Here is a 281,988-nt window from a genome sequence, read left to right as displayed (position 1 = left end):
GGCTGGCAGCAATGAATTGTAAATAAAAGCTGTAGAATGTTTTCTCTATGGAGCTTTCTGATCATGGCAAGATGGTCTCATCATATTCATGGGTAAGCAGAGGCATCTACTAGTTTTAAACCTTATGTATTTGTCATGCAGCCAGATTCATTTTGGAAAACAGTGAAAAAAGCCCCTTCTATGTTGATAAACAGTATGAGGAGGTTTGGAAACTGAAAGTGACAGAAAAATACAAGCATTCAGTGCACATTCAAAACATCAGAGAAGCAAACAAAAGATCTGCGGAATTCAGTACACGAGCTGGCTTCCGAAGGTAAGCCACATTCACCTATTAGCAGCGAGATTTGAAATGCCCCTTTAAACACAAATACTAGCTCTGAATCCTGAACTGAGGAGTGATTGTTTCTTCTGAAACAATTACAACAAAGCCTTAAATTGTGCTCTTAATAGAATTTGAAACTCGAGTCCCGAATAGCCCAAACCAAGGAGATTTTGTTTATTGACTGGCACAGGCTGAAAGCCTGGCACTCTGTGTAGGTAGCACCTAGCAGGTTTTGAAGATCTATGTTTTATTGTACTCATCAGAGGGTGTGTAAAACAATATTTTAAAATCCTGGCCATAATTTTGAAGTTCTTCAGTTCAATTATGTATATAAAAAAAGATAAAACCTTGATTTTATAAAGGTATGAGTGACATACCTGTAATGAGATACAGTAGTATGAAACTTTGCAAGGTTCTGAAGAATCTGGAGTGTTTTGTGGTTTTTTTCATGTGCTTCTTAATGCTGAGGTAAAAACAATGAAGTATCTCCTAATCTCATCATGTCCTTCAAAGTACTAGAGGCTGTTGGATTGTGCTTCCTGCAGCAAACTTGGCAGTGACTTTTATTACTTTCTTTAATTACTTTTTATTTTCTGTGAAATACAGTCTTCATAACTTGGTCTTTCTTGAATAAAATAAAATAAAATAAAATAAAATCCTAAAGGTTGCATTTCCTGAGAAATATTTAAAAGGAAGCAAAGCTATCTGCAGTTAGTATTTTGCTGCTCAGATTTCTTAAGTGTGAATGTGGTTTCCTTACAAATTTATTTCATCTTGTGAAGGGAAAATGGTTTATGGCTGGCAGTAGACCCTGAGCATTTTTGATACAAGAGGGAATGCCTTCCTCTCTGCACAGCACCTAACATAACAAGCAAGTTGGTTCTCATATCCTTTCCCAGTAGCCACAAACATGACCTGAGATACAAGGGCAGAGATCTTGATCTTTTAGCTTCAATCAGAAGGTACAAAGCAGCAGAATGGAGATGGGAATGTCTCAGGTCATGTTTGTGGCCACAGGGGAAGGACATGAGGACCAACTTTCTTGTTCTGTTAGGTGCTTGTGCCGGTCTGGTGGGATGTCTGCAGCATACTCTGTCTCCTGATGGCTCAGTTTGATCAGGGATTTCTGCTGGTGTTTCCTGAAGAAAAGGACCTGTTCTTACCATACTCACATGAGGCATGAGCTCTGAGAAGACATGACTCTGAAACAGCAGCTGTAGAAGTAACACAGAGATAGTCAATCACATTCTGAATTACTCCTGTACAAAGCACCTAATGTTCTGCTGGAACCACATTTGCAGCTCCATGGTGCTTTCTTCTGCTTGCACCACAAAAAAGGAGAGAAGGGGGATTTTTCTAATGGGACTTGATTCCCATGTCCCTGCAACCCCCTTGCTCTTCAGCCATGGGAGTGAATTAGCACTGCAGAGGCAACCACACTCAGTACCACCACCGTTTCTGCTTACATTAGATTTACATTTCATTTCCAGCTTCAAAATTAACTATTTGCAAAATGTTTACAGCATAAAAGAGGTTAGATAGCAATGTTGGTCAGGAATTGAGAAATGGGTGTCCTGTACTGTAGCTGTTACTTTGTGTGGTCTTAGAAAAGGGGAAGACAAAGACAGCTTTACAGTTTTTGTGTGCATTTCCAATTATTGTGTGATTCTACATTCTAGCACAGTTCTTGACATGGTGATGTTACCAAGCATCTTCTTGAGAAAAAAACTCTAAGTTTCTTCAGAGGGCCATAAAGTGGGGTGGGGGGGAATGGTGTTTGCAAAGAGGACAAATTGAAAGGACTTTCCCAGTAATAGCCTTTTCTCTAAGCCTAAATAGACTCTCTTTCTACGATGACAAAAACTATTCATTTACATGAATAAGTGGAGGTTCCTCTTCATATGGCTTGAATTTCTTACATTACAAAGAGCAGCATGCCTCAAGGTTAGGTTATACACTAACACTAATCACAATCATGGTTAGCAAAAGTCAATGGAAAGAGGATAAATAATATGAGCTATTTTTAGAGGCAATAAGAGACAGAGCTCTTCACTTTCAGAGAAAAGCAATTTTTAGGAGTGAGTGGCTGAGCTGGTTAAAATTCTTCTCTGTATCTGCATAGATGTCCTTAGAGCTACCTGACTTCATAGTTTATTATGTTCATGTAGAAGCTTTAAATTGTAACCCCCTGAGTCAAAAAGTGCTTATTTTATAGAGATTCAGTGTTATTTGATGTTCAATTACTCAGTTTTCAGTGGTCACACAAAGAGAATATCATGGCTAAAAATCCAACTATTCTTCCAAAGAAAGTAATTACAGTAACTTCACGATTATAAGCCGCACTGAGTATAAGCTGCACTTCCGTGTGCCAGCAACTTTTCATTCTTTGTCCATACATAAGCCGCAGCTGATTATAAGCCGCATGTTACAATACAGAGTGTGATAAAAGGTATCTGTTCTATCACCATCTGTTGAGGGTGGGGACAGTGATCCTTATCTCAACGGCAGATATTCTGCTAATGGGCCATCCATTGAAACCAGGCAGGGCATTGTTCTTTATCTTTTCACAACCCATCCTTCCTCCAGTGAGTCATTTTCTGCTAATGGCCCATTGAGTCCCACTGTGTGACTGATAAAATTACTGCATCCCATTGGAAGTTGCTCCAGCCAGGGGGAAGAGTCCAACATTTCTTACCAAGATAAAAACAGAGGTTTTGGGACACTAAGGGAGCCCCTTTCTCCACTGGACTCCAGAGGAAAACCGGATTTCTCCACATCACCACTGGATCTCCGGAGGGAAACAGCACTTTCTACAGGAGCACTGCTCCAACTGAGCCACATCTGTCACTGCAGGAGGATGCAGCCACCATTTAATGGGACTGCTACCAACACCCTGCCTGACGGGGTGTCAGGTTGTACTCTTTGTCAAGTTTTGCAGTTTGTTTCTTTGTAGTACTGTATTTATATTTTAATTTCCCTAGTAAAGAACTGTTATTCTTAATTCCCATGTTTTTGCCTGAAAACCCCTTGATTTCAAAATTATAACAATTAATTACTATATATAATGCATTGTGGGTAGGGGCGGGGCCGCAATGCATTACGGGATTGGGCGGGGCCGCAATGCATTATGGGATTGGGATCATGGATTTTGGGGGGGGGTGGGGGGTGGATTTTTGGGGTGGCTCTGGGGGCGTCCCCACCCAAATTTTGTGCAGTTTTGTGCACGAGGGACATTTCCAACCGGCCACCGCATGCCAGTAGTTATCGCTAATGAGTCCACGCTAATCAGCGGCGCTGCCTCGCCCCACAGTCCTCCCCCCATGGCACCGAGGTCGAAGGCCCATGCACAGGACAGGGTAGCGAGGCACAGCCATGAAATCCAATCCCAAATTCAGGTTCCTGCAGCTCCCTGTCCCCCCAGCCAGCTGTGGATGCTTTGGAAAATCAGCCTCACAGTGCAGAACATGTTGGGATGCTAGCTGGGATGTGGGACTCTGCCACCACCAAGTGATCAGTGGAAAAAAGAGAGAACAGCACTTGTTTAATCCCACACTGGTGCCCTGTGATTTGTATTCTGCCTCTTGATCCAGCAGCTGTGCCCTGCTGCCCCTCCTGATCTCCATCAGAGCAGTTCATCTCTCCCTCAGCCCCACAAGGCTGAGCTGATCTGCTCTACTTGCAGATAATGCCATGGACAGAGCCATGTTGCAATTAAATACTCTCCTGGTTCTATGCTAATGAGAAGCAGGAACAGAATGCACAATGGCAGATAATTACAGGTGAGCAATTACAGACACAATCTTCCCTCTTCCTTGTCCTTGGTTTTTTTTCCCCCACCGTTCCACACTTGCTGAGAGCCTGACATAGTGCCCAGAGCTCTGAAGATGATGAGCAGAGTAATAAAAAAGCCCTTTGAAGCACATCCCTGAAGCTCCCTGAGCCCTGATCATCCTTCACGCCATGTTTCTGCAGCCCTGCTGGCCAGGGTAGTGAGCAGGAGGTCCACTTCAGGTGGTCTGAGCTGCTAAAAGCCGTGTCATTAAAAAACCCCAACTTAATAATGACAGTTGAATTGAAGGAATATTGTGGAATATTTCCTGCTTGTTTTCAAGAGGGCTTGTAACTTGCTAAAACTTTTTGAAATCCAGCTGCTGTAAATATCAACTCATGTGCTTTCCTAATTGCTCACCTTTCTTGCTCTATACCGAGTATCTATTTAGGAACTGGTTTTCAAAACATTGTGCACTTTGCACAATTAATTTGGGGAAGTCTGTGGTGTGTACCAATGCTCAAAACAAGTGCAAAGTCAACCTATAGAAACAAATAAGCACATTTTCATACATGCAATCTCTGGCAGGATTGCTTAGAAATCATGAAGTGTTTTAAAACAATGCCATAATATTCTTAAATGCCAAATGTCACATGAAATATTATTCAGAATCACTTCTCTCTCCTTCCCAACCTGCCTGCAAACAAGTGGGATCTGCACAGCTTGGCTGTGGGTGCTGGGAACAGCATCAGCTGTGAGTGGAGCATTATTAACAACTGGAATTATTAACTCTGTTTCAGAAAGCTGTTCTGTGCCTCTACACATGGTCGTTTGGAAGATCTTTTGGAAAATTCATCTTGCACCTGATCCCTCCCTTTTTTAATGAACCACATCATGCTGTCAGACAATGCTGATGGACAGCATAAAGCAAGGAGAAAGGGAAATAGCACCTGAAATGACAGGCAGGGCCAAAACTTTTAGCCACCAGGAAGATTCTGATGGTACCTGGCTCCAGTTTGGTCCCCTCCTCTATTGCCAACCTTCATCAGATAATACTCCCTGCAAAATTTTAATACTGCAAAATTTAAATGCCTGCAAAATTTTAAGCCAGGGATTTTTGTGTGGTTGACATTCATTTTCAAGCTTCACAGTGTCCTGTAGGTCCTGTGAAAGAAAGAGAAGAGAGATGTGGGAGTGATTTCATGCTTCCCCTGCCCTGCTGGGGTGATGTTTCTCAGTCTCCACAGGGAGGAGATGTGTGTGAAGCAAAAGGGTAAGAGGAGTTAATTATAATAATTTGGAGGGAGGGGGTTTACATTCTCCATTTCAAAGAGAAGTTCCTGCCTTTCTCAGCAGACACCTGTCCTCCAAACTAAAACAGCAACTTTTCCTTCTTTGTCCATATATAAGCCGCACCTGATTATAAGCTGCACTTTGGGTTCGGACCAAAATTTTAGTCAAAATGATGCGGCTTATAATCGTGAAATTACTGTACATCTGTAGCTATAATTAAAAAATAAAGCATCTTGGAATGTGGAGTGTATTGCTCACTGCTTTATAAAAACTTCCGTGTACAAGCTTTAATGCATTTTGAAAGGGTCGTTTCAAATATAATGACATGTTTATCCTTTACATAAATTATTTCTGAAATCTTTGTCAGAATGGCAAGGATTTTCAAGCACATCTAAAAGCCTTGGGAGCCTAATCACAGTACAGTAATTTCACGATTACAAGCCGCACTGACTATAAGCCGCATCTCCGGGTGTTAGCAACATTTTGTTCTTTGTCTATAAATAAGCCGCACCTGAGTATAAGCCGCTCTGTCGTTCGCAGCAAGGACCCAAGTGCAACAAAGTTGCCAAATAGTAACAGAACCGCGGGATGGTGGGATTTACTGGCTCGGCTCGGGCTGTGCAAGCTCGGCCCACTCGGGGCTGCTGATGGGGCCGGGTGGCCCAGCTCGGCACTGCCGCTCATTAGGGCCGCTCGGGGCCAGCTGCCGCTGCCACCGGGCTCGCTTGCCCCAGCCCGGTGTTGCCCCGCGGTGGCAGGCGGGGGCGGGGGCGGGAGTGGGAACCCCCCGCTTCCCCCACGGGCTGTGGGGATGGCAGCATAGAGCCCCCGCCTCCCCCTCGAGCCACGGGGATGGCAGCACGGAGCCCCCCGCCTCTCCCCCGGGCTGCACTGCCCGAAGGAGGGAGCTCCCCTGCCTCCCTCCCCACCCCGCGCTGCCAGCACTGAGCCGGCCCCACCCGCTGCGCAACAGAGTAACTAATTTGTAACAATCGCAAAATCCTGGGTTTTACTGGCAGGTGCTCAGCTTGGCACCCTGGCTGGCACTTCCGGGGTTGGAAATTTCAGAAAATTTTTCACATATTAGCCACTCCTGAGTGTAAGCCGCATTTCCGGGGTGGGAGCAAAATTTTAGTCAAAATGGTGCGGCTTATAATTGTGAAATTACTGTACATGTTTCTAACCCACAGAAGTGTTTTAAAACCCTACTGATTGATTCTTGTTTTGTTGGTTTTTTGCATAGTTCACAAGTAGTTTGTAAAACTTTTCCTGTGGTTTTTTTTTTTCTGCACAGTTGTGGGCAATCAGGCTGCAATAGTTACCTTTGTCATAGAGGTCACTCATTACAGTTTGTTAAATCATTCAGGCCACCTTGAGAATAAAGTGCCATTTAAACGTAATTTGAATAATACTGTCTAATCCAAAGTGCTGATAAGTTTCCAGTCTGAGGCAAGTATTTCTTGAGCTTGTCATCTTTAGAGTATTTGGTATTATACAACAACTGGAATTTGGATGTAACTGCTGAGTACTAAATTAGGTACTTGGCACTTTGTCTTTTAGTACATGAACATAATTTCAGAACAGCTCATACTGAGAGAGAGGAAAAGTAGGGCAGAGATTAGCAAAATCATGCAACAACTTTTACTTAATAAGGTAATACTGAAAACCTTTGATAAAAACAAATATTGTGAAAGAATATTATCATATATACTAAGTTACTCTACATAAAATTTTGCAAAATGTGAAAATTTGCATTTCTATATGTAAAAAAAACCCAACATTCCCTTAGAGACTCATAGCAAATTTTATATCAGTAAATGATCCTTTCTAAAGAAAAGATAGCTAAAATCCCTCATATTCTTCCCATGTACCAGTGAGCAGATTGAAAACGCAATGTACTACGAATTAAACTTTCAGAATTCTTTATCCTGACATAGCAGCAAATAGTCCTGATGAACCTTCCTTCTTAAAATTCATGAGCATGCTAAGCGTGTGCAGCCAAAACCAGCAAGTTTTTAAAGCTTCTGTGGACAGACAGGCCCCAGATGTTTCCACTGACTGGCCACCTACAAGCCCTCCCAGAAGGAGGTCCTTAAGCCTGCTGGTTCTTGTCACCAGTGCTAGTGCTGACTCTTCTGTAAAACCTCCTCAGCAGCCTCTCTAGCTCCCTCCATGCAGAGTTGATTTATCCAGCCCTTCCATCAAAGGAAATATTCATCCAACTCTAGCCCAAGTTATAAAGTAAATCCTTCCTGTTAAGTCACACATGCCCTTCCCTCTCAGTACTCAATCACTCCATTGTGCCTTTTCTGGTATCAATCCCTCTCTTCAAACACTCTCCTGCTGTCTCACAAATTTGATTAGCCAAGGTTTTCTAAGCTGCTTCTCTGCCATTCTTCAAATGGCTTCCCCCTGATGTGACAGCAAAGTTCAGGGGTCCTCCAATATTCCAGGTTTGAACATGTCAACCTATGTCAGAATGTGGCAGGTTCCACCTATGCTGTGATATTTAGTAACACAGAAATGTTTCGACAGCAACCAGAATTTCTCAGTTGCACAAACATTACCCTGGAAGATATGTACAACTCCTTTCTTCACTCTTTTTAATTTTCAAGACATTTTAAGAAATTAAACCATTTTTGATAGAACAGGAAGAAAAGTCTTTTCATAACGCTTGTTTCAGTCCTGCTAAGCCTCATCAGTACAATTAGTGCTCTTGTTTGAAGCTGAGTGCTCATGTATATGAAGTTGCTTGTTTCAGTAAAATATCTGCAGAAACAGACATACTTTTTGCACCAGAGTGCAAATCTTCTATAGGTTGCCTCTGGTGACAAGGAGCCCTGTTCATCTCAAATATTTCTGTAGCTCCACTGGCAGCTTTGAACTTTAGATCACCTGTAAACCATGTAAGTATGTAAATAACAGAAAAGATTTCAAAGCAGATTTCCATTTACCAGCATTTCTTGGAACAGCAGAATGAGCTGAATGACAGATGAGTCAAACCAACCAACCTGTCTTTGGATACCTCTGTTCTGAATGTGTCCATCTGAGTCCAGACCCAAGCTGCTGCAACCAAAGGCAGTTTACTTCCCAGAGCCAGTGTGCAGGATCCCTCTCAGATCCCAACTGAAATGCATGGCTTTTCTCTGCTTCTCCCAGGGGGCAGGACATGGATACACAGTTTGGAACATTCACAGCAGTTAACCTGCAGCAAAGCAAAACAGAAAACAAATAAAACACTAAGTATTTTTGTGCTGTACTGGGTAAATAAAGCATTGTATTTGAGTTTAATCCACATTATGCCTTAAAATTTCCCCTCTTAAGTAAATTTAAAGTTTTTATGTTCTGCATATTGAGTATTATCTTTGTTTTTATCAGTGGCCACCATGCATTTTTTTCAATTACTTATTTAGGCTTCCCTGGCAGAGCATGGCTCCCAAAGTCATTAAACTACAGTATCCTGTGTGCTGAGTTACTAGACAATCTTTGAAAAATATAATCTCCATTTCTAATTTCAGGTTTAAATGCAAAAGGATAGATTTTTCTCACCAGTTCACAAAAATCTATTTAAGACTCTCCATTAAAATAATTGAAAAGAAATTTTATAAAAGATGCAAAATATTTTTACTATTTGTTGCAGTAAAAGGATTTTACTTTTTAATAAGATCATATTCTCATTTTCATTACTATATTAACAATAATCACTAGTAATAATATATATATAATAGTTATAACCAGGTTATATCCAATCATAAGGAAACTAAACAACCTAATAGAAGCATTTTATTTTGATGTAATTAAATCAATAAAGGAACTCTGTTTATTGGTAATGAAAACAGGATGCACACAATTATCTTCCATATAATTATAATATAAAAATGATACTTTTTAAAAAATTCTAGCTATACATGAAACAGTACATGCACTTTTTGCCAACAAATCTCATGTATGTTTTGCTGGAGAGGGGAATTGTTTCATAATAAAAACTTAGGCATCTGTATGCCGTTCCTTCAAAAAATCACTTTCTTTTTATTGATCTAGAGGTATTCAGTTGCTCAGAAAAAGTAGGAGGCTGCAAAAATGTTAGCACAGGAGGAAAGGGAAACAGCAATTACGGCCACATTATTTGTGAATTGCACAATAAAATAAGGCTGATGCTGGTTCAACTTTCATTCTGGCATTTCTTAAAAACAGCTGTAAATGAGAATACTGTGCAAGCATAATGAAGATTTTGTTTATTTGGGTTGTTTCGAAAGAGGAATAAAAAATAGATAGCTATATAGTGTGAAAACTGCAGTGGTGGAACCGTGTGCATAGAAGAGAGAAAGGTGTGCTCATCAGCTTCATATCCTATGCTCAGATCCTGATAGAGCAGCTAAGTGATAATCCTTTCCTGTGCTGCACAGGAAGACATCACTTTCAATCTGGACATCGATATGAGAAGTCTAATGACAATTCAGAGCTGGTGCTGATAATTAGAAAGCTAAAGGGACTGATTTATGAGGAAATGACATTGATTAAAATTCGCATTTAGAGGACTTTGTCGGAGAGGATCACAGTGTTGTGCTGGTGTTAGACCAACTTTTTCAAAAGCAAGCATGAAGGGGCTGCTGTGCTCCTGGGGACTCTGGTAGTCAGCAGATTTTCTGAGCAGGTGTTCAACAAAGCCAAAGCCTGCTGAACACCCTTGTGCTAAATACTCTGGGAGGAAGTGGTGGGATTTAGTTGAAGCACCAGACACATTACTTTTATTTGTAAAAGCACTCAGGCAGCCACTTCACTTTGTTTCTATCCAGGTGCCTCTGATTTAAACAGCTCAAAGGCATAAATAAAATGACAGGAGTGAAGGGTCATTAGGACTGTATAGACACTACTGATAGTTCAGCAGACTGTGGAACGTCTAACAGAAAAACAAAACAAAACAAACTCTCTGCCACTGCTTCCCCTAAAACCTTAGGAATAAAAAAAATTGTCTGAATATGAATGGCACTACAATAGATGAAAGAATGCAGAAAGAAGTGGCTATTGAGATGCTTGGATGAAACTGAAATTGGGAATTGAAATTCAAAGGGTAGTTATAGCTGCAGAGTCACATTCACCCCCAAAGGCACCACCACGGTGAAAAGAATATTGTGGACAGGGGAGGTGCAGGTATGTGATTACTTATGAGATACATGCACACTCTCAAAATGGTGAGTGAAAGTCACCGTGAACTTTCCATGACTTTACCAAAAACTGCTTGGAAGACAAACATTTACCAAAAGGATGAACTTGAGAAGGACCTGAAAAAATAAATCATTTAGGGATCAGCTAGGCTTCTGACAGATTTATGCTGTACATTCATATTCCCATGGCTTCTCCTACCCCCACCAGCAAATGCCTCCTGCTCCTCCCCTTGTTACACAGAGTTGCAGCAGAAATGTTAAGATTTTGGTGAGTGAAGAAGGAATGGGGGTGCCTGGAACAAAGGGCAGGAAAGGACAGAAGGGCACACAGGCTGCTGGAAGCCAGATTAGTGGGTCATCAGGATGCCAGCAGACTGTGTGCAGTTTTTCACCCAAGTTAGGAGACAAAGGAGAGTGAGCAAATCCCAATGACTCACAGAGCTGGGACAGGATGAAGGGAGTGACGACTGTCAGCTCCTAAATGGTGTATAAAAGGCATATCCAAAATCAGCACATGGAGCTCATTGAGAAGACTGCAAAACTGGAGAAAAGCTCAGCATGCAAATGCAAATCAGTTCAGCTGACAGAAGAAAGGAAATAATATCTGCTATAAAAATAGAAAGGTATTACAGAGCCTTTACATTGTTTTCCATGATTTATTCTGTGAAATAACTAATTTGTATTAGTGGAAATGAAGACATTGCAAAGCATTATGAGACAACCTTGGAGGAGAGCTCAGCCTCAGCACGAGTTGTTCTTTGCAGTGAGATGAGTCTTTATAACCTAACATAGGACCAAAGGCAGCTGTGACTTAGGAATTAACTACATATATCAGAAGATCTGGCACATAAAAAGACTTTGTGCTGCTGCTGTAAGTAATTACAGTTTGCTTTTATTTTGAAGCAAATGCATATAGGTCATTGCTTTGGTGAAATACATACTTCAGTAATAATTTTCAAATCTCTCAGGTTCTCATAATTTAACCATTGTTAATTATTTAGCAATTATGCTGATGAAAGGTTAAAAATTATTGCAGAGGCATTTCTTCAGTCAGGGAAAGGAGAAATGGTTTAAAATGATATCCTTGCAGTTGGTGCTAAATGGTAATGACATGCTATTTTTGTATTACTGGAAGTAACAGTTGATTACTTAGAAACTTCAACATTGAAAAGTGTTCTAGAAAAGTATGGTGAGGTAAAGAACACACAAGCATTTCCACTGAAGAGATTAGTACATGGTAGAGGCCTACACAAATACAAATTATTATCTTGATGACCACTGAAAAACCACAACATGAGGTTTGTATGTTTGGGTTCAAATGTAAAGTAGGCAGGGATTACAGATAGGAGTGTTAAGAGAAACTTTACCTTTCTAAGAAATAGCAGGGTGTATTTTCATGCATTACTAATGCAGCAAGCTCATGCATATTTAAAGGAAAATAAAAGTAATGTCAATAGTAGGTGTAGTATCTTAAAAATCATACCTAAACTACCAGTAAGTTCTGCTAAATTGCAGATTTTCTTCTGTTTTTTGAAATCTGGCATAGTTTAAGGAGTGTAACTACCTTGTCCTATCAGCCATTTCAGATTGCAAAAATGAAAATGAAACCTATTGAATTTCTCCTACAAACAATAGCTAGTATGCAGGGTACACAGAGAAGCCTGTATTTCATGATTCCTTCCCCTCTTTAAAGGAAAACCAGAACAGATGAGCCAAGCTTTATGGCTCAAAATTAATAACTCCAGAACATTTCAGAGTAAGAGCAAGAAAGCATCTCAAAGCCATCAGAGATCCCTGTGAAGAATATCCTGCCAAGCACTCACACCTACAATGAGGAAGGTGTATTATAAGCACCTTTACCAATTGCATACATGATGAAAGAAATGGAGAAATGTCGCCTGCTCACACAAATTCATCTCAGGTTGCCAATCACTTCTGGTGCCTCATTTTAGACATTATAAAACCTCCACTGAAAGACAAGCCACTCTTTTGAGTGTGGCAGAGGCACTTAACATAATTCTGCATGCTATAAACAGGAGTGAGGCAACTGGTGACCTTGTACATGTTAGAAACAGCCAGAGCACATGTTCAAGCTGTGGTTAGAGGAATCAGCACATGTAATATAAGAACAAATTTGAAGATGACATGATGCTTTGCAGTATATGGAAGTATATGGCAACATATGGAATTTCTCAAACATTCCTGAGTATTTACTAGAGCTTAGTATCAAAAGTTAACTGCAACAGATTTTAGGAAATACCATGTTTATGAAGATGGGGAAATATAACCTTTCTGTCAGGTTTTTAGTGACTGCAAAAATATATGAGTTCTAAGTTCAAAAGTTTCTAATAAACACCAGCTTAAATTTATACCCTGGAACTTGAAAATATAAAACTAAGTGAACTAATTATTCCCATTTGCAAATGGCAGATGAACTTAAATATTAGAAAAATATTTCACTGAAGCAGGGAGGAAGAAGCAGTGAAGGAGAAGGGTTATTTAATACATAACCACTTGTTTCCAGAAGCATATGACACAATCCTTCTCTTTCATCTCTTGGGCCCTGTGGCTGTTATTCTCATCCTGTGGTAACTCCTCAGCCTTGCAGGCTACAGCAGCTGGTTTGGGGGGATGTGTTCTCTACACTGCTGAGGACAAAGGCACAGCTTCTGAAGCTCCATGGGTCCAAAGCTGATCATTATTTGCCATCTCTGCTGGTGGCTTGAGCCACTTGGCTCGGCCACCCTGTTCCTCCAATTGGCCTTGGCAGTTCCAAGCTCACTGAGTAATCTCTGCTGCAGGCGCTGCCCCTCAGCCCTCTGCTCTCAGCAAGTTTGCCAAACACACTGGGCTGCACAGGGGCCTTTGCTGCTCACAGGAGGATTGCTAAATGGATTTCCTATCCTGCCTGGTCAGGTTTGCACCCTGAATCACACTTACCTGAGCTGATCAGGTCCGCTCAGGATTGCACAATTTCACTCATGTTATGATGCACCTGCTTATACAAAGAGGAGTATCTCACCTTGCACACCAGCAGCAAACTGTGTCTCAGAGCCGTCCCCTTGTTCCTCTGCTGTTGCCAGATATCAACAGTTCTACTCCTCTTCTGGCAGGAAGGCAGCTCTTCCCTTCAGGCCACAGCCATCAGGACTGCATTTGTCTAAAATGAGAGAAAACTGTAGGCAATCTTCCTGGTTCTTTCTTGAAAGGGCAAAAGAACAGATAAAAAATTAATGGGTTGACTGAAACCTTATGTGAACATAAACTGTGGTGCAGATTAAGGAAGTAATTTTGGTCATAAGAGTAGAGTTTTGTTGCTTTTGATGAAAACTTTCTGCTGCATTTATATGAATAAGGGTCATTTCTTTTAAGCTGAGTTGTGTCTGTATTCCTCTGTGATTTCCAATATCCAGAGTTTCAGGGCAAATATATCTGAACTGCACCATACCGTTCCTTTTCTGTTTGGGCTTGGTTTGGGGGTTTTTGGATGTTTTTTTTTCTCATTGGCATTTTCTTTGGTTGGTTTTTGTTTATTTTTTTTGGGGGGGTGGGGGTTGTTTTTGTTTTATTTTGGGTTTCTTGTTTTTTTGTAATGTATTAGACCACCCGAAGTTTTGATAGATATTTTCAGAAGTTTTTGTGTGCTTCTTCTCACAGTGTTCATCAACTCTGAACACATCCCTCATTCTTACCAATGCTCAAAAACTCCCAACCATTTTTACTTCAGAGACCATTCTCACTTGAGGTTTGTGGTTTTGTGGGGTTTTGGTTTTTTTGCAGCATGGTTTGCTTGGGTTTTTTTGGGATACAACATCTCTAAAATCAGAACAGTTACCCATCATCTGGGAGATGTTAGACATTAGTGACTTGTAAGTAGCACTGTTGTTCTGGGGCCATCTAAAACACATACAGGTGCAAGTAGCAGTTTCAGTTGAGGTTTTTACATTATTTAAATTATCTGTGTAAACCTATGTTAGAAGACATTTTCCAGACAACAAACTAGCAGTACCTGCTGAGAGGCTTCAAGGGTGAGGCAACATACCTAAAATGACCCCCATTTGTAGGAGCATGGAAATTAATGAACCCATATTGCAAGGAAAAATGAGCCCAGACCTCTGTTATCCTAGGCTTGGTATCCATGTGTCTCTGAAGGTCCCCAAGCCTATGAAATTAGCACTGCTGGAAATCAGGAGAGGAATCAATGTAGTCAGTAAGGAAATCCGACTCTCCACAATCCTCAGAGCTAGGTTGGAGCAGATCTAAAGTATCCTCCCAGCCCCAAATTACTGCCTGAACATCACCTGCTACTCAGCACTCTGGAAAAGGTGCTATGTGCTGTGAGTGGCTTCTAATCTACTTCTCTCTCCCCACACACTCTATTCAAACATTTTCTATTTGTCTCATAACACATAAAGCTTGGCTGCCTCCACAGTATAGAGTGGAGCTGAACCATTTCAAATGCCCACAGGACTTCCATTGTTCTCCTTGCTCCTCTGCAGTGATTAATGCTTTGGAAAACAGAGCTGCCCTGGGATGGCCGGAGCAAATACCTGCATGTCTGCAGAGAGCTGTAACCAAAGGCAGGAGCAGAATCACTAAAGCTCTGCTGACTGCAGTGCCCAATCAAAACCCATGGCAAAAGCATCACAAGCTACACAACACACCATAGGGCTGACAGTGGCATTGCTAGCAGTGGGCTCCCTCGATGAAAACCCAGCTCTGGAGCAATTGGAATATTTGGAGGTTTGTTTTTCTAAGCACCTCCTTGGTATCCACACAGTAGAAATTTGAAAGATAATTTCTTAGGCGCATTAATTTGGATTGCTACATCTCCACAAAAATGGAAGAAAAACTCCACTTGAAAATTAACAGGGATATAAATCTTGATGTCATTAAAAGGATTAAAAATATAAAAAAGATTTTTACACAGCCTTTTACTCCTACAGGAGTAAAATCATATGTGCCAGAAGACTTGTTAAACTGTATCTGCTAAACAAAAATATGAATTACAGAGATGTAATTATTTTGTAAGAAACCTTTCATAAAAATCCATGTATTTGTCACAAATCTGTAATTTAGTAGCCAAAGACAGATGGAAGATCCATTTTCTTTGGGGGGGACCTAAAGGTGGCTTTGAACCCTTGAGCTGCATTTGGGATCATACCATGGAAACTTATCTGCTTGTAGGCAAGGCAGTTTTCAGTCTGGTTACATGCAGCCTCATCCTACAAAGATACACATCCCTGTGCATCAACGGCACACCAAAGCTTCATGGATTTTGATAGCATAGTTTCAGCAGAAATCCTTAGACAATCCTTAGGGTGACATTCAGTGACCACAGTGCTAGGTGGGGCTTATGCATTCTGTAATTCTAGTGGTTGTGTTTATTTTCTCATTTTCCCATTTTCTCTTATTTTAGTCTCTTTCCTGTTACCATTCTCTATTTGTCCTCCACAAAGCTATTTCTGTCTGTCTACATTCCAAACTTTCCCACAATCTCTCTTTCCCTCACTTCTATTCCTCTTTCTTTCTACATATTTTCTCAGATTTCTTCCTTCACAGTTTCCACATTTATTCTCCCCTTGTGTTTTTTATCCTTTTCCCCCCTTTTTTTGTGCTTCTTAAGTCTCAGAGAGTTGTATGGCTACTTCTCAAGCCCCTTTAAAAATAATTCCTTCTTTGCCAGCTCTGTCTCTGCATTGGCCTTAACTCTATCTCATTGCTTAGATATAAATTTATTGTTAGCTTGCAGAGAAGCCAAGCACACTGATAAGTCGAACTCACACGTACAAACAAAGAAAACTCCAATTAGATTCTCTAGCTGTAACTAATAATTTAACACCACACTGATTAGGTTTTAATAAAAGACTCCTGATAAGCACAAGAAGTCTTCCTGGACACCTCTTCTACCAGTTATCATTTGCTTGAAGTCTCCTCACAGTACTCACATTTTTTTCTGATAAGTGCATCATCTCTCTGGAACCACTGGCACTTCTACAAATATATTTGCTCATGGAATGACAGCCGCAAGCAATTCTGATAACACTAAATTAGCAGGAGACTGAGAATAATGTGCTTGTCAAACACCTTCCAGTCCCACTCCCTTTCTCTGAATGTTCAGGCAAGGGAATGTATTTTTTCCTCCTTTACTGTTCTGTGATTTGCATTTTCATTTGCTAAATGTATTACAATGTCCCGTTTATCTTGGACTGCAGCATCAAGATCTTTGTACATCTTATTCCCTCCAGTAATTTCCCAGGCAAGTATTTCCCCACTGCACCTATTTGTTAAACAAAGACAAAAGATTTCTCTAATGTAGAAAAGTAGCAACTGTCCTCAGAGAAAGACAAAATCTTTCTAAAGAATAATTAATTTTCTGGAAACAATTCAACAGAATGACATGGTGTGTGTGTGAACATGTGTTAGCAAGAAATAAAAGTTTCAAACTGTATAAGCTCTCTCCTAGTTGACTGGAATAATCAGAAAAAAAAAAAAAAAAACATTTCAAAGTATTTCAGGGTTCTTCTATACCATGAGGTCATGCCCCCACCCAGGATTTCTGGAACCACTAAACTCTGAGAGACCTCTTCAATTGTCCCCTCCTTCCAAGCACTGTATTCTTGGAGCTGGGAAGAAAGATTACCTTAATATTCAAACACAGCTTCAACCCAACCCTGCCCCCAGCAGTGTGCTTATGATGACACATAAGGCATTCCCTTGAGCTAGTGGTAGAAATAGCCCATTGTTTTGACTCCTCACTCACCAAAAAGAGCAGGCAGGAGGCATGTGTGCTTTTAGCCGCCACCTCTCTGCTTGGTGCATGGTTTTCATTGTGTAGCACCATGCAAGAGGGCTTGCAGAGAGGCTCCAGCCTCTTGGGAACGCTGCCCAGCCCTGCCTTCAGCTCAGCCAACGATGACTGCTCCAGCTCTGTTTAGTTCTGTGTCAAAAGAGGCTCTCTTGGAGCTAATCCAACATTTCTCTCATGCTCTTCAGCTTCTGGAAAAACCTTAGCTCTATCGGAGTCCTTCTGCTTCTTCCTGTTATGATGGCTCAAAAGCATCAGTAGGAAAGTGCTGAGATCAAAGTTGATGTAGTTGAAGCTTTCTGAGGGCTGACTTATATGTGCCAATAAGTAAGAGCAGAGAGCACTTCTCTGTGGTTTTAGCCCATCAGGAGTTCTGGGTAAATACTTTATGCAGATGGACTAGCTCCCTTGCCATTTTTCTTCCTTTCTGTGAAAGATGAGAGTCATGAAGATTCAGAGATGGGACTTCAAATGAAGTTTTATGAAATGATATTTTTCTGCTTTAGAATAAAACTTGTCTGAAGGAAAAACAAAAAAAAAAAATCACAGGAGTTAAAATTCCCACAGCTGCATCCAAGTATTTTTTAAATGTCATTATCCCTCCAGAGTTAGCACAATGTTGATGATACTGCACAGAGGTGCGAAGTTCTTTAGCTGAATCACTCTGTTATCAGATGCCATGTGCTCTGTGAAAACAAAGTTTTTGTTGATTCAAGGTCAGACAAATTCCATCAATATTTATCTTTTACTGACTAATCCAGAAAGTGCCTCCAAGGTTTAAACTGGTCAGTCACAGGTACATTTGAGTGCATTCTCTTAAATTTCCTCAAACATATGCAGTGCTTACTTCCCTTTCTCCACTTCAGCATCCCCATGAGGCATAAGCCTGTCTCCTCAGCATCCTCCCACCTTGGTCTGTATCACCGCTTGTAGTGTCAAGAAGCATTTTCAGCTGTGGGATCCTGGGCTGAAAGAACATACTCTTATCTCCACATGGTTCTGCATGCCTGCCAACAGCAGTTGCCACATTTCTTAGGGGGAAAAGCCTGATTTTTGTGATTTTGCTTAGTGTCCTCTGACCCATATGATTATTTTTTAGATCTTCCTCCCCACTTTTTTTTTTTTTGACTCTGTGGATTCTTCCCTTAACATAAGGCATGAGCTTTTAGCTGCAAGTCTTAAGCCCACTTATTCCAGGAATTTTTTAGCAGGGCACCAAGATTTTTTTCAACTGTTTCACTGCATACATTCTCTTTCCCATTTTAGAAAAATACTGAGATTACTAGTTACTTTATCTAATCTTATCTTTTTGAACCCACAGCTTTGTAATCAAAGGTATTTGAAAAACAGCTGAACAGAGACCAGAAGCAAGGCATATTTGATTAAGGCTGGCACTGTGCAAATATAGCTGTACTTATTCTGGGCCAGATCCAGACTGAGTCTTGTGGATTTACAGGCTCAGCTCAGCCTGGTGATGCTTGTACCATATTGTCTCCCACAATATACAGACATATTCTCCCTCACCTAGGCAGTACCTGTGCACAGCAGCCCTGTCCTTGGACAGTACAGTCTGGTTCTTACTCTACCATCAGTAATAGAGAATGATTCCTCTTAGAAATATTCTTCACTGAATTTATTTAAAATGTCATAACCACTATTATTCATGGCAGAAAGATGTACCTACATGCTAGTCTGAACCATAGGAATTAATGGGAATATGAGTCCAGTGCCTGGCAGATTTATCATAATGGAAGCAATTTTAATCCCTCTTGAGCCAGTTTAACCAACACACAAAAGATTCTGTAGCTAATTAGCAGGTCTTTGTAGTATTCAGACCCCAATAAATATTAATGTGATGTCCTAAAGAATGAGGTTTATGTTCCTGAATCATACATTTATTAAGTCAAGATTTGACCTTTTTGGAGATTACACAGGCAAACTCCTTCAGTCTCTGCAAACACAGGCAAAAATCAATCTCCTGCAAGCACTTCCTAAAATAATTCAAATGCCACATTCTACACTTAATGGACACATTTGATTAAACTAAATAATACAAAAAGACAAAATAAATGGAACCATCCTAACCTAGCTACAAAAAGTTAAGAACACAATATCCACATCTTTAAAATGCTATGTATTAGTTTTTAATAACATCAGCAATTAAAATTCTTCTGTTCTTCCTACATTAAGAGGACAATATATCTATATATAATTGCTGCTTAAAATCTACATTAACATCCTGCTGCAGATACAACGTCAAACACCCCCAAATTAGTAAATGCTAAAATGAAATCTATCAGTAAAGCAATCATTCACTGTCACACAGGCATGCTGCTACTCTCTTCCAAACTAATGATCAATAGATTTAACTCTTGCACTTCACACACAGTTCCCTTTCACAGAGGAGCAGCTGATGGCAGAGATGGAGAACAGGGACAGGGCAGCCTGGCTGCCAAGGGGGACAGGGAACAGGCAAGGGCTTCCTGCTGTGGAGATTCCTGGCTACCAAGAGCCCGAGGGGGGCTGCAGTGCTCAGGGAAATGAATTCAGAAAGGACACCTGAGACACTTGAGTAATATGCACAGTAACTGTGAAGAGCCATGAAAATGAGCTGAGAGGTTTCTTTTTGCCCAGACAGCCACCTGCATTACATTCCCATAAAACTTGGGCTAAAGCTCTGGAGTGCTGTACCGACAAAAGCGAAGAGGAACTGCCAGCATGTGTGGGCACAAGTATTAGAGCTTGGCCAGTGATAAGACTCCTAATCTACACAGAAATACTTACAGAAGATCACAGAAACGAGGGTCCATGATCTTGCAACTTCTGGCCCACCCTGTTTCAGCAGGAGTGTGCTACAAACAAAGTCCCAGCACAGGTGCAGCCAGGGGCGACAAGCCTGCCTTATGTCATATTCAGTGAGGTAGAACTCTCTGGGAGAGGTAGTCCTGTGGTGATTGATCCATTTAAGAATAATGCACTCCTCCCAAATACTTTATACCATTGGCTGACACAATGTATGAATAACTGCAAAAATCTGGGATAAGATAAAACTTTTATCTTTTATCAGGCCACCCTTACTTTAATTATTGTTCTTTTTTACTGAAAGACTTTTTTTCTCTAAAAAGAAAGACCACCACAGTAATCAAAGATGCCTATTGCACATCTGCAGCAATCCTGCTACTGTTACTTAGCAACCAGTGAGGATTAAAAAAAGAAATTATGTGAAGGAAGAGAAAAATTAGAAGCAAATTGAGCTGAATAAAAAGAAAGCAAATACCATATTAATATTCAATATGCATAAATACATGGGGTTGTCTTTGCTGCATGCACCACCAACTGTTGAACATTGTTAAATCAGCTTCTACTATTTAAAATCAAAGCTCAATGTAACTTAGATTTGAAGATGTGTTATCTAGAATGACTATGTTTCATATTAGAGGCAGAAAGATGCAGCAAAATGAGGAGTGGTACGTTGTCTTTTGGAGGTAAGAACCATCCCTGTCACTGAGAAGAGAAAGCAACCTCAAGAGGAATAATTTACAAGGAGTGAAATTCTGCTCCCTCTATTGAAAAAGAACCACCACAAACATTCATGGGTTTTCTGGAGGCTTGGAAGCTCGGCTGCTGCAGAGGGAAGCACAGAGACACCTCTGCTGGCCAATGAGTTTCATGCACACTGTTAAAATCTGCTCATTTGGACAAACACATCCTCCCCTTCTCACTTGGCTAGATCACTCCTCTTCTTCACAGCTGCCTACCAGCTCAGGCAGGATTTAAAGCTTTCTTTGATTTACTTTAAAAGGTGAAGATTTCATGTATGTTCTGGCATGAAGCAAACATAATAAAATTTCTATATGTTTGCCAATCCAACACACATTTTTGACTTGACTTTTGTAATTTAGGAAGGAATTAATCGCAGTTTGAAAGAAATTACAGTCTTTACTGAAAGTAATGATGCTATGAATTATCACTCAGATTCTCAGCAGGAGGTAATTATGTTTATGGCAATTTGAAAAATACAGCACTGCAGTTTTCTTTGTAAGTCAGCAGTGTTCCCTCAGGAGGCCATATCATATATATCACCTTCCAGTGCAAGGAGAGTCTTAAGTATAAAATATCAGAGACCAAAATTGGTTTCTGTACTTAATTATTACATTATCTCTTATGTTACATTTCAGCAAAAGTTCTGGCAGTTACAACTCATTAATAGTTTTCTGCAGAATCAAATGAATCAAAATGAAGAAAAATATTTCATTTCATGTTCTCCACCGAAATACTCTTTTGCCAATAAACCCCACATACTTCCTGGGCTCTGCTTTCAAATTTCACAGGTAAAACCAGTTCAAGGTAAAACATCCCTCAAAACTCTCCATTAACTAAATTTTTTTTCAAAACTTTGAAACAAAAATCCACAGTGTTTAATGTGGTGCAGGTCTGCCACTATCATGTCCCACATTTCCATAAAACAAATTTTTTTCTTGTCAAATGCAAGAGAGAAATTCAAGTGTCTTTTTCAAGTAATCAAAGAGAGAGAAAAATGAGGTCAAAAAGGACTGTGAGCTGGGCTTCTCTTGGCCTTAAATGTCAGTTAAGCATGAAGCATTTTAAAGGGAATGCGTGTTCATTTGCACTTGGCAGAATAAACCCTCTCCTAAGATGCTGGTGCTAACAAGTACCCAGCATCAATTTCTGCCTGCTGCTCTTAGCCCAGACCATTGCTGCCAAAAGAAGCTCTCCATTACCTTTGGATTTTACAAATGGCAGTTTCCTCCATAGCTTGCCCTGCAGAGCAAAGAATGTCATACAAAATGTCAACAAGGAAACTTGTGGTTTATAGTAAGCAGAGGAGTGAACAGGACTGCAAAAGCTTAGATGGGAATAGGAGCATTTGAAGAGGTTCAAATGAGGAATATCAATGCATAACCATCTCTTCATTCAGCCTTTGAACACTGCAAGAATTGTCACTGAGGTAGTGTAGGTGTGAAAGGCTGACTTGCAGTGACAAACATGAAAGTCTTGAACAGGGCAGGTCAAGTCCTTCACAAGAGGCACCAGCAGCTGACAGATTGACTTCCAGTGAACATCTCAGCCCCACACGCCTGTAGCCACCTGAGAAGGAGCTCTTTCTACCTTTCCAACATAATCATGTGAAGCTTTTTCTCAGAATTTTAATTTTCCCTTTTGTTATTTGCAGCTGGATTAACCATGAAAGGCCCAAAATTCAGTTGTATTTAATTCCAAGAAAACAGAAATAGACCTCCATATAAGCAGGTGAATAAAGTATGAGCATCCTAGTGGGAAAAACGGTGCTTTCCCTGGACTACTGAAGCACAGAGAATGGTTTGAGTTCTGGGCTGGTTTTCTGCCAGTCATGTTTAAAGCCAAGACTACCCACAGCTGGTTTTCCTCCTGCTCTTTAAAGAGAGTTCATTATCTCTTCTTCACATCTCCATGCCTCACTCCAAACCTTTAATTTAGAGGAGGATACAATAGACTGTTAAATTTTCCTACTTACTTTAGGATGATAAGGTTTGATGACTCCAGAAGCAGTAGGAAGAGTCCCAAAAGCTGAATGGGCAGAACCAGGCAGGTCTTTCTGGAAAAGAGATGAGCTCATGACAGAGTAGTTACATGGAGTGCCATTTCTATTATTACCTATTGTCCTCTATTCTTCTGTCCAGTTCATTTTCCTCCAGAGGCCCTGCACTAGTTTCTTACATCCATTTATTTGTCATATGCCTACGCTCTAGGTTTTCTGGGACAAGATCATCTTTTCTGTGTGCAAGCAATAATGAGGACAGTGAAGGCCCTGATTGCTGACTCAGACCACTTGAAATAAAAGTTCTGGTAAGAAATGCTGTGGGGGACACTGAGGAGTACTTCAGCCCATCACAGAAAAGCTGATGCTTCAGCCTCACACAGAAGTTTTGCTTTCCCAACACTGTACATTAGAAGAAAGAAAGCATGATAGGTGGTCATCTAAACTATTTACAAACATTTTCTTATGTTCTTTGTATTTAATGTAAGACAAATTTTTTGTCTATTAAGGTTGGTTTCTGTCAGTAGATTTGAAGTAGTGTCTTTTGACCTTGGAGGAGAGGCTGAAATGCTTTGCTACAGGCACACAGAGCCATCTTCCTACCTGAAGGTATTTTAGCTGCAATCATTTCCCATTCAGAGAAGTGCAGAGCTAGAGACTAATAACACTAGTTTCTGGTGGCCAGATATAACTACTTCTCTTAAAAGTTAAATTGCATGAAAAATATGCACCTGGGGTTTCAGAAAAGTAAAGTGCCAGGCAGAAGATATTTTCCATCAACTCCTCATGCCCAGCACAATTTTCACAGTATGTGTGACAGACACTGCTTTTTGCAAAGAGCTTGTGGCTTTTGGAAATCCTTTGGCATACAGCTGGGTAGGGATCACTGCTGAAACCCGTGGTTCTCACAGAAATATGTCAACTGCATTGGCCACCCTTCCAGGGTCAGGTATCCTAAGCCTTGCTGTTGGCATTTGAAGGATAGTTAGTAAGTCCTGTGTGCAAGACAACCTTTATGGTCAATGCAAAAGCTGTGCAACAAACTTCTTTTCTTTGAAAGACTGACACTCAAAAAGACTTCATTTAGTTTTAGATTTTATTCAGAACCATTCCATTTAATGGCTGATGATTTAAGTCTTCCATAGTGGATGAATCATAAATGCTGAAACCTAGCACAGTTTTAGTTTTACTGTTGTGATGGGCATCTGTACTGAGCAATGTATCCAAGTGACTATGCATCACAAATATGATTTCCCAAATTATGTTTCCCTATACATCAGAGAGGCCTGGGACTGAAGCTGAAAAATGTATTTGTGATAAACCCTTCTAGCAGCTGCAAAATGAGCAATGGGGACATCTTGGGGTCTTTATTAATTTAGAGGTAGCAGGAAAGTGAGAGTGAGTTTCTTAAAACTGTGCCCCAGCAGCTTTCCTGACACATTTCACAACATGAGCCAGACAGCTGTTCTCATCTTTCCTGCAGACAAAATAAAGATGACTTTTCATATCAGTGCAACTTATTTTTCAGTTAACAAGCTGTCCCTCTAAGTCAAGAGCTGCCCCCAAAGGTGACTGTCTGTAGATATCATTTCTGTGCTTCCAGATATCTGGCAGAAAAAGGAGCAGAGAGGCTGTAAGAAGTTGGTGGTCCTGCCAGACTGCTAGTCTGGGGAAATCTCTTCACACTTACTATTTACTCTTGAATTACTGGAAAAAAAATAGAGAATTTTTGATGGAAATGCTATTATATTATACATATCAAATAATATATAATATTATTTGATGGGAAGGCCACAAGCCCCCATTGTTATTTGAGCTGATGATACCATATAATCTTTCACACTGGGGGCTTGTGGGGAAAAAAACAGCAATATGCCACTCATCACTCTTGGTTTCTACTTTTTGCTGTAATGTATTTTTAACAGCTTTAATTATTGTTTGGCTCTTGTACTTGAAGTGTTCTCTATGAGTCAGGCTAAAACTTAATACACATTAAATAATAAAAGAGAAGCAGCCAATTAGTAAAAATGCATCCAAGTACTGTGCAATACAACCATCGAGCAGCTGATACAGGATGTTTGATGTAATTACTGGGGCTTAGATGTCAAATGATTGAACAAAGCGCAAATCAATGAACTGTGCTTTTACAGATTATTAAAATCATGAGTGGTGAGGGATCTCAAGGTATCAGTCAACACATTCTGCTGTAGTGAGTCATTTTTTGGCAAAAATTTGCTGAGGGATTGTGAAATCTCCTCTGTTTAGGTTTTAAGAACAAAGCCTTGACAATCTATGCCAATGCTTAGTCACTCGAACCATGAGAACTTCTTCCTAACATCTCATTTAAATCTTCCTGGAATTTAAGCTCATTGCCTCTTGCAGGTTGTTTTATTATTTTCTGCTGGGGCCTTTCACAGATTTGGCATAGAGCAGATGTTGCATGGGGCTGGTGAGGGCTGCACCCCTCCCTTACCCCATCCTGCGCAAATCCCTGCTCTTGCAGCCCCTGTCCCAGCAGCAGCAGGGCTCAATGGGGCTGCAGCCCCTCCAGGGGTGTAAAGATCCAGCTCAGCCCTAAGGGCAAACACATCTCTGCATTTCCAGTCTGCTATCTAAGCCAAGACAAGGCTCATTTACCTCTCCTTACTTGTTAGCAAAAATAGCTAACTCTTGCTTTAGCTAGAGCTTGGACACAGACTTCACTTGCATATTGTGAGAATATTAATATTTTATTTCTTCTTCACTATTTTTGTTTGAACTGTTTAAATAATATAATTATAAAAAACTCCACATAAGCAGGACTGATAATGTTATTCAACCTTGGGAAAACATTAAAATGAGATAAAAAGTCCCATACCAAGAATTTAAAGTTTAGGATATTGTCCCAACAGTAAAGAAATTACTGAGAGGTTGTGGGAGGAAGAAAGCTTTTTTGCTTGCTTTCTTTTCTAGCTTATAATCCTGATACTGAAGTAGTTGCTGACCTTTAATTGTGATATTACAGAGTGAAAATGAGAACATTCTGATAGGAAAATGTGTCATCATGTACAAATCATTAATGCTGGTGCCCTCAGATAATTAACTAGCTAGGAAATTTTCAGAGATTTAGAACAAAGAGAAACCCAACTATTTAATTTCACTGCTTCTCTGTGAAGTGTGAGTTACTACATGTTTTAAATGAATGTTCAGTTGACTGAGCAATCCCAAACTGGTAATTTGGTTGTGCCCTCAGCAGTAACTGTGGCAGGCTGAGTGCAGCCCCAGTGCTTCCACTGCGTGACAGACAGCAGGAGAGGAGCAGGGGAATGTGAACAGCAGGGTTGTCACAGCCTCCTGTGCTGTGCACACATCTCCCAGGCCACACCATACACCAGCAGACACCACGTGGCAACTAGAAGCTAAACTGAACTCCTCTGGTGATTTCAGAGCTGTTTCCATAAAGCAAAGGAAAGACAGTACATAAACACACAACATAAAACATCTAAAACCAGCACAAAGGAAACCTTTAGGGTGAAGGGAGACAGGGTAGAAATCTGGAGTACTCTGAAGGTCTGTGACAGTGATGACAGACTTCTCTCAGCAAATTATCAGCAAGGTGCAGGAGGAGCATGTTTGAGATATTAAACACAAGTACAAGCACTAAACCCTTTCATCAGTGAAAGGGCTTTCTCAGGGCTTGTACCTCGTGTCTCACTTTCATAGCCTCGCAGATCCAGCTTGGCAATAAAAGACATAAATGTGCCATCCTCAAACATCCTGCCCACAGCTCATGGGAGGCGCCTGTGGCTCCCTCCCTGGCCACCTTGGCAGGTTCCAGGTTCCTGGGGAGGGCTGCCCTGTGCAGAACCCTCCTTTACCCCCTTCTCCCTGCCTGCTGCACCGTGTTTAGAGGCAACCCCAAAATGGATCCTCTGAAAAGAGATTATTCCACAAATTCAAATTCACATGGCAAATCTGGAGCACAGGTATTTATTACCCTGATGCTTGTGCTCCTGGTTACTTCACTTGAACAATGGTGGAAGTCACTTGAATGGTATCCAAGGAGACCACTAAGGTACACTAATTAATCCTCTCCTGTTGCTGTTTGCAGCTCTTTTTAAGCAGGCAGTAACTGATCCCGTGGAGCTGCTTATGGCTCCTCCTTAAGGACTGCTTTGGACAGGTATATAACATTTATCAGAGCTGGGTTTGCCTCTTAAAGTGATGTTATTAAGCGTCTCCATTTCATTCCTAGCATATTATTTTCCACTTTTAGCTACCAGCTTCTAGCTCGCATTAGTTCCCCATGGATTTAATTTCCCTTTAGTTTCAGTCAGGTGGCTATCACCCATCCGTGATTCCATTTCTGGTGCGTTATTCCAGTTTTGCCACCAGATGTCATCCAAAGGCTCAGCAGCACCGTGCTCTCGCTCTGAAGGATTTGGGATCTCCTGGGGAATTTCGTGGGGACGTGTATGGGGGCTGTCATTAGCTGCCAATAAACTCACACAGTAGTAAGGGGCCACACTTCTGACTTCCCTGTGGAAATTGGGGAATTTCTTTGTTTAGCTAGACTTGGCATTTCAGAACAGAATGCAAACCACACGCTCCAGGTGTTTGCACCGTGGTGGGTGACACCAGCCTACCTTTGGTTTTGCTAGGAGTTATTCCAAAGTCTGCCTGGATTTACAGTCCTCATAAGCAAGCCTGGAGGAAGTCATTCTTCTTGTGTCGGCCTTAAAGGCTTTTTAACCAGCCAGTGGAACTCCCACTTACACAAGATCTACAGGATGAAAAAACAAATTGGAAAAGCATCAGATAGGTCACATTCATTCATTCCAAGGTTTCATTTAAAAAGTTTTTACTTTCTTTCTCTCTTCCTGGAAGATTGTGAAGTAATTTTTTCACCCAAGAAAATGTAGCTCTTAATTTTTGTTCTCTATCTCCCCCTCTCCAAATTTTCGCTTTTTCAACAAAAAATATTCAACACTGTTTCTACCTATCACCATACACCTGTCCATTTCTGTAGGCTATCACTTGGCCAGTTCTCCATTTCTATATTAATTTACTGTGTAGGGTATTTATTTTTCATCTGGACCAGAAGCTTGGATGAATTGGTGCTCCCCAGAGCTGTTAATTTGACACCTGATACAAAGGGATAAACTTGCCCTCACCTCACACAGGCAGTGTGGGACTTGCTCTCTGCTTGGGGGCAAAGCAAGCCCAGCCAGCAGGGCTTTCTTAGTTATCATCTACTTTTTTATCATCTACTGGCAATTCACAGAAAGAACATTGCAGTAAGGAAAAACAAGCACCCCTAAAGTCTTTAGTATCTTTCAGACAAGCTAATCAGCTCCAATGCACCAATAAATTATATATTTCCAAGTTTTTGTTATTGTCTTTCAACTCATACATTTTAATCAATTTATCATTCCTGCAAGGTCTAGTTTTTTGATTTTTCCCTTTTGAGGTGGCTTAGTTGGACTGGATGCTGTCCAACACCTTTTAACTCAGCTGGTTCCTGGCTGGGCCATTATATGATCCAAATTCCCTCTGGGATCTGAGGGGAGCAGCCCTAGGTCTTCATTTCCAGTTATTCTTATTCAAGGCAAATAGCAGTGTCTTGTTTTGATCAACCTCTATGAGGATGGAAAGAAAACTGATTAAAGAAGTCTAAGGAGAGTCTTGATCTAGAAATCCTCTACTTTCCACACCCTTGATGCCCAGAATTGGTAGAGGAAGGAAGCACACCAGGGAGGAAGGGGTCCCAGTCTGGGAAACTCTGGTCTGTGCCTTTGTCTTGTACGAGATGGCAGCTTACACAAAAATCAGTCTTCAGAGAATTCCATAAACTGAATTTACTGCTAAGTATAAACCCTAGATTTCACACAGGATGGGTTATTATTAATATCCCATCTATTTGACCTAGATTCTGTCGACTGTAAAGTGCCACATTTAAATTTAACTTCTGAAGGAAAAATAATTGAATTGAAAAATCAATCACTAGGCAATTTCACATTCAGTTCATTTAAGGTCAAGTTATTGCTGTCTCAGAGAATAAAAGTTTTCTTAATGGATCAAGTTCAGGAGTGATGTGAAATCAGGCATAATTACATACTGGCTAATGAACCTAAACTGGCATACAGCATACATATTGAGAGGTATATACCCATTTACACCCTCTTTGACTCACTTATTAGTTGGACAAGAAGATGAGGGCAGGAATTGCCACTGGGGCTTTGGAGGGTTCAAAAGGTCACAGCTGAGGCAGACAAGTATGGAATTGCTTCCTGCAAGAGCAGCCAGGACTTGGCAGGGGGAGCACAGGTGGCTCCCAAGGGTATTTCTGCTGATATGCAGAACTGCTGTGCTAGATGGGATCTGCTGTGGGGGACACACTTGCACTCCTTTGTAATCCATATGGCACCATTTCCACCACTGTGCACCTTCCTAGGGCTCTAGGGAAAGTCCCAGTCCAGGGTCAAATCCAACATCTTCCACTTGCTTCAGACTTCAGTCTTCTTCCATTGGCAGCTCTAAGTTACATATGGAACTTCTGTAGAAAATCTGTCATAATCCAGTTTGAAAGGTTCTTTATCTTACATCTAATTGGTTCTCCAGCTCAAGGTGCTTTGGGTTTCCACCTATTTTTTCAAGCTGCAATAATTTCATTCAGCAGAACATTTTCAACAGAATTTTGTAATACTATGAGGCATAAATATTTTCCAACTGCATCATGGTATATTCTCCGTTGTTAACAGATCTTGGCCCAGTGTAACTTGGTTCTAGATTAAGTAAATAATTCCAGATTTAAGACTTTGCATGTTTGGCTTTTGGGCTTTTTCTTTCCAATTTAGCTTATGGGCTCTAATTAAGTATAAAAGTATTTGCCTATAAAAAAGAAACACTAGTATTTCTGTTATATCATGATAAATATCAGTTCAGGTTGTATAAAATGTCTTTTGACAAGTAAGATTTTATCATATACTATATTTTTAAATGTCTCATTAGGTTCTGTGGAAAACAATTTTATTGACTTATAACAACAAACTCTGAAGCAATTAATTAGTTTCTCATCAGTCTGTTTTTAGGGAAACAATGTTGGTTCTCCTAATTAAATAATTCTTGCACATGCAGTATGCTTAAAGCTTAGCCTTAGTAGACTCAGTTTTACAAACATGCAGAATTTCTACAATTAAAGCTGTAGTGTTAAAGGGGAAAAAACCTATATGCAAGTTTAACTGCACTCAAAGTAACACAAGCTGGCCACAAGAAAATCCATCTACCTGCATTACTTTACTGTGAGATGCAGAATAAATCAAATATCCCTAGTGCAACTCAGAGTTACAATTTTATTCCTAGTTTTGCATTTCAAGGTAGCATGGAGCATCAGAATCACAGATTGTTAGTCCATATCTGCACATCAAGTCAGAATTTCTAATATACAGATTCTTGATTTTCTTTTCAACAGGCGTGACTATGACAGGAGCACAGGTGGTGAGACAGCTGCAGTGGGGTTGCAAGGATTCTGTTCACCAGAGACTTACAGATTTTAGGGGTGCAGTTCTTTCCAGTTCCCCTCTTTTCTGTTTCCTTCATTCCTGGATTAGTGAAGGAAAGGAAATGACATTTTTTTCCACTGTATTTTTCCTTCATCAGGAGATGAAGCAAAGGCCAGGTCAGAAGATGGGGCTGAGCTGTGTGTTTCAGTCACAAGGCTTCTTGTGGCAGCCAAGGCTGTACCTCCAGGAGAAGGCATTGGGCAGATCAATGACAGTATGGGAGGACTCTCTGAAAATCCAATTAATTACAAAACCAGATTCTACCTACTTAAAAAGGTCAAAGAGTTCTTCTAATTTAGCCATGTCTTAAGAATATTAAAAATTATTATCAGTGCATAAAAATACATCTAAAAAAAGGAAACCAAAAAAGGACGCATCGGCGAAGTTTGCATGCAACAGTAAGCTGTATTTTATCTTCCTTTTGTTTCCTTTTTTTTAATCAATCTGAAAGTTTCTTAGCAGACTGAAAATTTCTATTATAAACCTACACTTAGCTGTTCCAGGTGTGACAAGCTCTACTGAGCTTTTCTTAGGTCTGTTGTTGTCCTCCTGGTATGAAGTCTCTGTGGGAATAGCAGAAATGTTTGGCAGCAGCTCTCAATTCCTTACAATGCCTACAGAGAGATTTCTTTGGAGCTTCTCATTTACCCTCTATACTTCCAATCAGTGCCAAGAAAAAGCACATTTCTCCTGGGAAGCGGTGGTGTTAATTTTTTGGTTTCTTTATCCTCTAAAGGGACTCTAGTCAGTGTTGTTATTCCAAGGTTTAACTCTGAAAATTGAGTTTCAACACAGCAGAAAGATTTTGTTTGTTTACTTGTTTGAATTCTACTAAAAATAAGATCTGTCCCAGAAAATAAGGGAAAAAATGCCTCTATCAGCAGTATATGCAGACCAAATACCATGCCTTCTTAACAATACACAGAAATAAGAAAATCAGTCGAACTGCTCTACTGTACAATTCGATTTTTTCTCTTTACAATACCTGTCCATACTTCACAGAGATCACTTTTACACGGCTCCAGGTTGTCTGCCACGCCAAGGCAGCCCCGCCTGTGGACTGACTGCATCAGAGCCATGAGCTGCAGGATAAGTGCCAAAGATCAGAGAAGCAAAGCATTCAAGATTTCCAAAAGCTGTGGCCAGGACACTCAGCTGTTCGAGGAGAATGGCATCACTGTTCATCTTTACTGTTTCAAGGCAAAGAAAAGAACTGTGATGTGATCTCCAATTTACTTTCTCAGCTATTCCCTTTAATAACACATAATGGATGAGAAGCTGACTTCCCATCAGCACAGTCTGTTTCTCAGACTGCTTTGATTCAGTCCTGCTAGAACTGCCTGTCTCTTACTTTTTTCCAAAAATCCCTAGCTGGTTTTAAGGTCCTGGTGTTTCTTTTCATGAGCACTCAATATAAAAAAACTCCCTTTGTCTCCACTGCATGTGAAAGAAACACTCACAGAATCAAATTTTTCTTATTTTAAACGAAACTAGAAAGCAAGTAGCTGATGTGTTGGAACACATCATTGTGTGAACTGCGTGTTGAAAGCATGCAGCCAAGACTTGAGAGAGGGTGGGAACAATCACCACTGTCAGCCTTCCATATACCAACCAAAAAAGTCTGATGATTTCCATGTTATCTATCTGTCATGATAAGACAATTTCTTTGACAATGTGGTGAAATATATTCCTAAAATTAAAGAGGATGATTGTAATTTTTTTGTTCCTACCTTCTTAAAATAAACATTATTTGCTATCTGGAGTCCATCTCTGTAGACCTTACTCTCTGGAAACATCCAAGTGTATTTTGGAAGAATCAGTTAATTTAAGACGTGATCAAACTAGGAATAAGTTTTCCATGTGGCATGTCTCAAAGGATGCCTGGCTACATCAATACAAACTTTAAGTTCTTATAAAGTTCTGTCTTTGATATCAGTGTTCTATGTTCCAGAAGTAGGGAATTGAATGTCTGCTTTAGAATAAACACATGCATGTGAATAGAAAGAAATAACCATCACTATCCCAGTTTCTTCATTGCTTTCTGGTAATTCCTTGACTTGGAACATTTGCCATCTCTGGAGATGTTTATAGTAAATGTAAATGTGCCTTGTGGAAAATGAATAGAGTTTCTGAGCTTACTGCACATCAGAACTTTTTTCAAGTCACAGGATAAAATTTGGCAGTTTAAATTGTAGCCCTAGCAAAAGAAAATGAGAAAAGAAATTGAGTCTTTTAGCATGCAAATATATTTTGTAAAACACAGAAAAAGAGATGTTGGTAGAATGAGTTAGAGTGGTGAAGCTCCTGGCACTGAGGAATGGTCCACTTCATAAGATCTATCAAGCACCTGTAAAACAGTTCTTTACTTTAAGTCATCACTTAAAAGTTGTCTTTAAGTGACAGCTTAAGTGCATTTCAAATCACAACTTAATTCTTGCTCACTCACAATGTAAACAAAACCTGACAGTGAAAACCCACTCTTGTGAATGTGTTTTCCTCCTGAGATGCCTGTGAGTGCCCTGTGCCCCTCAGTAGCTCACGCATCACTGCAGTGCAGGGAGAGCTCCCTCTCCTCTTGCAGCCTCCCTTGCCCACTCTCACCTTGCTGCCTCCTCCCTGAACTGCTGGAGCATCATCCTAGCACACAGCAATGCAGATTTAAAGTGCCTCAAACTTTCCTTGAATTCCCTTGAAAAATAGATAAGAGCAATGGCAGGCAACACATATAAGGAGCTAAGTATTTTCAGAAGGAGACCAAAACTGTTTAATTCTTTTTTTCCCATGACAGAGGACTGCAGAGCAGGCCAGTTGTGATGATTTAGAAGGCACCAGAGTATTCCCAGCATTCAGTCCCAGGGAGGCATCAGCAAGTCATCATTTTGAAATTAACTTTTGCATTTGAAAATGTGGATGTAAATCTTATCACCCTCTACATTTAAACAATTCTTTGCTACCACTAATCAGTATCTCCCACACTAAATCATTTGCAGAAAGCAACCCCTGAAGCTGATTTATGAGCCTGTGCCCTGTCTGGCACCACTAAAGGCAAATGGGATAGAAAGTATCTGTGTTTGCATGATCTGCCACCTCATGTGTTCCAAAGATGGGTAGCAGAGAAGGGGGAGAACATAAGTGAAGTTTATTTAGCATCAGCAAGGAACTGGAGTCTGGGATTTATATATTTTTTTTCTGTCACAGGTAAAAAACATTTCCTAATGAAGTTCAGTGTGGTGTCAGACATTGTGTTCCTGTTCCCATCTCCCTTTCCTTGGGGGATGAATAATTCAGCAGCAAACACCCACCTGGGAAATCACAGGTAAACATCACACTGGATGGGGTTTTCTGCATGAACTCTGATTGCCTCTGCACTGGGGGAGGGAGACAGGAAGGCAAGATGCAGGAAAAACCTCTGGAAAGGAGGGAGGCACAGGCTTGAGACACTTTGGAGAATTAACTTTTCAAGATATGGAAAGGGACTGCTGTAGCCCTGGACTCACATGCAGCCAGACAACAGGAAACACATCTCCTGTCTCTGTTTCAAGTCAGGCATTCTGCAGGAAAGGAAGCAAAGCCCCAGCACAGAACGCACTGCAAGGCACAGGTGCACCCTCCATGGCCTGGCTACACTGCAAACAGTGCTGCTGTCTTGGGGGCTGCACTGTGCTCCAAACAGGAACATAACTCCCATTGGAATCATACAGGCAAGAAAGAGCAGGGGTGGAGCCAGTGCATTTGTTCTCACATAAAACAAACCCCCACTATTTCCTTTGCCCTGTTGGGCAAGGAGTAGACTCACACAATTCAACCCTGAGAGCCCCTGAGCAGCTCTGGTGAAGTCAAGCAATGAAGATCCATGTTCATTCAGCCTTTGCAGAAAACGTTGGAGAACATTTTAAAATTCAAATTGCATACGAAAACCTGATTTGGCACAGTTCAACGTGAAAATTAGTTTTGAATCAAGCCACCACTTCCCTTCCTGAGGACATAATATATCCTGAAAAGGAAGAGTTTGCATCACTGACCCTCTAAGGCAAGCATCATATCTGCCAGGAAATGTGCTTAGTATAGTCAAGGCTGACAGAGTTTAGACAGATAAAATAAGAGGAGTCACTGTTATGCTGTCCCCTGTTCTTAGGCTTTCTTATTTGCTAAAATGTGACATCACAAAATCTCATGACAGTTTTACTCTCCCTGCAGTGGTGGCAGAGGGGTAGGAGGTGGGTCTGGGCCTTTGCTGCCATAAGTGAACTTTAGGAAAGATATTGAAGGTGGACTTTTGGCAGCTTTATAGTTTAGGGAGTAGAACTTTGAAGTTCAAGGGCAGAATGGAAAAAATCCTAGCAGCAACTACTGGAAAATGAAAACAGAGTTCACTCAGGGGATGGAGAAGGGAGCTGACATCTTGACAAGCTATGAGAATTCATACCTAAGAGGCTGATAGAGGGCTGGAAAAAGAAGGGCATGGTTTGATGTGGTCAAGGAAGGAGCTAGAGTCATCAGAGGGAGAGGCAGGACAATACATCAATAGGTTCAGACATGGAATGGCACGAAACTGGACGGTAGAAAACTGATCCTTGAACAATGGGAATATGTTCCAACTCTCACATCTGGAGGAGGGAAAGTGTTTAAGTAGAGAAATAACTTGGGTGGATGGTTCTTGGGAGAAACATTAACCAAAAATGACATATTTTATGAGCAAGATACCTCCTGAAAAAAAAAAAAAATCCTGGGGAAACAAAATTGAAATATCCCTTGCTGGACAAGAGCTGGGTCTGGGTCTGGAGCTCTAGAGAGGGTGCTCATTGCCTGAAGCATCCTGAAAGCTGTAGCTGAAATTTAGTACTCTGACAGCACCAGCTGGCTGCTGAGCATGTTGGGCATTTAAGACTGCTGAAATTACATTGTATATCTAAAGTGCAAACTGCAGTTTTTGGAAAAGAAGGCTTTGTGCTGTGGCTGCTACTAGCCTATCAAAATAGCTCACAGTAGCTAACCTCTTCTAACAAATGTGTCTTCCAGCACCACTATAGTCAAATACTTTCACATAAGATGGATGTATTTGTTTTAGCAAAACTCACAAAGGCCCGAAACACATCACATTGCAATTACTGCAAGGTCCTTTTTCTGGTCTGAAAAATACAGCCCTTCCTCAGCCCTTCCAAAAACCTGTAGCAACATTGCAGCACAAATAATTTCCCCTCCCTGCCACTTTGACTGTCTCACCTTTCCAGGTCCATCCTCCTCCCAGTTCTCCTTCTTCAGCCTTCCGTTGCAGGCAAGATGTTTGTCTTCATTTTTTCAGGCATAGCAGGTGCCCACTGTGCTGTGAATCATCAGTCAGTATTTACTGCTGCAAAGTTTCCATCAGCTGTTAATTGCCCTGTAATACAATGATTACTTTTGATTTTCAGCAGATCTTGTTATCTTTTAGAATTATTGATTCATTTAAGATGCCAGGTCTTCTGGAGGTCACTTACACCAGCCTCCTACTCGTCCTACTCAAGGGTGGATAGTGCAATAACCTTCCTGTGCCTACTCCAGGCATTACCCATTGTTACTTCAAAACCTTTTTCCATAGGTACAGTCCGAGTATTCTTTCCTGCAGCTTCTGTCTGCCTTCTCTCATCCTCTCATGGTGCTTCTCTGAGAAACATCAATCTCTCTTCCCTGTGACCCTGAGTTAGGCACTTGAGAACAGCGGCCAGAATTGCTGCAGCCTTGTCTGGGCTCAACACACCCACCTCACTTTCTGAATATGATGTGCTCGTTTCTTGACCACCTTTTGGCCTTCCCCCAGACTTGTTCCCATCAGTCAGTCTCTCTCTCACACTGGAAGCCCCAGGCTGGACACCTTTGTCTGGGTGCAGCTATGCAGAGGGGCTCTGCACGTCCCTCAATTCAGCCCAGTTCTGCTGCCTCCGGGGCACACTGCAGAGTGCAGCTCCCTCTGTCCACCACAGATCTGGGTGTGCCCTGCCTGCCCAGGCCTCCTGCAGGGCTCCTGCTGCTGCTGGCCAGTGAGCTGTACTGCTCAGCAGGCTCCTTCCCCAGCTCCTTTCCCTGGCATCTCTCCGTGTCCCCCCAAGTTCCCACCAAACCAGGTCTCCAGCTTGCCAAGGTCCCTCTGGAGGGCAGCCTTAGCTTCCAGCACACCTCTGGAAAAGCAGGCTCCCGGTTTGGCACTCACATGGATGTTTTTCCCAAGGACTGCCCACCCCACTGCACAGGTACTCAGCAGGACCTGGCTCTCTTGGCATCCAGCACAGCACTCTATTGATACAAACAGATATGAACAGCACACCAAACCAAAGAGAATCATTTCTAAAACAGTGCTAGTTTAACAATAAAACACTGCAATATGGAAGAATTCTAGACACTCAAAAAAAATTAGTTTTACCTGAAATGCTTGTCATTCCAATTAATACTTCAGAATGTTTCAGCTGTCACTTGAAAAAAAGAGCATTAAGCAAAAAATAGTTAAAAAGAATATAGAAGCCACAGTAAGAAAATTATTGTGACTACTGTGACTAGATGATGGCTGTGGAGATTTAATGTCCAACCAGGCATGAATAAATACTGCAGTACCTCACTTATTCAAGGTGACATGTTCAAAAGATATACAGTAAGACCCACTGGGTTATTGCCAGATCCATAAAGATAGTGGAACACTTCCTGCAGAGTTTAAAACCACCATGCTCTTTTTTTCCACTCCAAAAAATGTGACAAAATCTTTTGCAAAACCTTCTCACCATAAAATTCATAGCTCAAGATCAGATTGTAAGGAAGTAAAAGAAGGCAACTTATTTTTAATGAAAAAGTCTCTTAATGGAACTGCCTTTTAGTTTATCAGTAGATGAGCCCAGTGTAACGTCGTCCAAGTGCTGATATCAATTGGGCAATGTCCATGCTAGCTCCTGTCATCTGACCAGCACTGGAAGGAAAGATTTCATTACATTTTGACCTGCAGAAATGAGAGACACACACTCTAGTGACCTGCAGTGGTTATAGAAGATCCTATCACCATTATTTTTCTTTTTAAAAAAGCAGAAAGTTTCTGCTGATGTGTCTGGATCCTTCTTTTTCTGCTACAGAAAGATGGTAGTGCAGGTGGTAATCTCAACCAATAGAGTACCCTTATAACTTTTGACTTTTCATACAGGAACAACTTGCAGCTCAGAGTACACTCACCAGATCTAGAATAATAGCCATACTAGAGGATATGATCCTATTACTGTAACCTTACTAGCTTAGTGGTTTCCACATTTGACATCTTACTCAAAATGCTAACTGCACTGCCAATATTATATTTCAATATTTGCTATTTTTACAAAAATTGCATGAGTTTCACAGCCAGCCACATGTAATGATGTAGCAGTTCAGGAGAAGGTATCCTAACATTACAAAAAGCAGCTGATTGTGTTTGAGTATGATACAAATTTTCTTTCTCTTGTAAAGCTCATTTTTAAAAGGAGAGATCCCAGCAGGCATAATGGGAGGATTTACCATTTAACCTGTAATTACCATCACAAATTCTGTACCTTGTAGACAAAACTTAGGTGGCAAGCAGAGTTTCAATACACAAAACCTATGTTAACACAGAGATTTGAACAAGAATCTTCCTTGGTTCATGATCATATTTTTTAGCTCCTCATATTTCACAGATTAATTCCTTTCATTGCTGAATGACATAGTCCTTCAACCTTTGTGACCCAAATATTTCTCCATTTTAAGATGCTTTTTGAAATAATCACCTGTGCAAGAAAAAACATACACATGCTTATCCAGTCCCCTCCTTTTCTGTATTTCACATAGGAACATTTTCAACATCATAAACTTGTAATTGCTTTAAATTTATCATCATCAGTAGAATATATTAAAAAAAAAAAGTGGTCTAATACACAGACAACTGGTTTCCTGAGGAACCAGTTAAAATACAGAGTTCTGTTAACCTGGCTCACGTTGGACAGCACCAGGCTCCTGACGGAATTAACTCCTCCAAAGGGAGCTGAGCAGTTAAATCTGACTCCCTGCAAAACCAGGCACAGACAGATGCACATGGCAGGGTGTAACCCTGTGATTCTCAGAGTCCACAAGATTAAAATAAAGGTAACTGCTCTCCCAGAGGATGCTAAAAGCCTGGATTCCCTTACCTGCCCCTTTGGTCGGTGATTCTCCAGTGAATTATCCTCTCACAACACAGCTGACAGCTCCACAGAATAGTGGTAACTGGGGAGAATTACTCCATAATCTACCATTGCAGAAAATGGTCTCTAATAATGTTGCTACTATGAGGTATATCTCTGTCTGTAAAATCTCTGCTATAAAGTTTCTGAAGTTTTTTCCTTGGCTTTTGTGGATTTGTAATGGTCCTGTTGGCTTCATTTTAATACTAACAGCCTTACAGTTGAGTCTTTTTACTCTTGTACTCCTTACCTTTCACTTTTTATTAGCAAAGAGCAAGCTTTTAAAGAATAGATTTAGTTTTTCAGCCATAAAAAAAGATAATTTCAAGCTTCCCCACACACCTCCCTTTAAAAGCTTGCTGCTGAGTCAAGCAACTGCATACTTTGCCCATACTTCAGAGCAACTCCTGGCTCCCAAGTGACCTGCTTCCAGTCTCAAGTCTGCCCAGGCTGGTTTTAAAGTTAATCCTTAATGTCCATTAGTAATGGCATGACCTTGGTGTGGCATTTTGGTGGTACAGTAAAACACCCACATAATCACATACCTGTCTCTGCTGCGTCTTCCTCTGAAACGCCGATGTAGTGAATGCTCACAGTCTTGCTGCAAAAAAGCCCCAGTAAAGGCTGCAGTGAGGAAAAGACATCAAAACACAAGGGAAACAAACACAGGTTCTGTAATTATACTTTATTGCAACTCTGATGCTTTGTCTGCTCCTGGAAGACTCCTTTAGCTAAATTTGTTTCAGGCTTTTTTTTCCTATACCAATTAAAACACAAGAAGCATGTATAATTTTCTTATTATTTTATTGAAAAGGTACATTTAAAAAAATACACAGACATCTTACTATTATGGATTGCTGATAGAGATGCTCTAAAAGTTAATTCTCTTTTTTTCTTTTCCTTTCTTCCACCTGTAGTCCCCATTATCACATAATGACTCCAGTCTGAGCACTGCATATTGATTCACCTTTATAAAAGGGTTGGGGAGATAAGAAGATAGGTAGGACATTACTGCAATATATTCAGTAAACAGAGAATATGGTCAATTATAAATATTTTATGTTCTGTACATTATTGCATTAGGGAGCCACAATGTTATGCAGCATCATTACAAAGGAAACTAGTTAGAAATTAAGAAAACAGGATATTTACGTACAAACACATGGATCCATTGTCTTCTTGAGCAACGCGTGTGAGCCGTGGCAATGTGCAATTGAAAAGCTTTTTTTCTCTTTAAACATTGCTTAGCAACACCAGTGAAGAAACAACATAAATAAGTTAAATGAAAGTAGCAAACAAGCAGTAATCTTAACTCTATGTTATATGGCTTTCTATTTTTGATTTCTCTAAATAAAGTATGACACAAAAGAAATAATTAAAAGCTTCAGCATTGCATTGCTTTCAAACATTTGCACAGAAACTAAAAGTATTAAAATCAGACATGGTACATCTGTAGTACTACACAAGATACACCAGTACTGGGGTCTAGGACAGCACAAAATCCCTGTCAACAAGAGCACACGAAAAGAATGGATGCAATTCTTTTTTGAGATGTTATCTGCAGTCACGCATTTGGTTCATCTGCCTTTTCCTTTTTTCCATGTTAGATTACACCCTGTTGCTTTTCAGAGAAGTATTTACATAGGTGTGAGTGAGGAAGACCCTAGTTTTCAAGTCTGTCAGGAAAATATTTTATGTTCCTTGATTCCAAGGTGCATCATATAAATTGAAAAAATAAAAAAGAAAAAAATGAATAGATGCATGAATCTTTAATGGCATAAATTTTATGAGCAATTTAATTTTTAAGCAAATCACACGATCTTGTTAAAAAAATAGATACAGAAAGAAGACAGAGTTGTCTAGACTCCAGAACGCAGTGCCGTCAGTGATGGATTTTATGATGTGGTTGGATGAGGTGTCACGCTGGATGGCATTGCAAAAGAGAAACATTTTAAAATTTCAACCCCTTTCCTGCTTTTCTTTACCCTTTGTACTGGCCACAGTTATCTGTTTTTCACATCAATAAATTAGTATGGTGCAAAGAGTATGGAGGCAGGCGTTGCCCGGATGGGCCCGTGGGCTGGCCTGAGCAGAGCTGGCGGAATCGCTGGTGCCTGGAACAGGGATGCCGAGGGCCGGGGAGGCAGGGACAGAGCTGATGATACAGCTGCAGCTGCAGCAAGAGGAGATGAGAGGAAAGCAGGTGCCAGCGGCTTAATCATGTCCTTCTGGAATGCCAGTTTTGCCTGGAATAAAACACACACGCACAAGCAATGTAAATACAGTGTTCCCACTGCCCACTTTTACAAGAGGGAAAAAGTGAACCCTGCCACAGGGAACACTGTGGCTTCTCACAGAAGCCTCTTACCAGCTGCTTAGAAATGTTATCTGCACTGTCCTCTTACTCCCAGGGCAATGAAAGCAACCAAATCCTGTATTTAAAGATAAATCTCTGGAGCCTAGAGTCCAACACACTGATGTTTAGAAGGAAGAATAACTTGCAAGTGAGTAACATCATATAAACTATAACTGTGCATGAAATATTAAAAATACCCCCGTGATTAAGACTTCAATATCAAAAGTCAAATTTTCCACTTGCAAAAATGAATTATATAAAAGTAGAGTGGACTAGATGGGAAGATCATATTAAGCCAGTCAGTTTTGCACCTTCCAATGCAGACTTGCTCTTTTCAAAGTAGAAATACTATTTAAGACTGATAGAAAAAATATTTTTTTTCTGAAATATATATCACTCAGTTTATATCTACAAGTGTTGCTGGTGCTTTTGGTGAAACAGTTAATCAGAAAAATATACACCCATATCTATATCTCTCACTGAAAATGGCTTGCACTACAATCATTTTGGAAGCAAAAGTGCTCATGTTCTCATTTATAATTGGTGGTCTCTCCTTATGCAATAGATTATAAAATGATGTATTATACAAGTGAAGATTAGCATGGGCAGAATCTTTTGAGTGAGAAGACTTAGAGGAAGCCTAAGGCATTTTCGTTTGTCTCTAAACAATTACAAAGACATATCAATGTTTTAGCATTTACAGGCTTTTCACATGCTCTCTCTTGCCCACACACATTTGCATCTGTCTCTTTCCAACCTGTAAACTGTTTTTGTGCCATAAGTGGTAAGAAATTTGCTCTAATGAATACTGGCTGTGTCATGAGCAAATAAACATACAAACTGTGCTGTGCCAAAGCCAGCCTGAACTTCAGCTGCAGGTGGACAGCAGGACCAACTTGGGGGATTCCTGGGAATGCAGGTGGGTGTGGAATGCAGGGATTGGCTAGGGGTTTGATACCCAGTGCCAGACATGGCCTGAACCTACAGGCAGTCAATTCTCCTAAACATCTGATGGCTCTTCTGACCAGCTAATAGATCCACACAGCATTCTGTTTTGCTGTATGCAGAGAATGAGCACTAGTGTTTCTGTATCTTAGCATCCTATGTCCTTTTCCCTGACTGCATCTATCATAACTTATCTCAGCGTTATCTCAGGTGTGCAAAAAGACAGAGTACACCCATTGCTGCCTTCAAAGAGAAGAGCCCTCACCCAGCAGAGCCAAAACCTTTCCATGGGGCTCATGGTTCATTCCCCATTCCACTGATTATTCCCTTCTTCCTAGCAGTAAATAACACTTGCAGTGCTGTCTGCATGCCTTGGACTGGGCAGACAGAATACATAACTATCCTCAAATCTCATTCCTGTGTAGACTCAGCCTGCGGGGGAAGAGAGGCTGCAGAAGCATCAGGTCTGTCATGTTCCTGTCTCTGTGCAGTGGGAGTCCCCAGGGTCACAAATTCACACAGACAGTGATGAGAAATAAAAATACTTACTGCTAAAATACTTGGGTTGCGCTGCAGTTTGTTGTAAGGACTATATTTAGGTTTCATAGGCTTTCCTGCAACTCTGTCCTTATGCCTTCGGCTGGAAATGTGCTGAAATAAATATCCTCACATTTAATTAGCTCTTTAAACATTTCTCGGTTTTGAGTTTGAAACTGATTTATCAGCAGGATATGCCTAGGCTCCTGTTTGTAAGATAAAGTAGGTTCTTTAGAGAGAGCAAAGATGAGTTCTGCTAAACTAAACATAAAAATTTGGAGCATATCAAATAGAGAATTGAAAACTAATCAAATACAGCATATTTTGCAATTCAAGACAGGCTCTACAAATTATTGATATTTTGGTTAGTATTTCCTTTTTCCACTTGAGGAGCTTTAAACCAGGCAGAGCTGTAGGTCATAGGGACATTCAGAAGTAAGAGGTAAATTTTCATCTCACTGATACTGTTCAGTTGTGTAAATAATTCAGTATTAGCTGAAGGAAGAACCAGTACCCGGGGATATGTCTACACATGCAATTTAATATTATGTTAGTGCTACTAAAAAACAGGGAATGAGAGAACCCATCCATGCAGCACAGCACCATCCAGTCAGAGATTCCCATTTGGGGATCAGACTCACTGCATTTGTATGGGCACAGCTCTGAACCCAGGGCTAATTGGCTCAGACAGAGAACAGCTCCACGGGCACACAACAGCCACATTGTTAATGATAATGTTGTTCTACATTATTCAGAGGTATCTACAGTATTACCCTACTGGTGATTGTCCCAAACCAATAGATTTGACTCATGTTTTTCTTCCCACATAGCATTAAACATTATTCCAGCAGACTGAAAACAGCACCAAAAGACGAATTCAGAATTTCTTATAGTTAGGAGAACAAGGTTCAAATATCTATCTTGAACCACAGAAAACTTTTAAATGAGGTCTTCTGTGTGGTTCATTAATACTGACATCTCTGCTTTTACAACTATCTAAGCCCATTTTTCCCAACTGAAATAATTAGGTGAACTTGACCTCTGATGAAATATTTAGAAACAGTTGTGGGAAGACAGATAAATGCTAAGTTCATTCAGTATTGACCAACACATCTTCACACAGCCCTACACTGCACCTACAACCTTGCAATGCAACTTCAACCAACAAAGAGCTCCAGATATAAGCAAGTTACCTGCTTAAGCTGAATTTCTGAATTAACATGGACATCACAGATTTCACAATGGAACGTCTTGTTCTGCAGTCCTGAGCCTTTACTGCCATTCTGCACCTTCATTCGGGATCCAGGCCTAGGGTAAGACTTGATGGGACCAGCACCATTCCGAGCTTCCACCATGGTCTTGTGCTTGGAGCCTAATGGGCAAGCAGATGCAGGTGAGTTCATGAGCAGCAGCACAAAACTCCCTCAGCTTTGGGGCTTTGTGACATCTATCTTCAAGACAGAATGGCTGAAGTCACCACAGACTGGGACTAATGATCACTCCTGTTTCGGTCAGTGTAGCTCTGCATCCTTGATTTAAGGGCAAGCCAGAAGGCTTTGTGCAAAAAAGGGAACAGCAGGCATTCTGGACCTCGCTGTTAGGGGCAGTGTGTGACTGGATGGCCAAGTGTTTGCTGATTTTTCTTTTGCCAGATTCCACAGTGAATAGCAGAAAAGGGTATTAGCCAACACTGGAACAGGAACCACAGCAATCCCTCAAAACCTGCCTAGGAACAGGAATACTTCAATAAATATCCTCTGTTTTGGAAGAAATGGTTGTTTTGCCCACTTCAAAAATGGATTACAGCTGTAAAACCAGCTTCAATGGCTTGTTAACAAGCTGTACATCACCAGCACACCATACACAGAGAGAGCACACTAGGGATTGCTGCTTGTGGCCCAAAAAAAGACACATATCTAATCTTCAATAACCAGAAGATTCTAGGACATCTGGGAAACCTAATGAGCCCACCCTAAAATTATAAAAAATATCAAATAACAAATAAATTACTGTAAGTTTTACCGGTAAAATAACAGCAGATACCAATGACAGTGAGACAAAATATGAAAGAAAGAGAACAGTGACATTTTAGAAACCTGAAGTGTTATAGCAATCACTATGACCATACTGTGATCCTCAGTGTGAAGGTATGGAGGGATCTGATTCGTTGACATGAACTGTAGGGATTTTGTCAAGTAAAAATTTAGAGAGTATGTAAAAGACAGTTAAAAAAATAAGAGAGTGTTTTAATAGAATATAAAAAACACACAGGAAGCTGCCATTAACAGGACTGGTTTTGTAACTTGCTATTGTAAATCTTAACTAAAAGATGCTTCAGTCAAATGTGGCTACACCCTGTTACACTGAATTTTAAAAATGTTAACACACAGCTGACTTGTACCATATGGATACTCACCTGTATTGTGGGCTTCTAGTTGTGAAAGGGAATTCACAGCCACTTTGCATAATGAGCAGTAAAGTAGTTTTTTGGCTTTTTCCTCTTCTGACTCAGTAACTGTGTTAGCAGCTCCATTCGTGCTCTTGGAGGATGAGGCAGGTGCTGCAGATGCAACTCCAGGTTTGGGAAGAAAAGAATCCACTTCTGTATTGGACTGCTGACTTGCACTGCTGGGTTTTTCTTTCCCTTTGTCTTCTAAAAGAAATAAAATATATATGTTGTTGTTTTATGCCACACACACAAAAAGCATACAGTAATAGTCCTGTGGGTTTAGTAAACATAACACAACAGGGGACTAATTTATCTAATTTTATAAAAGAGAGTAGCATCCTTGAAATCTTGTTAAAAGTCCTGCCATGAAATGTGTGTAATTTGACAAAAGTGGTGATTTTCCTGTTTCTAAAGTTACCAGTGAATACCAATGAGTTCCCCAAATTCATGCTGGCTGTTGTTGCTGTTGTGCTGCAGGCATAGCCAGTTGCTTGGACCAGGAGCCCAAGCAATCCCAAAGGAAGCCAGGTTAAGGACTGGACAGGACTCAGAAGAAACAAGAAAGACTTTGCATTGGGAATTAAAAAGTATTTCTCGAAAGCAATACATTGGCCTTTGGAAGGGCTCAGGTTTCTCAGAGTCACTGGGAGGACACTGAGAGGCTCCAGCGCCATCCTGACACACATCCTTCATTTCAGTTCCAGGAGTTATGGTACTACACATGAACACAGCTGCTAATATTGTTAGGTTTTTCCAATAACAATTCCCCATATATCTGTGGATCAGATGGCTTCTGTGTGCATTCAGTGCATTTCTGTATCACTTCACAAACATGAGTCAATCACCTGTGCCCCTACGAGACAGGTAGGCAGGTATTTCTTCACTTCGCAGATGGTGATCACAAAGCAAGAGATGAAATGTCCCAGCTGTGCCTACAGAGGAACTTTATGCCAGAGCCAGTATTCAAATGCTCCCTGCTTACATGCTGCCCTCAAGGGCTCACTGCATTTGAAGCTGTTCCACTGCAGGCCTTGTGACCACAAGCCATATTAGCTGCCAGCAGTAAAACAAGCTCTGTCCAAAACAAATACGGGATGGGAGGGGGGCAGTGCAGTGGTGCTGGTGTGAGCAACCCCGACAAAACAGACATGAGAAACGACTGTCACTGAACAACTGCAATCAAATCTCATCATCTAAGCAAGTACAATATCTACATAAGAGCAACCTCCCCATTTGAAACCCATGGCTTAGTTTGAAATAGGGTTGAACTGACTTGAAAAACTAGGCTCTATTTGGAGCATTTATTTTTTAACATGGACAATTGTACTTTATGTTTACAGCTACCAGACTCTGTCTTAACATGCCTTTGTGTATCAGGCCAAGACTGTGCTACCAAGAGCTCTGAAAACAGGATTGTACCCACTCAAACACTTGAAAGCGTGTATGAACTATGAATAGCCTTTCTGAAACTAAACCCCCATGTGCTGCTGGCACATTTCCCAGAAGTGCATTGCAGTACATCAAGTTTAGATTATTATAAACCATGAGAAAGAAAATTCTAATTAAAAAAAACCTATGGTTTTTAAAAAATAAAAATAAAAATACTTTGAAATTACACAATATAAACTGTATTAAACATTGAAAATAATCAAGTACAAAGACTACTATTATGACCAAATTAACATTAAAACCAGATTCTGAAGGTATTTTGATTGACAAAGTGTGACAAAAGAAACTGATGTTAAATTGTACTTCATAGGCTATTCCATTTTAAAGTCTCCATAGTAATACATCACATCTGCAAAAATCTAGAATACTTTATATGACTTACGAATCTTCATAAAATACAGTTTCGATAAATAGCATTTGTTAACATTGTAAATTAGAGTTTTCAATACGGAAAATTCTCAGAGGTGCTAACATCCACAAATGAAACACACTGAACAGCTGTCATTTGCGAATTTACATCGGTGAAAAATAGAATTGTTGTTGTTTTGTTCTATGCAATATTATGCCAAACTGCAAAAGGCATAACACCAGGATATATGTGAACTAGAGTGGAATAAAGGAAGGTTCTACAGTATTTTGCATGTCAGGCCTTAAAGGAAAAATACACCTACAGAACTGCAAGCTGGATATTAACATATACCAATTACACTTCTAGTTTGGCTTTGGGGTTTTTTAATGTCATTCCCCATGTATTTTTTTAATGGAAGCATAAAAATTTGGTGCTTTCGAAACACCTCCTGGAGACAGAAATCATCACCTCTGTGCAACAAGCACAGTGCTTACCCTCCTGCCCACAGCTCCTGCCTGCACTGATATCACTTACCACAACAAGAGGGAGCAGACTTTGTTTAGCCATCAAATGTCTGTGGAGAAAGATCCCAAGATATGGAAGAAGATCCATATTACCTGGGCCACCAATTACCATCCCAGAGTGATGGTTTTCCAACACTGAATTTAACAGATGATTTAATAAATTACAGATTTCATTTCCCACTGCTCACTTAGCTAGCCAACAGTTGATGTAGCATGTTGGTTTTTATAATACTGCCCAGATTTACAGTGTTCTCACTATTCATATTCCAACAGTTCTAGAGTATACAACACGTAACACACTAACAAGAAAACTTCTGCAAAACTAGAGAGAAGTTACCAGCATGCAGCTGGGCTCAATTCTGCCAGAATCGCAGTTTTTGGAAAGAACCTCAGTTCACAGAATAATTCCATCATTTGGAAAGCTTCCTGACACAAATAAGCTCTTCATCGATGGAGATGTATAAGGAGAGACATACGCCCCTCTATGAATTAATGTTTCCTTCCACCCTTCTGAATGTTTAATGCAGAACATCTTCAAAGATCATAATTGTAAGGTTATTATATGGTTTAACTCCCACAGAAAGCACACGGAGCTAAGTGCGTATTTGTCACTGCAGTGGGGCCAGAACTGCATTTTCCTGGCTTCTAAAATCAGAAAATTGCGCTTTTCCAAATGGGCTTTTGATAACAGCTTATTGTTTCAATCCACAGAATTCAAAACACCATTACTTACAGTTTAATGTTTGAGACAGAAATGCCAACTACTCAACAGTACGAAGCACAGGAAATGCAAATTGCATATATATATACAAAGCACAAAGATGATTTATTTATACTTATAGCACAGAGCTAACAAATAATATTTGCATGCAGAAATCAAAAAATATAACTTAATGGCTGCACTCATATCCATACTTCCACACTATCATCACCTTATAAAATACATGTGAATTCTAAGATGCAGCTGTAGGACTGCAGTCCTCTTGCTATTTCTGAAGGTATTACTGAGAATAGGCTCAGATTTACTCTGATCTCCACCTGGGTTGAAACCAAGAGAGCCAGGTGGAGCCCAATCAAGTGCAGGGGTGAGTCCATCCCACCCAGACCATGGGCACACCACTTCTGCTGCACAGCTTAGCAGAGCACAGCTGGAAGCATGAGACCAGGGCAGCACCAGCCTAATGCCTGAAGGCAGTAGCTGTGATTCAATCTGCATCAGGGTCAGGTTGAAATGCTCACACCAAAACTCATGTGCAAGAAGTTAATTTAAAATCTAATTTGTACTGTTTCCCTATGTTCCTTTTCCATACAGAAAAGCCATATTTCATGTATCTTAAATTCCTCTCTTAAATTCCAGAAAAGTAAATTGATGATTCAGGTTCTTACTGAAGCCTGAACTTATTTTGAAGTAGAGCCCAGGGAAAATAACTAAAGCAAGCTAATTAAGTATTGCTTTGGGCTCAGTAATATCAATGCTTTTCTCACCCATTATATTGTTTTAATTCTGCTTTGAAGTTGTTTTCACATATTTCTGCTTGTTTGACTCATGCTTGTGTCAGCACCATGTTAAAACCCTAGACTTATTTATCTGATCAGTACTGCCTCATTTCAAGTACCAAAGTCAGGACACTGCAGAGCAACACCTCACAGGTTCAACCCTACAGGTTGTACTGCTTCACTTCTACAGCTGAAGTGGCTCACTGACCTTTGCAGGTCATGCCACTCTTACTACAGCTGCTGTGGCATAGACCATAAGTCCTACCCATTAATAGCATTTTTTCTTTTTTTTGAGTCAGAGTGATGATTTGGTTCACATTAGAAAGAACAGACTTCTTAAAAAAGGACTGCTTGGTGATCCTGAAGATTTTCAACTGATTTCTAACTGTCACTTCCTATGGTAACTAAAATCAAAAGTGATTTCTGAAAGTAAACATTAATATTTTATTTTTGGAATACTGAAAGTGTGGTGCCAGTATTGGCTTCTGATAGCCTTGAGATCGTAAGTTGTGCTACAGGGAGTTGCCATTAGTTTGAAGTGTTGATTTTGGGGACTAAGAGAGAGTTCGAGGGAAAGCAAACATATCTCCCACACTGGTAAAGCTGTACTGAGTCAAACAGATTATCAGGTTCTCCCTGTAAATTCAACATCTCCATATATGCCTGTGAATATTGGGCTGCATTAAACAACCTTTGAAGCATACAGTGATTACAGAATGGGAAAAGGAGAACCTTGAAATTGTCAGAGTAGTAAATGTTCTTTCCCCAAACAACTGTGTAGGAAAGGTAAAATCAGTTGCATTAATTACACCAGTAGACAATCCAAGAAATTTTGCTGACAAGCTTATCAGGAAAGCTAAATTAGCATCCATAAACACAAAGCAAAAATTTGTGTGTTGAAAAATAAAATTCTCAGTTTAAATTTGCCATGTTAAATACTTGACACACTTGAAATAAATCTAGAAAGTGACAAATTTAATTACATTTTTCCCACACTTTACAAAATATGCCCATTGACAATGCTGAAGATAAGTGAGTTACTTGAACAGTTAGTCAGTGGTCACCAGCTGACCTGTTCTAAGCTTTCTGCACAAAGAAGTTGTTTCCCAGACCAAAGGATCAGTTTAAGAGCAGAGATGACCACTGCAGACAGGTGTGAAACCACAGAGAGACACAACAACCAGTTACTGACACAGGCACCACTGTGGCAGTCAGACTTCTCACAAGTGCTTTTCTGTTTTTTCAATCCATCACAGCAAAAGAGAAATTTCTAAAGGTGAGAATCAAAGAAGCAAGTTTTACAGCTGATTGCTGGGAACTCTTCACAAATAGGTCCAGGCAAAGCAGGAAGCTGTATTGGGAGCTGGTTTCAATGGCTCTGTGTGTGGTAGGTGCAAGACAGCATTTGAAAGTGTATTACAAAAGACATACAAAGATATGGAGAGCTTTGAAAGTGAAGACCATAAATCTAGAGAGTGAAAAATCAGTACCACTGAAATACTGCAACAAAATTTACAGGATTTGAAACAAAAACCATTAAAGTAGAGAGATCACAGTCAAAGAGATAACAAGCCTGGCTGAATGTAATTAAGGGAGATGTTAAGAAACTACAACAAAACATAATCAAGATGGGGAAAACCTATTTAGTCACAATGTACTTGTAGTACTGCCTAACCAAACCTTAGAATCTACCCTGGAGCACAGGCCTGGGGATAGAACAAGGACACCCACAAATAATTACACTGGAAACAAGAGCTGCTGTACATCTCCTTGACCTGAAGTAAGATTTAAAGGGAGGAGATCATCAGTGAATAAATTACCAGGATAAAAAAGCACCTCTGTCAGTGTATTAGCAGAAAAGTTACTGAATAGAAAGTCAGACAATAGCACCAGTAAGAAAAGCAAGTTTCAAAACACCATTCTTCACAGAAAGCATTTTCCTGTGTTTCACAATGCTATAGAGGAATAAACCACACACACACAATTAGCTGTTCTTCTTATGATGGAAAAGATGAACACTTTGAGTAATATATGCCATAAAGACAATAGCAGGACAGCAATTACATTACTAGTGGTCACAACCTTTACAGATTTATAAGGACCCTGTCCTGCATCTCAGCACCACTCACAAAATCCCTCAACAAAACAAACAACAATGAGCATTAGATTATTTCTTCACACTCATTAAAATGGAGGTAGCAAACTTGTACAAGGTATTTCAAAATATTTTTGTTCTAGCTGCACATTTGCTGAATAATGAGACTCTAATGGCTGTCAGACAAAATACCTACTTTCTCACCAGTTGTGCAGTCTACTGAGAAATGAGGCTGAAAAACCCGTAGGGCTCTGTTCTAGAAAAATTCCACTGCAAACCTACATGCAAATCAGACAGCACAGTGTATCTATTAACCCTTTGGTTACTTTTAGTTTTTATAAATTTTTTTTTTCTTGTACTTTAGGCCTGTATGAAAAAGAGCTACATTTTATATAATGAAGTAAGTCTGTTGACACATTCTGAAGAGAATAAATTTTTGTTTCTATACAAAGATGGGAGAAAAAATGGAAGCTATAAATATAAAGCGTTTCCTCTCAAACACAAATGTGCCCTCAAATAAGCTGCAACATATTTTCTCACGATACTGAAGCTACATCAGGAAATGTCTGGATGGCTGTGCAATATTAGGTGAACTTGGTAGCTAGAATGATTATTTGATTAACTGCATCACTACCCTCCAACAGGCTGAACCCAAGTATCTTTTCACTTCAGAAGTGTTGCTTGCATGGTTATGTTACAGCAGTGATGCTGACAATTTCTTAGATATTTTATTTCTGATTTGGCATACCAAAGGCTCTTACAAGGGAACCTGCACTTACTTCAGAGTATGAAAATATTTGTGCTGATCAGAATAAAGATGTAATGTTAAAAAAAGTTGCTTTTGCAATTTTGGTTGGGTTTAATTTTTATGAAAGTGGACTGATGAGAATTAGAAAATATTTGGAAGTACATGTAGTTCTGCAGGTGTAAAACCTTGCCCTGCAAAATCTATTCCTGTACCTATTTGTACACCTTCCTGAACTGAAAGCTCCTGCTGCTTCAATTACTGGGTTGTCAGAGGTGATCCTGCTGTAGTGCCTAGGATTTTTAATCAATTACTTACACATTTGGAGATTCTTAGGGAATTGGTTTAGCTCGGCTGTCTAGTGTCTGTTTTACAAGACAAGATCAAGAAAAATCTGTGTGCACTCACCAGCAGGGGAAGAAGAAAGGATACATTGGCACATACATATAAATCATATAGTAAAATAACGGCACAATTCTTGTGTATTAACAAAGGGAATACACATTTCAAAAGCATCTTATTTAATACTTCAACACAATGCAATTTCTCAGTGCAAAACCTAGAGGAATAAGAAGGGTTGATTTTGCACTGTTAGCCAAAATGCAGAAGTGTATGTAGTATGTCTGGAGAAAACAAACTTTGAACACTCACTTAAGGCCATTTGCATTGTGTCTCCATGTCACCTGCTGATCTTTAATGATATCTTACAGAATGCATGTTGTATCAGATTTCTCCTAATTTGAAAAAAGATTATTACAATTTCCAGCTTCCTCCTCCTCCAGGTTTTTGACCTAATAGGGTGAACCCGTAACTGTGGCAAATGCAGCAGATTACTTCTGGAGAAAATCAACTTGTCTACAAACACCAACACATAGCAATTTCCTAGTGTACAATGCCAATATCTAATTTCTCACTGACATGTTGAAAGGTTGGGAAAACAATCACTAGAAGTTTGTTCATAAAACTCAGCAATATCAGTAGCACTACAGTGCTTGCAACTGAAAACAAGGTGGACCTAAAAAACAGCTGGCAAGTGTGAATGCTAATTTGAAGAGTATTCATAAAGTGAGATCATCCAAAAGCTCAGTCTTCCTGAGTCCTGTTGCTTTATAGCCGGGCATATTTATTTTCATCTTTTCTGAGCTATGCCAGTCTGGGCTGGAATAGGAAAATTTGTGAGTTGGAAAATTTTAATATAGTGTGAGCAAAGCTTGAAATATAGTATAAGATTTGCTATTGCAAAATATGGCTCTACTCTGGGTGAAAGCAAATGGTTTTTGCTAGCTATAAACTTACGTTTTTCTGACATCAGACATCAATTATTTTCAAAATATTTTATACTCCCATTGCAAATTCTGGTACATCTATTTCTGATGTCCTGGAATGCAAACTTTCTATAGTATTGTACTGTCTTTTAAACTTTTTAATAATGTAGGAATGCTCGGAAAAATAACTTTCAAAGATTATAACAAACATACAATATTTTGCCCATAGACCCTGAAATTCTGCTTAGTCTCAGTTCATCATCTCAGCTGTAAAAATAACATTGGCTCCACTATTTATGAATCTGAAATATATTACTATCAACATATTTCACTTGCTGCTTGTGCAAAACAAAAATCTTAAAAATCTATGCTCAGATGCTGAAGCACTTCGGAACTTAATATGAAATTTATGGGCATCTAAACAAAAGAATCAAGGAGAACTGACACACTCTGCAAGTAAATTCTTGTGGGCCTGTGTCTGAACTACTTTCTTGGTTCTTGCCCAGGCAGAACTGCAGTTAAAGTCAGCTATGAAACACTTGTCTTCATTTCAGTTAAATGACATTTATAATTGTGCGTTCTCACCCACTTCTGTAGCAGGCTTGCCTGAGCACTGTGAGTATTCAGTCATGCCCTCAAGATTTGACAAATAAATTGCATTTCAGATATAACTTGTCTAACCAACACTGAAATATTTTCACTCTCCTTGAAAACAAGTAATAAGGAAATAATGAGTAGCCTAATGTTTGTATAAATAATTGTTCTACTATAGGAAATTAAGTATATTTCCCCCTTCACTGTTGAAACAGCATTGGTCCTTAACCATTCTTTTCTATTTGGACACTAAATTAATTCAAGGATTCAGAGAAAAACAGAAAACTTAAATTTTGTAGCTTCAACACAGCCTTAAACTTCGCACAACTGAACACAGAGAAAACTTTATTCAGCTACCAATTGTATGAATAATCACCAGAATCCTGTTATTTATTTTCTGATACAGTGAAAAATACATATCTGTATTAGAATTGCCTTATTTCCTTAGTCTTACTGCTGCTTCAATAAGTGTTGTGAAAGTATTAAATACAATTGAAATAATTTCTCCCAGGGTTGTTAAAAAACCCAACAGAACCAGCAGGTGTCTTTTTAGCAAGTTATATTATTTCATACTCAGTATCATTCCATTATCACCATCATCCTACTAAAAAAAAAATCCTCTTGTGATATTCAATAGGTAATTCTATATTCAACCATTAAGAGAACAAACAAGAAAAACAGATGCCTGATTTCTGAGTACAAAAGAGGTGCTGAAAGATTCAATCTATATGAAAGGATTCTTTAAATGATGACATACATCCAGCTAAAAAAACTCCAGCAGCTGATAGCATCCCTGGCCCTGCTGCCATCATCCAGCACCATCAGTAGCATCAATTTTGCTGGGCCAAATGCCTGCCTCTACTTCTCAAAGAAAGAACAGCTCTGTATCATTTTAAGAACACTAGTAAAAAAATGCTATGAAATTCATGTTTTTAGAACGTGAGTAAGTAGAAATACTAGAGATATACAGTTTTACTGATACAAGACATGAGTGCTCAGGCACAGAGCAGAACACCCAAAATAGTCTTATTTTACCTTACAACATATTTTTGATACCATGCTTATACTTATTTTACTGCAGGAAAAGCAAAACCTTACCATTCCTTCAAAAGAAAATCCTGGTTTCATATATTTGTGATTGCTATAACCGGAGAGAGAAAAGTTTGGCCTTTTCCAGTTTGAACAAGAATTGCAACAGCTCATCAATGTACATGTGTCAGCTGCAGAGCTTGTTTCTCAGTTAATGGCACCTATAATCAGTTTTCAGTAGAGGTGCAGAATTTGAAATGTGCTAGCGTTATAGACAGACCAAAGATTTCCAGGAGCTGCCAGGAGCTTATCAACAGCAAAATGTTGAATATCCCCTTCTGAAAAGCATGAACAGTAAGGCTGTCAGGGAAGAAAGTATTTAAAGATCCCAATCTATTATAATGATTTCCTGTTAACAGACTTTGACTTGCTAATTTTTCTTTTGGCTCACCTTTCATGCTAAGAGCATAAACCAAACAACAACTTCCTGAAAGAGCTGCTGAAATTTCCTGTCAGAAAATGCCCAGAAGCTATTTACTATTAAATCAAATACAGGCATTGCATATGCCATGGATGTAAGTACAAATATAGTACTTCCAAGAGTGATTAAATTATGTGCATTTATTAATAATATTTTATATTATCTATTGTAAAAGCACTGTGGTCAAGCAGAAAATTCTATACTGTGCCATTACCTCTGTTTTGGGGGTAGAGTTTCGACAGGTGGCAATGTAGAAGGATCTTCATATGGTTGTGAAACACTGAATCAAAAGGGAACTAAGCTTACCATCCTTGGAGGTTGTAATGGGAAAATGCCCTTGAAATGACTCTCCTTGGTGGCTGAATCAGATTGAATTTACTACTTAGCTGACCGTAAATTAATACCTTTATCTAACAGAAATATGCCTGTGCTTAGCAGGCACCATCTGAATCCACATAAACACAGATGCATGGTTATTTTACAGAGTATAGCTTCGGCAGAATTCTTTATGTCATCATAAAAGCGAAGAACTGATGAGGCTCATCAGTAGCTTTTGAAGGAGGCCAGACAAGCACAAGCATCTTTGAAGGGCATGAGGCAGAACCTCTAAATAGGGCACAGTGACACTCTGGGGGACACCAAGCCAAATGTATCCTCCTCCTCCTCCTCTCTTAGAGCCTCTCCCTATCCCTGCCCCACTCTCAAATTCAACTTTGTCACAACCTGCTTGGAGTTCTAGAGGACTTTGGTACATTACACAAAACTATAAGATTGAAGAGTAATTAGAAACTCTGTAGCCTTGAGATTTTTATAGCGGCATCTCTGTGACAAATACACAACCTTGAATTTGCCAGGATGGATACACCACAGTTCAGCTGGGTAGGTTGTATGTCTCTGCCTCCTAGCTACTTCTGAAGGATCATATAAGAAACAGTTTATTTGAGCTATGTAAATAAGCCATTCCTCTAAAATGTGTGGGAAAACAAGGGGATAAATAGAAACAAATGTTATGGTGAAAAGGGATTTCGCTAAGAGATCTGGTATCATTTTTTGCATTGGTCAAGTAAGGAGTTGCATATAAAAAAGTTTAGAATTTAAGCACTGGCAGAAAGATTTTTAAAATAAGCAATGAGAGCAAGATGAGTAAGGGAGTGTGCTGATGGTGGACTCATGAAATACAAACTGAGCCCTCCACTGGGACATTTCACCTCATTGGTAGCTGATGAATGCACAGCACTGACAATGGGGACACTGGACAAATCCAACCCATCGAAAGCTTCCTGAGTAACTGTCATTCAACATGTTGCACGCTACTTAAGGAATAAAAGAAAAAAACAGTCAGTTTTGTTGTGAAAGCATCCACAGACATCCCTTGATGAACTAAAACCCACAGACAAGACTACAAGGTCAACTTTTCTAAATCTCATAAAGCTTGGAGTTGGCAATCCTGTCTAATGGGACAACTAATTACCATGTCTACATGACATCAAGTCATTTGTTATGTCCATCAACAGATCAAGGTTATTTTCCAATAATCTAGCTCACTCAGTGTCAGACACTGGTGCCACTGTCCAGCATGACAACGTTCCTCAGAATAACCTCCAGCTATTTTGAGTTATGCAGCTGTAACAACTGGAATAACTCTTACAGGACACACTTAGGATCAAGAAACCAGCAAAAAACTTTGCAGCCACAGCCCTTTCCCACCATTCTTGCCACACACAGCAGATCAGCCCAGGACTGCTCATATGCTGGAACATCATCACTGTGACCCTGTGCACTGCCTTTTGAGCTGTCCTGATACAGTACCCCAGAGCACAGCTGTAGTACAAAGGGTCAGGATTTTACACAGGTTCTAGAGCTTGGTCTAGTTAGGAGTGTAACATTCTCTGTTCCTGTACCAGCTGAACAAAATGGGGTTTCATAGAGTATCCAAAGGTTTATCTCTGCCTACTAATTCCCAAACAGCAGAGTCTTCTGCTCTTACTGCAATGAAGGCTGAACCTGAAATGCCTATACCTAACATTTCACAAACGGGCACAAAGCCAATAGACCATACAGCAAATGATCAAAGGCCAAAAAAAGATTACCTTTTATCATCTGAAATATGATTTTGACTCTTGAGTAGTTTAGTTGCATTTACTTTCCAATTTTCATATCAAAGCAAAATGCAAAGAAGTTGATACTACATCATTTGTATGCTTCATTTTGAACTATTTATTTTGATTTAGAAGTAAGATCAAAGAATTCATCTTTGCTTGATAAGTAAACAGTGACATTTCAATCCAGTCATTATCATATGCATTCCTGAAGGATTCATCACTGTAAGCATCTAGACTGTGCTGACCTGGGGTCACAGACACCATGTTCTATTGCATTCTTAGAGCCATATTTAAGCCACACTTCAAATATTCTAAGCTGTGCTGTGTGCTGGTAATTACCCCTGCCCTTTCCCAAAGCAATGCCATCCATATATACATATCCTTCTGTGCAGCCATCTCGAAAACCCTGAGCTTCCACTGGGAGGGAAGGGAATCTTTACCACTACACTGAGTTTGAATAGTTAAGCTTTGGTGGTGGGAGGGCTGCAGAGGTGGCTTCTGTGTGAAGCTGTCAGAAGTTTCCCTTATGTTTGAACTTGACTCACAAGCTTTTTGCTACATTTCTCTCCCCTGCCTAGCTGAGGGTGGGAGAGGTAGAGTGGCTTTGGTGGGCACCTGGCATCCAGCCAGGATCAACCCACCACAGCAAGAGCAGCTCCCAGGGCTATTAACACAGCTGTTCTGTAACCACATCTCAAAACAGCTATGAAAGAGCTTGCAGGGCCACAGTAGTGATTTTCTAGCATATAAAACTGTTATACAGCCATTACTGGACTTTTCCTGTGTGGCTTGAGAAACTGTGTGGGAGACAGGTTATGGATACATCCCCTATGGCCACCTCCAGTCTGCAAACACCTGTCAGGACAAGCAGAGATGGCCCAGCTACAGCAGGAGAGCAACATCCTTGTCACACAACCTGTGGTGATTTTTTCCTGTCTGCAGAGTGAATGGGGTAGGGTGGTTGTATTTACAAGTACCAATAAATAAGTATTTTTTGAACAGCAAGGAGTTGTGAGCTTAGACAATGAGATCACATAGCCTAACAAAGTTAGAGCGCAAACTTGTTCAGTTAAAGCCAATGGTATCCACTTAGGGTGCAGCCACCTGCACCATTCCTGCACTATGGCTTTATCATTATATGCTTGCTGATGATCAATTTACAAATGCCATTTCCAAGTCACACTGTATTATTAACAATAGCAGGGAATAACTCTCCACAATGTGGGCATGGTCATGCCCAGACCACAGTCACACCCTTCCATTTGGCTGAGGCCACTTTTGTCTACAGGAGCCCATGTTCTTCTGGAAATAGCCCAAAAAACCTTAAAGATTAAATTAACTTTTGTAGCTCTACCAGCAGCCACATTTCTCAAGCTGAAAGGAACAGCTGTAGAGACACCACTGCATCATACATTTTGAAAAATAAGGACTGGATTAATTTGTATTTTGCCTTTGATAGATTCATCACTAGCTGAGCTAATACTGAAATGATTTTTCCTTTTAGTACTATAGTGGTGACTTCTGACACGTAAGTGTTTTGGACTTCATGCTATGTCTGACTCAAAGAATGCATGGCTCTGTAGCAAACTTAACCTGACATTTTAGTTCAATATTTAACAACTGTTCTGTCTGGAGAGCTCCAAATCTTTCATCATTATCTCATTCAAAATGACAGCACATCAGAAAGGGTGCTACTCATGCCTGTTGTGCCCCTTTATTAGCAGACCTACGTAAGAGAATAATTGCAGATTATCATTTTACTGCTCCCTACCCTTTCTGCACTAACACCCATGGAAATACACAAATAAAAAACGATCACAAGAACTTGTAATTGTCTTCTCTGTTTAACTTCTCTTTCTACTCTTCCATACACTAGAAAAGGACACCAGAAATTATTTACTACTTGAGGAGAATTTCTCAGGAACTCTACAAAGTACAATGGCTAAACAACAGCTTCCCAAGTGGTGGAATTTAATTCTCTTCCATGATTTCATTTAGTTTACGTACTTCTAAAGCAATTTTTTCAGACCTACACACTTCCAACTGCCCCATCCTGGAGGCAGAGTCCCTGGTCAGTCAGCAGGTCAAACAAAACAGAGCTCATGTGGCAGCATCTTTCAGGATATACCATAAGCTAGGACTTCTACCTAAGTGCCAATTTTCATCAAACTTAAAGGATTTATAGGACTTATTTATAGGATCAAAATCTCTACATCTCCTTTTTTTGTTTTGTTTTTGAACATTAGGCAATGGAGTCAAAATTCTGAAGACACAGCCACAACACAACAAAAATAGGAATAGATAATATGACCATTTGCTCTGGAAATTGGGATAAATAAGAACACAAAGACACACATGAATTTTAGTATTAAAGATATTCTAAGGAAAATGAAAAAATTCCTAAAGAGTTAATATCCAGCATTAGTACACTTCTCAGAGAACAAAAGCAGTGTCAAAAAATTCAGAAAAAATGGTATATTTTAATTTTTGTTCCCAAGCAAAAAAAAAAACCAACCAAAAAACCCACAAAACAAAACACCCCAAAAAAACTCTTAAAAGCCCAAAACACTACTCAATGGTAACTTGTTGACTGCTTCAGTTGCAATAAGCATTATGTCAAGCAGATAAATGCACATCAAAGAAGAGATGGGCAATAGTATCTGTAAGGGAAAATGTAGGTGAACAAAACCATGGTTTGTTCCAAGTCTGGTAAAACCCCCAGCCTTCAAGTTCCCCACCTCTGTGACCAGCTTTCCTACAAACACAGAAAATTTGTCCAAGTTCAGGTTTTTTCCTCCCAATCATCCCATCCTCAATAAGTACAGCAGTAAGAGGCTGTGAGGAGCCCACTCTTCAGAGAGAATCCCACTGTTCTCCGGTTGGGAAGAAAGTGTTTAACTCAGTTGCCACTGGGATTTATTTTTAATGTAGAAACAGTTGCAGTGGTGTAATCCAAACAACACAGATGGCAATCTGTCTAATTTGTACAGAGCATTTAATAGCATAACAACGCATTGTCAAAACAGGGCAATTAAAAAAATATCAAAAGCAGGTTTCCCTTTTGACTGGTTGTATTATTTTATCAAAAACAGAATGTAGATCTTAGATACATTGCAGAGGAAAGAAAAGAATTAATGCAATTCAGACCTTACAGTCTGGCAAAGGAAACACAAAACAGCTCCAGATGATTTCTGGAACAGAAGGATGGAGTTTGAAAAAGAAGATGAAACTTTTGCTATCTGGACCTCAATGTTTGGCATTGGAGAGGGAGGGCATTATAAAATTATGTTACCACAGATGAACTCTTAACATGTCAAATCCTCTAAAATCTAAACTTACAGTAAATTCACGAATACAAGCCGCACTGACTATAAGCCGCATCTCTGGGTGTTGGCAAACATTTCGGTTTTTGTCCATAGATAAGCCGTACCCGAATATAAGCCGCTTTGTCGTTCGCAGCGAGGACCCGCGTGCAATTAGTAACAGAACCGCGGGAGGGCGGGGTTTACTGGCTGAGCTAAGGCTGTGCAGGCTCGGCCCGCTAGGGGCCGCTGACGGGGCCAGGTGGGCCAGCACGGTGCTGCCGCTCGGGGCCGGCCGCCGCTGCCCCTGGGCTCGGTCACCCCGGGTCGGCGCTGCCCCGCGGTGGCAGGCAGGGACGGAGCTTCCCCCGCTCCTACGGCAGCGGCGGCGGGCGGGGACGGAGCTTTCCCGCGCCCGTGGCGCCGGCAGCGGGCAGGGACAGAGTTTCCCCGCTCCTGCCGCGGCGGCGGCGGGCGGGGACAAAGCACCCCGTCGGCTCCCCGAGCCGCGGCAATGGCGGCGCTGGGCCCCCCCCGTCTCTCCCCTGGGCTGTGGCAGAGGAGGAAAGAGAGCTCTCCCGCCTCTCTCCCCGCCCCCCGTGCTGCCTGCAGGGAGCCAGGCTCCACCCGCGGTGCAACAGAGTAGCGATTTGTAACAATCGCAAAATGCCGACTTTGCAGCTGCTCGGCTCAGCACTCTGGCAGGCACTTCTGAGGTTGTATTAGCCGCTCCTGATTATTAGCCGCATTTCCGGTTTAGGAGCAAAATCTTAGTCAAATTGGTGCGGCTTGTATTCGTGAAATTACTGTAACTTATATTTTACTACGGCAATTGTCTGAGTTCTCATCATGTACACCTGGAGCAGTAAGCTACCTTAAAGCTATTTTCAATATTTCAGAGAGTAAAATATTTATCAAATATTTTGAATCTCTTTCTGTTCAACAGTCCACCTTATATTTAGATCAATGGCAAATTGTTACTGTTTTATAGCAGCATGTCTTGTTTACCTGAAGATTCTACCTGGACTTAGCTCATCTCTCTCAAAACTAAAATGTGATTTGCTAGGTAAATCAACCCAAATTTTGGCATCCACTGTCATTGTTAAGGACCCACAGATAGTTTTGCAGCTCCCGTAAAAACATCAAGATGACAAATCTCACTGATAATTTTTTGAGTTGGATTTATTTTTGTTGTTGAACTTTTTTTTTTGTTATTTTTAATCCACATGTCAAAAAACTGTTATTCACCTCATGGCACCTGAGTCAAGTTAAGCTCTGGTGAATAGGACAATAAATGGTTCCCTAGGCACAAGCAAATTTATCAGCAGGAGCCTACTGGACTGCCAGTTGGGTAATCCACAGCAGGGCCTTCTCCTGAATAACACTGTCAGCGAGTACATGAAGGTTTCCTGCTCCGTTCAGTAATACAACACTGACAGAGCAGGAACTCAAGGAATTCCACTGCTATTAATGTTGCTGACCTTCCTCAGATTACTCATCTGGAGGGCAAAAAAAAAAAAAAAAAAAGAAAAAAGAAGTGATGTTGAAGTACTAATGAGCTAAGCAAGTCAGGAAATACCCGGGCCACGAGGCTTCACATTTCTGTAGGTGTGTTTTCCTATTAGAGCAACATTGTCTTACTCAGAAAGGAATGATTTCTTACAAAGCTTTCTTGTGCTTCAGCCAAATATATAATCTCAGAATTCACCCTTCACCCACATCCATCCACTACTGCCATAAGAACATCCATACCTTTTAATAGCAAGTTTCATAGGTTTTAAAAAAATACACTTTAGCATGCAGGGGCACCAGTTGCTTCACAGATGCAACAATGCAATTTGAGAGTATCAAAACAAATAAACTCTGTACAAGAAAGCATAGTAAATAGTTTAGAAAAGACAAGTTATGGATCACTATCATGCAACCAAATTCTTTCATACAAACACGAAAACGGGAGAAAGTGAAGGATGTATAGAACAAAAAGTTTCCATTGACCTGATTTGTCAGAGATGCTGGCTGTGCCTGGCGTGGTGGAGCAGCCCGTGTTAACCTTTGCGCTGTCCTTGGAAGAACCAGCTTTGGGTTTGTTTTTCGTTGCCTCTAGTGCTTTGACCTTCTTGGCATGTTTACTTCCTTTGTAGTGGGCCTCGGCCTGGCTCTACAAAGGAGAACAAATCAGGCTCACTTTTTTTTTTGCACTTGTATAGAATACAATGGATGACAAGGCAGAAAAGTAACACTTTCAATAGTTGGCACCATATTATTCCACCTAAAAATTTTTAATAGCTTTATACTAACAGTTTTCGTGGACGCAAGTTCTTATATATTGAAATGACAGGATTTTAATGAATACTACATGTTTTCAGTAACTGGGAAAAAGAGGCTCTAACATTACATAAAGCTCAGTCACTCCTAACATAATTCTGTACTTCTATGTTGCTTAAAGATTTAAAGGACTATACAAATGTAAACACATCCAATTCAGAAAGATGCTACTCAATTTTCATGTGGTGTTCCCTAGTCTATATTGCTTGCAGCTAGAAAGATGTACTGTGCTGAAACATGATTAAATAATCAATTTTTCCTTCTGTTTCATCTAGTACAGCTGTCATAAAATACTTTCACACTAACAGCAACTGAGACAATTGAAGATTGAAAAAATATTACTTCACTATTAGATCAAAAAAGAAGGGTTAAAATGAGGGAACACCATACCTGCAAAATTCAGTAGACCCAAGTGCAACATAGAAAAAGAAATACTTGTCAGTCTTGATTGCTTTATAAACTGACTTGAATATTATTTTTTAAATACTAAGAAAATTGGAACCTGAAGGACAGGGAGGAGCTTAAAAAATTGTTATTTATTTCGTCTTAATATGCCCAAACAGAACAGCAGAAATATGTACTGAGACATTGTGCCCTAAAACTATCTTCAGAAACTAGGTCAGTGTTTTTGAAGTTGCACAGCTAAATCTAGACACATATATATCTGCCCATTTTTTTCAGTGCTATTGAGTCCCCTTCATTGTTCCTGACTTGATATAATCAGATGCATTGACAAATCAGTTTTGCTTTTGTTAGAAGCAAAATTAAGAAACCACATACTTAATACAAACTCCAAAGCTTGGAAATTTCAGCTAATGAATTTAAGTGTTTTTCTTGACTTCTCAATAAATTAATTTACCAAATAATGGGCAAGAAAAAAAATGCTATCCAAAACAGTCTGTTTTCATTACATTGCACTCTTCAGCAATAGCTTTGCACTATTAATATTTCCGAACACAATTTTAAAACATTATTTCAGGCGTACCACTAGGTGCCTCTATTGAAGGTTACATATTAACCATGGAAGTTAATATTGTTGTTTACTTCAAATTAAAACACTCACAGAAAGCATGCTTTTTCCAAGAACATCTTGCCACCTGGCATGTAAAAACATCAGTGCAAGTAAACTTTCACTGTGTTCATGCAAAACCACAGTCATTGTCTCTCGTCAATCGATTATTGACTATTTAGACTGCTGTGTTAAATGAAGCGAGCCATGAAACAAGTCACATGCTTTTTAAAAAGAGCAACTATAATAGTTAAGATGCTTGAGCTCCATAAAGAGTGCTGCCCTAATGAGGAAAATTGTTTTAAGATGAGCAGAAATGGGCATTACAATACAGTCGCCTTGGGACAGCATAATAACAGCTTTATCATATGGTAGAGTAGAAGTGAAGAGTAGAAACAGCTGGAGTGGGCAAGAGAACAGAGAGCATGTCGGAGTCTCACACGTTATTGGCACCATTACACTGATGGAGAATTGCTGCTAAAATAGTGAAGTTCTTACACACCAGAACTTCTTAAGTGATTATACAGCCCATGAAACACAGTGCTTTCCACCTCAGAAGGACAGTGCATGTTGTTGTGGGTGCATCTTTCCTTTCATAGGAGACTTTAGTAAGCAAGCATTCAGTAAGAAAGGCTGCTAGATTAGTTTTATTTATAATTTCTCTGAAAGTGAGATGCCCTTTAAAAACTTTCTTATAAAAACAGTGAAGAGTTTACTCAGCAATTGCTATAAAAATATTTCTTGATTTTAAAACCTTTGAAATGTTAACACGCATACAAACACAATTTAAAGATCATAAAGAAACAACTAACCAGCTATACCACTAGTACTACGTGCACTACTTAAAGGGACACTTGTCAACTTCTGGGTTGGATGTCTCCAGTTCTGAATGTGGGCAGAGGAGCAAGGTCCTGTTTGTGCCCTGCTATGTCAATGTGCCTTACGAGGCACAGGAGTCCTGCCCTGTCTCTCTCCACCGTTGCTGGGTTTCATCCATTTCTCTTAAGCTTTGCAGTTGCCACATGATGCACCAGAAGGTGTGTTTTCCATCAACCACATTCAATAAACTAATCACACGTTGCAGGGTACAAAAAGTGGAGCTAAAAATTGGGGTGAATATATACCCTTTCCATTCCAATACTTTTAACTTTTAATAATAGCAAGTACAAGATTGTCCACTCAAGCCTTCTCAAGTTGATGATGTCCCTTTAAATATTTGAACTCTATGCTCTGAGCATATGTGTACTGTTGATAGGATCATATGCTGCCTGAGGCCAAAGCTATGACATTAGAGACATAAATGCACTCAAGAGAAAGACTTAGTAAGTCAATTCCTTGATAATAAGCCTTTCTGCTGATATTTGCAATAATAATGCCTGCAATATCAGTAATAACCTACTAGTCTTTGATTCCCTTCATTCAATCCTCATATAGTGTATATGAGACCTGTTGAGAACAAACAACCCCAGGCAGAATTAAAATTAAGATTTCCATAATAGCAAGCAAAACTTCATGGAAACATGATGAATGGACTAATTTTTAAGCTTTCTAACTATCACAATCTATCAAATTCATAGTTGTACATTATAAGGCCGAAAAGTATTGCTATGACCAACCTAAGCAGGGGTTTGGAAATGCCATCCTTCAATACTGTTCAAACTAGACCATATTCCTTCAAGGACAAGGGGCATTTTCCAGGCTGGATTTTAAAGCAGATAGGGGATGCAAAAATCTACCTTAAAAATTTGTTTCAGCACCTCACTTTGTCAGTTAAGTATATACAATTTGTTTCTACATTGACTTTGCCAATTTTCAGTTCCAGGGAATGGATATTGTCAAACCTTTGGTTTTTAGGCTTTTTCAACTCATGTCTGTTATGTGAATAGAAACACAGATAGTCTTTCCAAGCATGAAGTGAGAGCAGCATTCCTTACACTATTGAAGCAATCATTCCTAGCCACATAAGCACCATTTTCTAGCCCTTTCAGATACACCTGAAGTTCAGAGTTTGCTTTTATGCACTGTGGGATAAATCATTTGATTCAGCTGCCTTTTGGTCACTGAAATGGTGTATCACTATGTGACATAAACCTTTGGAGTTTTCTGGAGTCATGGCAAGCAAAAGAAAAAAGGGAGCTGAGGCAATCTGAAATTGGAACTCAAGTTTTGATTGTTACTGATACCAATTATTGTGATTATTAATTTCCTGATAATTAATAACTCTAATTTTATAAAATATTTGCAAAAACACCATATAAAAGGCAAACATATTTGTTCCAAGTCTCACTTAAAACTTGCTTACGACACAAATCCAGCAGTAGAGCAGAGGTTATGAGCTTTGTAGACTATATCACATTGAAATATTGGACTTATCCTCGAAATAAACCATGACATATACAATTTTTATTTTTAGTTAAGGCAAGAAGCTGAAAATTTATTTTCATTTTCTCTGGTAATCCAGAGGAAGCTGTGTCCACATCGTGTCATCGTGCATAAAAGAAAGATACTTTACCAATTTTTATATGAACCCCCACTAAAATACAAAGTTAACTTCAGAATAAATATCTTTGAGATACAATATTTTAAATGGATACTGAAGGTACTTTTTGATCATCATTAAGTACAACTAATTAATGCAAATTCTGTGTCAGCAAAACAATATTTAAGAAAATAAAAAAATAAGAAAAACAAAAATTAAAATATCTTACCTCAAAATAACATTATATACTCATGTATTGTAATGATTTTAATTGGAAAATACTTTATTCCAGTGTATACAGCTGCATTTACTGTAGGGATTAATTCATTCTACACTAAAATAATTTATCTGTGCCACAATTCAGTATTATTTAAATATTTATTTTTCATTTCAAGAAGATTAAGTTACATCTATTGCTTACATAGTCAGTATTAAACCTCAGCACTGAATTACCATTATTACAATTTTAAAATTAAATGCATAATATCTTAGGAGAACACTTTTTGAGAAAGTGAAATAGGAAAATATTTCTATGTAAGAACTCCTTAACTGAAAAGAAAGTTTAATTCTGAATCTAAAACTGACTGGGATCTACTAACTTGATATATACACATTGCAATATTTTTAAAAAGAACCTTGTTAGCACAGAAGGACATCAAGTACTCGCTAGAAAGGTTTAAGGAACAGGAAAAGCTTTAAGCTGCCATACATGTGACATTATGAATCAGAATGCAATTCTTGTCTAGAATTACTTTTCTGATTAATGGCACGCATATTTTTATGACAAAAAAGTCTATATATTTTTAAGGTCATGGCTTTGTGAATAGCTGTATTTCAAATTAAGTTGCAAAAAATTAAGAATGCAATTGGCAGACAATTATGTAGTTTTCCCCCATGATTTTTCTAATTTACACACCTTAAAATTTATACACCTTAGTTTTATGCATAGACTTTTAGTACCAATTAAAAATCCCCAACCAAACCTTATGAATGTTTTAATTTTTAGGAGAGTCTCTAAGTTATAAGGATTAATGACTTGGTTGCAAGAAAGGATAACTTTTTCTGCTCTTAAAAATCATCCAAATGCTGTATTTTATTCTAAGTCTGCATTTAATCGCTACTTTCGACTACAAATTATTAAATTTTAAATCCAAGCAGGATGCTAATCTGTATGACTACATACAATACATAGACAATGGCCTTATATGCTAGACTGCATTTAATAAGACATCAACAATTTAAATTATCTTCTACATGTAAACATGCTTTTGAAAATAAATGTGAATGACATTAGCATACTGTGGTGCTTAAACCTCAGTAGCTTTACTTAGCAGAAAGTTAAAAATGTTTACAAATCTGCATATATTGAAAGATCTAGATAACCAGGAAACAGATGGATCATATGGATTAATTGATAGCAGTATTACCTTTAAGAAAACTGTGAACTAAAAGCAAGACTGTAGTACAAAAGATAACAGAATATTCCCCATCAGGAGCAATGACTGACACTGTGTTTGAAAACCACATGATTCATTTTGACACTTCAGAAGTGACTGAGTTTTAGAATCTACTTGTGATGTGAATGACTAATTAACTGAATTTATTGCCACACAAAGAAACATTAACCTGGTGAAAGGCTTGAGTAAGTCTAAAGGTTCAGTGCATATGTGTGTGAGATCAAGACTTTTTACAGGTTCATTCAAGATCAGCTGAAGTAGCCCTTCATTAGGGCTTCATGGAAATAAGACAATTGTACCATCTACTATTCAGCTGAAAGCTTGAATCTGCTACATCATCCAGTCTGGCAATTAACATATACAATTAAATATATGTAGCTCTGCATGGACAGAAAGAAGGAGAAATGCAGAAATAAAGGGGGACTGCAGCATCCAAGTGGGAAATGCAGGTTCATGCCTTGAGCTGTGCAGTATTAGCTGAGTGCCATAACTAAATGGAACTGAACATGGTGGCTCACAGCTCCTATTTCTTCTTGCTTGCTACTGCACCATCTTAAAGCATGAATACCACCCTGGATGGGAAATACTCTCAACAGCAATTCTAACTCTTCACTGCCTGGTGAAGTGGTGGAGACACTATCCCTGGAACTGTTAAAAAACCATCTGGGTGTGGCACTTGGGGATATGGTTTGGTTGTGAATATGGTGGTGGCTGTACTTGATTATCTGAGAGGTCTTTTCCACCCTCAATGATTCCATCTCAAATCCTATGCTCATTTGGTGTTGACACAATTGCCAATTTCTAATGAAATGTATTTTGTTGAAAATACTACAAAAGCATCTGCCATAAAAGTTCAACCACAGAAAATGAAACAACTGAAAGACTGAACAGATATATAATAATCCCGAAAACTTCCATTCTGTTATGCAGTCATTACTTAATTAATTAATTCTTTTCCTGCATATCACAAAATAATTTTACATAAATTCAAGCTAAAGAAACAACCCATATCCTAACTATAGTCATAACTTGTATCGAACACCTCTCAACACCTGTGTTCCTGCCCACTTTTATACATCGAGTTGAGAACGACGGTCCTGGTAGAGAAGGAAACTCGCTGTGCAAGACAGGAGCAGAGAGGTATTTATGTTTGTAACATATTGTTAATTAAAATCACAGCAGATCCTAAACTAGAAAGCTCTCTTAATAGTAAGATGTCTACAAAATTTTTAATCACTTAGTTTGTCTGTTCAAACCATTCTGTAAGAGTATGCACATTTATTTGAGTATATAAATTATGAAGAATTTAGACTAGAATCATAACTCTAATAAAAATTGCACGATAAATTAGGAAGAAGTGTTGAAAAATATAGTTTTATCTCTTTTTATATTAATAATAGATGTAATTGAGGAAATCTGCAAACCTGACATGTTCATATATTTTTCACACCAAAGCTATGCATTAGTTTTTCAATTCCATCCTTATGGATTTTTAAAACCTAACCGCACAAAATAGTAAGGTAAATTATTATTGAAAAGAACACAGAAAAACCAAGGAGCTGTGAATATCAGCCATGTCATAAGAAGTCAACTCATATTTAAATACCTTACCAAACTTAGTTAAAAGCTCCATTAAACAGCTGTTATTTGAACAGAACTTCCATCATGTTCTAACCCTGTACCCTATAATCATGTGGTATTTCTGTCATGTTGGAGCTAACAACTTTCATCATTTTGTCAGTTCTGCCTACAAAATAGAAAATTACCTTCACAATTTCCTGAGATTTATGCTTTTAATTACCTCCTATCCACTTCACTACCCTCCATACTCAAAGAGTCAATATAGTTTTATAAATAACAAAAATGTAAAACGTTTGACAGAAGACAGTGACAGTTCTGTAGATTTTCTTATGCGATGCTATTGATTATTTTGTTTGTTATCCTTTTGACAGCATGAATGATTTATTTAAATCTGCAAAGTCAACTTTTGGTTATACTTGGCTAAACTTAAAACATTTACTTTCTGGCTTTTAAAAAAGATGAGCACTATCATCTCATCACCTTTATTAGCTTTAAATGCATTCAATAACAAGACGACCTTCATTGTCTCTTAATACCAAATCGTTACATCCATTTATCTGATATGCCTACAAGGTGTCTCCTCCTGATTTCTGAGGAGACACCAAAAATCAGGGCTGACTTGCAGTCATTACCCACACAGCAACACACTGTGCAAACACAAGTTTGTTTTCAATCCAATCATACCCTATGTACAAGATGGTGCCTGCAAGGCTATACCACAGCCAAAGACATTTCTGTAAGAAACAGAAAGTGTGCAGAGGGAAGCAGAAACTTATTTTAGGTGCGATCAACAGATGAGAAAACCTGTTTAAAAAAGCACACCATCAAATAAAAATCAGAACAATAATACATGGACTGCCAGCATATGTATTTGCAAGCTTGGACCATAGCCTGGCTGCTGGAGAAAGGGATTGGATTAGTACTGGCATTGTTGTATAGTGCCTAAGCTCCTAAAGCTCTGTGGAATATCATAGATTCCTTTGGGTTGGAAAGGGCCTTTAAGAGCAAGTTCAAATGTTAACTCAGCACTGCTGTGTTCACCACTAAAACATGTCTCTATACGCCACCACTTCCCTAGACAGTCTGTTCCAATGTTTGACAACTTCCTTTTGGAGAAGAAATTTCTCCTAATATCCAATCTAAGCCTCCCCTGGCCAAACTTGAAGCAGTTTTTTCCGATCCTATCACTTGTTTCTTGAAGAAGAGACTGACACCCACCTTGTTACAACCTTCTTTCTGGTAGGCATAGAAAGTGATAAGGTAACCCCTGATCCTCCTTTTTCTCCAGGCTAAACAATCCCAACAAGTTCAAGACTAAATGAATAAAACTAATGGGAGAGAAGAGCAAAGAAACTACTTGAACACTAGGTAATGATTCAGATAAGGAGAAAAGAGCAATCCTGCAGAAACCAAACAAATATATTTCCAACTACAGCTCACTTTTCCCTTATGACTGCAAGTTACAGTGTCAGATGCCATAACAGAATAGACATCTTGGGGCCAAAGCTCCACAGCTGCTGGGAAAGTTACTGCCACACACCAGTTGAGGAAAATGCTTCAGATTCATCTAGTGGCCAGAGGAATAAGAAAGAATGAGTCAGGGGTAGGCAGAGAAGGAGTCTATATGGGATTAAAAAGAGCCATTTTTTCCCCTTGCCCTCTGGCTACTGGACCCTCTCACTGGTATCATATGGATTCAGTAAACTCACTGTTGTCGTTTAAAAATGGTATTCCCCAACTTAACACACCAGCTAAAATCATGTGTCACTTCCCTTCCCCCCTCCAAATGGAGGCACAAAAGGAAAAGATCCCAGTTGCTATAAGAACAATTTAATGGAAACAGCAATGGGATAAGAAGATGAGCAGTAAGAGTAACAATATTAATAACAAAAAGTAAAGGAAAAAGAAGCTCCCCACAATAAATAATACAGGACTGCTCCATTTGCCACATTTACCTGAGTGGAAAGAACCCCTATTTAAAGAGAGTCCCTTTTGTCCAGTCCTAGCAAGGATGTGAGGTGGTGCAGAGCAATTTCCAGGACCTGGTCGTGCCTCTCCCAGCTACTGCAAAAATTAGCCCTGTCCTGGGCAGAACCAGGACACTCACTTGATGATTTTTTTCTAGAATGTCTGTAGTATATATAATTATTATCACTACACAAACCTATGTTATTAATCCCAGAATTCTTAAAAAGGAAAAAAAAAGTATTTCTTCAAAGGTTAAGCTAGATCTTTCACAGCATATTTTGCTTCCTCTTGGTAGAATGCACATACCCTAAAATCTGACTCACAATCACAATCTGTTCCATGGAGAGGATTCTTCCTCTTCTACTGCCTAGTGTCTCATGGTAGTAAATATAACTGAGTATTTCTCATTTTTCCTGAGCTGGATTATAACACAAGACCATAACTTGAACTTCACTGACATGTTAATCATTGCTGCACTGGAGCACATGCTGTGTCATCACCATGAAGAAATTAAAAAGATAATTTGATGCAAAGATGGAAATACCTGTGCTTATTCCAAAGCACTGAAGCACATCCAATTGAAACTGTTAGTGGGTAATATTGCTTGTTTCTTTTTTATAAACTATTTTCAAAAAGAGTATGTTCCTCTGTATAACAGAATGAAGTTTATACAAATCAGAATAACTATCTCATTGACAATACTGCAATATACAGGCAGAGTATGATGGTGAATGTCTGTAAGTATGAAATACTATAGTTTCTTTTTTTTTTTTGGAAGAGGACAGACATATCAAGTTAAGACTAGGTAAAATTTAGAATTTGTACACAGAGGTTTTCTTCATGTTGTACTTTTAAAAATTGAAGACTAGGAGATCCTGAAGAGTTCAGTTAGAAAATATTGTTCAAATTATAACCTGGCAGAAGAAAAATCATTCTAGGAACTTTATTTTCAAAAATACAGAAGCCATCACTTCAACACATGCCTAATCCCACATTCAAGACAACCTATTTTTAAATATTTAGATTCTAAAATTTCCTCCCATCTCTGATCTGCTTCTCCTTCAGGTAGCTGTGGATCCCTGCCTCTGAATCTGAACACTCTCACCAAAGCTAAATGTGCAGACACATAAGCAAAATAAACCCAAAACTTTTGCAATTCACTGTATTAATTCAGTGGGAGGTCCGACAACTATAAATTGCCTAGTCTAATTCATACTTTTTTTTTGTCTATTGGTTCAGACCAGTGAGTGTCCACAGCACAAGGAAAAGACTGCAGGCAAGGAAACCAATTTTCTTCTCAGATGAATACCCACTGTCTGTGTGTTTCTAGCGCAATTGATAGAACACCACCAGAATGAGGTCAGCATCCTCAAACACCACGTAAGTGAAATTCATTTAGGAGAATAAAAATATAAAACCAAAAAAGATATTCTATATTTTAGTTTTGTGATTTGCATTTCATTTAATTGCCTAATTTAGGTCAGAGAAAGTTCAAAGCAATGGAATGCCTACCAACAAGAACTATGTCAGCCTTGTAGAACTAGAAGAAACTCCGAGTGTGGAGTGACTGTACAACACATCTCGTTCTGCAATGTGTTACACTGAAGTTTTAATGCAGATTAACAGAGTTTGATGCTACTCAAAAGCATGTTACATGGTGGAACTAATTTCCTGAGAGATTCAGCAGTGACAAGGTTCACACCTATAGGACTCTCTTCTTCCCCAGTGAGCAAACAAAGGATAGATTGTAAAGATTATTCCATGCCCTGAGGATAATTTCACATTATTTTTGGTCCAAAGGGACCAAAAGAAAAACACATGTAGAGTCCAGATTTTCATTTCTGTGCAGGAGTTTCAACAAGCTAAGAAAGAACTGTGAGTCTGCAGAGCTTGGTTGAAACCCCACTACCATTACCTCAGTAAAATGATAAAGCACATTTATGGGGTGAGGTGTGTCTGTTTGGACAGGCAAGAATAACATCCAAAGGAAATAGGATCTCACTCTCAGAAAAAAAGATGCAGCACATGCTCAGATAAATACTTCTTAAGGTTAAATGGCTGAACCTGAAGAAAAATTTAGAATCTTATGTAAAGCCTCTCAGGAGAAGCTAAATAACCCAATGAAAGGCTAGAAAGCTTTTATAATAGAAGTACTACACTATGAAGATCCAGTCTCCAAATATTCCTGGATGTCGAGGTTAGAAACAACTGTCAAATTAGATTTATATTTAATTATCTTCTGGTATTTGTAACACTGCTATAACCTTAGCACTTTCCAAAATCAAATTTCCATATTGTTTGTGAATACCCTGGTAAACTCAACTGCTGTAGAAAGTATGGTGCTGCATTTCAGCATGTAAAGTACCACAGTCACAGTGCTTCATCCTTTCTTACAACCATTCATTTCAAAAGGGTGATCATATTTTCTAGTAACTACAAGTAAATACATTTATCAAATTTGGGAAGAGCACACCACCCTATTGAATACACCTGGCCAGGAAGAAGTGTGGCTATAATTTGCCGTGCTTTTGTGATGCCACTATTTAAAGCAGAATATGATATGCATCTTTTGTTCTACTTTGTAAGTCTAGACGGGGAAAATTGCTTGGTTGACAGATGTACAAAATGATATAACATTTCAGCTTTTTTTGTTTGTTTCAAGCCACGGAGTTGTGATTCCATTTATCTGCCTGAAGTGCTGTTTGTCCACCTGAGTGTCAGCACAAAGTGAGTGACTTCTGGGGACAGGACCCATCATCAGAGGGATCTCTCCTCGAGAGGAGAGGGAAGAGCGAGGACAGCCTGAGCTGCCTCCCTGTCATGGATCCATCTCAGAAGCAAGACCCATGAAGCCAAAGAGAATTTTTAAAAATTTCACTGGTTCCTTGATTTAATCAGTAATAGGAGATACCTGGACCAAATATCAGAGCAGAAAGGATTTTTTCCCCTTAAATCTTAACCTTAAAGTAGAAAGACAAGTGAACTAAAATTAAAATAACGACTTGTGAGATCAGTTAACTAAGCAGATATTGCCACTTCAAAGGAAGTTTAATAAGCTTGTCAAACGATGACAGATTTAGAAATCAATTTGAAGCTAAGATAGCACTGCTTCAAAATCCTTACCAGCCTAGACAAGAAAGGCAAACTGGGAAAAATACTTTACAAGACACTTTCAAAGTGCAATGTTAGAGGCAGAGAAAGTGAAAAGCAGGGTAATGGGTATGGGTGTTTTACTGCACATCCCTAGGAGCACAGAATACTCAAAGGCTTTGAGGATGTGCCTGCAAAGTGTTTCTGAGACCAAAATTATGGCAGAAAAATATATAATATTAAGACATAACTTAGGGATTTGTTCTTAGCACTGAGATTTAAAAAATAATCTGGGAGTTTGGGTTTATTTTTATTAACTTAATGACATCACTAATAGTCTCCAGGAACAAATATATACTCTTTAACTGTCAAAGGTAATCATTTTCTTAGGTATAGTGTCCTTGAATTTAATTTTCAAGCTACTTAGGAAAAAACATTAAACGGTTATGTATTTTAAAAATACCAGTGGACTCTTTTGTAATGATTTTTTTTTTCAAATTAACTTCCAGGAAACAGTTCCTTTGAATTTCTCATACTCAAAATGATAGCTAGAACTAAGTGTTTATATTTATTATAAATGAAAGTTATTGGAAGAGTGGCTTTATTCAGAACTTGAAAGACCTAGCAGCAAGGGTGTACAAACAACAAGAAAAGCTATTTCTTCTGGAAGAAAAGCAAATATGACCTGGAGAACTCACTGGGAAACTTTTCTGCTTCACCTCCTTAAAAAAAAAAACCCTCAGGCAAACATTTCTTTTTGCAATACCTCTTGAAGGTTACTGTACCGTCAAATGGGGTCTCACCTATGGATGGGGCATTGGATATCATGCCAGAGCTATCCAAGAAAATTAAGAGTTCATGCTTTATTGACTTCTGCCTCTGAGTGGACAAAATACCAACCCATCAGGCTGAGCAGAATGTAGATAGAATTGGAATGAGCTATTTGAGAAAAAGAGATTTAGATTAATTATACCTTATGCACCAAATTAAAAAAAAAAAAAAGGAAGGAAAATAGGCAATACTCACATCAGAGTTAAAACGAAGCTGGCAGACATTACAGGAAATTACTTGCTTCTTCTTTGGGGGAATGGACACTCCAAATGTATGGTTTATGACTGCCTTTTGCACAGGATCCATCTGGAGAACAAACAATAGCCAACTCATAACTTTTCAGGACAATAAAGAGTACAGAAGAAAAATCATAAAACAACACTTCCAGCAGAAAGCTCTTTTATTTTTTAAGATAAACAGGAGAAACAAGATTCCAGTCCTCACAAGAATTAGATTTAACAAAGGTTAGGGAATTGGTAGCATGCCAAAGCTCATGAAGAAAAGGCAGCTTCATTGTTGCTGTCATTCCCAGGTTACTAAATAGTTCTTTCCCCAACCCTGCACATCCTCTGGGTCCCACTACCATCTCTGAGTTGCAAATGAAAGCTCTCCCCTATCACCCACTGTTCCAACAGGCATATTACAGAAGCCACTTTTGCACCCTGAGAAGTCACTGTCATTTATTTCTACATGTTTTCCTTTGAGTGATAAATATTAGCACTTATTTGAAAAATATTCTCTCCTGGAGATCTCTTTGTGAAAGGAGGCCCTTTGCAGGCTTTGTTACAAATACAACTTGCTGGGAAAAGAGGCTGCAATCCCCAAGCATTTCCATGCAGAACTGATGAGCGACAGAGCCCATGGGAAGGCTGAAGTTGGGAGGAACGTGAAGGGAGCGTTTGTACCAGGAAAGTTAGCATGCCTCAGAAAACATTTTAACACTGAAAAAAATGTGAGGCAAGGGGAAAATCAGAATATATTACTCCTAAATTTGACTGAACCTTTTCAGGAAGTCAGAACTTATCACATCTTTGCTAAATATCAGGATTCATGCTGGTCATGAATATGCTCAGGATTGCAGAGCGCTCTGCCGTTAATGCTGTGGAACCTGGGGAATGACACAGGATGTTCAGCAAACAGAGTTTATAACTGCTACTGTGTCAAGGCTCAGTCATAACATGTCATTCTTCCTGATGTGACACGAATACAGATTAAAATTTATTTCCTGATGCAAAAACACTCCAACGAAATTTTCTAATTAAAGAAAAAGCAGAAACTCTGGTCTGGTCTCACAACTGATTCTGCTCTCAGCAGGATGTTGAGTTAGGTGACATCTGAGACCCCTTCCAACCCAAATGATCCTATGACCAGCTGTGTATGTGTGGTCCCTCATTCTTATCCAAGATAAGCTATGGATTCTGAAGCAGAGAGGGGAAAAAAACCCAGCAGTTTACAACAAAATATAAGTGTTCATTTCCCCATTTTGTTTTTAAACCAGCTTGGAAGTAAATAATTTGATTTTTTATAAAGCTAGATTTTTCTGAAGCTTCCTTTGCAACCACAGTGATGTTTTTTTCCTTTACAGTACTATTGGAAGAACTCAAACCTGGCTGTTTAATCCCAGGTGATACAGAAGACACACTTGGTGCTACGCTGATGTACAAAAGGACAAGAGAACAGCTAAAGTAACTGATCCACTGAAGAATGAGAACAGCAAATTACCTGCCTCCAGACTTTCTAAACATGAAGATTTTGATTTTCCCTTAGTACAAATTTTAAAGCAGAAGTCTGCACTACTGAGGGTTTTCTGCACATATATGTACACACACAAGGAAATGAATTCAAGAAGAATATATTGCATTGTATCTGCCTTAAGAAGATATTCCCCAAATGTATTACCTAACATTAAACAACTATGTTGGCTTTTTTGGACAATGGCTACATATGTTTCTTGCTGCATTCATTTTAAACCAAATGCATAATTTTGTAAATGGCAATAGCAACAAATTTTCCAGAGAGGTAATTTAATTTTTATCAGGTTCTGCCACTAAACACTGTATTTCATTGCCACAGGGGTACCACATAACAACACAAAAGTAATCATCTGGAATGATTGACTGAATTATTTAATGACCCATTGTTGTTACAATGAATTGTGACAAAATCTAAAAAAACCTCCCTGAAATAAATGCACTTGTTACCTGTTTCTTCTATTTCTAGGACATAGTTAGAATTCAAAGTCTAAAAGCCTAAAACACAACAACAAAGAAAACCTTTTCCTGACTTGTACCATTTATGGCATTGCCCTACATAGTCTATCAAAGTTCTACACGTAGATTAAAAGTTTTTTCAGCATCCACTTTATAATAGATATGACAGTCAATATATGTTGTTACATTTATTATACATGTTAAAATAAGGCTGTATTATTAGGGAAGAGTTGATTGGATTTTTTCTTAAATGGAAGCTAGCATTTAAGTTGAAACGTACAACATGAGTGTTAATCAGTTAATCTAGAAGAAAAGAGTAATGTTCAAAAGTACCTCAGCCATTTGGAGTGTCTGAGATCGGTGAAATAGCAAAAATACCCACAAGTGTCTGCAGACCCGTTTGAAAACAAATACAAAGGGAAGAAGCAGTGATCAATGACTCCTCTGTGCATTCCAAATAACAATCCACAGCGCTAGCGCCAGCCAAGGCACTTCACAACCACACAATGCAGACTGTGCACCAAGTCCCAGCTTCAAACAGATGTAGCAGCCCAAGGATAAAAATCCACAAAAATAATACAGCTCATGTTGCCTCCAGAAAGTACCACTGGTGATCCCCAGGGGAGTGGTAATGATCCTCCCTAACCAGCATGCAGGTTGGTCATGATTAGAATTCAAGTAGTGCAACATTAACAATTAATAGGCTTTCAATATATCAGAAACTGGGGTGGATTACAGCATGCTGGAAAAATAAAAGAGTATCTCTCTGTTAGAAGATTAGTGCTGCAGGGTAAACTGATCTTAGATCCCTACACAAAATCATCCTCTTCACTGCAGGGAGGGAGGGAGTAGGAAAGAGGGGGAGAGTTATTTGTTAAGGTATTTATTAGGAAATGACGCAGCATAGTTTGCCCAGTGGGGAGCACCAGTATTTAAGAACCAGATCTATAAAACAAAATAATAACAGAAGCTAACAGCTACCACAAATTCAAATAAAAATCTGCACCACACTGTTTATGCTACAGGGAGATTTAACAGCACAATTCATAGTACTCTGGTAGCCATAACTGGGTTTAACAACCTGTAGCATTGTTCTTGTATTTTGATTGGTTTAATAAAAAGTTAAATTTTAAAATGCCTTTCCAAAAAAGTTGAAGATACCACCTTTTTTTGCAATGATTCTCGTTACAACTATCCAAACTTTCAAAGCAAGTAAGTATTAAGGAATTCAGACAAATATTCTCTACAGCTACTGAGATTTGCAACAAGAACTTTAAAGACACCTAGAAAACACAAGCGTAGAAACAGACAGGAAAGAAAAGGGGTAGCATAGATATTGTATTTCCTACTGCTTTTTTCATATTTTCCCATCAAAAATTTCTGGACTTGGGTATTTTCTGTGTATCTGATCAATTCCAGTGACTTTTTTTTGCATAGTTACCCTGAAACTGATGGAAACCAGTTTGCACCCTTTGAATGAACTTCCAATACTACAGTCCTCAGTGCCAAGAAATAATTATTTTTGTTTAAATATACTTTCATAAAATTCAATTTTATAAGACCTACACCACATGCCAAGTTATCTTTGTGCTACTCAGTCATTCTGTGTATGGAAATTATTTAATTCCTTTCTACATTCTTGTTGCCCATCTCAATTCTACCAAAAATCAACTAATTCAACTAAAGTATTGAAGATATGGACACGAACCACATAAAATACTGTGGGAGGATCAGTACTGAACTCTGAGCTGATGTTTTCAAGAAACCATTGTTATAAACCTGACCTCTCACTCCCAAGTCTCGATGGCCAATTCTTAGCACACTACTTTCTATGTCAAGTTTTCTGAATTTTTATTTACATGTGCCTCACTTTAGAAATATCTAAATGTAACTTTACCAACTGCTTTTGTCTGGCTTGTCAGTCTCATCAAGGTCTTTCACAATTTTTGTGGTTTTTCTTAGTCTTCACTACCTTGGAGAACTTTGCCAATAGCAAATTTGCTCAGCTCACTTACCTCCCAAGCATCTTTTTGTAATGCAAGAATCTCCTCATGTCAATGTAGTTTTCTTAAAAAAATCTTTGCCATGGAGTTTTGTGAAAAGCTTTGCTAGTAATTCAGACCATGTAGATTTAAGCATCCTCATTCACGTTTGTTGACAAGCCTATAAACAGGCTTGTAAAGAAGGATTTACCTTTACAAAGGAATTATGATGACACTTAACTGGCAGTGTGTAGGATGAAGTATTCTATTATACTGTTCTCACTGAGGTACCTGTTCATTTGCCTGGCAAAAAAACCCTTTCATTTCCATGGAATGGGTTTTAAAAACTTGCATCGTATTTCCCACCTTTTAGCCCTCAGGTACAAAGGTAGTTTAAGATGAGCTGTTGCACCTTATCAGCAGAAATTCAAGAATTTAATCCTTGAATTCTCTCATTTTTGCTACCAGAAATTCTCCCTGCCCTGCTGTATATCCTGGTACCACAGATTCTTTCTCCTGGGGAAGGAAACAGACTACAAAGAGACATGAAATTAGGCACAGGAAGAGAAAAAAAAACCAAATGTGTTGGGAGAAGTCGTTTGGTGAAACTGAAGTTCTGGTTATTTTGAAAGATCTCTTTATACACAGCAGACTCTACTAACACCAATTTGTGAGCCTCATAAATAAACTGCAATGGTTCTGAGGGAAGGTAAGAGCTGTCTTTTCATAACAGGGGTGTAACTTAAACCTGAGTAAGTTTTAAAATTGTGACTGGCAATGTATGTCCTGTTAACTCTCATCAAGATGCAACTCTTGGATCAAATACAGAGTTAACTTTTAGACAAGCTTTTGTAAACATAATATTGTTGTGGGGATAAGAGATGTAACCAAGCATCACTTAACCAGCAGGCACAATAAGCTTCTGAAAAGCACAGAGAGTGGCCTTCAGCATACTGTGCTGGTCTACTCTGATAAAGAAAAATTTTAAACCATAAGTAGAACAAACTGATAATATAATCCAGTATTTCCCTCCAGAAAAAAACCACTGGCATGTATAAATTAATAGTGCAACATCTAAATTAAGTTCTATAACTCCTCATGTGTTTGAGCTCCAGTTGCTAAGAAAGGCAAGCACACTGCCACTGTGGAGAATAATCATACACCGAAGCTTATCATAAATTATGCCAGATATGCACAGTTCCCTACCATAACTGTACATATTACAATGACTAAGAGAGTGACAGAAGTGAATACACACACTCAGTAAAACACATGTTTAAAATGCCCAGCGTAAAATCAGAAACATTAACATTGTGATGTAATGCTCAGCATGCTTGGCCAACACAAACCAGCAAAAATCTGCTCTCCACATTTGTGCTGCCTTTGCTCCAACAGGGAACATACTTCTTATTTGCCTAATTGTAAGCTTAATTCAGTGCTCAAGTCATTGCAATTCTGTTATACCTTTCATTGCTCATTTTGCATCTCCAGGAACACTTGTGCCAGCTCTACTGATGGAGCTCCACCTGAAAGGAGGTTGCAGCAAGGCGAGTGTCACTATCTCTTCCCAGGTAACAAGTGACAGGACAAGGGGAAACATCCTCAAGCTGTACCAGGGGAGGCATAGATTGGATATAAGGAGAAATGTATTACTGAAAGGGTTATCAAGCATTGCAACATTGCCCAGGGGAGTGGTGGAGTCTCCATCCCCAGAGATATTCAGAAGACGTGTACATGAGGCATTGAGGGATACGGTCCAGTTGTGAACTTGGCAGTACTGCATTAACAGCTGAACACAAGGATCTTAAGGGTCTTTTCCAACATAAATCACTCCGTGGTGTGAACAACTTTCTTTTCTTGCAGGAAAGCCATCAATATTCCCTGTGCATCAGCTCTCCTTGAGTAGCACAGAGCATCCCCAGAGATGTATTCCTGCAGAGTGAGCCTGCAGCTCTCCAAGCACTACCTCCCTACACCTCTGTCCCTATGCTCTTCACAACATTTTGGGGGCTCTTAAAAAACAGCCAGGTGTAAATGGCCAATAACCAAACCAGGGGTGACTCAGAGTCTCAGCAGATTTGGAGACTTGTGTAAATACTTCATTAAACAAAAATAATTAAATTACAACATTATAGAGGTTTTGTTTTTTTTTAAACTGCCATCCTGTGGTCTGAGGGTTGCTTTAATCACTCTTTTACTAAGGAGTCTCTCTCAATGTACTTACACATGGTACATTTACACAGAGTATGAAATCTGGATCTCAGGGAAATCAAACCTAACCATACTCAGGTTTCAGAAAGTCCATGATTTTACTTTTTCTTTTTAAAATGCTGAGTAGATGTATTTCCCCAAGCGCAGAACAACATAAGCCGCCACTCAGAAAGAATTCAGACAACAGGGACTAGCAGCTCCCTTCCCTTACACATGATTCCTAAAACACAACAACAACAACATTGTACTCTGAAAGCAAATCCCTCTGAATGCAACTTCGCACTGTGTTTGCCTGTCCCCTCAATTTGGCAGCAAGGTCCAGCTTCCCTGAGGAAAACAGTGGCTGTGATAGCTGTGACCTCCACACACTACTACTTGTAGTCACTGTAACCAGCCAGGAAGTATCTTAAAACAAAGTGAAAATCCTGCTGTAATTCACTTGTTAATGTTAGACACTACAGTTATCCATGAAGAGAGGCTGAAATAAGAGTGCATACTGAAAAATAAAAAAGGAAAGAGACACTTTTGGCATTTACACTTCTGTTTTAGTACAGGACAACTAAATGGACACCCAGAGCTGGAAATAACCTTTTACATCTTAAAAGAAAAATTAGAAATACTAATAAATTCAGCTTCCTCATGTTCCTTTTAGGTTAAGGTTTACATTTTTATATCCAGTCCTATGGTATAATGCAGAGCCTCTGGGTGTGCTACCCGCTTGCATGCTCCCCCTCTAAAGTAAAGTTTGCATGAAAAAATGAAAAAGATGATGATTCTCTTTGTGTGCCTGTAGCCACAGTCACACAGAACACTGAAAGTGATGTCTGAAGTGATTTATAGATTTGGGTTAGGCCAGAGGGAACCATTACATCTGATTTGCTGAAAAATTTATGACGTAATTTCATTCACTGAAAAGTTCAGTCCTTCCTATTACAAAGTCCAATAATTTGTGGTCAACCATCAGCCAGAGCCTAAATTTTATGGAAAAAAAAACCCACCTCAACAACTTGATTTAAAAGTTTCCAAACAAGTAAATTTACATCACTGTGGAAGCAATACTTTCTGAGTTACTATAAGCCACTCAATCTAGTTGTGCTTCTCTATGAAAGGTCACTCAAATCTCGCATACCTTCTGAACAGTGAATAGTGACTGCACACACTGCAATCATGTCAGCTCTTAACCTTCTCTTTGATAAACTCCTTAAGCTGCTCACAATAAAAACCTTGATTCATTTGCTAGCTTTTTTCCAACTCCTTTTCAGATTTTCAATATGCCATTGAAGCCCAGGTACTAAAAGTCAGAACACATGCTCAAATATACTTTCTCTTTAACTACCTAATTACACCCCTTCTGTTTTAACAAGAAACGCATTCATCATCTTTCCTCAGCATGGGCCTGGGAAGCAGAGCCCTAAATCTTTACTGGCATGCACATTTATCCCTCCTGTGTGCTAGCACAAGGAATTTCACCATCACACATCCTTCTGTCTCAGGATGTTTTCTGACCCAGCCTCGCAGAGGGCTAAGACAGCACCACACTGGGAATCTGAGGTTGCAGCAGTGAACACTTTCAGTAAGGTTTGCACGTAGGAATTTGCAAACCATTGTCAGACCAAGATTGGGAGGCTACTGATGAATCCCAGTCTTCTCAATAGAATTTTCTTTCTCCTAATCCAGTTCTGAAATCATGGGTTAGACCAACATAAGCAAAAGGAACAGCTGAAACAAAACCAAGGATGTTCTAATCTTTTGCTTTACCGGCTTCCTCTGTCTTTGCACTACTCTAGCCTACATCAAGTAACTGATATTAAAAACCAAATCAAAGGTAAATAAACTCTCAACTCTTCCTACCTCTCTCTTTCCATGTAATGTGATATGATTAAGCACAGAGATCAAAAGGCAACTGAAAAAACACCTTTAAACTATATTTTACTGTGTTTTTCAGTGTTGTGAATATTTCCTCTGCCCTTCCTTCCGTTCATGCTTGTGTAGTTATTGCATGTTAAAAACATTTTCTGGGTTAGAAAATCATCATCAGGATAGTCTTAATCTTAAATTTTCAGAATTTTCTGAAAATTAAATACCACTGCTGTTTACTGTTTTAGAAATCTGTTTGTAAAAGATTATGTAAATGTGATATTTGATTCCTATAGAAGTACTTGACCAAAAGAAAAAATTGATGAGACACCACAGAAAAAAAAAAAAATTCTAAATCTGGTCTCTGTTTCTTCTAAGGTTTATTCTCAAGCAAGGATATAAATACATGAAAGGATTGAGTTTGTTATGAGAGCACCAGAAATAGATTTAACCTTTATGGTAAAATTGTCAAATTTTCTGCTCCAGACAAGACAGGAGACTTTTGTGGGAGAAATAAAGAAACAAAGCTGCTGAGAACGTTTTAGGATAAAAGAGAACTCCCCATCAAACAAATGGAGAATCAGTAAAAAAAGAAAGTGGTATTTTTTCTTTTTTTCTGTGGCTCGGTGCTTTTTTTTATATGCAACTGAACCAGCTTTAAGTATTGGGCAGCTTCTTTCTTGATCCATCCACATTACTACTCTACCATTGTGCAATAATTTGTATCTGTAAAATGAACTGCTGGGACCATGACAGACCAAAACTAAGAAAGAGTGAAGTCCAAATCCAATGGTTAAGCTAATGCTCAAGGAATAAGGCAGTTTTCTTTCCCTCTGTGGCTATTCTGGTTCACAAGTTTAACTGTATATGAGCAGTTTAATCTGAGCCTTATATTACTCATTTTTAAAATGAGGATAAAAATATTTGCAACCCCATAAAAAAGCTGAAAGGTCTAAATAACATGTTAAAATCATCTGAAAGAAGGTGTTATATAACTGCTATTCATTATTAAATCTGCTGTTTTCAGAGTACTCAGCTGTGTCCAGCTAATCAAAAAAACATTACTGCCTTGCCTTCAGATCAGATCCAGCAAAAAATAAAAATATACTGTAGTTTGAGACTTGCTGAAAAGCAAACCAATAACATACTCTGAGAGCAAAACTATTCCTGTTACAATACCTATTACCAACTGGCAGTAAAATAATATAAATAGGTAAAATAATACAAAAAAGTATCTTTCAGCAAAATCCTGCCAAAAGATTTAAGCCTAAGAGTTTGTGCTCAGAAAAGGAGCTTAGATTACACATGGGGTAAACAAGATTCCTGATTTTTCCTTTCATCTTTGAGAGGGTCCCCAGCTATGACCCATTTCTACTTTCAAGTCTGCTCTAAGTTTTGATGAGTTTTCCTGCTCCCAGGCTGCTCCAGAACACCAAAACACAAAGATGAATGGTATTGCGTTAGGTACACTTGGATTTCCACTACAATTTTGAACTATGCTGAGAGATTAAGGATAAATTCAGAGCTTTTGATTAATTCTGTGCACAGGAGAGAATAAAGACACAAGAAACCTAGTCTTTTAAAATAAATTAATAGCATTAATTTTCACATTCTGAAAAAAAAACTAAACAAACAATAAGAAGATAAAATTCATGTGTATATAGAGACTTGAGTGTGAAGGTATAAAATGGCTAAATGTAAGTGAGAAGCAAATCAGAACCAAGATCAGAACTATTTTCACAGCTGCCTTCTGCTTCTCACTGTATATAAGAAATAAGGCCTTTTTCACTTAAAAAATAATAATGATATTTCTGATTTGGGTTTGTTTTTCTTGGTTTTGTTTAAGGTTTTTTATCAAAAACATACACTACACAAGCAAACTTCAAAATGCTTTTGATTAAAAAAACCACTTTAAATATAAATCTTTAAAGAATTCTTCTAATTAAGCCTGTTCAGAAAATTAATGTAGTATCAAAGACTGTTGGTTTGGGTTTTTTTTCTTTATGTTTGATGGGGATGTTTTATGTTTTTCTTTAAATTTAATTAAATAATAAACAAAGCCAGGTAGAAACCTGTCTTGTCTAAAAAATACACGGGCAAGAAATGAGATCCTCTTTCCCTCCTAGTCACTTGGGGAGGCAGATGAAGTTCCCAGTAGAAGTGGACAGACTGAATATAAAGAAGACTGGTCTGAAAGGCACAGCTCTTCAAATCAGCCTTGCCCTGTTATGTGAAATAAGCTGCTTGGTGCTTCAGACCCAGGTGGTGTTGGTTTCCAGGCTTGCAAAGGAAAGACAAGTTTCACAGTGCAGCTTTGCATTGCCATAGGGTACCCTCAGATTGTCATGAAATGGACTGTATTTAGATTAAAAGACTACAGTAGTTTCACGAATACAAGCCGCACGGATTATAAGCCGCACCCCCGGTGCCTCGACAATGTTGCTGTCTTTGTCAATAGATAAGCCGCACCCCGAATATTAGCTGCACTTTCGTTCGTCGCGAGAATCCGTGCGCAGCTTTCACAAACTGGCCAATTAGTAACAGGATCGCGGCATAGCGGGCTTTACTGGCTCGGGGCGGGGCCAGGAAGGCTCGGCCCGCTCATGGTTGCCGACGGGGCCGGGTGGCCCAGCTCAGCGCCACGGCTCGGCGGGGCTGGCCGGGTGGTGCTGCCGCCGCCGCCGGGCTCGCTGGCCCCCCTCTCTTGTCAGCACCGCCCCGCTGCCGCGTTCGCTCGCCCAGCTGGCAGGGCTGCCGCCGCCGCCGCCGGGCTCGCCGGCCACCCCGCGCTGCGTTCGCTAGCCCTGCCGGCAGGGCTGCCGCCGCCGCAGCCGGGCTCGCCGGCTGCCCCCTCCCGTCTGCACCGCCGCCGCGTTTCCTCGCCCTGACCAGCACTGCAGGCCCCCGCACCGCCGGGCTCCCCCACGCTGCTGGCTCCGATTCTGCTGGGCTTCCCCTGCTGCCAGGCAGCCCCACCCGCCGGCCTTCCTGCTTCTGCCATGCTCCCCTGCACTGCTAGCCCCAGTTCTCCCGGGCTCCCCCGCCCTGCTGGCTCAGGCTCTGCCACCCGCCCCCTGCACTGCTGGCCCCGCCTCTGCCAAGCTTTCCCACCTCTGCCGGGGCCGGCCGGGCTCCAGCTTGGCTTGGGGCTGCCGCGGGCTCTCACTTCCGTGTTGGCAGCTTTTAGAATTTTGTTAATGTATTAGCCGCCCCGGAATATTAGCCGCACTTCCGGGTTTCCACCAAAATTTTGGTCAAATTGGTGCGGCTTGTATTCGTGAAATTACTGTACAAGTACACCCACACTCCAAAGGAATGAGTATGACAAGAATTAAATTTTAGCTACATTTTAATAATATATTAACTAATAATTATTGCAAATATTCTCAGTTTTGCACAGAACAATGTGACAAAGGTCCAAGGGCAGGAAAGCTCACCAGGATACTGCAAAAGCAGCCACTTGATCAGACATATGGAGAATTACTTTTCTCTAAAGCTGCTCAATAATTTTGCTTAGAACTTGTAGAACTTACGTTTGTAATTAGGAACCAGCAAAATCTTTGCAAGCAGAGTGGTAAAACACATGCTACTTCTCCTAAACTACAATTCTGCTACTGCTTGTTTAGAGATGTTTTAATCACAGTCTATTTGCAAACCATCCTTCAGTTACCTAATGCCTAAAATATTTATAATTAACAACCCTCTCCCTATAAAAAACTTTCTTGTATTAGGAGCATGCCACTAACTTGAGAAGAAAGCAATTCAATGCAGATAAAGGCTTCTGAGCTTTCCTGTGCTGACCAGTAAAAGAAACAAATATTGCTGAAATGTTAGAAAGAATAACTCCAAGTTTTCTGTTAACAAAGCTATAAAACACATAGCCAAGGACCAGATTTTCTGGAGCACTCAGAAAATTGTAAGATTTGTACACAGAAACAGTATTTCTTTAAAGAATTAGGAGGACCTAATTACTTTTACATGCAATAATGGATGGAATGCAGCCATTTAGGAACCATTTTTCAAAATCAACACGGTAGATGCCAGAATCCTGCCAAGGGGTAGGGAAAGGCTGCACCTGGTGACTTCTGTTCCTCACCAGTGTGTGCCAGTGCCAATTCTCCCCAGAGACAGGGTTCCCTATCTGGCAGCTGACCTGGAAACTGAGAGAAGGAAGCTCATCCATCCAATTCCTCTTCGAAAAAATACAGAAGCAATAGGAAAATCTATTAAATAATTAATGTTTGAAGAGATTCTCCCTTAAAGCTTGACTGTATTATTTTAATAAACACTCTTTTTTCCCCTCACATGTACAATATACTAGAAGAAGAGGCAGAAAAATGCTTATTTAGGCTCACCAGTTTCACAGAGCTGCTCTTTGAGAGATTCCTGACAGGGACTAGGGAACCTGCATCTTTTGTTAAAATACAAGAAACTGAAAAATCTGTCAAAAAATCAACTGACAACCCCATGCTTTTGGCAGTTTTTTCCCCCTCATATCTCTGTGTATCTTACCAGGTGTTTTCTTCAAGCTCAGAGGCTTTTGAAAGTTTCAGGAAAAGACTCAGTTATTTTGTGAGAAAAATATACCACCTTCAATAAACATTTTTCAGGGTTTCCACAGGCTGAGAAGAATTTTTCCAAAAACTCCTACCACAGCTGAAAAGAGTTCTCTGCTGCTTTGCCTCACAGCTGTAGGAAGACAAAGAGGAATTTCTGGTTGGTAAAAAATGCCTAAGGAAACACAGAAAATGGGCTACAGAAAATTGAGAAAATGATGACATGGAGAGTAAAGGAGCTCTGTAACCAGGTACTTGGACAAGAGACAGCAAAGATTAGCCAAAGAACAGAGGTCTGTGCTGACCTGAGAATCTGGGCTTTATTATGTGGTCCCTGAACTTCTGCTTTCCTTACCTGTATCTCAGAAAATACCTATTTTTATTCCTTAATAAATGGCAACAGGATGACTCCTCATGTGGTGAATTGGATGATTCTGGCTGTTACTTGAAAAACATGAACTTTTAAATCCATAACAACTAAAAGTGAAATAGGAATATTTTTAGGTTTTCAAAAGAGGAACAGAAGGCAAACCTTAAGTACTTGTATGCCTGCATGACTATAAAGGGTGTAAGAATTTTGTAAGAAAAAACATTACCATCTCTTAATTAAAGAAACCCCGACCAACAAAAATCCTCAAGAAAAATATCCAGCTACCCTGAAAAACACCACTCTTAAGTCAATTGCTTAAATTTCCTTTCTGTGCGGTTGATGAATGTAAAGTGTGGCTCTTAAAAAATTTCACCTCCTCTCTGGAGTAGATGGAGAGGACCAGAAAAGGTCACTTCCCTCCAGAACACCATAAAAAGGAAAAGGGGAAATCAGAGCCTAGAGACAGGGTACTTGGATAAAAAGGACTGTAGATAACGGGTTGGCAACATCCAGTTGGCTGTGTTTGTAATCTGTTCCTGCCACATACAATCCTGTGCTGCAAAGCTCTCTTTGGCACTGCAGCAGGTTGTTAAGTGGCTGAATTCAGACCTTGCTAAGGAAAGAGAAAGCTCCCAAGCCACAGTGTCCTGCCAAAAAGGCAGAAGAGGCACTTGGCACAGAGGGGCGAGTGAAGCTGGTGGTATGGTGCCCTGTGCTCTTATCTGCTGAACTCAGCTTCTGCCTTGGTGATTACTGGGCCCTTCAAACGAGATAGACAGCAAATAAAAATGTGAGTAATAATTGAAAATGCAGAAGAGGAAAGAGAAAATTAGTTCCTCCCAGTAGTTGTCTTGGGGTTAGGCCAGGGATACTCAGTCTGGGCAGGGCTAATGTTGGAGAAGAGTCAGAAATTTCTGACTAAGTTACTAGTCAGCTCCTCTTCCCTTCCTGTAGCACATTCCAGCTGGCTCACCTTCACTGGCAGATGTAAAATATCTCTGGTCCACTTTGCAAGGGGACTGAGAGAACTCTAATATAAAGAATCAGCATAAAGCTTGAAGAGAAGTAAGACACTGAAGCAATAACTAGGCCACATTAACCCCTGTGTCCTCTAAAATGTGAAGGGTATGAACTAGCATTTAGAAACCAATCATGGGCTAGTTAGATGCAAAATGTTTCACTAATGTGAAAGCTACAAGAGATGCTCTAATCTTTGATTACCCCTGAGGCCATAACAAACTCTGAAAGAAGCATATGAATTGCTGATTATTTTCTATGATGATAGAATCTGAGAAGCTGCTGATAATGTTTTTGTGCAGACTGACAGGTCCCTGGCTGTACCACTTCAACTAAATGGGAATCATGTAGTGCTGCTGTAATTTCAGGACATGGAAGAATATGCTGGAGGTTTGAGATTTCTTTTTTTTTTTCCTTTGGTAGTACACAACCATTATATAGGGAGATGAAGACAGTGATCATTAAGTGATCAGTGATCTTGATCTTTCAAGATAAATCCTGGCTTTCAGCCACTTTAGCAGGTGTACCATGATGTGATCACAAAGTATCCTTTCATCATTCAGTACACAAGATAAAGAATCAGGGAGGTTTAAAAAAAGAATGGTACAGAAGGTAAAGTTGTGTGGTGGAAGCCAGCAAGTGTAAAATTCAAGATTATGTTACAATAAACACACAATGGGGATCACAGGAAACTTAACTTTTTTTTCCATTGACTTTATACTTACATATCTTTAAATGTAATCAATATGCAAGCTGTTTACCTGTTAAGGTGTCTTTAGAGTAATTTCAGTATGCTGAAAAAAGAACTCTGCTTAAACAATACCTCCTGGTCCACATCTACATCCCTTACTGAGGAATAAAGAAATGTATCCAGTGAGTTAGTCCAGTCATTCCCCAAATAATTTTCCCTATATAATAAGTCTTAATGAACAAAGACAAATTGAATTGGGGCATGAATTGGCAATTACTATACATACATCCACAGCATATTTAGAACTATTAATGATTTAAAGAGAAGCAAAATGAAGACAGCTTAAACTAAATCACACAATTCCATCAAGAAAGTAAAATATGACTGGGGTAGGCATTTCTTTTACAAAATCAGGGTCTGCTCAGTGCTTCAGCTGAAAGTACCCCTTGTGGAGAGAAGCTAGGGATCAAAACACTTCCACAAACAAAATGAGAACACTTATGTTTTATCTGGAGAATCACTGATGTTTTCAGAACTGAAAACTGTCAAAGTTAACTAAACAAGAAAGGGTGTACCCCAGATTTTAAATATATTTCCATAAATAAGAGAAGTTATTTTGGGAAAAAAACTGTAGGGGGTGTTCCTTTGAAGATGCTTGTAGTTAATATAGTTAATAAAATAATTTTACCTTGTTTTTCTGCCTTGGTAGTTACTGTATTAAGCTCCCATGCAGAAACTTTTCATTTTGAAGGCAATGTTAAGTTAGAAACCACCTCCTGGCAAGGTTTAGAAAAATGTCTTTGTCTCCGACAGCCACTGAAAATGCAGGTGGATCCACAGAAGTTTTGTCTCAGACCGTTTCTTTTTGCCATATTCAGTGAACACATGCAAGCACAACCAGCAGCCCAGAAGTTCGGTCCCCTCAGTCTCTTGGAAGGCAGAGAGATGAAGAGAAGCACACTGGAGGCTTCCCTGCCTGCAGTCCTTTGGAAGTCCTCCCATGAATTAAGTGCATAGATTTCCTGATTGATCCATAAAGCAAATGATGGCTTTTTTGGATTTCTAATATTCACTTCCCGCATAAGATAAAAGATTGTGACTGATGCCTATGTTATAGATCAACTGGATTTAGCTTCTATAACTCAAAATCAACTTCTGGAAAATTGTTTTAAGCACTTTTACATACCATTGCCACTACTTTGAAAAAGAATAAAAACATACCACATATACCAAAACCTAGAAATGTGTATTTGCAAAGGTTGTGCAAAGTTAGAAATAAAGCAAGTGCATGACAGCTGGCATTCATTGTTCCTGTGAGTAGATAATCATGAATGATTTAGTTTTCTAGTGAGCTTTGAAGTCCATTGTGAAAGACTGTTAAGGAAAATCAATGCTTCAAGATAAATGGCAAAGTCTGCAAATTAGAAATAGAGGAGTACTGAACCACTGTTTTTTAAAATAAAGAGTTTAAACATGCAACGTCTGCCATGTAAGGCAGCATAATTTTATATAGTTATCAAGAATTCCAAGAGAGAAAGTAGACACCAAGTTGACAATGTTTGCCAATTACCCCAGGTCTAATTTTTAATTAAAACTACAGAAGTTTGGAGAGGAATGACAGTTGTGAAGAATAAACATGCCAGGAATTAGGGAAATGAAAGCTAACCCAGATAAATATAAACTAGGCAAAACCAGCCTAACTATACAAATGAATCTGTCTCTAGAGGCTGCTGCAACTCTGATATTCAGTAATACCACCAGTAAGTAAATCATGGTTGGTTGACACAAACTATCTCTCTAAAGAAAAGTTTCTCTGAGTCATAATGAACAATTCTGTGAAAAAGCTCACCTAGAAAACATGTGCAACTGGAAAGCAAACAAATCAGTAACAACCAAAATTCCTGAGAGTATTAGGAAGAGGATGAAAAATCAATAATCATGCCTAGACATGGTAAAGACACACTGGTTACTTAATACGGTGTTGAGTTTTGAGCTTGCTCTTTTAACATACCTGTGTTTGTTCCTAATGACTTACATATTTGTGCAAATGCACATCCCCACATCTCCCCGATAAACTCACATTTTTCACGTTCTGCAATGAGTTAGCAGTAACTGCTCCTGCTGGCCCACGTGTCACCTCCCAGCCACCCCGTGTCACCTCCCAGCCACCCCGTGTCACCGCGTGCTGCAGCACACGGCCACCAGCAAGGTGCACCTGCAGGCAGGAGGAAAACCAAAGCTGCTGCCTGAATCTCAGACAGTTTGTGTGTGAAAGGAAACACTTGGCAGGGGTTCAGCTCCTGGCTGCGGGGTGCTGATGACACTGCTCCCCTCCCGCAGCCACGGTGACAAGAGCAGCGTGCGGCGGTTCAGGTGACGGTCACCTGCAAACACACTGCACCCACTGACTGGGCACAAATGACTCACAACAGCTTCCTTCCTGCTGCCATTAGCTTAGACATTTAAGCTAAAGTGTGATGTTTTGATAACACTCATTGCCTTTTTATGAGCTGATAAAGAAGTGAGAATTATGGAAGAGAGTATTTTTTAAATTGCTGGTGTGATAAACATGAAGAACTACAGAAGTATTATTTTGGCAACATTTTTTTTGTTTTAAAAAAACCCCAAGATGCTTTACCATAAAGCAAAAAACAAGTTCACATTTTTCACATTGGCTGGCTGTGCAGTTTCACACTTTAATGTTGAAATTATACAAAATTAACAACATTCTTCAGTTGCTTTTCTGGCTGTATTAGACTTAGCTTGATTCACAGCAGTGTAGGATTTAGGTCTTACCTGTCACATCTGTCTTTCCATTGGCTTTTATTTTTTCCTTTTTTACAGCATATAGAAATACACATGTCCAGACAAATGCTCCAAATCGTTCTCAAATCTTTAACATAGCACAGGGCTGTTTTTTTCAATGTGCAAACACCACCTCAAGAGACCAAGTTAAAAATCAATCAGCCCTGTTCACAGTGAGAAGGCTGGACACCACTCCAAGCCTTTCATACAGGGGAAAAGCAACCACCATGGCACAGAAACAAAGGGCTCCCTAGAACTGTGTAAGCAATGCACTGTCTTATGGCAGCTTCAGCACTGGATATTAGAACCAGATTGGAAAGCAGACACTGAAACTAAATGTGGAAACACCTTTACTTACTGTGTTAAAATTTGGGAAGAATCCAACAGCAGAGCTGCTGTCCACAGGGAAGGACATAAAGGGTTTGATATCCAGGGAAGGCTGCATCATCAAGGTAGGTGTGCGCACAAGGGTGGGAAGTGTAGTAGTGCCTGCCAAGAGCAAACAAAACCAGGAATTCATGGTATTCTCCTTTCTGCAACACACAGAGCATAGCTGACACAACTGCCAAGAAAAAATTATACAGGGGTGGATGAAAAGGTTCTTTAGGAGTTAATATTATTAAAAGGAACCTATTTACACACAGTACAGATGAGGCAGAGCACTTCCCTATGGCCATGGATACTCAGATGCTGAAGAGAAGACATATGGGATATAAATCACACTGGCAGGAAGAATAAATCCTTTCTACAGCTGCAAAATTCTTCTTGTGCCAGAAAGGCCAGGATGGGTGCCCATGAAAGCCAAATGCTTTAGCAATTCATGGTTGCCTACTAGATCAGCCAGCACAGACAATACATGTATATATGGTGAAATCCAGAGAGGTTTGTTTCCAAATAGTGATCTGCATGCTATTTTTTCCCTCTTCTGACTAACCATCAGGTGCTACACAAATACTATTTCATCTAATGTGTAAAAGATTGCATTTTTTATGGTGCAAGACAAATATTAGAAAACAGACAGCAATTAAATAATCAGCTAGCATATAGATGAACATAATTCTTTACATGCAATGCTAACTATTTTCTAAATTGTAGCTCTCCAAACAAAAGTTTTCTAGACATTTATATGCCAATTTTTTTTTCTGTATACACTTAAGAATCATTGCCCAGCACAATCCTAAAGGAATGGGCAGGCACAGACATCCAAATATTCATTTTTAACTAGATGTCTGCCCCATTCACTCAGCAAGTGTGCCTAGCACACAGCTCCCAGCTATGCCAGTGGGAGTATTTTTTTCCCTGAAACCATACAAAATACATTTCAAATAAAATTTCCCTCATTGAAATACAAAGTGAAAAAAATAAAATCACCCAAAAAACCCCCAGTGTCTCCTTCCTGGGTTGAATAAATAATTCAATACTGACAGGAGCAGGCAGTAGAACATAAGTGTCCCACACGAAGGGTGAGTCACTCTCTGTCTCTCCTACCTCTGTCACAATTTCTCCATAATTACCTCCTTCTCCCACTCATCAGTGGCCAGCAGCTGGGAGCACAACAGGCCTCTCAGGAGCTTCCCTTGTCTCAAGCACAGCTTACACAATACCTGAGCTTTTTCTCATAGAAGTCATCTGAGATTTTCTAACCCAGCCAAGAAGGAGATGGGTAGGAGGGAAGGGGAGAGGGACTGAGAGGCAGCTAGAAGGAAGGGGTAGAAAAGTAAACAAGCAATTTTCCTTCTCTTCTCCCATAATACCAAATAATTTGTATCCACTTGCAAAATGCCAGGCAATCAGTATGGGCTGCCTGAGCACCAGCCTTCCATTACGGGATCTCTCTTTCTGTCTCTTAAAGACACACAAAACTGAAGGCAAAGGAGAGATTTTTCTCCTTCTCTCTGTCCTGCCTCCACAGTCACAATTTCAAGCCCATCTTATGGTATCCAAGAGGAAAGCTAAGTTCAGAAGCCAGATGGGGCTGCATGGATTTTTTGGATGACCAAACACTTGCAACTAGCCCTGAGCTCAAATTTTGTGGATGCTGGAGAGACAGTCATTTCGAACTCAGCTGCAGCACAGTAAACATTATATTATGGTGTAGCAGATGAATAGCAGGCTGTAATCTATTCTCTGTTTCTTCTATAGGAAAAGCATGATGATTGCACAAAGATTGGTCAATGACAGCTATGCAGAGAGAATGTTTCCTACCATCCCAACAGAACTGCACAGCTTGAAAGGAAAAATATGTTTGAGAAACTTTCCCAGAACATTTTCTCCCTTCTTCTATCTCAATACTTTCATAAATGTCAGGTTTATTCCTGTATAAACCCATGGGACTAATTGACAGTTGTGCCTAATTAACTGCATCTCAAAGCTTATCCAAGTGGAGTCACAAAGGTCAAAAAGCTAAAGGTTAACATGCCTATAGCTTCTTACTAATATCCATAATGGAAAAGATGAATAAATAGGAAAGCACTGTGTCAGAGAACTTGTCCAAAGAAAAGTATCTTCAACAGCAAAAATGATGATTATTTCTACTAGCTGGTTCTGAAACAGTAGATTTACATAATTTGGATTTCAGAGTTGCATTCAAACAGGAATTATGTTGTATTCAATTACCTAAAGGGCCATCATCAATCTAACTTCTGCAAGTTTCTCTTTGAAGTTCATAAGCAATTAAAGATCTGTGAAGTTAAAGAAGACCTGTCCTCTCTTTCCCTAAATGTACTTCAATGAAGCTATGGTTACATATTTTAACTCAATTTTACAGAAAAAAGCCAACAAACTATAATAGACTTAAATTGTGACTGACATTTGAAATCAAAGTTACTTTTCTGATGCTGTCCTTATTAAATGTATAGAATGCATTTGGCATAAAATCTTTAAAGCATCCTACTGAAAAAAATGCAACCTTCTTTGTACTCCTTGGTTGAGCACAGAATCTTTCATGTGAAAAAGACATCTCAAATGTCTCTCTAGTTTTGCAGTCCATGGTGTTCCTGCCAGAGTAATTTATAACCAGGAGACTAGAATACATTTGGAGTAAACACAAAAAAGAAAACATATACACCTACCAGGCTGATTAGTGATGGCATTAATCATAAAAAATGTGTTCAATAACCCTGCTGTACTGAGCTTTGGCTTTCAGACCCACCTCTGAAAGCCTCTGAAGGAATTATCAGGTCAAGGTGACTAAATTACAAGTAAAAGCACTTCAAGACAAGATCATCAAATCAAATGCAATAGGGTAGTTTTACCCTGGCATAGCTCCCAATGCTCAAATAGATTCTCACCACTACTCCACCAGATCTTTATCCAGACCTGAACTAAGCAGGAATACTGGCACAAAAAAAGATATCACTGACAAGCTTCATTATTTTAATGAATTTACCAGATGTTTACCAGTTCATTAGCATTTTAATGATAAACACAACTCACCATGTCAAACACTGATTGTTTTAAACTACCTGTAAATCTTTGGAATAAATATAACTGTTCTTTCTTGTAGAGGCATTTGCTTATTTCAACTTCATACTTGTTAAAAAGTATTTTGTAACTTCAATTTTGACTCCCACAGCAGGACTTATCTATGTACTGGGAATGCAAACTGTGGACAGGCTTTGCAAAAGACACTGATCCTCACTGGTCCCTTTTACCCTTGTCAAAGAGGAAGAAACGAGGTTTTCAGATGACCCTGTCTAATTTTATTAGAAGTTTTTCTACTCCTTACACATATTAATGTGAACAAACAAGTCCCTGTGTAACAGGTGCTGCTCCTCTTTGGCCATGCCCACATGGCTTTGCGTACACTGCAATGCACTGGGACACTGATGTTTCTACACAAGTTAGGAGTTACCTAATTTAATCAGGCTCTAACAAGTAAGGTGCAATGGATTAAGCAGCGCAAGTGATATTTTTGGGGAGCAATTAGAAAGTCTTGCATCTGTCACTCCTGTGGCAAGATGTGTCCCCAGGGGCCAATGAAGCAAGCTTTAGCCTGCTGCCAGCAAGGGGACAGGTGACACAGGGACTTGAATCTCCACCACCAACCCCTCTGCTTTTCCAGCTTCACAGAAAAACTACAGAATTCCAGACTAGCAAGGCTGCAGTTTTGGCAGAGGGAATCACAGCTGGCTTTGGCCTTGGTAAACAGTCACTGGTCCTCTTCTTCATGTAAAAGTGCTGCCAAGTTCAGCCAAACCTAAGTGCACAACTTCACCCTCTGTATCTCCTGAAATCTATTTGTGACACTTTTACTTCTGTGATTTGCTCACCAAATGCTTTTCTTTGTCACTGAAAAACACAAAAAAACCCTGTAATGCCTGCTCATTAATTCCACAGATTTGGGTCATTATTAGACCGTTAAAAAAAAAACCAAAACCTGTATTCCATCACAAAACACACTCATATAAAATATGTTCTGTGAATTATTTCAGCTTGCTTAAAAAAATTAATTATGTTCAGACTTGAAAGCATTATTTTCCAATGTCTTCATTAAAAGCAACTACAGAAGTCAGAAGTCATACTCAAGTCTCTCCTGTTTTCCAGTTACCTAAAGATGTCACTACAGTATTTTAATGCTCCCATGAAAAGAATCAATCCACATCTAGAGCAAGAGCAGTGGAAGAGTAACTAAGGCACTCTCAGGACTGAATAAAAGTATTTGGGTGACAAATTTCTGTGGACTGGACAATCTACATCCACCTTAGACTGCACATGTTGCATTTGTTTTAACTTGTGCCATTGACATTATTTGGGAAAGTTCCAAAGGGACATTGAGATATTCCATATACCAATCACTACTTATGTATTACCCTGTATGCATTACACTGACACTTTTCAGTTATGGACATGCTGTGCTGCTTTTTCATCCCTGAATTGCCTGACATTTTCAGCTATGAGGAACCTTCACTTTGTACAGTAATGTTGAGTAGTCTGGCCCCAGAACAGCAGCAATGTAACTGGTAAGATGGATCAGTTCTGGGCCTTGTCTTCCCTTCACCTGTGTAGAATTGTGTTTTTGACACTGCTTTTGAGCCAACAGTACCCCTTTGAGGGGGGATGATAAATTGCTCCTTTTGTTTTGCCCACACTGGCTGAATTAATTGAGGACTGCAGCCAGAGTGTGTGCAGCCACCCTGTCTCTAGACCTCACACTGCCATCTCTGGTTACAGCATTTTCCTTCTGAGCTCCATAAGGAGGAAGCAACTCCCTGGAAGGATTCTGAAACAATTCTGGATCTGTTCACCTATTTTCTTTTCCCTAGTGTCATACAATTTATTATTTTGTCAGTGGAAGCTTTCAACATTTTCAGAAATATTTATTTCTGCATGTGGCTAAGAAATCCAGTTTTATAAAGAGGTTACATCCAGAGTTAGTACCTAGGGCTTTCATATTGAATAAAAATCTCTTCAGCTCTATCGCCTATGACTCACAAAAAAAGCCCAAAAAACCCCAACCACTGCTAAAAAAACCCAAATTACACAAGACTTTCCTATACTTGCTTTGAATGATACACAGAAAAAATATGTTTATAAAATACCCTCCATCTAACTGCATGATAAAATATTCACTTTTTTCTTCCCCTTTATCTGATGCCCCCATTGCATCATGCCTCAGTTCTTCTTCCACCACAGTTTTTTTCTCCCCTACCTGACAGGTGAAAAACAATCACTTGCAAATCACTACATTTTGTTGTTTGGGCATAAGACATTAGCCCTTGAGGTTTTTCACAATGCTTAATATTAGTAATTTTTCCTTTCCAGCATGATCAGTTTAAAGCATTTAGAAACTTTCTAATTTTGTTTGTTTACTTACAGCTATACATGGGTATTAGAAGATGTAATTTATTTCTGTTTATGCCTAAGATTAACTCATAAAAACAAGTTAAATGCAAGTAAAATAATTCTGAGTTTCTGAACAGCAGGTGTTGATAGCAAAACCCTTCAGGAAAAATCTATTCTAGAAGTATCCCATTAAAAATACTCCTCAAGGTGGATATTAACACATGCACCCATCTTAAATTCAAAAAGTTAGTAAACACAGAATTTTAATTAATTTATTTTCCACATTTCACTCAGCAGACCAAACATTTCTTCCCTATAATATGGTACTATGAGAAATGAGACCTATGACACCCATATGGATTCCAATCAGTCAAAAGAAATCATGGAGAGATGAGAGCATTACTTCAACAAATTTTCACAAATTAATGTGATGCTAACAGATAACCCACTATCCAAGCAACTTATTTTCTCAAGTAATTTGAAGCAGAAGCCCAGAATGTGACATGGCACAGCCCCTACATGACAACAGGAAAAATGCTAAAAAGTTTCCTGCCCCCTGGGCACCACACCAACTAAAACACTCATGAACGAGGATGCAGCTCCTTTGGGAATTGACATGATTAGCATCAGAGCTAGTGATACACATCTTTTAAAACCTGGAGACTGCACTGTATTTATATCTCCTAAACATTATTCAGATATCAATGGAATATTCCTTGGCTTACTGATAAATTTAAAACCCACACTATACACACCCATCTGTGCCTGGCAAATAAAATCTGGTAAATCCTCAAAAGATGTGCTGTTTTGCTTTCTCAGGAGCCACAGGGAAAGGCAGCAAGAACTGGTGTAGAAATCATGGTTCCTCAGCTAAAGGAGAACCCCTGCATGGAACACTCATGGTAAGAAAGCATTGGTCCAGGTGCAGCCTTCCATAAAAACATATGGATAAGAAATGATGTGCCAAATATCCTGCACTCCATTTGGAGTTTATATTTGCAGTAGATGCTTCAGGAAATCCAGAGGCATTTGATGCAACTTCACTGCAACATAAGAATTATCTATATAATTTACAATGTAAGCTCGTCACACTCAAGAATGACTTACCTAAAAAATCATGTCAGGTTATAAAAGTAATTCTCTCCCTAAAAATTAAAACATGATTTCAAGTGTGTTTGAGCATGAAGTTCATATTTCCATTATTATCCATATAGAAACAGTCTATGAAGGTGTATTATCAGAATTACAGTAGTTTCACGAATACAAGCCGCACGGAGTATAAGCTGCACTTCCGGTGCCTCGACAATGTTGCTGTCTTTGTCAATAGATAAGCCGCACCCCGAATATTAGCCGCACTTTCGTTCGTAGCGAGAATCCGTGCGCAGCTTTCACAAATTGGCCAATTAGTAACAGGATCGCGGCATAGCGGGGTTTACTGGCTCGGGGTGGGGCCAGGCAGGCTCGGCCCGCTCATGGTTGCCGACGGGGCCGGCCGGGTGGTGCTGCAGCCGCCGCCGGGCTCACTGGCCCCCTCTCCCATCAGCACCGCCCCGCTGCTGCATTTACTCGCCCTGCCGGCGGGCCGGCCCCCGCCGCCGCTGCGAGGCATGCCGGCCGCCCCGCGCCATGTTTGCTCGCCCTGCCAGCAGGGCTGCCGCCGCCGCTGCCAGGCTCGCCGGCCGCCCCCTCCCATCTGCACCGCCGCCGCGTTTCCTCGCCCTGGCCGGCACTGCAGGCCCCCGCACCGCCGGGCTCCCCCACGCTGCTGGCCCCGATTCTGCTGGGCTTCCCCCGCTGCCAGGCAGCCCCACCCGCCGGCCTTCCTGCTTCTGCCATGCTCCCCTGCACTGCTAGCCCCAGTTCTCCCGGGCTCCCCCGCCATGCTGGCCCGGGCTCTGCCGCCCTCCCTGCCCCGCCCTGCTGGCTCAGGCTCTGCCGCCCGCGCCCCGCACTGCTGGCCCCGCCTTTGCCAGGCTTTCCCACCTCAGCCGGGGCCGGCCGGGCTCCAGCTTGGCTTGGGGCTGCCACGGGCTCTCACTTCCGTGTTGGCAGCTTTTAGAATATTGTCCATGTATTAGCCGCCCTCGAATATTAGCCGCACTTCCGGGTTTCCACCAAACTTTTGGTCAAATTGGTGCGGCTTGTATTCGTGAAATTACTGTACATATTCTCCTTCCGTATAAAACTGGATACCTGGAAATGGGGTATTTCTATGTTTCAAATACATGTAGGCTTCCACCAACTAGGTCAACACCAAAAATAAATTGAAATCTGATGCTGCTGAAATGAATGGAAGCCCTGGCATTTTCAAATCAAAAAACTCAACCACCACTTACCTAATACTTATAATTATATATAACTCATTTAGAAAGGTGGTATAGCTATACATTGCATGTAATTTCATGTAAGAATTCTAAAAATAAAAACAAATTTTACAAGTAAGCGTATCTTAATTGGATCAGATCCTTCCTCATTGAAATATTAGTTGGTTACTTGGAATTACTTTGACTTCCATTATTGTTAATATTCCTTTGCCTAGCTAATTATTTCCCATCTCCAAAGCCATATGATAGAAGGATGGTTATTTAAAAAAGTAGATTACAGATCATAAATATTATGTACACACTTGATAGGATGATAATGAAAAAGTTGGTACTAAAAATTTCTCTTATGATAATATGAGTATTAAAAAAACTCTGTGGATACTTATTGCCTTAATCTCTACATTTAGTATATCAAAATCACATGTATGGACAAATGATGATATCTACTGGGGATAGGAGGACTGCAGAGGGAGAAGATAGAGACAAAATAACGGGAAACTGGAATTTCAATATTTTAGAGACAAATACGTTAGAAAAGTAATAAAAAAAAATGTTGTATTGCCTTTCTAATAGTTTTCAAGAACAACAGAAATCCCCACAGGTTTTTTATGGAAGATACCAGAACAGATGGAGTGGGAAGTGAAGTCCAATAATTAGAAGTGGAACAGATTATCTTGCATTTTCCCTAAATAGCTGTGTTACAATTGCCTGATCATAACCCCAGGAAGAGCCCTGTCCTTGCTGTATCTGCAGGATGTGACTCACGCTCCTGTCCCCCCCTCAGCTGGCCCTGCATGTTCCTGTGGCTCAGGACTCACACACCTGCACAGCAAACAGCAGAGTTTACAGCAGTTGTGCTTCACTCTTCATTTCACACTTTTTCCTCAGTACTGACATCCCCAAGCCAAGCAAACGCCACAAGCATTATTTTGCTATCAAAGCAAGTTTGTTAGCACTGGCTCCTTGTCAAGTCTAAGCAATTAAATAAATTACAAAACATCCTTTACTATATTTAGAAGAAACATGCTGGCAGGAGTACAATTGCAATTTGCTATTATCTGTAGATGCTGTGGAAATATTTGCCATTAGTTTCTTAAAAGAGATAGCTCTCTAGACTTCTAAAGCAACCCAGACTATTTGTTTGACTGAAAAATAGAGTGCCATGTCAAGGCTTAACAGGGACAAGCTCAGTAAGCTGGATTTTTTCTGATAAAACAGTAAAAACAATTAATAAACGCATTATTCTGGCCTGCATTAAGGTCAGCTGAAGTTTTGCAGTCTGTCCCTGTTGGTTTTTCTCAGAATCTCCAGGATGGGTCAAGCTTCTCCCTCTGGTCTCCACAGACTGAGTGAGTAGCATTACCCACCTCCTCTGCTCTTATCTGCTTCTAGGAAACATTGCTTTGGACTTGTTTTCACTTTGAAGTTTTCCAAGTATAAAAGAAAAAACAGCTGCATGTTTCTCAGCTCTCTGTTCTCCTGCCATCTGGACTAATGGAGATCTTTCTGAAGTCCTTAGGATCCTTCTACTTGATTTATTTAAACCAGCCCCCATCCTTGCCTTTTCTATGTCCCAACCCAAATGCAGGGAGAGGTGGTGTTTGCTTTGCTGCTGTCCCCTTAATTGAAAAGACATCAGGTAATACCTACTGAAGTCACAGTCTTGTTCAGAACATGGTGCAACTTCAATAAGTCTCCATATTTTTCCTCAGTGCACGTTCTTGGGTGCTGGGCACCAAGCCTGTAATTTTCCCAGGATTAAGCACTGCACTCCCTTCCCCTCTGGGTCAGGAAACACAAATTTTCTTACAAACCGAGACTTCCCTGATAAAGAACAGGAGCAAAACAGCCCAATATATATTTACCTTTAGAGTTTCATAATCTGGAGGAAAGCACTTAATTGCAGTCAGTTTTTCAGAGTCTGTTATCTCTTCAACGCTCATATAACCTGATTTTTCTCAAAATCCAACTCTCCCCCATGATTCTGGCACTGCTGAGGCCACCATCTAACCCTCAGTGAGCCTCAGCACAGGCTTTCTTTCAGGAGGTACTGAGCTGCTACCCACAAAAAACAGACAAGTCTGTCACCAGGAATGCTGCTGAGGGAATCATTTGTTATTTGTTGGACAAACAGATTTATTTTTGCACCTGGCTTTTTGTTCCTTATTCCCCTCCAATATGCCACCCCACCAGCTCAGTAGTGCTGTGCCCAAAGGTAAGAGGGGTCTAGACACATCCATCCTCACAGATGTGTCTAATCCCTTAACCATATTAGACCATTTCCAATGCTCTTGAACATCATCATAGTTCAGAGAATTTCATGCCTCATTTGCTTTTCCCACGTAATACACAATCTCCTATACAAAATATAGTTACCCAAGCTGCTTCTTGTTTTCTTTATTAAGTTTTCCTATTGGCATTGCCCCGTAAATATTCTTAAGATAAAAGATTGCTGCAAGAACTAATTTAGGTTATTCGAAGAGGTCTCTTGAAAATATTGGCATTGGAAACCCAGGTCTCCACCAAATGAAAACTATTTTCCTTCCAATTATAATTTTCAAGTTTTCAGAAATTTCAAAAGGAGTTTGTACATTCAGTCCACCCCTTCACTATCCAAACCATTGCAACACCAGTCACAATCTTCCCCTTATTTGCCATCATTTCCATAGCTAGGCACATGCTTTTAGAAGAACCACTATCTTTTCTGCTTGAAAAGAAAAACTGATCATACAGGGAAGAAAGGCAGATTTAAAAACCTTCATGGCACTTCCCATGTAGTCTACACACGTTCCACATTGAATTTAACTTCTCTGCCACAGCACAGGCCATGCAGCACACAAGCACCTGCCCAAAAGAGGTCAAACACATGTTTTGAACATGTTCTTTCTAGCGGTTTCCCCTAACTAAAGCAACAGGAACATCTTCATAGGATTTTCTGGAGGATTTCGACTTCCTCCTAATCAGATCTACTTCCTTGAACAACTATAGCAAGGCACAAGTCAGAGCTCAAGCTTCACAAGCTACCAGTGCATCCTGTAGCACCATACCTGGAAAAAAATAATGCAGAGACCTCACCCCACACACGAGTAGGAACCAGGCTTAGGACTTCTCTCACTTAAAAATACAAAGAAGGGTACTTGAACCTGCCTGTGGAAAGAGCACAAGAGCTACATCATTTTTGTAGCTTTCTAAAGTTCTGGAGGCCATTTACAAGAGGAAGGCAAATACTTCAAATTTACCAGTGCCTTACAACATTCAGAAGCTTCATATGCTTTCGCTCTGACCACACAATCATGAATGATTTTAGCAACCCAAAAAGCGTAACAAAACACATACCATGTAATCCTGTAAAGGCTCCCCACTGTTAATCAGTGCCATGATGCTTACTGAAGTCACCACCACCTCTGCAGCATTTAAACATGTATATATGCACATATAAACAAACAGCTTAAGACTCACAGGTTAATAATTTCATTTCAACACAGTGCTTTTGTGACTTTGGGTGCTGTGAAATAGTGAGCAACTATCAAGCCTGAACAAACCTGTGCTGTTGTAATTGTGTGTTTAGCTTGGATGATCAGTGAGAAGAGTACACCATGTGCCTGAAATTTGCCCCCAATTCTTGTGGCTGTCTTGTGCAGGAACAGGAGCTGGACTTTGATGATCCCTGTGGGTCCCTTCCTACTCAGAATAGTCTGTGATTATGTGAGTTTTTGCAACTTGATCCCGGAAGCAGGGCAGCCTGCTATTCAACATTAAAATATAACCTAAAAGACTGATAAACTGAATTTCACTAGCATTTTCCCTGCTATTCTTCTTAGAATTAAATTTAAAAGGGTTACTAGCTAGCTGTCTGCTACAGAGCTGTATTTAAAATAACTTCTGGGGGAAGAAAAAAACAAAAAATTGAAAAGAAATGCTGTCTGTTTGAATTTTTTGAAGAGTTCATAAAAGGGGACCTCGGAGCACAGGGTTACAGACAGCATGCAGTCATGGCATTCAGAAGATCAAAGTCCACAAATCCTGTCTCTCTTGAATTAAGGTGCACTGCTTTACTTATTCATCAATGCTGACTTTGAGAATAAGTTAGAACTTGAAAACTTATAAAACTAAAATATATGCTATCTACCTTCTGTTTACACTGGGAGAATGAAGACAATAGATGTCAAATTAACAGATCTGCTAGCCCAGACCGCCACATTTGTGATGTTATTGAACATTAATTAAAAAAAAGGGGTATATCACTAAAAACCCTATTCTGCTTTGGGGTGCAGCAGTGCTCCAGCCCTGCCAGGGCTGGTACATAAAGACTCTTGATGCTGTTATGTTTTCAAAGAATGCATGACATGAACTTTGACAATTCTACCCTCAACTTACCTTCAGAGAGAGAGAAGAAAAAAAACCAAAAAAAGAGAAAAGAAGCAGGAAACACAATGCTTCTGTTAAATTAAATTGCGATTGCACTAAAAAATATTTCTTTTTACCCAAGCATTTGAACTGACTTAACAGCGCTTCAACTGATTTAAGCGTTTCAAAAAAAGGTTTTTCTCCTCATTTCCCAGAGACTAATTAATATCACTTTAATATGATTTCATCAACTAAATGTAATTAATCAAACACTATGCTGAAAATAAAGACAAATAAAGTGAAGCGTGAAAGCATTTTTAAAAGATATGTCATACAGCCTGTATCTACTTTCCATAATGACACCAGGAGCAGGTTGGGCAGCCCCACTGCTCCTCTCCCCTCCTACCACCCCTTGAGCCAGCACAGGGAATCAGACCAGTTGTAAACAAACACAAACCAACAAAAGAGAAATCTGCCTTCAAGCAGACCAGTGAGCTGGTCGAGCTGAAATCACTATTGTGTAACAGGGAATACCAAGTTGGCGGCAGCAGAAATGAAAAATTTTGTTGAGCACTGATGAGTCTTATTCTCATCCAGACTCATCTGAACTGGGCCTCATCTTTCCTGCAGTGTAACAGTCAAATTTCATGCCTGCCACATTGTGTTTTTGGTTATTTCTCTCAGGATGGTATCTGCTTAAGTTGACATCACGGCAGTGTTAACTCAAGTTCATCGTATGAACGCAGCAGCCCAGTCCTGCATTCACAGAATAGGGATTCCTGCTCATGTGCTGCACTGGTTATTACTCAGCTCTTGATTTCCTTTATATACTTTGGCATAATTCATTTCTCCTTTCCTTCAAAGGGAAGATAACCTACTACTTCTTAAAGTAAGTCTGTTTGTTCTTCTCTTTTAAAATTACTGTGACCCCATCAGCTCTCTTGCTGCTCTGGAACTCTTTTACAAGTACCATAGATCTGTATTTTCATTCATGCAAGTATCCTTGTGGTGTGTCTGTCAGAGCCAGAGCTTTGAAGATTCTGCTTCATCGAGACACTCTGACCTGTTCTTGCAGGCTTTTTTTGTTTATATTGGCAACTGTCCCATGAAAACCACTGATCTTTCTAACAAAGAGTAATTAAAAATTGGTTCCATGCAACCCAAACTTCTTGGTTTTATCTGACTCTCATAACAATCCACCTTTTAATTTGGTATTTTTAAAGTATTGTAAGTGCACTTACAGAAAGATTTCTTCAAGTTTGATGCTTATTTCAGTCTCATTTTATTTTCTATTTTTTTCCACAGATTCATATTGCTCTTTCTTAATCATTCTTAGCGATTTAAAACCCTTTCCATTTCATACCTCTACATAGAGCTCTTGTGTTTGAGCCTGTAGGAATTTTATAGTTTAGTCAAATGATTCTTGCCACATTTCCTAACTTGCCTCTGCTATGAGACAGTTTGCAGCCGAGTTCTTATAAGGGTTTCTTTAGAAGAACTTTCAAACCCTTACAGTATGCTTGATAAAAAGAAATACCCTGATAAGGATATCTTAGAGAAAAAAACTCAGTTTCCTTTCACTTCTGAATCCCTGGTTATATATTGTGGTAAATAATGGAGCCTGTAATTCTGAGTAGTGAGAAAGAAGCAATGAGCCCTGCACATTTTTCCTCCCTGTTCTGATGCCTGATTTAAGAATATACTTAAATTCCCAATCACTGGGCTTTAAATTCACATTTAATCATTCTTATTAATTCTCTCAAGAGAACCACACATCTTTAACCTCACTTCATACTTTGTGATTGGCAAGACTGAAGAGAGGATTTTCTGACTGAAAGGCAATGCACATTTAACAGAAAACATATGGTTTGAAATATGACTTTGTGTTTCTAAAACATTTAAAACTTAACAATGAGAGTTGAAACTATATAATTCAGAGAAAGGGTGTTTTGGTTTTGTGAAGTGGAGAGAACTGGGAAAAAGCACAAAGGAGGAAAAATACTGCTATTGCAAAGGCATGGCTTCCACCCTCAGTGATGTTTCTAGTAGCTATATCCCGCTCCTAGCAAAAGGGAGAGCAAAACCACTGAAGTGCTACCCAGATTCCTGGAGAAAATTATTCATGTAAGACTCTGAAGTCACGGTTGAAGGCATTTGATGAGTATACGTTAAGACCCAAAGAAATCTTTAAAATACTTTGTAATATAACCCTGCTTTTCCCTTTCAATTGCCTGTATTTACAAAACCAACACAAGCAAGCTTGCTTTTATAAACTTAAGATCTGGAGTTATGATGTGTGATGTACAAAACTGGAAAATACAGTAAATTCACGAATACAAGCTGCACGGAGTATAAGCCGCATATCCAGTGTGTTGGCAACATTGATGCCTTTGTCAATAGATAAGCCGCACCTGGAATATTAGCCACACTTTAGTTCGCCGCGAACTTTCACAAAGTCGTCATTTAGTAACACAATCGTGGGATCGCCGGGGCTTACTGGCTTACTGCCGACCTCGGAAACATTGTTTCCAAGTGAAAAAAGACACACCCTTTATTTACAAGCCGAAAAAGACAGGAACAATAGTGTGGTCATTTTGCGAGCATTCCCAATGGATCCGCGTTGCCTTTAAACAGCCGCTCAGCCATGCGGGCAGGTAGCCGAGTTCCGAGCGGAGCCACATCTCCGTGCTGGCACAGGAGCGGCCGCTGCAGCCCTTGCGGCCCACGGGGGGAGCGGCCGTTGTAGCCCTCTCCCTGCGGGCTGAGCGGCTCCCCCAGCCCTCTCCCTGCGAGCCGATCGCCCACTTCATCCCTCTCCCTGCGGGGAGAGAGGCTCCCCCAGCCCTCTCCCTGCGAGCCCAGCCAGCCCCGTAGCCGCACAAGACTGAAAACACTTTAAAAAGTACAGAGAAATATCACACACTTTTATCGAACTGCCGAGGTAACTCGCCGAGGTAACTCACCCCGATAACAACCCCCGCCCCTCAGTAACGCCGCCATCCACAGGCAGGCAATAAGCTGTTCTCTGATTGGTTCATCGTCGGAACAACGGGAAACCATGGATTTCAAACTGTTTCGGCTCGGGACTGGACTGGTATGATACTAGGTAAGGGCAGATATCACATTTTTGTTCATAGATTAGCCGCACCCAAATATTAGCCGCACTTCCGGGTTTCCACCAAAATTTTTGTCTAATTGCTGCGGCTTGTATTCGTGAAATTACTGTAATTTAAACACAGATCTATTACCCTGGTGCAAATCTGTCCTCATTCCTTTTAAGTCCAGAGAATCACCAGGATTAGCAGCAGTACAAGTGTGAAATCTGGGTGAATCACTTCAGCAGGAGGAGCTCTGTGTAGAAGCAGCAGCTGCCAGGTCAGATACCACAGTGAACCTTTCCCAGTGCAAAGCAATAGCAAGACAAGGTTCCAAAGTATTTGCTATCAGATTCATGCTGTCAGTTTGGTACTGCATGCACAGAAACTGCTACATGCTCTTTGTGGATTAATAGTTCTCAAACTGCAGCACAGAGGAACCCACTGAGGATGAGACATGCCAGCACTGACTGGGAAGAGGTGAACAGCTGACAGACAGCAGCACTTGCACAGAGCAGCACTTGTAGGAGGAATCCAGCAAGAGACTCTGCAGAGTGACTTGGAGTGCAGGGAGGGCAGCACAGCCCACCACTCTGTTTATTACCACTTCTATTGGACTCTCCCTCCATTTCTGTGCAGATGTCTGAATTATAACATCTTACATAAATATCTGCTACAGTGGCATGCTAAATCTGCAAGGGAAGGGTGAAACACTGGCTCTTAGTTAAGGTCAAGGCTGGGATGTTTCTGTGGATGCACCAGACAGTTTCACAGTTCATCATGCATTCCAGAATGGGTTTAAAATATGCCACTATCTCCACAGTAGATACAGCCTTTCAGAGAGAAACCATAGCCCAGAATACACTCAGGGCAATATAACCTAAGGATTCTGACTTTGAGATTTCAAACTTTGGTACTTACAAGAACAGAGGTTTGAACATGATCAGCATTGTCCAGTATTTCTATTTCTGTACATACATGCTCACATAAGCAGAGAAAATCTGTAAATCAATTTAAAACCACACAGTCTTCATATGTTGGTTTAGGTATAAGATTGATAAATCATTCTATCATGCACTGGTGCAGAGTTAAAAAGATTTAGACAAAAAACTACAGAAGATAAAAATACCTGGACATTTTGTCTGAAAAATTTTTAGTACCCTTGGCCATGCAGTGAGAAATATAAGAAAAAGGTATAAATAGTAAAAACGTTTGATGTGCTTCCAAATAATATTTGGGTTCAAAGTGCAAGGGATTGACCCGCTAGAGTAGCAATTAAGGTGAAGGAGGAAAAATCCTAATAGAAGCCTAATAACCTGGTCACAGCATGAAGGACAAAGCTCAAACTATCCATGTATCCTTTACACGATGGACTCATAAGTCCATCTCTGATAAAGCTTATTGTGCTGAGCAGCAGATACCTTTTAAATGGAAAGGATTTACAAATTGAAAAGAGAATGAGGTAAAGCAAGCTCTGGGAAGTTCAGAAAACACAAAAAGTTAAATAGTGACACCCTTGGAACAATACACAACAGATGCAGAGGCTAGAGGGGCTACAGGTATTTAAAAGACTTCTGAGGTGAAAAATTCTGAAAGGTTTTGGAGAATAGAGAGAACTGAAATAAAAAGATGTGAGAAAAACAGGTCTGAACATCATGGAAAGCTTCTTGACACCAAGATTATTCTGAGAGATACTTAACGTTCACAGTGGCAGCCTTTTTTAGTTGAACCAAAGTGCAGAAATAATCTCCTAAGCGATTTTGAGAGTCTCAAGAGCACATGCATTTGTAGCAAGACTGAATAAAACAGTGCTGTATGTATGAGAGAAGCAATTCCACACTGGCAAGGAGAGGATTAGATGCCAGCAATGGGTACCATGATTGCATTTGTTAAAGACAATTTGCAATAAGGTATTGATAGTCATTGTTCAGCTTTTACTTTATGAAGTACAAGCATGGCCTTACTTAATTTCAAGGATGCCATATCTTTCAGAAAGTTTTATCATGAGTTTTTTTCAAGAGATCAATAAAACAAAATTTAACAGGATCAAATAAAACCACAAGCATATGTTACCAGCTAACATCAATGAGAACCCCAATGCAATGTGTTTTATTGGGTCCATTTTATAGCAAAAAAAGTGGATCCTTCCTCCACAGAGTTGTAAAAAGCTTAACATTATAACATAGAAATAGTTAGAAATAGTTCTATATTTCTCTGTATACAGCAGTAAAATGCTCTAGCTTAAGAAACATGAACACTTATTCCTGTTTCAAAATAGCATTTCTATTTTCTGATGGTACTTGCAGTCTCTTTCACTTGAAGTGCAGAAGACAATATAAACACTAACTGTGTCATTCTGGAATTATGTACCTACTGCTGTGGAGAAGTAAAGCAGAAAAACTTTTTACACTTCTGTCAGATCTGGTTGTTGACAATTGAACAATTTAGTAGTTCTGAATACAGGAGTAGTTGCAAATTCTGGGAAAAGAAGGTTGCTAAGATTCCCTCAATGCAAGTGGAAATTTCCACTTTATATAAATACTATTTTTGTCAAAGCAATTTGTAAAGTCATGCTACCACTGCACATGAAATGGAAAGTTCCACAGCTGTAATGGAACTGGGAGCTTTTGTTCATGGAACACTTTTGTTTTCATATTAAAGACAAACATGCATCATACTCAAAAGCAGCACTGCTTCTCTTTGCAGTAAACACAAGATTTACAATTTTATTCCTAAATATCAGTTGTATCTCATTTTAAATGCTAATGTTCCATAATGCATTTCTAGCAAAGTCCAGATAAAGCACCCTGAGCACCCTGGGCTGCTGGATGCCATGTGCCCTACACCCACTGTAACAATCAGCGTGCATGCAAAGCACTGTGAGCTGAATCAGCCAAAAGCAGCAGCTTTCACTTAGGGACATTAGGATCTGTGCAAGTGGCAGCAAAGGAAGATATCTATCCATGAACTTATATTTACTCCTTCCAGAGTGATGGCAACTTTCAGCTATCATCCCTACATGTATCAAAGCATTTTGATTAAAATCTGATCGTTGAATCATGGAAAGTAAGGCTAGACAATCTCAAGTCATCCAATTCATCTGCATGAAATAAACCAAGAATTCTACCTCAAATCTACAATGTCAGTCAAACACCACATTATTTGAAAATCACTTTACTATAAATAGCACTCAGAACAGTGGGAAAAGAACTACAGGTAAGTGAAAAGCAGGGAGAGAAGAGAGGAAAAAAAAAGACTGGCTCTAGGGAATTTGGTGTATTTTCCATACACATATGTATCTCAAAAATACCCTCCCAAAGAACATATCTTTTAACAGATCTATTGAAGAAAAGCTACAAAATTCCCTAATACATGTCACATTTAAAGGAATGGTCAGGAAGATTATATCATATTTGCAAGAGTAGATAGAAAATAATGACAAGTGTCAAGATCTTGCTCATAGTCTGGAACTTTAATTACTTAAAAGAAAAGATAGAGGAAAATAATTAGAAAGATGATAGCTGTTAATGATGCAGAATAATTGATGGAATTATAACAACTGCTTAGGCATTTCAAGGATCATCCTTCAATAGCAAAAAACAACAGTTCTGTCTGTTATAAAGGCAAGAGAAATACAGAAACATCAACCACTTTTCCCTGAAGGTCTGGACTGCTCCATGTTTTGGTTATGCTGGAAAAGCAATAGTTACAAAAGTATAAATATGTGTTTTGCTTGCAAAGAAAATTGTCACTGGCGATAAATCACAGAAAAAAAAAAAAAAGAATTGTATGCAACTTTCAGAAGCATTTATAGGGCCAGAATTTAGGACAATGATAGCTTTGCTTATAGATTTAACACAGAGTACATCAAAAGGGAAATGCTCCCCAAAAGAGTCAAGCAGAGGGAAGAGGACTAAAGTGGGATATAAAATGTCACTGATCGAGTCAGCAGGTTTGACTTCACAGAACCAAGTGGATTATTCTGAGTGGGTACTGACTTATGCAGGCACTGCTCCGTTTGAGGCCGGGCTGGAGTTACTTGGTGGCCTATAGCTCCTATGACAGATGTACATTTGGCACCTTTGCGTACATAACTGCCCCTCTCAGGAGGGCAAACAGGTAGAGAAAAACCTCCAGTACCTGCATTACAACCATTTTGCTAAAAGAAGCCTGGCAGTCCCAGGAGCTAGTTATCTGTCTCATTTAAAAAAAGTTCATTCCACTGCCCTGGTAACTACAGACCCCCATCAACAGTGACCCATATGAATTAATCTCATCAAGAACGTTTACCCAAATTGATTTCACTCTTAAAAAGATTCCCACATTCTCTCATCTTATACTGCTTTACATATAGCTGAATGTATGGGAAAAATGAATGAGTAGGTTAAAAGTGAAGAAAAACCGAACAGTTTTCTTAGTGGTTGACATCACAGCGATGTGCTGACAGCAGAACTGGTAGAATATGCAGGGTGCCTTTCTCTTCCCCATGTCACTGGTATCTCCCTCAGCATCCTGTGCCCACACTTGGCTCTCACAGCAGAGCAGGAGACCTCGCCTTGAGGGTCCCCACCCACAGCGACCTGCTGGCCTGGGAGCCTGCTCCTGTAAACTGTTCCACTTTTCATCACCGCAGCTCCACACAAAGTTCAAGCCTTGATCTGGAAGAGATCCCTTGTAGAGAGTCACATCAGTGCTGACTGCAAAGACAGCTTTCTTAAGTGGTCCATCTTTTGAAGGACACATACTTGTATAAAATTTAAAAAAAAATATAAGAGAAAATAAGCAAGACAAAAATTTCATTAGTTCATTCAAACTAATACTGAACTTTTCACAAGACAGTTGGATGCTGTTAACACCAAGTAATAAATAGCTTGTAACAATGTTCTCCTTTGGAATGTTCCAGTGGTTGCACTGATCTGGTCTCAAACTGCACAGCAGAAGAAGCTATAAGCAAAAAAAACCAACAAAACATGCTGTCATGCTGGTTATGCTGTAAGAGCTCAGTTTAAGTTTTGTCACACAACACGTTGACATTTGAAAGGTTGACAATGATATAGATTAGAACTTCAGTTTCATTAAGAGTGTTAAGAAAGTCTAAATAATTGAGAACTTAAAAAAATCTATTATTTTATTTGAATTAAATGCATGCTTTGGATTTATCTATACTCTTTGAGACCCAAAAGGCTGCTCAGAAAGCTTTCATATCTGAGACAAATGAAAACAAATAAGGAAACCAAACTTTAAGAGTTGGATGTGTTTCCTAGAGCAAGTAGGCTAAATTATTCGAATACAACAAACCAAATAAAATACATTAATGTTATCTTCATTTAAGAAGGGCACAAGCAGGTGTAACTGGAGCCATAGTAACCAAGGACCACATGAGTATCTGTCCAGTTTTCTGAAGTCTAAGAGAGACATCAGATGGAATCCTGAGCTGTTGTAAATGAACGAAGCTGTTTTGTGTGCCTGCATCAAAATAGGGTTTGTTAGATGCTGCCAAGTAAGTTGTGGAGAACAACTGGTTGCGCTTTCCATTCTCCATCTTTCTCATGGAGGAGAAAAGCCTTCTTTGATAACAGAAGTTCAAACAGTGGGGAACCCCAGATTCAATAAATGAGGTGAGGCTTTTACAAAATACAGAACACTAAAGTGATACTGGAGATTCAAATGCAAATTCAGCTAATTCAAGATTGCAGAAGGTGTCTTGATGCACACTGCACTGACAGCATGCATACATACAGATTAAGAGGCAGAATTCCCACAGTACATCCAGCACCACCAGTCCATATAGATTTGTCAAATATCAGACAAAAATTACTCAAAATAAGAGTTTTGTTTTCATTAACTTAACACATCTCTACTTTTTCTTAAGAATGGATTTCCTTATTTAGCATGTCTCTACATTAAAAAAACTACTATAATTCCTATTCTCCCTGCTTTAGCATCAATCATCCTTTCTAAAAATTTTTCTCTCATAGTTGGTTTCCAGCACTAGTCTCAGCAATGTTCAGTCTGACTTCTCATGACCTTTTCCCCCTGAATTTTTTTCAATTTTACATCCAGTAAAACTTCCAAATCCCTGATACCATGAGATTAAGATCAAAACTGCTGATAATCCCACCTCAACCCCTTTTTATTTTATTATTTTTAAGAAAAGCACTGCCTTTTCTTTTTTGACATACGTCCTTTTTCAGATCAATGCTGAAGTTAGATGAGAACTTCAACTGTTATTGCCTTTAGGAACTGACTCCACTTTTCTGAAGTGGCTCTTGTTCTCTGTTCCATGAAGAAACTGCAAAGAAAGCCTGAGCTGCTCTCCAGGTGGCATATACTGTACATACAAGGAGCTCTTCACTTTTCATGCAATTCATTCCATTAGAGATGGTAAACCACAGTTTTGAATTTTAAAGCAGGACCTCATGTATAATTTATAAAAACTGCCAATTGCATCAGCCTTACTTTGGTGTATTTTCTGCTTCAAAGTGTCCCATGCTGTTCTAATTCAGCCATAGTTGCAGTATCAATTACTGCCTATAAGTGACCATGCACTGGCATCCGTTTTGTTGCTATCAACACTCCCTGGAACGTTACAGATTTTTGGCTGACAACATCACCTACTGCTTTGTTGTTACTGCTTAAAGTTGCCATAGAGACAAAAGAACAGCTGAATAGCAATCTTAATACTCAAGAAGTGGCTATTTTTTAGTAACAGGATGCTACTTGCCTGTACGGAGTCTCAGGTTCTAATGGAATTTATTTTCAATATTAAGTTTTGAGTCAGAGCCTTGCTCAAAAAAAATTAAAAAAAAAAGTCAAAGACAAAAGAGCCTTTGTGTTTCCTCCTGCCCACTGTAGTTCTGCTGCTAATGAAGAGGCAAAGGAGACTGTCTCCATGCTGTGGCATGAGACAAACACAGCAGAAGTTGACTCCAGCCCCATACCCTGAAGGATAAAACGGTCACTGCACAAAGACCCTTACCTTATCTCTCTTCTTACACATATATGTTCCTCTTCTTATGTCTCAAAATGGGAGGCAATAAAGAAAATTCATGCTTCATCTTCCTCACCAAGTAAAGTGCTTCACCACCTCATGCAAAGTGCTTCATCCATAGAAACACAACACAATGTAGGGAAAAAAAATCAAGGATTCCCTCCTCAATTTCTTCCCTCTAGCTGTACAGATCTGCTTTCTCTCTAGTGCAACTCTTCCTGCACAGGGTATGTGCGGAAGCTCAGACTAACAGCTGAACCCCACTGCTCTCTGCTCATAATCCATTAACTCATATTACAGCATAACTTGCAACTGATGGGAATTGAGGGCACTCAGCCCTGGGATACTTGGAACCTTTCAGATTCCAGTCCTCGGCTTTGAAATCCCTCCATCTCCCCAAAGCTCCTGCCCCTGAATGGAGAGAATGCATAGGATCAGAGTAAGCATTACCTTTTCTATCTTAAATCCCATTGAAGAGAAGTCAGAGAATTCCCAAAGATAATTAGAAATAGTATATTATCCCTGGTTTGGTACAAACAAAATGCAATAAATCAGAACTCTGTCCTGCAAAGCCATCCCACAGACAGAGCAAGCAGCTGTCAGGAACAGCTGAAAGAATATTTTCCTGTCCGAGAGTCTTTGTCTCACCCTCAACTTGACACCACTGCCCTGCTCCCAACACTTCAGTGGCATCATGAACACAAAACCTATTCCCAGGGTCTGCTGCCTGACCCTCCCCCAGCAGCAGGAGCAGCTTGAGCCCCTCAATTTCCTATGAGCAGACCCTGACTTGCTGCTCCTGCAAGGTTGCAGGATAGAAGCAATGTACTAGCAAGACAAGTAGTGGGGGATAGTGCAGAAGAGAAGGAGGAAAACTGAGATACAAGTAATTCTTCCTCCTCCTCACCAGGCCACCCTGCTGAAAGATTCCTACACATCCTTTCCCTGTCACTGCATTTTCCTGCCCCCCTGCCTCTGTTCCCCACAGCCCTGACATCCCACTGGAGGCTCCTTTCACCTCTACCCTGACCTCTTGTGAACCCTCAGCTTTCAACAACCTGGCCTCTGTGCCAAAATACATTCTGTTGACACTTCAGAAAGAACACTTCACACTGACAATCATTGGACAAAATCTGCTTTTACTAAGAAGCCTTGAATTGACTTTGGAGCTCACACAGGAGCAAAAATATTAAATGTTAATATATGAAAGGGCAAGCAGGCTTTAACAGTGGAGGTCTGTTCCTCCAGCTTGGGAGTTTCCAGCTGAGTGAGAACATTCTAATGATAAAATGAAATTAAACACACAGATTGATTCTAGTTTTACAAATTCTCTGACCTACAGCAAAGGTGTTTAATGTGGAAATAAAATCCTTAAAAATCACTACTCGTCGTTCTTTTGAGCAAGTAATTTTCTATCAGTTGAGGGAGAAGATAAATTCAGCATCTCAGACATCACTCATCTAGGGGCTAAGGGACATGATGTAAACAACCACAACAACAAACAGAAGGAGTGGGACTATAAAAGCAACTTAATCAGAAAGAAGGCAAGACCATATTTTAAATAAGCTCCTTGCCCACTCTGAGGAGTTTTGTTAATCCAACCTCAGCATTGCCTCAGCAGGTCCTGCTCTAGGCTTGCTCAATCACCCAGATTGTACACTTTAGGAAAATCACCCAGCAAGACAAGAGAAAGTGCTCTCCTCTGATGGAGCAGAGAGGCAGCAGCCCCTGTGCCAGGGATGCCCAACAACAGCACACAATGGAAGAGCATCCATTGGGGCAGCAGGAGCCTGAGACCTGGCCACCACCCGCTCACTGCTGGATTCTGAGCCTGAGCCAACTCAGAGCCCCAGTTACAGACAGGAAAATGCAGTTTGGCACATCACTGTTGACAGATTGACAAGTCCAGTTCTACACCTCTCTGAAAGGGAGAGCTGAAGGGAAAAGACAAATTTTAATACTAATAATACTCACAGAATTAAGTAGGTTGGAAAAGACTAAGTCCAATCTATGATGAAACACCACCTTGTCAACTAAACCATGGCACTGTCACATGCTGTCTTTTCATAAACATCTCCAGGGAAGGTGAGTCCACCACCTCCCATGGTGATGAAAATAATAATAATAAACCACAATGACGTTTCTGATCCTGGCGCCGCCACAGTCAAGACTGAATGGAAGGGGAAAACGTCCACACACCATGAAATGAGGTAAAACTCAGAGGGAAAAGGAAATTAGTTGAGCAGCAGCCTCAGACTCAATCCCAATGGTATTTTTATCTAACATGTTTGGAATTGCTCTCACCTTGGGAACAAAAAAACCTTCCCAGAAACATATTTCAAAGTAATGTGTGATGGGACAAGAAATAAAAGGTTTCAGTTTAAAGCATTATATGGAAAGACTATTTTATAGGAGAAAGAGTTTTAGAAAAGAATTTTCAATGAAAAAAATTCCAGATAGAACTCAAAAAAAAAAAAAAACAAAGTAAGACATTGATAACATCAAGGACAAGTTGTATTTGAAAATTAACATACATTCATAACATATGTGGCATAATGGAAGGGTGTGTATTTAAAACCTAGTAGCTATTCACACAAAACTGTTGTGAGGTACACTGCACTAGCATCTATGTGAAGCATAGCTTAATTTGCTTAAGGAAAGCTGAGAAAAAAACAGACATAACTTCTTCAGACAAAGTATGAATCTTTCCTTCACATGACTGAAATGATTATAAACTCTTGACTCCCAGTGCTAGCAGTTTGCCTTGTATTTCAGATTCTATTTTTAAATACCTTAAATAAAAAAAAGTATCTGGACAAACCAGGGGTGAAGGAGTAGGGGTCTCAATATACATAAGTGCAGAGGGAGAGCTGCATTTAAGACAAACAGTAAACAGAGGTCAAATAAAAAAAGTTTTAAAAGGTATCTAATCAAATCACAAAAACAAAGAACAGTGCAGAAGCTGGCAAATACACTGACAGATCATCCAGCAACTTCTAGCAATAACCACTAAAAGCAGAGATTTAACTGCTGTCTTGCTCTATTAGCCCAGAAGTTCCTTGCTGCACTAGTCTGTGAAAAAGTGACCTCCCTGGTGTGAAGGTTCAGGTGTGGGAAGCCTTTCCCTCCAGAAGCCTGGCAGAGAGAAGCTGCAGTGCTGGCCTGGAGCAAGGGGCCCTGGGCAGAGCACAGAAGAGTTGTCACAGCCTCCATGCAATGGCCTTGCAATAACTCAAATTAAGAAACCTTGCTGCCCTTCTACAAAGTGCATCTTTCATCTTTTTGATCCTTTTGGTGTGAAAAATTATTCCAGATGCGATTTAGCTGGAGTTTGTGTACTTTCTCAGAGGTCAGTATCAGATACATCATTATTTATGTTCATATTTCTTTAGGGAATTAATCCTTAGGGTATCATGGTTTTAAAATTCTGATGAAAGGCCTTAAAATTCCCCCTGGATTTGTATTCATAATTGACAGTATTACATAACTTTTAAGTACTGAATGACTCACAATTGGATACAAAATACTGACTTTGTAAAAACTTTGTTATGCTTCTTAATATTTCTTACACTCCCTTTTGCTCTAAGAAAAAGGATTTCAATCCCTGATGCTTGGATTTACACAAAGGAATTCCTCTATTTCAAGTAGGAGCATTTCCTTTGTTTAATTTTAAAAAGCAAAGACAGTGCAGAGATCCTCATTTTTGTTAGACTTGCATAACTACATATCAAAGTACTTCTCAGACAGCTGTAGCAGATGGATTTCCCAAATCTTACAACTCCAACTAGGAGCAAATGAAATCCATAGGTTTGCAGGCTAAGAATGTTAAATGTATCTGGATGAATCTTTCCTGTTTAGACCAAATATTAGAAAGTTTTAAATGTGTTCTGTGGTTAGATTTTCTATAATCAGCTTACCCTCCCAGTTTACAAAAGCTGTTAATTCCTCTTAACTCAAAATGCCACCCAGGTCCTGGCAATGTATCTTTGGAACATTAAGACTATCACTAGCTCCTAAGTATCACATCACAGGATAGTAAGTCTTTACATTTAATTTAACTGGAATCCTGTAGAAAGAAAGTTATTTACTTGTTTTCATTTGCTTGTTTGTTCCACCATTATTAAGCTGTAATAGGATCCCATCCCTTTCATTATTTGATACTATTTCCTAATGGCCAAACTTGAACAAGGACTCAGAAAGTAAAATGATAGTGCTCTTAATGTCCCATGAGCAGGCTGCTAAAACAGTAAAGTGATACCATTTACAGCTGCTGGAACAAAACATTTGGCTTAAAGACCTCTCATGTAATGAAATGTGTTTCAAAGCACCACATATGCACAAAGAATGCCACTAAAAGTAGCTCCAAGGCTGCTGCATGCAAAGGAACAGCAACACCCAGATGCCAGAACACCCAGTGTCACCTTTATGATCCTGGTGACCAGGACAGAACCAGTCACTAGCTGCACTGCAGGGAAAGCAGTGTTCAAAAGGTGTCTCTGAGTTGACTTGAAATCGACAATTTTTAAATAAATATTTTAATGAGGTCATTAAGACTGTTCAGTTCACCCAGAGAGCACTATTCCTACCTCTAATACCAGGATTAATTTAAAAGTAATTTACTATCTGAACCCTTGCTGCACCACCAAACGTTTGAGGCATAAATACTGTAAGTAAAGAGTGTCCCTTAGTTTGATACACCATGGTTATAATTAGGAATGATGAAATGGAAGAAATGAATTGTATTTCAAAAGCCTAATATTGGGAAAACCAATATCCAAAGCAATCTATTCAGTAAGGCTAAAGGAAAGCGACCCATGGGAAAGGCAGGAAAACCAAACAGCTTAGGACTTTTAAAGGAAGATCAGAAACTAATGAAATTAGTGAGTGCAGCCTATTTTCATGTGTTTCAGTATCAGTTTCACTTGTATTTCAATTGTATTTTTAATATTAAAACTTATAAAATGTATTTTAAATGTGATAATTACCATAATTTTAAAATTTAAAGAGCACAGAGCCACAGAGTAATTATGTAGTCTCTAACACTGCTCATCTTGAAGTGTATCCCTTACTATTGAGTATGCTTAGTGAAAAACTGATTAATTTTGTTCTACAGCCAGAGTTCTACTTAATCAGAAATGTACATCTCTCCCCATGGACTCCTTTGCAAAACTAAAATGAAAATACCCCCCTTTAAGAGTTTACTTATCTTCCATTTAAACTGGACAAAGACCAGATTTTGTGGATTGCTGATCCTACTTTTATTCTCACACATGCTCTTGTCCATTAGATTAATTCCACGAGCCTCAGAGGAATCCCATGGGTAAAGAATAAACATTGAGCAAGCCAGCCATGACACTTGGAGCTGAAGCAGGAGCCCTGTGGGAGTGTGACCTGCAGCACATTAAGCAACTGATGGGCAGTGGAGATGGGGATCAGCCTTTTGTTTTAAAGTGTGACAGAAATACAACACACTGCCTCAGAGGCCAGCTCCTCCTTCCATTGCAGCAAAGCTTCCAACAAAACAAGATAAAAATTTAAAGGTAAAGGACAACAGTCAAAGGGAACCTTCTAAAAGCTGATCAATCAGCTTTAGACCTCAGCAGATACCATAAGCTGTAAAAAGAATGGGAAAGAGAGATAGCCATCCCACTCCTTCACCTCCCAGTATCCCTACATCTTTACTGGCTGAACAGCTACTCTTTCACTGCCATCAAAATCACACAAGCATAGAATTATTTTTTCAGTTAAACCATAGGACTGAGTCTGTCCTTATTCCTCAGGTTTTTCAAAAGCTTTAAACACTTTGAATCACTCTCTTTTCACAGGCTTTCTCATTCTGCTGTGCTACTACTGTCATTTCAGGAAGTTGGTGCTAAGTTTTCAAAGACCATTTCAAAACTACTTTTCAGAGCTGTTGTTGGCATTTTTACCTCTTTCAGCTGTGCCACCGCAAATGGTGACAGACTTTAATATATGGTATCTCAAGTCACTAAAAAGTAGTTGATAAAATGAAAACACTGGTTCATTTTTGAACTGGAAATAAAACCCATTAATCAAATTACTAGTAGGCCTGGAAGTAATGCCACTCTATTAAAAATTAGCCACCTTTTCAGAATTCTTCTAATTTGGTATGTACCCTGAAGTAAACCTAAAACCTCCTGAATTAAAAAACCAAAACAAACAAACCAACCCAACAAAACCCACCTAAAAAAGCCAAGGAATGAAGACAAAAGTGTATATTTCCACATCCCCCATTAAAAGTAATCACTAGAGGTTGCTTTATAAACATATAGCACTTTTTAAAGGAGAAGCTGGTCTATGGTTGACTTATGTGACAGCCACTTGCTATGACTACTGCATTCTGCCCTTCAGTTTCATGAAGGCCTCCTAATACACAGCAGCAAGAACTACTTTCCCAATAAGCCTGTAGAGATGTATTCCTAAGTAATGTTAAGTAATTTATGTCTCTAGAGTCTGCAATTCCTATAATCTTATTTTAAATATATATTACATATATATATTATATATACATTACATACAAGGATATATTTTATAATTCAGTTTATTTACAACAATGAACAAAGAGTACTTTAAATCGAACACAACTACAGAACAATATGACAAGTTCAGCATTTTTGGGGGACAGTGTTTTGTTTTGGGGCTTTACTAATACCAGCCTTCTCTCAATCAATCAAAATAGGCCATTCTACAGGCTTAGAACACCATTCCAAACTGTTAAGCAATGTGGTGGGTTTGTGTAATGTGGTGAAAAGTATGAAGAAATGCTTCATTGAACAAGAACAAGAAATACAGGTAACCAGGAGCAAGGTACAGGGAGAACTTGGGCATTCTTTAGCATTGGACAAATGCCCTGACATTTAATAGTGCATGTTTTGTTGTACAGTGACAAAGGGGAGGAGTTCAAAAAGCAATTTTCTTTCCTCCATTCTGAAAGCTTTGTCTTTCCTCAGGTTCCCCAAAAGAATCTAGAAAGAACAATCTGATTTCGTAGTTATCCACTTCCTTTTAGCACAAATCACAGCATCACCAAGGGCATACATTTTAGTTACTGTGCAAATACCTGCTAAAAGCAGAGGGGAAAAAAAAAAAAAAATCAAACATCACTTCAGAAGTAGTAGCTCAGCTACACATGAAACTCTCTCTTTTTTATGATTACCACACAAGCACAGCCACAGAAGGAAGGTGCTAAAAAAGAAAGCAAAGCAGATGAAGTTCTGCATGGACATGGAGATTCAGAATGGCCATCAGGTGGGTTTTGAAAATAACAAACAGGTAGTACTCTGTTAATCATGGTGAGATCTGGTGAGATGCTTCATCTCTTGCAGTGGATAACTGCACTTATCACTGTCACACCAGTCTCTAACTCTTGAAGTGAAGCAATCTGCTTTAACAGGGAACTGGACATTGGTTTGGATTTATACCTGAAGGGTATATATAAAGTTCTTTGGGTTATACTATGCTTTGAAACATGGAAGACTGAGGTACATTTCTCTTTGGTAATAATTGTTAATGAAATTACCTACTAAAACAGATTTCAACCACAAAGACTACAAAACCAAATCTGGTTTCACGGTATAAGCTGAACTTCGCTATCTGGTTTATATTACTACAGCAGGCAACACATTTAACTAGGATGTTTGCACATTTCTTTTTATTGCAAGACCACATTTCTTGGGTAACTTATGTTACCTATTAGCTGAAGTTTTCCTTGCCTAGTTTAAATTTCTATTATTGCTTTAAACTTCAAGTCACTTCTGAGAGCAGTTATTATAAGTAACTTGAGTGCATACAAGCTTAAAACAACAAACTAAAAACTGATAGATATTACCCAATTAAGGTTGTCTGATGCTGTCTACTGCAATGGATTATTAAAATTTTGAGGGAATTTCTTATATTTTCACTGACTGTTGGTACATGAAGGAATTTGCTAAGCCTGTCCAGCTAATCATTAGTTTATTGATGTACCTCCTGAAGTGTCAAAAATCATCTTTCCCTATCCTCACCTTTGCCTCAGATTTCAGCAACCTCCCAGAAACTCTGACCAGTTTCTGAAAGGAGCATATGACTTCTATAGCTGATGCCATAGTCAGCACTTTCACACACCTGGTCCCCATAACCACTGCAGCAGTGAAAAACACCACCAGGCTAAGAGAGCAAAATGTCCACTCTCAAACCCAGCTAGCTCAGCCCCAATATCCCAGTTGCCTCCTCTCATTCCAATGGACAGATTTTTTCAAGGGGTTTGAGGATAGGCAGGTTTTTCTGTAAAACATTCTCTATAGGTTGCACATGGGACTAGCAACTGTTCCTACCCACTGAACTGAGAGAAAAACAATATTTTTCAGAGATTTTGCAGGAAGGATAATGAAAACAAGAGGTACAAAGACATGTTCAGCTTCCTCTTACAGGTTCCTGGATTCAGCAACATTTTGCTTGAATTGAAAACTGCCAACTTTTATTGTAAGATAATAGTATTAGGCTTGTAGATCAGAGAATAATTAGAAATAAGAGTATGCTGTGCCCTGTCCTTTCTTGTCCCTTTCTGGTTTGCACTGAGGTCAGTGCGTTCTTGTACTTCTACCTTCCTGCCCACAGTGAGGACAAAAGTTTCCATAAAGGCACACAGGACAAATAAATAAACATAATGGCAAAGAATTAGAGAAATATGTAAGTTAATCATACAGAAAGAAACTCCTCTTTTTCTGCAAAGCAAGCTGTATCAGTATCAGATTTTTCTTAAATTAATCTTCATTAGTCTCACCAAAAGGCTTGATCAAAATCCCAGAATTAAAGCAGGAGAAAACTGCTCCAAATATAGCATACTAAAAAACAATCCCTTGTTTTAATTGCACAACTCCAAACCATGGCCAACAAGGTTCTGCAGAATTCAAGCCAAACCCATCCCCAACCCAACAGGTCTAGCTAAAAGCAAGTTGTTGTTCAGATAGATCCTACCTTTTTTTACCAGCTAAACCAACGTTTGTAGGAGAGAGTGCTGCCTGTCTCTGTGTTCTTTACTCTATTGATTGTTGTGTAAATATTAGGCTTCCTGCTTGTGGAGAAACTACTGCAAAGTTTCTTTCAGTTCTGTTTGCACATTTCATACTTGTGCATGTTTTAGAACAAGGAAGTTTATGTAATGCTCCTGAGAAAGTGCAGCACATCATGGCTCATTTTAATTCAGGTATGAATACATGACACAGATGAATTCACAAAACGCTCCTTTCAACTGAAATTTAAGTAGTAACCCTTTTTCCCCTGAAGGTTTAAGCAGCTTTAAGTGATGAAATGATTAGATTTTCCTGTTTCTTTAAAGCAGTACTGGATTGAAACAGCTTTGGATGAATCTTTCCCAAATTTATACAAATACACCATCAACCAGAAGAATATTTGAATAAGTCATCCAAAAGATGTCAATGTGCAGAACATAACTTTAAAATTTGCTCAAAGCATTTCAGTATTACAGCACATAAAAGCATCTTCTCCCCAAAGGCCAGATTTTCAAGTACTGAACAAACCCAGATATTCCTCTGCACATCAAGAACCTATACACAAATCTGAGATATTCATCTATCTAAACACAAACCCTTGTCACAAATTTTATTTGCACACTGTTCACTACCAGTGCTGCCCTAGTGACATTCTTGCTTACCTATAGGGCTGGTTTCATCTTTCCTTTTTAAATTACTGTCTTTATAAGGTATCATTGGGAAAGTCACAGCAGACTACTTCTCTACATATGGATTATGCTTCTTTGCTCCTCCCACAAGTTCAGAGTCCGGATCAAGCCCCTCCTTTTCCAGGGCCCCTCCAGACCCTCACTGCTGTCTCCTGTCTCTGTGACTCAGTTCTGGTCCCTGCTTACTCAAAAGCAGGGTCAAGATCCTCACTGGTACCAGCACAGGTCAGGCGTTTTCCCCCATCCGCAGCATTTGTATTGCTCAGCTCTTGCCAAAATTCCTTGTGGTGCACAAGTTTCCAACTTCTATTAGGTTTCCCTTCTCAACAGATTCTGCCTCTCAGTCTAACAGAGCTGCATGCTCTGTATAAAGCAGTTTTGATGGGTTAAAACTGAAACATTTTTGGTTAGTTGAGTTTGCCTTGTTTGGGGGTTTGTTGTTCATTGGGGTTTTTCTTTTTTGATTTGTTTGGTTTTGTTGTTTTTTTAGGTTTTTTTTGTTCACATTCTGAATAGACAGAATTTTCTCTTTTGCTTTAATCCCAGTCCAACTGTCCCTGAAGGCTTGACACAATTTTTTGGACTCTCACTTTTCTCTCTCAGCTGGCAAACCACCTTTGGGCTTGCTATCTGCTAGCCAAAGCTGCAGACAGACGATGCCTGGCCAGCACAGATTGTCCACTGCCTGTGCCTTGTCTCCCAGGAGGCAGGAACAGCCCAAGATTTCTGGGCTGTCTGCACTGCCCTGCAGAGTGGGCTCTCAGATAAATCATGATGGGAAGCCAAAGATAAATTTGAATCTAGACATTACCATGATAATGGTAGCACAGGGAAACTGGTGACAAAGCATCTTGAGGCTCAATAGAAGATGCGTGTGGCTCCAATTTCAGACAGAATTAACACATTTCTAAATAGAGATTGCTGAAATCAATAAGTGAACAACAGGAACAACCAAATCACCAGATTTCTCTCAGGCTTCTCTGTTAAATCTGCTGCAACATGTACTTCTGTGCAACACAGCAAGTTACTATTGTGACTTTATCTGAACATACAAAATGACAGACAAGCAAAGGTCTAGAAAAACCAGAGAGCAACTCCTTACAACAAAGAATCCAGCACCCAAGGCATAAAACTATGACCATCAAAGAGAACATAGAAATAATGTCACAGCCACATTTTTGGAGAGAAAAAGGACATATGTTTATAAAGTACCTGTATTAACAGTCCTGAAGCATATACAGACATGCAACCTACTTTGCTGAAATCTCATTGACTCAACCAGACTAAGCTAAATTCTGCACTAACCTTAAATTCTGCCTCCCAAAAGCACCTCTTCAGGCCATTTTTTTGTCTTTAGAAAGTTAACTAACATGACTAACAAAAGATTATGATCAATAATCACACATTAGTTTAGGTTAAAAAAAAAGAAGTATTATGTAGCAGTTTTAAAAGCAATGGAATCCTGTAAGACGTGATTTTGCAATTTACTACATACCAAAGATTATCATACTTAGAACAAAAAGTAATTTAAACATTCAAATCACAGAAAATGAGCATTCTATTACTATTCATTTCAATAGCTGAAAAACCTACCAATGACATTCTTCCAGTCAAGGTTGCCTTGTATGAAAAAAAAAAATAAAGGTGTTTTCTGCAAGCTAATCATCTAACTATAAACAGGACTTGAAGGATAGAAGAGAATATTTATGTTTTTGACCTAACAAGGGCACTCTAAGAGGAACTTTTTGAATGCATCATGCACATTTTAACACCACAGTTAAGCAATGCTGCATAATCTGTAACACATTAACAATTCAGAAACTTAATAATTTCAAGTTGTTCTTTAAAATACACATGAAGGCATTCCCTATTTCAAATGCTACTACTATTTTTGCTTATTGAAAGTATTATATAAATAATATTAGTCAACAGATTTTAGAGGCATAATGATAAGAGAATTAGAGACATGCAATAATTAAGCATTAATTTTTTACAGTGAACCATCAGTAGCCTCACAAATAAGAAACATTTATTTTCATATTTAAGAAATGCATTCTTCCAATGGACTTACTAACAAAAGTTTTCATTTAGAGCCTTCCTTCAGAAAATGTCAGGATTACCATCTAAACATGGGAAAAAAAGTTCAAATGCTGATTTTGGCATTTGTATTTCTTTGGCGCAGTTTACCCAAAGATAAGAAGTATCTAAAAAATAGATCATAGTCACTCACAGTGCTAAGATTTCCAAATTTGACTACTCTGTTCCTAAACTGCAGCAAATGAGTACAGCTTTCACTAATGGATTGCTATTAAAAATAAATCAGCTAAACACTTCTCCTTCCATACAGCTGGAGCAAGCATACAGCGTTCTATTATGCAGCTGCTTGAAAGACAGATTTCAGCCTCCACATGGAATTACTTACCCAGAAGCATGTTTCTCCTCTACAGTTAGTTCAGCAGAACAGAAAATTCTGCACAATAGATCTAGCAAAAGAAACGCTCTCACAAGCTCCTGTTAGGCTTGGTGCAAGCCTTGAGTAGGGTTTGAACCTGTGCTGCTGAGAAATATGTCTTGCTCCACAGAGCTGCTGGGACACTTTACTTCACTCCCATTGGTGAATGATACCTCTTCAGGCTATGCAGGAGTGATGCAGACAGGCAGCAGCTGGTGCCACCTCAATTCAAGGTAACAAAACCACAAAGAAAGAGAAAGCAGTTACTTCTGTAAAATTTTTAAAGTTAATATACTTTAGTATATCTGTCCTTCAGTTGGTTTTAAACCAGTTTCCTATCTTTCAGCAAGAGAAAAACTTCTTACAGAACAAATGCAGTGTGTCAAGGAAAAACTATCTGGTAGGCAAGTTTTGCAAAAGTAAATGTCCCATCTTTCCATTATGCTTAATTTCATTACAGCTGAATTTGCCCGCTCCGATAAAAAAGACCTCTTTTAAAGTAATACAGACAGGGAGTTGGTATGGGACTTTTTATTTAGTTCAAAAGCCACCTACAAGACCAAATTAGATAAGCAAAAAAAAACATTCAGAATGCTGGTGCTACCATGGCAATTACCTACTGTCCAATAAAACTGACCACAGACTATCTGCCCACAATTAAACTCAGCAATGAAGAAGAAAAATATCCCTCTTCATATTATAGAGGCAAAAGGCACATAATCACAAAGCTGAGACTTCTCCGATCTGCAGTCCCTAACATTGGGATGTGCTGTGTCAGTACAACTCAGCTGGGGTCTGCACAGAACTTTTGACTCTTCAAAAGAATTTTTTCAAGCACAGTCTAGTAAGGATACTGGATAGAAAGAGTTCTATTTAAAAAACACTAAAAAAAAAAATTAAATAGAGAGAGAAGACATCCAAGATCATCAGGAATAGATTTTTAACTGATGCAGTTAGCAGTTACGTCAGATAACTCCTTAGAGAGAAATAAAGACTACGTAAGAAATTCTGTATATAATCCTTGCACTTTAGTGCTTTGTGTTAAATATATAAAGATTAACTTAATCTTCTCATTTGTTTTTCACAAAAGCAAAGGAATGAGAAGAGAGGCAAAAGATGGATTTAAAAAGTAAACTTCTTGAAAGAAATTTCCACGCCTCTAGAAACACTAAACAGAATTTGTGTTACAAAATTAAATTTGTACCCAGTCCTGAAGTATATTATTTCAGTGACTACACTCATCTCTAGTATGTGACTGTTGGTTACTCAAAACAGCACATATGAAAATTTAGCTTAATCTTATTTTATTCTACAACCTCCTACTCCTCCCTTCCACTAAAGGGGGATTACTTAGATAATCACCTGCTAACATGAGTTGGCAGCAATTACATAATCTTGTTACATGTCCCGAAATATTTGGCACTCTTGTTAAAAAAGTGCCCTTCTTACAAAAAAAAGAGAAGAAAAAAGAAAAAAATATTGTGGGCTTTGCTAGCAGTGGAAAACATGAATCAGCTTTACATAAAAAGGCAAATAAAAATCAAACCAATTTAAAAATAAACCTCTCTTATTTTCAAGCAAATCTGGGAAGATGTGACTCATTCTCATTGCATACTTGAGATTGGCAACACCAAACTTCTGTGAAATTTTATATGGGTTTTTTATATACTCTGATGACTTCATAAGATGACCAGTATTCTCAATAAATACTCTGTTCTCTCATGCTGATAATAATAATTGTATTTTCTGTGATGACTGAAGGACTTTTTTTTTTTTTCAATTTCACTCTTTACTGTAGAAGAGCCTTACACATTCCATGAGCACGTGGTAGGTTTATGGATTATAGCAAGACAAAACAGCAGGGACTGTAACTATCCCAGACTGGAGGCACAGCTCCCTCACTCCCTCCACTTGCTCAAAGACTGCAGGGTCTCTTTTTTTTGGCAGTGTTTGATAATTCCTTGCTAAAACCATTACAATGTGCTAGTTTGATTTATCTAGCTTAACATGCCATAGCTCCTTTCCATTTCCCCCTTACCAGCATAGAGCACCCTGTCTCACAGAAGACCAGACCTTGGTTTCAGAGGAAGGTCTTAGGACACACTAATCTCAGATTTAATGTGTCAGCCTGCCCCCTAGCTCACACCTAAAATGGGATCTCCAATCACAAAGCATCACAGTTTTAACTACAGTTTTTTCTTCCCTGTCCCTTAAACAATGCTAACTCCCACCTACTCAATCTGTCCCAAGGCTTTGGAGATGTCCTGACTTTTTTTTTATGTCTGAGAAGGCCTCTTCAGAGATCCATAACAGCATGGAAGGCCTCCCCACACTATGAGCATGGTGGGCTCTGGGTGTTGAGGGCATAAATGCACTTGTGCAAGCACAGCAGAGGTGCCACAGGTGAGCAGGAAAGCAGGACAATAGCAATTCCTTCTGGAGCAGCAGTCTGAGGCAGTCATGCAGCTACTGCATTATAGATGCAGAAGTCACAAGGGTGAGGATAGGAAGCTGGAAGAGAAAAAGGAAAAAGTGGAATACAGTTGTGGGGGGGAAGGTTTAAAGACAGGACGTGTGAGGAGAACACAATGAAAGGGCAAATATTATTATACCAGAAGGAGAGAGAAAAAGTCAGCAAAAACATTAAGATGAAAGCAAAACAGACAAAGAGCAATAGTAAATTAAACAAAAAAATTAATTCATTTTTGTTTCCAAAACGCTATGATGTGATGCCCTTCCACATCTAAGCAAAGGGGAGAGAGAGAAAGCACGAAAGTTTGCACATTAGAACCACAGAGCTACAAGAAACGAAAGGACTCCTGGAGAGGTTATCTGAGGGCAAATGCACTCAGGTGTCAGTCACAAGCAGCTCCTATAGTCAAGGAAAGGAAAGCTGACACTGAATAGCTCAACTGCCAAGATGCTCAGGTGGTAGCTTTTTTTTTTTTTAAACCCAAAGTTCATACTTCAAATTCTTCCCCTCTGTATTTTCTCTCTTTTACGTGGAGGCTGGAGAAGCGACATTTCGTGCACTTTGAATAGGTTACTTATTATCTCAGCTAACAAGTTTTAACAACAAACAAATGTCACTCAAAATCCAATCTACACAAAACATATTGTTTGTACTTAGATTGTATGTCCATGCTCTCCCTCCGTGTTGCTTTGATACATGCAACTCTCCCTAGCAGACTGGAATACAACATGTTTGGATTTTGGCTGATTGAAACTTGGAGAATTGTACTGTCAGGATGTGACTCCAGAAATGGACAGTCTGTGTAGATCTGCTGTATTTTCAGATTGAGCGCTGAGAAAAATCATCTTTCCAAGAAGTCCAAAATTTAGCAGTTTGGACTTTTGTAAAGCTTAGTGCCAAACAGCAGTAGCACCCTACTGTCAAATTCATAAAAGGCTTCTCTGCATAGCCATGCTTGGATCTGTTAGCTTTTGTCCTCTGCTTTTCATGCACAAGCAGCTCTTTAGGCTTGCTGTTTCTGTTCTCAAGATTTTCTCTTCAGTGCACTGTATACTAGTCACACACAGAATTGCTACAGCAAATTTTAACTAAAGGCCAGTCTAGAAAAAAAAAAAAAATTGGCAATATTTGGTAGTAATATAAAAGCTAAGAAAAAGACAAAACTTAGGTTTGACCTTGTTGTTACTGTACTACCCATCATGATTCTCAAGTCTCAACTTTGTTCACCACGTATTTTCACACATGCACTTAATGCAATCCCCAAGAATCATCCCAATTTAAAGGAGGAAAACAGAAGCTGGAGGTGAGGTAGAACAACCTGATCCTACTGTATAGGCACACAGAACAGGCAAAAGACATGGTCAAGCACATGTCCTGTGAGTAGCAGTGAAATCCCTTTTGCAGTAGATAAATTTCACAATGAACTACCAAGGCTTTCCAGAAACATCTCAGAACAGAACAGTATTGAATCAAAGGAGTTCAGTTATTCTTCTCTAATTCTTCTCATCAAGTTAATGTCAGTGAATTGTGGTACAAACAGACACAGATTCAAAGCAGGCGCAAGCAATTGTGTTCTCCTTAATTCTTAAATCTAAACCTCCACCAAGACATCTGCACATCCAGTAATATGTGTATTACAGCTTTTCCTTTTCCTGTCACCCAGCCGAATAATTCGGAAAAGGAGTATTTAACTCTGCCCAGATTATGCATTAGGCAGATTCTCATGACAAACATACTCTTGAAATGCAATGGAAAGGAATATTAAAACATATGGGCTCATGCTGGTATCTTGTACTCTTACTTACATGAAGCAAATTCTGTTTGAATATCTGCTTCACACAGATGGATCAAACTTACACACATATATTTCACAAGTGCCTATAAACCCATTAAACTTAGCACTATATTGCATACTAGATGAAATAACAAAACATTCTACCTGATCCAGTTTATGGCATTTAGAAAATGACCTACAGCACATACATGACAGCAAATGTTTTAGGATTCAACCCAGTAAGTAGTTACTTCATTGCAGTTGGAAAAGAGAGAATGATGAACTTATTTTCTGCTTTGGATCTTGTACTCCAAAGCACTGGAGAAGAGGATATTTCCCATGCAGTGTTTGAGACACCTTTAACCCTTTCTCTTTATCATGGGCACACAGACTCTGAAAGACTCATAACTTTCAGTTCTCAAACTCCACATTGCATTTCTGTACAACCTTAATAGAAATTTCGAATTGAAAAAACTATATATTTGGAAGTGGTAAAATTTTAACAGTCATACATATATCTCTTCTCCAGCTTCTCAAGTTCATATGTATATATACTTGTCATAATGACAGAGTTCCAAAATAATGTGAATAGTAGGGAATCACAGAGGATAAGCAGCTTCAAGCTGTTCTAAATAATATAAAAGATCCTTGATTATTTTTAATGTGTGTATTACAATAATGGCAAGAGGTGTCAAAATGAAGCTATACAGTACCAAGAGTTCTCCATAAACAAGTTAAGAAAGAATTCTTGACCTAAATTATAATTCAAGTAAACAATACCAAAAGGAGATACACATGACAAGTACATCAACTTTTATGCAAAGTGAATTAAAGCATCTGTAACTTTCCCAAGGTCAAAAAGAAAGTGTGTGATATGTACTGCTTAACAATGACAAATCTCTTCTACTAAGCATGTTCTATTCTGATCATTTTACTTATTTCAGTCATCTTTACTGGAGCTGAAAAGCAGTTATTTCATCACAACAGATAGATCCCAGTGACACTACTCCTGACATATATATTTTCTTTTAGAAAGTGATGACACACCAAACAAACAAAACCCTTAAAGACTCACCTGTCCAATGCCATTTGCAAAGCACTTTGTCACTGAGGAAGCTGCAACACTCATACTTCAGAAATTCCCAAATTCTAATGCAAAGAATTGCACCCAGTCAGGCTGAAGAAGCTTTTGTCCTTAAGCAAAAGCATAAACACTTTCAGAGAAAGAGAAAAAGGGAGCAGGGTACACAGATTCAGGTTGCTGAAAGAACTTTCTACAGCTTGGGCACAGGAGCATATTGTGGAGCATGTTTATACCAGGAAGAACGACTGCCTGATTTCCATGGAAATTATTTGACTTCACTATTGTGAATACCTGGAAAGATCATCTTTAACTATCTTGAAATCCACTCCTTTGGAAATATGAAAACCCAATAAAGGCCATGGGAGAGGTGCTATAAAAATTTCCATGTGGATAATTTTTTTAAGTTGGCATCTTCTGTTTTTAAGGAATAACAGGTATCAGTAAGTCATCAAATGAAAGCAGAGTGGGTCACAGTCACACAAATGCCACATTAATGAGAAAAAAAATGATGAAAACATTAACACCAACACAAAAAAGCAAATTCAACACAACCTTCTGAGTCATTTAGTTTGAAAATATATTCAAATCCTATGAATGACTAAGCGCCTTGAGAATTATTAAAAAAAACACAAACCAAACAAAATCTCCACTCCCCCAGCAAACCAAATACTTTTTTTTTGCAAGGACTAATATCCAAAAAATTTAAACATACGCAAAAAGCAACAAGACAGTTTTACTGAGAGAGTGAAGGTGTAAGAAATAAGCAATGCATCCAGGTATAACATGAGCTGACAGCTCAAACTGACTCCAAATTACCATCTGAGTTTTTTGTTATGAAAAGCATAGCATCCAGATGCAAGAAGAAACAGAAAAAAGAAACTAAACCACATAAAAAACACCATTCATGACTCATAGGCTCACCAATTAAGGGATCTTATTGGAAGAGTTATCCAAAATATCAATATCTCTTTCTGTTCAGATTTTAACTTACCACCTCCCTCCTGAATGGCCATTCTTGTTTAATGGACGGAAGTTTCTACAGTGAAATCACTTGTGAGACAATGCAGGGCTGGAAGCCTGTACAGCCTAGCTCTAAGCCAGGTGTTTCAACTTGTGCAGGTATGACACAGTATGACCCCCTGAGCATTTGTGCTCAACCACAGTCATAAAACAGGGGCTGAGGAAAGTCTCCTGCCTTCAGGGGCTGAGTTGCTTAACTGGCACAGTCCAAGGAACTTAATTCCTACCCATACTCTGTAAATGTGAAGCGAGATGTCTGTTCTTCTTTGGACTGTGTATTGGCTCCAATCTTCTCCCACACAGCCTCTTCAAGCTGGGGAAGAATTGCACATTTCACAAACTCCCTACCCTTCAATCCTTTCTGTTTGTCCCTTTCAGTTTTCCTCTTCTTGGTCTTGCCATCTCTCATGTCTCTACTTAAATTCACACTCCATTGCACATAACTATGATCATACTGGCCTCTCTTCCTTTGTTTTCTCTTCTTGCATACCAAATCTTTTTACTTTCTGGTGATGCTTGAGTTAGTAGCTGGGTTTTCTCGTTGGTTCCCTCCTGCCCCCCACGCTTTTTTCCCCTTCCCCCAGCATTGCACAATAACTCATCCTGGAGTCTGGGTTTCAGTATATCTGCAAAACATCAGATCAATGGCACCCACTGCAGAGCCAGCTGGAAAGAAAATACACTCTTGCATCAGCATAACTACATTTCAGACCACGGGAAGGGAGAAAGCTGACGGAATGGAACCACCCAGCACAAAAGAATCCATGCCAGGGCTATTTTGGATGCAGAAGATGCATGTGAGATGCTGACCAAGGGCTCTGCACAGCACTGGGAGGATTTTTTCTGTGGTCAGGCATCTGGATTTGTGTAGTAGGACACAGTCTACTATAGTAAAATTTTTCTGAAGCAGATGGATGTTGTTATTCAACAGAGACCAGTCTCTCAGAGCATGGTGACAAGTAGTAGCTCATTTTTATTTCAGCCTTAGGTGTGAAAGTCATTTAAACTGCCTAAGTGACACAAGACACAGGGTTAATTTTTCTTGGCAGCCAGCCTTCTTTTTTCACAAAGTCATCAAATTGTGTGCATGGGCTATGCAGAGATGACATGTGTTCAGACTCATCAGAATTAGAAGTAGATTTACACCTGTTAAAATCCATCCCAAAGGTCTGCAGGTTCACAGATGCACACAGTCATTCAAATATTTCTGAGACTCCCTAAGTATATATATATATATATATACACACACTATAAACACAAGCATATGCTCCCAAAGCTGTGTATGAACAAGTGCAAGAGACAGAAGCTTGGCTGAAAATTTCCAGGCATGGTACAGAAGAAAAACAATGCACCCCAGCTCCAGGAACAGCACTGCAGCAGTGGCTGTGCTGTCAAACCTCCACCTATACCATTTCGATGGAAAATTCCATCCGTTTGCTCTGCAGCTTCCAAAGCTCAGTTCTAAAAACATCACAGGAATTGTGTAGGTTATGTCACTACAGTTCAAAAAATCACAGCAACATCTCAGAGCAACTTAATTCTGAAACGTTAACTCTGAATCTTGTTATATTTAATAAGCATTTTGTATAGGTTATATTTTCTTTGTATACATTAAATCCTCCCTTTCTCAATCTGGATAAAATATTCACCTTGAAATTTTAACCTCAAAGGTTCTTCCTTGATCCCTCAGCTACCTTTCATCACATGCAATTGGGTATATATTTTCTTCAGGGCGTTTGAGATGTCCCCATTTTATCCCTTTGAGACAAGAAGCTCACATAGGACATCCCTTCTGTAAGGGAGTACTCAGTCAGCTAATCCAAGTTCTCCAGAGACATTTAAAGCACTGATAGCAGTAAGCAAGGTCATTCCAGGCACCTGTTATGAATTTTGAAGCAACCTAATTCAATTAATCATAGACTGAAGTAATTTGGATTTGCCCAGTCAGACTGGCATGTATTTTCTCTGATTTTCTTGAAACAAGTTTGTTTGGACTTCAATAGATTCATAGCACTGCAGTCTGCCACCCTTTTGGCAAAGTACCAACATACTGCAATGCATGACAGGATGCAGATTTAGTCCCATAAAAACATAACTGAGCTTCTAATTGTCATACAGAAAACAGATAAGAATCACATTATTTTTAATACAACGTACATATGCATTTTTAAAATTTCAAAATACTATTCAAATTAGGTTATTTCAACATGATTATTAACTAAATAAAAATATCAAAGTATAAAGCTATTTGACTAAGCCTTCCCTAATATATTCCTGAGGGCTATTTCACTATTATCTGCCATTCAACCCAGTTTCCCAAAGCACTGATCCTCTGAAACTGCACAGAAGCCAAAAGAAACTGCAGATACTGTGTCCTTGGAAAAGTAGGCCAGCTGTCTTTCTGCAATTCTTCAGCTTCACCTCAGTTTAAGTGTGAGGTACCTTCAAAAGCAATCACAACCCAAACTCTCTTTAAATGAATAGTACAGAACCACACTTGCAACCACCCCTGCTTATACAGCACTAATTCAGGCTGCCCTGATAGGCTGGATTCCCTCCAAAAATATAGGAAAAACCTACCAAAGTGAATGGGGCTTACATGTGCCCGAATTGTAGGTGACCCTACAAGACAGCTTTTGTTGAGCAAGCCAGTTCACTGGGGAAGCTTTGTGCACTGGCACACAATGAAACACCAAGAGCAAACATCCAGGACCAGATGAACTGAACCCAGCTGAATGAGATGGACTCTGCAGCACAGCCAGTATCTCCCTTAGCCACAGAACATTTTGGCATCTAACAGCACTTAAATTTCATGGAAAGCTGAGACAATTTACTTTGTCTTTTAAACACATAAGGACTCTCTCCTTGAAAAAGTTTTCTGGATAAATGAACCCATCATGTCTCTACCAATGTATAAAATTATTCCTATGAATCTCATACTTTGCATAAGTATGTCTGGCCTTTTGGGTTCAGCCAAAAAAAAGGTGGACGTCACTCAATATTTGCCAGTTCAAAAAAATCATAATAGTTGTGTTCTTAAATACAACACTGAAAGTTTAGAAAGGCAGTTTTAATTGAATTGAGCAGAGGGCCACTTCCTGTAAATGAATCAGTTTATGAAGTCTGCTCATTTTGAACCATACTAAACACATGGGAAAGATATCATGACTACCAAAATATTTAAAATTTCAATAAGATATTTTCTATGTCTCCTTTAGAAGCAAATTATAAATAATAAATTGATATAAATAAATAAATCTATAAGTTTATTATATAGATAAAGTATTGTCTGGACAGATTAACAGCTTGGGTTTTCTGTCAGCTCTACCATATTCTGGTTAAAACAAGTGCTTTAACAAATGCCTTCACTTAGTGAAGGGGCAGTATGAGAAACAACTTCACCTGCTTTCAACGTATCTGCAATTATTTAATCAGGATATTATCTTACTATTTCTGTATTTTGCACACATTTCTAGGTTTTCATGCCCATTGGTCTACTGAGCTTGTCAGGTATCTCCTTTCATTGCATTGATTTCAGGGGAAAATTTAGTGAGTACCTAGTGGTTAAGCAGACGTAGTAAAAAATGAACATAAAAATTACTGACCTTAGAATAACATTTTCTCTTCTCAATTTCATATTTTTTAAGATATAAAATAAGATCATTAAGAATTTTCTTTAAAAAAATTGGTCCTGAGATGGAAAGTTGAGAAAGAATAAAACTGACTGGACTTCTACAAAAAACACTGCACATGCAGATAAATGAGTGTTTAATCTCAAATCTCATATGTTGCACATGAGAAAATAACTATTTTAGAAAAGAGCATAGGTTTCACATAAAAGATAACTCACAGAAAGGAAGAGCCTGCATAATTAACTCAATGTCAAATCCTACAAGCCAAGAGTCTACATCCTTCAATACCATTGTGAAGAATACAGAGCACCAAAGAATATTCTGTCTTTAGTGGGTTAACCTGCACAGGGCAGCCATTCTCAAATATATCACAGGAAAGATGTGAGTACCTCCTGAACTTAGAAAAGGACTGTTACAGAAAATTTCTGCTACCATTGGAAATAAATTGAACCCTCAGCCAAACAATTCTCTCTCATAATTGCAAATAAACACATGACATTGGCAGCAACAGAACTGTGAAATACAGTAAGAAATTGGCAAAAAAGGTAACTGAGTATTGTGTTTTTGGACATCTCTGACGTCAGGCACCCAAGCACTCTTGTGTCCACCCCTCCCAAACAGTTCATTTGTTTCAGTCAGCATTGCTGGCTCCTGACAAGAGAAAAACTGACTAATGAGACAAGTGTTCCTTACCAGAGCCAGATTTGGATCAAGACTGAAACTTGAGATGCAATGAAGAGCCAGAGCAGCTTTGTCAAAACCTTTCACATAACCTTCTATTTTCATATATGAAACAGTGACAAAGATCAGCACAGAACTACATCTTGCAACCTCACATCCACTTGTTGAAGAAGACAGATATCCTCGCTTTTCCTTACAGAGCAGCGGACACCATCCATCCATAACAACTCACATAAAGAAGAGCATGAAATAGAAACCACATCTGACATTACTGGCTGTGAACTCAAACACAGAGATTGCAAAACAGCATAACAAACTCTGGTCATTTCCATCACTTTGAAATCTCAGTATGAAAAAACAATATTTTTAATCTTAATTAAGATTAATCTTCAATCCTCAGTCCACAGGGACTTTATAAACAGAGATAGAGATGTGATCATCTCAATCTACTCAGTGCTTGTCAGGCTGCACCCACAGTACTGTGTACAGTTCCAGTTCCTACAAACCAAGAAAGGTGTGGACAGTGTGGAGAGGTCCAAAGAAGGCCCTTAATGGTGATCAAAGTTCTGGAGAACCTGCCCTGTGAGGAAAGACCGAAGGAGTTGAAATTTTCTCCCTGGAAAAGAGAAGGCTTGGGTGAGAACTCATAACAGAACTTCAGTACTTAAAGGACAGTCACAGAGGATGGAGGTTCTCTCTCCATGAGGATCCACATGGAGAAGACAAGGCGGGAGGAGTGCACTGGGAGATGCTTCATCTTTTCATAAGAGAAAACTACAGTGAGATGAACATGCCCAGGAATATGATGGAATCCTCATCACTGGAGGTTTTAAGATGTGAACAAGCTGCTGGATAATCTCATCATGATTCCCCTTCCTAGGAAATCTTGGACCAGATGGTCTTTCAAGATGCCTTCCAACCTGGGCTGTTCTCTGATACTATGAATTAACCAGTTTTGCAAGAATATTTCTCAATAAAGGTTATAAGTATGCACATAGAAGCTGATGATATCAAAAAAACATTTAAAAAAATCAATGTAGTGACAAAAATGTATCACAAGAATGTTAACATGACACAATTAAATCAGAAAATTTAGCTCTTGTTTACCTATTTTCAAAATAGACATGTGAAATTATGATTTCCACAACTCTGGTTGTACAGTGTTTGTTGTTTAAGCAAGTTCCAGATCACAGACACTATACTTAGCACAGTCCAACAAAGATCAAGTTTTATCTAGTAATAGATAGATCTATATATACAGTTCTAGAGCATAAAAATATTAAGAAAACTCATTAAATCTATATTTATGAAGTGAATCTACAAGGAAAACTGGCCATCTGTACTCCTAACAGCCACTTGGCAAACCCCCTGTAGACTACGTGGAATGAGTTCATTCTTTGTAGAGAATTTTGAGAGATGAAAAAGCCATTGCTCTTATTACTTAATGATCACAACTCAAAATAATGTGACTTAAAATATTCAAGATATAAACATTCAAAGAGCAATTCAGTTAAGAGGCTTTTAAAATTTCTGCATTGTTCTATGTATTCTCTGAAGGTGCAGCGTTAAAGTCACATAGGAAATCCACTTCTGTATTCAAATAAAATTATTATATGATATCAGGGTTTTGAAAGGTGAATATGAAATAATTTCACGTCTTCAGATGAAACAAGGAGAAACAAAAAAGACCCCCCTACAATTTTTCAGGTTCTCTCATACAATATTGACAAAAAAGTGCTTTTGTATTATAAATAACTGTGATAGTACTTAACATCAGATGTTCTGTGCTCCTCTCCCTCAGAGAAAGCATTTTTTGTAGCAGGATAGTAATACTACCTGGGAATGGCCTTATTACCATTTTGCATAGGACTTATGTCTTATTATGACATATATTCCTTAGTTTTACAAACAGAAGTTCAAAATCCAAATCCTTTATTCATCTTGTGGTTCTCATTTTTGTGGTGTCTATCCAGGAGAAATTTAGCTCACCAAAATAAAGTTATTGTCAATTTTCAGTATATTACATTACTCTGACATGTTCTTTCATCTTCCCTACTCCACTTCATGTGAACTTTATTATTACAATATTGCTTACTATTTTACTTGAATCATCTCCTCTCTGTTACATGTTAACATAAACAACATCACATCATTTCCTCTTTCTTACATTTTAGGATAAAAAAATTGACCATAATAAATTCTCAGCCAAGAGGTCTACACTTGCTTTAAAGCCTTTTCTGTACAGTAGAGAGTTAGCAGCACTGGCACTTAAATGAGAAAGAAAAAGGCATTATAAAAATTTGTACTAAATGCTACTGGCACAGGAAATGAGAGACCAGCTCATTAATACAATCTACCTTAAAACACTGACAAAGTTTCCTGCTCAGACATCTCCAGATAATAAATCAAGTGGATGTTGCTAAGACTATTTCAAAGATCTCAGAAGAGGTCAAGGGTTTACTTGTAAATACTGTAAAACAGAGCTTTAATACTAGTCACAATAGATGGAATCTTTATATAGAAGCCTCCACATATTATCATAAATCTTACTTAACCTGAAACAAAATAACCTGTAAAAATTCAAGCCCTATTTCCCCCTTTATACCTTCTCTAAATTTGTAGTGTTATTTTTATTTTTGTTCCTTGCCTGGCCAAAGCAGAGGTCATATTTAAGCACGCTTAACCACCTTGCTGAAGAGAATACTAATGTGCAAGTTATCAAGAGTGGATTTATTTACATAATTTAAATCCCTATCAAATAAAGTGAATTCCCCAACCTTATTTTACTTTTTATATCTATTTTATATAATGCTATATTCATTATGTAGTTTCTTAGGGTTTTTTTCTCAACTTTTTCATAAGAAAAAAACACTTGATGCTTGAACAAAATTTCCCCTCACCTTGGTTGACTTGAGGATCTTTCCATCAGCAAAGAAAAGAAAAAAAAGAGGAAAATGCTAATTACAGCTCTGACTCTCTTTGTTAGAAGTTTGGGAATCAGAGCTGCTTTTGCTTAATCAAGTAGCTGCAGAATGAAAATCCTGCTCTTCTAACATCAAAACTTTCAAAGGGGTAAGGGGAAAATATTTAAGAAGGTTTTCCCATAGTAGCCACTGGCAAAAATCTTAATTATGCTGAAACTGTGAGATCTATTTTGTCTTATTTTTTCTATCATGAATCTTCATTCTGAAACAGACACGATTGTTTGAAAAATTCCAATTACATTATCCCTTAGTGCCTCTTGATCTTATGCAGACTGCTCTCATAGTTAACATTTACAAGAGAGCAACAGCCTCTTCATCTATAAAACATCCAAGTTTTAACAACATTATGTATGAAGGTGAAGTTCACTATGCCACGTGGGAGCTGAAAATCACGATGTATCTTAGCAGTAGCTACAAGAAATTCTGCATACTTGCTTTTATGTCTGGATTTACAGAAGCTGTGACAATTTTAAAACCAGTTAATGATCTGGCACAAAAGAGCATCGTCTGAAATGATTGTGCAGCCCTACTACCCCAAAAGAATGGTTTCCTCTCCAGGTATGAGTACCCATAGATAGGCAAAAACATATTCTGTCTTACAAGCCACACCGGGAGTGCCAGGGTGAGAATCAGCCTGGTTTTTACATCAGCAAGGCCAGACTCATTTCTCCCCATCCTTGTCAAACTCCAGTTTCTTTAAAAATATCTATCAGCCAAGTGTGATAATGCCTATTGTAACTCCAGATGACTTCCAAGTCATAAGATTTGAGAAATAAATAATTTAATGCAGGTGAACTACAATTCAGTATTGTCTAGATTATGCAGTTACTATGTTTTCATTGATTCTACACCCATGCAAATTAAAATACATATTGAAGGTTAAGAGAGTTTATTTTTCAACTCTACACTACTTTCCTTTCTCCTTGAATGGAGACAAACAGAACTGTCCTGCAAACTCACCAGTTGAGTTTAGAAACCATTAACTCAACCTACAAGGTCATCAAGATAAGAACAAAATCAATAGGATTGTCCTTCTGAGCTCTTTTCAGATAGGGCTAATAAGTCTCTACAGCACAGTCTTACATATTGGCTCATTTTTAGTCAAATATTTACCCTGGTTGCAGTGAAACTTCTGCTTTGCTTTCCAAGCTGCCAGAGTTCTGGTTTTGGCTATAGCACCACTCCATGCATCTGGTGGGACCACACCACTGTAAGGCCATGCTCAGTGTACATAACACCCCAGTCAAGCCTGGGTAATGCACAGCTTGCTGAAGAGAATGGGAAAATAATGCTCAAATAATGGAAGATAGCATCTGGATATTATAATTATGACCAACCATCTAAGCCAGAATGGAAATCTACATTAGGGTTGATGTTAATTTGTTAAACAGAAGCGCAGGAATTAAGTCTCTGGGACTGCAGCCAATGATAACCCCTCTATTGCACAGCCTGAAGGAAGGCCTGCACTCTGAACACACCAAAACTTGCTGCACAGATGAGTGGTGGGAGAACTCTCATCACTAGACAGTGACAAGCCTAGCATAGCTCATGTTCGGATGATGAACTTTTAAGGCTCTTTGCAAAGCAGTCCCTCCACCACCTTGTAAATTCTTCTGCCACCAAAAGTGAGCATCAACTGATTTTTCTCACAAGTAGATCACACCTTCCCTTTCCCTGGCATAGAAATTTCTGATGGCCCCCCCCCCCATAAATCTCTTAATGCTGAAAATACAAACAAGCTCTGCAAACAGGAGTAGCTTCCCTTTAACAAAGTCAGAATGGTGGTACTGCCTGTAAAGAGACTAAGCACCAGCAGTGCCAGCACAGTGTGCCTGCTTATCATGTGCACACCCTGAAACAGCCACTGCTGAGCTAAGCTTAATGACACACCAGAGAGAACATTTGGGAAATGGACAGCAACACCTGACATGGATGCAAATTGGCCTACCTAGCTTCTATTTTCAACAATTTGGTTCTTAACTGCTATATTTGGAAAAGATAGAAGGAAACAAAAAAAAAACAAACCCAGTTTGTGTTTGGGAACCATGAAGAACATTAAAATACCTATTCAAAACAAATGATCCAGACAAAAATTCAACTCACAGGAGTGGATATACAGATTTCCTTTGGTAGCAGGGGAAGAACAGGGTTATCATCTAGGCACAGGTCATTTCACCTGTGCAGAGAAGCTTTGCAATCTGTTGCACTTGAACAGATGCAGAACAGTCTTTATTCTAACACACTAAACAAGGAAGGCTGTCACTGCTTCACAAATGCAGCTAAGGACCATCCTAGTCATCCTTCAGCATAGAAAGGCAACACAAAAATGGTCAGTATCAGCAATATCCAGTATCCCAGCTGAAGCCATCTTTGTTCATAAGGAGTACTGTCTGGGGGGAGTTTTTCTGATAGCATTTGTCTGAAACTCCTCCAAGATGCTGTCAACAATAGCCAAGTCATTCTCAGCTGGCAAAAGTGGAAGTAACTTTAAGGCTTGCCAAGGGTCATACAGGTCATTAATGAGACTGAAAACCCAAATATGCAAAGTCCCACCACAATGCTGCAAGTATGAGACACAGACATGCTCAAATTTGTTACACCTAAAGCCCCCCACAACACTAAAATACATCCTACACCTTTATGTTTTTACTTCTTCAAACCTTCCTTGCAATTTTCTCCTGTACGCATGTGAGAAGACCTGCAAGTAAAAAATTCTCAAAATATCTCCAAGCAATTCTAAGGGCATTTTCTATGACAGTGGTAAGGAGCAAATAATTTAATAGATAGATTATTTTATGTGCACTTGTTTAGCTTACATATGAACAACTGAAAAGTGGTTATGAAATAATTTTTCTTGGTTGGAAAAGAAATAAAATTATAGCTTTATCTACAGCTACAGCATACAATTAGCAAGCAAAACTGCTAAAGCATCATTATTTACAGGTATCAAAAGTTTGGACCTTTGACATCCAAAACGCTTTCAGATGTTCCTCCAAAAAGTGGGGTTTCTTAGTAGTTTATTCAAATTTTACAAAAAACATCATATTTTAACCAGCTGAAAGTAAAATGCCAGACTATTTTACGAAAGACTTCCAGGTATTGCATATCTCTCTCAGTGACTTCAACTAGCCTGTCTCTTCCACTCCTGCCAGACTTTGTTACCCTGAATTTTGCATATTCCAAAGCAAAATTCCAAACTTCCTCTGCTTGGACATAACAGGATATAAACTAAAATAAGAACCAAATAATTTATGCTGATTTTATGGATATGCACAACTCCAATTGTAACTCCTTGAAATAATTTATCACTCCTGAGATGTCTAGTGTATCACCTCTCTGCCCACCTCACTTTTTTACTCTGGAATTATTTTTAGTTATTTTTTAATGCTACATGTCCATATACTATGTCAAAGCATATATATCCCTGTAAAAATGATAAAATTAAGGACAGCTCATTTAACCATTAGACAAAAGACTAATAACCAAATAATTTCTGGCCAAAAAATCAAATCATGTTTTGAACAACATTTTTAATGTTGTAGTAAATAACAGATAAGGAACTTCTTCATTCTTAAAAGCCCAGTTATGATGAAACGGGCATTGAATCAGTTCCATATGCCCATAAAAATGCATGCAGGACTTGATTATTTTTACATTTCTTTTCTGTAATGCTGTATTCTACTTATTTTGAATACCTCCTTGGGATATGTTCTTGTAGTCGCTTATTTTGTTGAGTTAACATTCATGTACTTTAAATGTTTTTACTCTTAGACGTTGCTTAGGATTTACTTCCCTTTTCTGGTTTTTTCATTACTGAAGTATTTTAAAGCATTTCAGAAGTTTCCTGAGATACAATCTTTAGGTCCTCCTATAAAAATAGCAAGGCCTTTTCTTATCCTTTTCTATACTACCTCAATCTCTCAACATTTGGAACAACTGTGTTCTTCCTAGAATTGCTTAGATTTTATTTGCTTTTGGTTTATGAAATTTATTAGGTGTGAAATATTTTATTGCTTTATTTACTGGCTTCAGTGTCCTATTCTGGGAAAGCAGGCAGATCAGCTACAGGCACCCCTAAAGACAACAATATTAATGACTCCAGCTGATGTTCCTACTTTTCCAGCCAATGGAAATGTGAGCCCTGTTCCTGCAAGCATGCTTCCTGAAGCACTGCCCCAGCACACTCCAAGTGTTCACTGCCTGGAGTGAAGCCAGACATATATCCTGGCCTGTTGCACCGAACTGCAGAAGACACATTTTGATCATCACTTACCAAAGAAATAAAGTAATTTATATTTTTCATAAGCTGGAATACTCAACATAAAACCTAAATTTCCCTCACTCAGAAATATTAAATTGGTCATTCAATTATCAGAATAAGAACTGAAAAGGAAATTTAGGCAACAAAGATCTATGACCAAGAAATTAAATTTCCCTCTTGAACACAGAAAAACAGGCTCAAAACCTGAAGTATTGTGCTACTACCTCCTGTCAATTACTGTGCCATCCCAGTGTGCCACAGAGCCCTATCAGTAGTCACTCCATCACCCTTGACAGTCTATCACAGATGCTTGCATTTCATTTATCTATGCCATATTGACCAAATAAATATGTTAGCACCATCCCAATATGTCCAGAGCAAAACATAGCTTAATAGCAGTAGACATGAAAAGAAGGAACAGGCACTGTACAAGGACACTGCTTATGATCACTACAAATCTGTGTTAAAATCTCCAAATTTAAGTAAATAATATTTTTGAAGTATAATGGAGGTTTAAGATTCAGCACAGATTATTTGAACTCTGCATTCAACATTAAGGACCTGCTTGGAAACCTGTGAGTTTGCAACATGCACCACAACTTGAGATGGGAAGAGATCAGAGAGCTCCTAGCTCCCTGTCTCCTCCTTCATAGCCGGTTAGACTGCACACTCATTTTCTGAGGGTGGTTCCTTGACTCATTCTTCCTTTTCAAAAGCAAATGCCCTCATGTCTGAGCTTTTCTCACAAGGCATGGAAAGAAAACAGCAACTTGTGTAAGGAAAAAACAACAAATTTTATAGCTGTCTCATTGATATGTCAGCTACATCATGGTTAGCTCAATTCAAAAAAGGACAACCCTACCCAAGTCAAAGACTGTCCTACAGGACAGATAAATTTAATATGCAGCAACACAGATTTATGTTCAGGAAGTTCTTCTTGTTTTATTCATATATTAGACATTTTTCTACTGTGATATAATCAGACATTGCCAAACAAGCACTCACTTTTGTGGAAAACATCAAGAAAATAATTTGAGTTTAGCAGAGTTATTTTCCTAGATCAATCTATTCCTCTTGTTTGCACTATTTTCTTAATGCCTCATGTTTCAAAGACCGATTTTCAAATGTTGGGAATAAGTCTTTTCCATAATTCTTTACAAGTCTAGCACAATAGAACTGTAGCTCTTAAGACATATACGTAATACAAATAATCATTCATTTCATTATGGTAGCATAAAAACAACAAGCTCCAAGCAAAATACCTCTCATTTGTAAAGATGATCATGACTAATCCTATGTCAAGATAAGGCCAAAGATTTTTTTTTAAAAACAACTACAAAAAACTACTGCATAATCTAAAATCTTGTTTAAATTCTCTTTTTACTACAAGGCTATATTGAACAATTAAGTGATTTTTTTCTGTTATGAAATCAAGACTTAAAATACCTATGAATTTAAGATTCCCTTACTGGACATTAATTTTAGGCAGGTTTTTTTCATTAAAATTCAGCTTTTTTTTTTCTCTTTTACAAGGCATGTTATTAAACCTTCATGCTCCACATCCCCTCCAATTCTTATTACCATTTTCATACCCTATGGTGAGGCTGACAAAAAACAGTGTGGATTTGACAACCATAAGCACGGGAATCTAGCAAGAAATTACTATGCAAATGTGTCTTGGAGAAGATAACATTAATAAATATTTGCTGATGGGCCTTTTGCTCCAGTAGGTGGCACATTTATAATGAAAATTTAACAGTTGTTTAAGCCAAAGATCAGAAGCCTCAGATGTACATGCCACTGAGAGATGATGAAATAGGAAAAACACTTCCACGTATTGTCATTTTAGAGGAACCAATCCAAGTTCACAAAGTTTGTGAAAAGTTGGAAGGAAGATATTTTTTTCTTTAAATGCTTTATTCACAAAAAAAAAATAAATTCTCAGCAGTTACTAGCAACCTCAATTAAAAAGGTCCATTAAAAAAACAGTTGTTTACAAAAGAAAAAAATCAAACCTTCGAAGTTAGACTTCAATTAATTTTGCAGCTAAAGGACTGTAAACCACAGGAAAGCACACATTTTTACTTCACTGTGGCGAAAAATCAGTTACAAATCATGATAATAAGAGAAAAATCTAAGAGAAGGGGAGAAAATACTACCATGTGATTACAGAAAATTTGAATTAAGCGTGTAAGACTATGTTTCAGAAAAAATAAGTAACTGAGCTAACTCCTTGACTTCAGAAGGAGAAAGTAGAAGGAAGGCTTATTAAGCAGGAGAAAATGCAGGCAGTTCAGGAGTGACCAGCTTTCCTAGACATTGAGTGATGTTTTAGTTTGAGAATTTTCACTTCAGATACTGCTACAAAAAAATGTTCTTCTTTAATTCAAGACATGTTATTTCTGGATTTATTCATGGACAGCACTCTCAAAATCTTGAATACAGGTACACATACCCTGCCCCAGAAGCGAGACAAGCTTAGATAAAGGTCAAGTTTCAAACAAACTGCAGAAATAAATTCCAAGCAATGCTGAAATGCATAGAGCATTTGCATTCCCATTTCTGTGGGAGAAAGTTTAAAATCAAGAAAAATAAAAAGAAGCCATATACTGGCAGCACACTTTCTGGAATCAGAAATACTGAACACCAGCTTGCAAAGTATTAGAAAGATTAGTATTAGTTATTATAGTCACAGGCTTAGGAGCAAGCCTGTTACCAGTACATCTTGTCAAGACAGTTCTGTGCAACCCAACTGTAAGTATTTAACCTTAAGTAAAAGGGTATAACAGGAAGAAATTGGTTGCCCAAACAAATTAGTATGCTTATGCTATGCTTCCCACTCTTCCCACAAAGTACAGAAAGAAGTCTTTGTGGATAATGGATGTAGCTGCTGGGGACATGATCCAGAGGTAAAGACTTTCCAAGGATAATAGTCTGAATATGACTTTGGATGATATTGTCCCTAAACAATGCAATGAAGTGAGAAAAAGACAACAGCTGATGTGCATGAGTAATGTACGCAAAAAGATAAAAAGTCAACAAAATTATTACGCTGTTAGATTACAGATATTCTTGTCCCAAACCCAAGGTAAAACTGTAAGGAAACATCTGTCAGGTAAATCATACACACAGTGTCTTTACAAGATGATTAGATTCTCTGTTCTCCACTTTCTGTCCTCACTGAAGGTATGCACTTTAGATCAATGAAAGCTTTTGAAACTACTAGGTAACATGATAAGCACGCATCATGTACAAGAAATCAGATAAAGCTATGCCGATACAAACCCTACATCAATATTAAGCTAAAATATTATGCATTTTTTCTTTTTAAATTGGTAATATAGCTGAGTGACAAAGTTCACCGCACATCCTAGATGGTACCAAGCAGTGGACACAGAGTTGCTACACAGTTGCCTTTCAGTATTTAAAATACAGTACTAGAAACAGAGTCCAACATCTACAGAGGAGCAAAACAAGCAGTCCATACTACAAGCAAGGAATTTGACCTGGAAAATTACTCTCTTTTCACAGAGAAAAGCTTGATCCTGCCAGCTGAAATTAACTAGAGGGAGGAAAAGACAGTAGAAGTCCAGAAAATCTTGAGAAGTATCAGTATCATGCTTCTTACTTGATGCAAAGAAAGAGAGCTTTATGAACTCATTCCTGGTTGAAAGAATATTTGTTCCAGTTACAAGTATGTCACGCAGACTTTAAGCACAGGACCCAACAGTCCACGACTGTGGAGGCAAAGTTGTCTTTCTGATTCATTGGCGAGTCACTGAGGCCACTGATGTAAAATCACGTTATTAAAAAAGTAATACATAACCTTTTCAAATGTTCCACAATCTCTGCTTGCAATTGCATCCTTAATACAAACAGTGTCAGGCTTGAAATCAAGATTCCTTGCCATTTTATAAGGAGAATGTATCTAATCATGGAGGTTCTGTAATAGTAGAGAGGAAAAGGGACCTCCTAGCACATAATTAGAAAATTCAAATTAGCAGTAAGATGCAGTTCTTAAGTGCAAAGGTAAAGGTTTAAATAAAACAATTCAACAGCGTAACAAGTAAATTCATCACATCCTCAAGTCCTTAAACTGAACTTGAATGTGTCTCTAAATAATGTGTTCCAGTTCAATTGCAGATTTATTGGACTTAACAGCAAACACTGGCATACTTGGGAAAGCAATTTCTTCTCCTGAAGGAATTATGCCTTGAGATTATTTTGTCCAGTACTGTAGAATATATAAAACTTGGTGATTCCTTCGGTCCTCAGAGTCTGTGAGCCCCAGTGGATGCACTGATTGTGACTTTGTTTATACCAGAACTGTCACACTAGACCATACATAGCTTCCAATGTGTTGACTTCCAAATGTCTTGGTAACAAGTTAACTTTGATTAGTGTAACAATAATAATTTTCCCATTATTTTCAGTTAATTGGTAGATGTCCCTTCAGACCTTGCTTTGCACTGGCAGCTGATTGCTCCACATCACAGCAGTACCATCGTGTTCCACTAGCATTCAGCATCAACATCAAAGTGAAAAGAAGAAAGGGGAAAAAAAAGTTTCTAAGTGATTATGGTTCCTCAAAGTCTCCTCTGTGTATCTGCACTGTTACTGGCTGTTGTTCTACCAAGTATGCAACTCCTGAAACCTTGAATTTGCATAACAATTTCTCCTCATCCACGAACTCTATTACAAGTAGGCAGTAAACAACATGTTCATGCAATAGATGGCCTAGAAAATAATATACTGAGTAAAGGGATTTCAATTTCTGGCCAGGTATCACAGCAGTACAGCAGTTTCTTGCTGTTTATCATCACTCAGCTGCCCACTAAAAGCTGCTATTTTGACACATTTTAGGATATGTAATTTCTAGCTGCCTGCATTTGACCACTCAAGACAGAAAGAAATTTGCCATTTTTCATCCAGACTCCATGCATGCTCCCTGTCTGAGATTGGGTGAGGTGCCCATGTATTTCTCAACTCCTAGTGTCCTTCCAGCAGTCTTCTTTTGCCCCAGAGGAGTGAGTGTTGAACAGGCAAGGGAGATGCTCCTCGAGAGGGGCTGGAGCAGCTCCCCTGAGCACAGCACACAGCTGCCGGCTCCGAGAATTGATGACCCTGGGTTTGGGATGGATGGGACTGCGAGCAGCAGAACAGACTGCTAATCTGCAACCAGCAGAAACAACACAGCCCTGCTCTCCACTCTGCAGATATTCAATTTATGAGTGACAATTCCTGAGATTAGGAGTCTTATCTTCATTATTTAAAGCAGTTAAAACAGCTTTGATGCATTGCATCAACCTTGCAAAGGGATGACTTGAAGCAGTCAGGGTAGTGTGCCATCTATCAAAGCAACACCAAGCTTCCAAATGAGGAAAGCAGTATAAAGTAGAAATACTTTTAACACACAGATAGCTTTATCTGCCCTATTCATCCACTGATTTCAAGTCTGGATAATCGTAGCAAGTATTTTTGAAGCAAAACTGTAAAAATATGGAAAACAACTGAATTTAGTCTAAGACAAAGTATGTGCCTGGCATTCTAGTACCTACCAAGAATTTAAGCAAAAAATAAGCACATTAAGCATAGATACCATGCCATAACTCATAACCAGAGCACAAGTTTAATATACACTTAATAGAACAATGTAAACTCAAATATTTTTTCAGCAAAGGTCATCTGAAAATCTCTGGAACAAAGTCGACTTGTTTGTTTTGAGGAAGATTGAAAGCAAAAAAGACAATTTTGCCTTGAAGGAAAAATACTCATTAGATAGGGTGAATTATTAAAATGAGTGACTGCAACTGATGAAATAAAAGGACAACAATATTTTTAACTTGTTTCTACCAGATTTGTCCTTGTTTCTGTCAATAGCTAACCAGAACAAGTCTAGAACTACACCACTTTCAATTCTTTATAACCACGTTTAAATACCCAAAACCTGGGGGTGTTTTCATAAATATTTACTTCTCAGTCAATACACCCCTGGTGTTCCAGCTTTGGCTTTTCTCAAAGTCTCAGCCTTAACTCAGCAGTCAAAGTGACTGAAAAGCTTAAATCCTATTTTCAGAAGTAACCTGGGTACACAGGAGCTATGTACTGTTCATGTTTCCTTAAAAAGAGCTTGCTACAATGATTACTTAATAAATCGATTTTTACTGTTTTTACTTACTAGAGATGCATCAGGCTCAAATGGCACCACTAACAAAGTTGGCCACAATACATGAATTGCAATTCCTGACAATAATCTTCAGTCCTTTCCATCTAGTCTGTTTTTTCTTGATGAAGTGATTTCTGTGTCTCTTTATCCAGATGTGCCACTCTAAAGCCTATGACTCTTCCTCACCTCTTTATTTTCTCCATGTTCCATTTAAGTTTGATCACCGGATAAAACAAGCACCTCAATTTCTGCTTATATTTAAATGCTCAGTCACAAAACGTTTCAGGATGTAATCACTGCAAGCACTCAAGGTTGAGCCAGAGGAGATGCACATGTGTGAAATTTTTGAATCCAGCTTGAGCAGAAAAACAGACAATTTTAAGAACTTCCTATGTGGATTTCTTTACCTTGCCTTCATCTCTCTACCCCTACTATGAAATATCCTGAAGAAAATGGAGACCCCCAGGTGGAAGTTACAAACCCAGGCATGGTGTTTCAATTTCTGCCATCACAGAATTCTTGAAGCAAGCAAAGGAAACTCTCACACCAGAGACCTGCTCTGTCTTTTCTAGCTCAGTAAAAATATAAACAGTACCAATGTGACCAGCTAGCAAAACCAAGCAAAAATGTCCAAAACTGAACATACCACAGTAATTTCAGAAGTCCCTTGACATGGGAACATCCTTTCATCCATCTGAACACAGGTGATCTGAACACAGATCTCCTACACCATCCCAAGCAACCCATACACTAACAAGTGGTATTACCAAATGCATCATAACACAAATTCTTGCCCAGTCTGACAGTTTCACAAGTTGCTTAAAGGGAAAATTTTGTCCACTGAGCTTTCATACTCATATCCTTTCCCTCAAGGAGCTCCTGTACACACTATATGAATTTTAAAACCTCAATCCTTAAGGAAGCTGTATTCCTCTATTCAAAGTATTAAAAAGACTTCCTCATCCCATCCCAAGATCTGCACTGCTCAGTCAGAGACACAAACACTTCAGGATCTTGAACCTTCAGGTCTTGAACCTACCCAAGGCTAAGGAATTTAGCCTTTCATCTGCCCTGACTGCTGGTATCAATACAAAAGCGCACTCCTTACACCTCTGGAGATCAAAACATAGTCAGCTTTCATCACTTCCAACTAAAAAATAATTTTAAGAAACATCCTTACAGGAACAAAAAAGCATAAGTGAAAGAGGGAAGTTACTTAGTTTATTTTCCCTTCAGAATCATGTTATGAGCACTGCTCAAAATCCAACAGAACAGAAAGCATATTAAACAAAAAAAAAAAAGAAAGACAATTTCTTGGCTGAACATTCTGGGTAAGACCTCCAGACATCTCTGGCTCTTTAACCTACAGACAGGAAAAAATATATAAACTTAAGCTTCAGTAGTAAAGCTTCAAAAGGGCTGCTGTAGTGAACTACAGTTCTCAGTGCACTCAGTTCCTCTGGCAGGATTAATCAGTGACCTGAACTAAAAAAAAACAAATTTCAAAATTTCCACTGAGACCTTAGATAGACTTGGATTCCAGAGTTAAGTGACTAACATGGAATTGGTCACAACATACCACTTCCCCAGTAATGTCTTTTCCTTTCAGCTTAGTGTCCTCTTCTTCAAAATCTCCTCGTAATCTTGGCAGTACAGAAGCTGCTATCCCCTGAACACTCCCAAAGTGCAAAAGATCACGATACTTTAACACTGAGGTCTTCCAAAGGAGAAGAAATTAAAATTACAGTGCCATGTGATAACTGACAATCTGATACAGAAATAGTTAGAGGATGGATACAGAAGCAATAGAGCTCCACAGGAGGAAGTCAAGTAGTTCTGTCCAGCACAACAGACACGCCAAATCTTGCCTTTCACTTGAACCACCAATATGAAATGGCAGGAGGGGAAACATGCAGCAATAAAGACACTTGGAAAAAGATGTAAGATGTTTAAGGGTAAAAGGACCTTGCAAAAACCATATTGGAACAAAGAACCAATCAGACTGAAGTTTGGCAAGCTTATAATCATAATGATACAAAGAATTACCAAAAAAATTAAAGGAGAAAGACGTTCTAGCTCAAGCACTTAGAGAAATAAAACAAATTTTATATGCCAGGGTAGCAATATGTCACACATTGTTTTCCAAAGTTTTCCATTGTTCATAGTATTTTCTTCCTAGTAGCCTTTAAACACACACTGATGAATAGCAAGCAAATTTATTCACAGGTCCTAAAATGACAATAACATATATTTAAGCTGCCAGTATGCATCTCTTGCATGACTTCAGAAGCACCCAAACGTGGCTTTGAAGGAGCTGTGTTGAAGTGGGACTGCTGTGCTTTCCAAGTGCCTGTGACAAAGGGCAGTTGTCTTCATTGCTTCTACTCCTTCTCCTACATGAGGATGGAATAATAAAAAACGGGTGCACCAGCCCACATTTACTTCTTAACTAAACTTCTGGGAACTATGACTCCCAGCTTTTTCTTATCTCAGGAAGGTGTAACAGTAGGTGGAACAGGATCTCTCCTCAGCACTTAACAGAAGAAACATTACCAGCTCTAGAGCCAACCACATCTTGCACAAAAAAAAAAGCAACGTCAAATTTTGCTCCTTGCAGACAGAACTGTGCAAAGAAGCAAATATTGTATTAATAAAAAAGGCTTATTTCAGGATCAAGTCAGAATTGTGAAGACCTAGACTAAAAGCAACACAATTTTAAATTGCCTATATACAAGAGAATAATGTAGGCTAGAGAGAGTAACCCAAGTGAAGTGCACAATGTCAACCACCTTAAACTTTCATCAAGCACAGTTCCTAGTGAGGGAAGGGTCACAAATCTGACATAGAAAAACAACAAAAATCTGCCAAGAATGAGACACAGATTAAAAATAAGTTGGTTCATTAATTTATGAATTATATGCTTTAAAAAAGGTCATATAAAGGTTTTAACAACAATTTATTTTTACTTCTGTAGATTACTGAAGAAAGGGAAAAGCTTGTAACATATTCTAAAGCTATCTAAAAATCATCCTGAATGTTTAGGGTGCTTCATATACATTTTTCAAGTGCATCTTAACCTTTATCATTAAATATGCACATAGGAAAAATTGGCATTGAGAGACAGCAATTTTACATGTCACAGGAAAAAAAGCAAACAAAAAAAAATATGAAGTATTAAAAGGTAACAATTAATTTAATGATTTTATGTCATGAATGACAAATCTTTTCTGAAATACTACAACAAAATGATTCCAAAATTATATCAGCAATGTCAGGAGTTAGGTCATTCGGGAGAACTTTGTTTTATTTGCATCCCCCTAGGATCCCTACCACAAACTGCATTTTTGTTGGGAGGTGTTGTTTTGAATTTTGTTTGTCTTTATCTCCAAAGAACACCTTAGCAGAAGCTATCAGCTTTGACAGAACACCAAAATTCTGGCACTGAACCATAAATTGACCATTACCATAAAAAGAACTGCTAAATGAGAAACTATGTGCTCAGTATAAAACTAATTTCATGCTTTCAAAAGCACACAGTGGCTTCTAGCAAGATAGTGGCCCTGGGACTTGCAAAGACAGATTGGCTAATACAAATGGTGTGTGCTCCTGATGCAGTCTGCTTAGCCAAGCTTTACATGTACTGGCAGTAAATGGAAATTCTCGAATCTTCTGTCAAACAAATACACACTTATCTATAACTTTGGAGCTGAAAGCTATAAAACAGCTGCCTCATAAATATATTTAGCAGGAAAAAGCATGAGCTGTCCTAGTTCCTCAGAAGAAAAAAAAAACACAAAAAAACCACAGCAGTCTTTACATAGTAAGCACAGACATTTCTATAGTAAGCAAGAAAAAAAAAAAATACATATTTTTCAATATATTTCTTTGTTTTATTACAGAAATTATTATCAGCATACACTAATATAATCATAGGAGGTCTCACCTCACCAACTCAATATTCACATAACAGCAGGGCTTAATAAGCAACTCAGTTGAACTAATTTTTTTGTTCTGCTATAGGTGAAATGCTCTATAAAACCTCCTTTTTTTAAACTCACAAGTACAAAGTCTGTTTAGTTTATGATAATACTTTCAAGCTTAAAGATTTACTACTAGAACTTCACAGGCTACCTTTAGCACACTATCCGGTCCCTTAAATAAAACTTGGTGCACTAAATCTCAAATTTAACTGGTTAGGGAGAAGCAACAGTAATTTTATACCCTTCTCAAAGAAAGCTGTCAGTGCAAATGAATTACTGGAAGCTGTCCTGGGCATGACAGATCATAACTTTTAATATTAACAATGACAGGCATACCTAATATGTCAAATCCAGTGCACAATTTATTTCATTCTTTACTTTTCTAGTTTATCTGGAGAATCTGACAGCTCTTGTGTTTCACACATCATTGTAACTATACTTTGAGATTTAACAAGCCAGAAAGCAAGCTCTGGTAAGAGGTATTTATTCACACTGCTAATAAGCTTCTTTCTACAACAATAACACAGCATCACTGACATTCAAAAAACATTTAAAATGCATAGGAAATCACCTACTGGAAAGATGCCCTCTGCAAACAGCAAGCAAGGAAAGGGAGCTTGCCAAATATTTAGTTACTTTTAATACTGAAATGAGAAGGGAAAGGTGCATTATATGCCTTGCCATTTTTATTATCCTTTCCACTGGAATAACTAAAACAGAAATGCACTGCACACAGAAATAATGCCAAACATGTAAGCATCCACTCTTAATGTCGTAGCACAAAGCAATTCAGTGAAGTTTAATAATAAATAAAAAACAGACTCACCTCTACTGGGAAGCCCACTCCACATTATGGCAATACTATTTAAGCAGGTTAAACAGCAACCAAGTTACATAAACAAAACTTCCAGTATGTGACCAATATGATCTACGGTGCTACAGAGTGCTGGCTCCAGCCCTGATCATCTGTGTGACAGTTCACTGCTATACCAGAGCAGCCTCCAACCTTCCCAGATGCCGGCTTATTGCACTGCTCATTGAAAATCCTTCACACGCTGGCAACATTTTAGGGAAGGACAAGCACACTCTGAGTCATTTGTAAAGAAAGCAAAGCAATTTCAGTTCTGTATCTTCATGCGTACCGAAACACAGAGCACTGTCAAAGTAGAAGTCTGCCTGAATTTATGCTGAGAATCAGGCAACCCAAGCCTTCATTATCAATGCATGGAATCAGCTACAGAGATCAAATTCAAACAAACCATAAAAAAATAAAAGGATATGATTATGAAAGGCTCTACAGCTTCAGCTCCAAACCACACAGAATGAGGAATCATCTATCTAGACTGTGTAAATGTTAAAAATAGCTCTGTCTTTTCTACAACGAACACGAGACAGAGGAAAATCAGCAGCCTGTATTGTGATGAGGTTCATTATTGGGGAGGGGGGGATACAGCAATAAAAATTAATGATTCCTTACAGATTTTATAAATAAGATTAATTCAAAATTATGCAAATGAAATAAGTTTTTTTTTAACCATGTAACAGACGAAGTCTATTACATATTAAAAACCAGGATTTCTATTAAAAAGAATAATACATATTTGGGTGAAAACATTTTGAATACTGACCCAACAAAGACCTGTACAGTTTAGCAGATTAATGACTTGTACCAAAATAAAAATATCACTAAAAGCAAGACATTACATGACCAATGCCTTCATTCTTCCAAAACAACAGTAATTTTAAATTACTTACTATGAAAAATCTCCATGGCTTATTAAATTAATGCATTCCTACTCCCACATGGACTTCTTGCAATGTACATCTTTTTATCTTTTCAGGTTCTTCTTAGGTTTTCTTTCCCCAGAAAGCTAAGAGAGCATGTGTTGCTGTGCATACTCACACCCAGAGATACACAGCATAAGACAGATGTAATCATAATCAGGCTTTCAAGAAATGGAAAGACACAGGAGTTTTTTATTATATTACCTGTACAGTTCTCCAAAGATACTGCTGGGTCATGAGACAACTATGAGAGAAATTTTGACAGGATATGATCCCAGGTGAGAAAAATTACTAAACAGACAAGATATCAGTTTTCCTTTTACAAGGTAAAAATAACAAACAAACTTGACTTCATTATTTTGTTTCTTCCAGTAGTTTTAATACAGATATCATGGCTGGAAATGCACGTGGATAAAAATGTCTGAATTTACAGATCCCTTTTCATCTCAGCTGTCTACACCTCTAAACTGTGGATCACTTCCTTCAATGAGACAGTGAAGAAATTCTTGCAGCAACATCAACTCAATTGATTCAAAAGGCTCCAGGCCATGCCCAAAGTGGCGACAAGGGACATGCTCCAAAGTGAAGCAGAAGTTGTGTCACCACCACTCCTGCAGCCATTCTCAGCTTGAAAACGTGGCTGGGGAGCAGCCCAGCCTAGACTCCAGAACATCTGATTTTCTGATGTCTTAAATGCTGCTTTTTTACCACAGCATAACTACCCTTGAAGAGAGGTTAAACTGTCCGAGAACATATTTATGCAAAGTAGTGGCAAAGGATCCCAAATATACTGTCCAATTTTATTTTGAAATCCTTCCACATTCCACCCAAAGGACCACCCCCTATAAACCACTTTTTTTCCCATAATAGGTGCATACTTTGTTTGCCTAATGTCATTCATGTGTCTCCACTCCCAGGAGAATGAAATGGAGTCTAGAAATTCATAATTGGTCTGATAACATTTACCAACTTCAAAGAGTTATGGTATTCAATTAGGCAATTAGGGAATTTTGAATGTTTTGATGCAATTTATCAATTACTTTAAAACAACTAAACTCAATAAAATAATGATTTCCCCATGTTATTCCTGAAGTCTACCAGTGAGTGTGCATATCATCTACTTCATATTTCTTATTAATTTTACCAGTACTCTCACAGTGCAACTACTCAAAGAACAGAATATTATGGATACAGTGTGCAGTCACTGGCAAATAGGAAACCAACATTAATGTCAGTTCTGGACCTTGATATTAACTCTCATCATCAGCATTCTGTGAGGAATACCAAGTGCCCAAAAGGAATACAACAAGTCTGCCTAATTTCAGAGCAGCTAGACATAATCCTGATGGATCCCTTCAAATTCAGCATATTCTATGTTTCTGTGATGACTTCTGTGAAAGAAACAGCAATTGTTTATTATAAACACATTTCATACTGTAAGGAAAATGTTATGTACCATTAACTATCTCTTAAGTAAATGGTGGAAGAGGCTCAAGCAATGCAAAGAATGTGGTACCATCTACCAAATGTCATCTTGTTCAAGAGGCCACTGAATAAGAAAAAAGTCAATGCACCCTGTAGTGAGGAGTGAAATACCAAGAGTTTCTCAACAGCTCACTAAGCTAAGTTCCATTATGGTCATGGAACTCTTTGTTATTATTTCTATTATACTGGACACAGTTTTGCTTTTCAGCAAGAGTCTAATATCTTACCAACAGAAAAATGGATTTTACCTAGAGCAGGACAGCAAAGGATGGAGCAACACCTCTCATGAAGGGATAGGGTGGGGGAAGCCCTGAGGAGCTGCTCCGCTTTGTGCCCCCACAGAAGCAGCTTCCTTGAAACTGCTTTCTAAAAGACCAGACTGTAGGCAGCAGACATGGAAGGCAGAACAAGTGCTGACCTTCTGTTAGTCTAAAAAAGGCATTGGCCCAACACAAAAAAAGAGTAAGCTCACAGTGCTCTCTACAGACTCATGCAATAATTCTATAGCCACGCATGCACACATTTGATAGGACTCAGTTCACAAACTTTTTCAAGATACTTTTGGTTGCTTCTTTGCATTCCTCTGTGTACTTGCTAGAATAATTCATAAAGATCTTCTGCAATAAAAATGAATTATCCTTGTTTTTTTTTAGATTAATGAAAGACAAACATTAAGAAGGAATTGGGGACCTATATCAAGAGACTTAAAGTAAGCAAGCAAAAGTTCTGTTCTCCATTACGTTGGCACAAAGCAGTCATAGATGGCAACTAAGCTACCTGTCAGAAAGCCAGATAAGGCTTGGCCCAGATAAGGATTAAAACCTACTTACAAAAAGCTGTGTTTAGGTTTAGATTCTTCTGACAAAAACCAAGGAAAAACTCCACTGAAATGAGAGCAGTGCATTGCAGATTCATTCTGTTGTAATCAACCATCATTTAATCCTGCACTGATCTGATCATTTGGCAAGGCAATTTTGTTCACAGTTTCATTTAAAAAAAAAAACAAAAACAAAATTCTTGCTTTCATGCAAGAGACCAAAACTGGGAATTTAGATTTAAGACTCTCCAGAATATTTTAAATATAATTTCTCAATGTCTATCAACAGTCTGTTTAATTTTTTGGCTGAAGATACTATTCACACTTTCTATTTTTTTTTTTTAATGAATATGCAAGTTAGCTATACAGTCCATGGATCCTATCAAGAAAAACCTGAGTTCTTTAACTGTAAGCCCTCCTGCCTCCATTGACTTGACAGGTTGCCTACACTTACAAATTTATATGGCACTGCACAGAGAGACAAAGAAGCTCTAATCTCTGGAAGAAGCCCTGCCGAGTCCATACTCCCTTGTTCTTCTCCCATGTCCAAAACTGCTATTTTACCTTCTCCCTTCCACTACCACTACCAGGTACCCGATTTAAGTCACAAACACAAGTCTACTAATTCATGTATTTATTTTGCTGTATTAACAAATCCCTGGCTGTCATTGCTGTGCACCAGATCACAAAACTGTGTGTTTGTAATACCTCAGGAAATCAACCTGTGACTATTTCCTCAGTATTGCAGTGTTAACATGGTAACTTGTAACACTGTTCCTTGCAAAGAGTCACAGTATAGGGTCCTGCAGCATTTCCAAAACTGTCCCTCAAGGTCGGAGATCTCAACAACAAAAAGGCAGAGGTGCTATGAGAAGACAGTACATGCTGACATGCAGATCACACCTCCAGCCAGACCTGCAGAGAGATCACACGGGCATTCATGAGTGTCACCCTGGCCCTAATGCACGTCTGCTCTTTACAGCAGACTACGACCCACGGAAAAGGGATTCTCCCATGCCCACTTTGAAATTTGGGCACTTTATGTAACAACAGTGAAACTTCCCTACACGCTTCCAGAGATCTGTAAAATCTGGATTTCGCAGGCATTTCTAAAGCTACACCAACTGTTCCCATATTGTCATGGGGCAAAGGAGAGAGAAGCAGGGGACACGCCAGGAGATGTCACCCCACGGAGGTAGCAGTGAGAACTGGCGGGGCAGGACCGGTGTGAGCCGCGAGGAAGGAGTGGGAGGAACACGGGGGGCCATGCAGGGCCATGCAGGCGGTCCCGGGGAGCAGCCCGCAGTTGTCCCGCAGTTCTCTCCCCGCTAGGCCGGGGCGCTGAGGGCGGCTGGGCACGGCCCGGCCTGCAGCGCCACCGCGTGGGCCCGCCCGGCCCGCCGCAGCCATCGCTCACCGCACCGCGGAGATCGCACAGGGCACCGAGCGAGCCGCTTCAATCGGCACCGAGCCGAGCTCCTGCCCCGCGCTCACGGCCGCTCCTGGGAGCTGCGGGTGCTCAGCCCGTGCTTGCAGCGGGGACAGGCGGATTTCGGGTGCCCAGAACAGCTGGATCCGCTCCGCGCTGCTGCAAGGCCCTCTCAGTGAAAGGCTGTAAACAGCTCACTCCAAAATACATCTCCCCAAAGCTGCAGGGAACCACTTTTCTTTCCCTTTTTCTTCATAGGAAATACATGAAATGGTTTCCAAGTGAAGCTGCGAAGGCAAACGCCCGTTTCCTTGCTTTGGTGAGGATTAATTTCTGTCCCTTTGTGTCTGACAGCAGCCTGTGGGTCCAGGCGTGTGCCCGGCACAAGGTCGGGATGGCCCTGCAGCCCCGCAACTGCAGCCCGAGCTGCGGCGAGACACGGCTGGTAATGAACGGGCACCGGCATAAGCTACAGTGAAGGCTGCAACACCACCTGCAAGGTATTTTCCAACTAAAATACTCTTTTTGTCGCCAATGTAAAGAAAAGGAGTTCAATGAGTGGATCAAATTCCCGAAGTCGCCTAAAATAACCCATTAATTTCTTGATTGTAGCAATATAAAGAAAAGCAGCTCTTAAATGCTTATTTTATATTAAATCTTACTTGCTAGGAAGGAATTTAAATTGCAGTAGAGGTATAATAACAAAAGAGCTTGGATATATCAATAATTGGTGAGGCAAAAATACACTAGAAATAAAATAAATCTTTTAGAAAAATATGTTGCTAAATATATTTTAAATCCTATGACAATTTCACCCTTAATCTAAATACAAATAAGAAACTTTAAACTCCTCTCTAAAATTACATTTAGACTTTAAATATATAAAAGCCCTTCATCTGTACAATTAAAGGTATTCTTGCCAGGACCTAGAATCTCAGGTATCAAATCTTAATAAGCACTCCAATAGTAGTACAACAAGGACCATTACCGGCAAGTTAAGAGCTAGCTACAAATTGAGTTTACTGTTGCAAAACGTAGTGGAAGTCAAAAATTAAAAGGATATTTTCTAACAACTGAGGGTCAGCCACCTGTCACAGAGAGGACCACAAAACAGAATGAGTATGAAAATATGTCTCATCTCCATTTATAAGAAAGTCCACCAAGTGTCAGGGAGAACTGGAGTCAGTGATCCATCAATTCTGTCACACAGAATCAAGACAGTTCTGGCAGGTCTGCAATCCTGGTTTCTGAAGTGTCAAGGAAATTTTACAGTCACACATATTTTACAGTCACCTCATTTTCCAGTGGGAATATTACTGATTTTCCATTTATCTTTGGAACACAGAGGAAAACTTCACCCTGACACTAGCAGGAACTTTTGCAGGAAGTTTCCTAAGGTGTGCTGAGCTGTTCACTAGGTGCTTTGTTAGAAGGGTGAAGCTATAATAGTGAAGTATGAGAGGGGCTATTTGCTTCCTTTGCACGTGGAATAAAGTCTATTCACTGGTGAGGTGAGATTAATATAATTGCTCTCTTACCATCTGCACAATTAGTTCTGTTTACAATGTTAGCTGGAGAAATGGGAAAGGAAGACTTCCATTACAAGAGGTAATAACACTCCAGAGGACATGGATTAAAACTGAGCCTAGATAATATCAATTTATAAGAAAATTAATTTTTAGTTATTTTTGGAAAGCGTTCTTTGAGAACTACATCTCAGTATATCTTGTTCTCCCACTGGTTCTCAAACAGTATATTAAATTGTTTATGTAATCACAATAATAAATTGTCTATTGTAAGGCATTTCTTTCTTTTAAGTGCTATGAACACAATATCCCTCAGCTCTGAAAAAAGACCGCTCATTTCAACATGCCCTGGATAGACCAGCATAACTAATACACAACTAGGATATAGTCTAATATAGAGATCAAAGTACAAATAAACATGAATTTTAACTCCCAATCTATGCAGTAACCCCAAAGCTTGAGCTCCAGCAAACATAATTGTATTCTGAGCATCAGAGCATTCTTTGAGTAATGGTGCCAGAGCATCAGCTGTGATCCCCCGGAATGACAGCAAAGGCATCAGATGAAGGGGTTCAGATAACAAAAAGCAACAAAAATAGAAAACATTTTTATATGTTTGCATTGTAGATCCACAGAGGAATCTTAAATCAATCATGTCTCACAAATATTCAGTTATTTTAAGAATGTACAGAATAAAGTACAGCAATTTCACGACTATAAGGCGCACCTCCGGGATTCGGCAGATTTCACAACTCTGTACATTATATAAGGCGCACCGGACTATAAGGTGCACTTTTTTTTTTTGCAGTGAGGATCCACGCCACGTGCAACAAAGTAACAAAATAGTAACAGAATCCCACGATCGTGGAGTTTACTGGCTTGGTTCGGGGTCGGGCAGGCTTGGCGCCACTCGGGGTTGCCACTGGTGCCAGGTGCCTGAGCCACAAGGCGGTGCTGGGCACCCGTGCCGCCATGCTGGGAACCCGTGCCGCACCACGGTGCTGGGCAACTCTGCTGCACGGCGGGGCCAAGTACCCGCACCGTCCCGAGATTCCGGAAGCCAGAGCCACGCCGCGGCACCGGGAGCCCGTGCCCCACTGCAGCTCTCTCGGTTCGCACTTTCAGGTTGGCAAATTTCGCAACTTTGTCCATTATATAAGGTGCACTGGACTATAAGGCGCACTTCCGGGTTCTGACCAAAATTTTAGTCAAAAGGGTGCGTCTTATAGTCGTGAAATTACTGTAACCTAGATGTTATTTAATAGGCGTTTAATCTTTTGAATCACAGGCCTTACACAAGTGATACTCTCTCACTACTTAGTTCTAAATCAAACAGTAGGACAGACTTAAAGTTAAAAAAATCAGTTAACAAGAAACAAAATCAGAAGAAAAATAAAGCTAAACCCTTCTATGCAGCTTGATTATTTCTATACAAAACAAAAGAAACCAAAGCCAGTATCTTAATGTAGAAAATTTTTTTTAAATTACAATTAAGAAAACTTCTTGTATGAAGATTCAAGACCTGCAAGATTTTTCTCAAGTAGCTATGAAGTGAATCTAACACTGAAATAAAAAGAAACAAATTCCCTCAAAAAACAGAAAAGCATATTATGTGCTTTGTATCTTTACATTATGCATGCTAAATGCATCTTGCCCAAGAGTTTGGTTTTGCCTAGCAATAAAAAGTCTTATTTTGAAATACTTCTTATTTAGAGGTCTCTTCCAACCTAAACCGATTCTGTGAATGAGAGTAGTTAAAACCCAGAGGGATGAAAGCAGACAAAATAAAGGGGCCTGTAAATTCCAGCTCTCCTCCTCAATCGTTCCACTACTAGATTTCATTTAAAAGTTTCTCCTGTACATGTAGCATTCCTCCAGAACTTTCTTTTGGGAACAAAAGCAGATGACAAAATGTGTAAATATTTGGATCCACAAGAGTTACTTCTAAATAGATCACATCTCAAGGTCCAACACATAATGGAATATTGCCTGGAATAATGGAATATTGCCTCAATACCACTTAGTTTCACAGGAAAATAAATACACTAATAATTCTGAACATGGCAAAATATTATCAAATACTAGTATTAATCTAGATTAAGTTTAATGGTTATGTTTGGTGTAAAAGGTAGAGCATAAAAGCTTTCTTAGAATTCTTGACCAAAATCCAGCATCTCAAACCAATTATGTACCTGTGCTTGTGCTTGCAAACAAAGTGCCAGGAGTTGTACTTGTAGGGAGTTTTCCATTATTTAGTTGCTTCACTCTTTTCAAGTGAGATTTCCCGTTGTAATGAACCTGAGCTTGGGCTGCAGAGTTCAGCTGTATATTGCACACTTCACAGAAGGAAAACAGTAACTTCTTTTTTTCTTTGCTTAATTGATAATCGTGTCTGTCATTCCTCAGTCCTTTTTCTTCAAAGGTCCGTAGAACAGCTGGTTGATTCATAATCCCATCTTCAATTATGTGGTCAGGACTTAATGGATGCTTCATACCTACAAAGATAAGATACAAAATTGTTAGTAGATAGCAACGAATCTTTACTATTAAAACTCCATTTTCTTTTTTTTTAAAATGCTATAACGCATGATCCAACAACCGTTTCTAACAAATAAGGTTCCAAACTGCAGAGGCATTGCTTAATATAGAAATAAATGTATTTGTGACACACCACGGAGCTCAGAAATAATAAGTTGGCAATATATCACGGTCTCTGCACAGCAACTTGCAACAACTCACTTTGTTCTGCAAGCTCTCTATTTTAAAGCAGATTTATTATTGCATCTGTAGCAGAGGTTAAGATTATTTTCAAATACATTTCCTCTGCCTTACTAAACACTGGTTTCAGAGCTTTTTATTTTCCAATGACCATAGCAGTTCCCACTGCTTGAAATACAATTGTTCAACAAAAAGGATGCCAACAAGAAATGCTATGGAAACACTGGAAGACAGCAGACTGTTCAAATGAGACTAACAAAGCCTTTCAATTTTTACATCCATCCAAATCTTCAGCTTCATACAAAGGTTGTATGTTCTCTACATTAGTCTATCAATATCTTCACAAATCAAACTACTGTACAGAGGAAAGACAGCTCAATGTTAGTCTCGTGCAAACTACAAAATCATGGTAAATGACAGTCCCTAAACAGCAAGCCAAGAGCCTGAAATATTAACTTCCCTTAGAGAATAAAAACCTCATCATTAAGCTGCATAAAGAACAGTTTTATACATATGGGGGAAAGTCTGTATTTTATTTAAGGTATGGTGCTAAACCAGAAGGCAAGAAATGGGGGGTCTAGGAAAACTCATAAAGAAAATAATTCTGTTTGTTAGCTACACATCTTGATGTTTATTCTTTTCCCCCACCACTCAAATACTCTGGATGGCCAAAGGCTGGCTCACAGAGCTGTGCACAAAAGCAGTTCTTTCCAGGCAAGAGTGCACCTATGTTCAGGTTTCAAAAGCAAAAGATTTCAAACACAAGGTCCCTTTTCCAGCCTGAGAAACAGACCAGCACAGAACTTTGTGTATACCTACCACTCTGTTAGGCAGGAGCACTGAGAGACACAAACATTGAAACCAAAAGTGGCAGTAATCCTCCCCAGAAGAGTGCAGCATTCACAAGTAACGCTAGAGTACCCCTCTCATAATCTAGTTTAGTTTATTATCAAGAGAAAGTCTGTTCTGTTCTCTGGCACAGGGGTGTACACAGAAAAAACTTCAGAAATAGTTAGTCGTTCATATGGTAGGATAGAGTATTTAATCACATTCCTAACGCTAACCCGTGCTTAACATTTTAGTATTTGTACTAAAGATTGAGATTGCTTCTCAAGTACAATTCACTGATCAAGTATTCTAAATAGACTTCATGTCTTTGTTTCTTATAGGTGACAGTTCTGCCATCAAACAAACAATATTAACAATACATTAAGGTATAAATCACATCAAATAAAAATAATCATAGTGTACAGGTGCCTAATTAATTTAAAAACAAAATACTGGTGATCCTGAAAACCTAGGCTTGAGACTGTCACACTAAATCATTTAAATGTGTGTGTCATATTTCAAGGCCAGCAACCAAGATCCTTGACTCAGCTGAGCTAAGGTAACATTTTCATCTGAAAATTTAATCTGCTTAGAGTTTCAGTATTTATTTTTCATTGTACTTTAAACCATAAATATCCTCCCCTAGTCCCTTTGTTTTCTGTAAATTTGTATTCCAACATTACTGTTGGAGCCTTCATTTTCTGAAGTAAAAGGTTCTGAAAAAAAATTATTTTACAAGTTGTACACACAAACCATTATGGAATAATAAAACATGTTACAGTTTAAAAATCCTGGCCTGTCAGAAATCTCGTATGTTTGGTTGCAGACAGGAAATAATCCAAAATATAATTCAGCACTTATTTCAATCATCTGTAAGACTTTCATTAAAGTCAGTTGGATTGGATACCTTTAAAACTGGTGGAGGCAAACATTTGCATTAGGAAGCTGCATGGACAGAAGGAAGAGCTGCCTGTAAGAGCACCAAAGCCTTCCCAAGGAAGGTTGTTTTGGAAAGCACCAGGCTGGTGCTGCATTAGCACATTAGCACTGCAGCACAAGATACGTGCACTCCTGGACTGCGTGTTTCTGCTCACTTTCCTCCAAATGAGTAAAACCTCAGTGAAGTCTGAGACTGCTCAGTTGTGGGCTAAAGCAAGGTACATGGGGAAAATCAGAACATTTGCCTCAAAAGTGCAGTCCTGACATCACAAAAGTGTTTATAAATACAGACGCACCCAGAAAGAACAACTGAGCACAGAAAGGAGTCACGCAGCGCCTGCACCCTTAGGCATCCCAGCTGCCAGTCTAGAAAATTAACCTTCAAACAAATAAAAAGAAATCACTGCCAAGGTACACTTTTGTTTTAACAAAAAAATAACTCTTAAGTTCAGTTTTACTATAAAGTTTTGCTTCAAGGACTCATTTGTCCTGTGTATGCAATCTCTTGCTACTAATTTAAGAAATAAAAAACCCAAGTTGAAATTTTAAAACAACCTTCATTGCCTTAAGCTCTGCATCTAAATTAAAAGGTGGCCTGATTATAAGCAGCAATGACCTCCCAACAACTGATGGGAGCAGCAGATGCAAATCACGTCTGAGAAAATGCCTACGCTGAGCATAGGAGGGTTTGCAGCAGCACACTCTGACCAGTCCAGCCCTGGAGAGAACCTATATGTGCAGCCAGAGACAGGACCATGCCAAGCCTCAGAAGTCTGCCTGTTCCTTACAGAAATCCCAGCCCTCATCCTCCTGAGATTTGGAGATCTGAACATTTGGTAAAGCAAATCACTTCTGTTTGAAAAGCTTTGTTTAGTCTCTTCTAGAGTTTTTAAAAAGCAAATGTTGGTGGCAAACATGCACTGAGATGGCCATTTTTCACACAGTAATACAGATTTTACCATAAATGAGCACATTTTGTGGTGTATGCATTTGTTGAAAAACTAAAAAGGTTATTGCATGCAAGGAAATTTTCCATTGTTTTCAAAATTTGATTTCCTTCCTTTCTTCTTTAAAGTTGGAAAAAAAACCACCTTTGAAATGTCTTGGTTCTAGAACATACAGCACAAGTACAATCCTACATTGAGTCAGTGTTAAAAACTTGACCATGAATTAGGTTTTATCTTGTACAAGTTAACCCTTCTTTAGAAGGCTATCTGAATGCTTTAAACTTTCATGAAAGAAACATGTACATACAGATTAAATTGTAACAGAAAAAAAAAACCCAGAAAACAGAAAAAAACCCAAACCAACTTCTTTCTTCTTATTCTCTTAACTTTGTAGTCACTCAAATTTATGCAAGCACATATCTGTCAAGTGTTTTTTTTTCTTTCAAAAAGACCTTATTCCTGCAGATAGATTGTGAAGAGTTCTGGATGGAATTGTTCTCACCCACCAGGAGTCAGATATGAAACAGGGTCATTTTATTCCTCAGGTTTACACATAGCTCAATAACATTATCATGTAACAGAAGCAGCTACTTGAGACTAGTCAGTGAGCTGAGAATAAAGAGAAGTTACATAATCATTACATTCTGTGAAACCAAAAAGTATTTTAGAGTAATTGTTATAGGTAGGATTGGGAAGTATTTACCAGTTGGTTTAAGAGTATGGACAAGAATATGAGTTTGTTAAAAGGCAGAAAGGTTGGGAATTATCATATGGAGAAAATACATTCAGTCAGCCCAGCAAGCTCCCAGTTCTGTATAACCTTAATAAGCACAGTGTAAGCAACAGCTGATACATGACAATATCCACAAATTAAAATGATCCATACAAAAAGAACATGATTCTGTGAATCACACTGGACACACAGATTGCAAAGGTTGTCACTGTATTTACTCAGCAAGGATTAGACTCAATTAAAAATTGAAAGGTGAGAATGGGAAAACAAGGAAAACAAAGCAGGAAACACAGAAGACCATCCATATATCCAGAAAAATGTTAAGTGTGTAAAGGATTGTATGCTTCATCAGTCTTTCTCTTGCAAAATCAAGTTCTGAATCAAAGCAGACATACTCATTTTTATTCTAATCAAAATCAAAAGAAGAAGCACTGTCAAGTAGAAGACTTTTTCAGGTATTTGACAAACTGTTAGCAGACTAAACAGGGCTGTCCCTCCATCACATTTCCTCCCCAGTACACAGAACTGATCTATCTCAATGGATTCTGCAAACAATACTGGAGCAAGAATAAGTTAGTGATTTATGACACCACATTAAAATTCTGAAGTGTCATGAGATACCCTGTTAGGATTTCTGAAAACACATCTTCTCAGTCTCTTGCAGCTGGCAAAGAAATCTAAGTGTGGATATCCTTTGTACTTGAAGCTCAAGGCAATTAGCCTTTCAATTTGGCTGGCTAATTCACTTTTAAACAGAGTTGTGCTTTCAGAGGAGCTACAAAGAAGTATTATATATAGTACAGTGCTGTAGGTGAGAATGTGCAAATCTTTGCTCAAAGGAAATAAGCTTTGGTTATCCTAATGAATTAGTGATGGTTACATGATGCATTCTTTTCCTGAGTGCTGGTCTAAACTTTTGCAATACCCATTCTTAATTAGTTCATACTTCAAAGAACCACTGTGCTGGAAATGTAATTAGACAGCCTTTCCTTTGTGGATCTGTGCCAGGTAAGCACAAAAGAAAACTTATTTTAACAACTAACATATGGGCAAAGAGAATTTTCTCCTTTAGCCTTTGGAAATAATCAAATGAGTTGTTCAAGACACAGGAGCAAATACCAAAATTAACTGACTTTCTATATTGTTACATTTCCAGAAAGGTTCATTCAGACAGCTGAGGAAGAGGGGGGAGAGAGAGCCACCCAGGACCTAGCCTTGTGCTGTAGTCCTCCCAGGCATCTACAATGGAGAAAAACTCTCTATGCAATGAAGTGTGAAGTCTGCATGCACGCCTTAAGAGCTGTGGTCTCGCACTGAGTGACCACAATTCTCTACTTCCTCATCTCTGCCATAAAACACTTACACACATCTCCCAAAAGAAAAAACAACCAAAACAACCCCAAAAAATGCGCAAACCAACTTTGAATACCTCCAGAGCATTATTTAAAAGAAATTCACTAGAGCTGTTTTTTTAAGAGTCTTACGACCTTTCTTGGATTTTTAGAGAGTATTTCCTAAACACACATAAACTATCAAGAGGCATATGGTTTGCACCATCTGGGCAACAAGTTCTTTTGGGATACTGTGGTGAACAGCATATGCATAGTGCCTTGTGCACAGTATCCTACAGAGTTAAAAAAAGCACTAGAGACTACTTTGAAGCCAACATTGAAAAATCCCCCATATGTTTAAGGGACCTGTTTTGTTTCAGAAGATGTGTTCCTCTTTCTTTCAGCACAAACCCAAACAGAGAACTGCCATGTTTAATCTTCATCTTGTTCTGAAATTCCTCAAGGAGGCATCATATTCTGCAACATCTCCACCTGTCAAACTATTTATTAGCCATCCATCCATATCTGATCAAATCTTGGTTATGTCTTTCATTTCTGCTTACAAAGCATATGGAATGTTCTTATTCAAAGTATTCAAAGTTACAGTAAAAATTGGAAGGTTCAGAAAAGTAAACATATTTTTATTTCTTAAGACAGATAAAGAATAATCAATTAGTCACAGTACACAGACCAAACTGGGCTAAGTAATTTTTAGTTTTACTTTTGATGCTAGTTTATCAATATAAAGAGGAATAGAAACTCAGCTTGCTTTCACTGTGCATGAAAGTTTTGAATGGTATAGTATGACAAATGGCTACAGCCTCTTCACTAACACATTTTAGAGCATTTAACATTTGAAGGAGATTCTCTTCAAACTATAAAAACAGATGGTTGTTTCACAACACAAACATTAGCTGTTCAGCACAAGGTAATTCAGAAAACTGAAAACATTTAAGTAGCTCATATTCTGCTTTGCTTTACTAGCCTTGAAATTTTCCACGTAAAGGAAACCTAAAATTAGACCTAGTGCACTAGACCATGAGCTCAGCCAAATGGTACTAAATAAAATGACTCTCAACTTAGGTTATCACTGACTGCTGTTGCATGTGCCAATATCTGAAGTTAGCTCTAATTATAAGGTTGACCCTTTCCTCTGTAGCACCCATACTCACAGGTTCCTGGCACTCTTAGCATTAACAGGAATACAAGAATCTATTTACAAATCACTTTATTTGCCAAAGAGATACATCCTAACCTGACATAACATACCAGACTGCTGCCAAGCAGGCTAACCAAGTTCAGAGTCCAGACAGTTCTAGATTATGCTTCAAGACAAACAGTTTACAGAATTATCATAATATGATTTTGCTTGATGAACCATTTGACAAGTTGGTGCCTTCTATTCAGCAGTCTGTCATTAAGCCACTGCTTACTTTCAGTTAACTTGCACTTTAAGCAATCTTTGCTCATTACAGAAGAACATTTAGACGCCCAAAGTGTCCAAACATGGTTTAGATTTTAGCCATTTGCCCTCCCCTACTACATGCAGAAACCTGCCAGAGAGAATAGACCTTCCAGGAAAATGGTTACTCAGATCCCTTAGCTTTCTCTACAACAGGTCTTTTGAACAAATCCATTTAACAATCCCAATACCCACACTGCTATCCCTGGTACAATATCTGCAACAAATTCAATCAGGTATCACATGGTTCAGTCTGTGTTTTAATGTCCTCATGAGAGTCCATTTCACACCAGCCATCACTAATTGTCTGTATCAGATCCTATTTACATTCTATTTCATCCAGGAACTCTAATTTCCTATTAAAGACTTAAATCCCAAATATACCATATTTGTAAAGCAACACCAAGGAAGAAGAAAATCAAACCACAAAAATAGAGAGACTTATATTAGTTCTTTCATGAATATGGACAGGGTTAAAACACCAAACCCCAAATGCCAAGAAGATAGGAAATAATATTTTAAAAATAGCTAAATAAAAAAGAACAAAGAATAAAGAGAAGAACAAAGAAAAAAATTAGTTAAATATATAACACTTTAATAGGTTGAACATGAAAATTGAAAGTTATTTTAATAGCAAATCCTCAATTTAAAAAAAATAAAATTTTCTAAGTAGAAATTAGCAAAGTGAGTTCTCTTATGGGTATTTTCAATTTTGCCCATTTTCAACATCTGCTTTCTTGAGACCACGGAACTGTCTTATCAATTACAATTTGATCAATAAATTGAATAATATTGTCTCTAAGAATTTTCTAGGTTAGGATTTTTACTTGTTGTTTTCAAAGTATTGGATCCAATACTCTTTAAATCAAAGGACTCCTTGCATTACTCGCAAGAAAAACACTGAATAACACAATATTAATTAAATAGATCTCCATCAGATTTTACAACTTGGAAGAGCTGAACACAAACATATAAAGGCAAAATCCTGTAGAGGGTATAGTTTAAACCTATGTTCAACAATAAAAGGACCACAGAAAATAGGGTTTTTTTGAAGAACAATTTTTTTTTATACCTTTAAGAACTTAAGATAACTTAAGGCCAACTGCAAAACAAATGGGTTTTAACTATTTGGACAACTGATTCAAGATGTAAGGTACTTGTAGTGAAGCAACTATTTTATTTATAGGAAAAGTTGTTCATGGAATAAACTTGCAAAAATAAAGATCAGACCTGCTGACACAATCTGAGGTTCCTACAGGGTATTTTTACCTCGCCATTACTTTATCTTGCTTGAGAATAATCTCATTTAAAGAGTAAATAAATCTTTGGTCTCAGGAAGTAAAAATAATTTCCCACCTTCTTAAAAATATCAATAATTCATCTCAACATAAAAGGAAGCCACAACAGAAAGTCAGCCTTAGTAGATGGCTGTCTTGTTCTTACATCTGACAATGCTAGGAGCTGAATATAAGTTGTACTGGAAACCATTAATTCAGGATAAAGCCTGGTAATGCTGTGAAAGCACTCTTGGACACAAGAACTTTGATGATTGTGGAAAATAATAGCTGGGCATGAACAAAGAACATGCCACATTCAGAAAAAAGTATGAGATTGAGATCTATCAGTTTGACTGGAAGCACAAAGAATACAAAGAACAGAAAACTGCAAGCATGATCATTGGCACTGAATGTGAAACATAAAGTGTTCCTTAAAAGAAAGTCCCAGATTTAGTCATCATTCAAAGATACTGTCATTGTCTGCATAAACAACGGATTCTCTTTTGGAACTGAAAAAACATCAAACCCAATGTTCCCTTATAGTACAAAGGGACATCACACCTGCTTTGTCTTCTTAATTACTTAAGTTTTCTGGTCAAGTTATAAGAATATTATCCAGCTGGTAGTGACAGACCATAAGAATAGTGGATCACCTAGTCTGAAGCCACCTGCAGGCAGGCCAGGTTAAAGTTAGCACTGACCTGAACCTAACCCTTCACTTGCCCTTTTCATTGTTTAAAGGAACCACAACTAAGCATGTTTTGTACTGACACTGAACTCTGAGAGATGTCTGGTGGAGTCTAAGATACAGTCACTCCCTAATTCCTCCTTCCCATGCACAGACCTCTCCTGAACTCGAGCTGCCAGTCACCTCAGGCTTTAAGTGACTGTCATTTTGAATACCTGTCTTATTCCACATTAAAATACACACTTCCATCCATAAAAAAGAAGAGCCAGCCTTTTGCTAGTTTTGCTGACATTTCACACCCTGATCCAGAAATTGGACATTTATGTGCTTCCATGCTGTAAATAATGCACTCTGCTGTCCCCTCAACTAAGAGCCATGAGAATGAGTACATTTGCTCGTACAAATTTGACAGACACTCCTCATTTCTGTGCTTTCCAGCCAGTGCAATCATATTATTGATTTAATCTAATCTGAGTTTTATAAATTTTCAGACCTAACTAACTTTCACATTTTAAGATGAAGGTAGTACCTGAATCAAGAATTCATGTGGCAGATTGTTTGTTTTTCTCATTTTTATTATTAATTTGTATAAAATCAGTATACTATTTTCATTTCATACTTCATAGTCAAAAATATAAGGATACTCAGGTAATATATTGCTCTACCATAAAACCTTCACACTAAAGGTTCATTGGCAATTCCAGAACCACTAAACTGCATAAACTTCCTATGCTCTGCACTCCTGTATATATTCAGGAGGCACTGAAAAAAGAACAGCCAAGTCAGCTATTTGAATTGCTAAAGTGGATGTCACTTTTTTAAACTGTTGTTTCATAAAGCTCTGCAGACCCCAACAAAAGAAGAGCATGGACCTGCTGGAGAAAGTCCAGAGGAGGATCACAAAAAGACTGAAGCCCTCTCCTATGATGAGAGGCTGAGAGAGTTGGAATTATTTGGCCTAGAAAAGAGAAGGTTGCAGGAAGACCTTAGAGCACCTTCCAGCATCTGGAAAGGCTATGAGAGAGCTGGACTTTTCACAAGGGTGTGGAGTGGCAGGACAAGAGGTTATGGCTTCAAACTGAAAGAGGGTAGGTCTAGAGTCCATAAGAGAAAGAATTTCTTTGCTATAAGGGTGGTGAGACACTGGAACAGATTTCCCAGTGAAGCTGTGGATGCCCCATCCCTGGTAGTGTTGAAGATCAGGTTGGATGAGGCCCTGAGCAACCTGGCCTCATGGAAAGTGCCCCTGTACATGGCAGGGGGTTGGAGCTGGAGGGTCCTTAAGGTCCCTTCCAACCCAAACCATCCTATGATTCTGTGATACCTACTTCAGCTCATATACAGAGCAGCTAAATGTGAGTAAAACAATAATATAGCACAAACCAAAATGGGTGTTGTAACTATAGTAGGAGTCAAGTTGCATTATAGATGCACTGATCCTTTCGAAAATGTTTATAATGCTTGATACAACTCAGAGTTTCCTACAAGGTCAGCTGTACTGTCTAAAATACTCTACATAAGGAACCTGTCACATGAAGGACAAACAGCCTTTCCAAAACACCAGATCTAAATAACATTTCTCAAAACACTTCTGTTCAGGAAAGAGGCTTAGTGCATACAGCCAGGAACAGAGTAAACGAGGGAAGTGGCCAGTGGATATTCTCATGGTTCAGACTTCTGTCTGCGCATCTTGCCCAGGGGACAAGGGAAAGCGGGAGTAGAGGAGGGCCAGAAGATGTGCATTTCCATTCCTGTATCTGGAACAAAACTATGGGGTGTTTTTTCAAGCAATTTCACACCTTTTCCTCCAAACCCTTCATTTCCCCATCAACTCAGAGTATAGTGTCAAAGCAAGGGCACATTTCATACCATGCATTTGTGCTCATTATCAGGATCCTTATGATGCAGTATGAGGCATCTAAATATTACTGCTGACACAGTACCTAAGAGAATAAAATTTTTAGCACAAAAGCAGTGACAATGACTAAAGGCCTGTCAAAATAAGAGCCATTCAAGTTTGCCATCAAAATGAACAAATTCAACTTACACCCACCCATATTCCAGAGACGAACCCAAGGCACACAATTCATCTTTGCTGATTACTACATAAAGTGTGCTTCTCCTGGTGGTGACTGCATACCAACTGCCACGTTAACAAGCAGTGTCTTCCTTCAGACATTTACAAACATCAGAATGCTTATTCATGACAGTCCCACATATCATCTGCCATCCCAGATGGTGACTGGTGGGATGCTGATTTTGTCCTAAGGCAGTTACCACCCACCAAGATAGTATATGCAGGGCTAAATAAAAAGCGTGTGCCATCTGCTGTCAAGTTTAGAAGATTTGTTGAGACCTACTAGATTAGTTAAGGTTTATTTTAGATCAGACAAATCAGGAGGTTATACCTCTCTAACTGTCCAATAAAATAAAAGGAAGTTGCACTGTAGAAGACACACAGTAAACTAAGAACAAGTTAGAATGTTCTGCTGATTCCATTTACTGACCTCGGAGAAGCTAAGGATTCTCACTGTCATCAGCGGCAAAAGGCACATATGGACCAAAGGGAACCTGAGACCAAGAAGCAATCCTGCAGAATTTACAGTTTTCCTTGGCCTGAAAAAAATTTTAGGAATTTTCTTTCTTGCCAACAGGATGTTTTTTCTACCTCCTTTTCTCCCATCAATTCTTGCCCAGTCCAATTTTTTTTTCCTAACCTCTCTGTAGAGTCTTCTTATCCTCCTGCTCATGCACTGACATACTATATACACATAAAAGAAATAAAAGACAATTAAATAGCAGAACTAGTATGATATCTTCTGCCTGCTTCTCAAGCATGAACTCACTTCATCTGTCATATCCACTTAGAGATGGTTAATAGAATATACAGCCATTTCCCGAATACCAACTATTAGGATCTCAAAATACATAAAATAATTCTATGTATTCTTTTAAAATTATCTAATTAAATTCCTTTTTGTGCATTGATAAATATCTAAAGCAAGCAGAGAAAATAGAAAAATACAGCCACAGAAGCATTTTCCCAGTCTTTTAAAATCACCAGGTACATGGAAACCTTTCACAGGCAGGGAACTAACCCTTGCACAAGTATAAGGGTTACATCACTGCTTAGATGAAAAAAGGCATTGCTTAAGCTGAATCCTCAAGAAGTAAAATTTCAAAATATGGACAAATTGATTTTAAATTATTAACATCAGGAGAACAAGAACACAAAGGATAGAGATCATGAAGGTCTGTACTGCACAGTAATGATGGAGAGGCATTGCAAAGGTCTCTGCAGGGGCCCTACCCTGTCAGAGTCCCCAGCACTGCAGCCCACTGGCTGGCTGCACCAGCAGAGACCCTCCAGGAGGCCCAGTAGCAAATGCTCAAGGAAGTTTCCTCCATCCCAGCACAAGTGCATCATCTCCTCCATGAAGAGCAAAGGAACAAAATACTAAGAAAAAAAAAAATAAATCTGGAAAACTACAAGACATGCAGTCAGAAGCGATGTGGGGCAACAAGGTCATTTTTTCAAGCTCCTTAAGCATGTTTCCTTACCCTTCTTTAAATGTGTGTTTGTAGAACTATCAGTTATTTTAAATCATCCCAGACTGCTTCCTCTACTGCAAAGTTTACTAATCTGTGCATCCTAGTACAGCTCTGTGTAGAACACAACTTTATTAAATGGCCAGGTAATCATAAATGCGTTTAAAACTCAATACCAGTTATTTAAGACAAAAAGATCTGACATCAAATTATACAAGTCACATTCAGTCTTGTGCTGTCATCCTGCATAGAATACAAGGCTGGCACCTGCTCAGGGATATAAACATCATTCTACCTGTCATTTTACAACTATGTATTTGAAGTCTTCACAGAAATTCATGCCTACCGCTCCCCTAAAAAGTAAAAAAAGTCATTTTGCAAAGGGATAAACTTCTGATGATGGCAGTCACACAGAAAATTGGCCATTAATCCTCTCTGAATAAATATAACCCCCAGGAAGATGAAAGCATGAGCAGAATATATATTTTTTGCACTAGAAAATGCTGAGGTGCACAACGAGAAGCTTTTACTTAAGCATTTTCAGCTCAAGTTATCTTTCAGAAGCCCATTTTATTCCTCTCCAGTCATTCACTTTTCAAAGCCCTTTGCAACCTTAAGATTGCAGTAAAGCTGACTTTTATACCTTATTTCAGTACCTCTCTCCGTTGTCCGAGTTGTCACATTCCCTGGAGACATTTGGTGGTTTTACATTTCCTCAACATTTTATTGATAAAGAAATTTTTTAAAACCCATTCTTTAGACAGTTGGCTTTGTAACACAAAACATCCTTGAGATAAAAAATTCTGCTATTAAACCCTCCAATTCATTAAGATCTTTCTCTATCACAGTGATTTACCTAGGTGATCTGTGCTCAAGTTGTCCTTTGCTGAATAGCTGAAAACTGAACAGAATTTCTATTAAAGACAGCTTAAAAGACCCAGCAGGTTGAATATGCCTCCTGTGTTGACATCACAAGCATGAGGTTTTGAAACATGAAACATTTGGAAAGATTCACTTAGTAAAATCCAATATATCAGTCTGATATCACCTCTGCTTATGACACTCCACACTCAAATTCAGGGCAGCCAGTTCTCAGAATTATATCTTGCAGTATTAGGCATTTTTCTTAAGCCTGGGTCATGCAGTCATAAAAAATCCCCAGGAACTCTAGTTTTTTAAATATCATTCTAATCCTGGCAGAGCTGACTGAAAACATGAACCCTAAAGGCTCAAAAAGTAGAAGGGAATTAAATAGAAACCAATTTCAATTTTCTTCTAGACCTGAGATGATTTTTGAATGTTCAGATCTGACAATGTTTAGGCAGGAGCATTTATCTTCTCTCAGCCATGCCCTTAATGAGGGTCTGGACTGCTGCTATGCTTTATTACTGCAAGAAACAAAACCCAAACAAAATCAAACCTAAATTCTAGTCCTCATGTGCTTCCTCCAGGACAAGCCCTGAACAAACAGGTGTGTTTCAGTCATACAGTCCAGGCATTAATTTTGGGTCAACCCTGGCTGATGATTTAATTTCTTTTTCCCTACTGTGTTCAGTCCATAAATCCATCAGAAGGCAAGTATTTTGCCTTCCCCTGTGTTCCCACAATCTTCCTGTTTTTACAAGGGCATGTAGTGACAGGACATGGGGTAATGACTTTAAACTGAAAGATTATATTAGTTATAATCCAAACTATTTCACCATGAGAGTGGTGAGGCACTGGTGCAGGTTGCCCAGGGAATCTGTGGATTCCACATCTCTGGAAGTGTTCAAGGCCAGGTTGGATGGGGCTCTGAGCAACTTGATCTGGGCAAAGGTGTCCCTGCCCACAGCAGGGGGTTGGAACCAGATGACCTTTAAGGTCCCTTCCAGTCCAAAACACTATGATAATATAATTCCTTCATTTTCCAAGATTAAGAAAGTCACCCTGTAACAAAACAGGATCTCCTTTTCCCTGGCAGAACTCTTCTCTGCACCCATGTCAGTCTGAAATCATCACAAGCATTAATTAAATCAGTTTCCTGAACTCCAGATGGACACCTATCAGTTTTGCAATTGAATTATTGCTCCCTTATCCCTGAAAAGCAGGAAGGTTGGGAATCACTAGTTTGTTTTACAAAATACTTTTAAACAATATACAAATAAATTTTTTATTTAATTACGCTTCATTAGATATGGCAATTAAGTGAGAGTCCTCAGCTATTATAATTAATTCAGATTATGCTAAATGGCCAATTTAATCATTAGGCCAAATTGTCAATTAAATGCCACATTATTATTTTTAAGTATTTATCAGTTCTTAGCTAATGAATGAAGAAAACCCAGGTCAGTTGTCAGTAGGAACAGACTCATCTGCCACAGCAGTAGCTTTCCTCCAGGAAATCAACTAGAGTTCAGAGATATCACAAAATATCCTTACAAAGGAATGGATATTAAGGACTTAGTTTCTTTACCAGGCAATATTCCTAACTGCATTTTGAATTACACTGTGAATCCAAAGGAAAAGTTCCATACCTACTTACACTATTTATAGCATTAGGCGTATCCACATCAAAAGGACAAAACCTGACTTAGCTACTAATGGCTCCATTTTTGCTCTCAAAACAACCTGTAGGGACAGTACACAGGCTGATCTAATGCCTGCTCCTGGCAGGAGGGAATATCTAATCAAGATTATCTGAATAAATCCTGAATAACAATGGAGGAATGGTTTTATCATGCACAATTTTTAGATAGAGACAAAACAGTATCATTCTGAAGAACTTGAACCATTTTTCATGTGTCTTACTATTTAGACTGCAAACAATAAGTAAGTACCACTTCAATATGGTCTCTTGTTTACCTTCCAAAATCAGATAGACAGATGGACCTGGAAACCAAAAAGTTAAATTACTTCCACTTTGATGACATTCATCTGATTCCTTTAATGAACGTGCTTATTTCAGGGCAAGCACAAATTTGGGGCAAAACCTGAGAGAACATGAAACTTTCCCACCAAAGTTCTTATTACTACAACCCAAAACAACATAGTGTTGCCCCAACACTGAAGTAATTAATAAATAGAGTCTGCTACTTTTTCACCTCACATCCTAATCAGTGTTGCATTGTGGCTCTAAACAGCTTCCAATTCTCACTCTTAGGATATCATTATAATTTTTATGCACTTGCCATTTTTAAATGACATATAGGCACTCTGAAATAAATAAAACCACACAAATTCACATAATTTATTATCAGTGATAAGCATTAGGCGTTAACATCAGTAAGTATTCTGGAAATAAGTTCATATGGAATACCAGTTTGCCTTTTAAATTTTTTTTCTATACTTAACTAGATTTCATACTATGTTCATAAAAGACGTGAAAATAAAGGACATCAGCTGAATTTCCTAAACCAAGTCACCCTAATAATGATTTTACCCTAGCATACTGCAGAACATTGAAATAAAAAAACTGCAGTCTCTCCAATGTAAAATGCAGAAAAATCATAATGAACTCCCTGAAAGTAGAGGAGAAATCCAATCAAAGAAAGCTTTGTGGAATAGCTATATTCCATACAGGAAAAATAAGTTATATTTCAAAGTAATTGCTGTGCAAGAGAAATAGGAACAAATAAATGGGTGCCCTAAAACTCTGTCAGTGAGTGAACTCATTTGGGAACTACAGCTGTTGTGCTTTAGAGATTTGGATTAAAATCCATCATTATCTTTTGGTTAATACTCTTTCATCGACCAATCAGCAGTCATATGGTGTTTACCAACCCTGGTCACTTAACCCACTTGAATGGCCTTTGTGCTATAATTTGTACTTCAATACAATCAGATTACTTCTAATCTAAATGATTTGTGTCCTTTATGGGACAGATAAACACTAATCCCAAGGTTCCTAAAACATAGCAAGCCTAAACAGGGCCAGTATGGCATCCATTATTTGCCATTTTAATACACTATTTCATTCAAGTTTGGAAGTACTTGATTTGATCATGCTGACCCTGCCTTTTCGATGCTCATTTCAAATTTCTCATACAAAGAAGAAAGATTTATTACCAAACACCACCACTCAGCAAAATCAGCAGCAAAACAATCAATATACCAATACATAGATACTACTTTTTGATCAAATTATTTCACAGAAAAAAATAATTTTTTTGAAAAGAAGACTAAGCAAAGAGGAACACTTTAAAACTCATTTTCAGTAAGGAGTTACACATTCGGTAATGGCTCACAGTCCCTGAGTATCAATTTTAAAAACCTGTCTCCTCAGAATGGTTTTGCAAGTACTCGGTAGTTTAAGTGTCCTTAATCATTCCTGCTCTTCAGTTAATCTTGGGTGACACTTGGAAGCAGTTGTGCTCCAGGTCGAGTCCAGCATCTAATTACATTTAGCAGTAATATGCTTAGGCTCTGATCTCACAAACGCTTCTGCACAGGTGGATCAGGGAGCATGTGACCACGTCCCTAGAAAAGGAGGGACCCACACATGCAGCTATAGATGCATGATTGGAGCCAAGTACATCAATGTATTTGTACCTCAAAATATGCCAGAGCCAGGAATAAAAACAGTTGAATAATTCAGTAGTAACCTCATGGTGACAGTAAGCATGCAAACAGTTCTGTCTATAAAGGTATAATCAGTGTCACCATTTATCAGCGTCACATATTTACCAGTATATATTTCTTACCCAAAAAATGCCAACTCTCCCCAAAACATACCACTATGTAAAATAGAACTGATCATATTCAAAGTTAAGCCAGTATAACTCTGAATTGGATAAGATATTCCCAAAGAAAAATTAAGATGCTGGATGATCTTAATAGCATCTGTAGCTGTTTACTTACACAAATACAAACATTTTTACTTTAAATACCTTAATACAGGTGCTTGTGTTTCATATTAAGTAAAAATATTTCTAGTTTAGAGCATTAACTAGGCAAAAGTTCACTTTCTTATGATGCCCTCGTTTGCAGGCAGCAGTAGGTGACCTCAGCCTACCTTGTGGTGATGAGTAAGCTCACACTCACACACACACAGAGAATCAGGAACCACCACTGCCAAAATTCTGGTTTACAACAGTCACACGCTGACACAAAAACCTTTAAAAAGCCCCCATCCATATTTAAGAGGAGTGAGAACATAGGCAGAACACAGGGCACGAGGGGCATTGCACTACAAAATTTTCCATTCTGGCAGCAAGTACTTGCAGGATTATTCAGTGAATGCCATGTACACTCCTTACTCTACTCTGAAAATGGCCCTTGTGATGTTCCTGGTACTTTGAGCAAGATGATCGCCATTACACATTTCAAAACAGCCTCCTTGTAAGGTCCAGCAGAAACCACAGCTTGTTTGAGATTTCCCAGAAGTTGTAACAATTTCAAAAGTGCTGGGAAAGCTTCTATAATTCACTTCTAAAATTATAACATAACACATTACCAGAGGACTGATCTAGCTTTCCAAGAACAGTAAACTTTGTTTTTCACTGATTTCTCAAACTCTACCAGAACCTCATAAAGTTGCGAACATGAAGCAAGCACAAACTGCAATTTTAAAACAGCAGAGCACATTTTCTCCTTTACTGACGTTTAAAAGGACTGTATCGGAGTCCACAAGCCAAATGCAACAATGACTTGCACAGCCCACTTGCACAATTAGAGCCATTGCGAGTGCTTCAAGGAGACTGAAAGGAGGGGGAGTGTTGCTATTTTTTCCCCTGATACATAAAAATTCCTGGACCAGCTGTCCCAATGACTGCTGGCTCCAGAAGAGACTGTGAAGTCCAGAAACACTGAAATAAATGTTATGAATGTGAGAAAGTAACCACACATTTGAAGGAAGAACTTGTAAATTCTACAAATGCTTAATGAATCAATAAACACCTGGCAATAACAAAACATTTTGCTGTGAGAACCCCAGAATTTATGTCAGAAAGTCCATCTCCCATCATGGGAGGAGGTAATAGTCTTCACTTAAAAACTCGGTAGTTCATGTATAAACTGAAAAGGTACCACACAGTCCTTGCTGATTAACAGCAGCAAGTCCAAACTTCACAAAAAAGGAAAAATAAGAAAAAAAAAAGAAAGAGAGAAAGAGGGAGAGAAGGAGAAAAGGGAGAGGTACCTACAAAACTCTAAGGGCAAACCCCAACCCTCAGATGCAAGCCAGGAAAGGTTATAGCCTTTGTGGGTGCATAGAGATAGGACCAAATGCTAAATAAGGAACAATCACTTCCTGAAATATGTAGGAAATGGTATAGATCACAACAGATTCGGAATCAAATGTGTGTTTGTGCCAGACACAGGTGCCAGAAACATACCTGTAATGTTACTGTACTCAGTAATTACTGAAAGCTGCTGCCCCAAATAGAAACCAAAATGTTTCTGGAGAGCCAAAGAAGGTTGAAGGCAGTTCATTTCATTTCTGTGATATCTGTGATTCCTTCCTCCCTCTCCTTTTACAGAAGACATGCTTAGACCTCTTAAACTATTGAGAACCCAGAAATAACTAATTTGAATTTACAGTGTTGGAATTAAGAAAATCAGAACCTCTATATCAAAGATGCTGCAAAGACAAATATGGGAAACTGACAGAAGCACAACTAGAGAAGCTTCAGGTTTAAGAGTAATACAGCAAAAATCACCTCTTTCTTCTAAAAATGTATTTGTATGGTCAGAGCAGCCATTTGGAAAAAAATCTCTCCAAAACGCCTTAACTGATAAAAACAGTTGGCCACTAAGGGTTTTACAGCCCATTATTGAAATTATATTGCACTGAAACATTATTTCTCTAGCATCAAGAAAAAGTTCCCAAATATGTGTCAAACCACTGCACTAAACTCAGTTTGAGCAAGAAAGATTACATCTGCATTTCTTACCTTCCCTGCTATTTTTATGCTTTATGGAAGAGCCACACTCCTTCCTCACTGCAATGAATTTTATATGTGACAAGGAGGAAACAACTGTAAGTCACAGCAACGTGGACTGTTACATCCTTGCCATAATAAATGAGGAGATGCTTACAGCTTCCTCTTCTGCAGCACAACCATTCCCCTACCTCCAGAAAACCATTAAACAACTAGAAGTGTGAACCCACTGCAGCTTTCTGCTTCATTAAGTCATATATCCTTTTTACATCGGAGTCATGAAGCTATAAATCATGAGAGACAGAATGAGAGCTAATTAAAGAGTCAGCTAAGCATAAAATTTTGCATTGTTGCATATCAGAGAATGCCAAAATTGGCCATACTTTGTATAATATTGCAAAATATTAAAAGATGTATCCAGCAGATAGCTATTTTCTCTAAGAGTTGAGCACTGCCACCTGAAAAACATCAATATTTAATTTCCTAGCAGGGAAGTCCTATGAAAGCCTGACTCACCTTCTTTTTTTCTTCCTTTTTTAATAACAGATCATTCTGCCTTGTATTGCAGTGCAGTCTTGTATACAGTCTTTAAACTTACTTCACTCTTTTTCTAATTAGAATCAGCTCCTATATTCCTGATGACAGAAATTCACAACCTTGGAAATCTCTAAACACACTAAAGCAAAGCATTAATCAAATGTATCTAACTCTAGCCCTTAAACTTCAGTGCAAACACTTCAGGCTATTTACAGAATTCCTTTACCAATAAGGCAATACTCATTTGAGAAAAAAATATAGAAATCCATTTCCTGACACCAGATTTCTCAGCCAATGCAATTATGTCGGAAAAGCTCTTCTTTGAAGGGTTAGAGGTAAATCTGAGGGAGACATGTTACCTGAAATATATATATCTCACAACCCAAGAGGGCTTTTAAGTATGCATAATATTACCTAGAACATCCTTGAGTAGGTGAGAAACTTGTTACACCGAGGCCATATAAAAACAGAGCACAGGGATGATCCTGTAATTCCAAGAGCTTTTTTTTATCTAAAAGATTTTTAATTAAACATATATATGCAGATATATGTTCGACTCCTAGTCCTTCTGCACCTTCTTTTTGGAGATCTAATATTTGTAGCTACTAAAGCAATTCATCAGATTGAATGATAGAATGAATCACAGAGTAATCATTGCCAATATACATTTCTTTTAAAAATATACATATTCATCAGTCTCAATGTGTAACTGCAAGGAATAGCAAAGTGCTTACATAGTAGTCTTATACTTCATTTTCCCAACTGTGGTTTCCTACTAAATATCTTTAAAAAAAAGGAAGAACAAATGTTTTTGCACTCTAAATTATACCCAAGTTCGACAAGTGAGCTTTATTTTTAAAGAGTATTCTTCCTTTTTTTTCTGTTAAATAAAAAAAGCAAAAAATGGTGTGTGACCTTATCAAACTAAGCTTTTATTTCAGGCTTCTCTGACTGGAAAAGGAGCTCAAAAAGATTTTTTATTAAAAATGAGGTACCATCTGTAATGTGATTCATATTTTACTGGGATATTCCAAGAAACTCCCTAAGTTGCTGGCCACTCTTGAAATTTGTTGCATTAGGCTGCAGTCAAGAGGGGGGCCATGGGTGAAATACACAGCTAGCTGAACTTAGTAATACTAAGACATTCCAGCTGCCTGAGAGTACAACAAAGAAGCAGGTGTAGAGGATGCTCAGAAGCAAAAGGGACCAGGCAAGGCTGCTTGCAGTCAGCCCACAAAAGCCAGAGCTCACACTCTTGTTACCTGAAAGATCCAAAGCAATCTCAAGTAAGTTTCAATACTCACTACTAATTCTGAAAAGCATTTGGCAGTGTTTTGATAAGTGAATTAACTTCTGCCTATGGCTTTACAGAAAAATGTGAAGTACAAATCCTAATAAACGAGTATTTTAGAGAGATTCTGATAATTCTTTAAAAGCAGCAGTGCTGAGTTTTATAAACTAGCCCATTTGGAAATTCAAGGTGAAATTATCCTTTTAAACAACATATAGTACTTCTGTGGCCCAGAGCCAGCTACTTCAATCTTATAAGAAATTTAAAAATAAATTAGCTTTTTTCAATAAGTCATTGACACAAAAGGAAATTGGAGGGTTCTCACAAGACAGAAGAAGTCATAGTAGCAACAATAAATGACAGGAAAAGATTCAAGAACATATATGTTTAGTAAAAAGATACATCATCAGAAACATTCAAAACTCTGATTCAGTGTCACGCAAAATGTGATCTCCAGCACTATAAAAACATGAGCCTCTCCATCATGTTGATACTACAAAGCATTCATATGGTAGAAGCATACAAAAGCAAACCTGCCAAGCCCATGCTCAGCATGAAGCATGATGTTGGCTCCTAACTGCCCGTGACAATTCCCACAGTTATCACAACCACATGGCAGAACAGCCCTCTGATCAACTGCATGAGGCAGGAAGCAGCCGTGGTGCTGCACAGAGAGATTACAAACCCCACGCGCTCCTGTCAGCCACAGGCTGTTGTCTGAGGTTTAATGCCAGCGTGTGCTTCCTTTATTTTTAAATATTCACCAAATAAGGTTAGAGTAAATCCTTCCCTCTGAACAAAAAGAAAGTTCTCCATCCTTGCTCAAGATCTAGATGTTCAACTTAAAGAAAAAAAAATAAATCCTAGTTTTCTTGAAAAACTGTGATACAGAAACTTGATCAAAATTATAATTTAGAGTTAAGATAAAAAAAAAGGTGAAAAGCTTCTGAGAACTACAAATAACACATAAGAGAGGTTCATGGGGTTCCTTCAGTGGCACAGTTTTTCCAGATCTTTTACACTGCGACAACACACCACCAAGTTATATGCAGAAATGGTGGCAAATGCAAATTCAAGTGGTAAAAACAATAATTACACCTCACCTATTTTGTCACTTTCTCACTGTCCCAACCTATTTGAGTTACATAATAGATTGCAGTTATGGTGGGGACAAATGAGACTAAACAAACCTACCCAGTTAACACAGTTGTGAATACAACCAAATTATGAAGTTGACAACATAATCAGATGTTGACATTATTTCTGTCAAAATTTGTTATTACTGAGCACCTATACAAATTTCTCTGATGTTGAAGTTTGTAACGCTCCATTGTCTGGGTTCTTAAGCTATTTTTGTAACATTCAAACTAACCCACATGCCAAAGAAAGACAACAGAGGTTTCTTGAAATGTTTTCTCAAACCTGTTTGAAAGAGGAAGAAAATGTCAGTGTAGGTGGCTCTTGTGTAGCCTTTCAGGAACATCACTTGCTCAAGAGCATCTGTCACCTGCCTGCAGTAGAGAGGGGATCGCTGCGTACAGTGGACATAGCCTTATTCAAACCTCAGTCAGTAAAAGTCAGAGGAACAGAGAGTCTTTAAGGCTGGAAAAGACCTTCAGGGTCATTGAGTCCAACCTTTGACCAAACACCACTGTGTCCATTAAACCATAGCACTAAACACCATGTCCAGCTGTTTCTTAAACATTTCCAAGGATGGTGACTCCACCACCTCCCTGGGCGGCCCATTCCAGGGCTTAACTGCCCTTTCAGTGAATAAATTCTCCTGATGTACAACCTGAACCTCTCCAGGTGCAGCTCGAGGCCATTGCTCTCACCCTGTGTCACCTTGCTGCCTGGGAGAAGAGACCAGCCCCCACGTGGCTACAACCTCCTGACAGGGAGCTGTAGAGTGACAAGGCCACCCCTGAGCCTCCTTTTCTCCAGGCTCAATGACCCCAGCTCCCTCAGCCACTCCCCATAGGATTTACTCTCTAAAGCTTCATCAGTTTCAGACACTTTTAAAATAATTACTTCCATCTTTAAAATCTACATTATTCATTTACAGACGAAATACATTAATTTTCAGTAGTTTAATACTATATAGAATAAAACTATAGCACTAAATATCCCCACCCATATGTTGGAGTGCTTCATACTTTCACATGGATTATGGGACTAGGAGTGTCATTAGTCCATTTTAGCTGTCAAACCTGACAATAAGGTTCTGCTGCTTCTGATGTCACCTGTCTAAAAGTTCTCCAGAGTGGAATCTGACAATACCTGACCAAGTATCACTGAAACACAAAGCAGATCAAGCTTCTAATGCTACTCCACACAGCACAAAATTCATTTCTTCAATCATTCCAGAAGCTAGGCCCTGGTTTTAACAATTTGAAAAACACTCACTGATGAAAAATTCAAGATTTACCCTGATTCCTTAGGGCAGAATAGCTTGTTTTTTAAAGAAACCCAACTAATAGGCTCTTTAAATTACATTAAGATCACATTTTCCCCCCCCTCACAGACTGAAGATTAGTCAAGACACTCAAAGTCATGAGAACCTGGGAAAAAAAAAGTCACTTGGTGCAGAAATTGTAAAAAAAACAGGAGACTTCAAGAGAACATTCTCTCACTGCTAAGGCACTTAGATGCTGCAGTGCAGAATCTATCTGCAGCCTGGGCTCCACCACAGATCTGATAGAAATGCATGGCAAGTTGCTTAAATCACTCACTACTAGCACGACTTTGCTGGGAGCCTGAGTGGAGAACTGCAGGCTGGAGTTTTCAGAGTTGCTGTATTATTGCTCAGGCTCTAACTGAGCACTGCTGAACGTTCCTGCTGCTGCTCACAGCAACAGCTCTGCTGTGAGCACACCCTACACCACTCTGAGGGCTGACACACAGACCCCAGGACTCAGCCCAGGCATCAGCTTTGCTGGTTCCCATGTCAGGAGAATGCTCTTTTATTCTATCATGGAAGTGATACAAAGATTTTTTAAATTTCTTTTACTGTTGTTGAAACACGTATTACCCATGCTGTGCACTAAGTGTGGTGAGAAAAAACCCAAAAGTTACTCTTGATTATGCCCACTAACAGACCCAGCTAAGGTTGTATTGCATTTCCTAGTTTTCACATTCTTAACTTCACAAGTCTTAAGCTCTCATAATGCTGTTTGAGGTTTAAAATATTGGTATTCTTATTCTCTGTTTAACAAGAGACAAAGATAAGCATCAAACATGGTACTATCTATACAGAGACCCCACAGTCTACAAATAAGCATCTGTCTGGCATAGACTGCACCTGCATTGCAGACAACAGACTGCAGAAACAGACAAAGGCTGAATGTTTTCCATAATTTTTCAGGCAGATTCATAAGAGGTTTTCTTAATTGTAACATATTAAATAATCTCATTTTAACAAAGATGAAGTGCACCTAGGCATGCACAGGCATTTACAATTTCAAATCAAAGATCCACTATCCAGTTATTAGCAGGTGGCCAAAGGAAGAAAGATCACATAATTACTTTTTTTGGTCATACTCAGTCATGCAAAGAAAGAGACTGGGTACTCCTCTGTTAGCTTTTATTAGCATTTTCATTATAAAACCCCATTAGGAGGTTCCTGCATCATCTTTGAAAGTCTTGCTGCACAGGGCACAGTAAGAACTTTGAGGGTGTTTACTTATTAATTTTCCCAAATTCATCTTCTCTGGAATACTCCTTGATAATGAGTCTTTATGCTAAATTTTTTTCCTGGCTTAGCAAAACAAGCTTCTTTTTAATCAAAGTTATGGCAGATACAATTGAACACTGTAAATAGATGACATAAAAATCACATCAAACTTTTTTCCTCATTTCCATTTTGAAACAGAACATACTAATGTTGCCTGCCACATCACTGATTCTTAACATAATTCATCTTTGAAATTGTATCAAATTTTATTAGGACTAGGGAGACCTGATAGTCTACTATAGCTACATGGGATGACCGAGAAGTGTCAAATTAAAACACAACAGCATGCGTAGTTAAACAAAGTCTGGTCCCATATGTTTAACTTTCTGGTACCTGCACAAATACATATAGAAAGAACAACTGCTATAATCAGTTATGTTTTAAACTCATTAGATCTTACAAGTTCAGAGAAGTGTTAAAGATTTATTGGAACACATCCTCTGCTAGGAATCAGCACTACATCAGTCCCCAATAAATACCTCAATTAGGAACTAATTATGAGACCACACTAGTTGTAGAATGACAGCAGGTTGACTGCCATGATGTAAAAAAAGCCTCATAAACCATAAAGATACCATGACACAGAAAAATAAACAGCAAAATTATGAAAACTTACTTTTAAAAGTCATAATATAATTCAAGCTTCACCTCAAATTAATTTTACTTTGCTCTCCTGACCTGAATGCTGCCTTTTCAGTTGCTGTTCTTCAGTGCCTGTAGTAAGTAGTTACAGAGTCTTCCTTTACACAAAAGACTTACCTTGGTCTTAAGGATCACCTTCCCTGCCACACAGGTGCAAGCAATGGATACTATAACAGAACAGACTGGCTTTGAGCCTGGTGGTTTGCTTGCAAGAGGAGCCTGTGAGACATCTCTCAGTGTGAATCAGTGTGCTCTAGGAGACCAGATGAACCTCCCTCACATGCAAAATGACTGACTGAGCTGCTGGTGTGCCCCAAGTTTGCCATGCTTTCAGCACTGGCATGACTGCACCAAACAGTTTGCCAGCAGAAAGCAGAGAATAATGAAAAACTGCCTGGTTTCAGAATCACAACACCTCACCAATACCACAGCTCATTATCATGTCACAGAGCAAAATCAGCAGTTCTAGAAAACTGTGAACCAAGATGCATAGCTATGCAGGGCCTGCATTCTGCCACAAAGAAAGTGAATTTCACCTGTTTGCAAACTGAAACCTATTTAATGCCATTTCTGTGTTCAACACAATCTCACAATATTTCAAAACCTGTGAAACATTTAGATGGCTATGTAATTGAAAAAATATAGGTATAGGAAGTAAGGGAAAAAGGACCTCAACTGTCTAAAGCTGCTGCTTGTACTCATGTCTAGCTACTGCTCACTCTAAAAACATTATAAAGGTTGAATAACCAAAAAAAAGTTGTTGTCAACAAACAAAGTTTTACTGAATAATTTCACCGAGGAATGAAGCATTAGCAGTGTTTTCCTAACAGGTTAACTTGCTAATATTCAAGCCACCATCAACAATGTAATCAGCAAAGTGCTAGCATGCCTCGTTGTGTATTGGCATCACCTGTCATTACAAGAGCAGTCTGGTAGTTCAGCAGCTGCAAGTTGTTAAGGAACCAATATTGATAAGCAACAGACTGGGGCTGCAGTGATACAGTTAGATTGGTTTACAGACTTCTATTTTTACAAGCCTTGGAAGCTCAGGTTGTCTAATGAATTTTTAATTTGTCAATTAATATGTTTATAGAAAGCAATGTCAGCTTTTGCTAATATCTAACAAGAATCACAGTTGCACACAAGATCTACAATATGTTACGGCTCCAAGCTTCACGTTTGAGAAAATCAAAAGACTTATTGCACATGATCTGAGGGGACAAATCACTTAGGAAACAATACAAATGTGTAAGTTAATGGGCATGATTAATCACTCTGGGAAATACTAGTGCAATTTCGTGGAATGTGATGGATTGCAGGATATCAGAAAAAAGACTTTATGTGTGGCAAGCAGAGTAAGACCCTCACTAGCACCAAAAGATACCTTAAACCAGAAAGAATTACCAAATATTTTGTTATTTTTACCAATGTACTACTGATAACATAAATTAAGCAATGTTTACTTAGTAATATTCAGTGCTCACACTGCATGTAACAGTGTTAGAATACTAGCTACTCTTTGGCAGCCCTTTCTCCAACAATACAGAATGACATCAAATGACTGCACAGTGCACATACAATTTTTGCCATAATTAGCCTGCTTTACACATTACGTAAAGTCAGAAAACATATTAATTTTGTGAAAAAACATTTTAAAAAATCCTTAGGACACAAGTTTTCAAAATGTTTCAGATGTTTTGTTTTTAAAACATTGGCCTTTGTTAAATAATGCAACCCATAAACTTCCTGTTGTAAGATTATGCATGCTCTATGAAACTGCAGTAAAAAGACAAATTGTACGTTTGAAAAGAAGCTGTACCTTTTTTACATCAGGGCAAAATAACAGTAGAAAATAGCCCTTCAATCAACATTTGAGATGCATCTGTAGTAGTTAGGCAAGCAGATTATATGTGAAAATCTGGTAATTTATGCAGCCAGAGGGATGTTACAGTCACATAGCAGAGTGAAGCTCCTATAATTCTTTCAACTCTGTACATTCATGAGCCTGAGGATAAAATATTCAAGTGCATTCTATGGATCTAGGGAAATTCCCCCTTTGTTAACTGGGGTATTATGGCATTTAACATCTGCCTCTACCATCACTGCATCAGAGGTAATTGAGAATCAGATAAGATACAATATTCACAGTTTTATCTTGATGGGTGACATATATTAAGTACTACAATCTTCTGAACGCAATGCAAAAGTTACAGAACCAAAATATTTATCTGCTACAAGTTGTCATTCAAGGAATCACAAAGGGCTTAAAGCATATTACAAAGTAAGAGCAGAATTTCAGAAAGCTAGCTATTCAGACTGCAAAGTCATCTTTTCTCCCCATTAACTACAGATGACCTGAGTTTTGCAGTGTATTTCAGTACACTAGAGAGCACCTTGCACTCCAGTTCCTTACTCTGTAACATCCCAACACAGCCTGATGAATGTTTTGAGATTTGAGACTACCAGAACTATACCATATGCTCATTTTGAAAATAACAGGATTGCCCTATTTCATAAATTCTCAAACTCAGAGAGCAAATATTCTCAAACCACAATCCCTTGTGGTAACCTGAAGAGAAAAAAACTGCAAGAGCTGTAAAGCATCTGTTATGTTTTATGCAGTAATCCTCATTGCTGTTCAAAATCTTAAAACTTCCAGAGCTAATTAACTAACAAGCCTACACTCTCCCAAATGATTATCTTCCACAAGGTCTTTTGCTGCTTTTATACCAACTTATCCCTGAGCAACTATATTCGAGGAGGAAGATAGCCTCGCCATTAAAACTTAGCTGACGAAAACCAAAAGATTATTAAAACAAAAAAAAAAAAAAAAACAAAACAAAACAAAAAAAGGCAGACAGTAAAGAAGAGTCAGTTAAGAGAAATCAGTGCTGGTGTGAGTACATTGATCCCTTGTGGGAGAGGGTGCAGTGCAGAGGGAGCACAGGAGGGATGGACAGCTCCTGTTTGTACAGGAAGAAGCAAGTCAGCACAGTACCTTAGCACCTGCTGGCTTTTGTTAATTTCTTTAGGTTTAACCAAGTACCCCTTTTATAATTCACTGGAAAAAATATATAAGACCTTGATAACTTTATGAAAATGTCCTGTAAAGAGAGAAGTTAATAATGTGACCAGTGTCGTAACTCTTGGTTTATCTTCTGCCTTCAGATTTCACACAAGCATATCAATTCCCATCCACTGGAAAAGAGCTGAGGTACAAAAAACTCATTTGGCAAGACCAACACCAGAACAAAGTTTGCAACTATAGAGGAACACCCTAGAAACAAAACAGAAGAAAAACATTGTCCCTCCCCTCAAGCAGTCTACTAACATGGTGAATTGAAAGGAGTAGCAAGATTACTTCTTTGGAAGAGCAGAAGTAGCATAACCTATTCACAGCAGTCTGGGGTCAGCTCCGGACTACACAAAGAGACCTTTTCCTTGTTTTCAGAACTGCAGTAGCCGGGCAGAGGGTGGCTGCATCCACTGGAGAGCACAATGCTGCCACGAGAGGCAGAAGCTCCGGAGAGCTTCTCCCTGAGCCCAGCAGCCTGGGCATCCCACCAGAACCCTGCCATTGCCTCTCGTCCTGGAGCATCCTCCCTCCACACCTGCTGCCATCCCACCGGAGCATCCCCGCTGGCCTCAGGGTTTTACTCTGCTGTTCCACGTTACATTTCAGGTAAGGAAACATACAGGTTCTTGACAGCAAGAGGACTTCTTTTACATCTCTAAAGCAGCAGCAGAGTATGGAAATAAAATTATCATCTCCCTCCTCTCATAACTAGTAGTTAGCTGCAGTTAAATTGTGTTTTGAAGTCTTATTGAAACTTCTGAGGGCTCACAGTGCCGCACTTCTCTAACTTTTCCATTTACAGATTTCCCACTCAAGCTTAACAATACAGATCTAATGCCAAGCTCATAACCTTTGAAACCCATGAAGAGAGTTCACAAGTTTGATCAGGAGTCAAAAACAAGAGGAAACAAACCTAAGCCTTTACACATGCATAAATATTCTGACAATTCCTCTGAAACAAGGGCATTTCTTGCAGAAAATGCAGTCTCGTACCTAACTCTTCTCCGCATGTTTTGAAACAGTGTCACCAGGGCATAAACTGTAATATTGTGAGCATACCATCACCGTCCACGGGCTTGCGATGCCAAGCACACTCACCACGCGTAATTAACTCATCAAGGATGACTCCTTCATGTGGGTTAATTCCTCCTTTGCTAAAGAAATTTAACTTTCTCGAAGTCGTCGGGATTTTAAAAGCAAGAAAGCCGAGCTGTGCTCATGCAACTATTCCTGCTTTAAAAAGTCCCTGCGTGTGCCAGGAAAGCGGAGCTCGGTCCAGCCTCGCAGCCCGGGCACAGGAGCCCCGCACCTTTCCCACGGAACAAAAATCGTTACGCAAATCCCGGGCGCTGCCGAAGCCCCTGACCTATTTAGAGACGCGCTTTATCCTTTGTGCCAAGCAGCGATGCTGCCGAGAGCCCGATAAGCCCCGGCAGCCGGGCAGGAGACACCGGGGCCCCGCTACCTGCGGCTCCGGCCGCCAAACTTCGCTCCGGGCTCCGGCTCTGCCCGCGCTCCCCCGCCTGACACCGAGCGAGCTCCCGGCCCGTGTCCCCGCCGGTGTCCCCGCCGGTGCCCCGCGCCCGCGGCGCCGCCCGCTCACCTCGGCAGCCGCCCGGTGGGATGGTGGGATGGAGGGACGGAGGCAGCGCGGCACCGGCGGGCGGGCGCCGCAGCCCCGCTCCTGCCGGACCGGGCGAGCGCGGCGCAACTCCGCCGGAGCGCCGCGGCTCTCCCGACGCGTCCGTCCTTCTGTCCGTCCGTCCGTCCGTCCGGCCGTGCCCGGCCCCCGCCCCGCCCGCGGGCTCAGGTGGGGCGGGGGCCGGGGTCGCCACGGGGGCGGAGCCTGCGCGCTCGCGCCGGGGGCGGGGCGGGGCGGGGCGGCCCCGGCACCTGTGGAGGGGCTGGGCCCGTGGGGGGACGCAGCGTCCGGCCCGTGGGGGGAGCGGCGGGGCCGGGTCGGGCCCGTGAGGGGAGCGCAGCGCCCGGCCCGTGGGGGGAGCGCAGCGCCGCCCGTGCCTCCAGCTGCGGCCAGCGGGGCTTCTCCGCCAGCCCGGCCCGCCTGCTCGCCCCGGGCGGTCACCTCAGCGTGCCCCAGGCAGCACAGCCTCGTCCGAGGGGCGCCAGCCGTGAGGAACAATCCCCAAACACCCGGCTGGAACAGCTCCTGCTTTCCTCGCTCCTTCGGCTTCTGGTTGTCAGGGGTTGCTCTTCGTGCCCTAAATCCACAAACCTGTAGCCAGCCTCCTGCCAGCCCACCTGCGAGGGCATCAAAACAATAGCCACTACTCCTCAGCTCTGCTTTGTAAAAGCGTGTCCTAAATATAAACATTATACTAGAAAACATCAGGTTTTGAAAGCACTTAAGAAAAAAATAATAATGGTAATGGTAGAAATATCAAAATCAATGCAAACTTAAGTATAAGAAATTTTACAGCGTTTTTGTAATTAGAGTGAGCTTTCATAGGTCGAACATTGCCCCTGAAGAATGTGATGCAAACGCGGGAATCCTACAATATTAAATTTGTTATTCTTCTGCAGGGTGGAAAACAAGAACGTTTAACATTGGAGACAAACTTCTTGCTGGACTTTAATTACAGCTTTTGGAGAAGAGCAGTGATACTTAATACTATTAAGAATTGCATCATACCTTGTTTACAGTTTTATATTCAATAAGTTCTTTTAGCATTCAGGACAGGAAATTCTGAGAGTTTGAATTAATCATCCCATAAAAACATGAATATAACCCTTCTTCTGGTGTTTTACCTACCACAAACTCCTTGCTCAGAAGAAATCTGAACTTTTATGCATTCCTAAGTGTTTTTGCAAGATTTGCTGGTCTCCTACAGAAAGAGCAGCTGAAAACAGGACACTTTTTTTTGCTTCCCAGAAGCCCTGACTTTGTCTGAATTTGCACCAGCAGAATAGATGGCATATGGGAAAAAATCCACTACCGAAACTGGGAATGTTGGACCAGTGGTAGATGAATTTTGAATGTACACATGTGCTTCAGCAGGAAACAACAACAGAAATACCCAGAGAGGGTTTTGAGATCAGTCAGACAATAAATTGACTGTCTTGAAAAGGCACACACACATATGATTGTGCATTAGCAATATCAAAAATTTCATATTTTACTATCTTTCGTCTATCCTTTAGTCCTTTTCAAGAGAAACTTGCAGTAAACTAGCACAACAGTCTCCAAAACACATCCAGAAATCTCAAAATATCTCTGACTGCACAAAAACTCTGCAACTTTCTCTTCATATCCAGCTCACCATTCTTGACTCCAGCTCCCTATCAAATCCTGTAGTCTGTAAGACTGGGTAGGTGTGAAGGGTGGAAAATTTTAAATGCCCTGTGATCTGTATTATCAGCTTGTCACATTTCATCTCTATAAATGCTGAAAGCACACTAGAAGTTAGGAAATTACAGAATAATTGTAGAATATCAAAACAGCTTCAGAAGTGATGTGAGCAACTGGAAGACCATTTAGTCTGGGAGGTCTTATAAGGAGATAACAGGTCTATAAATTCAGAGGAACCTATTGGAAAGGAGAGGCTGCCATTGGATGCATTTCTGCTGGAAATCTGCACAAACCAACATATAAAACCAGACAGGTGGGATCTTACCCTAAGTAAGAATATGCAGTGTGAAGAAGACATGCTGAGTATGAATTAGAATTGCATTTTATCACTTCATTTTTTTCAGATCTTTAAATATGGCTCTACCAAAACAAACTTGGATGGCTTTTCTAAAATATCTGTCAGTGAACACAGGTTTAATGTTTAAACACAAGCTTGTCACTGAAAGGAGTAGACCCATGCAGAATGGTGAATGCAAACAAACCTCTTAGGGATGCCTGCAACCCAACAACAATTCAGGATGTCCCGAGAGCTGGGAAATACGTACTTTCTACAAAAGGGAACAGCAATACTACATCTGGGCAACATTTGATATCATTTTATGAGGAGAGGTCACATTGAAAGGCCTCAAGCAACCCTCACATTAATGACTCACCCCGTAAGAGACAGAGTGCCAGAAATCCAAGTAAATTTTTCTCTGTCCCCAGCAAACTAGGAAATTTCTGTGTTCTCCACACTAAGCTATTTCATATATGTATGAAAGCCTACCACTTATTTTAAGGATGTTTTCCTTTTTGTTTGACTGTTATACATTTTTTGAGAATTAAGGCTCACTAAGGTTTTACTATCCTCCATTTCAAAAATAAGCTCCCTCTAAGCACCACAGGATTTGAGATGTGACTCCAGACTTCATGTTTGTTTGGTTGTTGTCTATGCAAAATATGGAAACAGTATGCTAATGCTCCAAAGGTTGATTGCCCTTTTTGGTTATCCCATGTGGCAACAATACAAGGAATAACAAGAAGAATAAATACTTCCAAGGTGTGTTACACAAGTATCCCTCTGTGGAAACAAACCAAGTGTTTCCAGGACTTCTTTTCAACTGGCTTGTCCAGTGGTAACCTATTAAATGTTAGCTTTGGTGAGAAGTTTCAGTAAAAGACACTTCAGAAATTAAAAGACCAGCTGTAGATACAGAAACGACAGCAATTTCAATATTTCCCCTCCATTAAGTACCAATGCTTTTTATAATGTGAGATTTTTCTAAGTGATTACCTCAACACATCTTTTTTGCCAGAGTAGTTGCCCCAGATTCTCTAAAGTCACACTGGCTTTAAGTATGTAATTATGGGCAGCCTTCTGTATTTGCTTTGCACTCTACCCATTCTAAGACAGTAATAGCCTCGTCACCATGTACACGAGAAGGAACTTGAGAGGTGTTTGGTTTTGTGGGTTTTTTTTCCCTGAAGATAGCCACTCATTTCCATAGTCTTCAAAATTAAGGCCTGATAAGCAGAATTCTAATAAAACACAACTAAAATTCAAACCACTTACTTTTATGCATGGAAAAATATGGTGAAGAAATGATGACTGAATTAAGATCCTCTGGGCCTGAATCCATGTCCTAGTCCCTTACCAAATTGAGATTTTGGGATTTGCTCATAACCTTTCTTCAAAAAACTTTTTTAGAGTTTTTCCTACTGGCATACAATTCCTTGTTTGTCACCTGTTCATTGGGAGATTTTGGTTTGTTTTTTAGAACAAAGAGTTCTTTTTGGATCAAGTATTTTTTTTAAGACTTTAGAAACATCATAGATTCCCTTACTCAATTTAAAATTCACATCTGTATGCATGTCTTGAGTTTTGGTTCCTCTAAGGAAATCTGACATTTTATAACCAGATACCTTATATGCCTGTACATTTTCCAGCTTCCCCGCTACTGCCTCTGGGGAAACAATCCCAGATTTAGCAGATCTCCATCTGCCTCCCCTGTATAAACAGACAAAGCAACTACTTAGCCAACCTGCTACTTGCTAACCAGTCTATTTTTTAAGGAGGACAGTGATTTGGGTTTTTGTTCTTTTTTTTACCTTGCATCTATATTTGATGGAGTTACTTGAGATGCTTTTGAAATTTGCTATTAACTGTTACTGCTCTTTATTTTTGTCCACAGATTTCAAATTTTCTGGTGTTTTTAAGTGTCCCACTTGATTTCTAAATGGCTCCAATTTATCCTTTTTTTAAACTTCTGTCTTCTAGCTATATTTAGAATGCTCAGTATCAGATGGGAAGGGTGCCTACAAATGATCTGCATTATTCCAAATTATTTTTTAAGTTAGTTCTTAAAGTGTACTCATAAATATCTGTCAACCATTCAGTCTTACATAACTATGCTATTTGTACTGTGTACTGTTAATTCCCGTGATAGCATTCTATTTCCTGATTGCATGTTGAGAAAAATTACTTGGATTTAGATTGTAAGCTGTTTGGCACAAAGAATTCTCTTCATTATCTACATCATGCTCAGAGAACCGCATCTCCAAGTTGTGGTTAGAGTTGTATGTGCACCTTCATCATAAACAACAAACAGATGAAACAGGAACACATCTGAATGCTTCTTCTCAAATTTATTCTCATTTATATGCTCACAGTTACATTAAAATATTTTTGTGAACATGTATTTGTTTCATACTAATCAAAAACAATATTAAAAGTTGCAGTCAGCAATAAATATTTTGGTCTTATGAAATTACTTTTGTCTGTGCTTCATTCCTTTCTCAGCTATGTCAAATGTTTTTATTTTCTGCAGGATGTTCTTGCTTTGAGAAACTGAAGCAGAAAAAAAGTGATCTAAAGAAAAACATATGACATCTTTCCAAGCACTAGAAAAGCTGCTAAACCCTTCCTTTCAGTCACAATCTGTTCCAAGAGTGAGAGCTCACTGGTACATCAATGCTATCCTGCCCCCTGAGAATATCAGCTTCACAGATAACATGGAGGATAACATATTTCTCTGTATAACCAATTTACTGTGGATGCTGGAAACACTAGAGATTTTTTTAATTAAGAGGATAAATAATTCAAACAACAGACAGGGGAAATCTTTGCAAAAGAGTGTATGATTTTTAAAATTCCTATTCACTTCAAGGAACAAGATAATTCCTGAACAGGAAAGAACAACTCTGTAAAGAAAGTACGTCAGTAACACAGGACTTAAGTTAAAAACTGGCAGAGAGAACATCTGAGAACCTCCTGGTAAAGTACCCAGTTAGGCTAGCCAGATGGCATGCTATTTGTTTTCACTACTTCATTTGACATAGAAACAAACTGTTCTTCAGCTGAAAAACAAAACCAATTTGAATATTTCCTTTCGTCAGTGTTCCTAAACCTGAGTCCATTAAAAATCACCAGGGGTTTCCAGATAAGAACTATGCAGTATCTCTTTAAAGTCCAGGTGAAAGATCAGAGTCACCTCCTGAGTTACCATCTGTTTTATAAAATAATACTGCACAGTAGTATTATGTATATAAAATATCCTTCACAGCATAGGAGATGAGGGACTGTCAGAAGGGTATAAGACATTTGAATTAATGCATTTGTTGTTTTGGTGTCACTGAATAAAAAGCAAGGATGTTTATATACTTTAAAAAATTATATAAAAAAGGTGCAACAAACTACAATTCCAAGAAAACTGGATTTGAAAAGATCATTTTTTGGCTAAGGGCAGTCTCTTCTCCCACAGATTTGCCACTTCAAGGACAGACAAGAAGCCAAGCATATGGAGCATAATTTTGGCACTTTTCCTCGATGGAAAACTATGAAATACAAAATCCAGTATAAGTGCTAGTGGTTTAGATCACATGGGAAACTAGTCATCTTCTATCTTGGGCTGTGGATTGAAAAAGGTACCAAGGATAACTATAATCTTTTATTCTTTACATAGCCAAAGCTTACCTTGCAGAAGTTAGTGTGGAGTCAAATAAAAAGGGTGGTGATGAAAGGCACTTTACAACAGCTTCAAGACCTTCTCTGAACAATGAAAATCAACCAAAGCATTATAGAAATTCATTGTGTCCTTGCCTGCAAGTATTTGAATTAACGCTATTCAGTATGAAAATTCAATGCACCACCCAGAATTACAAAATAAGTAATAGCCTTTCTAATTAATCCCCAAGGGGAATTACCCTAGTGACAGCAAGAATGGGATTTGGTTCCAAATGCAACTCTGTCTTAAAGAAGACCAGTGCAAGTTTGGTGAGCCAGGTGACACAAGCCTGCTGCTTCACTGAGGTGGTACAGCATGCCATGAAAGCAGTCTGAAAGCAGACACATCTGTTAGGTGCTTCCTGCTGGAACTGCAGCATATTTCAGTGTAGGAGGGCAGCACAAGCGTGTTTACATAAAAGGATAAATGTATACACATCAGCTCTACACTAAAAGCTTGTACTAGCAGTACCTGTGTTACTGGACTGTGTGGGCCAGACTGTCAGTTCTGGAAATTTATAACTGTTTGAATACAGGTTTATTGGTTTCATTTTTTCCCCCCATCAGCAGAGAGACAGCATATCAAAACTTCCCTTTCATATGGAAACATTTCCTTTTCCATATTTTTTCCCCATTTTCTGTCAAAAGACAACTCAGAAATAATACAGGACAAAATGGAAACCAGCTGAAATAGTTACAAAACCTGAATGGAGGCCAGTTGTAAGAATATTTAAAGGACAAGTTGCAGCTGTGCTTGTTTAATTTCAGCAGAAATGTGAGAAATTGCATCACTGGGGTGGATGCTTTTTGACACACTGGATGAATCACACAAATCAGTCTACAGGCACAGTAATTGGACATCTAAAGGAGGCTTGTGCCATTGGAACAGCACAGGAACAGAAACAAACAGTACACAGGATTCAGAGGATTCTGATTTACTTTCAGTGGAGTTTTATGCCTACATACACATATTCATTTCAGCTGCAGAAAGTTACTTCTGCTTAGTTGGAGGGGTAGATATATTATGTGGATATACAATTTTTTAAATACAGAGGGAGTTCATGCATGGTGTTGAGATTGAGTTGTTCTATTGGTAAAAGAGTAATATTGACTACTAAGAGTAATTTATTACTAAATTGTAGTTGGCAGGTAACACAGTAAAGTAACCTTGGGAAATTTGAGTTCTCCAATTTAACTGCTTACTCATTTTAAAGATTAATTTTAATATGCAGCTCTGTAATTTATATATTTCATATATTTTAAAGGCCTAGCACAATGTATAATTAAATAACTACTTATTAAATATACAACTCCACAGCCTTAAAAAATTACAGCCCTAGAATTACCATATTTGCCACTGAGACCCACAAAAATTTTTAAATATTTATTCTTTCCTCAGATTGTATGGATGGTTACTCTACATTAAGATTTTAGGAGAAGAATAACAGAAATTATATCAAAATTTAATTTCTACATCTGATTTTCTTAGAGTTTAAAACTCAACTGAAAAAAGCTGTTTTTTTCCCCAGCACATTTTCATTCATTAGTTTACTCGCCGTTCTGTCAAAAAAGACAGCAATAGAGCTTAATTACACACTAAACAGATCAAAAGCTGCCTCCATATGATTACACAGTCACAGAAAAAGAACAGTCACTAAAATAGTATCCTGCAAACAAAATTGCATCTGCTGTAACCACAGAGAAGCAAATCAAACCTCATGTGCAATGTAAAAAGTGCACTGCCACAAGATCTGCCTTCTCCCTCTGAGGAGGCTTAGCACGTAGAAAAAAAAGTAGTTTCAGCACTGGCAAAAGAAAGAGCAGAACAGCAAGCTCTCAGATCTCAGAAGAGAATTGCTTAGGCTACAGTTGCAAAAAAAAAAATCTGCACCTAGTCTTATACCAGTGGGTTTGTCACACCAAGCTCCTCAGAGAGCAAAATGCTGCTTGAGAGCAGAGGGAAGGTGGCTGTGAGAAACCTTTCCCAAGGCTGTGGGAGTGGGGCTGAGCCACCCTCGAGGTCAGGATCTCTGCAGGGCAGGCAGGCCTGAAGCACTGCTTTATAACAGCGCCAGGCTCTGTGCTTCCTCAGAACCAGCAGAAAATACACCAGCAGGTCTCTTCTTCATGGAGCCTCTGCTGGCTGCAGGACGAGTTTGTCTCCGGGGCGTTGTGAGCACCAGTGGCAGGCTGTAAGGAAACACAGCAGCAGCCCCACAGATAACAATAAGGCACAGGGATCTCCGGGGGCTGTTCAAGGTCTAGTACAGGTTTTGGAGGATGTGCAGGTTTTGGTAGCAGATTTGAGGTCTGTGCCAAAAGAGGGAAGGAAATTCCCCCATAGCTCCTACCATGTCCGTTTGATGGAAGCTCCAGCGGGAGCACTAATGAATGCTCTGCACTCCACAATAGATAAGAAAATGCTTCAGTGTGCAGATGCACATTTATCTACACAACAATAAATGCACTTTATATATTAGGGAGGTCTTATCAAAGTTTGTCTGCTCTGTAATTATGTTGAGAAATGAATTGGACGGAATTTGAATAAGTTAAGGTAATGAGCTATTAACCTAGAGGATCTTTTACCAAATGATTCATGCGCATTCAATCTTTTCCTCTTCCCTCCAACTTCACTGTAAAGTTGAAACGAAAGACTAAGCTAATCAAGTAATCAGCAGTCATGGCTATAGCAACATTCAGCAGAAATGAAAAACAACTTTTCTTATACTAAAACTATGCAGGTATATTAAAGTATATTATATTAAAGTAGGACTTTTTTTTTTTTTACATTTGCACATCATAGGCAAATAGGAAAGAATCAAGACAATGGGTAGTCTTGCTTTTTTTAAAACAAGAAATCCCTGCTGGAAAGAGCCACAGAAACTAATTAATTCTGGGATCAGAATGAGAGGAAGATTGATGCACTGCTCAGATCTCCACCCACATAAAGTCCCTATCTCTCACAATTTTTAGCTCATTAGGGACAAATTTTCATTTTTTCCCAGTAGACACACAGGAAATCACCTCTTTTAAAAATACGTGGGTATCTGGCAACTACATGGCAGAGACAGGTTGCTGTGTCTCTGCAAAGGAAATGATGTATGACAAGACTGTCTCCTCTGCCAGCCATCATCCTACAAAACCGTACAACCTCCACCAATTCCCTTGGGAGCTTAAAACCTTCAAGACAACAACTGTAGTGAGGACATGGGCTCCCCCTTAGATCCTGCATCCATTCTTTCTTTGCAGTAGAATGAGGGGTTCTAAACAGGCAAGAAAACATTTTCATGAGAACTCTCTGCAGCTTTGTCACTCACTGCTTTCAATTCTGAGCGGAGAAGGGAGCAAAGGCTCTGCAGAACAGACAGGGGAGATGAAGGCAGCCCCGGCTGTCCAGCTGTAAGCTCCTCTGGCACAGGCTGTGTGCTCGGAAAGCGCGTGTGTAACCCAAGGAGAGCAGTTCTGCTCCAGAGTCAACAAGAGGATTGTTCCCTGTGCCTGCACTGACCTTGTGTCAGCCTCCTGGGGGTCCCTGCCTGCCCTCCACAGGGCTGCAGCAGGCAGGAGCTGAGGGGGACGCTCAGCTGCAGCCTCAGGCTGTGTGTGGGACATGGTCCTTCTTCCCAGAGCAGCTTCCCCCACTGCAGGTCAGTGCCCTGGCCCTGCCATCGCTTCCATCGGGCCAGGGGGCACAGGCAGGGGCTGCTGCAGCGCTCAGGGCAGGAGGCAGAGGGCAGGGGGCAGGCGAAGGAGATGTGCCAGGCACTCCTCTGCCTTGCTCTCAAGCCTCTGTGCCTGTGACATCCTGCCAGGCTCTGCCTCCCGGCGTGCGGGGTTGATAAATCCATGGGGAGTGATGCTGTCTTCACACTTCCTCCTGCTTTTGTCACCTGCTGCAGCAAGTCGGGGACACAGCAGCTCTGTCATGTCTACTTGTGATTGAACTAAGCAGTTCAAAGGATTAAGATAGCTTTCAATAAGTAAAATATTTTATTTCACTGGGTTTTTTTGTCCTTGGCATGAAACAAATTAAACTCAAGCTGTTCCTCAAGTAATTTCAAATGAAGCTGCTCAACCACCTGGACTCACAACATTTTTCACACACAGTCTCTTTATCTTACTCATTTCCTCTCCCTTTAAATACATTTTTAAATGTATTTGAACTAAAGTCCTTGAATTATCCTCTTGGAAAGATTTTAATCTTTTCTTTGGTAATTTAATCCTTTAATTCAAATAGTCAGTTGTATATCAAAGGTCTTTCGGGAAATGATTGACCTAATTTTTAGATATGTGATAGATATTCAGTGAAAAGTAGAAGTATTAACTTAAATGCAATTAAAATTATAGGAATCTACTTGGAATAATCTGATTTGTCTGGACTTTCAAAAAGCCTCTGATAAGTCCCACACAAGAGGCTATTAAAAAAGCAGCCAGTTGCAAGGTAAGAGATCAGAGATTTGGGACGTGGTGCTAGAGAGCTTACACAGACATGGTCAATATTCTGTGTGGCAAAAGGTTAACACTGAAACAGTCCCAAAACCATGTTGTAGCACTGTACACTGCAGCAAGCTGTCACTCAGCTTACTTAAAACACAAGTGAACAGAAAACTAAAGAACTTGAATTAATTGAAAGTACAAAACATTGACAGCTGAAAGTCTTTGTTGACAAGAACAGAGTAATGGACATTGGAAGAAATCTTGTCAATTATTCATGCAAGGTTATTGTACAAGTTGAAGAGGAAAGACCAGAGCATCACAGTGGACAGTTCAGTGGCTGTCAAGAAGGAAACACAGATTGTTCCAAAGAATAAGGAAAAGCAAAAACCAGTCCGACAAACACAAAACAAAGCAAAAGATACAATGACATTTTGAAATGTAGTGGTATGGTCCCATCAACAGGAATGCTGTGTTTGATGGCCCCAGAGAACAGTTTAGAATCACAGGGAAAAGTGTGAAAGAGAAAGGAGAGGCAATAAATATGATTATAGGCTGTGAAGGCTTTTCTTCTGAAGTGAAATGCTAAAGAAGTGTTTACAGAAGAGATGAATAGAAAAGCACTTAGCCCTGAACACGGGCAATAATGAATATTGTATGGAAGAGAAAATGAGCACTTCTATCTTTTAACAGGAGAAACATTCAATGAAAATGAAAACAATACATTTAAAACATATTACAGCCTTTTTTCTTTATGACAATTTCACAAGAATAGTCTACAAGCTTTGTGGAATCTTCTGAAACACTGATTGATAAGAAACTAAGTCTTTTACATGTAATTCATAACATCAGGGGAAGCAGAAAACTTACTAAGAAAATAAGAGGGGCCCTCCAGAGATACGAGTTTCGCTACTCCCCTTTGAAATTATAATTATGAAGAGACTATAATGGTCTTCCATGAAAAAGAAGAGACTGGACTTAGGAACAAGGACTAAGTGAAAGCCAACAGTAGGGTTATAGTGCAAATTAAAGCTGTCATTCAAAACGAGAGTTTCACAGACTGATGACAACTGCCAAGCAACTAACCTTGAAGCTCACTCTCCCTCAACTAATGCATGACATACAGATCATAAAAACAAAGCCTTTTCATGCTGTATTTTCTTTATAAACTGCAGTGAAACTGTAATTAAGGAAATGAAGCCTTCCTATAAATACTGTGATATAAAGAAAGTTTTTGATTATGTATGCAACCAAAATGAGGCAGACCTTGAGTCTTGGGTAGAAATCCTGTGCACTAAATCCAGGCTTGCTCTTTAGCACAGTGGCAATCAGAGGCACATAGACCACAGGATGTTCCACCCATCTCCCTGGCATCCCAAGGCAGAGCCTCATCTCCACACTCACAGTGTTCTAGTGAAGCGTCAGCTTCACTTACTCCTGGAAAGGAAAGGAATTGCAGGTGTATAAAACCTCAGAATGTGACACCAAAATAGAACACTAGCAATACTGGTTTTTGTAGTCCCACCTGTCATGAAGTACTACCAAAATCCAGGTATTTTCCTCTTTGGTGGCACTGTATTATACCATGTATCAGCAGAGAACCTTGATCAATTTATCACACACCATTTTTTCTCCCAGCCAGGTTTCACATTGTCAAGACTATGAATATTTTACACTGTTAACAGGGCTTGTGAGCTATTCAGATAGCATGGTGATAAAGCTCATTACAGAGTAAAAATAGCTGAAATTTATTCCAATGAACTATATTAATTCACAAATACAACTAATTTTAAACCCTTGCGTAACAAGAGAATGAAAATAGAAGACTGCATGCAAGTGTGTGTGCTTATACATATGTGGAGAACTGAAATACACTTCTCCAGCACATCTGCATCCCTGTAAATAGAGAGCTAAAAATGAAGTGGGAGGAAAGAATTTCTTTGCAAAATAAAACAAACAAGCCAACTCCGCATGCATGGGAATGAACTCAGCCTGAGGTTCCTTCCTCAAAGGACATGTCCTTCCCTGGCATGGCCATAGCAAGGAGCCCATCCTCACAGTTTCTCATCACAGCCATAATCACAAAATACATCCAATCTGCAGAAAATGATGGGCTGCAAAGCACTTGTGGATGACATCTCAAAGAATTCCCAGTTCAAACAAGCACAGTGATCAAAACAGCCTGATGCACCGTCTCTCTTTTACAAAGAGGTAGAACAGGTTTTTTTTCTGTGCAGACAAGAGAAGACAGGAAGGAACAGAGTTGCAAAGAGACTTTTTCCCCCTAAATGTGTCTTTTCAGTTTCTCATTTCAATCACTGATCAAGTAAGTCACTTGGCTTCAATTTTTTCTTAAGCACTTTCGTGTCCCATTTCTGGTGACTCATAATGAAGTGTATGGCAGAAGGGACCTTGTGAATCTAATCAAAGAACCAGAGTCTGTGGAACACAGATCCAACCTCACAGCCTGAACAAAGGAAGCATATTCATTAAAAGAGTGCATTCCATTCCAGGTAGTCATCACATAAGTCTTCCCTCCTCATGGGAAGCCACAAAGGCTGTCAGCATCCCCAGCATAATGTGATCCAATACACCAACTTTTCCATCGCCTATTTCAACTCAAAAACTAACAGAACTTTCTGCCCACCATAAATGTCCCCTGAGACTGAAGTCTGTGAACACAGGTTAACAGGCAGGACCACAAGAAGGCCACCTGAACCCTGTCAGTTACTTAAGCCTCCTTCTCAAAGTGTATTGACAGACACCAGAATTGGGGCATGAAATGCCATTTTTAAAAGGGAATAGAAAGATGGAACCATCTTTTCTTTTGGGGGGGGGCACCTGGGAGATGGAAAGGGGAGAACATTTTAAAAAAGATGTGTTGGCATGCATTTCTGTGAAGAAGTTTGTTTAAAGCTCCTAGCAGTCAGGAGTGGTGGTGTGAGAGGGAGGAGGGCATTCTCACTAGGACTGAAACAGCAAAATACAAGATTGCTGTCAGCCACCTAAATGTCAGTGGAATCTTTCTTCCTTCAACACTGCTCGACTACACTATGTTTCCAGGGTTTTGTTTTTTTTTTTTTAATTTATCAAAGGAAAAACTGGGACACTTCACAATTTGCCATAAAGACATTCATTTGTAACTGAAAACCAGAAAGAGGATGAAGGAGGAAAGAACGAAAATATTTGCAAAAGCTAACTTTGGCATAATGAAGTTATTCCCTCTGGGCTGTCTCTACAGCCAAGAGAGGCTCTTTCAGTTCATTGTATGCTGAGGGTTCTCTTTGCTTATGACCCCTAAAGCAGCCATGGCAGATGAGGTTCAAGCAGCCACTGTGACTCCTGAGTGTGCAGGAACAGCTGAGCAGACCTCCTGTTTATTTTGCTTGAAAAGTTAGTAGAGCAACAATCAGCAAAATGCGCAGCAGCATAACACAGCCAGCTCTGCACTTTGCAGTGCTGGGGAGAGGCAGGGCACAGTAGGATGCACCTCTCTTGTAAAAGCTCTACCCAGGTGGAAGTGATGGATAAACCAGATGAGTGGTGCACACCTCTCCCCATGAACAGCTGCAGGAGCCTTTATGGGCAGAAGACTCAGGCTGATTATGTGGTAAGAAAATACCAACTCCGGGCACTCCCTACAGGTGCACAGAGGACTATGGGATTCTATTCTCTGCGGCATGTTGGTCCCTCTTCACTTTTTTTGCTGTTACTTAATATCACTGTGGCTCCTCTGAGGGCACATTGGCAAGCACAAAACCTCTTTAGCTAAATTCAGAAACCTGCAAGACTCTATCAATGCTTCTTCCTAACAAAGGCAGTGCAAAAAGAAGGCAATCAGAAAGAAATGTTAACAAATGGAAGACTGATTAACCTCATTAAATTTGCAATTGTCCTGTAACTCATTATTCTGAGGTAAGAAGGCAAGCTGCACACTTGTTCTTTACTGTAGGTGTGGACACACACTGCTCCTTCAGCCAAGGTGTCCTTTAAAGATCATTTTTGATGCATTATGCAAGTGATATATAGTAAATTTTTGATGTATTTGTGGCATTATGCTTTTCTAAATGGCTAACACTGCTTGTGACAAAGAATGAAGTTCCAGAGGGACAGGGAAAAAAATGAAAAAAGCTCTAAGTAACACAGGAGAATATGAAGAAAAGCCCAATGAGAGTACTGAGCAAAACAATTACAGGCAATACAGTAGCACCATCTGTAAGTGACTACATCAAACATCTCAATCCTCACCCTTTAAAATAAATTCATATTTCTCCAATTAGCCTAAGTATTATTCCAGGGCAAAAAAAAAAAGGGTGCTGAAAATTTTCAGTCTTTATGGGATGGCGTGAGCTATTCATGGGGTCTTAAAAAATACAAAGAATCTTCTTCAAGTTATACCAAATTCTAGGTAAGGTAGTAAAAAAGGAATTCTTAGAAAGATTTTTATGATACAAAAAACCCAGAAGGTGAAATATCACAAGAGATTTGTGAAGAGAGCATAAAGTGCCTCATAAGCAATAGATAAGCCATTGAAAAAAAGCAAAGGGACCACCAATTTTCAAGGGAGAGTTATTTGGTTAAGAACAATTTTGTTAAGATTTTGGTTAAGCAATTAAAGAGCAATACCAGTCACCAAGGGAAAACCAATCAGCACTGCACCCAGACAGCTGTGCCAGCAGCCCTGGCAAGAGCAGCTCTGACCTCACTTCTTACCTTACACTGGAAACAAATTCTCTCACAGAGCTTTACATCCTCTTGCACATCCTTGCTCTTTCCTCCACCATCTTAAGGAATGTTGCACCTTATTTTCTCCTTCAGGAAGGATTTTGGTGCCCCCTTCATTTCACTAAATAATGGGAAAAATACTCAAAATGGACATAGCTTGAACAGTCAAAACATGGCAGTTAATTTTCTTAATGGATTTGCCTGTTTGATGCCCTAACAAACCATTTATGGGCCGACGATTCTAAGCTGCACCCTCTCCCCTCCTTTTTTTGAAGGCTAAAGGAAAATGCTTGATGACATTCATGAGTAGACAACAAAAGACAATCCCTAACTAGTCTCAGCTAAATTACAGACTTCAGAAAAACCTAAAAGAGAGCAGAACATCTCTGAAGTTTTTCCGGTTTATAAAGTTGTATTTTGCTCCTGCCTCTTTTAACCTACAATTCATTTTTTGTGTAGTTTTAATAAAAATACCCCCTTAGAGTCTGCATTTTGATTTCACCATTTCTTAAAAAAATATTTTGAAAAATTTAAAAAACTGCTTTAAAAATATTTTTAACCTTATTGAAAATAAATTGAAGGACAGGTCTCCCTACTCTTTGTATGTTATTGGAGTAACTGGAGTAAATTCTCTGCTCATTTAATAATAGACTCCCGCTCTTTTAGATTGTCTGAGAAAATTAGCTTTATGCTTTCCTCAGCAGTGAAAGACAATTCAAAATAGTTTGAGAATTATGAAAGAGGATAAGCTGTTTTCTTTTATATTCATAAAACTGTACCAATGTAATAGCAGGCAGGCATTTAAATTGCTACTGGGGCTTAAAGCACCCACCCTAGCTCATGTATTTTTTGGGAGTCTGACATGTACTAAGCTATTTTAGAATACACCCTGCATTTAAAAGTTAAGAAGAGTTAGAGCCTCAAGTAAATTAGAGAACACCATGCTCCTACGTTAAAATAATATGCCATTGACATCTAGTTAGTACTACCAGTAATATTCAAAAACTGGACTTGATTTTCAGTATGTACGTGATCTGACTATAAAATTCATTTAACATAACACAAGCAGAAAAACATTATTGTAGCCATGCCTGTGCAGAACTGGAGATGAACTATCTATCTACTATCTGAAGACTGCAATGTTGCTTAAACAGCAACTAAACTGCTTTAGAATGCATCATCTTGCTAAAGGTAATTTAAATGCATTTTAAACAGTTTTTTTCCCCGCAATTTATCTGTTTTCATCCTGTGAAGTTTTATTTTGATGATTTATGTAACAATGTGGCCTAAACAGTGGTAGTCCTCTTTTTCTCCCCCCCAAAAAACACGCTTTAGATTTGAGCATATGAACAGCCACACTTGGAGACCTTACTCCAAATATAGTTAGAGAGCAGAATTACAGTTCTTACCAATACCACAAATGCTTGAGTCCAGATTTATTCCTACACCGACAGGAATTTGCTGGGTGCGTCAGCAGCTCATCTCTCCAACACCTCACACCACCGCTGTGAAGAAATTCAGGAACTCGGCCAGGCACTCCTAGAGAAGGGATGCAGCCTCTCTTGCTGTATCTATGGATGTGGATGTTACAACCACATTTCAAAGCTAAATTTTAAGCATGCAATATCATAGCAGGTCATCACAAATTCCCTCCCACAAGTCTCTGATGCACAGCCAAGTCTGCAAGATTCTTGTACCACTCATCCCGCAAGCCAAGGCCAAGATGTTTCAACCTTGGTTTTAAGCATCAAGGATTAAGAACTGAACAAAACAGTGCAGAAAAGCAGAGGGTCTCCACTCCTTGAAGTCTTTCAGTCAAAACTGCTGTTCCAACAACAACCTAGAGCTCCAGTACTAATTACAGACATGAAGCACAAGTCACTCCTTTACTGAGCAGGATCTACAATCAGCTGTTACTGCTGAGGAAAGCAAGCCCAAATCACCCACTGTCACTCAGCTTCACAGCAACTGAGAACTGACCCCTCCCCAAGAAACTCTTATGGCACCATGCATCTCCTGGAATGTCCTCATTTTGAATACTACAGAGTATTTTGACTTCCTTTCCTTGTAAAAGATGCAGTAAAATAACTAAATAAAGGGCAGGAGGACAAGGGATAGAGCAGACTGGCATAAGGTGAGCTTGCAGGTTATTTTTAACTTCTAGAAAAGAAAAATGGCAAATGTACAGGTTTAGGGCTATAAAATCACACACAAGGTGGCAAGGAAAACACATCACAAGGTAGCAAATTCAAGTGATCAGGCAGAGGCTATAAAAAAAACACGCTTTTATAGATACTCTATAGTAAAACACTGTACTGCTGGCACAGGAAGCTGCAGAATAAATGTTACATGTTTTCACATGTATTGTTTTAATTTATTTCCATTTATTAAAGGTGTCATTAACAAACTTTTTAACTGGACCAGAATATCTCAAACGTTATGGGTTAATAAAATATATGCTATTAAACCCACAACAAATTAAGGGAAGTATTACCGTAGATATATTAAATAAGCTTGTACAATTAAACCATTATGGAGTAGATTATTTTCAATAATATACATAGAGAGCTATCAAAAAAGCATAAGAAGCAGAATTCTCTTTAGAAAACATTATTTCAAATTAAGCTTTTGTGGATTTAACACACTGCCAAAATGCACACATCATTTTGAAAATGAGACATGCGTTGGGAAAAAACCCAACAGTTTAAACACACAACACATGATGCCACTGAAATATTTTTAGCTGAGTGCCCTAAGATAGAAATCCTACTTTTTTCTGCAACATAAATTTATTTTCTATGGAAATGCTTTTGACCGAAAACATTTTATTACATGAAAAGGTTGCAGAAATAAATTCTGTCAAATACAGAAAAAAATAAAATAGGCACTTTTCTTAGAAAAATGCTGTGACAAGATTCAGGCAAAACTGATCTATTTCCTTAGGAATGGTTCCACTTCCTGTTATAAAACAGCTCAAATGTATTTCTTATTCTTTATACAAGAAATATGATTTACACACGAAATATGAAAGTTCTCTTTTGTCCAGCAATTGTGTTCATTTCACAAATAAAAAATGTTGTCCTAGAGCAACAATAACTGCAAAATCTGCAACTACCACCTCCTTCTTACTGACCATGCCCCCACACTATTTCCTATTTCAATACTGAAGACTTTGCAAACGTTTCTGTAACTTACTATTGAGAAATATTCTTAACCAGATGATTTTGATTACAGTAATTTCACGATTATAAGCCACACCATTTTGACTAAAATTTTGGTCCGAACCCAAAGTGCGGCTTATAATCAGGTGCAGCTTATATATGGACAAAGAACAAAAAGTTGCTGTTTTAGTTTGGAGGACAGGTGTCTGCTGAGAAAGGCAGGAGCTTCTCTTTGAAATGGAGAATGTAAACCCCCTCCCTCCAAATTATGATAATTTGGAAATCAAGGGGCTTTCAGGCAAAGATATGGGAATTAGGAATAACAGTTCTTTTCTAGGGAAATTAAAATAGAAATACAGTACTACAAAGAAACAAACTCCAAACCCTGACAAAGTCAGAGTACAACCTGACACCCCATCAGGCAGGGTGTTGGTAGCAGTCCCATTAAATGGTGGCTGCATCCTCCTGCAGTGACAGATGTGGCTCAGTTGAAGCAGTGCTCCTGTACAAGGTGCAGTTTCCCTCTGGAGGTCCAGTGGTGATGTGGAGAAATCCGGTTTTCCACTGGAGTCCAGTGGAGAAAGGGGCTCCCTTAGTGTCCCAAAACCTCTGTTTTTATCTTGGTAAGAAATGTTGGGCTCTTCCCCCTGGCTGGAGCCACTTCCAATGGGATGCAGTAATTTTATCAGTCACACAGTGGGACTCAATGGGCCATTAGCAGAAAATTACTCGCTGGAGGAAGGATAGGTTGTGAAAAGATAGAGAACAATGCCCTGCCTGGTTTCAATGGATGGCCCATTAGCAGAATATCTCCCACAGAGATAAGGATCACTGCCCCCACCCTCAACAGATGGTGATAGAACAGATACCTTTTATCACACTCTGTATTGTAACGTGTGGCTTGTAATCAGGTGTGGCTTACAATTGTGAAATTACTGTAATTTCTCACAAAAACAGGATTGAGTTGTACCCCATGACTCCAGATAGAACAATTTTATATCATTAAGTGCTGCAGCAACTGAGGGGTGATTTTTTTGAACTCTGCTTCCAAAAAACTTGAGCACTTCAAAACATCTAAAAAGATTTGAAACATCTCCTGTTTTGCTTTCTTGTTTTTTATATACTGCAGAAGAGGTTCCTTAAATGTTCCCGCTGTAGGGACAGAATTGAAGACTAAGACTTGGAAATCAAAGTCACAACCGAAAAATAAAAGCCAAACCAACCCTTTTTCCAAAAAGATCACAAGTGTAACTAGCTCAGGATGTCACAATATTAAAAAACATTGTGAAAAGTAACAGAACAAGCTGACACACTTTCACATGTGACATTTAAAACAGCAACGTTGTGTTTTCAATTTTTAAGTCTGGAAGAAAAAAAATCAACTGAGTATTTCCTGAAGATTTTGGTCAAAAGGCTTTCATGTTTGCAAGGCTGAAAGAATACGCAGACATAGAATGCCTGTTTGAAAATTCTACAGCTTTCTCATGTAACATTCACATTGTAGTCTGAAATTTGTACATTATCACTCCAGCCTCATCATCTGGCTTTCAATTAACAAGCGAAGCTCAAAACCTATGTTTTTTAGATTACAAATTACAAATACTTCAAACTAAGTGACAAAACACCCAATTTGCTGGTATGTTACTGTTTTATTCACAAAATAAAGAGCTTTGTCTTTCCAAACAAAGAACATAACAGAAAGACTCGACGATACAGTTATAAAAAAAGTGGTACTGAAAATTTGAAAAAGTCTGGTAAAATTTACAAATGAGAACTATCACTTTGTACAAAATCCTTTTTTTTTTTAAAGAAACTTCAGTAATAGGTTTTAAAATACAGTTCTAACAGCTCGGAAGTGTAGCTTCACTGCAGCTCGGGGCTGGGCTTTATTTCCGCCGGTGTGGGGAGTTGTTCCTGCGTTTTGGGGAGCTCTCCCTGCGGTATGGGGAGCTTTCCCTGTTCTCCCTGCGGCGCGGGGAGCTCTCCCTGTTCTCTCTGTGTTTTGGGGAACTCTCCCTGTTCTCCCTGCGGCGCGGGGAGCTCTCTCTGTTCTCTCTGTGTTTTGGGGAGCTTTCCCTGTTGTCTCTGCGTTTTGGGGAGCTCTCCCTGTTCTCCCTGCGGTGCGGGGGGCTCTCCCTGTTCTCTCTGCGTTTTGGGGAACTCTCCCTGTTCTCTCTGCGGTGGGGGGAACTCTCCCTGTTCTCCCTGCGGTGCGGGGGGCTCTCCCTGCGGTGTGGGGGGCTATCCCTGTTCTCTCTGCGGCGTGGGGAGCTCTCCCTGCGGTGCTGGGAGGTCTCCCTGTTCTCCCTGCAGTGCGGGGAGCTCTCCCTGCGTTTTGGGGAACTCTCCCTGTTCTCTCTGCGGTGTGGGGAGTTGGTCCTGCGGTGCGGGGAGCTCTCCCTGTTCTCCCTGCGGTGTGGGGAGTTCTCTCTGCAGTGTGGGGAGTTCTCCCTGTGGTGCTGGGAGTTCTCCCTGTTCTCTCTGCGGTGCGGGGAGCTCTCCCTGTTCTCCCTTCGTTGCTGAGAGTTCTCCGTGCGGTGTGGGGAGCTCTCTCTGTTCCCCCTGCGGTACGGGGAGCTCTCCCTGCGGTGGGGGGAGCTCTCCCTGTTCTCTCTGCGTTTTGGGGAACTCTCCCTGGTCCCCCTGCGGCGTGGGGAGCTCTCCCTGTTCTCTCTGCGTTTTGGGGAGCTCTCTCTGTTCTCCCTGCGGTGCGGGGAGCTCTCCCTGCTGTGGGGGGAGCTCTCCCTGGTCTCTCTCCATTTTGGGGAGCTCTCCCTGTTCTCTCTCCATTTTGGGGAGTTCTCCCTGTTCTCCCTGCGGTGCGGGGAGCTCTCTCTGTTCTCTCTGCGTTTTGGGGAACTCTCCCTGGTCTCCCTGCGGTGGGGGGAGCTCTCCCTGTTCTCCCTGCGGTGCGGGGAGCTCTCCCTGGTCTCTCTGCGTTTTGGGGAACTCTCCCTGTTCTCTCTGCGGTGCGGGGGGCTCTCCCTGTTCTCCCTGCGGTGCGGGGAGCTCTCCCTGGTCTCCCTGCGGTGGGGGGAGCTCTCCCTGTTCTCTCTGCGTTTTGGGGAGCTCTCCCTGCGGTGGGGGGAGCTCTCCCTGTTCTCTCTGCGGTGCGGGGGGCTCTCCCTGTTCTCTCTCCGTTTTGGGGAGCTTTCCCTGTTGTCGCTGCGTTTTGGGGAGCTCTCCCTGTTCTCCCTGCGGTGCGGGGAGCTTTCCCTGTTGTCTCTGCGTTTTGGGGAGCTCTCCCTGTTCTCTCTCCGTTTTGGGGAGCTCTCCCTGTTGTCTCTGCGTTTTGGGGAGCTCTCCCTGTTCTCCCTGCGGTGCGGGGAGCTCTCCCTGTTCTCCCTGCGGTGCGGGGAGCTCTCCCTGTTGTCTCTCCGTTTTGGGGAGCTCTCCCTGTTCTCCCTGCGGTACGGGGGGCTCTCCCGACGCCGGTCGTCAGGGTGGCGGCTCTGCTTGTCCTTGTCCCGCTGCTTCTCAGAACCGTTCCTGGAGCGCTCTTCCTGCTCCTCCTCCCTCGGGCTGGCACGGCCACGCTCCCTCTCCCAGGATTTTGATCTCTCTCTTTTCCTACTACGACGTCCATCATCTTTGCTCCAATGTCTGTACTTTTCATCATCAGATACAGAAGCTCTTCTTTCTGCTTTTTTCAGTTTTGAATTACTGTGTTTATTTTCTGCATCCTTACTTCTTTCATGGTTCCTATCCTTTCCGCTGTGGTAACCATCTCTGCCGTTGGATTCATCTCTGTGGTGGTATTTTGAAACATCATCTCTCCTGTGTGATTCTCTTACATGTCGGTGATTTCTTTCTGATTTCCTCTCACTATCACTTCTTTCCTCTTGCTGCCTCCTTCCAATTTTCTTTTCAACCGATTTCCTTCTCTTTTCTTGTTTTTTCTTGGAAACTTTATCAGATTCTCTATTTTTCTTCTGCATCCTCCTTCTTTTGGCTTTAGAAACATCTGAAATTATAACAAATTATGGAACTAAGGTTGCATTTTAATTTAGTATATTAAACTGATTAAACTACAGAAAGAATTCTAGAAAGTGCTTTTAGCCAGAAAGTATTTGTGCACATGTATCCGGACAAAGGTTCCAAAATAATGAACTCCTGCTTTTCATCCCTTTGCTACCAGCAAGTGATGCCTATCTTTTGAAAACCTTTACCTGTCACCACTCTCTTGCTGACTTTTACTCAAGGACCAGGCATAGACTGTAAAGTCATACACCAAAGCACTCTCACAAATAATCTTTTTTCTAGGAAGGATTTTTCCCAGACTAGGCCAGTCTCAAAATCATTTACTTTTCCTGGAAAAGCTTATCAGTCAATGGAGATGAAAAACAACAGATGAGGAAAAATCTCCAATGCTAACCCACAAGGAAAAATAGGTAGGATGAAAACGGCTTGAGATATAATGGTATTGCAGCAATATAACAATGGCCTAACTTTTCAGAAGAAATAGTGACAGCTCTGTCAACAAGATTAAAACCAACTTCTGTATTTCTAAATACACAGTAGTCTCATCTCAGTGGAACAGATCTTCCCTGTTTGCTCTTTATCAGGGACTTTTAGATCACACTTGACAGTATTTGGCACTAACAGCATTTACAATAGCCATTCATTCACCTTAGTGTGTGAACTGCAGAATCACATCAGCTGCTTCTCATCACCTTTTGAAAATATCACAGCCATGAACTAATTTATTAGTACATGCATTGTCTGAATTGACTAGTCTCGTGTCTGAACTAAGGCTTGCTGACATTCTGCTAAAATGCAATGACCAATTCAGATACATTTTAATCCAGTGTTTTCTACATTATTTTACATCCGCCAGTATACAGGAAAAGACCTGAGAAAGCAAACAGAAAAGAACCAGCTGCTGTGATGACAGATATATTTTATCATCTGCTGGACCTGTTTTAGAACCACCTCCCCAGGGCAGTGCTGAGCTGAGCAAGCTGATGAAGTTCCAAGCATTAACAGGCAGTATGACAGTAATCTTTAACTTAGCTCAATTTCTGATCAGCAGGTTTTCTATTTTTCTTTTATACACTGCACCAACACTGAAACACTGTAGCACATTCCTATGAAAAACGCTCTTAATTCTTCCAAGTAGTTTCATAGATTTTAAAAAGCTGCAAATGCAGGAAGACTTTGGAGTTATAACCAGTAATGGAACCTCAACTCAGTTAAACATTAAAGCTTACTGTTATCTCCAATTAGTGTTTCGACCACTGCATTAAAGTACACAAGAAACTGAAAAGTGAAACCAGGCTGCAAAGATGTGAATTTTAATGAATATGCTCCTCATTGGAGAAAAGGAAAGTAGTAAAGGAGAAGGTCCTAACTGGGAAAAAACCCTGTTTCTACTCTTGGACTGCAGCCTTGGTTTGTCACAAAGGACTGGCCCCTCTGGGTGCTATCAGGCAGCTCAGCAGAGCTGCAGCTGTCCCTGTAGGACCATCTGGCTCTGTGCTGAACCAGTGCCTCCTCTGACCCTGTTTGGCTGTGCCCTCCTCTTGTGCTGTCGTCACTAATGCTGTTAGCTGTGACACACAGCTCCCACAGTGGACAGGAGACCGCAGTGGAGAACAGAACTGCATTTCCAAAGAAGGAGCAGTTCACACTGCTTTTGTTTTATTCATCATTTTCATTTCAAAGACATGTAATAAATCAAATTAACTTTGAATCAGCAAACTTCCTTGCTACAGGAAGTCATGCTGTGCTATCATCTGCTCCTGCTTATATATACTGGGGGGAGACTGCACACACCAACTCATAATAGTAACTACTTTAGAGATTAAGCAATGTTTATGACAGTTCATGTCTAACAGAGGTTTCTACATCAGCACAACAATATAAGATACTAAACACTAATTATAATGCATAAAAATACAAAGTAAGTTATCTGCAAAAGCTAATTCTTCCTTGGATATTCTGCTGCAGACAAGAACCTTCACTATATCAACAACAGATTTTTCCTGAAGCAGAGGAATTAGAAATAGGGACCTGGCAGCATTTAAACAGATTGCTAGAACTGAGGAACTGATTTCTGACTCAAGGAAAAAGCACATATTTCCAGGGAAAGACACAAGGACTATCAAGCTGACTCAGTAAAGCCAAGAAAAAAGAGTTGTAGACATGAGTTTCTACGGTTCATCAGTAAACACAGAGAAAATAATTGGGAATGACTCTAATCCCTCAACTCTCCAATAAATTCAAGTCATAGTAGAGTGCAACAGACAGCAACTGTGTAAAAAAAGTAATCAAATCAATGTTTCTCAGATATTTAAGTCTCTAAAAGTGGAACTCAGTTTTTCTGAGTTCAAATTTAAAAATAAATTTCCATGAGAAACACTTAATATTTTAAGTTAGAAAAAATTGTATAGTTTTTAAAACAGAAAAATGATCACTGTCTACAGCCAGATTTTCTTCAAAGCAAGTATACACAGAAGCAGTAATAAACATATCTGGAGAAAGAAGTAAGAGAAGCGAACAGTTGTACTGTTGGTTAAATACCTGAGTCACTGCTGCTGTCACTGCTAGATGAGGAGTCACTGCTGCTGGATGACTCTGAACTACTACTGCTGCTGTCAGAATCAGAATCTGAGGAAGAGTCTGTGTCTGAAGATGAAGAGGAATCTGATGACTCAACATTTTGCTTCTGTGTCATAATCAACTTTGGAGCATTTTTAAGATGTTCCCGCAATTCATCCCTAATTAGAAAAAAAAAAATTGTTAGTCAATTTTATTTTTTGTTTGTAGGGAGAGGGGAAGAAGAAGAAAGGAAATATCAAATGAGAAAAGTGTTCCTCACGTTAGTCCTCCAAGGCCAATGGAAGTGAAGAAATTGATGGCAAAGCGAGTGTTTCTTGGGTTATCCCGAGGCAATAATCCCTCAAAGAAAGGTTGCAGTGTCCTGAGGGAAACAAACATCTATATTAAATACTCAGCACTCTCCCTGACATAAAGAAACTGGAAAAGAAACTGTATGGATCACTACAAGAAAGCAAAAGTTTTCTCTTCATGCATTTTTCAACACTCACTGTTTGTACCTGTGATGCATCTAATCAAACGCTATTTAAAAACTTGCTCTTTTATGACAACATAAAACTTCACACACAGGAGAGTTGCATACATATTGACAGATAGTGACAACAGAAACCCCAACTTTGTGAAGCCCTAAGTCACTTGTGGAACTGCAGCAGCCTGGGATAGCAAAGGATAACAGGCACTGACCAAGAAGTTCAAAGATTAGGGATCCATCCATCCCCTCACACAGGGCCTTAGGGATAGCTTCAAATTCAGGTTTACATGAGCTAAAGCGCCTACTAAATTCTTCATTATGCACAGAAGAAATCCCAACCTAGAGGAAATAGCTCAAGCAACTGCAAGTAACGTTGTCAGAATGCAACACATTAAATCCCGTACAGATTCAAAGGAATGTTATTTATACTATGTTTAAGGATTAGTAAGTAATCTTAGAGAAAGTGTTACTAATAGTGATATTTTTCTACGTTTTGTCAGAAAGAGAAGCCCCAGTAACATTTATTATGCAGCTGTACAGCTGATAATATATAAAAATAAACTTGCACTTGGAAATTGTCAGGGTAGCTGAGTGTCACTGGGGTGGAGGGGGAACAGATACATCGTGTAAAGAGTCATGCACATACTTGAACCCAAAATGACAGCAACACACTCAGCTTCAAAACTGATTCCTTGCAATGACTAAATCTATACATAAACTTATTCTTGAAGTACTGCAGCTACAGAAGGGCAGAGCCACTTGAACCTGAACACGAGAGTTCTTATCTGCATGTTTTCAGATAAAGAACCTAATTACATTTACAGTTTTGAAAATAAAACTTCAACTTACTCATCTTTTAATCTTGCATTTAAATTAGGAAGTCCCATATATTCACTTAGTTCCTGAAAGAATATTTTGACAAAAATTCTACTGGAGGATGTGGTAGTTTCTTCACTCAGTATTATACATTCAAGGACCTGCAAATATTCAGAAAAGTATTAACCTTAAAGTTTAAATAAATATTCTTTTCTTATCTTAAAAACTTTTGTCCTCCCAAAATAACTAATAAAGACTTGGGGTTTTTTCCCCCTATGGTTCATAAATTCTAGTCAAGACTGTCTTTCTCAAAAATTGTTTTCTACCACCTGGGAGCAGCTGCTAATCATATTTATGCTACTAATTCTTTGAGGATTTTTTTTATCTAGGGAAGCTCCAGAAGAGGAAATCAGATGCATGAACTTCTGGCAAGTTGAGAGATTTGGGACCTAAGTACAAGAGAGGTAAAATATTTGGACTGACTTATGTGTGCTTGAAAAATGGCAATTAGACTAGGCTATGAAACAAGAAGAAAACAATATGAAAAGAGAAGTTACCTTGACATTTATTTCTTCATTTTTAATGTTATATAATAATATATCTCAGAATGTGAGATTGCTTTTATTTGTTAGGTATTTAAATAATAAAATGGCCTTATTTTAAATTACCTTATAATTCAATACAGCTTCTAATTTAGAAGCTCAAAAATTTAGAAGCTCAAAACTCTTTTCCAAAAGAAGTGCTTTTTAATCAACCAATTCTAGTTGAACACCATAAAATAATAGCTTAAATCAGCTACTGAAAAACGGGGAGAGAGGATGATAATACACAAATGGGAGAAAGAGGAGATGGACGAAACCAGAATTCTTCAACAGTCTGAGAAGTTACTTAAGATAATCCAGTTTGCCACAAATCATTACAAATCCTAGAATAATACTAGAATGAATGTATTACATGTCACTGCAGACTACTGGAGATTAACTGCTGAACAAGAGACTGGGGACAATGGCTTTTTGTTTTCACTTACACTCCAGGGAATTGAATCGGTGTACAGGAGATGAGCGAACATCTTGGCCACATTCCTCAGTTTGTTTGTTTCCAAACGATGAATGGTATCGTACTGTTCCTTGAAAATGGCTTCAAAGGATTCCATATAGTCTTTCTTTAACATGCAGAAACGCTGAGACAACATGGTACAATTTAAACAACCACTTTAAACAAAACACTGAACATACAAATAACCTGCAACTATGTGACCTAATGGTGTCAATACTTACTGCAAGACTTCCCTTTTAAATAACCCTTGTGGAAAAGTAAACACTCAAATACATATATTTTATAGCTTTGAGCAGTTTGTCAGGACAAGAAACTCATTTGCATTGCCAAGCAGTAATTATCAAATCTGAACTATAGTAAATTACCCAGCATTTTGCCTGACTTCTATACATCAAATATTTTCACCTGATACAACCTCATGTTTTTTCAGGGCATCACTGAATGACTATCTGAATTTAGAGGCAGCAGGAAACAGAAGAAAGACATTTTACACATAAACATTTCAGAGAATATGGAAATGAACATTTACATTCATCTGAACATGCAGATTCATAAGGTTAGTGCTTTGTAACTGACTGCCAGCAAAAGGACTTCCTGAAATAAGGGATGAAAAATACAAATGAGAAGGACTGTTCCCTTTCAGCATAGCTTGCTCCCTTGAGAAGACAAGTATTTCATCTTAACTCTTCATATCTCAATATTATTGACAGGGAAACCTTAAGTAAGAAATAACTGCAGCTAAATTAGCAGCTGGTTACACAAAACCAGAGAGTTAGCTGTTTATTGAAGACCAAACAAAATACACACAAGCCTAGGACAGTACGTATTCAATCTTGTGTTCTAAATTAAACTTAGTAAGCAGCTTTGAACAAGGTAGTAAATTACAAGAGTCTCCAAGATCAATCTTCAGCACTGTAAAAGGTATTTTCTGGTAACTCATACTACTACTATGTCTTTCTTTGCCACTGATTTATTGTCTACCATAATAAGAAAAAAGGGAGGCAAAATAAGCAGCAATATAAAGGGAAAGTGAGTTCTTTCATTCTGCATTCACTATACTCTTTCAAAGTGCTAATTCAATCCACTAAAACAATCAGCTAACATAAGCATTTTCAGAATGACAAAAAGACTATTAGGTTTATTTATCCATTAAAACTTAAGTTTGAAATACAAAAAATAGAGTAAAACAATGACATTTTCTATCATAAAGTATAAAATCTGAAACAGAACTCACCCCTGCCAGTAACCCAAAGAATTTCTCGTATGTTCTTTGCTGAGCACAGCAGTCAAGTATCATATTGCAGAGTTCTTTCTGGGTTATGAAAAAAAGAATATTTCTCTAGGTAAATTCACTATAGCAGCATAAAACTGCATCAGTACATACCAAGGAACTGAAGGAAACCTTACATGGATGACAGTTTTGAAATAAATATTTACATCAAACTTCATTTGCAACACCAGTAGTTTTCTGAATTTCTCTGTGATATGAATATGAACATCTGCCCTACAAATTTCATCTTCTGCCTAAACTAAGATCTATGTGTTAGCACAAAGTACATCTAACCAAAAAAAGTCAGAACTCATTTACAAACTGACTTTACCTTAATGAAAAAAGGAGCTACAAGATAAAAATGAAAGTTTTGAGGGCTTTTTTCATAATTTCGTTTTTGTCTGTCAGTTGCTTCTTTTTGTGATATTCTTTTTAGGGTTTATTTTTGTTTGTTTGAAACAGTACCACTCCCTGCATTTACAGAAAATGAAAATCCTTTACAACTTCCAAGTGTCAAAATGGCTTACAGACAAACCATTTGGAAACACAATGTGCATTTCTTAGCAGTTAGTTCCAAAATCAGAAATAACTGCCCATGTTGGTATATCCTTTATACCTTTAACTATTCAGCTATAAGTTGCCTGACAAGCCCTGCTTAGCACAAGCAAGCAGAACTCTGAGTTTCACCGCAATGGCTTCAGCCCAGAAAGACTAAACTCGCCTTTGGGAGGCCGATATGCCCGGACTTCCTTTTTAACCAAGAGAACAAGAGAAACTTTTCTAAAGCAGCTGGTTTAGGCTGAATTCTGAATCACCCTTTATAGAGGAAGCCTAGCTAGATTAGTCTCCCAAAATGTTTGTGCATCCCCCCCTCATGGCCCGCCTTCCACTTTCCTGTCTTCTTGGCGAACATGGATGAAAGAATGGAAGATGCTGTCCTGTTCCATAATGCCAACTAGGTAGGACAGGTCTTTCTGGAATATGGACTCTCTGGCACCATTCCTCCTTGTCTTCCAACACCACAACCCCATGATTATCATCAGATAAACTTCTGGTAGTGCCTCTTCCTCTCCTTTCACACATAGCAAAGCAGGAGCCAGAGGGAAACACTTGGTACCTCACCTCTCAGGCCAGAGCCCTGCACCAGCTGAGAGCAGAGGTCCTGGCAAGTGAGACCATGCAGGTTTAAACCAAACTTATTCCCCTGACCTTTTGCCTGAGATACAGCCTGTAATGCAGCTGTGAATTGGCTTAGGGTGCATTTGGCAACAGTAATTAAGACAAGTGAGCAAACATTTTTATACAAATTAAATTCATGAAATTACACAATGCTTAAAATAACCCTGCAGGTTTTGCCCATTCACTTTTTTTATTACTGTTTTCTCCTAAGACCAATTCCATAGTGCAATCCAATTTATGACACTCCCAAATAGGTTTCTGGCTGTCAGTCATGTATCTTTCATTATTAGTTTAATTTCTCTTTAAACTAACAGTAACATTCCTTTAAAAACTGAATGATTTCAAGTCTTTTATTCTCTTTGTATCTTTCACCAATTAATTTACTGTAGCATATACAGGATTTCATATTCCTGTGTCATTCTTTCAAGCAAGTATTCAGAAGAAACATTTTTGCCCATCATAAAAGCTTAAAACAAATAAAAAGCCAACCATGCTGAATAAGAAAACACTTCTCCAAATAACAAGGCAGTAATGTATCAAACTTACAGATGTGTTTGAAGGCATTCCTTTTAACACTGTCACACTGTGTTAATGTGATGTATTAAAATGCACATTAACTTTTTATATTATCCCATTTTACAGTAATGCTGCAGTTAATCAGTTTTTAACAATAAAAGGGGTAAAGTGCTGATGCCACTGTTAATAATGTCAGGAAGACTTGAGAAACAAATTACTTTTCTTCCTCATCTTAAATGCAATTATAGCCTTGGTATCCCCTGTGGATTACAGTAATTAAATATTTTAACATTTTAATTAAATATTACAATGATTTCTAGGAGGGTATCTTGAATAACCACATGTACGAAAATAGGTTTGCCCATAAAATCATTCTTGCTGGTGTTATCTAAACAATTTGAGGTTAGGTCTAGAGTAACTGTCTTCCAGATTTAAAGTTAACAAACTTTACAATTATTTAATTACTTTTTGAGAGATGCAACAAGCTCAGATGGCAACTCCAGCTTAATTTACAGCTTCAAAAGTTAGTGAACTAATTTCTGTACTCCTAATGATGTTTATGACACAAAGAGCCTTTTGTTTAGTCCATCATTTGTTTCCAGGACCAAAGAATTTTTTCCCTAATTTTATAAGCAATTTCTATATTGTGTTGTTTAACTGTTTTCATAGAATGCTCAACAAGTAACTACTCAGCTCAGTTAAGAAAGTATACATAGCTATCCAACCCTGATGTAAAACACTTCAAAACATCTGACATCTCATACAGATGGTGAATCTTCATTTGTGAAGATCTTGAATTTATTATTGTATCATACAGAACAATAGCACTTCCCAAAACTGCTAAGACAGAAGATATGGAGAAAGCTCCCTCTAAATGTATAGCATTTCTCACAGCTCTCCCTAAACATCTATTTGCTCTTACTCAAACAGGATAACTGTTTAGATGAACCGTGACTCAACTAACATGGCAAGTATCATCGTACATTTAAAAGGAAAAGACAGAAAAAGACTTTTGCTTTTTTCTCCCAGTTTTACCATTTTAAAACACAAGCACACCCTGCCCAATCTATCCTCTCTCAGCTTCACATAAAGGTTGTGTCTGTGGCAGGCAGAAGAGCTAAAGCAACTTAATAGTTACTTAATCCCTTCTGATCACGGGTTCCTTTTCACAGCTAATACATCCCCCCGTCCCTTCTCCCCTCCTTTTTCTGCAATTTCTTTAAGATTTGCATTCAGCCAATACTGCAGTTTCAGAGCTGCCCCCCAGGCTGCCTCCACATGGAGGTCACTTCTGCTCTCTTTGGCTGGAAGTATGCCATTTCCACTTCCCTTCCCCTGCCAGCCCCACAGCTCTATTCCATCCATTGCACACACAAGCTGAAGTCACCATGAGACACCCCCACCCTGTAAGCTATTCTTAAAATATAAAATTTTCATTGTCAACACTTCATTTCTAGAAGTTTCTTCACAGAACTGAAGGAATTGATTTGCTGGGAGCAAACCTAGTACAGGCCTCAGGTTTGTTTAAATTAATGTGAAATTGGAATTATGTGAAATGAATGCCTTGCATTTTATGTATTTTCACTATTTTTACAGATACCACACTTTTCCTTTTTTCTCTTTTAATTCACTGAAGCGTATTTTACTCCCACTGACTACTTTAAAGCTTTCCCTACTGCTGCACATTTTAATGGGTGTAACCATCACACAGCCTACTTTTCCTAGTATCTCTGCTTTCTCTGCTGAATTTGTCAAGTTACCACTAAGAGCCAAAGCTGGCAAAGCCATGGAAGGCGTTTCAGCAGCAGGCAGCCTCCCATCAAACTCTGTGCAGTGCTTTTAGCAGCTACTACAAAGTCTCCAGGTCTGTCCTGTGCTCAGCTAATGGTCTTCCTCGACTTTTGTCCTTTTTTTGCTTCGAGTGACATATGCTTATCACAATGGTTATCATAAATCTTGCATAAATCAGACTTAATATTTTACACTGGAATCATTAACTGGATATAAGGATAGATATATTTTAATCATGCTGCTACAAGTCTGCAACACAAAAACACAAAAATGAAACAATACATCCAAGTCCCACAGCATCTCTTTCCTTCTACCTGAAGGCTGCACATGCAAAACTTCATTTTTAGAGGTTTCACTGAGGTAATCTGAGCAGTTCCACCTTCTTAGGTTAAATGCATACACACATCTGTGGAAGATCAAAATCTAGTCAGAATTCTAGCTAATGCCTGTTGTCAGTAACAGAACAGCCTAATTCTTTATGGATTCTGTACCTTCATTTTGCAGATGTCAACAAATACCGCAACATGGTATGTGCATGCAATGTACTTTTTAAAAATTGATAAATCATGGAAATTCAGAATGATTCTGTATCTCAGGCCCACAAAAACCTCCTGCTTCAAAAGACAGGCAAGCTACTTGAGGATGATTATCTTTTACAGCCAGTAGCAAGGCTGGGAAGTAATCATGGTGCAGTTGCTAAACCTACCAGCTGCAATGCCCTCCAATCAGAGAAGAAACTAATGGATCTAAGAAATCATCAATTTGATTAGCATGTAATTATCAGCCTTAGACCATCCTGTTCTACATCAGTTTCCTGAACTATATTTTCACTCAAAGTGAAAATAGTCAAGTCAACATAACTACTTGTGTTATCTTCAAGACTCAAGGCATAAATAACAAGAGACACTGACACTCCCACACTACCAACTAGGACTGCTTTGAGCAAGTGACACCACCCTGGAAAATGAAGATGTGTCAGATGCATGCATAATTCTTTCAAGAAGGCTGTGCCTGCAAGAATTTTTCTCATTTCAAGTACAAAAAATAAAAAAATCTGGTGACGCATTACCTTTATTTGGAATATGCATAGTGCTAGAAGAGGTTCTAATTTAATTTAGCAACATTTCTGTACACAAGTTTAGCTCTTATCACAAGCCAAGAAAGAAAAGCCTAAAAGCCAATCCATTTTAGGCACATTTTCAAAGAGCAAGAACAATGTATGGTTGGTTTAATTTTTTAGTTGCCTGCACTTCAGCCAGGCTTGTTTGCTAGCTTTCCCCCCAGTTCAGAAGCCAGAACAACTGGTAATACCACACTCACTACAGTTTTAATTTATTTAAATTTTCTTCTTTGGTAATACATGGGATTAATACAGCTTTAACAGAGATAATAACAGTACTTTTAATAAAAGTAAAATAGTGAGCTCTGCCAAGACTGAACATATGCCCAAAGAAGCAATTGCAAGGCTAGTTTAGAACAGCTTCACACAGACTGTAGTAGAGACGACAAAACTATTTCACTTTTGCTCTGCAGGCTTCAGTTGGGTCTAAATAACATGAACAAAAGCAGGCCCACTCCCAGTAAATTTACTTAGAAATAAAATAAACTTCAACACTTTAAATGTTAAAAAAAAAAAATCAGAGGACTGCTGACATCCCTTCTCAGCAGCTGGTCCTAAACTGCAATGCCAGAAAGTAGTATTATGTTGTTCCATTCCACAGATTATCCATCTGAACCTTAATCCTCTTTCTGCAAGTCAGAGCTGTGTGATAGATCCATTACTGGTATTAAACAGACAAACAACTTGTGTTGCACAGCAGTTAATGTGACACAACGATCTGATAATTCAACCACTGTAAAAAACACTAATGTATTTCTGAACTGAACCCTGATAAATCATATCAAAAGTTTCTATGCATGAAGATTTCTGGAAGAGTTGCCCAGAAAGATGGTCATTAAGACTGTATTAGTCTCAAACCTGTTGTTTGCATCTACCCTTAGGTTTTAGATATTATGATTTGTTTTTTGATTGCAATTAATTGAAAATTTACTACTTAAAGTTTGTGAAAAACAGTCAATGACAAAATTAAATATTGTTTAAGTAAAGCCTTTCAGAGGAAAAGCAGAAAATTACTGTAAAATCAGACTTGATTTGGACAAAATTTTTGCAACAAGAATCTTAAGTTTCATCTGATTTTTAAGGAATACTTCAGCTAAATGCTCTAGTTCCTGCTTCCCATGACGACTGCCATTCATAGTAGGAGTTGGAATAGAGAATCAGCATAAACAAAGTTTGCAGGTTCATCCAAGAGTTCAGCAAACATTTCAGGAATTTCTCAAGACTGTTTAAAGCTTTGAATCAGAAAGTGTGAAGAAATAAGACACAACATCCTGCAACACAGATTGTTGAAGCTTTCAGCAAAACAGACTGAAAAAAAAAGAAGTGCTTTATAGCTAAAATAATAGCAGTACAGAATTATGAAGGTTGAAAATACCTCTATAAGACCAAGTCCAGCTGTAAACCCAATGCCACTGTGCTCACCACTAAACCATATCCACACATCTTTTGAACGCTTCAAGGGATGCTGATTCTACCACTTCCTTGGTCAGCCTGTTCCAACAACTGACCACCCTTTCAGCCAAGAAATTGCTCCTAGCATTTAATTTAAACCTGAGGCCATTTCTGTCTCTTGTTATCTGTGAGAAAAGACCAGCCCTCACTGGCTATATCCTCCTTTTGGGTACTTGCAGAGTGACAAGATCCCCTTTGAGCCACCTCTTCTTCAGACTGAAGAAGTCCAGCTCCCTCATCCATACACAGCACTCCAGCTGTGGCCTCAGTCCTGAGTACAGAGGGACGGTCACTGCCCCTGTCCTGCTGGCCTCGCTGTTCCTGATCCAGGCCAGGATGCCACTGGCCTTCTGCAGCACCTGGGCACTGCTGGATTGTGCTCATCTGCTGCCAACCAGCACCTCCAGCTCCCTGCCTGCTGCTGGGCAGTTTTCCAGTCACTCTGCCCCAGCCTGTAGCTCTGCCTGGGACTGTTGTGACCCCAGGGCAGGACTCAGTGCTTTGCCTCATTGAACATCACACTGCTGGCCTCAGCCTACTGACCCAGCCTGGGCAGATCACTCTGCTTTCCTGCTCTCCTGCACATCAACACTCCTGCCAAACGTGTCATCTGCAAACTCAATAATGGCTCAATAAATGCTTTTTAATGAAGGCAGAGGGAATTAATTCAATAAAAACTTCAATCTGAAGACAGTAGCTTGAACAAATAAAAAATTATTTTTCAAGCTAAAAATTTGGCAGTTAATTTAAACAAATTTCCTGTTGATTGCATTCAGTTTTTTTATACACATGTACAGACTCAAGCTCTAAAAACCCCTGAATAATTTTACTGCCTGCATCTGCTTATCATTTCTGCTCTCACAATGATCAGAAAGCATCTGGGTTTTTTAAAGATTTTTGTCCCCATAAAGACGCTTAATTCTATACAATGAGCAAATCAAAGTCTTCATATTTTGATTAAATGAGGTGAAGAGTAGTTATGACTCTTAAGAAAAAAAGAAATCAGTACAAAGAAGAAGCTTCATGTGATAAGAGGACACAGTTTTACAACAGTTTTGAATCTTTAATATACATATATTCTAGATTGTTTGCTCTATTCTTTATATCTGAATTGATTTGCCAGGCAACAGGATTTTTTTTCCCTCTTCAGAATTCTTTAAGTTATGTATACTTCACTGAGAATTACAATCTTATGCATGATTAATGTAGCATTTCATGCACAGAATTAGAGAACTAGATTAAAAAAGTACACAATCTCAATTCTTTGTTTACTTCCATGTAAATGGCTTAAAAACAAGCAATAGTACAAGAACTGAAAAAATTATATGCAGACAAGTTCTCAAAGAACACCTAATTGTAGCCCATATATTCCCCTTACTAGATAAAGTTAGTTATTACACAAACTGTTTCAACTAAAACTGATGATTAAAGCCACAGGAAGTTAAAGCATTCCCCAAGTGCAACTCCTATGGTGACAGCTTACAGCGGACTGAAAAGCTGCTTGGAAAATTAGATGTGTACTTACATTCTGTTCTAGTATTGAACAGAAGTACTGGATGACAAACAGTTTCCATTACTTGAAAACACAGCAACTGCATTGATCATACAGGGTCTGAGGACAAAACAGCTCCAGTCTTCATGTTCTCCAAAATCACAGCAAGGCAATCACTCACAACTACTTTTATTCAATATGCTGTTTATTCAAAGACTGACTGTGAAAGCACCCAAACAACACACTCATAGCACCGTGCTAAATTTCAAGCCCCACTGACAGAGTCTTCTACAGCTGCCTGCAAATATTATCTCCAACCCAGAGTCCTTTCAGAGACAGAACTCTGCCATGCTGCTGTACTCTTGTCACAGGACAGAAGTTTCACCAGTCCAAACAACAGAACTTTTTAAAAGGCTATGAGTAAACATTTTCTGTCAAGCAACAGAAAGGAGTACACACATAAGACAATGAAATGTGTGTCAGTCTATTTGCTCTAACAGTTGTGAAATTAATTTTAATGAAAAACAGCTGTAAGGAATGACTCTCATTCATCTGCCTGCTATACAAACCAGGTCGTGGAATGTGAGCAAGGTCTTTCGATATTACCATAGTATTGTATCTTAATAACGTTAGTAACAAGAAGAGTAAGAATAAAGGCTTACAGTCTGACTTTCAGGGAAGTCCATCTTCAGCAGTTTGTGAGCACATTCTTCAAAGTCTAAGCTGAATAGAAAAAAACACTCATTATCTGTGCAATATATACTATGCTAAAAACATTCCAAAACTATATTAAGATTGATCCTTGGTGCTAAAACCTCAACTCCTTTGAAGTATTTCAGCTGTTTGATTTGCTGAGACTTTATTGTTGCGGTGGGTTTTTTAATAAACATTTCATATTTCGTTAGTTTCTAGTTGAACATTAATCCAAAGTGATTACGTTCTGCAGGTAATCTGTAAACAAGATGATCCAAGTCATTATTACTATCTTATCACCTTACAAAATCTAATAAAATAGAAAACTGGGAGCTTGTTGTGCACCTTTTGAAACACACTGAAAAGCACTTCAGACAAGTTCCAAAAGCAATACCTACTACAGTCTCCCCTTTGCACTCCTGTTCTGAAAGCCTTTAGCCACCACTGGGTATGTCCTGCCCCTCACACACAAAATGAACAAGCTCGAGTATGGCAAGAAAGTATTTAACAGTAACTTTGAGAAATGTGAGAGCCTTTGATACCCTCAGTCGGGTATTAATTCACATGTCTAAATGATCAACACCACGACTACATCATTGCACTCCTCATGCAGGATCAGACCTGCAGAGTATTATGGGCTGCAAGAGGTCAATCCCTCCTCTCAGCCTGGTGACACAGAAGCTACACCCAGCAGGTTTGGAATACTTGTGCCACAAACTGCCAGGGAGATCACTCTCAAGATGACCACATAGCTGGAAACTGCATAGTTATTTTCTAAACAATGCAGATGGCAAAAGAGCTCCATCTCAGAAGTGGAGCCAAACTGCAGAATTTCTAAGTGTGTCTCAATTTTTTTTTTAATAAATTCTCAAGATACCATAAAATTTGAAGATCACTGACTTCTGTTCACTCAGAAAGCTCTCATTATGGCAATAGTCCCAGTCCACTACTCAAACATTTCGAAACAAATGAGGTTCATCTTAGAACAAGAATTTGGAAAACAGTCTGCTTTACACAGTCAGGTCAGGTTCAATATAGACCACTTCCCTACAGTTTGCTTCTTTTGAATTGCACATTAAGACAGAATTTTAAAAGGAGAATTACAGTTCACTGACTTGAAAAAAACTACACTCCTAGGTGCATAATTTGTATTTACCTTGACTGAATAGCCAGATAAATTGTACGACGGAACGAGACCAGGTTAATTTCTGTTTTGTCATGGACAGTAACTTTCTGACCTGGAAAAGAAAAGCATGGGTTTGTAAAGAGCAAAACATTAAGGAAGACACATGTGATATTTTTTTAGGACAGCTCTATTTACCATTTACTGAGTGTAGCACACTATTTTTCTAGACTACTTAGGACTGTTTGCAGGTTTATGTATTTTTAATGTTTTATTTTTATAGATAAGGAAAAAATCAGTATTTGCTTCATCTGTAACAAAGGTAAATATTTAGAGACAGTTTTAAAAGGGTAACTCTCTTAAAGACATTTTATGTTTCTTAGTCACTGCAACCCCTAGGTTTAATATTTCTTGTCAACATTATTAGCAATCCATTTTCTACACAGTTTAGCTATACAACACTTTATGCAGCATCTCTGACTTTAACAGGCAATTCTTAGTTCCTGTTAATTGTAGAATCTACGTTACAGCATTCTGCAAAGTTCTGGAGCAAGTGTAGAAAAATCCATTCTGAGCCAAACCACTCTGGGAAACACTTTCATTTGTAAACACTCACTATTCCTTCAATCTTTTAAAGTTCGGTAAAAAGATAAAAAATTGTTTTACAGGAACAATACTTGACTGGCTTCCATTACTCATGCAGTCTGCACAAAAATTTCAGTTATGCTTACCCATCAATGCTTTTTCCTGGGAATTGAATACATTCTTTGAATGTATTTGAAAATGAGTAAGTATTGTCTCCAGTGAAAATCAAGAAAGAGGGCTATACTGAACCATGTGAGATACGAAGGATGAATATACAGTTGTAAGAAAATCCATCCTAATTTTCAAAGTGTCTTAAAAATATGACAGAGCACGGGAAAGTTTAAGCAAGCATTTTCATTCTGTTCTTGTGTCTTATGTTTTTAATGCTTTTCTCAAAGGAAATTGATACTATCAAGAATAATGTGGCAAAGTTGCTTTTCTTTTTCTGATTGTGCTGAATACTTCCTTTCAGACTCTTATACTATTTGCTAGTAAACACTTAGATCTGAGAACAACTGAAGAGGAGAACATTGGTTAACACTTGAACATCTGTTTTGCGAAACATCTAAGAAGTTAAGCTTTTCTTTCCTTTTTAATCTACATTCAATCAATTGCTCATAAGACATCAGTCATACACTTACCATCTTCGTCCTCCTCTTCATCATCTTCTTCATCTTCTTCACTACTTCCAGCTTCTTCATTGCCTTCAGACTCAGTGTCACCTTCATCAAGAATTTCTGAAAGAGGAGTATCCCAGATCAATGGAACACAGACCACAGTACTTTCATTACAAAAACCCAATCGATCCAACCCCCGAAGAGTGAAAGGATGTCTCAGGTACAAGAATGTGGAAGAGGCCAAAAAGCAGATATATCATAACTGAATGGAAACAGATGGAGAAACAACACTGAGTAGCACAAACACAAAGGAAAGGTCTAAGAAATTAATGAGTTATACAGGACAGAAGTATCATCAACTGTTAAATAAATGTTGGTAACAAGAGCTGATTAAGTACAGTAATTTCACGAATACAAGCCGCACGGAGTATAAGCTGCACTTCCGGGTGCCAGCAACTTTTCATTCTTTGTCCTTACATAAGCCACACCTGATATAGAGTGTGATAAAAGGTATCTATTCTATCACCACCTGTTGAGGGTGGGGGCAGTGATCCTTATCTCAATGGCAGATATTCTGCTAATGGTCCATCCATTGAAACCAGGTTGGGCATTGTTCTTTATCTTTTCACAACCCATCCTTCCTCCAGCGAGTCATTGTCTGCTAATGGCCCATTGAGTCCCACTGTGGGACTGATAAAATTACTGCATCCCATTGGAAGTTGCTCCAGCCAGGGGGAAGAGCCCAACATTTCTTACCAAAATGAAAACAGAGGTTTTGGGACACTAAGGGAGCCCCTTTCTCCACTGGACTCCAGAGGAAAACCAGATTTCTCCACATCACCACTGGACCTCCAGAGGGAAACTGCACCTTCTGCAGGACCACTGCTTCAACTGAGCCACATCTGTCACTGCAGGAGGATGCAGCCACCATTTAATGGGACTGCTACCAACACCCTGCCTGACGGGGTGTCAAGTTGTACTCTGTCAGGGTTTGGAGCTTGTTTCTTTGTAGTACTGTATTTCTACTTTAATTTCCCTAGAAAAGAACTGTTATTCCTAATTCCCATATCTTTGCCTGAAAGCCCCTTAATTTCAAAATTATAATAATTTGGAGGGAGGGGATTTACATTCTCCATTTCAAAGAGAAGTTCCTGCCTTTCTCAGCAGACACCTGTCCTCCAAACTAAAACAGCAACTTTTTGTTCTTTGTCCATATATAAGCCGCACCTGATTATAAGCCGCACTTTAGGTTCGGACCAAAATTTTAGTCAAAATGGTGCGGCTTATAATCGTGAAATTACTGTAAATGCCATAGGTAATGGTTGTATATACACACAAATATCCCTACCTTTCTTCAGCATTTTGTATTTCTCCTCATTCTCCATAAAGTTCGGATCCATCTTGAAAACATCTTTAGAATAAAAGAGAATCTTTATTTAAAACACAAATTGAAGAAAGCTATTAATATTTATTCTTTAATTTATTTTCTTGGGGAATGCAGTTAAGGAATTATCTTTAATTTCTAACTTACTAAGAACATCCTCTGGGTTGTAGTCATCTTCCAATGGCAACATATGAGTAAACTGATCCTCCTCTTCCACTAGATCCAATCCCTCTGGGATGATGGGATGATCCTTGAAGCCATCCTTCCGCACAGCAAACATGACTTCTATCATGTACTGAACACGCATATCAATTTTAGATTCGTGCAGGATGTGCCGAAGGCGATCAAAGATTGCTTTGGAAAAGAGAGAAATGTAAATATGAAAGGTATTTACTAATACAAATGCCAAGATAGGTTTTGGCTGGCTGTACTTACCATTAATACCTCTAGGAGAAACTTCTGTTAATTTGAGCCCACTCTCTTTAATAAATCCAATTGCTACTTCAATACTGTCATCAGTAGGCCTTTCAAGAAGCAAAGTGAGCATTTCCAAACATAAAACCTCATGAGCCTATGGAAAGAGTATCAGCCAAGAATTAGAATGCACTATGTTACACTATCTCCACAGCCATTTACTGGACACACCTGTCCAGCCTTTGAGGATGCCACAATACAGCAGTTTAGTCACACACACAAGGCAGCAGTAATGGGGCAAAGTTGATTAAAAGGAAGGCAAAATTTCAAATCCAGTTTTACCATTAGTATTTACACCACTTTTCTAATGAATGTGACTGTCTATTGAACAAGTAAGCAACGAAAAATATTTTGCCATTAAAAAAATGTCAGAATGCATTTACAAGCAAATTAACTAGCACTTGCATTACAAAACCCAGCTGTAGGTGCATTGTATCTATTATTAAATCAGATCTTCCAGGATTAGGCATATAAGCAAATAGCACATCTCAGATTAATTTGCTCTTTATCAAAATGCTGAATATTCCCAACATTCCTGAGACACTGCTTCTTGACATTATTTAAATCAGAGCATCCTAATTTCTGACACGTTAACAAGTGGCATAGAGCTGCATATATAAATGCAATTTAGATGCAACTGAGTCTCCTGATAACACACACGTTGCAAGAAAACTGTTTAAGATCTGTGGCACAGAGACTCAAATGATCCTTGCTTCGCATCAAGACATGCCTGAATACTAACCCAAACACATTCATGAAATCTGGAGAAGCTCTGAAGTGTAAGTGTAATAATAAGTGCTGATAACTGCACAAGCAATTTCCAGTATCTTTTCTAAAGAGATCTTAACAACTTAACTCAGGCTTTCAGCAACTTTCAGAACAGAGGGAGAATCTTCACTTAAGGTACTGTTGTCTTAAACTAAAAATTAGTCACGTACGGTTTGGACTGAGTAGAAACAAAAGAAACATACCACATTTTGATTCATCAAATGTGCAACAAATTTTGAAGACGTTAGACAGAGTTGCTGCAAAAGAAATAAACCAGGAAACGTTAACATATGGAAGAAAAAATTCCTAACCCAGCCATACTATAGATTAACGCAACTCACAAATTAGTTGTGAAACTATTTAAGGATCATGGTAGTTGTTCTCAATTAGGACTGTACACTCAAAATTAAAAATTAGAATTAAACACCCCTGCCCAAATCAAAAAACCCCAAACTACCACAGTATCAATCCAGAAAATGTTGTCAAACTTTCATGATACTCTAATGTTACTAATGTCCCATAGACTGGTCTCGACCCATGTCTTGGCTGTGTTCCTTTGAGTGCACTTGACACAGTTACACTGCAGAATTCCACATCAGTACATTTACATTTTACATACCTTGTCATTTCTGCGATACCCTTTGCGAAAATTCAGTATCAGCCTCTTGAGGATCAATTCACCAATATTTGGAAACTTTGAATTGATAATTGCCACAAGAGCTGCATAAACATGAGTAAAAATCGGAGAGGCGCTCTGAGCTTGCAAAATGGATCTAGACAGCAATCCCCTGCAAAAATAAGTAAGTTTTAAAGACTTTTCTGGTAATAAAGCATGTCATGTTTTTATTCAGTACTTGCCACATGAAATAGTGTGCAGTTGGAACAGCTGGAAGAAATCAGATGATCATTTTCAAACCATGGTTTATCATGCCACAAATGGAATTTTGCAAAGTGCGTTGTACAAATCTCTCTGAACTGAAAAGTTCTTAAACTGTCACCCAATCTTTCATTAAATATTGTTCATATTAGAGCTCCACGTAAAAATGTGAAGCATGCAAAAAGCCATCTCGTGTCCTGCAATGATCCCTTTTTAAAACTGATCTTTGTCTGATTATAAAATATTATTTAGAGCCTAAATGAATGTAAACAACTGTGAGATAATAGTTCCTTCATTATACAAATTATCTCTTTACATTTATTATCGAGAAAGTCTGAAAAGAATCTGACTTGCTTCCCCACATCTCAGTGTTGCTTTTTGTAATGCTTAGGAGCACACAGAATTTGACTTTTGCTCTATTACTTGACAACATGTTGGTGAGGATTAAAACAAAACAAACTGCTAAATGTGAATCTTCAAAGTACACACTGATATCCAAATCCATCTTCCTTGTGATCTACTGAAATCTTAAAAAAAACCTCATACAGATTACTAAATACAAAGTGTATAGAGACCTTATTCCTACTTACTTTGGCACTGACAAATGGAATAGAACTCATTTTATACTACTGCACAGAAACAGAATATTCCCATTTTGAAATTTGTTACTTCTTGCTTACAAACTGAAAGTGGTCTGTTTCAGTGCTTATTTATCACCTACTTAAAACCACAGGAAAGAATGTGACAGCCAGGTAGAAGTTTGTGTCACTACTTTTAAATTCACCTTTGTGCAAGTTTGGAAGTACTGAGGAAAAATGGTGCCATTTTCCAGATACATTATTTTATACATTATACATTATTTTATACATTATACATTATTTTGACATTTATAAACCACACACAAAAACTTCCACGGACAAGTGCATTCTGAAAATATTCAATAAACTCATTTTTAAACTAAAATAATACTGTAAGTATGAAAATTAAATTTCAGGGACATGAAATACAGGCAAGTAAAAAGTAGCCCTACCAAAGCCTGAAACTTCATTATTACTTTTAACAGAAATCACATTCAGGAACTATTTGCCCACTCTCCAGATTTTATTTAAATTATTTAGCTCTCATATTTTTATGCTAGTTGCATGACTCTGATTTTCCCATCAGCTATAACAGACATGAAAAGCAATACATTCCTCCTCAAAAAGCCCACGACAGGGAAGGTGTCGCTACATGTCTGAAACGTAACAGAATTGAATCTACCAAGCTCCAACAGTATAATGTTCTTTTCTTTACATTACATCAATAAAGAACACCAACAGGTAACTAACAGGGAAAACCAACAGGTAGTAAAACTTGTTTTGCTAAATAGTGGCTACAAATATTTGTCCCAGAAAAAAATAATCAAGCACTTCAAAAATAAACAAACAATGACAACTTTAAATTACAAGTCATTCATGTAAAATGCATTGGAAAAACCTTAAGAAAAGGAAATATACACCATTTTATTCCACCAAGCATACAATGCCTTTAAAAAGTAAGAGACTATTCTCAATATGACAATATGACCTAAGGTTAATACTAAAATCTGACTAGCACCCATACACCACTTGTAGCACATACAGTGGTGTACACATGAATAGTGTATATATTCCAGAAAAGCAAAAGAATTGTTTTAAAATACTATGGCTTACCTTCCCCGAACAATGTTCTCCTGAAGGAGCTCATGAATGATGTTTTCTATATTAGAAACGTTGACTTTATTGACAAGACCATTGATTGATTTCTTCAAGGCTTCCCAACTCATCCTCTGGTATGCCAAGCTATTACAAAGTATCACAAATTAGTAATGCATGAATTTGAAATTGCACTGAGTAAATGCATATATATCTATATATAGCATACATTCACATTTTCATTTAATCATTAAAATAAATTTTAAAATAGTCACTGCATAAAGGTGAAGACCTGTTCACAATTATACAAACAACCACCAAAAAATCACTGAACCAAAATGACAAACAAAAGAGTAATTCTCTGCAGATATGGTATAACCCAGAATGTTGTTTTGTAAGACGTTCCAAAACATTCCCAGCTACATTCAGTATCCTGTTTTCACTTATCATTTACACTGTGCAGCAGAAGCAGTTACAGTTCTAATCTGATTCTCTTATCTCTCTTCTGATAAAAACATACCTTCAAAACAATGAATCACAACCCTTGATGGATCCCATTTTTGCCAGCATTCTCTAAACAGCTTAACTGTTTTGCTTGCAGTAAAAAACCTACTATGAAACTTTGAACTCACCTATTTTTATCAGTGATTTGCTCTTGCATCATCCTAAGCTTGGCCGGTGGAATATATGCACCACCTGTGCGAGTGAGGATTGGATCCACTTCTTCTTTCTTCTTCTTTGAGGCAGTTTCATCCTGAGCAAGTGAGCTCTGGCCTGTCGACCTCTCTGGACTCCTACGGTCAGGTGATGAGTATCTTCTCTGCTTCCTTCGATCATACTCTCTGTCCTCCCACCTGTCATAGTGTCTATCTCTCCCCCTTTCCATCCTTCTAAAGGGAAAAAAAACAACACCCACTAAACACCCAAGTGTAGGTGAAAAGCTTTCACAATTTATTCTCTATAAAAAAGTATTTTATTACTGATTAGGAAAGGGCTCCATACCTTCCATCTGAACTTCTGTCATCATAATAGTCCCGTCTTGAATATTCCTCATCATATCTGCTGTCATCAGAGTATCTCCTCTTCCTGGGAGATGGAGACCAGGACCTATCACGCTCCATGTCCCTACACACAACCCAAGACACAACAATTTTTAGTAAGAGGCCGAGAAAAGCAATGGCATTAATATTTGTTGCAACGTAATATAACAATGCAGAAATGTTCCAATTCTGCAACATGTGCTTCAAAATATGCGTCACTCCGATAAAAGGGTCACGCCAATAAAAGGGTCTACTTTAACAATAATATGTCATCAGGAAAAAAATATCAAAAAACAAAGAAGCACTGTAAAGGAAAGCTCCTAGATTTTGAAATTAAACATTTAATGGTAATAATATCAAATACAAATGGTAAATTCAGCAACTTGCATTCCTTGGAACACATATATTCACTTCTTTCTACTTACTTTTGCCCATACAGTGTGAAACTATCTTGCCCCAAAATTATAATTGTGGTACCAGCAGTGTGCCTCAAGCAGAAAGCTAGCATGTAATTTCCACTTTCAAGTCTCATGATAACTTAGCTAAACGCTAAGTTTTAGTAACAAATCCATTTAATTACTGTTATATTGACATTCAGCTATTTTATTAAATCTACACTTGTTCTCGACCACTCAGTTATGGTAATACATAAAAAGAAACATAACCTGATTTTTTTTTTTAACTTCTCTAACTTACTATATGAGGTACATATACAGAATTGAAGGATACAATAATCAGTCATTCTACCTGTCCTCTGGAGACAGACTTTCATGTCGGGAACTGTAGTTTTCCTTCCTTTCATGACTGGAACCATGCTTTAATGAAAGAGAATAAAAAAAGAGTCAAGCCCCAACATGACTGTGAGCACCTATCTTCAGATCAAAGCATACCATATCTTCAGTTCCCACTCCTTTACAAGGAGGGCCATCAAATAAAGCTGATGGCAGTCAGATATGGCAAGGAGAGGTTCCTGGGTCTCTAGGAGCAAGCAGTTAAGCAGCTGGACACCCTGCTGCAGGGTGCTGCAGATGCCAAATGCTTCCACAGGTTCAAGGCACTGAACAAACACTGAAGAAAATCCACAAGGATTACCAGAAAACTTCATCTGGCTCAGGAAGCTGCAAACAGGTACAGAGGAGGAGTGTAGGTGGGCAAGTACTTTTATAGTTGCCCTATTCCTAAACTCCTTAAGGCATCCGCTGTTAATTACTGCTGGAGTAGATGGACCACTGGTCTGCCTTTCCTGCTTCCCTCTTTCAGACGCCATTTTAATTTGTTGTATCACACAGAATACCATGAACAGAATTCCACCATTTCTTGTTTAAAGAGTGTCTTTCCTCTCTCCTAAAAATCTCTTTTATTGTGCAATTTTTCTTTATGTTCCCCCTTTTCACTAATCACATCTTATTTTCTCTTGAGTAATTTCTAGTTCCATACATTATGAACACCTGAGTTGCACTGATTTACTTGGCAGACTTGCAGGATTAAGTGATACACACTTAAACAGTTCACACCAAATTCCATGGGCTGAGCCATGACATTTAGAAATATGGAGTCATACAAAAATCTGAACATGACAGCATTTACAACAAACATAGCAAGATACTCATTAAGATGTTTCTAAACAACTTTGGTAGAGTCAATCAGCAGCATTTGTAACCTGAGTACTCTCATTGCAAGGCTCATCTCTTCCTTTAAAATATTATTTATGATTTTTCAGAACCACAATCTCATGATGTCACAGAGTGATTAACTGTGAAACAGCAAACACCCCACTTGATGCAGAAACTCAACACAAGCATTTCCTCGTGAACCTTGATGGAACTCCCTGCAGCAACACTCAGCTCCTTTGCTGAAGCAGCACCCTCTCCACCAACACACTGGCACACCAGCTCTTGCCCCACCAAAGACCCAGTTAAAAAATATAATGACACCTCTTCCACAAAAAGCAGGGCAGCTCTCATCTCCAAAAACTTAACTGAGGGGTGTGTATACATGCAAATCAATAATCGCATTTTTGAAGCTATTATAACATATCCCAGAATATTACCTTTCCTAGGGTGCACTTCAAACACTGCTAGAATTACAGCCTGCATTCTCTTGCCTGCATCAAGATGATGACACAAAACAAGGGCATTGCATTGTCCACTGGGAGCATGCATCCCTACAAAAGTTACGTCCACCTATTTTAGAGCCACATTATCTTTGGCATCAAAGATAGTACAAGAAACTCACATATTCATCAAGGCTTTCTACCACCTTCAATGCTCATTATACCATAGAGAAGATCACTGAATTCATCCAAGGATAAGAAAGAAAAGTCCTTAAGTTGTTTTTTTTTACCCCAGCACAGTAATATAATGTCAGTCTTCCAAGAAAGTGGTAATAAAAATCCTTGAATAACAGAAACCAGTTACTGTATTTAAATCCCATCTAGCAGATGGGAAGAAGGCAGTGGGTCTTTTTAGGATGATCCATTCTCACAGGTTCTTTATCATCTATCTCTGCCCAAGCAGAACCAAAAACACAAGTCAGATCTCAAAGAGTGAAGAAGCCTATGTAGGTTCCAACTCTGGAAAAACTGGCAGAGTAATACCACAGATTTGAGGTAGTGCATCATAACAATATTGCTCTGCCAACATGTCCCAAATCTGGTGTCCTTTACAAGCACAGTATTTCTAAATTTCTTCTTGCATTCCCAAAAAAATCACTCCCATCCACTCAGAAATGGGCAACATAGCTTTTAAAAGGGAAAACTTTAACATGCATAGTATAACATACAATTGTCAAATTAACTACTACTTATTGTATCTATAACTTTTAAGATCATTATTAAATTTTTCAAAATCTTTCTCCATTCCTCTACATGCTTACATTTGCTGTTGAGCCATCATCATTCAGTCAGTTCTCACCAATTATTGTAACATTATACACCAATAATATTCAGGACTTTAACCGCAAGGACAACACAGCTAGAAATAGCTGTAATTCACTGACTCTTAGTAGTACTGGTCTTGTAAACTGCTGCTGCCTGTTACAGATACTACTTGCTTTGCTTTCAGGAAGTTTCATTTAATATAGTATCAGCTACAAACCTAATTACCAGTAACGAGAGTGTTCAAATCCTACAATTTAGTTTTAGGAACACTTACATTTACTTGTGTCACTCTGCTTTTCATCTTGACTTCCTGCTTTTTACAAACGCGCAGCAATGAGGCAATCTAAGCTGGAGTTCAGCATATGAAAACCATTTCACCTGTAACACACAGAAGACAATCAAAACCTTCCGACCACACACGGTGTCGGAACGCGCACCTCTATTTCGTCCTTTAAGGCTACGCTTACACAAGCCCTTAAACCAAAAGGCTCTCCCGGGTTTATTCCGATTCCCTGGTTACACAGCGGCTGCCCAGCAGCAGCCGGGGGGTCACCGGCACGGCCGGCCCCGAGCGAGCGGCCAGGCCGCGCCTGGGGCTGCCAGGGCCCTGCCCACCGACCCCGCCGCACGGCTCCCGGCCCGAGCCCGCCCGCCCGCCCGCCCGCCCGCCGCGCTCCCGGCCGGGCGGCGCTCGGGGCTGCCCCGGACCCCACGGGGACGGGGGAAGGGGAGCCCTGCCGAGCCCCGCCGAGCCCCGCACACCCCCGGCCCGGCCCGCACCTCCCGCCGCCGCCGCCGCGCACGGCCCTGACGCGTCACTTCCGGCGGCGCGGGGTGAGCGCGCGCCGGGCCCGCCCCCTCCGCCGCCATCTTGGGGGCGGGGGCGCGCTGCGCCCTCCCCGCCTGCGTTTAAAGTGAAGGCGGTGGGTGTTAGAACAGCCCCGATCGGGCTGGGCTCTCCGGGACGCTGCTCTCGGGCGGAGCATCCGAGGGGAAGCTCACCCCGCTGCTACCGAGCCCGCGTTTCCCCTTGAAGCACGTGCAGGGAGCAGTCGGCCGGCCTCCCTAAGGGGTGGAGATCTGCCCGAAGCAGCGCTGGAAAGTGGAGTGAATGAAATACTCCTGCCCCTTGAATAGCACCGAGCACGCACTCGTGTCGCTTACACCGCGGGTTAAACACAGCTCTTGGGAGATATGTGCAGGACAGACAGCAGGCTGGGCTATGGTGCTGTTGGACACCTGTGTGTGGCAGAGGGATCTTTTGATCTCTGAAAGTTTGGGGTACTTCAGCACCATGGATCCAGGCTAACAGAGAGGTTTATGATAGGCACAAATGTGTTTGCATTTTGGAAAGTAATTAAAGGCATAGGAAGGGGATTAAAAAAAAGGGAAATGCTGCATAAGGTCTTAAAACGCTTACGGTTGTTTCAGTTCTTGTGAGCTAAAAGGAAATGAACTCTTGCAGGACACGGCAGATGAGGGTCAGGAAGGCATTAGCTCAGCGGAGAGGCAGAAGGTTCCTGTGCCGTGGAGCTGAGCAGCTGTGCTGGGCCTGCCCGTGTCCCTACAGCTCCTGTGCCTCCGCAGGCACTGGGACACGCTGGTTCTGGAGGGGAAGAAGATGGCAGTGAAACTTTCTCAAAGCTGGAAAAAGCTACATTCTTTTTCTTTTTTTTTGGAGGTTGTTAAATCAACTTACTTATTCTGTACTGAGCATTAGGGTACTTACATTTTGTCACAACATGTAACACACCTGTAGCACTATTTTCACTGCAACAATTAGTACAGGCTCAAATGCTCACTGTCCAAAAAAAATCACAGCATAGTGAGGAGAGAACATTCATGATTGGTCAATAGGGTGCAGCAGTTGAAGACTTAGTCCCCAAGATTTAAATTTACTATCTTGCTCTTCTGTCACTATGATCTCAGAAGAGTAAGAGAAAAGGAGCATCAGGCCATGACTGAGATCATGCTATGCAGCACTTGAACTCAGAACCACTTTGGTTTAAACTAATGTACCAGTTCATGCTCCCCAGCACTTGAAGCACTCACCAAATGGGAACAAATCTGTTCTCAAACTTTTCCAAATGCCAGCAATGCCTTCATAACATTGTGTATTGTAACAGTTACAAATATTCTGCACTCATGAGAGAATAGTAACTATTCATAAAAGTCAACTTTCTCATTTATGTTGCAATACTAAGAATAATCAATGAAGCAAAACACACCTTGCTCAAAACCAACACGGAGATAGGATATGTGAAGAAACAATAATCAGAAAATGTGCATTTTTTTTTTCTGCTTTTAACTTTTAGCTACAGGATTTGATTTCTTTGGCATAGTGATTTGTAAATGTGACTCTTACACAGGAGACTGGAAACAGCATGTATTTGGACAGTCACTCACGTTCTGACAACATGAATTGTTAAATGCTTTCACAAGATATTCCCTGAACCCACTGTCTGCCTGTGAACACTCTATGATTTCCCATTCTGCTGTGAAAGTAATCTTTTTCCCACCTCATGCTGTGTAAACAGGTGTCACAAAATAAAAGGGCATATGGCATCAGTGTGGCAGCAGCATCTCCTGAGAGGGACATCCTGTGGCTGATGGCGCACACACCATCCCTCAGCCTGTCCCTCCAAATGTCAGAGGAGGGAGAGAACATGGACAGCTGAGCTTTCCCTCAGCCTATCCCTCCAAATGCCCTGGGAGGGAAAGAACATGGACAGCTGAGCTTTCCCTCAGCCTGTCTCTCCAAATGCCCTGGGAGGGAGAGAACATGGACAGCTGAGCTTTCCCTCAGCCTATCCCTCCAAATGCCCTGGGAAGGAGAGAACATGGACAGCTGAGCTTTCCCTCAGAGGGAGTCTGAAGACAGGGATGGGAAATAACCTCTGAGAAACACGCTTGTGATTTAAGAGTGGCTCAATAACATGGGGTGACTCCAATTCTTCAGTTCTCTTCTTGAATGTGGAAAGCAGAGAAGGGGCTGGGGCAATGGGATTCACTGAATAAGTGAAAGGACATTTAATGCTGAATAGAAGCAGTGAAGTGAGATTTCCCTCTTCTCCTGTCCTCAGTTAATGCTTTTACTATTGGATTATGCAGTGAAATTCCCTTCTGCTCATTTCTTCCTTGCTCTGCTCATCTTACAGTCCCTTTTCTGCAGTGGGTCATGCTTAGATTTTATTCTTCATCAGGTTGAAGGGAGAAATCTTCAATTTTATAGTGGGTCTAGTCTTGTGGCTTGGCAAAATTCTTTAAGAGATGCAAGTTTTATTTCTGTGAGGATGAAAAGACAAAGCCCACACTTCCCAGGTGAATGCTTTCAGGGGGTAGGATGCAGTCCAGGCTAATGCCCCAGATCAGCCTTTTGGAATCTGCTGCACTCAAGATCCCAAATGTACAGAGTCTGAAATAGAACCATGACTGTGGGTTCTGACTTCTAGTAAGAGGGATTGAGGCACATTCTCTGCTTGGTTTGTCTTCCACAGCTTCTTGCTCAGCATGTGGGACTCCTTAATTGCCTGGAAGGCACTCAGGTGAAGCATCCAACTGAAGCAATCCTGATCACCCTGCAGGAGCCATGCAGCTTCTCTGTAGGTGTAAGAGATGGTGAGGATTTGTCTCAGTCTGAAGTAAATTACAACTCGAATGGAACATGATTATGGAGCCTGGAAAAAGACAAAACCACACAAGAATTAACTCATGTTGAGTGGCTTTATGTCTATTTACAACAGCAATAATCAACAAATAATGCTTCTCCTTAAGTAAGCATGATGATCAGGCCTTGAAATAAAATAACACCCAATTCATACAAAATTGAAGCAACGTGAGAAGTTTGCCTTCAGATAAGGCAAATTTTAAGTATAAATTTTTACACACTGAAAATACTGAAAGAACTGACAATTCAATTGAGACTAATAGTAATTAAACCAAGCATAATTATAATCTTTGAAACCTGCTCAAAGGGAGAAAGGGTAATGCATCCAACAAATTCACATTCATCAGCTTAATGTTTTGCATGAATAGTCCATTAGTAAGCCCCAGGAAACATAGTTTTAGTCGTGTTGTTTCCCCATGGCAGTTTTTGTCATTGTGCTCAAAATGATACGAGTTAAAAATCATCCACATGGCACTCCCTGGGCTGGAGCCTCTCCTGGCATAAACAGCTGCAGCTCCCAGTCTTCCACAAGTGAGCAGTAAAGGCTTGCATATAGAACCTCACTGAAAGTACCTAATATTTCTGGAAAAACAGTGATAGCTGCTCCAGTAGCTTATTCTGGTAGCTGAGTCTTTGCAGTTAGTATTTCTTTATTAATTAATCTCAGATTGATGGATTGGAGCCTGGGTTCCTGCCTGCTTTATTAGGAGTAAGGAATTTATACACAGCTAATTCACATCCAAGTTAATCAGTGTGACCTTTAGCATGCTGTAGAATTAAAATCTTGTGCAAGGCTCAGAATTTGTTTCCAGATAGCTCTAGCAGTGTGCCAGCTGTGGGATATTGCTTCACACATCAGCTGTGATGAAAAGTCTCATCCTCTGTGTTTTCAGTTTAATGTCACAGAAGTCAGGTGAGCCTGGAGACAACACAGCTGAACTTGTTCAGTAGCAGAGTGGGTCAGGGACATGCAATCTCTACTGCTCCCTTTTGGCAGGAGTAATCTCTGACGTAGAGTGTTAAGCAGCAACACGTGGGAGAGAGAAAGGAAGAAAGCTCTTACATCACATAAACACCCTTGTTTCAGAGGGATCTAATACCCGTGCTCTGCAGTCCCCTCACCGTTACAATTTAATAACTGCTGGAGGATCATGGGTTTACAATACTAAGAAATATCTCTTTGTTACCTTGAATGTGTGACATTCACATTCCATCACAAAATTTGTTTTTCCCAAGGAAGCGCCAGCAGACTCCTAGTGTGTTTTGAAACCTTGTCAAAGTGAAGCTATCCCTCTGAGCTCTGTGGCAGGGATGATCATATGTGGAACTTCCACACAATTTCCTCTGTGTGAGAACACATCACATATGTTTGCCATTTTTTAATCACAGTCTTTCAGCTGCTTCTCATAATAATAATAGAAAAATCCACGCGGCTACTGTTTAAAGCACTTCTTAGTCTGTATGCTGAAATCTCCCTTCTTTCAGTTTTGTGACAATGCTCCTCTCCAACCAGCTTCTGGGACTGAAAACAATTCTTGTCCCTTCAGGCATCTTCTAACCTTAAATTAATATACAGACTAAGCAATTATTCAGTAAAGGAAAGTTAATGGAGATTGGCAAAAAAGAATATTTTTTTTTTTTTACAATGAGTTTTTGCTTGCTAGTGGCATTAATGTTTTGTTTGTTTGTTTTTTGAAGCCTTTCCTACTTAGTGGTATGGACGGGATGTAGTGCTGCAGGTACAGCTCACTCTGGGCTGTGAACTGGTGTTTTCATGACCTTGGTTTCACTTTGTCCTTAGACACTGCAGAAGAATGTTGGTTCTTTTCCACAGTTCCAAGAGTTCATCTAACCAAGGTGTCACTATACAGCCAGCATCCTGAAGTTAGAATATCTGCCTAAAGTTTCAGGGCTATACCATGAATTGAGCAGTGTCATCATTTGGCAGGTTTAGCTTACTTAGCAACTAAAATCCTTTTTTTAGCAACTAAAGCCCTTCCAATTTTGTTTTTGCTCCTTTGTGCTGATTTTTTAAAATCCTCTATGAAGTATTTTTACATCTCCTGACCTTTAAATAAATTTAAAAAAAAATCTCTGCTGTTCTGCAGAGCTAGGACAGTAGAACCCCATGGTGGGGTCATGATGCTGAGTGCTAGAAGGTGTGTTTGTGCCCAGAAACCAGAGGACAGGCTAATGAAGGCACTCTTCCTTTGCCTTCCTGAACTAAGCTGGTGATTGTATCCCAATAATGCATGATACAGTAGGTAGAAGAAAAAAAAAATACAGTGTCTGTTTCTTCTGTCATCTTCCTCCTGCATTTTTATGCTGATGTCATTTAGCAGAAGCAGCCACTCACACCTCAAACTAAAGGACAAGTTAGCAGAGCTTCTCACTGCTAAGCTGACATTTGGGTGTTGTGCTCATCTTTCACGTCTTTAGCAATGCAGAGGGAAAGGTGCCCTCTGACCAGAGCTGTTGGCTGCTCCCAGTGAATCCCAGGTGAGATTAAAACACCAACACACGGTGGGTAGATGATGTGTCATAATGCATGGAAAGGACAAAACCAGCATATTCATGAATTCTTCTGGATTTGTTCGGTTTCTTGAAAAGTCTTATGGTCCTGATGTCATGACAGAATATCTAGATGTTGTCAGGACATTAGGAGCCCTTTGGAGTTCCTGGGTCTTGCAGCATATGTGAGTTAATTACAACAGATTTAAAAATGCAGAAGGTTGGTGGAAAACTTTTTTTTCAGCATTGAAACAGAATAACAAGACTGGAATCACTCCCTGAAGTATTTCACAGGGACCTTTACTACATACAGAACAGTAACATTCCTCTGTAACAGCCAAATAGTATTGCAGTAACTGTTAGGCATTGTACAAAACCTGATGCCACTATTATTTTCTTGAAAGTGATACATTTTAATTCTGTTAAAGGGCAGCTCTTCACTATGTGAGATCAACTTGAGTTCAAGGTGAAAGTGATCTGAGGATCTTACCTGATTTGTGAATGTACCTGGCCTAAATCCTGGCAGAGCCTGTCTCTCATTTTAATCTTTCCAATCCTATTTCATATCATGGGAATTGTTCTTTAGCCTACTCAGAATGTCTTTTTTTTTTTTTTCTGGATTCAAGGGTCTTCTAGTGGTGTGGAATGAAAGAGTTAGCAGGTCAATCGAGAAAATAAGATACTTCAGTCAATAAGATAGGTGCACTAAATAGATAAAAGTGATTCCTTTGGAGTGATAGTGACACCATGTATGTAATTCAGAATGATTTTAAACAAAATATAGACTTTCTGTGTATGTGTATACTACAAATAAAAAAAAAATCACAGCAATTTCCAAAATTACTTGCTTGTTCAAACTAATGAAAATATATGTTGATGCTCCTTTGACAGTTTTAACAGCTGTGTGGCTCTGCACACTCTATAATCAGTGATAAGAGCTCCTGACCTTTTTCACTTTGTCTGAGAGAGACCTGTTAGCATTTTTTCCCCTTTAAACTGCTGTGGTATGTTATCTAAAATTTTACTGTTATCCCAAAAAAGTCACCGTAACAAGCCCCTTTAGGAACATGTTCATCATGTCACACAATGCGTTAGTTAATTATCTCATCTTAGCACTACAGCAGACCTTCAAATTAACAGCTATTGCAAACTCTAGGCAAACAGTAGGTGCCTGACTTAATTAACTCTGCCTGTGATGTGATTTGTATCTTGGTGTTGCTTGTGCTTAAAAGGGGCACTGTTTTTCCTATGGCATATGGCTGTATTTCTCCAAAGGGCTGGGACACTGCAGTTTGAGGAGCAAGATTATTGTTATTTGATGATTTGGTCATCATTATGATCTGCAGATCAGAAGATCTACAAACCAAGGCACAGCTAATGGAGTAAAGCCAAATTGATTGCACTACTGCTTTGATGGAGAACTCCTATAAGTAATATATAAATAAAGAAACAAACCATTAATAGAAACACTAGAACAGATTTGCTGTATGGTCTAAATAGAAACAGACTGTATGATGGGTGATCTGAAGACCCACTGCACTTAAGGAAGAGATTTATATTTTTTATTTTAAGGGTAAATTCTAATCCCAAGCACTGTTTCCTCCCTGCACCACCATGGCCATGTATAGTTCCTCTCAGCTTCCCAGGACAGGAAATTCAGCCATACTATTACTGGAATGGTTATAGGTCTTCATATGTAATTGTAACCGTTCTATCCTTTTTTCATCAAAAAAGGATGAAAAGGCTTCCACATTTTAAGACAAAAATGCAACATGAGAAGTGCACACAAAGTGAGTATTTTTCTTTCACTCTGCTACAGAATATGTGGTAAAATCCACATCAGAAATAGAATATATAATATTATAAATAATAACTGTAAAACGATTAGCCAATAGTTAACGCTTAGAATCACCCCATATTTGAATATGTGATTAATATTATTTATTTTTGTTTGGTTTTAATGGGCTTTCTCCTCAGATGCTATATTTGAAAAGAAGCAGTACACTCCTCTTCTGGTTGCTAGCTGTACCTTTCTATTTTGAGTTGAGTCCTTACAGTTTTTGCAAAGTACCAAATGTTCCTATTTCCTGTGAGAAGGGTTTCCAAATGAGCCTTTGGCAATATTTCTCAACAAGGTGGGACCACTGTAGGAATAAACTGGCTTTGCCTCTCAAATCTCCATGGAGCTTATGAGGCAAAATGACTTCAGCAGAGAAAGTAGGTTAAAGCAAGGACAGGCAACCTCCTCAATTGACTGAGCTGAAAATAAGCATAAATACCCACCTGATCCAGTACATTTGCGACTCAGTAGTCCTAAAAAAACCCCACAGGTCAAGAAGCATGAAGTGATATAAACTTACAAAAGATGTTCGCTAACTGTTACTTGGATGATTTAGCTTTAAACTGGGTTTACTTTATAGAAGCAAATTAAGAAATCTCATTTGATAAAATCTTAATCTTTGAATGTAATCTAGATTTTTGGATATGAATGCTTCTTTTGTGTGTGTGTTCCTGGCAGTATGTTTTAGTAAGGATTAGATGGTTTAGGATTTTGTTGTGGTTTTTTTCTGGTTTTTTTTTCTTTTTTTTCCAAGAATTGGGCCATAAGTAAGTTGCTTGTATGATAATTATTAGGAAAAATAATATTTTGTTAATTATTTTTAAAATTTCTTCTTTCAGACATAGATTCTCTAGGAATTAAAATGTTTTCTTATTTTTTCCCTGCCTAATCCAATAGCTTTTTTTGTTTTCCACCATATGAGTTCTTAGTAGCAATATGGATTTTTTTCCCCACTCCTACCTATAGCTTTAATGAACTGTTACTTCTGGAAATCTTTTTGCAAGTTCCTTAATGCACTGTTACACTGTTTTTCAGCTCTAGTTATGAATTACCTTGATTTATTTTGATATCATGAATAATTTTGACACTGAGGAGTTTTCAGAGTACCAAAATTGACCAACAGCAGTTCTGTCACTTATGTGCTGTGAGAAACAAGCTCACTGTTTTAGATTTTTAAAGGTTTAATAAGGGATAAAAGGACAATATCCAGTGCTGGGGTGCCTGGAAAACTGCCAGGAGCACACCTTAAAACAATTTTCTCATATAGTTTTCATTACATGGATTACATACCTATTCATAAGGTTTATACATATTCAAACACTCCTCTGAGTTCTTTCACATGTTTCAGGAATTCTTTTAGTTTTTTTCAACCTTTGATCCATCGTGCAATAGTATAGATTTAATTTTTGCCAGTCATGTATGTAATTTCCTCACAATGTTTATGCCATTTCCTTACAACAACAGACAGGGAATTATTGATAGCCACAGGGTAAACAGCAGGAGTTTTTTCACATCCTTTTTCCAGTGTTATCTGTGTGTTCCTTCAACGTTATCTAATCATACAGACAGTCTAAAGCTATTTCCACAAACTTATCTAAGTCTCTATTGCCAGTTAGCTACAAACAACAAAAAATAAAAGCATCCTGAAAAAGCCAGCATAGTCTCCATTTCAATATTTTGAAGGAAAACCTAAACTGCAATATATGTTTGTCACACTAATACCTAGGTAAGATACACACGGCCAGGGCACTGGCCACAGGAGCTGGCAAATTATACTATATCAAAACCAGTTAAAAGTGATTACAAACTGTACTGCATCAAAATTGTTGTGATTAAGAATAATTTGCAAAAGTCAACACATAAAAGCAAAAGCCAATAATTCCACAGGTACTTATAATATGTGCCATTCTCAATAGTATCACTGTGTATCATTGTGGGAAATTCAGTTCTGAGAACAGAAGCATCTTACCCTCCTCAGCTTTTTTCCCTTCTTTTTGTAATGAAACAGTGCCCCCAAGAGCTTTTTTTTCAGGAAGGGACAATTTAAGAAAATTACGTCAGCCATTTATCAGTACATTAATCTCTGAAAAAAAAAAAAAATTCTGCCCAGCATTACAAGCAGAGGTGTTGGCTTGAACAATGGTTGAAGGAGTATTTATTTTGGTTTTCTTAGTTTATGCCCAATAATAGAAAGTTAACTAAATGACTGAATTGCTCTAATGGTTCCAGTTTGGAGACATGTGCTGTCCTTGCTGGCACTCTGAAGAAAGGGAGAAGGCTGCAGAGATCACTTCTCAGCAAAGGCCTTTATGGCAGGGCTGCTTTTGTCCTTTGCCAGTTGACATCAGGACAACTGGCAGTGGTCCAGGATGCAGTAGGAAGCACTGTTTGTTTGTTTGTTTGTTTGTTTGTTTGTTTGGATAAACAGAGAAGAAAGATAGCATGAAGTGAGCAGTAACAAAGAGATAATAAACAAGGAACAGCTTTAGTTACAGCAGAGTCACAAAAACACAAACACCAAGCCTATTAGGCCTTTTGATAAAGTACATGAAATATATGCAAAAATAATCATGAATAGCCTCTAAAACTCAGAGGCAGATTTTTATAATAACCTGAAGTGATAATTTTTCTACCATTTTTAAAGTCAAGAGTCATCACTACTTTTTCTGACCCTGAAAAATACTTACTACAAACAGAATTTTGGGTAGTTTGTTGTCTTTCTCTCCATCCCATTGCATGGGTTTGCCAAAAGTTGAAACTCATAAATGAAATACCTCCCCCCAACATGAGCAAATAATTGCTTTAAATAACTTTCAGTGACATGCCACAGGAACTCCTCAGGACTTCATTTACAACAGAAGTAGAAGTTTAAATCGTAGGCATCCCCAAACTGCCTGCTAATATCTCTCTTTAGCAGAGTGATCTCATTTTCTCTGGTGTTTCTCTACAGACCCTTTTCAGCCAGGTCCTAGGCCCCTGAGAGGGGAGGTGCTCAGCACTTTGAACTCTACCTGGACAGTATGCAGAGCTTTTCAGACTGGTAAATATGTGTGCCACAGCAGGAAGGCAGTAACAAGATCAGGCCCATCAGATGTGGTTACTTCTGAGTTGCACAGATTTGCCTGAATGAAGATGAGTATGAGAAAAAGAAAGTACTATAAATCACACAAAGAAATAAATCATAGCATTCCTAGGTAATCCCTAGTTCCAAAGAATAAAAGTGTGCTCCTGGCTGTGGGAGAACACCAGAATGAAGGAATGAAGCTTCACTCTGTGCCATGGGACCTTGTTCTCTCCGTAGGAGATGTCCAGATCCTGCAGCTTCCCACAGCTTCATTACACATTCGTGAAATATTTTTACATGGAAACTGTAAACTCCTTTTTGGTCACAGAGTGTGTCCATTCTTTAGTTCTCTGAGTTCAGAAATTTAATTACTCCTCCTTATATTAGAATTACAACTAATTAGGAACTAATTACTACTAATAAAAGAAATGTGCTGAAATTTATCTGTCAAATGTATCCATGTACTAATATTTTAAAGGATATAAATGTAGATAAAGATCTACTCTCTTAATAACCTTTTTATGGATCTTCATAGCTTCGACACAATGTACCTAATTTTTCCAGTGTATTAGCATCACTACATGTACTTTAGGGGTGGGAGAATAAACCACCCTCTGGGAAAATTAAAAAATGGTTTTTAAGTGCCTTGTGGTAGCTGCAGACTCTTTGGGATGAGTCTCTTGTGTTTTGTGCTTGATATAAACACAGGTAAGTTGTGGTACAGCTAATCAGCATGGTCTTTCACTAGGCATTCAGGGCATTATTTGCCATGCAGTGGATTTATTTTGTTCTGGTTAATAATCTGACAAATTTCTGAGCTTTAGGAAATATTTCACTCTCTAACATTCATAAATACAAAAATAACTGGAGGCATTTATTTTCTGGAATTTGAAATTCAACATTTGCCTTAAATCTGGAAGTTTGCTCTTTGAGCTTTAAGCCAGACAAATATGAACCTTGAATAGGTGTATGAGTGAGTATGGCATTTTTCCGTACAGAAATTAATTCTGCTCTTGAAATTTCTTGCTCTCACCAATTTTAGTCAACCTTACCCAGTCTGAGTTGGCAATACCAAAACGTGATCCCACACAGCAAGTCACTGCTGGTTCAGCAATGATCTGAAATCATGTATGTAATGTTTCTCCTGCTTGAAACTCCAGGGCTCCAGCTTTGCATTAATTAATTAATTGGGTTTGGGGCAGAGGGCAGAGAGGATGAGGTCTCCTTTTTTTTGAGGAATATTTGTAACTAATTTCCCTATCTGCAGAAGTAATTCTTACTTAAAAAACAGAAGTAATTTCAATTGCAAAAACAGGAACTATTTTTCCCTTTCTTGATTTGATTTCTCTGTGGCAGCAAACCCACCAAAGACGAAATGTTGTGGAAGAGAAGGTGATAATGGATGGTTTTATATGTGGGGTGGAGTGAATTTTACAAAAGTGGGAGAAGGGTGACCTCTGCTCAGAAGCCTCCCTGCTCATTAGCAGGTGGATGTGGTTTAGAGATTCACTGTGGTGCAAAGAAGGAATTAAATGAGGTGTTGTGTGAAGCTGTCATTACTGTGTGTTTCTCTGTGCAGTTCCAGCTTAAAGCATGTCGTTCCTTTCATAGCAGCCCCCCAGATTACTGTATCTCGTTCTTTCCACATCAAAGGGCTGTCAGCACTTTTATAGTACAAAAAGAACGCAGAGGTAATTTTACAATACATTCTCTTCAAACAGCTTTGACTTGTGCAGTTGCAACATTTCTTTTTGTTCTGGGATTTGCAAAGGAAGATGCACTAAAATGAGTAGCATCTAAAAGCTGAACAAAAACAGGGAATGGAATATCTATTTAAAATTGGACCAAAGCACCTCTCCAGGGACGGTGAGGATTTTAGGAAGTCAATTCTTCTCAAGTGCCACCTGAATTACACTTCAGTCAGCTTGTAAGAACCTCTGGGAGTGTGGAAAATGTCCATTCTTGAAAAGCATGAATCATCTCTTTTTATTTACTAGCTAAAAAAACTTGCTACCTTAAAAAGTCTTCAATAAAACATAACACTAATGTCAGATCCCAGTCTCCACCTCAAAGGCTCAGTCTCAGCTAGCAGCCAGCAGCTGGGCTCATGATCTTGACCTTACTGCTCTGAGAAAGTAAAATAATAAAATAATGAATACAGGAAGAAAGTGAGTAAAAGGCAGCAGAAAGACAGAACTACAAAGAGCTGGCTTTAACTTTGTGGGTCTTTAATTCCACTCTGCCAAGAAATTTCTTTTCATCTTAGTGATTATGCAGCTATGCAGCTATCATGTGTAAATGTTTCCCATTGTATTTCCTTGCCATGTTTGTCATTTGCCAGCATCTGCAGAAGAGTTTGTTGCAGGAGTGAGTAATGGTAGGATGGAAACAGAAATGAGAAAAGCTGACAACCTGCAAAAGGAGGGCAGCCTGTGTGTTGGCCAGCAGACAAACAATTCCACGTGGTTCACCCACCCATCTCCTGTTTCAGGCATTCTCAACAGCTGGGACTGGAGTGTTCGGACACAGGACTTTGCCTCTTTTCCCTGGGGGAAGGCTGGACTACTACAGTCAGTCTTTCCAAAACAGACTTAAGTTTTCTGATATCCTTCCTCTGTTTCTATACAGGCAAATAATAACCTAGCAAGCTCTGGAGTTTCAGGTGGATGCGCTGACCCGTTCTCAGGAAGACTCGGGGATCTCTTCCGTGCTGTTGTGGTTGAAGGCAATCCAACAGGAAAAGTTCAGACAGGATGGACCCAGCTATTGCCACAGAAAGAATAAGCCTGTGTCAGCTGGTGGGACCACATCCTTCTTTCATGTAGGAACTATAGAGTTTTGAGTTAATCCCAAAATTACAAAGAATTCAGGTAGTTTTGGTTATTTTTAACAGGAAATTGAACTACAGCTGAATGAATAATTACCAAAGCACTGTATTTAATTGTCAGGGTTACAATACAATATTCAAAGAATTATTTTTTAGAATGAAAAAGCAAAGCATTACCATGAAATGAGATAAGGATATTCACATGAAAGCATAGAGTTCAATGAGAGAAAAAGAAAAGTGAATATTTGGATAATTTTTTTTACTTTTTGAAAAAACATCTTGAAATCAGAAGAATGAAAGCTTAGATCTAAATATACTATGTTTGTGAGATCCATCTCTACCTAAATACCGTTCAACTTTGCCTCAGCATCATAGATTTACACTTAAAACTACGTACTTCTTCCTTCTACAATTGCTTTTGCTCCCTTGTCTTATTAGCATTTGACACAGTCCTAGGCTCTTCATGAATGAAAAGGGACAAATACTTTGTAATAATGTCCCGTCTTACAGAAAGGTCACAAACTTATCTTGGTTACTTCGGTCTAAGTCTGGAGAAGCTCGGCTGAGCTCAATAGACTGGCTGAGGCCTGGAATCAATGCTGGCTGTGGTGTGAGCGAGATGGAGCTCCGCTCCTCGGGCAGGTTCTGGCGCTGAGATGTGGATGGAGCGGCGGGGCACAGGGAGCAGAGCCCGGCGGGGCAGAGGGAACACAGGGAGCGGAGCCCGGCGGGGCACAGGGAGCGGAGCAGAGCCCGGCGGGGCAGAGGGAGCACAGGGAGCAGAGCCCGGCGGGGCACAGGGAGCGGTGCCCGGCATGTCCGGGACAGGCTCCGGCCAAGCGGGGATTGATACAGAAACAAAATGCAGCTTAAATACTCCTCCCCCAAGCCAGCCCCGCGATTTTGCTTCCAGTGGCCGCAGCGGGAGCTGTGGTGCCCGCATTTCCATTTCGGTCCCTGGCATCTGTGCGCGCTGGCACTGGAGCACAGCCCAGTGGGATGCCTGGAAGGCAGCGCTGTGCCAGGGCAGTGATGGCTACATCACTTCAGACAAAATGATGCTTCCTGACACCCTCCCTGTGAGAGGCACCCTGCAGGAACGGGCTGCAAACACACACAGCACAAAGCCCCTTTCCATCTCCTTCCTGTGTCTTATCTCCCACACCAACAACCGAGCTATTAAGAATGTGTACTAATATATTGTATCAGTTTAAACTTTACACTTCCCACCTGATGTGGGCCATTACATTTTTCCACAGAGAGCTGAACCCAGAGTGGCACATAACTCGTATCAGTGGCTGAATCTCAGTTGTTCTCACAGAGGAACCCCATTAGCACAGTGGGATATTTTGGGGTAGAGATCTACACTCTTGCAACCCCTTCCCCAGGCAGCCAGCTTGCATTTGAAACACTAATCTTAAAGAAATTAGGATTTTAGTTAAAAGCTAGAAGAAACTGAGCTTGAGATAGTTACCTGAAACTTAAATAATTGATTGCCTGTCAATTTATGTTTGCCTAGCTGTGCTTGCAATGGGAAAGGATGAAACTAGTGGTTAGGTCCAAAGAACACGAACAATCGCAACCAGAAACTCATTCTTTGCAAAACTGAAGTTGCCCCAAAAGCCATTTGAAATGTCATTAACAGAAAAGGTCAGGGAGAGGAAGACTCGCCTTACTTCCTTCTTTTAAGACCCCGCCCCACAAAAACGACCCCAGAAGCCAACCACGCTGCTTAATAGCCATTCAAGCTAATTACCATAGGAAGCAGGGGATGGGAGAGGCTGGTGTTATGAATATGTATTTATTTAAACCTTTTGTCAATAGATAGACCCTGTGATCACCTGTAATTTAGCAGTTCGTATTAGAGGGCTACCCCATGCTGCTGCCCAGCGCTGAATAAACATACCCTTTCTAACTTTAAATTGTTAGAGAGTCTTATGTCCATCACAGTTGAGTATCGATATTAGACCAATATTCATATTTTGGTGAATCACATTAGTGTTAACAAAAGGCAGAGGGAATTAAAAGTTTTGTTTTGCCATGTCAGTATTTTCCCATATAGTGACTAGAGGTCTATATAAGAAAAAAATTAACACTGCAACAGACTTAAAATCCTGTGCCATATTTACCCACTAGTGATTTTTTTCCCTCTGGTAGCATGTGTAAATAAATGTGAAGAAAATAATTACTGAATAGGCAGCTAATTCTGGAAGCAAAGGATGACATGAAATTTATCAAGGACATTAATTCTCCATTTCTTTTTGTTTAGTTTTTATTATAATTATTTAGTGCTGTTTATCTTTATCCCTTTGTTATGGTCAAATTGACAAGTCTGGGAAAAATAGTAAATAAATACATAAAAACTTTGATAAACCCTTTGATCTATGACAAGCAGAGAATAAAGCCTTGTCTGAAAGAGATAAATAGTAAGGAAATACTTAATATTTCGGAAGTTTGCTTTTAAAAAAATATTTAGGAGTACAAAATATTAACTCAATTTTGCAGTAAGTTTGAACTAGCTGAGCTTAGTCTTTGAAAATGAGAGAATTCCGTCATAGACAGCAGACTTTGAACTTCATTTTGCAAGATAGCTCTAAAGGGGAAACTCTTGCTCCCTTACTGCAAAGTCTGTAAGTCTTTACAAGTTGTTGTCATACCTGCATATAAATACTCTGCTACTACACCTGAAGATGGTCATTTTAGCACTTTTAGACAACTTGGAACATGAACCTCTGCTTTGAGCAGTAGCTCAGACCTCAGAGCTGACAAGAATCAGGATAGTAATGATTGCCTCTGATCGATCCCAAAGCCTGTGAAAAATCCAGAGGGGTCCCTGGGCAAAGGCTGGGGTGGCCAAGGATTCCCCACACTCTTTGGCTAAAGCCCCAGACATAAGATGATCTAAGAGCCTCTCAGAGCTGAAAGGTGACAGAGACTTATAGATCAAAACAAAGGAATCTTCTTCACATCAGCAGTACAGACGGAAATTACATTAATTAGTTAAAAAAGCATTCAGAGGGGCACTGAAGAGAGACAGAAAGTGTTATATTTCTAGTTACAGGGTGCACATGGCTGGTCACGGCCATGCTTGCAGTAGATGTTGTCATGCTGGGGACCATATGCTTTTAAGTTTCTCAGGAATTAATAAAGTCATAACTCTGCCTCCCCCAGCCTCCCCCACATGTCAGCCAAATTATGGGGTGTGCTGCTCTGGTGTGCTCTCCCAGGCGATACTTTGAAAATCTAAATTCATCTCCTTCACACAGGGAACACATAATAATCCTCCTGACAAGTATCAAGGCAGACTCTGCACAGCAGCTTTGACATGCAGGTATCCTGGCTGAGCCTGCTGAGCTGGCAGGGCTGTGTAGGAGGCAGACAAGTGGAATTCCAGTTTTATATATGGGCACACACAAAGGAGTTTTGAGGTATTGTGTTCTAGCTAACTCCTGTCTGCAGAGCTTTAATCCATCAATCTCCTTCCAGATCTATAGTATTTATTTTCTTTTGCTAGCCACAAATCTGAGATGGCCCTGATACATGTCAGCCAGAACAACAATTCCATTTATTGATATCATTCAATAAACTGAGTGTATTGACCATACAGAGAATTAAGTGATACGCTGATTTTTATTTATCTGAGGGGGATTGTAGTGCTCAGAGGTAAGGACAGAATTTTGGACCTTTTCCCTCCTGGGCTGCTGAGTCTATTCAGTTTCTGCAGACTTCAGTGAGAAACAGGGGAAAAAGCTCCTTATGGAATGGTGTCTTTGGGAACTGTTGACTTGTGACAGCCAGCAAAGCTAAGCTGACAGTGGGGACAACTTCTGTGGATCTGATATTACTGAAATTACTCAGAGTATTACACAGTGCTGGTATGTTGCAATAGAAGGTCATTGCTGTCAAATTCTGTACCTCTGCTTACAGAAATAAAAACCATAATAGAATATATATGTAAAAAATTCCTTTCCAGTGTTACCATGGTGATTTTTCTTAAAAGATACTATAATTTTAAAAAATTAAGTAATAATTACTTTATGCATAAGTAAACAAACCCCATGACATGGTTCCCTTGAAATGTTAGGCAATTCTGACTAGAACAGGAACTATCTGCTAAGAACAGTGGATTGTTAGGAGAAGCTGGAGGGTGTCTGTTTTATAGAAATGAAATTATTGAATTAAGGAAAACCCAACACTGATATGATAAATTCGCATTACTTAAATTAATTGTCACAAGAAATCACTGAAAAAAGAGGCATATTTTTTTTTTTTTAATTGGGCTATTCTCCTGTTCTCATAGTGTCAAAAGTGTGTGTGTGTATGAAAGAACTGAATTGTAGCCTTTAATGTTGACCTTCTTTTGATAACTTAGCTTTGGCATAGCCTCTGCTTATAAAAGAGAGCACTCAGTTTGTAGTGCTGGCTTAAACTCTCTCTATGGCTACTGAGCTTCAGCAAGTTTAGCACTTCTCTATTCTAGACACAGCATTTGTATTTGTTTTTTTCCTCCCCAAAGAAGTAAATTATTTATACAGCATCAACCTTTTTTAACCTAGCTTCTGACAGGCTGGGATTTTTCCAATCTCAGTTGAAACTGTCTAAATAATTTATCAAGTATTCTTTCAGCGGACAATGAATTCTGAAACCTAAGAAATGTTAAATGAGATTCTCTGCCCTTACAGTATGAGTAGGTTACTGAGGTTAAGCTAGTATTTTATTTGAACTTTTCTAAGTCCCTGTTTTCTCCCATTGTACAGTCTCCTTTTTCTCTCCTACTGTCTATTAATTTTCATGACATTTTCTATTTATCAGGCTTTTCCTTTGTATTTCTGTTTCTCTTGCTACCTCTTCCCTTGCTGATGTCTTTCTATACCTTTTCTTCTTCATTACAGTAAGACAGCTTTCCTTTAAGATGGTCCTCCAGAGAGAGGAGCCATCGATTTCTAGTCCCAAGCTGTACAGGCAGTCCTGGATCTTTCAGTCCAGCTCCAAATTCAACTGAACCCTTCTCCCATCCCCATTAAGAAAATCACAGAATCACAGTTGTACAATGGTTTGGCTTGGAAGGGACCTTTACAAGGACATCTTGAAGTAGATCAGGTTGCTTAGATCCCTGTTCGACCTGGCCTTGAATGTTTCCAGGGATGGGGTATCTGCCACCTCTCTGGACAGCCTGTTCCAGCGTCCTGTCACCCACAACATAAAAAATTTCTTCCTTATGTCCAGTCTAAATCTAACTTCTCTCAGTTTAAAATCATTACCCCTTGTCTATTGCTACAGACCCTGCTATTAAAAAGTCTGTCCCCAGTCTTAAAAAGTCTTGAGGTCTTTGGTAAAGAAGGAAGATGTTTGCACAAAACTTGGATTAGCAAGCAATATGTAAACTTGAAAAAACATGTTTTCAGATCAGGTATCTCACACACACAAACTCCAATCCATTTCTATTAGGTCAAAACTTCCTCTAAGATTGCCTGTTTCATAGCACTTCAGTAATTATCTCTCAAAGAACCAGTTAAGAAGTTTGTAAAAACACAAAAAACCTGCTCCACCAAGACCTTGATCCATTCCAAATTTTCCAGTAGGTATTTTAATCCCTTTAAAGTTTAGTCAGTGGTCCAGGTGGCTTCAAATTTTCTTTTCAGCATGAAAAAAAAAAATACAGTAGCACCCCACATAGATTTTTATTTAGCCTCAGCAATTCAGTATTGTATCCCTCATAAATTAATGATATCATGAACTATGCTTCCAGACATCTGAAGTAGCATCACAGCTGAAAACAGCAGAAATCTGGACTGGCTGCTGAATTTCTGTAGTGTTACTGTAACTGTTTAAACTGAACATTAATCCTTTAAGGAAGATATTTATTTTAAGGTTTAAAGCAAAGCTGACTTTGGAAAAGCTGACTGCCTGAGTCCCTGTGCCAGAAAAGAAATTGTGTCCAGGCAAGAATTTGTAGGAAATGCTCACCAAATTATTTTTCTGAAGGTTTCCTCATGCAAAACTGTGTTCTAGCTGTAAATATTAAAAATAAACGTTATATCCTAAATTTTGAGCTATTTCAAGAATAAAGCTTTGATTTTAATTTGAGGAGCAACAGTTCTTCCACTTTATGGCTATTATAATATTAAAAATGCTAATATTTAATACTAACATTAATAATAATTTTAATGTAATATTTTAAATAATTTAAAACTGTATGTGTAAAGATTTGTTATGACATATGCAAGTTTGCCTGCATCTGATATATTGATATTGATACCTGATAATAATTTTTCAGAAGTCTACAAGAATTTAACTTTACTCCAATACTCTAGTTTGACTTTTATTTTTTATAACAATGCAAATTTTAATTATGAAGAAAGCTTTGTCACTTCACAGCTATCTCTGCTGTGTTTTTTTCCCTTTTACAAACCAGACTACTTGGAGCTGAAGAAACAGGGAAGGGATGGTCCATAATCTCAATTTCCCACTAGATGACGCTCTAAGTACAAAAACACAAACTTCAGCATGTTCATAAATTTATGAGTGAATTGCTTAAACACATTACGTGTTCATTAATTTACTGCTCTTATGTGCTTATAAAGATTGATGATGTGGAGGCACAGTGGCCTGTGAAAATTGGGAAAATAGTGGTTCTTCTGTTCGAAAGTTTGGCTATAGATATTTCCCCTGGCATGTCTAGGGCCCTAGCACACCATTTAACTGCAGTGTTAATTGTTTTGGTCACTTGTGCTGCAACACACTTGCTAACAGCATTTTTTTCTTACTTGCTTGAAGCTTACCCTAATGTGGTTAAATGCCAAAATTTACTATACTCCACTCCCCTAAGGTGTAGTAATTTGAATAGACACCTAGGTGCTAAAATACACCATGTATTACATAGATACATTATGTAGAAGCACGCACACTCCCATATTTACCAAATAGAATAAACAGATAAAAGCTATTAAATAACTTTGTATTCACCTGACACCTCCCTTAGAGACATCTTCACATAAAATAAAATGCCATAAAGGAATCACTGTCATGTCAATGCCTTCCTTGTAAAGTGTCTTTGATGTGCACAGTTTATTTATAAAAGATGTGAGTTATGAAACTCTATTGGAGACCTTGAGATGCTGCAGTGCCAATTATGTATAATTACACTTCAATGCTGTAATTGTTTATGTTTTGTATCATCTATTCTGAAAAAAAAACCATTTCAATCTTTTTGATTTAAAATGATTGAAATGCTTATCATCAAAAAACAATATGCAAAAGAAGAGAAGAAAATAAACCTAGCAAAATTTCAAAAGAAAGGTTGCTATTCTAAGAAAACATTTCTGGCATTAAAAAAGTTTCATGTATTCTAACCTATAGTCGCCTTGGTGCCTTAACAGCAGCAGAGTGTTCCAACTGTGTGGAAAAACTTTGGGATTGGAGAGAAGTGGGCACACAACACAATTAAAGTAACAATTTGTTTGAAGGTGCCTTGTATTTGCATCAGTGGCAAGCCTGACATAAAAATTCCTCCAAATCCTAGAATAGTAAGTTTGAAATGTGCACAAAATTAGGAGATGGGTGTTTGCAGCAGAACACTGATGTGCAAGATCATTAATTGTTACTTTTATATTCACTGGTTGAGAATGTTAGAAACCTTCATGTGCCCATTTCCCTCAGTCTGTGAATGTTGGTATTTTAGGCACAATGGCAATGACAGCCTTAATGGGAGCAGACGTGGCCACCCTCCTGTGAAAGACTAGTGAATCACACGATTTTAATCTTTCATGTATTGACTTTCTAACTCTTTAAAATACATTCAGCTAGAGACATAAAAGATACTGAAGCTCCGTTTAATAAACAATTTAACAAGATTCTCAACTTCATTAATAAATTAAAGAATATATTTACTCATACGGAAGCCTGACCTGAATGTTTAGATTTCTTCTTGGTATTTGTGATTGCATGTTAAAAATCCAGTGAGACTGGTTCCAAGTTAAAAGGTGTGAAATGTGCCATGTTGTGGCAGTCTTGTGTTTCCCTTGGCATGACTTGTGTAGCTGCAGTGTGCCTGGAGCTGTGGCTTTGTGGATTTCTGAACCCTAACCATAGGCTTAGCACTAACCCTAGGAGGAGCAATGGGAGCCATATGGGAGTAAGACTTGAGATATGAGATAACTTTTATTAGGATTGTCGCTAATGATATGTTATGAGATTTACACAGAGATTTTTTTCCTGTGTTTTCCAACCAATGACATGCTAACTATTTTCTATATCGATTTTTATGAAAATTCAAGTTAAAAATCAAAAAAAAAAAAATTGTTGCTTGATCAGTCTCAGTGTACTTTAGAAATGAGGTACTGATACTCACTTATTTCCTGAAAAGTATCAGGAAGATTAAAAAAAAAGAAGTTTGAACCCTTAAGCAAATGTTATGTGCTGTTTACACCCTGACTCTGCCCAAGTAATGGAGACTTGTGTCAACATATGACTCCACTGGCTGAAATGGTTTCAGGGCACAAGGGAAGGGCTCTCAAGAATCAAAGAGCAATGTTTCTTGTGACAAGAAAAAAAAAAATCATGTCCTGTGCTTCCCCATTACTGCAAATGCTGAGACTTTCAAATTCTAGTGCTTGAATTAATTTTTTTATAGTTCTAGGGCCTTTTGGTCTCATATTTTCAAGATTTCTGGAACAATCATGATAGATAATTATTTTTTTTAATTAAAAAATTACTCCACAACTCTAGTTCTCTCAGCCGCTCTGGCAGATCCCTTCTGTGTGCTCAGCTATGTCAGCAGAAAAAGGCCTCTTCACTTCTGTCAGTCAGGAATGTGGTGCAGCTCCACCAGCCAAAACTTTCCCTCTGTGAGCGTGCTGTGAGCGTGTTCTGGGCCCTCTGGCAGCCAGGCTGCTCTGGCACAGCTGCAGAGCCACTAAAGGCCAGCGCGTGGGGACCGGCACTGCCAGAGCCCCAGGTACCCTTTGAACCCTGGGGTGATAAAGAGCGATCAGCAGCTCTGTGTATGATTGAACCTGGACTCCTACCCCAAGGATAAAATCTGCATTTTGTCCTGAGGTCTGTCACAGCTTCCTGCAACGCCAGCCGTGCCCAAGGGACGCTCTGGCACTGCAGAGCCTGCCTGACACCACCCATGCCAAAGTCCAGCTGTTTTCACAGTGTGCATGCCTGCATTTACACCTGCACACCTTACAGCTTTCCGTGGCTCTCAGACTTCCCAGCCCTAGCAAAAGCTTTACCTCTTAATTTATTTCTGTCTTGCCCAGCATGGGAACAATTCCTTTTGTTTCCATCAGGTACTGTGTTTGTAGGTGTCAGAAACTATCTCTGCTTGAGTTTTGGGAAAGTGCAGCCACATTACAGCAAAGAGGATGGAAATTAGAGCAAAAGAAAGAAATTAGGAGGAGTACAGCCCAGGGGATGCCAAAATCAACATCTCCTGTACTCTTTCAGAATATATTTTGAGAATTTTGAGAAAAGTCCATTTCAAACTCTGGTTGAGGCAAAAAGCTGAGATGAAGCCTATTCCTCATTGTGTTTGATTTGTTTGAATGGAGGATTGTTTTCCCCCACATACCAAAAAAAGGATGGTGACAAGTGTCACCTGTGACACTGAGTGAAGTCCTCTCAGAGCAGGCTCCCAGCCTCTCTGGGTGGGAGAAAGAGCAAGAAGGTTCAGCAAAGAGCAAGATATATTTTGGCTTTCAGTGGCTCCAGGATCTGAGTTCTGCAGAGAACAGGGAGGAGAGGAAGGAGAACAAACGGGGTATTATCCCAGCTGTAAAAAGATTTCCTGAGAGCACCTTCTGAACTAAGGTGAGTAATAATTTCCTACGTGTCTGCAAAGCTCTTACTCACTCTGCTTATAGGGTGTCTCTAATGATCAAAATAAAATATTTGAAGTTGAACTGAGCAGACAGACATTGTTTTAAACTGACATACAACCAAAGAATATGTTCTTTGGAAAAATGGAATGAAAATATGCAAAACTGAGATTCTAACTAATTTTTTTAGTCCATTTGAATGAGTCCCCCATGCTTCTGCAGAAGAAGGCAGAGAAAGGGAGAAGTGTTTGAAAGTCAAAATACTACTTTGCACATCTCTAATGTTTTCCATTCCAGGATCTCTAGTGCTTTACAAGCTTAATGTGATTAACTTTATGCTCAGTAAGCAGTTCTGCCCATAAAAATAGGTAGGTCTTTACAGGATTAAGGCCTCAATTTGTCCTTAAAGTGGTGAGAAGTGCATATCATTTCTTTAACAGACAGAACTGTATAAATAACAGATACTGTGATTTGCCTAAAGATCTGTCAAAATGAAAATTGTATGGGATTAACCTGAAACAAAACTAAAGAGAGCTCAAATTTGCAGCAAGCTGCAAGGAAAAGGAAAGCAGGAAGAAAGGAAAAAAACCCCAAACAAACCATAATGAAACATTTCCTTTGATTAAAATACAAAACATTTCTTTCTTAAGGCTCTTTAAATGTCATTCTTTAGAATAAAATGAAAATTATTTAAAATCACCAGTTAGAAATGAAATAGTAATTCTCAGTATGTCAAACTGAAACACACTTTTCTTTGCACACAGCATGACAATTGCTACATCATAAAAAATGTCCTTTGGTGGGGAATGTTTTGTGGTGTCTGTCCTTGGGCGGGTCAGGTGGAGCTTCTGGCACATGGCTCTTGGGGAGAGCACTCCCTCACTCTGGAGGGGTGTCAGGGGCAGCTGGTTTGCTGATTGTCCCAGGGGTGTCCTGCTCAGGGCACTGCCTGTCCCAGGAATGCTCCACTCAGGGCACAGCCTGTCCCAGGGATGCTCCACTCAGGGCACTGCCTGTCCCAGGAATGCTCCACTCAGGGCATTGGGTGTCCCACTGATGGACCCCTTAGGGCACAACCTGTCCCAGGGATGCTCCACTCAGAGCACAGCCTGTCCCAGGGATGGTCCCATTAGAGCACTGCTTGTCCCACTGATGTCCCCCTTAGGGCACTGCCTGTCCCAGAGATGCCCCGATCAGGGCACAGCCAGTCCGAGGCACACACCAATTTTGCAGCACTGAGGCCCCCAGGTGGGGAGTCACAGGGGCCTGGAGGGGTCTGATTCCCTAATGCCACAGGCCCATTATCCTCCTGTGGCCAGGCTGACCCATCCCATCTCCCTCAGGTATCCCTTTGCCATTTCAGTCTCCTCTCACATCTCTTGAGACACACTGTGCATACAGATTGCACAGACTTTTTTTTTTTTTCTGATTGTTTCTTCTCCATGTGTTAGTTGGGGAAAGATCCAATACTCTGAAAAACTTGTTAATAATTTTCTAATAAAAGCCACTTAGAGGATAAGCAATAGCAGAACCCTGCACAGGAAAAGGGATGAGGAGTCACACAGCAAAGCTGCAGCTCTCAGGGGCTTCAAGAGGGTTTTGATAACTATGAACTGAAACCAGGGTTTAGGGCTGAGGAAATCTGAAAAGTTTCCTGAGTCCACTGCTAACTCAAGGGAAGAACAAATGACAATAATGTTTCTTCACTGAAGTCATGCTATCTATCTATCTATCTATCTATCTATCTATCTATCTATCTATCTATCTATCCATCCATCCATCCATCCATCCATCTATCCATCCATCTATCCATCCATCTATATAATTTTAAAACTTTTTAAAATTTAATGTGAAATTATATGTCCACCAAACAAGTGTTAAAACTTGGACTTCGTATAATTTACTGCTAAACAAAATCCCGTTTAATTAGTAACAGCTCAAAAATGAGTTGAAGAATGTTGCTTTTCAAATTATATGCAGTATCACCATAACATTGTATTTACTTTATCTCGACCACTTTAATAACAACATATATAATGTGCTACTAATTTATTCTATATTTGTTTTTGTAACAGCACAGATGATAGGTTCTGTTTACTTTTGCAGGTGCAAGTATTTTCAGGACTGCAGAAAAGCTTTTGGCCGAGTGACTTTGTGCTGCAGTTCTGCAGGAGCAGACAGAACATGTGCTTCCTTTCCAAATAAGTCACACCCAGTAATGAGATCAATTTTGAGTTGAAAAGAACAGCCTGTTTAGTTATTTCAACATCCATGAATAGACACAGCAAGTGAGGATGAAGTCAACTAATTTCAGAAAACTGAAGGTCCCCAGCACAGGTTTCTGAGAACATTTTCAAACAGATGCCTCTGGGAATTTTCAAGACTACCTACAGGTCACCTTGTATCCATCGATTCCTTTGGAAGCAGGAACTTGATTGTCAGTGCGGTTTTGAAAATCTCATTACACCCCTACTGCAGATTTGGAGTCCTAATACATTGCTTAGAGTGACAAGAAACAAGCTTCCCATTCACTAAATGTAGTCAATATAAATGTAATGCTAATATATATTTTAATAAATGGTGCTATTGATACTTAAGGAAAAAAGGGATTACTAACAGCATATTTTCCAAATCATACATTTTGTGTGCTGTAATTGCACATTCAGCTTGATACAAATTAAAAAATAGCTTGTCTACTAAAATTGAAGACATAGTGAACTAGTGTAATTTAAGGTTTCTACAATAGAATTTGAATAAATGTATGTTAAATTTTCTGCTTAAATAAACATGTATGAACAGTATGTAGTAAGAAATCTCCACCTGGAGTAAAGCTACATGCAGTTGCAATTTTGAATGATTATGCACTCCATTAAGGGCAAACATTTTTAGAATAACAAGGGAAAGTGCAAATGCAAACCAAGGTTAAAAGCAGTTATTCAAATCAAGATTCCATGATCCAGATCTGTAATTTATATCACTTTGATTTACATGTCAATCCATTGTGCTTACAGTATTTTCCTCTAATGTAATTAAGCTCTTGGATTGGAGACCATGTAGTTGTACTGAGCAGCAAAGACATCTTTCTAATCTCTCTGAGTCCATTTTACTCATCTGTTAAGGGAGAATAAAAACTTTTGTCTTTTATGGGTGAAGGTACCATGCAAATGCAAATGATATTATACAGAATGGTAATTGAAATGGTAAAGGAGCAAAGGGTTTTAATAAAACGACAATTCAAGACACATGTAAGTGTCCCTGTGTGAATGTTGATTGAAATGAGGAAAGTTAAGAGTGAATTTTAAGTGCCCGTAGAAAAATGCATTGAATGTTAAGAGTAAATTAAGAAGTGCACAGGCCAAGGGACAGAGTTGTCTCAGAAATGGATAAAGAAAGAACTGAAATATTCCTTTGAGGATTTGGGACAAAGGATCACTCAGTCCTTGATAACAGTGCAAAGCAGGTTGGGGAATAGGCTGTGGGGAACACAGGCATAGTGACACTTCAAAAGACACAAGAACTTGAAAAAGTTGAAAATGCAGTTAGCGACAGATTTGGATCTGAAGAGAGAAAAAAGCAATAGTGAGCACAGCTGGATATGATCTTTGATGTTGAATTACACAAGGTTTAAGAAGAATTAGGGCCTTTAGAAGATACTGTCATTGGAAATTCTGAGAGGTAACTCCAGGGCAGTGCAAAGGCCAAATTTCCCTTTGTGCTCCACAGGCCCCAGCGCTGCTGGCAGAGCCCTGGCCAGGTGAGCCTGGCATCCATCACCACGGGATGCTCACAGCTCCCAGGAGGCCGAAATGAAGGGAGCCACAAAGCTGAAGGAGCCAGCAATGGCCTCCCAGGTACCCAGAGCCCAGCTCTGAGCGGTTCCTGCAGAGCCCTGCGCACAGCCTGTGCCAGCTGCAGCCTTTTGGAGACAAGCGTACAGGTGAGTGCTGGGGGAAAGCTGTGCAGGCACCGACACACAGAGGGACAGGTGAGCTCCAGCCCTCTGCACAGGCTATGGAAACATCCTCTCCTGTTTGCAGGGGCACTAGACTTGTGGCAGTACGTTCAAATGTGACTAGAAATTGCCAGAAACAGTACATTGATACCATGTTAGCAGCAGAGCCCTGACCAAATGGTTGCAGAAAAGAGGGATGGCACCTGGCCCTTCTCTTTTTAACAGGGGCATCCACACCAGCAATGTAAGACTTACCAGAGCATAAAAGGTACTGCTGAAAGTGTTAAATGTGGTTTTTACTTTTAAGAAAACCTATTTATTTTCAAAATGTACATGGGACCATATAAGTGGGGCAGCAGAACACAATGGGGAGAATCTGACTTGTTAGTGGACACTCTCTCAAAAAAGGCAGAGGAGAAATAATTGCCAGCATTATGTGGCTAATGTGAGAGCTGAGGAGGAAGGCGGGACAACTTCACCTTCTTCCGGGAGGAGCTCTTAGGGTGAAGCTGTTTACTCCTGCAGGGTATGGAAAACTCGCTAATAGTGAGAGTTGGTGTTTCTGTGAAATGACAGATCTTTTTAGTGAGTAGGAATTTAAGGCCAAGCAGCTATATATTGCTGCTGGCATGTAAAATCTCCCAGTTTATTTGCACCTCAGAATGGAACAACCAGGAGAAGAGAAGGGACCATCCCTATAAGTCCCATCCCTCTGAATCTCTCTTCGGAGACTGCCTCAGACAGTCAAATCAACCATAATGAAGAGTTTAATGTCAAAGGACAATTTCTCTGATAGCCCAATCAATCATTTCTTCCTCTCCTTGATGCCTTCCCCTCCCTGCCTTTGAATTTGCACAATTGCCTGCTAATGGAATCTCACTGGTGAGAACAGCAGCTGACAAAACACCAGTAGTAAAGTTTTTACAGTGCCTAGTTTAAAAAAGGTCATCTCCTCTGAACTGAAAAACAAATAAATAAATACAAAGCAGACATTTTAATGGATTCCAACTGAGGAAACTATAGGACACTGAGATATTCACTAAGATAAGGCTGTCTTCTCACTTTTCATCATTTTACTCTCTGCTCAACTGGTTGGCAGTTATGATGCTGACAGTTTAATCCTAATTTCCAAATCAGTGTCAACAACTATTTCTTTCTCTGGAAATGATACAGAAAGACCATAAACGACACAGAGCGTGATGCCAAACAAGCCCTTTCCTTTTGGCACACCAGGAGAAGAAGAAAACAAACCAAACAAATGCAAGAAAAGATATCCACAACCATTTCTTCTTAGAAAGAGCAAGCCAGACACAATACAAGAAATATTTTCCCAGCTAGCATGCACAGTTAAGACCATCAGAAGATGTGACCAAATTACATTTGATTCCTTTGCTTAAGTTACAGATACTTGTGCTAAAATTTAAGCTGGCAAGCTGAAAAAATCCTATTGGATCAGTGATCCTGTGCGTTTTCTAAATAAAAAAAAATTTAAAAGATCACTGCAGGAGACAAGGAGAACTGACTTTAATCTAGGGAATAACAGATCAAGTGTAGACTCACATGCTATATATCCTTTGGTCACGAGGTTTTGGTTGTGTTGGGCTGTACTGTGACCTTGACAAGAGCCCAACAGAGTCAACAAGGTATCTCACTTTAGGCTGCTGCTTAAAATGGAGCTTCAGAAGTAAAACTTCACCTTGACACAAGCCACTTCTTTCAGGCACCATACTTTGTACCAACCCACCCCAGCAGAATGGATCCCTTGGTTTTTTTACCCTATATTGCTGAATAATAGCATAGAAAACATTCTTAATTTTAGTATCAGTCTTGGGGAGCTTATTAAAAATAAATGCTTATAAGTGAAGCTTTGATTCAAAATGTTTCTGAAAAGAAATGTTCTCCAGTATTGACTTTGGAGGACTTAACATGAAACCTCTGTGAGGAACCTCTTCCCAATTAGCCTCTGCTGCCCTGTCCTGAAGCCTGGCACTGGGAAAGTGCACAATATCCAGAGCTCCTGCTGGAACAGGACAATCCTGTTGCCTTCAGTGTTTAACACGTCCTCAGCATCTCACAGGATGTGGTCTTCAAGCTCCAGTTCACAAGCACATGTGCTTAACCTAAGCATGTGAGTAGTCCTATCAATGCTGAAGTGCTTAAAGTTAACCATGTATGTAATTGCTTGCAGGGCTGTTTCCTTAATTAGCTACACTCATCCTTTAATCCTCCCTGTCTTTTAACCTCTGCACTGTTACATGCCTCAATTTCTTTAATCAGATAATGAACATTAGGGAAGTTGTTATTTACTGCTTCTGCTTCAGGATGTGAACTAAAAAAACATGGACCCCTGGATCCTTTGTAGAGACTTATTACTAAACATGGTAAAAAATAAAATGCAATGGCATAAAAAAGATGTTTGCAACTTTTGAAGAACATCTTAATTTTCCTTTTGTTAAGTAGTTTTCTACACTTCCTGAAGTCAAGTACTGATTTCTTGATGAGATTTTTCCCAAGTTAAAAAATCGCACATTCAGTGTCTGATAAACTTCTAGGTTTAACTAAAGTTCTATTACACTTCAAAGCAGCCAACCAAAACTGAAATGCAGCAATGCAAAGGTGGCAGAACGGCCACATTAAAACAAAACTTGTCACCAAAAAGCCCCCCATCAAACCAAGAGCAACCACCCTGCCAACAAATAAGTTCTAGAAACACAGAAAAAGAAAGAAAACTCCACAAAACACCTCTGGCAAAAGTAGTTTTGAAGAGAACATTTTCCAATTACTGTTTTTCATTAAAAGTGTCTGCCAGTTGCACTTCAATATGCTGGATGCACTGCTTGCTTTCTGCCAATCTCTCCTTATCAATTTTGAGGATGCCAGGAGGGCAGAAAAGAACATTTGCAGTCGTCAGGTTTCACTGCCTTTTCTCTTCTCCCTTGACCTACTTTTTTCTCCCCACTCATCTTTACATTTTCTCTTTTTCTTAGTTCAGCACATTAGCATTCCTCCAAATTTTTAATTATTCTCCCTGGTAATTCCCTGGAGCCCACTGCTTGAACTTTCTCTGCTTGCTTTATCTCTAAATAAAGACCACCTCTACTATACTTTACCAGAGTCTAACCCCCTGTAGTTTCCTTTGCTTCATCTGTATGCTGCGAGCTGTCCCCTTTGGAGAGTTGCCTTGGAGTTTGGCAACACTGGGAGTCTATTCTTTCTCAGATGACTTCCCTGTCAGGTTCACTGCTACTGAAAACACACACTTTGAATCCAGCCATGGAAAGCGCTTTGTGATAATCTTCACTCGGCGTTGCATTATATGGTACTACATTTGCTACTGGGCTGGGAATTCTGTGTTTGTAAATCTGCTTTTTTGACCATAGTATTTTGAACACTTCATTTCATGCCTAGAATGAAAAAGCAAATAAAGTATCACAGCAATGCATTAGATGCTTACCTAAAAAGGAGAGTGCAAGCCTATCTAATTTTCCCACTGTATTGCTCACTTAATATAGTGAATAAGCCTAAGGTCCGATATGATTCCTTCATAATGTACACAGAAGTGTATCACTTTCTTCCTCAAGCCAGTTTGCCACTGAGCCAAATGTGCTATACCCATCTTCTCATTACTATGATCAATCTTCTCTCTGCTGATCAGAATTTAATCCCATTAAATCACTAGGCTTGCAGTAAATGCGTATCACACACACGCATGCTTGCCACAGCAGATTACTATAACTGCCTTTATTTTTGGAACATGCACTCAAGGCTGCCCCGGGCTAATCCATACAACAATCCAGCTGCAGGGCTGCAGGAAGCTGGGAGCAGCACAACCCTCCCTTGCAGGGATTGCCTGGAGCTCACACACCTCCCTGGTGTGTGATCCAGGATTTTGGGATGGGTGGCTGGGAGCATGGATGGTATGGGCCTGTTCTGCACCTTGTGCAGCTGCTCACAGCTGGGCTGGCACCTGCGAGAATTTAGCACCTAAGGTCCATGGAGGCTTCTACATATCCTGCTGCAGTCCAGTTTTCCCAGGTTTATTGAATGTTTTTTTTCTTAATTGCCTTAAAACAATAATAGAACAATAAAGGTCTTGATTAGGGGAGAAATGTTCCCAGTCATTTAGTAATTTGTAGCTGCTAATGTTTCAACTAGTTAGGGTCACTAGAGGGTGCAGATCAGCCTCCTCTGTCTCGGTCTGGACATTTGTGTTGTGACATGTAGACCCAGACAGCTCCTGATTTACTGTATTTACGGTAAGTGCTTCAGGGAGGAGGTGTGAATTACTCATTTTGAGTCTGTTTGCATAATGTCCGGTTTTCCTTTAACAAGCACACACTACCAGGGTGCTATATTATGTAGAGTGAAGCATTTCATGCCTGTTCCTGCCAGATACTTGTCAATATAAATATTAACCAGAATAGCAACATGAAAATTTAGGTATGGCTTTTGATAGTCTGCAAGCAGCACATTCAAATTACATCACTTTTTAAAAAAAAAAAAGGAAAAAAAAAAAGAATACAGCTCAAGGAGATTTTTAGCCTCTAACTGATCTCTTCTTAGATAAGATGCACAGAGTTTCCAAAAGATTGGTATTACATTCTCAGTGAGGCTTGCAGAATGATTGCCCCCATTTTACTGCATCTAGTAACAGGGTTCTATAATTTAGTGGTCTCTAAACTTCTTAGGATTAAAGAAGATAACAAAGAGACAACAGACTAGATTTGAATTAAAGTGTAACTTCTACATTTAGGTACATAAATACTTGTGACCTAAAAGGTATTTTCTAAGCTATAAGTACACGATAGTTTTTTTCACTTTATGAAAAACATGACCATTATGTTGGAATCTGTAATTTGTTTTATATAGCAATAGTTTTAGGTCACATTTTCATCTAGCCATTGTAATGAACAACGTGGATTTAGAAATATTCTTGTCAGGGAATTAGTGGTTTGGAAAATAATGAGGATGAGAAAACCTTCCCTGTTTTCTGCGCAGGCTAGACTCTTAATGAGAGATAATGGTGATGAACTATAAAGCAGAATGGTCCAGCAATGCCCTCCTGAAAGATAATCATCTAATCATCCCAGAAGGTGCACACACTTGCATCCTGAAACCGTTTGCTGAATAAAAGCATCTGTCCAGAGCTTAATTAACAAAAAACTATGCATATAAGACTAAGAAAGTCAAGATCATTCAATCAAGAGTGTACCTCTGAGTTCACATGGTCGTTATTGAAGATCTAGGCAATTGCAACAAAGAAGCAGAGAAAGAGTTTGTAAATTTTGGCAGAAGGAAGCAAATGATTTTTGTATGTTATATATAGCTGGGTTCATGTCCTGGACCACAGGCAGATCAATAAATACTATTTAAATTAAAATCTTTGACTGCCCCCAGTCATAATTTGGTTATTTTACCTGTTAAAAAGAAATTTCTTTTTATGAAATAGTCAGGAATTATGGTGTGAATTTAATTCTTGACAGTACTTGAATTTACCATGCTTCAGGAGTCAAAACGTCATAAAACGTTGTTAACAACCTGAAAATAATGCCCCATTCAGGTTATCCAATTTCCAGAAGTTCATATAACAGCATAAGTGTGGCAGTGTAGTCAGCATCTGTATGCCACCATGCCAATTTTTATTTTTATGTCTGCCATTGCCACTGTGGATAACAAGATCAGTTCCACTGCAGAAGTGGAGGGGCAACTAAGAATGTTGAAACAACCTGTTGGGAAACTGGGCTGCAGCAAAAGAAACTCACTACTCTTAGTCACACCCTGTCAGAGAGATCTGAGTAGAGAAAGATGATACAGTAAAGTTAGAAGCACAAAACTAAAATATAATATTTTTACTGTGAAAAATCCTTACTGTGACAGGAAATGGGTAGTGCAAAAGGGGAAAGTGAGAGCACCCACAAAAAGTTGATGTCTTCGACATCATGATGTCCTGAATTGTTTTCAGGATCTAAATTAATAGACTACATTAATTACAAAAATTTCACCTGCTGTCCAACTGTCCAGTTCAAAGTTTACTCTTTACATGACCTGCTAGAGGACCTCAGATAACATCACCATAAAGAAAGTCCAGCACTGGAGAGAGGACCTTTGAGGAGTGGGTGGGTGGCTCAAAGAGGAGACTGACTCAGGGCAGAGCCAGGTGCCCAGCAGGTGGGAGATGTCCCTGTCCCAGGCAGGGCCGGCACATGGGAGTGCTTGGCAGAGCCAGGACCCCCAGGAGCTCAGCCTTTGGCCCGCTCAGGGCAGTGACAAGGGGATTGTTTGCCATGAATCCGAGCCTGGCTCTGCATCACCATGTGAGGTGTCCCTGCAAGGGGGACAGGAATAAAGGCTCTGTGAGGTGGCTCTGAATGGAGTCTGATGAATAGGAAAAGGCCTTCCAGGTACAACTAGTGCTAGTAAGAGGCTCAATAAACTAACAAGCAAAACATTACTAATTTTCTCAAACAATTCTCGATTCAAAAAGTGAGGAGGCCCCCTACTCTAGAGTTGCAGATGAAGTTGTGACTGGCATCATTTCTCTGCTGAATATTGCAAGAATGTAAAATCCACTGACTGCAAAAGAGTGACTGTCCAGCAGGGAGATGCCACAGGAACTGCAAGAGTAGCCTGCAAGTAATTATATTCCAAGGCTTGATCCTGTACTTATGTGAAGATGCTGGCCAGAGAAATTTATGCTGGAAATGCAGAGTACACTTAAATCCCCATGTGGACATCTCACAGTCTATGAAAGTGGAGTACAATATGAGGCAGGACTAAAGGCTCTATTTTTCTTCAGCTTGGAATTCTTCTCAGAATTTTAGAATTGATTCTGAGTTGAACACAGCTTAGGATAGAAGCAGCTTAATCAAATCTTAGCTCTAGTTCAGTAGTCCATGCCCAGGGGGAAAAAACCAAACCACAAAGTAATAAAAAACCCCCTCATATCATACAAAGACAGTATCATTAGATGAAAAGATTACAATCGAAATTCCTAGTCCAAGGTGGATAGTAAAGTCAGTCTTTCACTCACTAATTAGCGACATACATTGCAGTTGATGCTATTTTTTAATCTATTCATATACTGTACACGATCTGAGAAGTAAATATAATACTTTTCTTTCAAAGCTACCTTTATAGATAGGCAAGCAATTTCCTTAAGGAAGCATTTTTTTTGTATTTTGTCCCTGGTCCTTACTATGGTGTAGAAGATCACTGCACTTTTCTCTCTCGTATTTTTTTTTTCTTTTTAATCTTTGATTTTATTCTTGTGTTTTCTTGCCCTTTTCTGAACATTAATCTCTAGATCAGTGAAGAGATCCTTGATCCTCCACCAATCATTAGCATTTTGAGACAGGTTCAAGTGAGTGACCTGTGGATTAAAAGCCCTATAGCCTGCTACCAGCCTACCAGGAGAGTTTGCTCTAGAGTTAAAAGTCATTTAATAAAGAGCTCCTCTACTTTGCAATCTTCTACATTTAATGTTCAAAAAGGAATTAATCCCAAAATAATTAATGCCCATTCATATTGCTATTATGTATTTGTAGGCTTATGTTCACTCCAGGAATAAATAGAACAAAATTAATTCTTTTTTAATCCTTCATGGTTCAATCCCTGATAGTTCATGCAACAATGGAAAACTATCTTCCTAGCAGTACCTGTCTTTTTAATAATTCAAGATAGTAGATAAATAAAACTAAGTATGTACCCACTGCCTTACTTCCTTGAACTCTCTCATCCCCCTCATACACATTTCATGATAAAAGCCACAGGTTAACAGACACTGATTAGCCTTCACCACAGAAAGGAAGCTTCAACTTTGTTTTTCTAACTTACAGTTTCCCTAACACTTCCAGTTGCCATTACTATGTGTGTTATAGTAGCTTAAGTTAGCCATGCTGCGTGCATAAAGCCCATGTATTATACTGCCTGTGCTTTTAAACAATTTTAACAAAATGGAAAGAAGTTCAGCACAGTATTTTTTGAATTGCAGTTTCTACTTTTCATTAAATAAAAACCTGTGCTTTCTGTATTTCTATAGTTCTATTTCCTTTCAATTTTTGATAACAATTTTTCAGTTTCTGAATGGATTTCAGACCCACGTGTTGAGCACAGCAAAGTGAGAAATTTGATTGTTACATCCATGATGTTCTGCTATGGTGCCCATTACAAAAGTGTTGTGTTTGCTCCCAGTGTACCTCTAAAGCATAGTTAAAACATAAAACAAAGTTCTGCTGTTTTAGAGGCAAGAAACTGACCCTGGGGACCAAACCCACACCCTCCAGAGCTGCTTAAGGATCTTCATTCCATCAAGCTGATTTCTGTGTTGTGTGGCCACTCGGAGCATCTGACCTGACAGAGCTGTTCAGTGCCACAGAGAGTCTTTAATGCAGAAACGATCATGAATATGAACCTTGCATGCTCTAGGCTCTAAGCATGAAAACATCTTGCCATTTCAATTTTTAATATCTATTTTGAATGTTGTTTTTCAATCAGCATATATTTGAATAATCAAACATATTTATTTTTATCAAGAAGGAGTCTGAAAAGTGAGAATTCACTGTTCTGTAGTTTTCCCCCAAGCAATCTGTGGAAAGGCAATAGCTGTATTTCACAGATAACACATCCATTAGCAGCTCACTCTGCTGCTTCTGACCAGTGGGATTATGTCACACAGGGTTTTGATATCAGAATCGAAAGCAGCAGGTATCCCCTTTAATTCATTTTGCCCTTATTATTTCAGATGTGTTACATTTGGTTCTGTAGTACATTTTGCAACAGCAATTTTGATAATGGAAGAATGGTTATTAAAATCCCCCAGACAAACAAACAACAATGCAGACAGAAGTCAGACCTGGTGTGAATGGGGTAGGGGAAGGGTTGCAGAAATTCAGATGCCAAACTCCCTTGCCTGTTCCAGCCTGAGGGTGCTGAGAGTGCACCCAGTCACAGGGGAAGCATTACTCAACTACTGCACTGTGATGTGGATCATTTCAGTGGCATAAATGGGTTCAGCTGGTCAAAATTCTAACACGACCTTGTCATCCCAGGGTCTGAGGTTCTGAGTAAAGAAATATAAGTGATGATTTTTGTGGCAAACCTCCCTTCTTGCTGATTGTTTTAGCCTGTTATATAAGATCATGCCAGGTTTTTTTCAGCTGGTGTTGACAACAACAGCTCCTTTGGAGAGATGACAAAACAAAACACCCACAAAGAAGAGCGACCAGCATTGGCAGAAGCTCGTGTCTCTGAGGACTGTTGCTGCTTTGGAGACCATAGGCCAGAGAAGAAAGGACCCCTCATTGCCTTCTCTGTCCCTCCAGATACCGAGAATAACTTCTAGTCTTAAACTGAAGCTGCTCTTTTTGATAACCAGTTCACAGCATCAGGATAAGAGTCATAGATGACAGCAAACTGCTGTACTTTTAGCACTGATACCAATTTATGTAGTCCCCAGAGCAATGGATGAATAAATCTCACTTTTTTGTTGACTAATTTCTGCCATGCCATTTTTAGTTTTCACACTTTGGTCTCTTTGAAGGGTTTTGTTCTGTCCAGCTGTTTATAGAATGCACACAAGGAGATTCTTAGCTCCTGCTTGAAGACTTAGAGGAAACTTCTTCTGGGTGTTTTCAGAAACCTTGTACTTCCTGTTCCTGGAGCTACTCAACATCAAAATTAACAAAAACAGAAAATGAAGAAAAGAAAAAGCCAGGGGAGGGGGGAAAAAAATTCAGAAAGAGACTATGTACTGAAACAAGGTAATGCAGCATTACAGCAAATATCTCTGGGGTGTTCATTTGAGCAGCATTCTGGATGAACTTTTCAAGGACCGCTTAATCTAAGACATGCCTGTAGTCTTTGAAGTAGGCAGCAGACCTCTGTGTGCCTCTGAGCCCTCCACAAGAGCCCATCACCCAGCAGGAAGGGGAGCTATGCAGCCTCTTGTGTAACTTACACTCTCATATGCACCCTCGCCCTCTCACTCAACAAATTTGCCTTCTAGGCTGCTTTAAAGCCCACACAAAATTCCTTGGTGATGCAAAGATGAAGCCTGCAAAACCTCTGCTCAAGTCTTGCCAGCAGCATGCCGATGTCTCTGTGGATTTGCACCACGCAGCATCATTAGCACTTAGACTGAGAGGTGCTGGGGCTAAAGACTCTGTCACTGACGAGTTTTGTCAAGTGCTGTGTGCAGCCACAGCCTCTGAATGAATCATGATGCAGTAGCAGGCTGTCATGTGGCTTCACCGGCCTGCTGTGTCAGGCAAAACATTGGATATCACAAAATGAATTAAATGCGACTGAAAAGAGGCCTTGGCATATTTAAAGAGGAAAATGGTTTTATTCCTGCTGGAGAATCAGACTGAAAATAAAAGAAGAAAAAACCAAACAGAAAAAAAAGACTGATTGCTCAAGTGTGCACATATATAAAGCTGTCATTTACAGGGCTGAAGCAAAAATAAACTCACTTGCTAGTACTGACATAGTCTAATAACCTGCATTGCTTGATGTAGAACCTGCCCACAGCTAATGACTCCAGGTCTTGCTGACTCTGTATGGCTCAGTTCCCAGTGTCCTACTGAGCATATGAGGAAAATAGCCAGGTTTTGTACAAACACAAATGTTTGCTTGAGTTGAGCCCAGGACCAATACAGTCTAACCATCATCTTGGGAAAGGAAGTTTTGTTGCCAAGTAAAAATTTAATCTGGAAGCTGAGTGAGTAAGAAATAGAATTGTTTCCTCAGACAGTCCTTCTTTGCTATGAAAATCAAATCCATGGTAAGAGGAGCAGATTGAAAAAAATTGTGCTATGATGATATCTAAATATCTCCTAAAAATGATTTATGATTTTAGTCTAGTCCTGAAGGGAATTTGCAGAACTGCAGGACCACTGGCACTGATGTGGGGATTGCAGACAGCACAAATTAGGCTCTAAATAATGGATCAAAAAGAGGAGCCTCAAAAGCTACTTTTTATTGCTCCTTGGGGAATAGCATGGACTATTATAAAATGCTGAAGGTTGTGAAGCTCCCATAGAATTGTGCAGTTTAAAGGAAAAAAAGCCTCAAGGAAGGTGGGGAAAGCTCAGTGGCAGTGAGCTGGTAGAGCTACACCTGTGTTCAGTAGCAGACGCGGGGCAGGGATGTTGGGGGGCTCTGCAAACAGCCACAGCCCAGCCCTACACAGTGCTCAGCCCCTTGTCCTGAACTGTGTGCAGTGTAATAAAGCAAAGGTGTCTATACAGCCACGTGAAGAAGAGGAATTGTAGGATGGTGATATTCAGGTACATCCAATGGGGTGCTGATGCCGTGTTTTATCTGAGCGTGTTCATAGCAGCAACCATTTCTATTCCCTGTATTAAAAGGGGCAAGCACCACCAGCATGAAACAGCCTTTGTTAATCCAGATCTTATAAAATGCAAGACAGACCTCTTCTCAATTAAAGCTCTATAGCATGGTTATTTATTGCTCTTTGGGGTTTTTTCCAAGTGATTTTTTGTTGGGGAAAAAAGCAAGAAAAATACAAAATCAATTATGATCAGATAAAAATTGAAGTAATATATAAATAAATACCAGATAAAATAAAAATTTAAATACAGCAGAAAACACTAGTTTGTTTCATC

General features: G+C 39.2%; 2 protein-coding genes and 1 long non-coding RNA gene across 18 annotated transcripts; all 3 read right to left on the bottom strand.

Moving 5' to 3' along the window:
• Positions 1-22,882: 22,882 nt before the first annotated feature.
• On the bottom strand, positions 22,883-35,844 carry LOC116998449. Its single transcript, XR_004418401.1, has 3 exons — positions 35,661-35,844; positions 27,522-27,658; positions 22,883-22,953 (listed from the first exon to the last, which is right to left on the bottom strand). It is a non-coding gene; the product is annotated as an uncharacterized LOC116998449 (long non-coding RNA).
• Positions 35,845-39,407: 3,563 nt separating this feature from the next.
• Positions 39,408-194,378, bottom strand: ZNF385B (zinc finger protein 385B). Of its 7 annotated transcripts, XM_042779465.1 has the most exons (9): positions 194,275-194,378; positions 164,761-165,063; positions 93,137-93,267; positions 75,275-75,385; positions 62,335-62,497; positions 44,875-45,111; positions 43,652-43,830; positions 42,471-42,572; positions 39,408-40,866 (listed from the first exon to the last, which is right to left on the bottom strand). In XM_042779465.1, exons 2-9 carry the CDS (start codon positions 165,059-165,061, stop codon positions 40,648-40,650), a joined length of 1,443 nt encoding a protein of 480 aa, XP_042635399.1. In that variant the 5' UTR covers positions 165,062-165,063; positions 194,275-194,378; the 3' UTR covers positions 39,408-40,647. The 7 variants fall into 7 exon arrangements, with proteins under 7 accessions (XP_042635399.1, XP_032921125.1, XP_032921124.1 ...); XM_033065234.2 differs by lacking the exons at positions 164,761-165,063; positions 194,275-194,378 and adding an exon at positions 157,282-157,439; XM_033065233.2 differs by lacking the exons at positions 164,761-165,063; positions 194,275-194,378 and adding an exon at positions 156,353-156,831.
• A 20,096-nt stretch (positions 194,379-214,474) lies between these two features.
• Positions 214,475-243,511, bottom strand: CWC22 (CWC22 spliceosome associated protein homolog). Of its 10 annotated transcripts, none has more exons than XM_033064984.1 (21): positions 243,460-243,511; positions 242,954-243,057; positions 240,549-240,616; positions 239,764-239,886; positions 239,394-239,651; positions 238,780-238,908; positions 236,831-236,999; positions 236,415-236,468; positions 235,405-235,540; positions 235,117-235,323; positions 234,934-234,996; positions 233,610-233,705; positions 232,417-232,498; positions 231,230-231,290; positions 222,982-223,059; positions 221,719-221,871; positions 220,725-220,852; positions 219,666-219,767; positions 219,368-219,564; positions 215,942-216,809; positions 214,475-215,590 (listed from the first exon to the last, which is right to left on the bottom strand). In XM_033064984.1, exons 2-21 carry the CDS (start codon positions 242,978-242,980, stop codon positions 214,732-214,734), a joined length of 3,858 nt encoding a protein of 1,285 aa, XP_032920875.1. In that variant the 5' UTR covers positions 242,981-243,057; positions 243,460-243,511; the 3' UTR covers positions 214,475-214,731. The 10 variants fall into 10 exon arrangements, with proteins under 10 accessions (XP_032920875.1, XP_032920879.1, XP_032920880.1 ...); XM_033064988.2 differs by lacking the exon at positions 243,460-243,511 and having other exon boundaries at positions 215,942-216,091; positions 216,152-216,809; positions 242,954-243,272; XM_033064989.2 differs by lacking the exon at positions 243,460-243,511 and having other exon boundaries at positions 215,942-216,091; positions 216,182-216,809; positions 242,954-243,272.
• Between the last annotated feature and the right edge of the window lie 38,477 nt (positions 243,512-281,988).

Source organism: Catharus ustulatus, chromosome 7 (assembly GCF_009819885.2).
Source record: "Catharus ustulatus isolate bCatUst1 chromosome 7, bCatUst1.pri.v2, whole genome shotgun sequence".
In the NCBI taxonomy this organism is placed as follows: domain Eukaryota; kingdom Metazoa; phylum Chordata; class Aves; order Passeriformes; family Turdidae; genus Catharus; species Catharus ustulatus.
This window is presented reverse-complemented; position numbering and strand designations above follow the sequence as displayed.

Bases quoted from the DNA above. Each gene is read 5' to 3' on its own strand.
- ZNF385B (XM_042779465.1), bottom strand. From the start codon at position 165,061: ATGAAGCATCCATTAAGTCCTGACCACATAATTGAAGATGGGATTATG. The intron at 62,498-75,274 runs GTGAGTATTGCC...TCTCCTTTGTAG, and splicing joins AGCTTCGTTTTAACTCTGAT to AGCCAGGCCGAGGCCCACTA. The intron at 42,573-43,651 runs GTAACTTGCTTA...TATTTATTTCAG, and splicing joins CAGAAATTCAGCTTAAGCAG to CACATTTCCAGCCGAAGGCA.
- CWC22 (XM_033064984.1), bottom strand. From the start codon at position 242,980: ATGAAAAGCAGAGTGACACAAGTAAAT. The intron at 239,652-239,763 runs GTATGGAGCCCT...TTTTCCCTTTAG, and splicing joins GACAGAAGTTCAGATGGAAG to AAGGATGGAAAGGGGGAGAG. The intron at 216,810-219,367 runs GTATTTAACCAA...TTATAATTTCAG, and splicing joins TGACAGCAGCAGTGACTCAG to ATGTTTCTAAAGCCAAAAGA.